This window comes from Drosophila gunungcola (assembly GCF_025200985.1).
Source record: "Drosophila gunungcola strain Sukarami chromosome 2R unlocalized genomic scaffold, Dgunungcola_SK_2 000006F, whole genome shotgun sequence".
Lineage (NCBI taxonomy): Eukaryota > Metazoa > Arthropoda > Insecta > Diptera > Drosophilidae > Drosophila > Drosophila gunungcola.
Genome location: NW_026453168.1, coordinates 2,609,919 through 2,859,202, shown reverse-complemented (window position 1 = coordinate 2,859,202; position 249,284 = coordinate 2,609,919). Strand labels below are relative to the sequence as shown.

Sequence of the window (249,284 nt, the reverse complement as noted above, 5' to 3'; positions counted from 1 at the left end):
TTCACTATAAATGATATACTTATTAAACTATTTAGTGATAAAATTTGTTATTGATTAGTAATGATTTTTGAGTGGTCATTTAAAATGTAGGTATACATGCTGTCAGTTTTGTTTATGGAGAAGCACTTTTCGTGGAGCCTCACAAGTGTACATATATGAATGCCAATATGATTGTGTCTGCTGCTGCCTCAGCTCGATTCTCCAAGGACTCTCAGGAATTTCCGCCCTGGCTTATTTTTATGTGCAAACAAATAACTCTGTGGCTACAGACACTTTCTCCCTGCCGCAGCTCAGACCTTACCGCTTTCACTGGCGTTACAAGTGCAATAAACTTGCCACTGACTTTGATTGACAGCTGTGGGGTTTCAACTCACCAAAGGCAGCAGCGAAAATTGGCATTTTCATTCAATTTAAATGCATTAAATAAATACCTGTTCCAGCAACGCAAAGAAAATGTAAATTTCAACTTACCACGTAAGAAGCGAAATTCCATATAGAATACACAGAACGGGCTCCATACAATTTTTTTTTTAAGTTCAATTTAAAATGCCTTTCTGTTGGCAAAATAGAATACATTTGAAACCAAATAATGACAATGTTCTATTGAACATTTAAAAAGTAGTATACCAATTCCAGAATTAAAGTCAATTTTACATATCTTTATCAGGATTCAAACCAAATCGCTATTGAACATAAAATAAATAACTTACATGATTGAAGATACACCTGTTAATTGATACTTTTGTTCTATGTTCAGTTTGGGTAAATCAAATCCCTTCGTGCGAATTCAATTTCATTCACAGCGCAAATCATAGCTTATTCTGTTGGCAACAAGATGTGCTTGCAACATACCAGATGTTAATTTGCCAATTATAATTATAACTCCCACACCCAATTTTCCCACATGAACGTATCGAAATTCAGGAGTGAATGCAATAGAGCCGAAATTGCATGTTTACGTTATGCAAATGCCAAACCGAACTTGTGAGAATAAAACGAATGTTGTGCAGTTTCCATTGTTTATATGAATATAAAGAGATAGTGAACATTGCGAACATCAATCAGTTTTAGCCAATTTCTATTTTTTAATTAAAGTTAGAATTGCCGCACTGCAAACGATTAGCTTGCCAAATAAAAAGGGATTAAATGACATATATTTAATTGCTCATGTGGCTTATGAAGCGGCAAATTGAATTTCCCCTAGTTCATATTTGGCTCTTCTGTTGTGAGATTTAAATAAAGATTAATTGGAATCTCCTTTAGGTCCGGCATCAAGTTGTTATTATTTATTGTCGAGTCGGAGAATTTGTGTGAATTGTGCAGAATTTTGATTATATGTCGACAAAGGCCGCTACTGCCATAATGCAGTCAACTCCAGAGCATTCTGTTGCCAATTGAGCTCCGGACCATAAAGCCGAGGTAATCTATTCGAAAGGAGTATGTGTGGGGACTGGGTATACACAATCAAAAATTTAACCTTATATAGCTTTGAAAACAAATTATAGTTTCGATTTCATAAAATATGCATATATCTAGGTAACATTCAGTTATACTTATATATCAATAGGTTTTACGAATTTGTTGTAATTTATTTTCTTTAACAGTATATACTGGTTACGACTTAGAGCAGAATAAACAATAAGTCCCAGGGGGACATTAAAGTTGTTATATTAAGCCTGAGGCGACTCAGAAATCTCTCGAGGTTTTACAACTAGACAATGATAAATATATTTATAAAAATCGAACCAGTTTTAAATTGAAATATGTAGTATTTTATTTTGCGTTTAAGCACTCACACGCACATACGACACTCTATGAAAATAGATATAATGCGAAATCATCATTGAAATATATATGCCCTGAAGCATTGCGATTGCAACAATAAATTTGCCCCAGTCTCGAGGCCGAGCTCAACTCAACTCAACTCGACAACAATTGCAATCGCATCAAGAGTTACTCAAAGTTCAGAAGTTGGTCAAGCATTTTGCAAAAAAATTCACCGCACCGCAACTGCCGCCAACTCGATCCACGAAGGCTATTCATTGTCGACCAGGCCAACTGGTTTATTACTTATTCAAGTTTGCCCCGGACTCTATTCAGGCCCGATGCGCAGAAAAGTTTTCATTAACCGGTCTAGGGCCAGGTAAGTGTTCTAATTGTTCGAATGAGAATGGTAAAAAATTTCACAAGAGTTTCCGCCACTCTGGCGTGAGCATTTAAATTGGGTTCTTGGCGAAATTTTAGCACAGAAAAAGTTGCATTTCTAAATTATTTACAAATTTAATAAAAACGGCACGTTTTACTAACAATTTACATTAGGAAATAAATACAATTAAATAGGAATAAGGACCACAATTTGTACATATCTAAAATAAAATTTAATTAAAAAAAAGGCAAGTATAAATTTATTTTATTTTGTATTAATAAAAATAAGCTGTACCTTATTCAAAAACATTTTAAAATTGAAGACAATAATAAGATATTATTATGTTTTAAGATGTTCATCGCGTAGGAAAAGATTTAAGTCGGTGTATAAAAAAACAAATAAAAAGTCATAACTGTAAAATAATTAGGACTAAAGAGCAAAAAAAAGTTAACAATTAAATAATATTTTCGCATTTAATGTCAATTTTAAAATTCACTGCCGTGGCAATCCTTTCGCAGGCGGATTGTAATTTGGCCAGCATTTATTTAATTTATGCAAACAATTAATTATGTAGCTGCACGTTTGCAATTTCATTAAATGCGCGTTTATTAATGTCAACAACAACAACGAGCCAGCAACGTGAGCAACTTGAAAGCGCATAATTAATGCCATAAAATGTGAATAATTTTCCAAATCTACGGAAAACATTGTGGCAGTTGAGGGGTCGGGGTATTTGGGTTCGAGTTTGGTTCGGGTCAGGTGACTGGGTAATAAATTCCCCAAGGCATATGTGCCGCGTTTTGTTTATCCTTGCATCTGTACCTCTGTGTGTGTGTGTGTGTGTGTGTGTGCAGAAGGATTTAGGCTTTAAGCTTCGCGCTTTATTAATTTTTATATTGCATATTTCAAGGCGCCGCATTTGTCGCCCATAAATCACACACACTAATAACCGTTTTTCCTTTGTTTGAATTTAAATAACCAAGTTCAACAATTTGCATTTATTGCAATCATTAAACATTTACTTTGCCGGAGCAACAGCTGCAAACAAATACTGTAAAATACATAAATGCTCTTATGTTTGTTTTCCGACAAGGTCATCAGAAAATGGAAGAGTGTGGAGCGGAGTTTTCCCCGGAAAGCAATACGATAAACAAAACGGAAAAGGCAAAATGTGATTTGTATCCATGGCAATGAAAATATTATATTTTAAATTTAAAGGTACACAATTTAAAAGCAATTTGGAGAAATTCATAAGTATTTTTCCCTTTTTATTTCATTGAAATATGTCTGAGAATCCTTAAGGGTTCTTAAGAAAATGTAATGAATGCAGAATGTCCACATTTGCCCATAATAATCGTATTAAAGTTTCAATGTAAAAGAAATTAAGAAACATGTCTGATTTTTAAAATAAAAACATCTTACATCTTATGATTGTTTTTTTTGGTTTTAAATTATTTATAAAAAAAATTCACCAAAGTCTTTATGTCATACTTGTATAATTTATAATTTTTCCTTGAGAATTCAAAATATTGAGAGCCTTGTTACAAAACAAGAACATTTATTAAATTAATCAGGGGCTTCTCATTTTGTTTTTTAATTTTATATAGCATTTTATTTTAGAAAAAGTTTTCCAACTTTAAGTAATATAAGGATTATTTAAATAAGTATCTTACCGAATCTCGCAGTTAAGCAGACAGCTATAAAATAACACTTGAAAAAATATTAAAATTGTGGCAAAGGGATCCTGCTATCAAGCAAAGCGTTCGGACATGGAAAGCCATCAATTAAATCATTTGCAGAGTTCAATAGCGGTATCCAACATTCCATCACTGTATCATATGCCTTTATGCCCGCATTTCAATTGACCTTTCAGGCATTAAGGTAATAAAATGCTTGTGACGCGTAATTAAATGCCAATGACGAAATTCCATTTGGATTCTTTAGTCATCTCATCGCATCCCGTTCAACTTCCCAGCTGTCATGTTGACCCCACGGGAGCTCGAGGCTGGCGGACACAATTTAAATCAAGTTGACCGCAAGATTTCACAGTGAATTATACCGAAGGCGATGGCAGTTACTTAGGGCAATTCCCGGAAATGTGCCACGCCCAATTCACCTATACTGAGGACGGCATCTGGTGTGCCGTTTACATGCTTTCAGCATTAAATTAGTACACCCCGAAGTACACCTTGGTCTGTAATAGAGATTTAGAGCAGACAATAAAGCGACTGACAATGCCCAGCTCATGACATCAAAAGAGATTGCTCCCCAGATACTTTTACAAGGCTAAGCGAACGGTCCTTGGCAGCTTGGCTCCTTGGCTTTGCCGGAAAACTCTGACAGTTGTTTTGGCCGGGATTTGGACAGATCCACTCGCTGCCCATCAAAGTGAGCCATGAAAGTTTGGCAACATGTGATGGGGCTAATTACGAGGACGCCTAATGAAAAATCCAACACTCGGGGGGCATTAAAAAAAAACTTTCCCTTTGCATGCATGCGTGCGGCAAGTTTTTAATTAAATAAAGTCGCTGCCCATTTTTTTTTTTGTAGCAGTCTGGCCCAGAAGTTTTTGGCCAGCAATGCGTTTGTGCAACTTAAAACTTGCTACAACTTGAAGTGAAGTCGGGCAAACTTTAAGTTCACCCTCCTACGTTTTCCGCCTCACGAAATGAATCGGAATGTCGTTGCTGGAACTGGATTAACTTTAGTTTACTTCATCAAAATGCAAACATCTCTATGGAGGGGGCAAACTAATAACAAAATATAAACAATTTGCGGTTGCCAGAAATCTTTCAGTTCTGGTATACAAGGCCCTTTTTGCAGGTGCTCGTCGTTGGGCTTGAAAAGATAGGTAAACAAAATCACGTTAGGTAAATATTATTTCGTTTGTCCCCGGACGGAATCCCTCCCCCTTACCGCCCTTCCCGCCCTTGCCGCCTTTCCCGCCTCCGGTGGGATTTTCTGGCCTTGCTTTTGTTTTTATATCAGAAAACAAATTTAAATTTTAATATTTTGTGTGTCTCCACTGACTGTTGTCACTGTCTGTCTGCCGCAAAAATAATGATGAAAATGGCAAAACCTGTGAAATACTGTTGGGAACTGCAAATTGAAAATGACTTTCTGACGAACGGGAAAAAGTTGATGATAATAATAATAATAACCAAAACATGTACATTTCAACTTGACGAAAATACTTGTATTATTGTAAATTCGAAATTGGCCAAATTATTGTAAATTCAGCAATCGCAATTCGTGTGCATAAGCCAGAAATCATAGACGAGCATTTTTGTGTCATGTCAATAAGTTGGCCGGGCACGTTCAGCCAACACCACCCGCTGCTCATCTTCTGGCCAAAACCCCTCAACCCCTTCAGCCCCTTCAGCCCCTTCGATTGACAATGCGTAGAACGTACAATATTTTGTCGTATTTTCGATTTTTGCCCAACTTCGTGCTCACAAGTATGGAAGTGTATACATTATGTGTGTGTGTGTGTGTGTGTGTGTGGCAGCACAGTAAGGACATCTTACTGTCCAGCCATGAGTTATATTTTTTTTGGTATGCCAGCTTGAAAATCCTGTCAAGCAGCTGTCAGAACGGCTTGTGAGAGTCCTGCTCTTAACTCCATTGCTGCACCACCACTTTTCACCCCAGGACCTGCTGCTGCATTCAATTGTCACTTGGATTTCCAGGCGCACGTGTGCTCAGCTCGTTCATTCCTCAGTTTTATCAGGCAGAAGCAAATATGCTGAAAAATGGCACAGTCGAATGCTGCAAAAAACTATTGCTAATGCCAAGACTGATGACAGATTGCCAGTCTTAAATGCAAATATGAGCAACGTGCAATGTGGTGTCAAAGACTAAGCTGGATTTTCAGCAGCCAGTTATCTTTACAAACGAATGGGTAGAGACCTCAGAAATATTGCATAATTTCTGACAGTTAAGACAGGGTCACATTTAAGCACTATTAAGCAGAGACTTGACTATAAGAAAAAATTCGGATAGAAAGTGTAACACATTTGAAGTTTTTGAGTTGTAAGTAATGGACGTTTTAAAATCCCTTAAAGACGAAATAAAAACAACCTTAATTTTAGCAACAAATCGTTAAACATTTCTCTCATGTTTCATTGTTTCAGCCACATTGGTTTTAATTAAACTAAACTGTCACTTGCCATAAACAAGCCAAATATAAGTCTTATTCAAAGTTAATATAGGAAATATAAATAGAAAGGCAGAGTTGAAGAAAAGATCTGAAAAGCAAATGGTTATTTTATGACATACATATTTTAAGGTAAGATATGCTTTTGACAGTCAATTCAACCTAGGGCTATGAACCTTTGAGCCCATCAGAAGTATTTAGTCTTTTCGGACAGCACAGCAAAAAGGGAAATATTTGGTCAACTAAACACTTTGATTGTTATGGAATAAATCTAAATTTAGAGGGCGATGCATCGGATAATCCAAACAAAAGCCCCTCAAAGGCAGGATGCCCCAGAAAGCCATATCAACCCTTGCCCTTGGGTTAAAGCAGCATTTGGATACGTTCTGGTTCGCTGGTCCAAAGCCCAATACTCTAAGCGCATTACACATACGCACCGTTGGCAACGGCGACGGCGTCTACCCCTTGAGAAAAGGTTTGATGGCAAAGCATATTCGTTTTGGTTCTAGCTCCCCAATGTCACGACATTCACTTAAATGGATTTCACTTGCAAAGGACACTCATACAGAACTAATGCCATGTAAAATGCTTTGATGCTGTAAATTTCTTTGCAACTGCAGCAGCAGCAACAACAATAGCAATAGCAACAGCAACAGCATCAGCAGCAGGAAAAAGTGAGCGGAAAAGCATCTTCTAAGCTGGAGAAAATCCTTGACGCTTTATTTTCATTTTGATTGCCGTTCAAAATGCCGTTCGGCGAATGAAGTGGCAAACTGTGAAGCTCATCTCAAAATGTAGCCTCAATTAAGACAGACAGAAGGAAACCCGGAAAACGAGAAAGAGAGGAAAATACAACCGAGAGACAAGAACGGGGCGAAACATCTGGCATTGGTCGTGTAAGCTTGCCTTTGGAGTCTTCCTTGAGTAATTTAAAACTCGATGGCAGCAGACTGTTAATTTTAGTTATTCTTGAAGTTTTCGCTTTAATATTTTATACGCTCGGTAGACCAGCGATGGTTGGCGATGGCTCCTTCATAAATCAGCGGCTGTCTGCCTGGTTTGTAGTTCACGGCGCGCAACAAATTGTCGGTCTGTGCGGCCAGTTGATAAATATGCCAGACCCACTGTGCTGATATGCCTCGTTCCCACCTCCCAGCTCCTCCCAGCTCCTTTCTTCTCGCCGTGGATCTGTGGGATATGTGCTGCCTTCATTATGGCAAACTTCCTTCCCGACATCGGGCATCAATTTGGCCCCGGCAGTCGGTTTGTCACACGATGCCCACGCGGAGTACAGAAAGTTTCTCTACTATATATTCATTCTGAAATTACACACCAACTCGGAAAAAATATATAAATCTGAGATACAAATTTTTGGCTTTGTCACAGACTGTGCCTGAAGTCAAACGAAATTATTTTGGAACTCTGCTAAAGAACAGAAATTCTAAACTTTATAAAATGGTTTGGACTTAGGCCAAGAAGAATAATAAATTTAATGAACTGGGCAGATGTTTTAGTTTTTAAAGCACATTTTTAATGAACTTAAGTCAGCCTTGTTTTTAAACTAAAGCAATTGCTTTAATTGAGTAAAAGTCCGTGTTCAAGTTCCAGCTATTTGAAGAAAGCTTTTTGTATTTAAAATTGTTCTTGTTATTAAGTGTATAATGTTCCTTGGTTAAGTTTCCCTTAAAAGTTGTCAAATATACCATGGATTTTTATTACTTGGATCGTATTTTCTTTAAGTGCACCCAACAAAAATGCCACTTGGAATTTTCGGTCAAAGCTTATACCCCAGATTGGAGCGGAAGTCCTGCTCGGCACTCCTCCGGCAAATACTAATGCCGGCGGAAGTGAGCAAGACAGCCGGACAGACAGCTGGCAACATGAATTCGGTCAGGTTTTGGCCCGAAGAGAGAAAGTGGCTAGCAGACAGAACTTTGAACAGAATTAGTGGGAAAAACGCTGGGGAAAGTGGAAAATCTCGCCATAAGGATCATCGCGGAGGCATTAAAAATTATGCAGTTCAGACGGACGAAAAATGCAATTTAAAATCATTTTGAGGAGTTGCAGTTGCGCCCTTGATTCGAGTGCTAATTGCCGGAAATAAAAATGAAAATCGCATCCTGTGCTTCAACTGGCGGAAGCGACCACAGCCGCCATCGCCGTCGTCCTTTCTGTGAATGAATTTTCAATGCGTCGCGAGTTTACTCTCATTTTTTCACAATTTGTACGCTGTTTTTTTTTGTTGGCTGCCTTTTCCCCATTTATTGTGCAGTTTTCTGCTTGGCATAATAAAAATAATAATAATATTCAGGGGCCGGCCAGGAAAGGGTCGAGGTGCTGGTGGTTGACTCGTATTTATGTCAACAGTCTGGAGGCAATCATTTCTGTCGCTTAATTTATTTCCATTGTGTATACATCATGGGTCCTATTAAGGCTCCAATTTCCTACTGAAAAACTGGGACTCCCGCAACAACAGCGATTAATTTAGTTATGCACAGCCAAATTCCAACAACATTATTTGCGCACGCATAAATGAATATCGGATGAGGGCTATTTATATGGGATCATTATTAAATACCCTAGAAATATAAAGTTTGGTTTAAAGTTTAAAAAAAAAAAAAACTACATTAACAAAAACTAATGCCAGATTTAAAAATTTTTGATGTAAGCAAAACATCAAAACACTACCAAAAATCTTATTAGAAATATGTTGTTTTAATTATTCATGTAATGCCATGTCATGTTAAATTTATTTAAATATTTAAAACTATTCGGATATGTTTATAAAATTAACCAATCGGGATATTTATTCAATTTGTTATGTTAAAATATATTCAAAAATTTCTGAACTGATATTATTAGCACTTCTAAAAATATGATTGTATTTTTATATTAAAGTTTTAAATCTTTTTTGAAAAACAAATTATCTCTATTTCTTTATACCCCTTGATACTTATTACCATCATTGCGTATACGCCGCGTTGGCAAGCCTTTTGGCAATCGACTCTACTGTTGTGATTGCGTCGGAAAAAGGAGTCTGGCGTTCGCTCTTTGTTTACTCATTGCCTAATTGCATGAATATTTTTGGCTCATGCACAATTTGTTTATTATTGCTGCTGTCTGCTTGATGTTGTTGTTGTTGATTTTTCGGCAAAATACTATTCAAAGGCCAAAAGGCGAATTTGAAAGCGCAATTAAATGGAATATTTACACATCATTTGGTTCACTGTTTGCTGTTAATTAAATATCGAATCCATGTCCACCAGTTGAGAAAAATTGAATATGATGTCTAGGGTTAGAACTGGTGTGGTCAGCTCGCCGGACTAAATCAGAAAAGTCAAAGGAAAAATGGAAAAGAAAAAGAGATGTTGGCCTTAGGTACACTGTCCTGTTGACTGCCTTTCAACTCAAGTCGAGCGAGCATCTGAGTTGCCGCCGCTGCCAGTTACCAGTTTGCAGTTTGCAGCTTCCTACTGCTTTCGACAGCTGTGCTTCGTCCTTATTTCCACCGCCCAACTCCCTTGCCTTCTATCCTCCCTGAGGAGTGAAACATAAAATGCATTTTCCGCATTAAAAAACTCAACCAGAAGATCCGGCCGGCTAACACATGGCCCCCAGTTGACTGAGGGCAACAAATTGCTTCTGATTTCTTATTCGGCTCGTCTTGTATTTTCCCATTTTATTCTATATGTGGGATTTTATTTAAATGAACACCATTAAGTGTTAAATGCGAATGTGAAAAGGACTGGTAGTAAATTGAAATTACTAGAGAGAGAAAAAAATAAATGTAAAATTAACAGTCCGTAAGATGATTTCTGGCGCAATAACAACAGATGAAAGAACTTTTTGCATTTATTCCGCACGTATTTAAGCTAATTTACGAGAGCGTGTGTGGCATGTAACCTCATTAGAGGGCCCCATAAAATTCAGTCATTTTTAATGACTGCTTTTTGTGTAAGCAAATTACAGTCCAAAATGAAATGATGATGCACGAAATGATGTTAAAATGTGTGTCACCCATCAGGTCCATGAGTCGTGGCATTGTCATTTAATTGTTTTTATTTTCTCATTTTATTTTTCCCTCGGCATCTGATCAGAATTTTCACTTAATTCCCTGAGAGTTTAACATTTAATGGCATACTTTTTTGGGGCTGAAGCAAAGTCGCAAAACATAAGGATTTCATTGTCTTGCACGATGTGCAGCTGTCTCCGTGGCGAAAACGTGTCAGCTATTTTTATATATGCACATGCAAAGCTATTACATATATCGTTTCGAGACGACCTTATGTCTGATGTCAAGGCAAAGCCATGCATAATATATACATATATATATATAAATGCTGAAACAAAAAGAAATAATTTCAAATGTGCGTGGGAACATTGAAAGTACAAGTGAGTACGTTTCGAACATTTTTGCTTATATAATTCATAGCCACCCTTTGTTGTACGATTTTTCGCGGAAAAATTTGAGTCCTTTGGAAAATTTCCAGTTAAGTGGCCCAAATGATGTACATACCTCTCTTGTCCGTAAAATCAATCAATATTTTAAAGTGGTGTTCAGTTGGTTTTTAGTATACATTAATCTCTTGTATTTTCCTGGTCCAAATAATGTAGCCTCGCGAATAGGGATAAGAAAATATATTAAACTTGACTTTTTTTATTTTTTTTTTAAATTGTTCGACTTTAGTGAAAAAAATATCGAAGAGCAAAACCATCATTAATATTTTTACAAACTGTTTTTCAAATCCCTAAAAAGGTATTAAAATTTAAGAGGCTTTGTACGTCTACATCATCCTTAAACTTTAACTTTCTTTCATGTTTTGTTGTTCCGGCAACAAATTAAGCTTTAAGCCCGAAAGGAGAGAAAGTACAGGAAAAACTTTCCTTCCGCTCGATATCAGTTCCTAATTGGGCGTCTTTGGTTTGCTGCTGTTCCTGTTTGCGAGTTGGCTACAGTTTTTCGACTCATTATGCTGCTTAAGTTAACAACAGTGACTCAATTGTGCTACGCCCAGCTGACAGCCACTGAAACGCCCAAAATCCCACCGAAAACAAACCCAACTGGAAAGGCAACTAATTTAGCTTCGATTAACTTTGGCACGAGAACAATAGTGCTGTATGAGTATGACAAGGCACTGAATACTGAATAGCAGCCGGAAATCATTGCCACCCATCCAAATCGTCATGATTTCGTTATGGCCCGAAGGAATTGGCCAGAATGAGAACGGCCTAAACAATCCAAACCATTTTGTAAATAATCGAAATATGGGAAGCGGTTGAAGTGCTTTGGCGAAAACTTTTCCCACCATGCATACGTTGCGGTATCATTTTCAATGAAACTATAGCACTATAACTATGGAAATAGTTATATAGCCTCCAGTGCTTAAAAGTTCAAGATTGTGAAAATTTCAACAATGGAATAAAAGTTTTTATGTTAAATGGGAATTAAAGCAGAGCCGGAAGGCGATGCATGAAATAGTGAGAGAGAACTGAAGCCATCAATGTACGGCAATATTGATCAAATATTTAATCCAAAGTTTTTGAAATCTTGAATAATTTGGAGTACAAAACAGTAAACCTTTAATTGGAAAATAATATTAGCTTTGGTATTTATAAAAATAATTATAAAATAATTTTAGCATTAAGTGTTTGACATTTTTATAAACATTCCTTAGACTTCTTAAATAGTTCAGAGAAGAAAATATTTGTTAATGTTAATATTTGTTAATGTGAATTAATTTTAGAAATAAGTGTTTGTCAATTTTATAAAGATTCCTTCTACTTCTTAAGTAATCCAGAGATTTATTAATAGGTATAAAATTAAACATTGGCCACTTGGCATTAAAAAAAAATTTCGATTTGTGACAAACTTTTTGTAACGGTTTTTTCCTGCACACCATTAAGCTTTTTATTGTTTTTAAAATTATATTCAATGCGAAAAATCCCTTTGATGCAAATATCCACTGTGCGCAATCGTTTGTTTAAAAAATCAACGGACATTTTTTTGGGCTTTGCATAATGCCAAAAGGGTGCTATAGCTGTCCAATCTTTTTGCCCACGAAACTGATGCCAATTTCAATCAATTCAATTAATGCCTCAATTCATGGTTTTATCTCTTATTCCGCCCCCGTAACACCATACGAAATGGGGAAAAATGGGTAAAACAAAGTAAAAGATGGCATGGAAAAACGTCGAACGGAAATCCCGAACAAACCGCAATGGCCAACAGCAGACAATGCAAATTGTTGAAGTGCCGCCCTCGGAATCTCCACCTCTGTAGCTATAGCTGTAGCTGTATCTGTATCTGTATCTGTATCCGTGGCTGTACTGTATCTGTATCTCTGTATCTGTAACTGCGGTTTCCGTTTTGCCTTTCTTTTTGCGTTTTATTGCATGTGAAGTATTTGAAGTATTTGCGAACTACGCTCGAGTGTATTCATTCCCTTTAGCTGCCAAAGAGAGATGGGAAACTTTAATGTACTCGCAGTTCATTTTGTATTCATGCACTTTACAATTTCTTGTTTCCGATGCAGGCCAACAAATGCATGGGCAGGCCACAATGGGTCGACCATGGGGACACAAAAGGAGCAAAAGGAGCACAAGGAGCACAAGGAGGAGCAGAAGCAGACTCAGCAGGATGTGTTCCTTCGGTTTCGTTTGGGTAATCATCTGCTCCAGAGTGCTTGAGTGGTCTTTAAGCTATCTGCTTGCTGATGATGGATAGAAAAAATAACTGCAGCTCCTGTGCCAACTGGGAAATATGATTTATGCGAGCGCTCAAAACCTCCGAAAGCTTGTTCTTCAGTTAAGGTAATATATTTGTTAACCTATGTAAATGCCATAAAATATAAGTATGCAAGTTACTCTTTTTTTATGGCAAATAATCACAAGAAAGCTGTCAAAAGATAACCAAACGAATAATTTTAAAACAAACAAAATATTTTCACCCTCCCCTAAGTTTCATTTTCAATTTGGCATTAAAGCTGTTCATACAGCTGCAAGAATAATCATTTGAACACAAAAAAAATAAATATGTGACATTTTTTTTAGTATACAGTACTTATGTCAGTATTATCTTGTGCTGATAATCATTAATCGGTAAGCTATGGGTGGTTGCAGAAATATCAGTATTTTTATGGCATATGGCGTGATTGATTTAATTCATGAGTCAGTAAGTTAATTGAAAGATTTATTTTTTTATTCACCAGATTTAGACTGGATAAAATTTAAGAGAATACAGGTTCCGAATTGATGTACATCATTAATTTCGACGCCAGAAAAACGAATTTAAATGCACACAATCGAAATTGCAATCACGGACCTCTTTCATGCATTCTTTGGGGGGGGTGGATCGACTTTAAGCACATTTCCATGGTACAACATGGTAACATCGCACGACCAGCGCAAATATCGAAAGGGAAACACGTGCAGGCGGCTGGCGACAATCATTACAAGGACGATGAGCATAAACAACACAGCAGCAACATCCTGACAGACGGAAACGCAAACAAAGCACTCGCATTCGCACTCGCGCAGGCACATTCGCATTCGCATTCATGATATTTACATTTACATACCACAGCACGTGCGGTTGTATTTGTGGCACCATTTATAAAGCAGATATATGCGACACAAAAAATCTCACATTATGTCAAATGTTTTGTTTTAGTCCTTTATGGGGGGGGGGGGGGGGTGAGTTTGGTAAGTGGAGGGGAGATGTCAACGCCCGTTGTTTTCGTCCTGGCAGCATTACGTGCCTGTTGAATTGGTGCGCCACAGCTCGGATTTAGTTCGCATTTTTACTGGCCAATCGAGCACAAATTAAGCCCGGATCAAGGTCCTGGCCAAAAGCACTCGATTCAGCAATCGCTGGCTAAGCACTTGGGCGACCGTTTTCAACCTGAAGTTTTGTCCGACTTAACTTGCAACCAAAGTTTTCCTGTTCGTTTTCGGTTTCTGGCCAGAGAGAGAGACATAGAGAGAGAGAGACAGAGAAAGAGAGAGAGAGAGAGAAGTAAGCACAATTGGGTCAATACACTGCCAAATCGCTTGTGTTCAAGCCAGGGATTTGTTGTTAACAGGAAAAGGAAACTGCTATAGAAACGGCAAAAGATACAGAGTCACACAAAATAATACCCAAGTCCTTGAGTTTTTCAAGTTCAATTTTAGCTAGCTGCAGCATTGCGATAATTGATGTCTGCGAATTGTTAATTATCCTCAAAGTTCGTTTCCACATCCACATCCGGCTGTAAGTGGCTTATTAGCCGCTCGCTTTGTGAATTTTAGATCTCCACCTCTAATGTCTAAATCTCAGCCAGCAAGAGACTGTTCAATTATACTAATGCTATTATCTGGGTATTACGCATACGCAGTGTGTGCAACCAATAGAGGCTCGTAAAACGCAGAGCAGGCATTAAGATATTATTTGTGGTTTTCCTTCATCCAACCGATGTCGAGTGCAATTATTTGCAGAATATGTATTTAGTTGGAAGCGGAGAGCTCTTAAACATTTCACTCAGCCAAGGGAGTATTTTGGGTAAGTTGTGTAATATGCTATATAATTTATCTAAGCAACACACTGCCAACCGAGAATTTAAAGCCGCAAAGTGTCAGACTCGATGCTCCGGCTGCTGCTAGCAATAAATCTTGAAGTTCATTAAAAAGTTTATTTATATTTCACCTGCTGGGTGTGCGAGGGGAGGAAGTCTGGCAAGTGTCAAAGAAATAAAACCTCGAATTGCCGACAAATCTTTGTTAAGCTTGACCTTGACTGATGGCCTCTCATAAGAAGTCATTTGGATAAATCTTAAACAACAAAAATATTTTTTGTGCAATAAAGTAGCAGTAAACAGCGTAGTAAAGAAATAAATGAACGTAATGCCTGCCTTAAGTTTGCACTAAAAGTATGTTTTATAAACAGTAATACAAATTAATTGTTGTAATTTAGTTTGTATAACATTGCATAAAATCTTTAAATTGTGGGCATACGAATTCAATTCATATTAATATAAAGAAATAAGTTTTACCATTATTTTAGGTAGCATATCAGTTTTTATTACATGAAAAAAAAACAAAGTTTTATCAACGCGTTGTACTTTTTTTCATTAAGGACTATTAATTAACACTTAAATAGATAACGACAAGGAACGGCAGGGGTTTTTTTTATATACGCCGAAATATCTGCATTCACTAGCTTCATTCAACTAAAACGTGTTTCGCCATTGAAGAGTCAACCAGGACGCCATCAAAAGGAAGCGCTCCAATAAGTTTGAATAGCACCAGATTTACACACATTCCACATGCACAAAGCGTGTATGCATGCTGAACAGGAGATAGGATGGCTTCGTCCTTGCCTTTGTATTTGGTAACAATAAAGTGGGTGGGGTTGTGGTAGGCTCCAATATCGGGATTTAATTAATATCTGGCTGGAGGAGTCCATATACGGCACTGGATATGGAGTGCATATAAATTGATAGCGACATTTTAACCAAGCTTAATGTATTAACTGAAAGAATAAACAAATTTGTTGAAACGCCGTGAATTGTACATCTGCATCTATGATAAATGCAGGGGGATACATAACTATTATAAGTATTTTGAAAATAATACTCACTAAATATTGTTTATCTTTAATGATTCTATAAAGACTATGTAAAATCTTCCAGCGATGAACTATATAACTGCGAAAAAAGAGTAAGCAGCTTTTCTGTAATATTATTAATGAATTCAAATGTCGACTTTTATGCTTATTGTTGGGAGACATCAAATAAAATTTGCATTTATCTTTTTAGCAAGAGTTGTTAATAAATAACACATACTAAAAGATATTCTTATAACTATTTTAATTATAATCAAAAGTCTGCCTAATTGCATAAGGCAAAGTAAGTTAAACTAAGAAAAAAAATCTTAAAACCATTGTTTAAACTAAAAAAATTTGTTATACTGTCTTATAGTACACTTACCGTTGTTGATTTTTGAGCAATGGTTTCCAATGGTTAATTTATAGAAGTGTGGTTGGAAGAGCAACTCTGACATCTCTCTAAAAGTTCATATTTTGTCGACGGGAGCCATCAATCGCAGCGCACGTCGTAGGAGGAGCACTCGCCGAAGTCCGCCTTGAGGGTGAAGTACATGCCCACACCGATGCCGGCCACAAGGATCAGGACTCCCAGCCAGTAGACGAGTCGCCAGAAGGGCCAGGAAGTAGGTCTTTTATGGGGACGCTCCGTTCGCACCTCCTCGTCGACTTCAACTCTTTCTTGCTGGCGGCGTGGCTTGTTTCCCATTTTCCTAGGATTTCAACTTTAGCTACGAATTCTCCCTTTTGTTAATAATTGATTGGATTTTCACGACCAACTTGATGGCAACAGAATGATAACATTTTATTGAAATTACTTAAACATCTGGTAGGCTGAGATTCATCTCGTTGGCCCAACTTTTTGGCTAATTATTTAAGTTAATTGGCCTTTGTCCGCAAAAAGCCAAGCGAAATGACTACGATGATGATGGGGCTGGTAAGGTCAGGCCTAAAATATTTGCTCGGAGGCCACAAAATGTCTCGCAAATTTGTTCAAATTACTTGGAACACAACAAGAGTTGCCGCCACTCGATTCGACATCCTTTCAGACCGGACTCCATGCATAAATAAAGGGGCCTGGGTGGAATATAAAAGGACTTTGTTTGCGGTCGAGAGATGAAAAGTCGTTTCTCTCCATTATTTGCGAACTAATTGGTTGTAGGACTTGTGCATTTCTGTTGCTTAAATGTTTGCCCAAAGAATTTTGGAATTTTCGAAGGTGTCAAGTGCCCTCCCATTACAATGGCCCTTTGCTGTATCAATTAAATAACCAAATTGCGCAAATGAAGGATGTTGTTCAATAAGGAAAAGCACGTTGCATATTGGTTGCATGACGTGGCTGTTGCCACTTAGGCATGCCGTAGATCTTATTCTTGCCATGATTTAAGTGGCTTTCGCCTGTGCCTTATCCCCGTGGCTCTCTTTTGGAATTGCCGTTGCCATTACTGCTTCTTCAATTTCAATTTCAGTTTCTGTTTGATGTTAATGAAAGTTTCCGTCGTGCAAATAAAGCCAAAAGCATGGAAATCAGTAAAACAAATTGCAATCTGCTTTTTATCGCACGTCGCTGCATGACTGCTGGCTGCCGGCATTTTCCTTGCTCCGTCATCGATTGCCTGAATTTTTCCCACTTTCTTCAGACCTTTCCCCGTTTTCCCGTTACTGGCCAGGCTATTGACTTGCTCATTATGGCCCTGATGATGACTGCTCTTGCTTCAGCTCCAGCTCCTGCTCCTGCTCCCCGCAGATATCTGTGTGTGTTTTGGTTCCGTTTCGTTTTCAATTTTAATGCAAAAAGCATAGCTCTTTTCATTCCGCACCCGTATCGTTGCGTATCGCCTAGCAATCTGGGGGCAAAAATTTGTTAATATATCTTAACGGATATTCAATTTCCGAGGACCAAGAAATGCATTCAGCTCGTAACAAAGCTAAGCCGCTTCAACCGAAAGATGGCAAAATTGTTAAACTCCAGCGGGGTATTATTAAAAATTCAAAGTCGTTATAGAATGGCAAACTTCAGCAGTGGGGGCCAAGACATAATAATAATATAGAGCCAGAGTGGAGGAGCTACAAAATGGGGAGACAACAAGCAAACTATAAACTGGGAAACTGGGAAACTGCAAAACTGAGATGCCGTGATGCCGAGATGCCGAGATGCTCAACTATGCCCAAGTTGGCTGTCCGACTGTTTATTTTCACTAGACTTCGTCTTTTACTGGCATCGTCCTTATTACGCCCGGTGGCCCATCATCTGCATGGCCTTGTGATGGTGGGTGGTGGTGGTTGGGAGCTGGTGCAATTGCCAGGACGAGCAGGCAAGTTGTCAACTAACTTTGCAACAATAATCGCCAACGTCGCAGGCGAAGCAGTGACAGAACTGAAGCAGCAAGCCTCTAGATAAAAACCAGAAAACAATAAGACTTTCGGCTGACTTTTATTCAGTCTTCTTCAGCTCCTTCACCGCTGGCACTGCAGCGTTTACCCTCGAAAAAGCAAAGGTCCTCAAAAGGGAGCAAACAGCAGCAAATAGGCTGTACGGAAAAGGATCTCTTCAGACTTTCGAGTCATGGCACAAAGGCGTGATTGCTTTTCCTTTTTGTTTGGCCAGACGAGACGAAAATAAAGAGGATACAAAGGGCTTGTGAATATGCGAACAGGTTGATGTGTGGGCTTAACTAAGTTTTTCTGTTTTGACAAAAAAAAGTGTGAGCTATAAGCTATACAGAAATGAATCAGTCTCAATGTCTTAAGAACCAATTAAGATACAGATCTAATATTTATTAAATGAGACATCGAACAATACGAAAATTAGTTCGTAAAACTAAAATGAAATGCAGCAGTTGATTAAGCAATTTTATAAATGGCTTTATAAGATATTTATACACATAGCTGTAGATGACAGTTGATAAACATATGCAACTATATTATTCGCCTGATAAACAAACACTTACTAAATCAACATGTGATGTGCACATAAATTTCAAACAATTTTGGCTGAAAGAGATTTTAACTGACATCCCAATTGTTAAACAAAATAAAATGTTCTCAAACTAAATATATCAGATTAAAGGAACAACATTTCCCAAGCCGTAGTTTCAATTTTAGAGTCTCTGTTAAACGCAATCCCATTTAATTAAATAAATCTATTAGCCAACTTTTTGCTTCACTTAACTATTGAATTAGCAGCCTCGCCAGGGGGGTGTTTTAAAATGTCTATCCAATTTCTGGCGTTGTCGTTGGTAGTGCCTGATCTCAAAAAAGAGCAAGGGAGCTGGTAGAATAGTGTGCGTGGCATATGTAAATTTGTAAGATATGTAAATTAGCATATATATATATATATATTTCCCCTTTCTGCGGGGACATACGCGTATATACTATATGTAGCCCATTATCTGGCTCAGCCGCAAGAAGACGTAGAAAACTACGCGCTCGGAGCTGATTAAAACTGAAAGCTAACAGGCGTTTGCTCTTTGCCCCGTTCATCCTGCCCCTGCAACATATGGGTCCTGACCCCCAAACAGGGTGCCACGCCCCCGTTTCAGGCTGCGCCCCCTTTGCCAGAGGGCTTGTGTGTCACTTTGGCTCCGCATTAGAGTCGTAAAAATTTATTGTAACTTTTTTTGAGGCCACCCATGTCTGAGCCCGCAAGCTTAAGGCATTATGCCTTTATAAATCGCTCAGATGTGTGTCAGACATAAAATAAAATGGAGTAAAATATAATTTTACATATATATGTTATAGTTTGAGCTGGCTTTAGTCGATTACAAAGCATCAAATTAATTATCATAATTATACGTAAGCGCTGGTTGGCATTTTAATTGCTCATCCGCCATGTTGCACATTTCATATAAATTGCAACGAAAAAGAAAACAGAATAAGAGGAAATCAGAAAAATGGACCATAAAATTTCATTTAAAAAAATCTTGTAAATATAAAATTGCAAATCCCCTAGAGCGGTATACATCAACTCGTTGTTGAGTTCACTCGGCTTGCTGTTCGAGGATGCATTGTCCTTACCCGAGTCCTTTGTTAATTGCCGGAAATGCATATGGACAGAGGGTGAAGGGAAAATGGATGGCCGGGTGTTCGGTCGACCATAAATGATTTCCATTTTAAATGCGTGCGAACCCGCTTTCCATTTCAACATTTATTTACTTTGGAGGTGAGCCAACAGCTTCCTTTTTGTACGCAATTTTCATTTCTTTGGCCCTCGTTTGTTCCTTTCTTTTTTGGTGGGACAACAATTCGCTTTGGCTTCACACCAAATTTGATTTCATTCGCAAGACGCTCTCAGGTTAAATGGTGCAGAAACTCCTGTTGACTTGCCGACTGGCTGACCAACCCCAAGTGGGATCTCGGAATGAATTTAAAAGCCACTTTTGGCCTCAGAAAAAAGTAAGAGCTTGGACCAAAAGAAAGCACTTATCGAATATAAAGTTTTAATGCACCTAAATACATATCTAATGAAAACAAGGTTTGTCGTTTTCATTCTATGTATAACTTAAGGTTCTACCCATTATTAAATTGTATTTTTTAACTCAACTCGGAATACTAGGAAAAGAGGTCTTATTCTTAAAAGTAAATGTATTAAAGATTATTTTAAATTGTTATGTAAATTCAAAAGGATAGGATTATCATATAATGCCAAGATTTTTTTTTCACGTCGATGGACGAATGGCCAAATCCTGTTTGTTGTATAAATATATTAAAAATAAATGTCACAAGTTCTATATTTCAATGCGGGCTATCCGAACGCTCTCGATTCGATGTCAATTTGTGTGCTCTCTGGCGCATTTGCATAACAAAATTGCCATGCATTTCTCATCCTGCTCCGATTTTGTATTTTTCGGGCCGGCACTTTGAACTTTCGAAAGCAATCCAAGTCGCCGAGAGAGTCGGTTATCCATTTGCAGCTCAGCAAGTTCTGACTGCAGAATGTCAACAAAATAAATGCATAAATAAGAAGATCATCGTGTCAAGAAGGGGGGGCCACGCCCACGCCCACGCCCACGCCCACGCCCACGCCCACGCCCACGCCCACGCCCACGCCCACGCCCACGCTCACTCCCACTACCACTGCTGCAGCAGCCACGCCCCCTCTAAGAGGTCTCAATATAACGAGATGATGAAAAATGTTTGAGTTTTGCATTATTAAAGTTCTTGCCTGGCAGTTGGCAACTTTTCACGTGCTGATAAATGGCCTCGGGCCAAAAAAAAAAAACGAAAAAGTGGGAAAACTATTCCATCTTCACTTCGGGTGCGAACATCCTTCAATTGAAATATATCCCCATTTTCCTCCGGCTATCTGTACATGCACCTCTATGCTCGAGTGGGATAAACCCGTGCACACTTTTTTGCGGATGCCAGGGGGAATAGTACAATTTTAAATCGTCTTGATTAAGTTTTTGCTTGGCACTTATACTTAATTAAGTGCGTATTACTTTACTCTCCCCTTGCTTTAAATGCCATTAAAAGATTGCCTTATTCCTTGGGGTTTTTCTTTTTACATCAATCCATTTATTGTAAAATACGCCGGTCTAAGGGCCAAGCTTTCTGGTTTTCCCTTTCATTTAATTGCTTAACTTAGAGGACATAAAATTAATGTATACATAATATAGTTCGTAACTTATGTGCTAAATGCATTTATTTAGCTCTTATGGTTTTTGTCCTTCGCTCACTTCATTTTGTTTGTTTGTTTGTTTATTTTTGGTATATGCAAAACTGCAGAAAATAGTTTTCAGTTTCTTGTTTCGTTAAAACTTGCATATTATCTGTATCTATTTCTGACTTGATCTCTTTGGCATGCGACTCCATCGGTTTGGGGATTGGGGATTGGGGATTGGGTTTCATTTTGGACTGAAGCAGACGTTTAGTAAGCAGGAAAACGAATGCGTAGACACTATCGTATGGTACAACAATTACAAGTACATTTACCAACGCTATAACTAGTAGATGTATACTTCATATGACTGATATGGTGACCTTAGGCTAGAAGTTCTCTTCTCCCCGCATCTGTCTGTATATATTTATTATTTGTCTGAGATGAGCCTAAGCGAGTTTAGGCCTCTTACATATTACAACTAGATTAGTTTTAGTTTTAAGATTGGGGACAAGGGGGCAGGGGGTTTTGGCGATTATGTCTAGACATTAACTCTGCATTCCCTTATGTGATATGCTCTCTCTGTCGCTTTTGTTTGAGCTACCGCGAAACTTAAGCCTCTATGAGATCTTCTTGAAAGACCAAAGAATTGAATATTTATACGGGTAGAACGGGCCTGGTAGTTGCCAACTAAATTACGCATACGCCTAGGGTACTCTAAGGCCAGAGTAAGCTCCATTCGAAAGATTAATGCTACAACTTAGGTCTGATCTGCTGAGTATTTACAATGGTTGCGGTTGCCATCTTCTTTTTTTACACTTATCTAAGATCTATGATCCCAGATCCACTTCTCACAGACAAACAGTGGACTCCCAACTATAGTAGGCATGGCTATGGTGGTTCACTGTAGCGGTATTTCCCTGTTCTTTTTTAAACGGGAACAGCTCACTTACGCCTGCCCGGCGGTTACAAACTGTACCACACTGTTATCATTGGCTTTCGCCGCCGGCGCTGCTGCTATTGGCGTTGCTGTTGTTGCCGTTGTTGCCGTTGTTGTTGTTGTTGTTGTTGCTGCTATTTTTGGACTGCTCAACGGCGCAACATCAGCAGCAGCTGAACCGGACGCCTGACACTCGACAGCGGGCAGGCGCTTGACCAGCATCCGGCTTGACTTGACCGCTATCCATTCATTGCGAGCGGCATCGAACCAAGTCAGGCCCAGATTGTAGCGCCCATTGAGATTGGCGTGCTGGCAATGAGAGAACCACCAGCCACCCTCATAGTTAGCAGCACAGTGCGTCTGTGAGATGTCCCGATCGTCATCGATGGCCGAGAATTGCATTCCCTGTTGGTAGTTCAATGCATCGGACGCATTGCCCGAGTACTCGGCGATGTGCAGCCGATAGCCATCGTCCCGCGAGGAGATGTAGAATCGCTTGTACTCGGCCACCCAAATGTTGTCGTAGATGTCCTGCATCTGCACCAGCAGCCGGCTGCAGTTGTCCAGTGTTAGATGGTGCAGCTGCTCGTTGCCAATCCAGAATTCACCGCCCGGCTTTCCGAATCCCTTCGCGTAGTCCGCCCACGAGCGGTTGAAATTGGCGCTGCCGTCGAAGCGACGCTGCACCGTCGTCCAGCCATCGGCGGTGCAGTGCGTCATCAGCGGATGCCGCTGGCCGGCGGGCGCAATCAGATGCAGTCCGTCCGCCTGGGTGTGCACCTCGCTGCAGTCGTGCGGCAGCTTGTTGATGATGGCCTCGTACTGCGTCTCCACGTTCTCCAGTTCGCTGACCAGAGACTCGGCCAGGACGGAGTCGCTGGGGGCGTCCACCTGCGGCGACTGCTGTTGCAGATTCTGGTGATGCGGTCGCTTGTGGGGCTTGTTCAGGTGGGAGAGCTGCAGAAAGGCAGAAATCAAATGGAGATCTGTGTTAGCCAGAGGGTAGTGTTTAAAGAACTTAAGCTCAGGGCAATAAAATATAAATTCATGTACAAAATGTAAGTTAATAAAAGAGAGAATGTAAGGAATGTGTTTTTGGAAAGTTAGTGTTAAAAAACTTAAGTTTTAAAAAGTTTTTCATTATTAGGTAATATAAAGGTATATTAACAATAATTAATTGTATTCAATTTAATATTTTTCCTTTGATTTTCAGCCATTGCGGTTGTAAGTTATTTAAAATATGAAAATATTTAAAAATGTAAGTTTCCAAGAGGGAGAAAATAAAGATAATTTTAAAAAGTTTTATTGTTATTAGGAAATATAAAGGTAAATAAATAGATCAATATTCAGAAGTTATATGAGTTGTGTGCTATGTAAAACATATAATATCCAATATCACACAAGTAAAATATTTAAGAAATATACTCAAGAAATTACTCAAGAAAAGTCAAAAGTTAAGTTAAGTTAAGTTATATTTCTTATCAGTGTAGATATTTGTTTTAATTTTAAAATTCTATATTAAAACAAACTTTAACATATTAAAGCCGCTTCACCGTTTACAACCAGCTTAAGTCTAAAAATCTCACCTTATTCTTCCACTCATCGTTGACCAATGACTGCAGGCGATCGACGTTAGTCCTCAGCTGATCCACGTTGGCGGACAGCTTTCGCATTCCCTCGCGCTCCTCCTGCAGGACACTCACGCTCACAGCCATGGCCTGCAAGGATCGTGCCGCATTGGTGCCCTCCTCCCTCATCAGACTCTGCTCGGAGGTGATCTGGGCATTGGCGAAACTCCAGCTTGGAGATCTCGTGCCGCAGCTCTGGGATGCTCTTGTCCATTTTGGTCTGAAGACCCTGCACGTCTTCCAGGAGCTCCAGCATCGAGGTGTGTAACTTGTCCAGCGAGGCGATCTGGCTGCTCAGGTTGAAGTTGGCGTTGGCAATGCGGTGCTGCTCCACCTCGATGCTGCGAACCCGCTCGTCGATGTGGTGGAACCGCAATCCGTTCACCTGCCGGCGCAGATTGCGCTGGGCCATTTGCAACTGGTGGATCTGCTCGCTCTGGAAACGACAATGGCGACGCTTGTGATCAACAGTGGGTTCTAGTCCAGTTGGCTAAAAGAAATATTAAAATATGTTATAAGGAGTCGTTTTGAATGTTATTTAAATTGGGTCTTAAATTATGTGGGTGAGAGGTACTCAAACAAAAATTTTGTAGTACATTTTTTTTCGTACAAAACTATTAAAGTAATATTAATACTTTATTTTCTCTTTCTGCCACAAAAACCCATGATATGGATAATGCTAGGCAAAAGCTCGTAAGCTGGCTAAGATTCTTTTGTCGCTGGGCGGGCTGGGATTATGTGTGTGCGGGGAATTGAATGCTAGATCCATTTATTATAAATGCATTTCATAACCAAGCAGACAGAGCGTGCCACAATAGTGTCAGCTGCAGCTTCGCCGCCAGCTCAAGCTGCAGCTTTGCCCAAAAGCGTGTAAATCCCCGGAGCTGCTGATGCCGCTGGCTTGGGTGGATTTGCATCCTCCAACCGCCAGCGTCAACGCCCACGCCCACGCCCACTTCCACTTCCATGCCCGCCACGCCCCTCCCCAACTCTCTCAGTGGTAAAAGCTGCATAAATTTCCACATACATACAATATGCATAGAAATAATTTTGCTGAGTGACAGCAGCGAGCAGCTGTAAACCAAGGTAGTGCCATTTGGGTCACATTCAGCCGGCGCCATGAATGAATATGCCCAACGCTGGAGGATCTGTTCTATATATACTCTATATGTATTTGCAGCCCCAGGGTTTCCTTTCATTTGCGTTCGTGGCCATCAGTCATAGAAATGTCCCGGGTAATTGACTAATAAAGGATGCTGCCAGGGACAAAAGACGGCAGAAAGTGTCCTGTTAATGAATGCAAAGAGTGAATGGCAGAAGGAATTATGAAATATATCCTGCAAAAAGAGGATAACAAAATAAAAATGAAAACAAATTCCGTTTTTTTCTTTTAATACTTCTTTTGTGTGTGTTTTTGTTGACTTTCTTTTTGGTCTGACCCCATTTAGTCAACCTTAAAAAATTTTACATTTTTCAGTAGACAACTACAAAAGTAAAAGTTTCTTTCTAATATAAATATATTATATTACTGTTCTATTTTAAAGTGTTCTAAGGATTTCAATATTTTTGAAAGTCCCTAAATTGATTCGCTGTTTGACTTACTTCTAAAGAGTCACTAACAAATCATATTTTCCAAAATTTTTGGCCATTTCCCCCCTTTGAATTCAATTATTCTTGGGAAAAATGCTAACAAAAGAGCAACAAAAATGTGGAAAATATTCATGAATATTTATGCCCAAGTTGCGTTTGTGCCTCATCGGCATCGAACACTTTGGTCCGCTGTGAAAATGTTTTCATTGGGGCCGCAGCCACTGCTTTTCCGCTTTTCCACCGCTTTTCTAACGTTTCTTTTGTTTGCTTTGCCCTCACGCACGTTTCGGCGGTGGTTCAGTGGGTGGTTGGGCTCCAAGCCATGGCGTTGTTTTATGTGAAAGGTCACGAACGCGGCTAATACGACACGTTCGCGTTTTATATGAACTCTGGCCGAGACGGGGAAGTGGCCATCAAAACGGAGAAATCCTCAATATATATTCGAGCAAAAGTGTTTGGTATAGACACAAATACATACATATATATATATATTTATATATATCTCAAAAGCGGAAGAAAGGTGCCAGCGCTGGCATATAAATTTTGGCCATCAACGATATAATTAAATGTGATTTATGCGGCTCAAATTTCCCGCTCGAAACAAATTAATTTTTCTGTGTGCACTGACCAATGGCAGCGTTAATTGAAAACGAAATTGATGCATAAATATTTCAAGTGTTTTTCGTGTGAAGTCATAAACAAAAGGATCGCAACGACGATGGCTCATGAAACAGGGGGAACTAATTAATTTCCTGGGCTGTCCGGGTTGGTTCAAGGATTAAAAGTGAAAATTTTACATGCTGTACTTAAGTGAAAGCTAACAAGGATTTGCTATTAGCGTGACAGCGATTCCAAAGGGGATAAGGATGGGGATGTAGCTGTGGATGCTGCATGCTGCATGGTACATGGAGTATAGGAAAAGAGCAAAAATCTGCCCTTGTTACTGCTGCTCCACGGCGAATTGTCGTAAAAATTTAATAGGACTTTTGTGCGATGCTTGAAAAAGTTACGCTAACTTGCAGATAGGGAAGGGAAAAGGGAAAGGGATCTGGTGGGGTGAACGAGTCGTAGGGCGCCGCAAAATGCCATTAAGTTAATGCGCATTTGGGGGCCAGAAACGCTCGTTGCCAGGACGACCTCACCGGAAATGGCACAGCCTCAAAGTCAACGTCAACGTAAACCTGATCCCTGGTCGAAAACTGGCAGACGTGTGCATAATTTGAAACTAAAATTTTGCCCCACAAATATTCAGTAAAATATGTATGAAAAGCCTGAAATCTGAGTACCTCACAAATGTTTCAATAAAAATATCTCGCCTACTGAAATAAATATCAAAAACATAAGTGAATTTCACCGATACAAATGCGTAACAATAACAACCAGCTAAACTTTGAACAACCAAACAAATTGCTGGCAACAGAAGCGCCAGTGGAGAGATGGTTTGTAACATGAAACAAAGGCTAAAACAAATATCAACATAAATAAGGTAAAAATGGGGAAGTTGGTAGGTCGGAGTACGAAAGCAGCTATACCAGTACAAAGAAGAACCGAAACCGGATTCTCCGTGTCAGGCTGCCTTGGGGCTCCTGCCCGTCTCCATTTCTTTTGCTCTTGACTGCCGTTGTGTGCCTGGCATTTGTTTGCCTTGCTAATTTAACAGCCAGTCTCTCATATGAACAATACCCTAGGCCCATTCCCACATATTGTAGCATCAATAACCAATGATAAACATTTGTGCTTTTTCCCTCTTTCGGCCCAACAACTGTTGCAAGTGACAGCTTTCATCAAAGCAATTTGTTACAGAATGCGTGAACACATATATATGCATGGCTTTATATCGGAGGCATCAGTCTGCAGAAAGTTTGCAATTAGAGTTGGCAAATTATACTTGACTTTTCCCCTGTCACCGGCAGATGTTTACCGGTTTCATTGTTATCACCTCTGAGCAAAGCAATAAATATATGTTATCAAATTTGACTTCTAACCATTAAATTAATCTTATGCTGTTTAACTTATCAGGGTTTATTAAATTATGTAGATATGATGTTCAACTTCTGTGGCAATTCATACGAAATAAAAGTTTGTATCTAATCCAACTTCACTATGGTAACCTTTAAAACGTGGTTCTACTTGTTTATTTATATTTATTAGCGTTTAATATTTTGTGCAGCCATTTCCCAGAATTCTCTGTCTCTGGTTTCCATCTAAGCCCCAAAGGTTTTTCGGGGTTTTGCATAACTTTACAGCTTTGGCTTTGTACATTTTTCTTGGCTAATCAAATAAAGGAAAGTTGATTAAATTTAACCAGCCACACGTACACACACAATGGAAATTCTTGTCTATTTTTTGGAAATTCCCTTCTTTCGTGGCAGCCACCTGTGCATTTTTATTGTTTGTATTTTTATTTATTTTGTTGCTGGTTCTCCTTGAGTTGGTTTCACTTTTGCCATCTGGCCCCCATCTCTTGATCCTTTGCCTTTGTTATTTGCTTTTTGCTCTTTGTTCTAATTTAACCTAATTTCTGCTTTCCTGCGCTTCTATAATAACAATTTTCAAAAATTGCTTTTGGTTTTGTGTGATGAGAAAGTTCAAGAACTGGTTTTGTTGGTCAAAAAGCTCCCCCTACTCAGCGTTTTTTTGGTGGGAAACAAACCGGCAAGGAGAAAAAAAAAAGAAATATAATGAAAAGGATCAAATTGTGCTGAAGCATCGTGAGTTTGACGTTCAGGGAAGCGAGGGGTTTGGCATGAGGAACTGATTATCGGAGCACTTGAGAGCATCTGCCGGAGCTCCATCTCCATCTCCATCTCCACTGCCACAACTCCAACTTCTGCTGTTGGCTGCCAAAAACTTGGCAACACAAGGGACAAGAGACAAAAGGCAGCTACGGCCCTCCGTCTGTCCATCAAGTGAACCTAAGCCAGATCCCAAAGCAGCTGGCCAGTGGATCCCCTTCCCTTAAACGCCCCCCTCCTTTGACTCTGGGCGATTAAAAGGTGATTTCCTGCTTTTTGTTTTGCAATTTTCAGCAATTTCGCTTTATATTTGGCAACGGCCTGCCCATTAATGATATATAAACACACACAGACACATGGGGATGAGAGGATATATGTATAGCATGTGATGCGTGTGCTTCGAGGTCCGGCGAAAGCCGCTTAAGCTGCCTGGCTGAACACTTAATCCCCTCCTTGTACTTAAGGAGTCTCAAGGGTATATCGAACCTGTTTGAATTAGAGGTTAACCGTGGTCAATCGATCTCAGTGGAATAGAGATAATGGCCATCAGAATTAATTGAAATAGCTCATATTAATCAGAAACATAGGGGAGAAACATAAAACAAAAACAATACTCAGCAGTGTGAAAAGTTAAATGGCTCATGAAAGAGTTTCATAAATTCATTTCAAATATCCACCAATGGATATCATATAGTCGTAATGCTGCCTTTTAACCTTTTGCATTTCGTTTATATTTTTCTTAAATTTCTATTTCGCCCTTTGAGACTCTCAAGTAATTGCTTTAGCTCGTTGAAATTTCTCCGCTTTGTGGGCGAACACACAGCATATACAATTTTCAACAAACCAAGCGAATTTCGCTGGCAAAAACAAAATTGTATTCCTCTAAACAAGCAAATTTCGCTTAAGCCAAACTTCAAAGTGGAGCGCACTGAGTGAATAACGCTTTAGGAGCAGCCACAGGAACGGCAACTAGCAGCCAGAAAACAGCAACCAGATGAAAACAGGTGGCAGCCAAACCAGTTTGATGGGGCAAAAAGGGCCCCACTGACATATTTCGTTGATGGTCGAACGGCGTTACCGCATTCTCATATTGAAGCGGACTGGCGCATAATCCTTTTAATGAAGCAACCTGGAGCTTGTTACCCGGCTGCCTTTCCAACGTCATCAGCATCGCTGTGGCTTTACCTGTTGGCAGCTGCCTTTGTTATCGCTCCAAGTTTCCCTGCCATTGTTGCTGAAGTTGATGTTGATGCTGCTGCTTCTGCTGCTTCTGCTGCTTCTGCTGCAAGCCCTTTATTGACATTAATTATAATTAAGAAGGCGTAAGGGTGTAGAGTCCTTCCAACCCATCGCACACGATGTGCGAACTCATAAGGGCTGGAGCACCGGCGACTGAATCCTTCAGCGTCAGATTCAGCTTCAGATTTCTAGAACTCCTCCACTGTGACGTATTTCCCCATCCTTCACTGTAAGCCTGACATGAGAGCTCTGCTAAGTGTGCCAGGATTCTGACGAAAGGATGCCACTGATCATGGCTTCATCATTTGCAGCAAGCTCTTTATGATTCGGCGGGGGCCCCGGACATTAAGGTATTGAACGTGGGCCTAAGTAGCTGCCACGGGCGAGCCGGCTTTGCCATTAAATATTAAATACGACAACGTCCTGCGGTGCGTATGAGTAATTTGGCCAACGTATGTGTGGCAGGCCATTAAAACGGCGAGGCAAAAGGCGGATGGCGACGTCGGGCCCACTCGTTAGCACATCGTCCCGCTTACCGCCCTCAACTTTTACCGCTCCTCACCTGGGCAGGGACCCATTTACCCGCCGTATAAAGTAAGGCATAAAACGACCAGATAATGCCCCACCAGGTTGGCGGTCGGTTTATGGGACGCACTTAAAGCGAAAACAAAACAAAGCGGCGGCTTTCTTTCGGGGGTCATAAAAAGGACACACGGAGAAAAACATAACCATTTATATTCCTAGCTACATTGTGTTCGTTATCGTTATTGCTTTCAAAAGTCTTATCAAAGTCAAATACTTTGCTTAACTTCAAGACAAAGGTCTCCCTTAGCTATCACATTAATTAAGTTAATTTTCATTTATATAATTATTCCCAAGTTTAGTCCTATAACAAACTTTTCTGATCAAATAACTTTGAATAAAAGTTAAAGATTTTATGTTTTTTGAATATTTAAGATTTAAAAAAATCTATTTAATAATATCACAAAATGATAACTTTTAAAGAAAGAACAAATTATTGATGTAAGTCAAATTTTCGCAGATATTTTTAGCCAGTGCAGAGTCCTTCTACCTTAACCCTCGCGTGCTTATCTGATGATTAGCATAAAGCGGGTACTCACCTCCTGGTTGGCTTCCTGGCTGCCGCTCTCCTCCTCAACGCTGGCCGAGCTGCCGTCCTTGCGAGTCCTTTTCTGCTGCTTGACGAGGGCGTGCTGGAAGTCCTGCTCCTGCTGGAGCATCTCCTCACGGAGCTCCTGGACATAGACCTCCGTCTGCTGCTGCCGTTCGCGCTGGGCGGCCAGCTCGAGCTTCAGCTGCTGGTAGTCACTGCGGATGGTGGCCAGGTCCTCGAAGGTGGAGCTGCGCTGCTGCACATCCCTGGCCACGTTGCCGGCGGTCCTCTGCAGATCCACCAGTTGTTTGCGGATCTCGGATATCGTCTGCTGCAGCCATTCGACGGTCAGACGCTCCTTGTTGCCGCTCTGCGAGGAACGCAGCTGGGCCACCTCCTCCCTGGGAATTAAAAATTTAATAAAATCGTTAATTAGCTGGGGGGGTGGGATTGGGCAGAACAAGCCAAACGTAACGCTTTAATTGCTACACTCTGATCGGGAGGAAATCTAATTTAAATTGGCAATTTCAGGCTGTCGGCTAACTTAATTGCCAATGCGGCCGGCGTGCGGTCCACTAATGGGATTTCGACCTGCACTCAATCATGCTCTAGCATCGCCACAATGCCGCTAAATTTTCACGAACCATTTAAATTTAGCTACACGGTATAATTTTATCAGCCACCAACATTGTCAGCAAACAGAAATCATAGAAGTCATACAAACAGAAATTAACAAACAAAATAAAAAAAAGGATGACAACTTTACGGAAAACACGCAAAATAAAAATCAAGAGAGGCCCAGACCGCAAACAACAAGTGCTGGCAAAAACGTAGTTTAAATGTTGAAAATGAAAATGTTGTAGCACTTGTGGCAGTTGTCAGCTAACAAAAAATAAGTAGAACGAAACCGAATGAAACCGAACGAAACGCATTTTTGTGGCATTTCAGACAATTAAAGTAGTCAGTTGGAAGGAAGCGGAAACGGAAGCGGAGCCACCAGCAGTCGGAGCACAAGAAGCTGAACAAATTCGGAGCGTAGGTAAAAAGTTTTGTTTTCGGAGGCAGCAGAGGCAGCCGCAGCTGCCGCTGTTGTTTTATTTTTCACTGTCAAAAGAGCACAGCTACATGAAATTTTCATAAAGAAAAACCCAACCGGCAGCAAGACAAAAATAAAATAAGCCAAAGAAAAGTTGTCCTGGCCTCCTACATACACACATACATTACAATCCCATAGGTTTTTATATTTGCCTGCGTATACGTAATATTTCAAATTGTTGCATTGTGCGAGGGCGGTTTTTGTTAATTTTATTGCTTGCAAAAGTTTTTGTGGCCCAGGCCAGACAGACTATGAAAAGTTATGGATTTATTTGGTTTCCCTTTTTCGGTATAATTACTTAAATATTTAATTAAAACGGGGTGAGGTCGGGTTACAGTTGGAGTATTAAAAGCGTTTTCTGACCCAACGATGTGGCCCAAGGCAAACATGTATCACCAAATATATTCTATGTTAACTAATTTAAAATTAGTTTTTGCTGGCACTGTTCCTAAAAAACCTGCATTGCTATCCCAAAAAACAAATTCTAGCACTGCTCGTTGGCAACTTTTGTAATGCCAAACCAACTGAATTTCCGCTCTACGCCTGGCAATTTTTCGCTTGGCTGCTGCACAGTCTTTTCCAACAAAAAACTGGCTGTCATTCAAGTGAAAATTGAAAATGCTGTCAATGACATGCGAGCAAATTGAAAACGCAACATGAACACTGCAAGTGCCAAACTTTATCGGGCCTGATTTGATGACGTCTGATGGCATCCGCATCCGCATCCAAATCCGAATCGGATTTTGGCGATTTTAATTAACAAATTGGATGCAGCGGTATAAGTTTCGACCGAAAATTTATCAAATATACTCAAATCAACAGAATGGTCTTGGACAACACGAACCACACGAAAAGCTTGTGGACTCATGGTTTCAATTCAGATAATGATGTTATCCAGCTGGGGCTAAAGCTGATCCAGGTGGGCGGAAAAGGGGGCGTGCTAGTTGATGGAAGGTATAGTGGTCGGTTTTTGGGTGGGCGGCGATAGTGGATCACATAAACCACAACTGACATGACGTTTGACTGGCGTTTGCCTTGGGACTTCCTTCTACACACATGTCCTTTCTGCAAAACACACTCATATGGATATGTGTGTATAGTACATAAACATGAGCGTGTGCTGAATTATTTACGGTGTCACTGACAAAGTTTACGATGTCCACGACAGCAACAACAACGGTCTAACCTTAGCTATTTGTTCAGTAAATTAAGAGTGTGCCATTTTTACGTATTTTTTACGCTGCCACAGAGATGTTTGGGTTGGCGAAACTGATATATGTGTGCGTTCTGCTCGATGAGACAATCATTATTAGTCAGCCCATGACAACAAAACAAATCACGAATACTACGCAAACTTGGGCTGGGCTTGTGGCTCGTGTCTTTGCTCTGATTAGATGTCTTATCCTGCTTCTGCCTGGATTCCCCCTCACATATAATATTTGTCTGAATTAGTTGGACACAATCATGTTCCGCATAGGAATTCTTTTCCTCATTGCGCTGACCTCGACTTGAGAACATGGAGGAGTGGGAAAATATAGAGAAAAACTGAACAATGGGTCGTTTTTTTGCTATCGTAAATAATAAATAATTGTAAGCTTGCCACGAGAATATAGTAGGAGCAAAGATAACGCAGCTTTTGCAAGGAGCAAATAGTTCTACTTCATATTACGCTTCTTAAAATTCAAGTTTCTTACATAGGTGAAAAGCAATATTAAAAACACTATTTGAATAATAATTCTATCGAATTGTTTTCATGTCTGCAATATAAAATTAATAACACATTCAATTTTTATCCTTCGAATAAGTTAAGAGGAAGCTCATATTTTGTTTTTTAAATAAGGCAATACAAATTTTATATTAATAAGCGACAAAATCTTTTTGTTTAAGAGAGATAATTAAATGCTTTAATAATAAATCGAAACTTATTTTTATATTTTAAATAAAATATAACTGATAATAAGAAAATGCCTAACCTTTTTGTAAGTGGTTATTTTTTCTTGGTAAAAATAAAACCTGCAACTGCTGAGCAATTAATTTGGTATTTTTCTGAATGTTAGAAACTGTTGCCGCTTTAGAGGGCCATCAATTCGTTGGGCAAAGTTTAAGGACAAGTTCCACGTGATTGTGGGAAAGTTTGTGCCAAGTTGCGAGACCCACAAATTGGCAGCGAGACATTGACCAATGGTAGGGAACTCCGCACAAATTAAAAATTCAAATTCGATTTAGACCAGAAGTTGTGTTTAGCCTTTGGCGTCCCATTCCGCTTACCTCAGTTGGCTCAGTTCGCTGCGCATGTCGGCATCCACGCTGGCCGCATTGGTGGTGAGCCGCAGGGATTTGCGCAGATTGTGCTCCAACATCTCGTAATCCTCGCGGCGCCGCAGCATCAGGGCGCTGAGCTGTTTGGTCAGCAGACGCACCTGGTCGCCCATTTTCCTGGCCTCCATTGTCCTGCCATTCGAAGGGGATTCCATTGAGCTGAGGTCCTCGCCATCCTCATCGTCCTCCACGAAGCGGAGCAGCTCCACGCTTGATTCCGGCGCCTCCGTTTCCGGTCTCGACTGTGAGGGCTTCTCGGAGGTGCTGGTCCTGGCATCGCGCAACATGTTGTTCACATCGCTTAGAATTACGCCACCACTGGCCGCTCCACTAACCGAAACCATGGATATTTGGAGTACCACTACGGCCAGCAGTATTGGCCGCAAAACGCTTAAGCCTGCCATTGTTGCAGGGCAATTTAAATGCTCACGCGAAACTTTCTCTTTGGGGTCTCGGAATGTTTGGCAATCTTTCATTCACACCGCGCAAAAAAAGGACTCGCGGTAGATGGGCTATTTATGCAAATTTAAACTGGCACGCATGCCGACACACAAACGACTCGCGACTTCCCGGCGGCGTGTGACTGTCAAACACCTTATAAAAGGCGCTGGCAAACAATGTTAAAAATATTCCTGCAGCTCGCCTCGGGCTTAATCCTCTTTGTTTGGTTTAGCTTTGCTTTTCACGTTCGGTTTTGGTCCGCGAAAAGTTCGCTCCACGCACTGGGGTTGAATACTTGACCACTTTTACTTGTGGTTTCTCAAGGCCAAGGATGTTTTTTTCGCGCCGGTCTTCGAAAGACTGAAGCGGCGCGTCCTCGGCGCTTCCTTTTATTCGCTGCGATGCCGACGCTCGGCAGCGCTCGGCTGCCATCGGTCAACGAGAGAGAAGGTGAAGCGAGTGCGAAGTTGCGGTAAATTGAGTAAAGAAATTGTGGGAGAGAGTTATAAAGAGAGCAGGCACCTGCACGAAGTAGTTGTGGGATGCAACAAGCAACTAAGAGAGAGAGGCAAAGAGAGAGCTCCCAAATAAGAGAACGGACTAGACCTAGACCCAAAAATAATATCCTTGCAAATGATTACTATTACCAAAGATCATATCTTTGAGGATCTGCAACTGTTTGCACTCCTGAAAAGGAGAAGAAAATAAAAACCCAAAATGGCGGTTTAGCTATCTGGTCCTGTTTTTTTTTATGCACTCATATCCTGCTCCTGACACATGGCGCGCTTGCGGTGAGACTACTACGAAAACAGACTGCAATGAAAACGGCAGATGTTTAAGCTCCATAGGCAGACGTAAAAGTGCGAAAACATGTTGACGTGCCCAGAAAGTGCATGAAGAAGGGAAAACGGAGAATCGGAGTTGCAAGGCCCAGAAGGGAACGTATCAATGAATAAAGAAAATTCATCAGGAAAATTCTCCTTTGTCTTACTTTCTAGGCAGCTGGAAAAACGTGATTGCTTGAGATTTCATATAAAAAGGTTATATGGAATAACTACCCCGATATCAGTTACAAACACAACAATAGAGAGGGACAATACATTGGTCTTTTCGGTCTTTTTAAAATGTTTTGATAAATTCCCTAGAAATTCAGTAAAAACAAATCTTCAAATAGACTGAAAGAAGTTGGACTGTAAAAGATAAAAGAAATTTAAAAATATTCACATAGGGTTTTCCTCTACTTTTTATAAACTATTTGATATACTCAAAAACATTGATATTCTCTTTTTAGGGAACTTTTGCTTTACGACCACACTTCTATCTCTATACAAATCGACATCCATTCGTTTCACTGATGTTTTGCAGACATAAAAGCCGGAAAAGGTTTTAAAGTGCAAAGTTGGAATGCGGCAGCAAAAGTCACAGGCAAAATGGAGCAGCATAGCAATTGAATGGGTCGTAAGCCCACTAGCTGCATTGTTGCAATATGAATCCATGGTGGGGTTCCAAAGGGCGGCTTACGCACGCGAGGGAAATGGCAAAAATGCCAAAAATGCCGCCTTACGCACCGAAAAAGCGTTGTAAGCTATGCACTTTTGCTATTTTTTGTTCCCTCCATAAATATAATGGGGGTGAGGCAGGGTCTGGGTCTGGGTTCAGCTGAATGGAAAGCGCGCTTGGCTGAACAGGAGGGGGGAGTGGGGAAATTGGTAGAAAAAGGGTAGCGACTGCAACAGTCTGCCATTGTTGGCACTTGCCAAAGCTCTGTTGCAAATTGCTATATTTCTGTACCCTTTGCAAAGGGGTTTTTGTAAATTTGAACAGAAGCTTACAGAAGCTTAGTAGAAGCTACTTCAATAATGGTCTTAGAGTGTGAAATCGAATATATTGTACACGTTTCGTAAGTAGCTTATTTATAATAGAACCTCTTTTTCTTTTTTTTATTAAAAACTGAACGTAATTTTCAATTAAATCTAATAATATTAAGTATATGAAAGGGATTCTACAAAGATAGAGATATTTACCGAAAAATGCTATCATTTAGCCAAGTCCTTTTTTGATTTCTTGTTCCTTAAAAATCGAACTTGTTTTTTGATAATAAAATTAATCAGACTTCTATTTATTAAACTAATTTCTGTGTAAGTGTATGCCAGCCTTCGGTTCGCGAATGGGGCACTTTTTCCTGTATTATTTCGATGGCGTTTTCGTTTTTACTTTTTAATGTATTGCTAGTAGCAAGCGGCGAGTCAGAAAGCGGAGGACAAGCTGTTGGCCAGCCCCTTTGTGGTGGCCATCATCAATGGACGTGGCTGCATAATCAGGCGCTGACCACATGCACATCCATGGCACATCCCCGGCCATCCGGCTGAGCTGTTTGCATATTTTGAGTGGACGCAGTTTAGTTTTTAATTTGATGCCTTTGTTTGTTGTCATTCGGTTCTAGCTTGTTGCACACGGCAAATGTGGCAGTGGCAGTGGCAGCGGGATGGGGTGTTGCACCTGGGAGTGGTGGCTGCCGCCATTTGCATGAGAATCCCCCTCGGTCACAATCCAACCCCTTTGCCAGCCCACCACCCCTGGTGCAGTTGCTTCATTGTCGCCCGTTATATTGTTGGCTTTTATGCAGGGAAATGTGGCTGGAAATGGCAGCGAATGGCTCACGTTATGGTCAGCATATTAAGGTAATGGCCTGGAAAGCCAGTCGGTGCTCTCCAGTTCACTCCCTGAATTGGTATTAAATGTGAGCATGGCACGACTCGAATGGAGTTCAAATTTCAGTTGCACACATATTCGATGGGGATTTCAACGGTTTGTCCCCACTGAACGCTCGTCTGAGGTCTCATGCAGGTGCTAAAAGCAGGTACTCTGTGCGATTTGATGACTCCTCGCATTGTTCTTCCCAATTGCACTAACACTAAAAACAAATCACTCTATGTGGCATAGCAGTCATGTTTAGAAAAATCTAAAAATCTACTCCAATTTATTTAACATATTTTGATCAACAAGATGGAGAAGATTATGTTTGTATCAAGATATCTATTTACTTTTTATTGAACGTCTACAAAAACATATTGCCATAAAACAAAATAAATAAAATATTTTTACAAAGGAAATATAAATTTATAAAAGCAGTATTAAAGGCTTTTTAGCAAGTTGTAAATGTAATCATTTTAATGTAAAGTGCTATAAACCATATGTTTGCCAACTAAAATTTTATTAAATCTTCATAAATAATAAAAGAAAAGACGCTGAATTAACAGTAGGCAAACTATTTAATTTCCCGGTATTTCGCTCAATTAAAATTCTTTATTTTTATGAGTATCTCAAAATGAATTCAACAATCAATGCTTGAATGCGGGAGCAGGTGTCCCTTATCTCTTCATTGACCATTTCGTGGCCTTTCTGGCCGGGCAGATGATGAGGGCTCATCAGGCTGGCCCCGAGGATTGTTGATTCTACATATTGTGCATACGAGATGAGTGCTTGAGCCGAGGACAGGTTCCGGTTGTGTGGCATGCACGCATGGCCGAGAAGCACGCAAACACGCACGCGATATATTTTCAGCACAAGCGACAGTTTTATGCCTTCGCAAATATATATCTGACCGAAAAGCGATCGAAAAGAACGCTGCGCAGGCGCAGTTCCAAGCTGAGCACTAATCATCTGAGCGACAACGGCTGCAACAGCTGAGGCCACTGGCCAACTGGCAAGCTGGCTAACTGGCAAGCTGGCTAACTGGCAAACTGGCAAACTGGCAAACTGGCGAACTGGCAAACAGAAAAACTGACAAAAACCGGCTGCTGCTAACGGCAGGTGCAAAACATTTACCACTCGGACGAAAATTTCCTACCTGATTTAATCTGCTGCTGTTTCAGTTGTTGTTCCTTTTTGCCTTTTTACTGTTGCAGGCGGCTGGTGTTGCTGCTGGGCCTTGATGTTGCTGCCGTGTCTCGATATTGTGCTGCTGTGCCAAGGCCTCGCTACGTGTTGTTTCATCAACTTCGGGACTTGCGGCGTGGCATGTTGCCTGCATGCTTCGCTGATCACACACACACGGGGCACACACAAACATACACAAACACACACACACACACACACACACAGACACTTTGCTATCACTCAAGGCTGTTGCTGCACGGCTGCCTCCGTTTTATCCATCCACTTTTGTGGCTTTTTTCTTGGCAACGCCAACGCACCAGCATCGCCGACTGTGGTCTCCTCGACTTCGCTTTCGCACACTCTTCGCGGAGAGAGTAAGTGAAAGAGAAGGAGGAGCAGGAGGAGAAGGAAGAGAAGGTGCACGCATTGACGGAACATAAAAACAATCTCTAGGAGCCATCAAACGAATGAGGGCTAATGCTGCCATTGACCAACATACAAAAGATATTGATAGAAGTGGAATGGTGACTCGACTTTGAGACACCCTATCTATCCATTTTTTAATGTTAGTATTGCCCATTGCCTAAGAATTCTAGTACCCTTTCAATTCAAATCGATTGTCTCTGAAATCAGAGAACAAAAGATTTACAGACCATGTATTTTATAATTAGTTTAAATTGTAATGTTTAACTTTATATTTTCGTTGCATGTACTATTGCATGTACTATTGTATTCTAAAAATTACAGTGTTTGAGGAAGAGTTATTAAAGCTAAAAGACTGAAAACAAAACCCATGTAAGCTACTATTTTTACTGTTTTTTTAAAGCTTTTTAAATTTCCTTAAGAATTGAAGTTAATAGACATACTTCTGTTGTGGCCAAAATGAAATGTAAGTAAAGTATAAAGAATGATTTTTGATCTATGTATTTCAAATTTGAATATTTATGCAAATAGATATTAAAGAGTGATAAAATAAAACTAAATACGGAAATGTAAGAAATCTAGTTGGTCCATCCTATTTTCTTACATTGAGCAGCATAATTTTGTTGGAAAGCAATTTATACCCATTAAAAAAATAGAATAGCTAAACGACAAATTTTGAATATCTTTAAGATAGATTTCTGAGAGATAGTACAAACGTAACCATAACCCTACTTGTAATAAATTAAATTCTGAGAACAGAAGTAAGTTAAGTACTAATCCAAATATTTCCAACATCCAGTATACCTCTCTTAATCGGGAGTACTTAAAACGAAAACAGAGCAAACGAGGAAGATGAAGCGGAGATGCATCGAACCAGCAGCGACAGCTGCAGACACAGATGCAGATACATCTACCAGATACATCAACATCCCGCAAGCGGAGTTAAGCGGAGCAGCAGGATACTAGGACATCGGAACACCAGGGAACGGGGAGCGGAACGGGGCTCCTACTAGAGTCTTTTGTGACTTCGCAGCTGTCGTTCACTGCTCCCCCTTCCCCCGCGCGTCAATCAACAGATTTCGGTTTTCGGATTTGGGTTTTCAGCCACTTGGTCGAACCATTAATGGACAGGCAGGCGGACCTCGCAACAGTTGCAGCTCCGTTCGTTGCTATTCCTAGGCACCACATCAGATCCCCTTGTTTGCAGCAGGGCAAGTAATGACAAAGGACCGGCAAACGCGTAGATGGTGTGCAGAGAAGGTGCCAGGATATGCAGCTGTCAGGCGTCCTCGGGGCATTCATCGTCCATTGCAGTTGGGAAGGACCCTAATAACGAATGCTGAAGCGTGTCAGATTTGCCAGTGATGAACAGCGTTAACTGGAAATTGACAGGCGGCCCATAGAGCTCAGGCAGACACGTTTTTGTTAACAGTGTTCAGGTGTTGTTTACGAAAATTTCAAGAATGTTTTAAGTGCCCTAATCGTTTGTAGAAGTTCTATACTTTGCCCTTACTTGAGTTAGCTGATTGTAACATCGTTAGATATTGATACATTACAAGGAAATAAAACAAATTTAAATACATCAATTTTTATTTCGTATTTAATTTTTTCTTTTATTGTCTTTGATATGTCAACACATAAGTACATATTTTTTTTGTTATACCTAATTGGAGGCAAAGACTTTTTATTGGTCAAAATAAAATTGAAGGCAGCGATTATATTTAAACCATAACAACAGTTGTCACTTGTTTTGCGTTCTCTTAAAAGCTTGAACAAAATGAATTAAACAAAGGCCAAGTGTTTTTTTTTTTGTGAACATGCTCCCGTAAGTGTTTTTCATGAACCGCATTTCAACCTTGTTGAAATTCCCACACACTTCAAAGTTTGCATCGTCCATTCATTTGTTTTAAATGGAGTTAAACTGAGGACAATGACATTCAGTCGAGGAGAAAATTCCCGTAAAAAGGAATCGGGAGTTTCAGGGCATTTAAGCTGTTAGCAGTTTTACAGCTTCGGGCATTTAAATCACGACCCTCGCCGACCGTCAGAAAAAAGGAGAAAATCAGCCAAAAACATTGCGAAAGAGTTAATAACAAGCTGTAAACAATGCTTCCACCGCCGGCTCCTCAATCCCAGCAATTTTCGACGAAATATTGAAAAAAAAAGGGCAGGACAAGGGAAGCGAACAAGGGAAAATTCTCAGTTGATGCTGTGCTGTGTGCGATGCACAGATGTCGCTCAGATTACGAACTTAATTGCCCCAGTGCAGGATATGAAACCCCAAGCCCTGGTCCAAGCCCAATCCCAATCCCAGAGCACAGCACAATAAAAAGCGGAATTCAGAGCGGCCGACGGAGGGCAAAAAATAGCACAGGGCTAGCCCAAAACTGCAGGCCAGAAACAACTGCAAAACTGGCCAAAATGTCAGGGCTCGAGCATTGAATGCGAAACATTTCATTTAACTTCTGTTTCGAGCCATATGCCTTTAAAAATTCCCATCTCTATGTGAAAATACTTGTGTGCGCAAAGCGGCTTTGCATTTTTAAAGTTTGCTGCAGTACTGGATTTGGAATCGTGGTAATTGATATGAAGCCCTAATTCCCCTGAAAAATTGTGTTATTTAAATGCAATGGAACTTTAAATACTTTTATTTATTTAGTTAGAATAATGGATTGTGTTTAGTTATAACTATGCTTGCCAATTGGACTTAAATCCAGTGAATAAACATTTAAATACAGCAAATTAGTTTGGTTCTCGAAAACAAAATTCATATGTTATTTTAGAAATTCGACAATCTTCTGTGAACTATAAAACACTTATTAATAATTACAAATCGAATTTTTGAAATTTCATTCCTTTAAAAAGATTATGTTGTGAAGTTAAAGCTAAGCTTCTATTCATATATATACAAACAGAATCCTTTAATCTTTAAACATATCAATCTCTGAACTGCTGTTCCTTATTTATTATAAATTTTCCATCTCGATATCCTTTTTTTTCCCTTTGAAGCTTAATATAAAATTATATAAAATTGTATTTCGTAAGGTTATTGATTGTATCGAGTCTCGGTTTAAAGTTCGAAAAAATTGTTTGCTTTGTGTTCTATTTGCGGCATTTTTGCGGGTTAAGCCTCCTTTATTGAACCGAGTACCCCAAAAGAAAAGAAAACACAAGCAATGCCAATACTTGCTGTGGCTTAAAGCCCTTTATTTTGTGGGGGTCTTATCGGCATTTGCGGCCTGCTTCAATGGTTCCTTTGCACTCGAGCCTGCATTCGGGCTTTGTCTTGGCCACGTAAATCTTTTCAATTTGAATCAACCTAAGCGTTTGTCATTTTGACTAATGGCTTATCAAACAAACGCAAACAAACGGGCCCGCCGAGCCAGAAGCCCAAAAAGATGTTTGACAAAATTTATTGTATCGTAAATTACGCATAAGAAAGAAAAGTTACAAGCAAAAAAAAAAACAAAAAAAAAAAAAAAGGGGGAGAGAAGAGCAAGTAAAAGCTGGTGGAAGGCTAAAACTTTGCTAGCTTACAGCTCGTAAATTCTTTGGAATATTTATGCAAACTTTCGTTTCTCATGACGACTGCCCAGGGGTGTTCTGTATCAACGCCAATCCATTGCTGGAGGTGACTCGCTGCAGGATGGCCCCTAATGACCGGCAGACAGTGGGGTCATGCACGTATTTAGAACCTTTTTTCGGGGCGTCATTATAAATTAACAATGGCACAACGACGACGACGACTACCGGGCGCAAATATTTCAGCGTGCAACGACACCAAAAAACAACCAGCATACAGAGCGCAAAATGATGGAGCATTTACCGCTGCTCGAACAATAAAAGTCGCCGACTGAAGGACAAAAAAAAAAAAAAAAAGGGGCAGGATCCAAAGGAAGGAGCCGAAGTTGGCCTAAGGATGACAAAAGTTTCCGCTGTTGTTTGCCCACCCACCTTGTTGCTGCATTGTGTCAAATGGTCGCTCCACTTAGTCCTCTCCAGGACTCCAGGACTCCAGGTCCACCCATTCCGCATCCCATCCCGCCACCTCCTCTTTGCCCCGCGTGGGCATATGAAACATTTTCTTTGGGACAAGGAAATATGAATTGCGTGCCAAAGAACAAAAAGCAGCTAAGGACGAAAGAAAAGTTTCGCTCAGCTTTGTCTCGTTCTGTTCTTTTTGTGCCTTCTCTTCCAGCTTGTTTTCGGGTGACTGGTACACTGAGAAAAATGTGAAGAAAAAAGGTTTATAAAATTGTAAATCAATTTAACCCATTTAAAACATTTCAATACCAATTTAAATTAAAATTAGTTTTAAAGGGTATTAAGTTTTAATTAAATTTCGTCTAAAATCGACTGGTAATGGGCAAAAAAAATGTTTAAAAAATTCTTAATAGGAAACCACTATTATAATAGTTTATAGTTTTGTTCAATCATCTGATGTGGAAATAAAAGGGCGGCATACAAAATTAGGTATAAATTTTTATATCAACGTTTTTAGTGTTATTTTCTTACAACCTGAGGTAGTTACAAAAATAAAAGTATATTAAACACAGTTCAACTATCAGCAAAATAAGGTAATACTTATATAATATGCTAAGCAATTTTTTTTCAGTGCAATTTATCAGTGCTCTTATTGTTTTTCTGCCTCCGTGTGCTATTTTGGAGCTGCGCTGCTGGTTCTGCTTTTTGTTTGTGATTTATTTATTTTGTTGTTTGCCGCTTTGTTGTCACTTTACGCTTTTATTGTGCCACCCACCTCACGGCAGCCGTGGGTCCCACATCGAGTATACGCCTCGTTGTGTTCCGCTAAGCAAGAAATCATAAAGTTAAACTTTTCTTATTACCCCCAATCGCAGTCTTGGGCTGTGAGCGGCGTTGGGGGTGTATCATTACAGTCATTCGAGAGCCACTAAGCCGCTGGGATAATGAGGAGTCGTTTGATACTTACCATTGCCGTTTGCCGAGGGGATAACCAGGTAACCAGCTAACCAGCTAACCAGATAGCCCCATTCCCCGGCCAACCATCAGTTGGAAGTCAAATCATAAGCCGGAAATCGTTATACATATCACCTGCTGCCAACTACCGCAGGAAGCGAAGGAAACAAATGCCAGGATCAGAGCGAATTGTGTGTGTTTGTTTGAGGTTTCCTCCCTTCATATCCGTTCGATTTTGCTTAAAAGAAATGCGGCCGTCGAGTATAACGACTCTCGACTCCCGACTCCAGAACCTGGATTCACGGCATTCAGCTGCCAGGTTGGTTCAGTCGGTCTGAGCATCTTGTTTCCGTTTGCAAATAAAACATATGCTTACCCCCCTTTTTTTCTCTGACATTCCCCTTTATGTTTCTTCTGCTCCTTTGGTTTGCATTCATTTCGTTTCTGCATATTTCCTGTATTTATTTCAATGGCTTAAGGGCCCGGCAAGGATTCTGCACATCCATCCATCCAGCCAGCCAACCGCCCATCCGTCCATCCATTCATCCATCCATCCGAAGCTCACTGTCAAGTGCCTTGATTTTTATTTATTTTTAATTATGAAAAATTGTAAGGAAAATATTGCGTGGTAGAAACAAAGGGAGTACGGGAATTGACACAGAAATCATTTTTTGTTGACACTGAACTTTTGATTTATGCGTGAGATGGGGACCAAGGGAGGGGAAGTGTTCGCAAGGGGCGGGGAAAGACCGCATATGCAACGCCAACTTCATCAGTTGAAATCAGTGTGTGCAAGCTGGCATATTGCTGGTTGTATACCAAATAGAGATGGTCAGTTCTTGTTAGCAAAAATCGCTTAGGAGCCTTTGTTTTCATTTCTAAGAAGAACGAAGGATGCTTGACATTTAACAATGATATATGTAACAAAAGTTTATAAAAGTTACCTTTGAAGTTACCTTTTACATTTGTCAGCATTTAAATATTTAACAACTAAAACTAAACAATTTGTATACGCTAAGAAAACATTTTTCTGCTTTTAAATATTGTTTTTAAATTTGCGAAATATAATATTCAATGATTGATTAAAAGGGTATTTTAAAAAGAGGCACAAAAAAAACTAAGGTAAAATTAAAATACTAATTGAGTTTTAAAAGAGCAATTAGTTAATTTAAGACAAAGTTTTTCAAATATCAAAATGTATATACTGTTTTTGAGTTTTGAGGTGTTCTACAGTTTTGAGATACACCTGCTTAGGCTATAAAATGTAAGACATTTGCGTATAGCAAATATTATTCAATTTAAACTAACTTTATAGTTCTGAATCTTTTAAATAGTTTACCTAAAAAGTTGAATAATATAATATTTTCCATAGTCACTTGATTTTATTAAAAAATTAAAAATAATTAAATTTCAGATGAGCTTTATATTTAGTTGACATACAATATTATTAAGAGAACTAAAGTGTCTGGCCATTTTTCCAGTTGTTTTTGCCATCACTGAGACACACTCAATACAAAACCCCCAACCGCCCAGCCACACGCACTGCTGAGCAGGCAAAGGATGCTGGAGTGGCGGGATGACGAGGGTGGTGGCGGGGGCGGAGGCGGTGGTGTAGGCGGCCAGACGGCAGCCAGGACATGCAGGACCGCATTGTCCTGTCAGCGTCATTGCGAATGAAATATGAACAGGAGCCATGTGAAAAGTGCGGACAGTGAACGGCAGTCTCTGTTGTTCATTGCCAGGATTGTCGCACACACCTTGCAAAACCCCATTCAACCCATTCCCTTTTGGCCGCCCCTTTCGACGTCCTTGAATGCGGCAGCAAGCGGCAAATTGCATGCGGTGGGCATCCATGGAATCATTTAAAATGTTGCATCCGAAATGAATCGAGTCCACCGACCACCGACCACCGACCACCGCCCATCGCCCATCTTCTGCTATCCCTGTGTTTCCGCCTCCTCATTTGTTTTGGCAACCGCAATTTAAATGTTGACAGCCAGGACATGCGGGGCGTGGCTGTGGGTGGTTTGTGGTAGGGTGACAAAAAAAAACGGATTTGAGACAAACGACTGAATTATGGTTGAAGTGGACAGTGTAAATCGCTATTTAGCCGGCGGCTTCGTTGGGATTGGCTCAATTAGTGGGCCATCCTGCGTTGGTTAATGCCATTCGCCCAAACCGCAATTTAAAGCGGGCCTTCATTTTTCGCTTATTATATTTATACTTTTTTTTCATACTTTATTTTCGTTGTTTTCTTTGCATTTTTTTTTATTGCTGGCCACACGCAAAAAGTTCCACTTCGTTAAGCAAAAAAACGGCCAAGCGGGAATTTTATTGGGGTGCCAAAAGGACTTGACTTGTCATGTTTTTCCAGGGCGTTTCGCTAGGTGGGTGGGGGGTGGGGGGTGGGGTAGTGGGTTGTGGGTTGTGTGTTCGGAACGCACACAGCAAACACGCAGACAGTGCAAACTCTGCTGGTCTAGCTTTGAGTACAGTCAATTTCTTGTTTGGCTTTCCTTTGCCCCGTCACAGCCACTCTTCCAGCCCCCTTTTTTTTTACCAAGGAATCTTGGCCAACAGCTCCTCGTGAAGTCCATAAAATTGTTACGAAATAAAATCAATATAATGTGCAAGTTATTCTCATTAAATTTAAAGAGCTTGTTATTCAATTTCCGACTTGACGATGACTGGATAATAGAATTAATTTGATATTGAAAATGGAAATATTTGTGGGGAGTCCGAGCAAAATGTGTAAGTGAATTTCGGAGCCATAAACTTTTGTTGATCAGGCTTTCAGTCTTATTCAATATTTCATAAGCTGATAAACGGAGTATACTTTGATTATGATAGATGTTAGATGCTCAAAATTATGGTTTGCAATATTCTAAGATAGAGATTATCTGATTCTATTCAAAGCTGTTTTTAAGTAACATTGCTTTTTGCAGTTGCAATTGAGTTGTACATATTTTTTAGACGTGTCGTTAAACTGGTATATAAATATTAACCTTTTTGTAAAGCTTAAGTAAAATATGAATTCAAAATGACCAAGCCACATGTTCGACAAACTATAATTTACCTATTGCATTTGTACATTTATTTTTAATGTGGTTTATTCCGTAATCCCTTTTTATATTATTGTGTATAAACAGAGAACTTTTTCTACAAACAATGTTTTTATGGCCACTGACTGATTCAACAGTTTTAACCGATTTGTATGTGATAATCACCCCCATTTATGTGTAACCATCTGCCATCGAAATACTTTCATCTGCTTTCCAAATTGCATTTTTTCCCGCTAGAGTTTCAGGCTGCGGGATCCGATTCCTATCGCGAAATCCAACGGGTGCTTAATTAAAATGGAGAAAAAAAACGGACCCAGGAGTGGCAGATCGCGTAGCCAGTAACCAAAGGAGCAACCCCTAACCAAGCGAGGAGCAGCTGCTCCCCGGAGCATTGCTTTTGACTTGCTTGAATCCGTACAAAAGTCCCCCTTTGGTAGTCGCAGCAAGCAGATGCGGCTGGTGGCTTCATTAAAATTAACAAAACTTAATTGCAGCTTTCGTGGCACGAAACATGCTGCAAATGCGTGTTCCAATCTGTTTGATGGTCTGCAAAGCCGAGAAAGGGGAGCCCATCACCAGCAGGTGCTGGTGATGATCGTCGGGGCTGGCTGCCAAACAATTTGATATATTGCCTTTTGGGGTTGATCCTGATCCGAGGATCCTGACAGATTGCAGCTGCAATCGGAATATTGCAAGGCAAATAGGAAAACATCATCTACTTTTGGCTTACCGTCATGTCTAGACAAATAAATTAAATTAAATTGTGGCTATAAAATACTGGGGTATCATAAAGTAAAATCATTAAGTGTTGTTAATTTAATTGTATAATTTTTCCTTCTTTAAAAATTATATGATTTAATAAAAAAAAACTACTTTATATAGCTGAAAAGAATATGAGATTGTGGGTTGAAAGTGGTAGGCAAATATTTGAAGGTAGCAAAACATTCAATTTATGTCCATTTTTGGCAAAATATTTTTTTCTCTCAGCTACTTCTAAATTCTTTGGTAGGAAAAAATGGGAAATATGCCCGACTTTAGTGCCTTGTTAACTTTGCCAAAGTCGTTTACCTGTCGATGGCCGTAATTTGAGCTGCAATTTTGAACTTTTGGCATGTCGACATTTGCATACCAGCCCGCCCCCAAACAATTACCCAAAGTGTACCCAAAGTTCATTCGGCCCCGGCGGAAATTCAATTCCTTCTGCCAACTGACATTTGTCGCCGTTTGGTGGGGCAGTCGCCAAAAGTCGGGGCAACTTCAACAAAACTGCCATCAATTTCGGTGGTCAGGCTGGCAATTAATTGAGGGACCAATGTTGGCTTAACTCCCCCCCCGAAATCATATTCATAAATTGCCGGGTCACACTTGTGGCCGACTATTAAACATACCAGCAGGCGGACGACGGAGCAGGCCAGCCGCCTTGTGTGTGGTCTCTGGTCAGTGGTCGATGGTCGATGGATGGTCTGCGGTATCGATATCCTGGCACCGACAGCAGCAGGAGCAGCAGGAGCAGCAGGACAATGCCAGTTGGTGTGCCATTTGTTTGAAGTGTGCCCTCGATAAGCGGCCAGTTGGTCAGCAGTCGGGCGATTGGATCCGGTTTCAAAACAAAAGTTTATGGTTACACTTAAAGCTCACCCATGTGGATGATGATTAAATGTTGGCAGTGGTAGAAGCAGGAGCAGGAGCAGGAGCAGAAGTAGCTTACACCCTACATGGTTGTGCTTCTCGCATAATTCCCGCATTAATGACGTCGGTTTCAATAAAAACAGCCAACATTTTATGCTCCAGCGAGCACATTTTAATGCGAAACTCAAACATACACGAGATAAAATAAATATATAACTCATACGCCCCGTGTGCAGTGGCCGGGAACCCTCGAAACAGGAGGCAGTAACCGCCAGTCGGCAGCAGGAGACCCACGGAGTCTCAGGGGCAGTAAAAACAGCAGCTGCCGGGCGTTATTTCCTCTCCGCAGCGAAGCAATGCGTGACCAATCCGAAAGGGGTCGCAAATACTGGGCCAACTTCCATGCAAAGCTGCTGCAGACACTGCAGGCATGCACGCAGAGAAAGAATGTGGGGTAACTAAAGCCTAACTAAACTATTATCCATAAAAAATAGATAGTTGTTTTGGTAATACTCTAGATGCGCGAAATAATAAGCAATGTCGGATTCTTATCTAATAAACCAATAATATTATAAAACGGTATAATTTAAGACTAACTAAACTAATATTAGTATTACTATAGCTGCACGCTATAATTAACCAAGCCTGATCCTTATCTCTTAAGACAAAAATGTTAATGGTAAAGTATATTTAATATATTGTATTTTAATAATAAACTTTAAAAAGTAAACTAAGTAAAATTAATGGTTTATAAATAATACTTAAAGGAAAGATAAGCAGTAAGAATGGAAAGTAACTTTGAGCCAACTTTGTTTTTTTTTTTTAATAATAATAATATAATAAATGAAATATAACAATACAAAATATTTAATACTGAAAAACTTGATTCTAATAGTTGTCAAGTTATTTTTCTGACCTTCACAATTCATTACTGTGTTTTGTGGATATCTTTGGAAATTGTTTTCTGAAAATTATTATATGAAACATGAAGTAGCTTTTCTTGAATTAAATTGTAAATAAGATTCACGTAATCCTTAAATTTTTCCAAGTGCATTCAAAGGAAAAGGACTCCAAAGCGAACTGGCAAAAATCCGCTGAGTCCATTATATAAATGCTCTTTTAATAATAGCTTGGCTAGCGGTAAATGGTGTCGCATTCGCTCTCCCTTTCGCACTCAGCTTCTCTCCTTTTCTCGAGTATTTGCATTCTGCATAATGTGCATAATGTGACCCAGTGTAATTTAGATAAGCAGATAAGCCCAGGCCCAGAGTAAACTAATTAGGACTACACGGTGACCATATGCGTTTATGGTTTTTGCCCTGTTATTTTCCTGCCCGCCGGCCGTCAATCAATCAATCAATGTAGATCAATTAGTGCCATTAATTCGACATTAATCATGAAAAAAAGCTGCAAAACATTCGTCTTCTTCCTCATTCTAGTTTTATTTGGGGTTAATTAAATTTTACTATAATTAAAAGAGAGTCGCTTTTCACGGATTCCCTGAATAAATATTTAAGTATTTGCTACATGCTCATTTTTAAAGTGCATCCTGTTGGCTCACCCTTCCGCTTTGCTGGATGCACAGCGAAAATTTGTTCATAAACTGGTCAGGAGTTCGGTGATATCTTATTTTGAAACTAGTGTATAAAAAATGATAGTTGAACAAATTGTAGGTATTACATTTAGAATTTGTTGGACTTGTCTTTAAAATGTGGATATAAGGGGCGTTACCCATAGGTGCATACATGCGCACAGAATAAAAATTTCCTTGATTTTGGGAAAAATTACACAAATTATGTATGGAAGGCTCAAATTTAAGGCAATTATTCATAAAATTAAGGCATATTTTCCTAAAATAAACACTTGAAAAGGGAATGCCATAGAGCCAAAGGATCCACGAGATAGGATATTTTCATAATTCCATAATTACTTTACTCTGATAGAGATACTAAGCCACATAAAAATACAATTTCTATAATAATTTATAATATTTTTGTCTGACTTTTAAAGTGAATTTCTTACAAATTAAGGGGCCCCATCTTAAAGCACTAAATGCACATACTATTTTAGTGGCAATTATAACGCTTTCATCTGAGTGTAAATCAAATATGTTCGCTTTTTTCCATCTCCATCGCCCATCTCTTTCTCCTGGTCCTTTTGGTCTGGCCTTTTGCATAAGTAAATACGCGCAATTCACAAACACGTGACGCTCGTTTTTTTCCGCCCGCCCATCCACCCACTGACCCAACTGGGGGTTCCCCTGTTGGCCAGGGTGAATGAATGAATGAATGACTGGGCGAGTGAGTGAGTGAGTGAGTGACTGACTGGCAGAGTGAGTGACTGTGAGAGTGAGTGAATGATGGCTGGTGACCAGTTCATGGTTCAATGACAAGCAACTTTCAGTTTGCGTGTGCTCCTCCTCTGCACTTTGTTTTGTTCTCTTCTGTTTCGTTTTGTTTTGTTCTGTGTGTGCTAACTGACTGCACCTCCCCCCCTTATCCACAGCCCCCCTTCCCTCCCGTCCCTTTGCCAACGGCTATTTGTCTGCGGTTTGGCACTCCCCCACCGAAACGTTCAACCAAACCGCCGCCCCATTCACCTGACTGCCTTTTTTCGCTCCTGTCCTGCTTTCTGGCGGGACAATCGTTTAATTATGTACAACATTTGGGCTGGCCGAAAGGAGCTTATGTACTGGGTTCGGATTGGGCCACAGGACAATTACTGATTTTGCGACACAATTCGGAGAGAAGTTCTCGGCACACATTAAACGACACATTAAATCGTTTGGCTTAATATTAGGATTTCCCAATTTGTTTTTCCTCAAAAGAAGAAGTCAACATTTTGCATGACAAAACTATATTTTTTATTTGGAATTCCATTGTATGTTTCTATGATTCATTTTTTAAAATAGTAATTCATACTTCTCTTTTTTGTGCACAATTATGTATGTTTATGTATATTAATGATAAAATTTGGCTATAGCTCCTATAAATCACTTTTAGATGTAGTTTCAAAACTTTTAACTATAATAAGCAAAAATCGTAAATTAAAATTTAAGATTAAAAGAGTGTTAATATAATAGAACAAACGTTGAATGTCGTACAACAAAAGTTTACTATTATGTTCGCTCTTAATCTCTTATTCCGTCTTTAAAATTAATCCTTAAAAACAGTAGCAAAAATATTCTAACAAAGTGTAAAAAGTTTTGAGTTGATATTTTGTCTTATCAAAACGTTGGTTTTGCAATGCTACATAACAAATTAAAACTCTTAAAAGACGAACTTAAAACACACACTCAATTGCTTTCTCAAATTCAATAGTATAATTTATAAGTACCTTAAATGCTACATTTATTAGTGATAATTAATTTTCAAAGTTTAAAGCCTCTTAAGTGACCAAAATAAACACCCACATCAAGTTGACTTTTCGCACTTGTTCAATAATGCCGGCAATTACACAACTCTCGATTACATTTGAGGCAGCAATTAAATCTAATCTGAATCGTATTTATGGATAATATTGACTCACAATGGGCCGCATTGATGTAGTTTCCCCCGTTCCGCACCGACATTTTCAAATTACGATTGTGATATAAGTTGAGCACGCCAAGTTTGAAACATCAACACTAATTCGTTGATTGTTAGCTTAGCTTTTTAAGCTTTCTAATTATCGGAAATAATTTTATTGGAATTGGTTCATATCAACATAACACTACCGATTTATGGCATTTGCCTGGAGCTCCTCGTGTAACAAAACATTTGCATAATGAGTTGGCCCTTTTTATGAGCCCTATAACCTTTGCCACTTGCCACGTGACGCAAAAGTGTGTAAAGCAATAAAGGTCGAGTTTTTCCGGGAACGGGAAGGGGAACGGGAAAAGGAAAACGGAAAAGCGGAGGCGACTTTCACCCGCAGACAAAGTTAATTGAAAATGGCTAAGGTTCAGCAAACGAATTCCTCATGACTCCTCCAGCAGCTTTGGCATTTTATTTGCCAGGCATATTTGATTTCGGGCTCCTTTTCATATCAGGTGTCAAAGGCTTTTCAGGAAGGCGGCATCGTATCCTGGGGAACTTTTTAGCATTTCCATGTCAAAGCACTGCTGGAGAAGCTATTGAGAGCCGTTTCGTCAGCTGCAGACATTGCATCAGTTTCCCCTTAACTGCATCTTCGAGTGCCGCAATCTGGGGAGCCAAAAAGGATTCGAAAGGATTCGAAAGGATTCGAAAGGAGCAGGAGCAGGAGCATCCTGGTAGGTCGCAGTTCTCTGCGGCCGACACGTGAAACCATCATCAATCTGGGAGCACTGGCAACGACAGTTTTAACGACTTCTTGCGGATTACTTCAAACAAAATAACCACTTTGTAGTAGGAATTTTATGTTGGCCCAGTTGGTGTTGATGGCTTTGCTTCTGCAACGGCTACTGCCACGGAGAATCCGCTGCATTTGGCCAAAGTTTTGCTGCGTGCCGCAAAGTTCACCCTTCCTGCGGTATCCGGTATCCGGAATCCTCTGCCACCTCTGTCCTCCTCCCATGACGAAATATCCGCAGTGCAAATTGCCGGACTCCCACAAAAGCAACAGACGCTGGAGGCGATAGAATAAATATTTATTGATACTGCAGCCACGTGGCATAATTTGCCTTTAACCAGATATGCAGTAATTTTGGCCAAGCCACCCACTTTACCTTCTCACTTCTTAGGTTGGTTACTTGGGTGCCATGCACAAGCGTTTGTGCGTTGCCAAAAACGATTTGAGGCTCTATAATTCAATTTTGCACATGGAGATCTTGTAAAAATGTCTGATAGAGGAAAATTAATTGAAATACAACTTTCCTTTGGGCAACGTTATGTGTTCAATAAAAAACAAGTTGTTAATATTCTTCAAACTGAATTTTACTTTGGGCAACTTTATGTTTTCGAAAAGAAGATATAAGCTAACTAAATTAAAAAAAATTTAATAGCTTGAATTAAATTTACATGTAAGCCGGTAACTGTTAATAAAGATTACTGAAATAAATTTAAGCCTGTGTGATTATTTTAACCAACATTTTGTGTTACTATTAATTGTACATTTTTAAAAAATGTTTATCAAACTTGAAGATAATTGAGAACATTATCCGAGTTGCAGTTTTTTAATGAAAACCCATCAAGCGATTATTTACTTCAACATAAATGTTTACTAGATGTAATTAAAAAAAAATGTAGTCTCTAAACAGTAGTAAGGTACCCACAAGTCCACAAACTAAGTGTTTGAAAGCTTTTTTTAAAGAAATCAATTACCAAACCACTTTTGAATGTTCAAATGAATGAATATAGCTTTTTATATTTACTATTCACAGCATCTGCTTTTAAATTAATAAAGATAAAGCATTTAAGCGAAAATGCCCTCCTCTCAGCCTTGTTGACCAGGGCCTTCAGACCGGCGGTGACCTCGAGGCCCACCTCGGTGATTTGGTTGGAGGGCAGGAAGAAGCCAAAGGTGCCCTTGTCACGCAGCTCCACGGTGCAGGTAAAGGGGATCTTCTTCACGCCGTAGGCCCAATCCTTGGCAGCTCCAGAGACGACATCTGCGGGGGGTATATCAACTGTGTTAGCAAAGGATTACAATCATCTTAATAGTCCCTGGAAAACTCACAGTTAAGCAGACCACTAGCACCGTAGGTGAAAGCAGAACCATAGACATCAGCAGCGGCATCCGAGAAGGCGGCGGCAATTCGCTTCATTTGCTCGTAGTTGGGAGGGAACTCGGTGTTGGAATGGCCATAGGGCAGCAGCACATACTGTCCATAGGCGTGGTAGGCCATGTACGAGCGAATATAACCATCCTCAAAGGAACTGACGAAGTTCTGGAGCGAAACGATCTCCACCTCGGTGTTGGGCTCCTCACCGCCAAACCAATGGTCGCAGGGCTCGTCGATGTTCCACCCGGCACCTCCCCAGTGGTAGTCAAAGTTCCGGTTCATATCGATGCCATAGCAGTCCCCCGTATCGTTCCTATATCCATTGGGGCGTCGGTTCTTGCGCCACAAACGCTCCACTTCGTGGGTGTACACAAAACCATCCGGATTCACCATGGGCACCACAATCCAATCGTACTCCTCGCTCAGACGCTGCATTTCCGGATCCTCGGAGTTGATCAACTGGTTCAGCAGGAAGGTGACAGTGGCCGACGATATCCACTCCATGGCATGGATGTTGCCCTCCAGGAAGATGGCCTTGTTGCCCGGACGCTTCGACAATCTTACGCTCTTGATTTCGCGACCCTCGTACGACTTGCCAATCACTCGGCAATCCAGAAAATCTTCGTGAGCAGCACACTCCTGATCAACCCAATCGTAAATGGTGTCCAGAGTGTGATACGTCTCCCATTCCATTTGGGAATCGTCGCCCACAGAGGCGTCATCTATCAATCTGAATGAAAAAGGTTTTTACCTAGCTTCAAGATTAGGTTCTTAGGCTTGAAATTCAGAACTCACTTTTGCAGATCCTCCACAATCACATCGTAAACAATCTCCAGGAATCTCATGGTCTTCTCGAAAACTCTGTGGAACAGCGGACCCACAATAACATTGTATTTGTGGCCGGGAGCACCCAGGTCGTTGAGGAAGTGCACCTTAGAAAGGGTATATAATGTATCAACTTAACAAAGAAAACAGCAATATATACTTACAGAGATGTGCTCGTGAATCTTCTTAAGCTCTTCCATCTGCAATTTCGTTTCAATGGTCAGCTGGTAGATCCTGAAATTGTCGTACCGCACCGCCATGCGACCAGGAGCGGACTTGGCCGCCACCATAGCAACCAGTGCGATCAGGAGGATAGGTAGTTTCATTTTACTGGCTTAGCTGTTCTGAACGTTGCAGCCTTCACTGTGAGGTGACGGATCCCAGCCAGGGTTTTTATTAGCTGCAGGAGTGGCCACTCCACTGGGGCGTTATCTAGGGCGGATAGGGAGCTGCAATCAGTCATCTGGCGTGTGTCTCCTCCGATCTTATCGCCCATCCAACCTACCACAAAGTAAGCGCTGTCATCCGACGGAAACGTGGGTAGCAAAGCTTCCTGCACAGAGATAAAAATTTATATTTTATTAAAATAAAAAAAAAAAAAACAATAACAGAACTAGTGCTCCGATTATGATTCTTACAATTTTAGTACCACTCAAAATCAGTTCGATTTCACCCTTAAAATAAATAAAATAAAAGTCTATAAGTAATCAATGTTTGAGAACAATCTTTTAATCTTGTTTAGAATATATTTCCTTAAAGTTCCACTAAAACGTATCTCTCCCAGTTTCATACTTGTGTAAGAATTTGATATACCTCTTCCATTAATTCCTGTTCTAACTATTTGACATTGACAAAACGAAACCTTTGGTAAATAATATTTGGACAAAATTAAAAATGTTATTTTTTTCGGTGCATTAAAACCAACAATGTCAGCCGAGTCAGATTTATAAATGAATGCAACAAGTGCTGGGGCACTCGCCCTATCAGCCAAGTTCAATTAATTGAATACTCGTACATTCGTCTGCTCGTCAAGAACCACTTCGAGAAGCATTTTTAGAATGCACTAGCAATCTGAAGATCCACATCTTCAAGTGCGCAGAGTTTCCTTCGTCAAACAATTAATTCTGAAACTAGTGCATTCATTCAGCCAAATTTACTATGCAAGCAAATAATTTTTGCTGATAGCATAATAAATTAAATACCTTTTACGCAGAAGACTGGCATTTTCTGGTCTAATAATATTATAAGATAAAACCTCAATTAAAATATATATATATTAATTTTCGATTTAATTTTTGAACGATTTTTTCCAATTTTAATACAAAATACATGTAAAGTTGTTTAGTTAACCCATTTCTGTGGTTTGTACCAAAAATATTTTTTTTAATTTTTTTAATTTTTTTATGTCGGAGATTTACTTAATTTAATTTGTTAATTTGTTTGTTAATTTGTTAAGACTATAATCATATCATAAATTCTATCTAGGCTAAAGAAAATGTCAAAAAATCGTCTCCAAATATAAACGAACATTTAAACGCAAACTCTTAGAAAATTTTGCCTCATACCCTAAGAGGTATGCCTTTTCTAAATAAGATTTCTAGGACCAAAGATATGGCCTTACAAGTGCTGGATTTGGGTCACTTTTCTGCAAATACATTTGTTTTTTAATTTGGAAATCATCAATTCGTCAAGAGAATTTGAACGCTGGTTCTCAGAAAACTACGCTAGAAAAGTTTAGATGTGTGCTTTTACACTGTATGTAGATGTATGCTTTTTACACTTTAAGGGTTACAGAATCGGAATACAAGTTTTGGGCCTACAGGTTTTACAAAATAATAATATCAAAGATTCATTCAAATTAAATGTAACGTACTTTGCCGACCAGCGTTGCCAGAAGATCGACTTACCAGAACTTGAGTGGAATCGTTAACAGCGTTAGAGATGGATAAACATCGATAATCTCTTCCAGACATCGATAGCACCGATATTTTGAAAACATCGATAACAACTAGTTATCATCCGGTTTTGTTCACCTCTAGCGCGCCGCCATATTTCTTTTCTTTGTTTCCGGTAAGTGTGTGTAATCCGCGTTTTTCCATTAAAATTAACATTTATAAAAATATAACTTAATTCCTGGTATGGCTTATGTAAAATATCATATTTTTGAATAAAATCTACCGGGGTAGTCAAGTATTGTTGACTAAAACGACCTATAGAGGGGGTAAAAGCCTACTTGAAAAATCGATGAAAAACGACCCCCACCTGAGATTTTCCGCCGCCCTTTTGAGCCGGCACCAGATGATTTTCCCAAGCTTAATTAAAACGATTTGCGATAAAATTACCTAACCAACTGTTGCCCACTTGTTGCCCTGCAGATAAAGATGCCCGAACTGACCGAAATCAAGAACGAGGCTGCGCCCTCCACCTCCGCGGAGGCGAAACCCGAGGATGTGCGCGTCGAGGACGACGGCAGCGATAGCGACTCGGATGGCGGTATGCCCGGTCTGGAGGAGGCTGGAGCGGCCACCACCCAGCTGGGAGGCGGTGCCACCGGCCTGCCCATTGACCTGGTGTCTAAGGCCAAGCAGTCGCGCGGCGAGAAGAAGGCCAGGAAGATCATGCTGAAGCTGGGCCTCAAGCAGATCCAGGGCGTCAACCGGGTGACGATCAGGAAGTCGAAGAACATCCTGTTCGTGATCAACAACCCCGATGTGTACAAGAATCCGCACAGCGACACCTACATCGTGTTCGGCGAGGCCAAGATCGAGGATCTGTCGCAGCAGGCCCAGGTGGCTGCCGCCGAGAAGTTCAAGGCCCCGGAGGCGGCTGGTGCTGCCGACAGCGTTGGAGCCACCACATCTGTGGCCCCAATTGCCGAGGAGGACGAAGAGGAGGTGGATGACACCGGCGTGGACGAAAAGGACATTGAGCTGGTCATCACGCAGGCCAACACGACGAGGGCGAAGGCCATCAAGGCACTGAAGAACAACAGCAACGACATAGTCAACGCCATCATGGAGCTGACCATGCTCTAGAGCAGGCTCCAGCTGTTGCTGAACTCCTCATTTTGTTGTTTACCCGCCTTTCGATACACTACTACTGACCCAAATGTTGTGCATGCCCCACGTGGGGGCAGCATGTTCACCAGTCGAACATTTAATTTTATTTCAAATGATTATTGAATCAAATAAAAGTGGAATTCTTTCAGATACGATTTAGTGTATTTTTCCGACTAGCTTTGGGTTAACGCTATGGGACGTCTTAAAATGCCATAGCCTACCAAATTCGATTAAGTATAGTAGACTGAGGTTCCGGGTTAAGTACTTTGAGATTATGGGACTGGCACATAAGGGGTTGCTAAGGGGATTATCTACTAAGTTCAGGTTGCATCCAATTTTAGGACACGGGCCTGGCTTCGCGACGACAAACGTATATCGGCCGGACTCTGCATCCAGGGCTCGCCGTCCGCCTGCATGGGCACCGTTTCCTTGACTTGTAGCTAAAAGAGATCGCTGATTAAAAGATGCGATTCAGTTTGGATACGAACAGTTCCCATACCCTTATTTGCTTGGCTTGGCCAATCCGAACTGGCTTGCTAATATTGCACTGCAGCTGGGCAATGTGAAAGGAGGAAACAATGCCAAACACCTCCATCATGCCATCCGAGATGGAGTTCACGATGCGCACCTCGCCATTGGAGTTGCTCAGCTCGCACAGTTTGCAGCCCGCTCCCCAGGAGTCAATGTTTAGGAACACCAGGGCCTGAAGTTCAGGCAGTTGCACTGGCTTGTTGTCCAGGTACAGGGTCAGCTTCTCCTCGATGTGTTCGCAGCCAGGTTGCATCACCTGCTGCGTTCCAAAGGTGAAGTAGAGAAGCTGTAAGTACAGGGGGTTATTTAAGATTAAGACGGTTATACTATCTCGTGCCTTACCTTATTGAATATCCTACTGCTGAGCAGATAGAACCGAGATTCTCGCGTCCTGTGAAAGTTGTAAGTGATGAACGCATCCACACCCACACTGAAGTAGTTGTACACGTGAATCGTCTTCGTGGGATGCCTCTGGATGGGCAGTCGGTAGTGCAGCTTCTCTATCTGCAGGTCGTATCGGTCGAGATTCACGGAGCGGGCGCGCCGAATACTCCTCAGGATCTCCACAGGATCGAGCACCGAGGGCGGCTCCGCTCCCCAGCCTAGAACTCGCGACAAATCGTTGCCGGTGCCCAGCGGCATGATGGCCACCGACGGCTGGGGTTTGATGTTCAACGCGTAGATGGTGTTGAGCACCCAACCGATGGTGCCATCGCCGCCGGCCACTAGTATGCGACACGGGCGAGGACTGGCCTTGGCGGCCCACTGTAGGGCGTCCTGTGGACCGCGGGAGCCCAGTTCCATCACCTGCAGTGGGTGCAGGTAGCCACGCAGCAGGGAAAGCACATTGGCGCCCGTACTGCTGCCCGACTTGGTGTTGGCGATCACAATCAACGGCTCCCAATTCTCAATGTCCGGCGGCGTGATGCTGGCCAAATGCAAGCGCATCGAATCCCTAGTTCGAGCGGCCACAAAGCTGTAGGGCGGGAAGATCATGTCCTTGAACTCGCCAAAGTCACAGGTGCTCTTGGAGTCGACACGCGAGTAGCAATCGTTGTGATAGCACCGCTGGCACCAGGCACACCGCCACCCATACAATCCCGGATCGGTGCTGACATGGTGATCCACCTCCTCGCCACAGTCCGCGCAATGGACGCCCATGGGCAGGTTGCCGTGGACCCACAAATGCCGCACGGAGGACTCGTTGCGCAACCATTTATCCTTGCAGCGGTACTCCCTGTCCGCCCTTCGCTGGCAAAGAGGCGTGGCATGGGTGCACAGGCCGCAGCAGTCGCAGAAGAGTCCTGCGGAGGGGGTCAGCAGGATCTCGCAGACGTTGCAGAAGCAGGCCTGTGAAGTAAGTATGTAAACACAGGAAAACCTCAACAAGTGAATCAACTCACCTGCTCGATGACTTTTATTGATTTCCAACTGTGACGTGTTTTAAAAGTGCTCACAAAGTCCTCAGCGAGCAGGCTGCGGCAGAAGGCGAACAGGACACCCAGGGCCAGCAGGGAGCCAATCAGAGCCTCCACGCTCAGCTCGATGGTGGCTATGTCCATGGTCCACGAACAGATTGGCCAATTACGCTAAATTTTCAGGTAATTTGACATTTTCACAATTCGTTTGTTTTTGCACCGTCGACATTCCACCAGTGTGACCACACCGACAAAGACATAAAATAACTTGGGCTTTCTGATTTAATGGTCACCCCTACTTGTTTTTGACGTTTTCCCACACTGCTTGTCAACCTCAGAAATCAGCTGTGAATTTGGCGTGTGGAAAAAGTTTGCCTGTGGAAAATCAGAAGTTCAAAACGAAAATCTCGCCAACATGAAGGTCATCTACAACACCCTGTTCAAGCGCACCTCCACCTACGCCGTGGCCATCATCGCGTCGGCCTTCTTCTTCGAGCGCGCCATCGATGTCACCTCGACTACGCTTTTCGAGAGCGTCAACAAAGGCGTAAGTACCAACCGCTTATGTAAGAGGAGATTCCTGGCCAAATATTGACTTTTCTCCCGTTTGCAGAAACTCTGGAAGGACATCAAGGGCAAATACGAATAAATCATAATGATTTGTTGTAATTAGCAATAATAATCAACGTTTATTCTAAACGAAACGAAAAGTAAACAGGGTTTCTCTGGGTTATTTAACCGATTTTGGGGGTGCTGTATGTGCTAAGGATTCTTCGGATATCTCCCACGGCTTTTCGTGTCGCTGGGCATCCCAAGGCTGTGTGTTGGCCAGACGGGCGGGCTCCTTGAAGGACACACCATTATCCTGGAGGGTTTGGAGCAGCTTCTGCAGCTTGCTACCAGGCACCGCCTCCGCATTGCAGGTCATTTCAGTGATTCCCGACTGCAGGCAACGATGGGCCAGCACTCTGCCAAGGTTTACAAACGCCGCAGTATCGTTGGTCTTGTAGAGTTGCTGTTTTATGGCCCATTCCGAGGTGCTGGCACTTAGAATTGTTCCGTTTTGGAAGTGCTTCACATCGGCGCTGACATACCGACCACTGGTATTGATCTCTAGTGTGTGCCAGTAGGATCGACCTGGTTTCTCCAGATGATAGCCACCCGGCTTGTAGGCAATGCGCAATCTCTCCAGATTCCTGGGATTCCGGTTGATCACATATGCAGTGCTATTTTGCGGCGTGCTCAGCTCCTTGATTTTGTGCAGGACGCGGGCGGAGGTGAGGGGTCGGGCACTGCGAGACATATTTGCACTTAAAACCCTAAATAAATACACTTTTAATTGATATTTAAGAGGGGATTACAAAACCACAAAACCATACCAAAATATCCAGAAATCAAGTGTTGGATAGCGTCTGTCTAAGGCAGTGCTGCAAAATGCGAACTCTCAGTTCGAGGTGAATGGCAACGCCGAACAGCTGATTCAATCTTGTTTTCCTTTAAATTTCTAGTTTCTTTAGATTCTTTTGGCCCTGAGCACTTTCACCGCCTCCCCCAGAAACGACGACCCCCTTCAGACATGCGCCAAGTGGATCCGGCGTCCCCTGCCCGTACGCCCATGAGTTTGCTGCTGAGGTGAAGAAGTGGCGGTTGGGTGAAGCAAGCAGTGCGCGTCCCAAATTGCAAAGTGTATTATATTCTTTTCGGCCCACGAAAGTCGGTTATGTAAAGCGCGTAAAGCGCGCCAGCTAACTGCCCACATATCGTACTCAAAATAGTTAACAACTTTTCGTCATGTTGATGGTCGTGTGTTCCAGTTTAAGGCGTCCCGGGCACGTGGGCGCCGCATCCACCATGCGGAACCTTAATTGGATCCTTGGCGGAGGATATAGACCGCCGATCCAGGCATTGGCACGGGTGAGCTAGATTAGTCCAATTAGCCATTAAATGATTTACCCAATACAAATAAACAAAATCAGGCCATCGCTTTCTCTTGTCTTTCACCTCGTTCCAAAACACACCACGTCCGCACGCAACCTTTGGCGCGAAACTTTAAATGGATTCGAACAGTTGAAAACGGGTTATATCACTGTATATAATAAATTACATTTAAATCAGAAACAATAAAATGTTTAACAAATAACCGAACATTAATTAATTTACGAAATAACATTTTTAAAATTTTAAATGTACAAAACGCTTTACTCTTACAAAAACATATATAAACAAGTCATAGGCTTTCGAGTGTCCGAACTATTATTTTTATTTTATCACAGGTTATATTACGGCAAGTTTTAAATTTATATTTTAATTTTTAGAATATATAATATAATAATATTTAACAAACATCAAATTGTTTACTTTTTGTTTACTTAGAAGACAATGAAAATGTTTTTATCACTGTAATCCAAGTTAACCAACTGATAAGGGTACTTTCACAATCGCGACCTCTCTTTCTATCGAAACTCACCACCGTGCGCCTAAAATCCAACTCACCACCGTTGGCGCCCAAATTCAAAAGCTTATCTTGTCAAGTCAAAGCAACGTGATCATTATTCACGGAAGCGCTTGGCTAAGCACTTTTGCTAACTGATAAAGATAGTTTCGCAATCTAGTCAGCCACTTGACTGTTGCGCACTCCCCCGGCGCCGTCTCTTTCGCTCCTTTTCTCTTTGTCTCTCTTTGTTTGGGGGCAACCGCCCTCGTTTTATGCGTGCTATACGTGATTGTTGCACTTGCCGATTTGAGTCAAGACGAAATTCAGTTACGCTCGAAAGTTCCCGCCGTCCGGATGCGAAAGATTCTCAGGTGCCTAATGTAATATCTCGCGAACTGAGTGAAGGTCGCCTTGGATCTCTGACGACGTGAGTTTTTCCTGCACTATTCGCGCCACAATGCGCTTTTCCGTTGCACATTTCCAATGCGCATGCTGCTAACCTGTGGCACAAAGGCGGCGTTTCTGGGTGGGGTGGGGGGGCGGTGGATTATCCTAAATCTGACAACAGAAATACTCAAATATAAATCAAAATGTGTAACCCAGAATGGCATCTGGGCGGACAAAAAACACAAAAGGAATTTATTCTTGGGGCCGATAAGATTAAAGACTATCCATGGTTAGCACCGGGATGTGTTCTGTGTATTAATTGTGACCGTCGGTAATCCAATTTCCGTTCTTATCTGGAACCCTCAGCACTACGTCCAAGCTCCGGAGGCCCGGCCAGTGGCCGATGAGCGGTTTTCGGCCAGCCATCAGGATCGGAAGGATATCGCCACGCAGACCGTGCGGAGCAGCAAGCCCAAGGACCTGTTGCCTCCGTCGTCACCATCGCCGTCGCCCACGCCAACGCCCACGCCTCCCCTGCCGCCCCCGATGTCCGACCGGAACACTGATCCCGCCCTGGATGTGGGCCCCGGCGTGGCGGTGCCCTACAACATTGACTGGATATTCCCCAGACTAGGAACCCCACGCGCTTTTGGTACGTGGCCAGCCAGTTTGTCATCTCCGCCGTCGGAATCTTCAGCAAAATTGTGCTGAGTGAGTATCTATCCGGCAGAGCCGACCTTACCCAAAATCTGGCCCAAAGGCACGTTTATTTTTGGCCAAGAGAAGCATGCGCTCGGAGAGCTAATGGCCCTGACCGTGACTGCCAATGCGAATCTCTCGATTGGTAAACGATGTGTGTGCGAATGCTGGCGATCTCGCCACGTCATCGAGGTCAAACGTGTGCCGTGTTAATTGGTGCCTCTGCACAATTATGCAAATGCTGATCTCTCACCTCTCTATTTGCGTACTGCAGTGTTCCTGAACAAAACCCGCGTCTACAACAAGGAACGATTGATCCAGCTGATTAACAAGAGGCCGCAGGGCGTTCCGCTGGTCACCGTGTCCAATCACTACTCCTGCTTCGACGATCCCGGATTGTGGGGCATCCTGCCTCTGAGTCTTGTGTGCAACACCTACAAAATCCGCTGGTCGATGGCCGCCCACGACATCTGCTTCACCAACAAGCGGCACTCGCTCTTCTTCATGTTTGGTGAGTCTGGGGACCGTAATCATTACAAATAAAAGAAAAATAAAAAATTATTATTTTTAATACAAAAAAAAAAAAAACCTTAAAAATAATACATTTACAGAGAGAGTTAAAATGTTTCTCAGATATTTTAATTTAAAAATCTTTGAGGAAATGGATAGATTGACTTTTTTTTATATGTCGATTATTTTATTTTTTATTAAAAAAACACAATAATAAGTTATTTGCAGTCCCTAAAAAATACAGTTTTAAAAGGTTTAAAAAAAAAAAACTTTGTATTTTGTATTTATATCTTACCTACTTTGATTTAATTAATTTTATTATATCTCCCTAACAATAAAGCCTTAGGCTTTTCTCAAGATTTATGTGCCATTACCATTTTACCATTTTTAAGTTACAATAACGGAAATAAATTTTTCTCTTAAACACTATTAAAACAAATAGATAAAAATAAATAATATTTAATGTCGTGATTTAGATAATGTTTGAATAGAGTTGGCTAAATTTCTAACTATAAAATAGATAAAATTAAAAGTTTTTAGTTTTTTAGAAATTGCTTATAGTTTAACATCATTTCCTTTCTATTCACAGGCAAGTGCATACCTGTTGTGCGTGGCATCGGTGTCTACCAGGAGGCCATCAACCTGTGCATCGAGAAGGCCGCTCTGGGCCACTGGATCCACGTGTTTCCCGAGGGCAAGGTCAACATGGAGAAGGAGGAGCTGCGGCTTAAGTGGGGCGTGGGTAGGATCATCTACGAATCGCCCAAGGTCCCCATCATTCTGCCCATGTGGCACGAGGGCATGGACGACCTGCTGCCCAACGTGGAGCCCTATGTGATACAGCGGCACAAGAATGTCACCGTCAATGTGGGTCAGCCCTTGGACCTCAACGACTTTGTGCTGGACCTGAAGAAGCGGCAAGTGCCGGAGCCCACAGCGCGGAAGCTAATCACAGACAAAATTCAGGAAGCCTTTCGGGTGAGCTGGACTTAAACATATTTTCCGAATCGGAATAATAATAAATTGAAATTTATTATTACAGGGCTTGCGGGCGGAGACCGAGAAATTGCATAGAGAACGCGACTAGCAAATCACCATGGAATAGTCTTGCGGCAGATATTTGTAATAATATTTATTTGTATAGTATTAAGCCTAAAATGAACCCTCGAAAGCCTTTGCAGTCCAGTTTATTATAATTCTATTTCCGTGTATTATGGTTATTCATCAGGATGTAGCTTGCCGGCGAGGCAATTTAAGCGAGTCAGTGTGCATTATTAGTGTAAATATACAATTGAAATTACTCCAAGCGGAGGGAATAAAATGGCTGATAAAATAAAAAATGTATCTTGAATTTTATTTTATAAATAGATTTTAAAAGGGGCCATCAAATACGATGAATATCGTTTTGCATATACATTTTAAAATATTGGCAACTTTATCCAACAGCTGTTTGAAAATTCACCGTTAGAAGGTCGGCAAAAATGTAGGCCATGTGGATTATTATATTTATTTAAATAAAATTTAATTTAAAAAAATTTGTAGGTCACTTTCAGTTGGCAGAAAGATGGGAGAGCTTCTGCTGAACACCCCGAAAAGGAAGCAGTTACTCAAGGATGGCCCACCGGTGCCCACTAGGTGCCAAATTCTGGGACGTGGTGCCTATGGCACGGTTTTCAAAGCTATTTATCGGGGTAAGTCTGTGGAACTATAATAAGAATAATAAAAACCTAAAGTTCTGGTCCAGATCGCTCTGTTGCTGTTAAGATCATTCGTGCCCAGGCGGCTTCAACTTTGCACAATGAATCGCATTTGAAAAACTTGGAGCACAGGAACATAGTGCGCCTACTGAAACTGGAATCCGCAGCAGAGTTCGGATTGGTCATCATGGAATGTCCCAGGGGACAATGTTTGCAGAGAATCGTAGACACATTAGCTCTACCACTTACCCATAGGATTGTGTATGATCCTTTTTTTTCTGTTTTAAATTTTACATTTAACTAACCCATTTATTTTCTAGAATCACTTTGGATGTGGTTGCCGCTCTGAGATACTGTCATTCCCAGAATGTACTACATCTGGATGTAAAGCCAACCAATATATTGGTTGACCTGGGAACAAGGTCCTCAGGGGTGGGCAATGCGCATACGTTCAAACGTAGCTACATCTGCAAGCTCTGTGACTTTGGCTCCTCCATGGAAATGGGTGAATTTGGTGGCAGACAGCACCCGATCAGAGCCAATGGAACCCTGAGATACATGTCTCCAGAAGTGCTGCGATCAGACTTTCTGTCCGAAGCCTCCGATATCTACTCGCTGGGCATAACCATGTGGCAGTTGCAAGCCCGCAGATTGCCCTACCACGCACTCGATTGCAATGAGACCATAGCCTATCAGGTGGTTAAGCACGAACTACGGCCGGATAGCTATCACCAATTAAAGATTCTAGCTTTGGACTCGCCCAGCGATTGCAACTACGTCGGTGGAAACATCTACAAAAGAACAAATTCCTCGGGCCGTCGTAATCTAAGCCTCGATCCATCTTACACCGCCGGCCGTGATCTGAAAAAGAAACGCCGCCAGAATCGATTAGCACTCCACTTCGATTGTCCGGCGCCAGAGGCGAGTGCGTGCCTCGAAAACGCTTACTCCAAACTATACAAAAGCTGCTGGGTCAGCGCCCCGGAATCACGTTTGAGTTCTTTCCAGCTGAAGCATGAACTGGAGCTTATTCTTGGCCGCACCACCACCTCCAGCACCATTAGCACCATTAACACCACTTAGATTTTAAGCGACCGTGTTTGTTTGCATTTTATGTAATTGATTAGTATATAGGTATACCTACATATTTATGTAAGATTTTACCAACCCTCCGCGATAATCGTTTTAGAGGCGAGGCCACTGGTTGGTTAGGTCAATAATTTATGTAACTTCTGTAACTTCTTTTTGTTTATTTTGTACTTGCTACGCTAAGAAAATACATTTATAATGTTTATACGAGCTTACATCTATGTTCCCTCCTCGATCATAGTGCGTTCTGTTCTATATAGTGTAGGTCTATGCTTAGGAATCGGGCTGCTGCGATAAATTAGTCGGTGGCAGCAGCCCCTGAGGAGCTAACTACGGTTTGAAGAAGAGCTTTGTCATTAGCTTGAACGACTGCTATTTACAGTTTATTGTTATGGTTGTCGTATATAATGTTCGCTTAGAAACCATCTATATATATACATATCTATCGTTCTGTAGTATATGCATTCTATACTTTGAAATATTTCACCCTTAAATGCAAGTGTTCAACTGCTACTAACTCGGCTTAGTTTATGTGGCCAATGTCCATGTCCCACAAATACACTCGATTTGTGCGGAAGACTACAGATGTGGTTCATTTACTCATGACCATAGCTAATAGTGGTTTGAATTCAGTTTGAAGTCAATCAAATTGTCCCATTGTATGAAAGTTATGTATAACCACTAACCATACATATGGTTAGTGGTATAACCTACTGATTTGGATGCTGCAACCGCTGCTCTACAAAATATATGGGTATAGAGCAGGGCGAGCCTTTCGGTTTATCTTCTTTTGTTTCTTTGCTAGGGGGAACAGTTGGCAGTGCCGCTTACAAGGTAAAACATTTTTCAAAAAATTTACAATATACATAAATACTCGTATTCGTACGTACAAAACTCGCTGGCTCCTTCGCCATCAACTTAATGCATCTCTGTATGTGCCTATTCTGTTCTGTTCTCCTCTGATTTCTTTCGTTTTGTTTTCTTTTGTTTGAATATATCACAATTTAGTCTTTTTAAATCATTAAATATTTGTTAGCTTGACGATTATTGATTTGAGATTTAGCAGTGGTGTATCCTAACTGGCGTAGGATCGTCGCACGGGAACTGGTGGAGGAATTTTCGACTTTCGTTGCTGGTTTTGTTGGCCAACGGACTTCTGTTGGGGCGACTGCGGCGAGGGGGAGGAGGGCGAGGGCGAGCAGGAGGAGGACATCGAGGAGGACGAGGACACCGACGAATGGATGCTCGTTGGAATTCTGGTGGGCTGCGCCTTGGGCAGGCAACTCTTTGGCGGCTCCGTTGACTTGGCTTGCTTCTACAAATTGAATTTGGGGGCGGAGGGCAAAGTGAATAAAATGAATATTTGATGTAATCATTTCGGACTTAAACGTCTTACCTTCTTGGGCGTAGCAGCCGCAGGTGGATGCACCGGCGAGGTGACCCTTTTCCAGCCATTACTCCTGCGCCACGAGCTGGCCGTGGGCGGTGTGGAGGCCTGCCTGAGCAGCATCCGCTCCTTCAGCTTGGTCACCATTCCGGGCGACGGGGGAATCACCTCCTTGGCCAACTTTGCCATCATGGCACAGCTGATGCTGTCGCTGCGCACCACCGTGGACTCCAGTTCGCGGCGTTGATTGTGACGCAGGATGCAGCTGGGCTCCTGCTCCTCGAGCACCGATTTCGATTTGACCAGGACGTGTGGCGGCCGCCGTAGTTCGCTCTTGATGATCTGGGCAATGCACTGCTGCTCATCCAGCGGCTTCATGGGCGTGCTGCTCACAATCATGGGCACATCCTCGATTTCAATGTCGCTGACCCTTCGCCGGCACTCATCGATTACCGCGTAATCGGGTTCCTCGTCCTTTTTCACCTGACTGGCTGAGAGCTCATCCGTTTCGCTGGACGAGCAGCTCGTGAGCTGGGCCCTTCCCGCCTCGCTGGGCGTGGGACTGCCGCCTGCCGTTCGTCCTGCCGGACCCACCTGGCTCTCTGACATGCTGGAATCCTCGCCCTCCTCGTCGTCCTCATCCTCGTCATCCGTCTCACCCTCGAGATAGGAATACAGACTGCGCGAGGAGTTGGAGCGTATGTTGACCAGCTTGTAGAAGTCGTTGGTGAAGTCGGTGCAGGCCACCTCCTCGTCCTCGGAGTAAACGATCTATTGATTTGGAGTGGTCATAAATAAGAATGTAGACAAAATCCAGTTGAGTAACCTACCTTCTGCTGCAGCAGCTGGGCAATGCCATCGGCCACCGAATCCGTTTCCACGGTGGTGGAGTTGATGAAGTCACTCGATGGCCACAGCCAGTCGTGATCCCGCTTCCGCCGTTGCTGTTGCGCATGCTGCAGGTGGTGCATGTGATGCTGGTCCCGCTCGTCGTCGAAGGTCATCACCGCCAGTTCCTCCTGCGACATGCTCCAGTCCTCCATTTCGGTGGAGCACGGCTCAGCGGGTAGTAGCCACTGCTCCGGTTCCTCGGGCAGATCCTCCAAATGGCCATTCGACGGTTGCGGCTGCCCACTGCTCATGGTGCAGTATCCCTCGTCCCTGCCCTTCACCGGACTGGCGGACAGGGCCGCATTCTGGGCCTCCAGATCCCGCACCCTGCCCTTCAGCATGGTCACCTCCTCCCGGAGATTATCCTCAGCCACAATGGCATCCACCACCTTGCGCATCACATCGTCCAAACAGTGCTCATACTGCCGGATACGGGTGAGCAGGGATCGATTCTCCTGCTGCATCGATTGCAGCAGGCTCTCCTGGCGGGCAAAGCGAGTCTGTAAAGTAACAAACAACAATTATAATAACTTCTAAGAACTATTTTGCAATATGGCTTAGCATATTTTGTTTTCCTATCACACATTCTGTACTATAATCATTTTTGTTTTCACTAGATAAGTTCATTGATAAAAATCTTGCATATCTATATCTAGCTTTCTTATCTCTAGAGTAGTGTTGGTTGAAGATAAGTTGTAAATGTCAACATGTGAAGTGTAACTTCTTATCTATTAAAAGGGGTGTGCCAGAAATTTATGGATATATACAATTAATATTGTTTGTGTCTAAAAATATGTCGTTATTTATTTTGATAAACAAATTAGATAATACAATTTATATTTCTTTTAGAGAGTAACCACATTCTCATTTTCTATAGCTTAACATGTGTAAGCTCTACGTGCACAGGAATGATAAGTTATATTTTTACAATTTAATGGTTTCAAATTGCTAATAAGTATTGTTACTAATTTAAGGCAATGGAAGGGTAAACTATACCTTTTGGTATAAATTGGTGTTATGCAAAGCTAAAAGCGATCTGTACTGTGAAAACCTTTTTTAAGAAAGGGCTAACTGATTAGATCGAGTATTTATCAATTGCCTGGGGGGGCAGGGCAACGGCAACGGCAACGGCAACCTTCGCCCCTGACAGCTGGCCTGATGAGGGTCACACACTGGCACACGGCTCCTCATCCATCAACCGGCTCTTTTTGTCTGTAAGTGCTAAGTGAGCAGTAGTTACAAGACCTCATTCCCCATCCCACACTGTAGCCACTCTAGAGATCCCAACGTGTAACAAATATCCAATCTCGATCAAAGCCAACTTGTTAACTGGCTCGAAGGTCACAACATGCAGCCGTTGGACGTGGAAACCTTGGGCTTCATTAGCGGGGCCTTACAAGATTGGGTGAGCTTCGGCTGGCGGGGCCGAATGAGATTGCCAGAAGTTAACGACGAAAGGGAAAGCATTTTCCATTCCCCCCGGAAAATGGTAATGAAAAGCTGCCACTGGGGCGCAGTGAAGCGTCTCTAATGCCGACGCTCAATCAATTCGGGCAAAAAATGTGCCATCCCAGAAACCATTTGCCAACAAAGTCTCGCCGCCGATTCCAGTTACTCCGTCCGGATAAGAGACAATTTGTATGCGCCGGAATGGCAGCAAGGGGAGGGATTGTTCTTAAAAATGAATTTATGCGTTTATTTATGACTTGACTCGGAGGGAGCTCTCCTTACTCCCCACTCCCCACTCCCAAATCCGTTTTCACAAGGAAACTCGCGCTGTGCAAATTGATTTTCCACATGCTGCGCGGTTCCGTGCGGAAAAGCCCCTCGCCCATTTTCCATTTTCCATTTAGCATTTACCATGCCCATCCGATACATACCTGCAGTGCCTTGTGATCCCGACATGTCTGCATTTGCTTGCGTTCTTTGGATTTCATAATGCGATTCATGCTGCGGATGCCGAGGGAAAGCGAAAAAAAAAGAGGACAAATATAGAAATGCATAAATGAAAACGAGTTGCAAAAATCATCGCAAACGTGGGGCGCTTTCAGCAGAGAACTTCGATATTGATTACTTGTTTACGAGCGGTTGAATGGAAATATGATTTCATTGTATTGATTGTAACAGAAAGCGAGACGAAATGTTCTGGCCCTAAGGGAACTTTAAAATCTATTTATATATTTTGGTCGTTTGTAATAAGCTCTGACCAAACTGAAAATATGTTTTTCATGGAAACTAATTGAATAAGCAAATGTTAAAGGCACATATTTGTCTTCTACAGAAAGTAATCAATGCAAATATAAAATACTCTGAATACATTTTAATTAACAATAATATATTTTAATATATTTAATGAGTCAAGAAAATTGAGTATTTATAAGATATTATGAATTTCTAATTCATGTATAAATATTTTCGCAAAAAACAATTAATTAAACTTTAGTCATAATAAAATTAAGTGTAGCTAAAGAATTTTAATAAACCTATATACAAGACTCTTATTTTATATAAGTATAAATTTTTAAGGATATATTTAATCACATAAAATATAATCTTCTGTGTTGTAAAAGTAAAATTGAAAACACAAAAACCTTAAATAAGCAATCAATATTCGAAGTTGCCTGCAGAATTGTATTGTTGAATAAACGTTTGCATAAACAATGTACATTGAAATTAGCAGCTAATGGTGGTCATAAAGAAAGAAAGGTCCGAAAGAGGAGTTAAATCTCGGCCTAGACCAGAACTTTGCACCATTTCCAGATCCCAAATCGCGGTAATTACGTATTCGGGCCGGCAGAGGGCGCTGCTGAGGGTTCGGTGATTGATGGGTTTCGCTGGTAAAGAGCTTCCTTCTTCCTTCTACGTTCCTGGTTCTCCAACTCCTCCGATTCTTGGCAATTTGGAAAATTGCATTCGCTGTGCCGTTCCGTTAACTTGTTCTGTGCGTAATGGCCAAGAGGGCGTCGTGGCTCCAAAAGGGGGCGTGGCCAGTCACGAGTCTTGGTATGAGTTATTTACGTACGATTTGCCAAAAGCAGCGCGAAAACCACTCTAAAATTGCCGGCTAGGCAGATTAAATAAATATTTGGCCGGTACTGGCAGTAACGCAAATGGAGCCTTGCTTAAGTAACGGAAATGCGCAAGTTCTGGTTTATAGTCTAGTGTCCACCCACTACCCTCTTTCTTCATTTCCCACACACTCGGCTGGTGTTGTTGTTATCGCGTTAAACAATTTAAGTTATTTGTCACTTACTTCTCAATTTGTTCGCGCAATTCCTTCTCGAACGTTGGCGACCCGCATTGGCTCTGAAAAAGTGCAATTGACCAGGGCACGAAAAAAAGAAGAAATGGGAAAAAATAACATTAAATAAAATGCGAAAGAAATTAAACACAATGAATTAGTGCACTCGACGCTGATTAAGAACGACAATTTAATTGTCCATATCACAGTGCCAATCAGCAGCGTTTTACAAGCTAATGGACAGCGACAAAGGAGCCGAAACGCGGGGTTGGGAATTCGAAGGCGTCGGGGATGGCACGATGGCATGATGGCATTACTGGTGTATTAGAACAACCTAGAACGCGGATGCGATGCATGCAACGCCATAAATCACCGGAGTCAACAACAACCCCCCGAACCCCGGCTTTATTTTCTCCACACTTTTGCCCCCCGCGTCAACTGTAATCGATAAAAAATTACATCACGACTTTTTCATCTGTGTGACGTGACGATAAAACACATCCAGACACTTTGTTATAAATTGTTTGCCTTAGTGCTAACAAAATGAATGACAACAGCCACAACATTTACAGATTCGAGTGTAAATGAAACGCTGAATATCGAACTGTTGAAGTGGCAACACAGTCTGAGATTACGGCACAAACAAATAAGTTTACACATATACATATAGTAGTAGATAAAGATAAGAGTCGATTCTGTTTGCTTAGTCGAGAGTTTTCTAAAGCACCAACCCCTTGTGCAAACTTCCTTGTGGCTTGTGAGGTGAATAGCTGCCCCCGTCTATTAATCAATTTAATTATGCAAGAGACCTGCTTCAGATTCCCAAAATTCTCGGTAGTAAGAACTCTGCGTTTTACTCCACTTGGCTACGAATTCCTGGGTTGTGCTGCATGTCTTTTGCTGCTCCCCCTAATTTTTACACATAAAAAAAACAGTTAACCTAGAAAAATCAGTTTAATTTTAATTGTAAAAATTAAATAGCTTTGTAATCTGATTTTACAAATTATGATTACAATAAATAATTTAACAGTTTTGAAAAATATTGAAATGTAGAATATTTCAACCGAAAATTTTAAAGAAGTTTAAGTTTAGTTTTGCTAGTGAAATATTCTGTAAAAAATTAAATTGTCTTGAATTTATTTGGTTTGTAACAAAATGATATGAATAGATTCAGATGTTTTGTAATATAAATTTAATTTCATTCTGAATTTCTTTGTTGTGTAGTGAAATATGTCGAAAACGCTTTCATCTGCAACAGCAGCCAAAGAACGGGAGCCATAATAAAATGGAGTGGTAGTGGGAGCAGCGGGAGCGATAAAACGCAGCAGCACGCGCCAATAAAGAAGTCGCCCAGCAACCATCTCCCTCCCAACAACCACCCCCTCATTACACCCCTTGGCCGCCCGTTAAAGAGGCACCCGGAATTACAAATATATGCAATAATTTTTATTAATTCGTCTTCATGCATGGGACGAGGATGCCGATATGAAAATGCCCCCTTGCACGAAAATTGGAGGCAACAGCAGGCGGCAGCCGTCAAAAGGGGCGGGAAAGTCGGGGGCCAGAGGCGAAAAAAACGGGGATCCCCAGACTGATTGCCGTCCTCAGGCGCCACTTGTGCCGTCGAATGGCAAGGAATGATGAACGTGTTAATAAAATTAGAGAGCCAAAGCGTTTGGACCACTCGCAGGCCCCCTTTTTTCCCACCCAAGACGCTATTTCGGGCAACTGGTGCGCCTGTCGACAGCTGTTGGCCACTGCACCACCCAACCACCCAACCACCCCACTTTTCCCCCACCACTGCCTTACATTTCCCATTCAAGAGGCGACGCGCATAAATATTCATTGTGAATTTCCCTCATAAAAGCGAGGGAGTTAAAGCGGTGCCGACAGCGGAGCTTATTGATGAAGTTATAAAATCAGACATGAATTCTTTATTAATTAATCGAAACCCACGGCGAACGAAACTTTTGGCTACCAAGGCAGCCAGAGGAGTTCAAAAGCGAAACTCCGCACAGGTTTCAATTAGCATGCGGCTTGCAACACGCCGAGGGTGGCCCAAAAATGATTTACGGGGTTCAGCGAATACGAAATAACCCGATGCCCAACCCAAAACAGAAATTAACAAAACAAATCCCGGCAACATGTTGCACCCGTGTCGTGTCCTGGGGATAAAAAGAGCCAACCTGCCGGAGGAGTGGGCGAATCGAAGGCTCTGCGAAGGGTGGCACATCATACGGCCATTTGCACCCGCAAACGCACTTCCGTAAGATGTCCGGACCACCCCTCAGGCTTAAGCTTTAATTTACACAGGGAAAACCAAAACAAAATCAGTCTAAGGCTTAACTTATTATAAATAATGTTCTAGAAGTTCGGATTGGAACAATTTTAAATTGATATTCGGAGAAATCTAATAAGATTTCGGTACAAGTAAAACACAAAGTAAGTTAACATGAAAGGCCTTTTAAAAGTAATTATTAGTACAAATCATTCCTAAATTTTTATCAGATAGTTAAGAAACCCCGTTTTGAAGTACTATTACTATTAATATTTGTATGTTTCCATTAGTTTTTATTTTTCTAAGCCCTTTCATACATCGAATATAACAAGACTTATTTTCGGTGTAAAAATAACAAGACAACAAATTGTTAAATATTTTTTCACTGAGTTAACCCCCATTTGCCATGTCCTATGCCATCAAAATCATGCATTGTCCTGACGGCTTAGCTTATCAAAAGGGAAAATTCCAAGCGTGGGCTTAACGATCGGTCTAAAATCGTAGTAGGGATTAACATGAACCCCTGTTTTTTAGCAAGGGGGAAAATATGAACACGCTTATTATTAATTAACATGCAGATTGAATGGCGGGTGGCCGTCTTCCATTTTGAAAGTTTAAAATCCTCCACAACTCCCCCATTGATTCTTACCATTCTTACTCCTTGTTATTGTTACAGTTTATTCCATTCGAAATGAGATTACTCTGATGATTCCTTGAGTTTGTTTTTTTTTTTTCTGTTACTGGTGCACAAACTTTGGAAAACTTCCGAGACCACAAAACCGTTAAAATAACAACCGAAGTTGGAGTCCAAAAAAGCGTCTGACTGAAGAGTAAATGGGAAGGGAAGGGTGACTGTCCCCAAAGATGAATAAATTTGTGCAGAAAGAAAACAACGTAGCTCAAATTAGAAAAGATATAATTTCCAGGAAGGCAAAAGAAAAAAAATGTTTAAAAAAACACGCGACCGATGGCGAACATTTGCGTTACTCCCGAAAGCCGGCGAATCAATGATAAAAAGGACATAAATGAGCAAGGAACTGGGAAAACAACCCTCTCGTTGGAGTTTAGGTGAAAAACAAGAGAGAGAGCGCAAGAGAGAGAGAGAGACTGGCGAATTCGCCGCACTTCTATAAGAGAACAGCTGCTGGGAACCAGCTTTCGCCCCCCCCTTCCGCTTTCTCCACCCACTTCGATCAGCTGCAACAGCCGGCACAACAACACCCTCTTCTCTCTCCCCAAAAAGCCGATGTTTTTTGATGTATTACTCCGAATTGGAATACTCGAATTGGCCGTTTTTAATTTAATGAACCGCGACCGTGGGAGTGGAAGGGAGATGAGAAAACAATAAAATAAACATTTCGCAGATGCGAGGCAGAAGACCAACCCTATATCTATATACTGGAACTGGTGGTGATCCGTTCACATGGTGAATTTCTCGTCCGATGCGTCAAATGCAAACACTAAAACGTCACTTGAGCAACACGAAAAGGGAAGTTTAAAAAAGTATACACAGGAAAATAAATCACTCATTTGATTAATTGTATCATAAAATTCATATGTACTTTCTTTATAAATTTAGAAAAATTGGATTGGCTATTATTATTACACATATTTTTAAATCATGAGACAACATTTAGATAAACTAAGCTATTTTATGTTGCGAAATTTAAAAATGTTGTATCGGTTTTACCAATTCCTATCACTTTAAAAATTGTACAATATCTATAGTTCTTTTTATTGGCATTTTCTCTGTGTGTAGCTATTCCCTTCCCCGAAAAAGTTTCGCGAAAAATTAATTGCATTGCACTTTTTTGTCAAGGGTCTCTGAAACGACCTCCCCATATGCCGTATAGTGGTGGTAGTTCTGAAATTCTCTTCAGGTTTGAGGGGGCGTATGAATCATCAAGTTGGCTTTAGATTTAGCTTTAAAAAACTCAATGAGGATCCTGGGGGTAAACGTTAAAAGGGTGGCTTTCTCTGCATTAACGGCGACTAGCAATAAGTATGTGCAACAATATTACACTCCAGAGTGCCTCTGACCTACCCCAAATTTATGGCTATACATATTCAGTTATGTACATAACTCTAGTTCCGGACTGGGCGCCACGGATGGGTGGTTGCAATCGGACTGGGAATGGCTATAGGTGGTGCTGCAGCAACTTCGGCGGTGGTGCCTTCATTTCCGAGTGAGTAAACCATCAAACGCTTGCGACAAAATTATTAGCAATTCAAAAGCAGAAGAAGAAGACTCTGAATGATGATGATGATGATGACGATGGGAGGCACGAAGGAACCCTCTTCTGATGTGGATAATAAAAAATGCTCATGCTGCGACTTCTCTCCTTCATCTTGAGCCCGCCCCCCACTTCTCGCCACTTCGATGGCTCTTGTAAGCGAACCAAGTGCCACTCAAGTGACATCGTCCGAGACCAGGACCACGCCCCCTTCTTGACAGTTGACAGCGACAGTTTTTCTTTTGCCTCCTTTGCTTTGCTCCGTTACAGTGGAACCTCCACTCAACGATGGTTTGAATCTAGAAACTAACATTTTACGAAACACAATTAAGAAATCCACGAAATAGAAATCTTTTCAAACACATTTGACTTTTATTAAAGAATAATGTTTTTTTTTATAAAAACCAAATTTTCTTTAATTTAAAAAAAAGCTGTTAATCTATTACTTTTTCAGAAATCTCTCTTTTTTTTTATTTTGATCTGACTTTTCAAAATAGAATTTCAAATCTCCTTATAATTTCGTATATATACAGTTATTTTAATATTAGAATATAGTTTTTCAATGAAATTTTTTAAGATAATAAAGAAACGTTTATAGTGATTGCCTTTAAAAAAAAAGTTTTAATCCAAATAAGTTTAACGTTACAGTTTAAGTAAAACATAAAATATTTTGTAAATAAAAATAAATTTCCTGAGCTTAACCTGTGATAGCTTGACTGTATTCTGTATTCTCCTTGCCCCATTCACTCCAGCTCTCCATTTTCTTAAACTGAATGCAGCTGAGCTTATTAAAGGCGCAGATTTCCAGGGCAACAAGGGGAGTGGGAGGAGGAAGCGAGGGTGGCAAAGAGATGGACTGGAGGGGCTGGACCTCCATTGGAATTAAAAATTGAGCACGTGCTGTTGGCGAAAGTTGTGCATTGTGCATCTCTTCACTCTTCTCCCTTCTCCCTTCTCCCGATTTCCTGTTTCTCTTCTGTTGCCCCTAAGTCAACTTTTCATTAGCACATGCCAATCCATTCAGATTCGGCTTGTTGATCTGTCGCCTGATTAAAGGCAAACAAATAAACAAAACTTCCGTTTAGTCATCTGCCTCTTTCATTTGTTTGCCAGCATTTCGTACAACAAACACAAATATTTGAGGGGACAAAGGATTAAATGTCGTGTTGCCATGTGCTTTAACTTTACGGACAAGGGCTCAGCTGTTGTAACAAGAAAGAAATTGGTAAAAACGGCAACTGTCAGCAATTTGAGCAGGATGAAGATGGAAGACTTGAAAGCGGAAACCTATAGCTATAGCAACGAAAGTTAGGGGGCTAAAACCCTTTGAAGGACGGCTTTCTTATCAATTAAGAGACCATAATCGCAGGGTTCTTGGCCTGGAAATCAATTACACTAAAGTAAACCCACACTCTCCTTTCCACCGAATAAGAAACAGATGAGAATGATGATGAAAGTGGGTCTGGGAATGAGAATGACGATGATGGGGATAGCATGCCGAATCGGAAGATGGATATTCATTGAATCGTGCCATTTATTGCATGCCACATGGCCAACAGGCTGTCTAAGTCCGCCCCTTAACCCCCATTTCTTCTCTCTTCTGCCAATTTTAGCCTCGGGAGCCGAAAAAGAATTCTGCAACATTCACACTTTTGGTGGCCCGACTTGTCAATGGATTGCCAACTCCCGCTCCTCTTTTCACTTGGAGAAAAATATATCCTTATCAAAATATTTACAAGCATTGGAGTATTAAAATAGTAATATTAATAAACTACCAATGTTTACAGCGAGACAATTGACCAAATAATACACAACAAGTTTAATTTAAAATATTTAACCGTAAAGATTTAATTTGTTAGCGAGGTTAAGATAGAGGCTCGAGTATTAACTCCCTGTTGAATTAATATTTGTTGAGCTTATAGCTATCGTTTCGGTATTTTCTTTTTATATAAAAATGTTTAAAAATAGCATTTTTATATTCTGTAATTATTAAATGACATGTTAGATCTATTTTTTTCAGTGCATTCTTCTCCCACTTCCGTTGAGCCACTGATATGCCAATAACAATAAAGTACACATACAGCCGCATTGTGGGGGAGCGACTTTGACTAAGTGAAATCGAAGGACAGTGGCAAAGCCAAAGGCAAAAGCAAACGCCAAACCAAAAGCAAAAGCAACGAAAAACGCAAAGGCAGCTGAGGGAGCAGCGAGCATAGTTAATCGTTATTTACAGACAGATAAAGTGCAGAAATATTGCCAAAGGAGCTGGAAGTTGGGACAGTGGCAACGGTAGCTCATGTATCCACTCCGCCCACTTCCTCCACTCCTTCCAAAACTCCTTGTGGTGCAAAAATAAAAAAAAAAACAGCATCCGCATATGCCCATGCACTGGAAAAAAATTATCTGCATTTTGAATATTTCTAAAAAATTCTTTATGACCCCGAAATATGAAACTTTATGTTAATTATATTATTTTTGGCTAATAAATTACTAGAAGCTTATCAAAAATTCTTATTAAATATATATTTTTAATAGGTAAATATATATTGTTGATCTGTACAACATACGTTTTAAATGAGCATGATATGAATATATTTATGTTTTAATTTAACATTTTAATAAAAAAATAATAAAATCGGTATAGCTAAAATCCAGTAGAAAAAGGTTCTAACTTTTAAATGCGTTTAGATAAAAATATTATATAACTTAAGGTCTCTTTTTTTCCGAGTGCCGTAATCGGATTCCCATGCATGGACCACGCTCACAGCCTGGCGAGATGATAAGGCGAAGAATGGGAAGTCGGGGGCAACTGCCACTGCCACACTCGTAAATTCTGCTGCGAGCTGGGCCTCCTGCCAAAAGCATAGAAAAACAGGCAATGGCCAGAACGAGAACGGGCCAAAACAGAGCAGAAAGCACTTTTCCACTTTTCCTCTCGACGCGTTTTGTCTCCGCCGCTTCCTGTGAAAATCAGGAACAGCAGGCGGCGGGTGGCCATTTGGCTGCGGAAATCATTGGCCAAAAAATGGGTGTGGGCGTAAAATGGATGCCGCACGCTGCTCCTTTTCACACCATAAACTCCAAACAGTTAACTCGTTTTCGGGGCTCTGGCTCGTTCTACGTTTTTTTTTTTGTTATCAAATTCAATTACCTAAATCCGGAAATGCGTATGCCAAGCCGAGCTCCTTCCGCCGGAAAGTTCCGGCCATTAAACTTTCTTTCGGCCCGACAAGGGGCATCCTCCGGCCATTGTGATGACAGTTTAGATTGTGATTTGCTATTGAGAGGGCTTTGATCGAGTAGACCGAAGGTAATAAACAGCGGAATTTCCTATGCCCAGTTTTTCTAAGACGTATTTTATGAGAGTTTATGTTGGCCAATTTGCATGAAAGTTTTCGCAAACTACTAGAAAGCTTGAGTATGCATTATTAGCTATATTTGCATTGAGTTCATTAGCTAGAAGGCTCTCATAAATATAGACTTTAAATCATCTATGATAAAATGATAAATCAATTTATTTTATAAGTATGAAAAAACTTATTGAGCATTGCAAACAACTTTCAATACTTTCTTAATTTCTTACAGAAATATAATACATACAAGTAGATTTATTAGATTAATTGAAAAGGATATATTAAGAGCTCAGAACACGATACTTTTAATCCAACTAACTTTCATTTATTAATAAAACCTTTTATTTTACGTAATTGAGAAAATAAGCTCTGTAATTCAAGTCTCTTTAAGTCGATGTTACTGTTTTGTCCCAAATATGTTGAACTTGATATGGGCGTTCAGAATAGTCCTATATTTATGGGACATTTTGCCTTTTACTTCTCCAGTCGGATAATTTGATGTTGGTACATATGCATGTAATTTAAGCTTGTAACTTTTAATTGCCCACCCAGGCGACCTTGTTGGCCAGCAAGACCGCATAAACCGCACAGAGCGCAAACGACTGAACACGATTAATGACCCCCATGTCCATCTGAACCCCGCCCAAAGACCCACTCCCGAAACAAAATCTCTCACACGCTGACCGCACAGGAAATTAAAATGCTTTGGGAACGGGCCGAAATCCCAACTCCGGCGACATCAAATTCAAAGTTCATTTCGAGAGCAATGTCCGGGCTGGGTAATAACGTCTCAACATCGCAGGGGGCAGGAGATGGAAATGGAAATGGACATGGATATGTGGATGCGAATGGATAGATACATTTCCGTAGGAGTACTCACTTTCTGGAACTGCTCCTGCAAACGCAGCAGAGCGCCTTCAACTTCAATCATCCGCTTCTCCAACACATCCTGCAAGAACAACAAAACAGAAAAACCAAAAACTCAGGAAGCAGCGCAAGAAGGCTAAATGCTACGGCTAAATTCCCAAAAACGAAAAGTTAAAGCTAGCTGAATATGTGCATGGGTGTTTTTCTTCAATTTTCCGTGTATATGTGGCCAGTGAACCAATGAAGTTTGTGAGTGTGAATGTGAATGGGGTTTGTGTTTGTGTTTGTAAGCGATTTCAGTGCTGCCCAGAAGCTTTACTTTCTAATTAAAAAGATGTAATTGCTTAAGCTTACGTTTTTTTTTAAATATACATTTTTGTATCAAAAATATTTATAATTTTGTATTGTTTTTTTAGAATACTGTATTATATAGAGAAACCATATCATTAGTAACCCACATCATTAATAAATATAGTCTTTCCTGCTGTGTTGTTTAAACCTAAGACCTGTTTATTGCCTAAAGTTAGTAACATTTCAGTGTAAGCCCACAATTTCTTTATAGTTTGAGTCAGACATTAGAACTTGACCCTGAGAACTTCCACTAATTTCCAAACTTTTAAGTTTAATAAAGAGGTAATTTTTTACTATATTCTAGCTATTATTTCAAGTGACAGCACTGTTGGCGGCAAAGTGAGAAAAATAATTATAGCAGCTCGAAAAAAAAAGAAAAGCAATTGAAATTAATTTACGATCTTGTCACCGCAACGAAAACAGAAAACAGATTCGAGGTGTAAAAAGCAAATCATTGAACTCTTTTGGGCACAATCCCGATTTTCGAAGCGAATGCAACATTGCATTCGGACCAAAAAACACAATAAGCTTTCGACTTAATCCGCACGCGATGAGGAGAAGGTCTGGGGCAGGTGCAAGAGTGGGCCAAAGTGGGCTGAAGTGGGTTCGGGGGGTGGTGAGTGGGCAGGTTGCAGGTGTGCATGGCCAATAATTCACCGAGAGCAAGGCTGACATGCCACAGAGGAACCGTGGCACAAAAACTGAAGTTTTTGGGTCTAAATCGAAAAGGAAAAGCTCCGAAGAGATCAGCTACTTAGTGAACTATATACCGATATATATAGGTATATACTTACAAAAGGAGTCAAAGAGAAGGGGGAGGGGGCGTGGGCAGGAAATGGAAATGGCAATGGCAATTTCAAAGTTTTCCCCTGCCTAAAAATGGCCAGGCGGCAATGGTTTTTGGCTCCAACAGACAACAAAAATCACAGAAACAAAACAACTAATGTGACGCCGCCGCTCGTAAAACACCAGTTTGCTTTTTTCGATTTTTTTTTTTCTGCTTTCTGTTTTGTTAAACACTTAATATTAGTTGTGGAAGTTGTAAAAATAATTTTTATAGCTTGAGGAAAATGGGTTGTGTGTTGTCTTTCGAAGCATGGTTTTTGTTTTCAACTCGGCCTTTTTTGCGCAATAGATAAATTGATTTTTGTTGTTCTGCCGTAACGAGAGAGAATTTATAAAGATTACGATCCAAGCATGATTATGAATGGCCAAAAGAGTTGGCCAACTAAGCGAGAATGAATGCCATGATTTGTGGCAGGAAATTATCCAGTCTCGAGGTGGAGCAGCCAGTCTTACACAGAGAAAAATGAATGTAACAATTTTGAAGATTTTAACCGTTTTTAGTTTAAGTATTATAGCTAAACTGTAGGTATAAATTAATTTCAAAATACATGTTTACTCATTCTAAAAAATAGTAAATACCTTAGGGACTTGGCCTGACTTTTGAAATAACTTTTTAATAAAAAAGATTTAAAAGTATGAATTAAAAAAAAACATTTTAAGCAGAAATGTATTTTAATTGTTCGTCTTAAACCATTAAATTAAATGTCTTAGGAAGTCAAGTCGCATATTTCTTCATATAAGAACACAGTTACTCTTCTCTTTTTATCGATTTGTGGAAAGTATTTGCTTCTCCACTTCGAGACTTTTTTCTGTGTAAACAAATAAGCAGAAGTAGGTACACACATATCCATATGCTAATGCATGCAATGAAATGGAGACGGCGACAACAATGCCAGCCCATAGACTTCTATTCCAGCTGGCGAAACTGTGCGCATGTGCAGCAGAATCGGAGAATCGGGGAATCTGAGCCAGAAGCTGAGGCGGGATCCGGGGTAAGAAGTCTGAACAAACACAGCAAATAAATAGCTGGCAGTTCGTTGAACCCTCCTCAATCACTCGTCGCCAGAGCAAAACTGCACAGTTGCAACTGCAGCAGCAGCAGCAGCAGCAGCAGCAACAGCAACAGCAACAGCACGGCAGCAACTTATGGGGAGAGAACGTGACTGGGTTCTGATGACAGCCATGGATGCAGTGCATCAGGTCCATTGTGTGTGCACAAATAATCGAGATGCCATTTGGCAAATTTGCCGCGAGTGGGTGTCTGTCTGTCCTCCAGCCGACGGATGGCGGATGGAGGATTGAGGATGGAGCTTGGTAATCGAAACACGCAGCCTCTGGAGCGGATTCGTGGGTTCAATTAGCAGGAGCCGTGACTTCTCCAGTGGATTCTGGGAAGCATTACCGCGTCAACTGCCATTTACATGGAGCAGTTACCACGTTCCAGCTGGCCCGGCTCATTTGCAGCCGCTTATGGACCATCCATCCATCCATCCATCCATGCAACCGATGGATGCGGCCTGTAACTACCATAAATCAACTCCAGCTGCTGCGCATGCGCCATACTTAGTGCTATTAAAACGTCACGGAAGTCGGAACGTGAGCAGCAGCGAGAATTCGAATTCGAATGCGAATGCGAATGCGAATGCCATGGAGCGGGCATATGGGAGCACCATACGATCCATGGGAAACGCTGGCCAGCTAGTGTTTGTCGGCATTTATACGCGATCAATTAGACTGGAATTGTTGGAAAATTGGGGAGAAATTGGTGGATTAATGCAGCGGCAGACGATTCAACGTTGGCGTGACCCGCGTCCCGAGATTCGCATGTCAAGAGGGCATTTGGCCCCAGACCAGCCCCAGACCCAGTCCCAGCGCCATGAGAAGTCCTTCATCAATCTGTGGAACGCCGCTGCGATGTGTCTCAAATGGCACGTTAACGAGTTCAAGTGGCTCAAACTGAAAAGCCGAGTTCAAAGGTGTTTGCCTCGCCGAGAGTCTCGCTTGCATTTGCATGCCGCACTTTGGGAAAATTCTCCACACGCCAACAATGGAAAGCGAGCTGCTCATTTTTTGCTTTCCCCCTTTCCGTTGGTAGAAAATGGGTTAACCACTCACAAACACCACAGGCGAAGGTTAGTTGATGAAGGGGCAGTAATAGCTGTATGCGGGGGACTATGATTTGATTCGAGCTGATTGTCTGTAATTGGATGGGTCTACGTCTATCCCAAAAGCGCTACGTGCCTTTATGTCGATACCAAAAGCTGGGAGTTACCAAATACCAAGCCTGGGGTTAATTATGGCAACAAAAACTCACCTTATCACAGCCGCCGGATCCGGTAATCGAGCCTCCATGTCGCTCCAGGGAGAGTGTTCCCGCTTCCGATTCCAAGGGCGTCCTTGCCTGATGAACCAACTGAATCCTGCCCTGGGAGATCTGTATATAATTCGGCGGTGGCGGCATTAAGTCAAGCACATCGTCCTTGTCATCCTCATCGCAATCCTTCTCGTTTTGCCTGAAATATACAAAAAAAAATAAGTAAAAAAGATCAGTTTGCTTTCGGCCTTGGTTCTTAATTTCAACTACGGCCAACAGTTTCCCAACCAATTTTTTCGGTAATTGTTCACTTCGCTGGAATACAAAGTGGTTTCCATATCGCCATTGCATAGTCGGCATATTTTTTAGATTGCCCCATAAAGAAGTGTCAAAATATTTCCTATTGCTCACGTCGCTTATCGGCAAATTCCGAAAAAATTAAACAGGCGGCCAAGCCGTTGCACAATGCAAAAATATATACCACATCAAGTATAGTAAATATAGGCTAAGAGAAACTATGCAGAGGCAGCTCATAAAATGATCTCAGCACATAGTTGCACTAAGCAATACACCAAGAAAAATGAATGCTTAGTACAATAAACACTATTACGAAGTACATACAAATTTAAGTTTTTGGTATAAAATATTCAATATAATTTTAATCTTTCTATAGTTAAAATTATCTGGGATTTTTCAATTAAATTAATTAAAATTGATTTGTATACATTTTGGTACTTCTTTTCTGGCAATTTCTGATATAATTGTGTAAATCTAAAATTTTTTTCAAAAAACTTTAAGTAGCTGGTTAAAAATATATTTCTTTCTTAGTCCATGTTTACTGCACAACTTCAATTGATGGGGGTTACCACCTTGCGGCGATTTTTGACACGACCCAAATAGACTGCGACAGAGATATCAATTGTGTTTGTGCCTTTGAGTGTGCAAAGTGCATGGGATCACCTGCTGTTTGGGGGCCTAAGGGGATTGGGATATATGTACCCGTACCCGTAACCGTACATGCATAAGTACTCGTATCGTCAGCATCCCAGTGCTAACAACGAAAAGTCGCTCGTTATTTCCAATTGAATTTGCAGCTAAGTGCAAATAATTCGATAAAATTGCCACTCGGAGGCATTCGAGTGGGCAAACACTGGCCAAAAAGTAGTGAGTAGAAAAAAACGAAATCACCATGAGGCCAAAATGCTTTTGGCTTGCCAGCATTGTCTACGTTCACATCTAAGCCAGCTTCTGCCCCACTGCCCCTCTCACCCTTTTGGCTTTTAGCTCTTAGCCCGGTCCAGCTGCAATCCAGTTTTACACACTCTAACTATCGAGTTGCCGACTTCAGACTGCCGGCCAACTGCCGACTGCAGTTGAATAAATGGCCACAAAAAAGAGCTGCAAACAATCTTACAAGCTAATCGCACAAAATGTTTCGTTTCGTGTTTGACGTTGACACCGGACAAGTGGGCAGTGGCCAGTACCGATGCATATATATATGCCTATGCCTATGCCTATGCCTATGCCTATATATCGGTCTCCCAGCATATCGGTGTCCATATCGCGCGTATCGTTTTTCCAGCTCCAGCTTCAGCCCCAGCCGAGTATTCTGCTGCCCACGTGCCCCATAGAATTTCCATTCGTCTTTGATTTATAGGCATCGAATAAAGCAATCAAAATCAATTTAACTGTTATCAAGCTGGCCATTGGCAGTCGGTAATTAAGTGAGACGCGAAGTATCGCATCGCGTGCAAGTGCGTCAGCCATCCTCTGTTCCATCATCCGCAGACTCCCAGCCATCATCATCATCATCATCATCATCATCTTTATCATCCTGCGTTAGATGCAAACCTAATTAGAGAGACGCGAGAGTCAAAAGGCCAGCTAATGACATTACAGGGCTTTAATTAACGCAGACCCGCAATTACCGCTGCCCGATTGCCCGATTCCATCCCATCATCCTATCATCCCATCAAGCCATCACCCGATCAATTGACAGTGAAATAGTGCCTAAGGCGGCAAGGTGCAGAGTGCAAACGTTGCACTTTAGGCGGACCAATTTAGCACTGACTCATCCAGCTTATGTGTGCACAACATGGACTGTGGAAAACCGTGTCCAAAAACTAAAAATAACAAAAGCTAAAAATATCTTTCAAATAAAAGCAAAATAAATCTTTTGGATAAAGAATACGTTGTTAATCATAAGTTACCTCTTAACTTTAGACCTGAAAAGCTTTTTTGTTATAAAGACAATTATAACTGGGCCATAAATCATACATTTAGTCTAAAAACATACTGTTTGACATACTATATAAAGACCATTATTATTTATATGGGTAATTTTGTAATCTATTATTTATTTATCATAATAAGCATTAAAAAGTGTAAGTATTTTTTATAGCAATTTTTAAAGCAATTATTTTTTTGTCTTACTCACTAGTTTTATTTCCCTTACTTTTATTTGTTAAAATTTTGCCTAAAAAAACATTTTTTTTTATTTTTGTAATCTCTTAGACTCAAGAACATTAGGTAAAAATATTAATATTTATGTTATTTTTTTTCAATTTATTTTATGATATTTATCAAAATAATGGAATGTATTTATTTATTAAAATAAGCACAGACATTTATTTTGTTTAAATAAATAAAATCAAAGCAAGAATTATATTTATTTTTTTCTTCAGTGCACATATACAGAAGCCATAAGTTACGCACAAGTTTAGCTTGAATTTGCATTTCTATCGAAGCGCTTAAGTTCGAATATACGGATGATGGCTCCAGGGGGGGAATTGTTCCAGTATAACTATAGCTATAGCTTTGGCGATTCCCTATCCATCGGTCATTTGGTTAAGCCCCCAGTCCCCAGTCCCCAGTACCCCGTGCCTCTTGTTCTTTTTCTGGCTTTGTGGCAACATTCGTTCACTGATTATGCGTTTTATGCGACGACCATAAATTTCCGCTGTCGCTGGTCTCGTCTGCTTCCTTTTCTCCCATTTCTCCCTTCTCTACCCTATATATAGTGTATATCCCCTGCTCCCCAAACTCCGTCTCATCCGCCGTCCAGCGCTTATCACTGGCCATTGCAGTTGGCATAAAAATAAATATTGCACAAATGCGTATAAAAAGTAAATAAAATAAAGCAAGTAGCCGTCGCGGGGGGACTTCGTTTTATACGACCTACAAATAAGCCGCATAAGGCGCTTACTACCGCACTTCTCGTTCCGTTCGCGTTCTCGTTCCCGGGGAACTGGAGATGGACGGAATCTCGTGCCGTCTTTTAAGAGCGATTTCGAGGGGCATAATTATGCGGACACTGTAATTGACGTCTGCTCACGCCGATAAGCCAAGAGGCATAATTGTGGTCTCCGAATACAGAGATAAGAACTTACGAGCTTAAGCGGATTCCTTGGTGATGAGTGACCCACTGAGTGGTCATTTTTGCTGAACGCTTTCCAAATACTTATCCACTCAGGAAATAAATGAGATTTTCTTTGGTTTAATATATAAATGATATGGATTTGTAAGTAATTCATAAAGAAAGAAGACGTTTTTTATTTCAAAAACTTTGCATTTAATTTGTTTATGTTAGGTATCGAAACATAGGTTTAAAAGTAGAGTCCATAAAATAATCACCATTTTGATAAGGTCTTATAAAATGCTTTAAAACAGCAAACGCATCACCAGAGGTTTTCATATATACTATTAAATAGTTTCAATGATGTTAAAATAGGTAAAAAAGTTGCTCATGCTTATTATACGAATCATGAACCCATTTAGTTGATCATTTTCCTCTGCCTACTGACGGCTGCTAAACGCTCAATTTGCATTAAACACACCGAATTATTAAACAGCAACTGTAAAGTGCATGTGGGAATATTTGCACACATGCTGTTATGAATTTTCCAACAAGTGTGTGTGTGTGTGTGTGTGTATGCTGACAATGAGGTCGCCAGAGCAAATAATTTACAGTACTCTGCAGTAATTGCCATAATTTTCGACTGCCATTCGAACCAGGCTTCTCCCCCCAAACTCCACGTTCGAATTCACCGCCGCCCCCATTTCTGTCATGAATATTGAAAATCGAAGTTAAAGTTGAACCGCCCAACTGTCCAGCTGTCCGAGTGTCCGAATGTCCAACTGCCAGAGCTTTGCGCTCTGCTTGTGGGTGCCCACTGACATGAGCGTGGGCTGAAAAAAAGAAACTATAACTGAAACAGAAACTGAAACAGAAAAAAACACTGGCCACACGCAGATGAAGTTGCAGCCTCCTCCAAGCGGGGGCTCCCATACAGTCAAGCTTCTATGGGGCGAACAATGATTTAACGCTCTTTAACTTTGATTAACGAGTATGAACCTTGTCTTGATAAATTCAAATCTTCTGTGATTAAAATAAAAAATTCAATTAAGTAAAAATAAAAAATCAGTCTAAAGCATTTTTTATAAACGATTTTAAAGGCATATGGGTGTAACTTTATTAAAAAAAAAAACACTAAAAACTTCACTAACTTTTTTTCTATTTTTCCCAAAAAGCCTAAAGTTTAAACGAAAACTTCAAAACTATGTAAAAAAGTTTTCAGACATTATGAGCGTATATTTAAGTACAACATATACAATTTTTTGAAGTGACTAGCACTTGTAATTAATCAGTTTTAGAACTTTAACTCAGACCAAAGTTTTAAAGTGCCACACACTCGATACTTTCTACTTATGGAACTTGATCTGTAGCAGCTATCTCATCTTATAGAATAGTGCTATCTTGCAACTCTATAGTGAGCTACTGTCTGCTGGAGCAGTGCATTTTCCGTTTGTTGAATTGCATAATTTATGGGCCTGAAGATCGATTTTAATCGTTGGTTGCTGTTGTATCTCACGGCCTTATATGGCAAGTAGTTGCTAAAAACCAATGTGCCCGGGGGGCGTGTTTGTTCTGTATGCCTTCACCGTTACATACAGGCACTTAGGCGTACATATGTTCTTGTGTTAATTTATTCATGTGCTGGCGAGCGGGCTAAGCTTCCGTTATAAATCCGCGCTTAGTGCACTCCATGCTCCGCTGCACATCGGGCACTGCATCTTGCTCCCACTCAGCGCCCCTCTCACTCTCGCAGCCTGTGTTTGTTTTTTGTTTGTTGGCCAAAGGGCCCTCGCCTCCTCGCATGTAACCCATTTCGCAGAGTTGAAACAAATCCAACAGTGTAGCCCAAATAGGCGTGTCACTCTGTCCCTCTTGTCTGCATGGTTTACTCTAGAATGAGGTCTTAATTCGAGGGTGTCACTATAGCTATGTTCACGTCAGATCTAGCCAAGCTCTTTCTCACCTAAAAACTAAGGATTTTAGGTGATCCAACTATTATTACTTATTTTCCTTCTTTTGGGCTAAATACAAACGAATTTTAATGTTTAAATGAAGTTGTTATTAGTTAAATATTAATCAATAATCAAGTAATGGAATTAGTTTGGGTTTTCAACATACATTCTAATACATTCTATTTGTTCAAAATTAATCTTAGCAACTAAAGTACAATCTATTACTTGGTTAAAACATTTTTATATCCTACATACATTTCTTTTGCTATTAAAGCTACAAAATCTTCAAATTAAGTGTCGCCATCACTATCACCATTCTCCTTCGTGAGAATGTGTATTTTGTCAGTTGAAAAAGTATGGCACAAAGTGTTAGGCAAAGTCAAACAAGAGGGCAAAAGTGGATGCATCTGCATCTGTGCGTTTGCACAAGGCTTTGGGCCCCGCTAAGTAGTTATGCCATTGTTTCCCAGCGCTGCTCCAAAACTGCGTGGGCGTGATGAGAAATGCGAGTAGTTGGCTTTGCCGTTGCCTCTAGCTCTCATTTCAACACCCTTTTCCCGAGCTGACAATGCGTTGATGTTATCGATACGCTGATGACCCACATATAGAAGGTAAATCCCCTCCCTGGCTCTTTTTGATCACCAACTGATAGTGAGCCCACACTGGAAATTTGCATAATTTGACGACAAGTCGACTCGGAGATTTATTATACACGCTTCATATGAGCGCAACCGAATATGGTTAAAAAGCGAGCTGGCGATAAGCATCATATAATTGTGCCAAACAGGAAATTACGACGACATAATTGAGTGCCATGTTGCCGAATCGAAATGAGATCGCAGTAAAGTCCTAATCCCTCTTGTAGTATGAGTATCCAATCCCTCACAATGGATCGTACAGACATTGGCAACTCGAAATACAAGTCAATGGGAAGGAGGCGCCAAAAGCCAAAAGCCACAGCCATATCCACATCTGCTGGTCTGTGTAAATATTTATGCAAATATAAACAAGGGCCGAATGGCTGCCATGTAAATACTACTGCCAAATGCAATAGATTAAAGCCATCCCGAGACGGCGTGTGTCACGTTTCATTCCGGGAACCAAGGAGCAGCCAACACGAAACGGAAGTCAAGTGGACACTTACTGCTTACCTGGCCAAACACCTGGGACCTCCGCTGATTGACAGGCGCGAGCCGATGGTGGCCATCGCATTTGCATTTTGACAAACACTTGGAGAACCGAACAGTTTTGCAATTCGGTTAAATCGGCTTAATGTTAAACATTTTTAAAGCCTATAATGTCTATAAAGTACTCCTAAAATAAAGAGAATATATTTTTTTATTGTGACTTGTACCCATTTGCATTTAAAATTCACAAGCAAATCTTTATATATTATATTTATTTTGTTGGTATAAAATTGTATAAGCCAACATTAACCTTTCTGCATTATAATAATTACAAGTTGTAAATAATGCCTATTGTTTTCCATGTACTCGAAAAAGTTTTGGCATTGCCTTAATGCTTGAATTTAACTAAAAACTTAAATATTGTTACCAATTTCCAATTTAAATTTTACATTTACTTCAAGTAATTAATATACAATTTCATAAACCTTCCTGAATTATTCACTCATTAATCCATAAGCTTCTTGACTTGATTATAAAATACATATATATTTTCCGCAGTGCGTCGGCTCCCTGTCTCCAAAAGGAAGCCGACAAGGTGCAGCCGTCGGTTTAGAAAGTTATTTGCATGCCACGCTTTAACCGAAGCCGCTCCTCAACTCTCGGTTGTTTTGCATGCAGATTTTTGATTGGCACTTGGCCAAGCGGAAGCGATCGGTATCGCTCTCACTTCAAGGACAATGGCATGTTAATTAGAGGAGCCCCAGCCGAGTGACGGTCTCGCCGATATTTTGCCCAATTGTTTGCCATCGCTCCACGCACCCTAATGACCCATAAACACTGGCTCAATAGGCCATATCCGCTGTCGTTGGCCAGATAACGCACCTTGGTCTGGGGCACCTGTCGCCCCCTTTTTGGCCTCTTTTGGCCAACAAACACATCTATAACGAATGCCGGGCCAGGCCAGGCCGGGCCATAAACTCACATACCCACATATAAATTCTATTTATCAACAAACATTTTCGCTGGCCCAACACAACAACAATGGCACCTAGTTGTGTGCGCTGGGCGGTTGTAAAACGCAGGTCGTGTCGGGTGGATTGGGGTGGGGTCGGTCGGGGTTCATTTCGGGTGCCCCACCCACCGACCAAACCCAGAAACTTGCTTGCGTTTAAAGCAAACGTTAAGGGCAAACTTTTAATTAGAAAGCAAGTACGGTCAGCTGGAAAATGGCTGGGGAGCAGTGGCAAATACTGAAACTATGCACGGGAATATTTCATTAAATGTATACACATGTACACATGTACACACAAGTACACAAAAAGCAATGAAAAAAGAAAACAATTTTATAAGAAAAAAAATATATAATTAATTAAGAAGAAATTAACTCAAGAAAAGAAAAACCATAACGGACAGGTTAGGTCTTCAAAATGATAAACAAAGTTAACAATTAATATTTTATACCTCACAAAAAGTTTATTCAGCTAAATTGGTTTCTTGGAAACGTAAATGAACTTCAAATTTAACTTTAATTAAGGCATATGTTTGGAAATCCAACATCTAACATTTACTAACAAGTTTTTAACCTTAACCTTTCTTCTATTCAACACAAAATTAATTATTTATTTGTAGAGTTTTTAATTAGAAAGTATCTAACATTTTATTTACTTTATTTATTTATCTAACTAGCTTCCTATATATATCTAACATTATTCTTATGTGCCAGCATTAAAACCTAGCTTAAGTTTGGTTTTATATGAGACATAGTCTAATCGCACAATCGCTGCTTTTACACAAGTCTCTGTTAAGCATTTTCTTCAGTGCATGCGTGTTCGCCTGGTGGCACTGACTTTTCCGAGCCGGCGAACTCTGCATGTCAAAGCCCAATAACGGAATTGAACGCACAATAGTTGGCAATCAGCCGAGCTGAAATAGGGTAGGTTAGGGTCATTCCACGCATCAGGGAACGGCTTCAGGCGGAGAAGCAGCCCCAGTTTCAGATTCAGTTCCAGCTGCAGCTCCCAGTACCGATCCCCATTACCATCCCTCCATCACGCTCCCGATTCCCAGATGATAAATCGCAGGCTGACATCGCCTTGTGCATCTGCATGTGTCAGCCGCTCATTAAAAAGGTATTCATCATTATGGCGACCGCCGCTGCAGTTGTCGCACCCAAAGTGAAAACGCCGCCAAGACTGGATGCGAGAATTGGATCTGTCGCTATGTCTTTTGCGGCGGCGTGTTTGCTGTCAAAATCCATTCCAGCGAGAAGTGCTGTGGGGTATCCCTCAGATGTTTTTATTAATTTCACTGGGGTGAGGTACAACGACTTCAAGCCCCGGCTAAAATGATCGATGTTAATGAAGAGTATTTGTTAGGGATTTTCACAACTTGGATCAGTTTTACACACTTCGCACTGTAAATAGTTTTACTTGTTCAAGGGCAAAGATTGTAATCCCAAGTAATGATCGTACTAATCGATGTTTAAGATTACGGTACATGGTAAAAGGTTAAAAGTATAATTCAAAGTCAAAGTAATCAAAGATTGTAATCCCAAATATTGATTGTTTTAATAGATGTTATTGATTATGTCAGAGGATGCAATACATCGCGGTATAGGTAAAAGGTTAACATAATACTTCAAAGTCAAATTCACCACCTAAACGTTTAGAGTTGCTACTTTGTTTTGATTTATACCAAAATATAGATGCCAAGGTGGCGAATTAATGGTATAAATACAAAACAAGCTTATTGCGCAAAACGTGTTGTTATGCAAATTAACTCTAGTAAACGTTTACTGCTTAGATTTAGTATAATCCCAAAACGACAGTAATTGCTATAAATAAACGAAGTGGCGATCTTTTTGAAAGAAAGCTAAGCTAGTTTATATTGGTTTCTTTTAGGCATAGAGTATCTAATTCTTTTTTGGCATCTAGAAGTTTGAGTTACATAAGTTACCCTAACAAGTTACCTATTATAGGGTGAGAGCATCTCAGTTTCGTTGCGAACTTCGACATATGCTACATATATCGAGGTGCAATTGTCATTTTCTTGCTTTCTTCTCTCATTTCAGTTTTGTTATTGTGAAATTGTTCAATAATTTTTCTTTTTCTTGGCCTGTCCCAGTCGTCATCTGTGGCCCCTTTCCGAGATGAGATGCGTTATGCGATATGTGCGCCACTTTGGCTTATGATGGAATTGACACTTCAGTTTCTGTGACACACGAAGTGCGGGACGGCCGGCCATCAAAAACAGACCCGGGGCACTGATACATAAGTGTAATTCCCCAACCCATCCAGGCAGAAATATATAGATGCCAGATAGTGGAGGCAGACGCACTTGAAATGCATAAAATGCCATTTTTCTTTTGTGTGTGCAATGAATGCTTTTGCCTCTTTGGTGGTGGGTGCTTTTTCTTCGAGTGGAAGGGGGGGTGGATTTTTACGGCCAAGTGGAGTTTGGAGATGCGTTTGTTAGTGCTAATGGCGCATTTATGGGCACAGGGTTGGATTTGAAATAGCTTAGAGTGTGGTCTATCTGTCGATCAATTTGTCCTCTTTGTCACTTGGCAAAATAAACTCAAACCCCAATTGACACACACGCACACACGAACTGTAGTTCGGTAACAGCTGAACAAACCCGTGTGTAAATTGTTTTATCATTACAAAAAGTTTCAGTTTAGATTTCCGCTAATTGCCCAAGAGCAGCCCTGAAGTGTGCCTTGGTTTAATTTTCATTTTATGCGTTTTCTTTTGTGTGTGTGTAATCTAAGCTGGAAAACGGTGGGGGGTACTTATAGCCTACATAACTGTAAGTTCCCACTGGCTCACGCCTTGTTGCACCACATTTCCTTTAACCCATAAAAACGAGGCACATGCGCAGCGTCGAGATGTAAGAGATACATCTGATATTGTAGCGGGCAAAAGCCGGAAAACAATGGGAACAGGGCGAAATGGGTTTGAAATTGAGAATGAATGAAGAAACTGCCGGCGGATATATCGTTGTTCTTATTATTGTTGCTGGCGTTACTGTTGTGGGTCGTATGTTGTTCCCGTATCAATCATAATTAGGAAGTCTGTGGCTGTAAGTTTTAAGAAACACTAATGTTGCCCCATCGCGCAGGCAAGCTCACACACATAAATCCCAATGACTTTACTTTTTACGTTCGTGAGAATTCATCATAGTTGTATCTTAGACTTACACAGAGGAAAACTTTTTGTTTTTAATTTGAAAACAAAACAAAATTACGAAAATTACCAGGGTAGATTTGGTTTAATTTTTAAGTGATCAAAGAGAACATGGTCAAACCACTTTAAAATCAAGGAATTAATCTTGTTTTAATCAAAATTGTAATGTTCCTACTCACAGAATTTATAATGATTGTTTTGCTGATTTAAATTCTTTTTTTTTTAAATGGGTTTTTTATTTCTCCGAGTGTTCTTTCTGCAGTTGCACTTGCCTTCATCCGAGTTTTGGAGCCCACATCCCAGCACATCAAATGTTTAGTGCTTAATAAAGTGTGTTATGTCTTTTGTGTAATTATTTTTAGCTTTAGTCGCGCTTGATTGCCATGTTAGGAAAGAGGAAAAATGGAAGGAGGGAAAGGCCTCACAGGCGTTTCTAAGCGAACAATTTCGTGTGTGTGGGCCCCGAAACACAAAGATCTTAAAGGTTTTCGGGGCAAACTCCGAAAATACAGCCCCTTCCCCCCAATTTATACATACATCTTATACCCATAGTATGTATGTTAATGCGAGAGTTCCACCTACAAGGTGCTTTGGGCTTTTGGGTTTCTATTTGCACAGGTGTTTTTAGCACCTGGGTTCATGGGTGCCTGATGTGTTTGGGGCATTAGTTATCATCATCTTACGCCCCCAGGGGGCGTGTCACCGGTAAGTGCTAAAAGGGATTCGACTGCACTTTTCTGTAATAATTAGCACATCACATCATGACTTGTAAATAAAGGCCACCAGTGATGAGCGAGGTTCTACGTGTGACCACCTTTAGCTGCTCTACATAAGTGGGTCTTTTAATTCAAGTGACTATACGGAAAAGTTATTTTAAATTTGTTGAATGCATTTTATAATTTGTTTAATTTTGAGATTATTTGGGTAGCCAGCCTATGAAATTAAATGATTCAAAAACCTAATTTTAATATGATGTAATTATAAGAAATGAAAACGTAGAATATATAGCCAGTCTATGCCGTACTTAATTAGGCCGATCTAATGTAATTTCGTTATTTAGGGTATTAAGTTTGGCTATTAGTTTCTGGCATCTCTCTATTATTTAGTTAAGTTTACTCCAAACAATTCTTTTACAGAGATAAATGACCCTTTTTCAGCCTGAAAACTTTGCCGTTTTGTTGATGATTTTCCATTATCTATGCAAAAATTTCGATAGTTTGGCGGAAACTTTCATTTGTTTTCTCGTCCCGATTGCTTTTCCCACGAAAATCATTTGGCAGATGGCTTTTTGATTGCTCCGACTGCTAATTTTTGCAGAGGTAATGGCCCGCGAGGCAAACTCGAAATTCGAATCACACTGGAGCATAATTCAATTTTCGCTTATGGCCAAACGAAACCGGTCGACGATGCCAGCCAACAGCAATCAGCTAATAATAAAGATTTTAAACTAATTGGCTCATTTAACGCAAAAAAAATCATTATAATAATGATGACGATGACTGATGACTACTTGCCCGATAAGTCGCAAAATCACGGCCTTCGGAAAACGAAGAGGGAGTGTATTGTAAGTCGCCAGAAATTAATTATACAAAAGCAAGTTTTTCCATTGCAACGTTCCTTTTTTTTGTGTGTTTATGTGTGTGCGTTACTCTCCCATTTTTGTCAGCGATTTTGCAAATTGAAAAGCTTCCCCCCTCACGACTTCGCCCCTCGACCAATGACCTTTATCGCGAAAGTCATTAACGAGGGAATTGGGGCATGGCAAAGGAAGTAGTCGAAGTCGAAGGAAGACAGAGGCCAAGAAGGGACAGCATTGATAAAGTAAAAGGAAACACATAAAAGCTGCTGGACATAATCGTCTCCCGGGGCGAAGATACAGAGAAAAAAAATGAGTACCCTAAATCAAGCGAATTAACTTAAACTTAGTCCGAGGGAAAATGTAATAATTCTAAAATATATTAATGTGTTGCACCAAGTGTATTACTTTACAAACATTTAATTTATGTCTTTGATATCCCTTTTCTATATATTTCTTTTTCAGTTAAAAATTTCTTATTATTAATTTATTCAAAATCCTTTTTAATAAAAAATAAATTAAAAACCTTTTATGATTTGAAATTCTTAAGTTTACAAAAAATGCACATATAAACTGTTTTTACGTTTCTACTTATGTTTACAGAACCTGGACTTTAGTTCAGTGTTTCCCGATTAATTATTTGTTTTACTTTCAGTGCCTTAATTAGCTGGAGAAAATTCTTTATAACATTTTTGCAGTGTGCGGGAGTTCTACTGGTGACTTACTTGCGTGCCAGGCGCTTCCTTATTCCGGCGAACATTTTGGGTTCTCCTTTCGCTGCTCGCCTTTATCCGCTTTTATGTCCGTACTAATGTTGTATTGTAAATTAAATTGCCGATTTCCGAGGGGTTTCACGGCTCCAACCCAAAACGCTATCTTTCTCACACTCCCGGCAAAAAGGGCAACAGAATACGGCGACACTTAAAATTAATTAAAAAAACAGGAAAAAAGCGCAAACGCAATTGTCGCGTAGCTTCACTTTATGTACTTGTACTTGTTGTTTGTCTGCTTGTTTTTGTTCATTTGGCGAGTTGTTACTGGTGTTTTTGTTGCTGTGATTGGCAGCTTTTGGACGCCTCATTGCAAGAGGCGAACAAACAAACAAACCAGCTAACAAATAAATAGAAAAAACAGAAACCGAAATGAAAATCAATTAGCCAAAGTAGGCAGCTGCAACTGTTTGTCGGAGATTTATTTCTATATGCGAACGGATTGTAGATGGTGCAATCCGTAATTCGTAATTCGTATTTCGTCGGAATCAATAATCCTCAGCTGCGATCGCGATCGAGCATTTCCCAACGCACAAACACTTTCAATTTTCATTCACTTCGCTCCACGTTGACAATATCGTCGGGTTTTTTTGGTTTTCTTTTCGTTTTTGGGGAGCTGAAACGAGGCAAGGAGAAATTCACACATTATTTTCAAATTTATTTTCCCTTCATTTATATCAACAAGCATCAAAATACGAGGGGCGAGTTTTCGGGAGGGCCGCATAAGCGATTTATATAATTGACGTGTCGAGTGACAAATTCGTAGCATTTGCTTCCAACAAGTCGCGTCGAATCGGATTTTAGGGTCCGGCTTACGAGAAGTTACAGCATCAGCAGAAATGTCGTAATTCTTCCCAGCAAAAATATTTGTGATTTACTACACTTATTTGAAACGCGACTTAGTTCAAAAAATTACATTAAAATGGGCGTTGTGTGAAGCCATTTAAAGACAAATAATGCTAACAGGGTCACGTTTTTATTTCATGTCGGTTCAATAATGTAAGTAAAATTGATCCATCCATGTGCTATTAACATTCATCACTTTTTAATTGAATATAATCGAAGCACATACATTAAATATGTTTTTAAAATTTTAAAAGGAATATAAGCCGTTATTAAATACATTTTTTTTCATAAGAAAGACTGTTAAAAAAGGTTTTATTTTCATCACAACTTTTGAATATTGTGGTTTAAAAATGTTTGTGGAACCTATAGATAATTGCAATGTATTGCAAGTGAGTATTTTTCCTTATACATTTTGAAACTTAAATTCCACAATTCAAATTCCATTTGTGGCTGTGCAAATACATATTTGTATATACCTGTACAAATTAATGATTTTTAATGAACACAGAAGGTTTTGTGCTGGCAAACTTTTAATGATGTTTGGGGCCTAACGAGATTTGCAATTAAATGCCGTGAAAACTTCCTTAAGCCATTTGGCTCGAAAACAACTGTTACTGTGTGAAGGCATTTAGTGGTCCAACCCGCAGAAGTGAAGATTTATGGTCTGTGAATGTGATGGAAGCGAGGGAAATTTGCAGAAGAGGAGTCTACTGGCGGAGGAGAATGGCATTGGGAATGGGAATGGGAATGTCTGGCATTTCGGATGGTAACCGACTGATAAGAAGGCCATGCGATCTCCGCCGGAACAGAACGGAGAACATCAATCATGGCCTCAATCTGTGTGTGACCCCCATCCATCCTTTTTGGCCAGAACGGATGCAGATGTAATTATGGCCCTGTGCCCTCTGTTCTTTTGGGCCCCTTTCGGTGCTAATGGCGTATTCGGTTACAGTTTCGGCCGTGCACTTGGCTCACATACGAGTTTCGAGCACGGAGGCGGCAACAGATGGAGCTGCTGATGCACTTACCCAACCATGACAAAGAACATGTTTTTTTCTGTGTGTTTTCAGTGTTTTTCTCCGTTTTTCCTACCAACTTGCCAGCGAGAGCGTGAAAAAAGCAAAACGCACCAACTTGGAGCTTCTCACGCACGCGGAGGCATTTGTATTGTATCTGTATCTGAGACTGTGCATCTGTGAGCGGCGTACTGTATCTATTGGAGATTGCAACACGTACTTGCCGTGCATATTTCCCCTGTTCCTGTTTCCACACAGAGAGAAATTGCAAGCTGATTTGGTCATGGGTTCAGGTGATTGATTATTTCTTTCATGCCGTGAAAACAAAGCGTACATTTATATCACATTTATATGTTTGATATTGAAACATTTTGATAAGATAAAGATTATTTTATTGTACACTTGTATCTGTATTACAAATCGTCTAGACATCAAAAAACGGGACAACCATATTGGTTTTATTTTTTAATTAAAGGGGCAAGAAGGAGTCATTAAGGTAAAATTTAAGAAGAGTTCTCATGATATTACGTATGACTTAATTTAAAATAAGTGTATCTGTGTGGTCAAACTGAACATATTCATACAAATTTGGTGGTGTCTTATTACAATAGAATCGTGCATGACTGACATAAAAATTCTGATGATTTGTAAACTTTTTGCCATTACTTGAACTGAAATTAGTATATTTTTTTCTGTGCCGCCCTTGTTATGCTTCATGTTCCGCAATTGGATGAGCCGCTATTTTGGGTCGTTCCCCCTTTTTTACGCTTTTCCCTCTTATCCCGCTTTCCCGGTTTCCCATTTTCCCCTGAATGAACAACGGAAACCTGCCGCATACGATACGCCTCAGCGAGCGTGCAATTACCACCGCAAAACAGTGCTTCTGGATCCAAATCCATTCTCCACCGACAAGCAACCACCATCTAAATATCAAAAGTTTCTCAAACTCAAAAATAGTGCAATCTCGCCGGCAAGTGGAACTCTTCTGATTTATGGCCCATTGTATCCGACAGATACAAAACGCTTTTACCAACACTCGAGGCCTACAAGTGGCTGCCGGTGCAGTTTCTCCCGCTCCTCCTGCCCTCGTTTACTGATTACTTTGCACTCTTCGGCAAGTGAAATCCAAGACTCAACGCCCACAGATTGAACAACAAAGAGTTGCTCACATTTCGAGGGGGGGTTTTCGGTGCAGAAGTGCAGGGGAGTGGGAGTGTCACCCACATGCCACCATCTCGAGATTAGAGAACAATCCCCGCTCAACTGGCTAAGGAATTCGCCAGCTCGCTTTTGTTGACCCAAAGCTAAAGCAATGAAGATGATTTCTTAATAGAATTAATTTGATATGGTCTGAGAAAAGTAATAGTTTAATGCCTGAACTGGAAAAACAGCTTACATTTTATATACAAAAATAAAATGATTCTACTAAAGAAACATATAATTATGATTAAATCATATTGACAACGAAATTAATTTTTAAATAAGTTTATATGCTATAATAACTTATAAAATCTATGTTTCATTAAAAACCTTGTAAGCCGTTAGTATAACAAAGTTTTTATTTTAATTTTTTTAATTAATAAACAACACAAAGTTTGTTACACAAAAAGCATTTTGATTTCAAATTAAATTAATTTCAAATGTATTGAAACTTAATAATACTATCAGTATAAAATTTGTAACGTCAACGTATTTCTATGCATAACAGAAAAAAATTTGTTACAAGAACAATACAAATCAAATAAGCACTTTTAAAAGTCTCACTAAATATTGTCAAAACCGAAATAAAAAGCCTTGTACGACAAGAAAAATACACAGTTCTTGCCCAATTTAGTTGAGATTTTTTGTGTGCGAGGCCAAATCTTTTCCACTGGCAGATGAAAAACGAGGCAAGAAAACTGCGACGAGCAAATGTGCAAAATAAAAATTTCATAACGTGAAATTAGCGCACATAACTCGAATGCAAATGCAATTTGGGCACGTCGCGGCAGGGGCGACGGTTGGTAAAATGCGAGGGGGATGCCTGCAAGGGGGGTGGCGGGTGGTGGGCTGCTGGGCAGGGGGTTTTGGGGGAGGGGCAGCTTCACCAACTGATGCCGTTGATGACGAGTCGCTGATGGGGATGGCTGGCTGAGTTCGGTTCGAGTTGCTTGGCTGCCCATAAACGAAGCAGCAGCTGCATCGCAAAAACTCCTTTTTCCTCCCTGTTTGCCCCCCTTTTGAAAATATCTTGAGCAACGGGATTTATAATTAAACATAAGCCCAGTGGATCCGCAGACTCAGCGACTCGCCAAAGGCACGCATAAGTCCATTTATGCCAATAAGCGAAAGATGGCAAATAAAAAGAAATAACAAGAGTCTCCTTTCTGTTTTTTTCTCCTTTTTTTTTGCTGACAGCGAATGTGTCGCCAAGTTGGCTACCTCACTGCCCCGCGAAAAACGTATCGAGAAATGAGAGCGCAAAATAAACAAATCATAAATCTGTGAAAAATATGTTTTATGGCTATGTACATGTCCGCGACCACCCAAAATATGCCTGCTCTGCGGGCAAATATAAAAATCATATTTGTGTATCCCGCAGATGCATAGATACTTTCGTGTGTTTTTGAGTTGTCAGCATTTCCGAACTAGATTTTTATGCGTTCTTTTTGTGTCCAATTAGAGAGAAATATGGCTGTGTAAATACATGAACTCCCCATCCACTTGTTTGGTTTTCACCAGTTTGACGGTTAATCGAGTGAAATGCAATAAAATTTACATTCACTGGCAAACTGACAGGTAAACTATTCGCCCCCTTCAAGTGCTGGCCATAATAAATGCCAATAAAAGTTCACATTTAACCCATAAAACTTCGATCGGGGAATTGTTACCTCGGCTTTCGGTTCTGGTTCTCCCTTTTCCCATTTTTTTGGCTTCAGCTCAATTTCAACTTTTATTGAAGTGCCAGCAGGAGGGGTGTGTGCAAAAACAACTACGGAAATCCTCTCGATGACAGGTGTAAGGGCGGGAAATACAGGTGTGTTCGCAAACGGGAAATGAGAGCCAGTGCGAGTGTGCTAAAAACTACCTTTGCCATCCAATTAAAATGCTGTATTTGCCAATCTTCTTCGGATTAGATTGGTGTTACTGATGGAAATGCCTTCGAAACGATTTTTAATTACTTGGCATGCTTAGAGAGAATAAATACTGTAGTCTTAATCCTTGAAGGTTCTTTATGTTTTATTCAGCTACTTAGTATTAATTCAAGAAAATTAGTTTAAAAATTTTAAATTTTTTTGACAATAAAATGACATTCAATTTATATAGTTGTAGAAATTTCTAATAATATAAAAACCTTAATAAATTTACCTTGAATTGGTATTCGGTTTCTTTTTTATTAGTTGTCTTCATGACATTTATTTATTTATTCTCCGCAAACCTTATAAATGAAACCCTAGTCTGTCTCTGTTGTTAATCTTTGAAATTACCTTTTTTTTTAACAATTTGTTTTGCTCCCATTCACAAAAAGCACTCCTCTTTTTATGAGTTTATCGAACCCCGCTATCTCGACCGAAGCCCACCGCTGTTCCCCATAGATTTATAGCTTTGCAAAGCACTGCTGGAATATTTGTTCACTATCTCCCCTGTCGAGCCCAATCAATTGATGGAAAATTGCTCCAGTCTAAGCCAAAGTCTCAATTGTAAACCGTCGCGGAAATGTAAACACATTTATGCTAGGCAAACATTTTCCGCGCTTCCTGTTTTCTTATGACTTAGTGGATTGTACTACCACCCACTTCTCCACCCACTGACCTCGATGTTGTAAATCTCCGGCTGGCTTTATCTTGAGCTCTGCGCTTATATAGACTGCGGCAGTCAGCAGAAACTATGCCAAGGCAAGAATTCCGCTATTTGGGGGGCTTTCAAAGTATACTATACTCGTGGATTCTGGCCAGATTAGCCGTAGATAAGATTGGGGCGGAGTGGGGGAGGCAGCCATAAAATTCGGAAGCGGAAGCCTCATTATTTGCTTGGGTAATTAGCGTAAATTGGAGTAACATAAGCTGGCTCAAAAGATTGAGTGAATGGTGGACACAAAGTAATTGTATTAAGTAGCAAATTGAATAATGAAATGAAATAACCAATTAAGAGCCCCAGGAAGTGGCCAAAACCGAAAATAGCAACCGCAAGGCAAACAAACACACATATGACACCATCTCGGCATTAGCTCCATCATTGACTAAAAACGTACGGCTATATATATAGTATGGTATAGTAAGCCAGTTACCGGTTTAAAGACTCGCAGGCGACAAAAGTTCTGTTGCCAAAATTTATAAGCCAACAGGGGCTACGGCGAAGGTGTTGCCAAGTAGGATGTGGCTGATGTTTGTGTTATGAATTTTTGAATCAGAACCAGTTCGGCGAGTTGCTGGCTAGCACAGCAAACTACAAGGCAAACAAAGGCTTAGATACAAATGAAAAGATAACCACAGTGGGTTTGTGAGAGATACAGACGGTGCGAGACAGCCAAGTGTTGATTTCAATTGTTGACCGTAAAATGGGCTCGAAAAAAAAGGTGTCAAACCAACCTTGCCCTGCTTGAAATTCATATAAAACTTAAATTTAAATGCGGAGAAACGACATAAAACGAATCACCATAAAATGCGAAACGTGCCCCAAACAAAACTTTTGAATAGCACCAAAAAAGCGAAGAATAACGCTGGGAGCAGAGGAAAAAATTAGTGCGTGCCGGCAAATGGTTTGCCATGAGATTGGACCCCATGGAATTGCGAAGAGTCAACAACTACAGTGCGCTCTCTGCCAGTGCTCCATATCTCCATCACATCGCCCTGCTCTGCCTCAAGGAATTTATGATATGAGCCCAAATGAGATATGGTTATGGCTGATGTGTTTGCGTTTGTCAACTCGAATAGGCAGACAGTTGGGCAGACCTAGCGAGAAGTTAGGTAGTTAAGATATACAACTGGGATAGCGCCACCACCTACGGGTAGCCTCCCACCCCATTAACCTAGCCCCCACCCCAATCCACATGCGTATGCAAATGCCAGCTTATGTGGAACAGCACAACCCTAGCTGTGGCTTAATTTATTTGCCAGCGACACGAGAAGTCTTTTTCGACCTCACCCTCTATTTATTCTTTAGTACCTCCTTTTTTCGGTGAATTCCTGTGGTTCTGTTGACAGCAACATTTTTCTGTAGTAAATGTTTCTTTTCTATATTTTTTGGCTTGCCTTAATCCTTTCCTGTCCAGTGCTCCTAAAGCTAAAATTGCCAGACTCTAAAGCAGTTTTTTTCAATTTATTTATTCATTTATATATTTATTTTTGTTGACTTGTTCGCAGAACAATTGTGTTGTGGTTTTTATTCAGCCTTATTTTTGCATTTTCCACTAGACTGTTTTTGGAGTTTTTATTTATTGTGAAATAACAATTTATACAGAAGCTCTTCTTTATCTTTAAATGTCCATTTGTGTTTTTATATAAAACTCTTCTTTAAAGCTTTTCTCTCTTCCCTTTTGAGTTGTGTTTTCATTTTGTGTGGGTTTTTTTTAGGCAAATTATATAACAATCGGTCTTTTCTGATGTAGCTAAACTTTTTTCACAACAAAACTACTATTAGCTTCTTAAATCAATTTTCCCTTCTGTTTGCTCTTCAAAAGTGACTTCATTCATTACCATTGCATATCTATCTGTGGCTTCTCACCTTAAAATTGATGTGTGGCGGATTTTGTGGTTTTGCTGACCGTAAATAATGACAGTTAATTTAATTTCAGTTTAAACTAAATTTCCGGGGTAACCCTTTTCCCTGCCCTGTGCTTGGTGTCTTCATTCATTATGCAAATCAAATAATATTGTACATGTGTAGCCATGTTTTCTAAAAAAAACACGCACACCAATTCGGACGCAGGCGCACCTTTCTGCTTCCGGTTTTTGTGGCGGCAGCACGTGCGTGAAAATTGCGCCAGTTGGTTTTTTTTTTAGGAGAAGTTAGGCTGAGGTGGGTGGAACCCATTATAATTGTTGTGGCAACAGTCGTAATTAAAATGCTAGAAATTACACTCGCAGCCACGTCTTTGGTGTTGACTTTTTTGTACCGAGTTTTCTTTATGGCAATCGGCGCTAAGGTTGCATAATTCCATGGTTGGAGAAGAGTTCTCCCCCTCCTTCTTTGAGTCGTTTTTTTGTTGTGCTTTTGGCGAATGCTTGTGCAATGAACCATCAGCATTTCGCTTACTTGGCTTGGAGGATTCATTAATAATTTCCAGTGAACAAATGCGGCCCTAATCTTATCAGAAATGCGTTTTCCTAAAGGGTGGTACTCTTTCCATTACTCATGGAGCCATTAGAGTTGCGAAATGGCTTTGGAATTGAAGTCGATGGCAATTTCAGCTACCATTCCCAGGCACAATTCCGCTTTCATTCCCATTGGGATTATTAATTGAATCAATGACAAACCGAAATTCAATAAACAATAACCAGGGAGCTCTTATCGATGGGGCGCCATGTGGCGTATGCGCAATAACATTACGCATACGCCCGATCCCAGAAAGTTGTGCAAGGCAACGGAGTGGAAATCGAATAGAAATCGAAATCAGCAGCACGATTTCCTTTCCGCAAGAAGTCCAAAGTATATGGCATATTGACTGCCAATCTCTATCGCTATCGCCACGGTTATCAGCCAGCGAGATAGCATCGATGACACTGATAATTGACGGCAATCATTGAGCAATTGACAAGTTCATTTAAGGGACAGAGCAAATATACACAAAAAAATCTTTCAGTGGCGCCTACAGCTGCTCAAATTAACTATGAGTCACGAAAAAGTAACATTTTATGGAAGCTTTAAATCAAAAACAAAAATGTATGTTTTTAAAGCTAAAAGGGTTTGTTATAGACTTCAAGTTTTGGCAAGTTTTTTAATAAACTGGAATAATAGCAAAATTTTTGCTGCACGTTTATTAATATATGTAATTATTGGTCTTTAAATTTCCTTACAGAATTTGAACTAATTTGAACCTTAATCTTTTTGTGGCAAAAAATCCCTATGTAGAAATGATATACTTTGGTAATAGCAACAACTTTAGGAAATGCAAGGCCAAAAATATTGGCAACAATAGAAATAACAGTTCTGAAATATATTTAAGTGCCGTCAAAACATTTTCCAAAAATTGGTAGGAACCATTATTATATGTTAATTATAAAATTCGAAACCTAATAAAGCCAAAATTCAAAGTTAAAGATTTTCTCGTCAAGCCCTCATAGAAAAAGACACCTGCTCTTTTTGTACACATCCAAAAACTTAAACATTCCAAAATTTAAGAAGCAGTGGTTTTCAATTAATTTAAAAATCAAACATTGACAAAAAAACAACTACAGTTAAGGAAATATTTTTCGGCAACAATTTCAAAAGAATCAACACACAGAATTTTGACTGTATTAGAAGTGAAAATGATGAGATGGGGGCCAGTTGGAGATAATTATATGTAAATGGGTTTTTGTCGCCTGTTGTTATCAGGCATTCGGAGCGGTTCAAAAGGGTGGAACTCATTAAGTCTGGCCGCAGTCATTGAACTTGGGCGATAGAAACTCACTCTTCTTTTTCCCCTTCTCCTTGGGAGGCTCCTCTATTTCGCCGGAAAATCGCGATTCGCTATCCTGCTGCCACTTTTTGCATTTATTTCGTATTTTTCTTTTGCGCCTGGACCAAAGCACCAACACAAACAAAAACGATGACAACGGGCAGCAGGTGTGTGTGTCGGCCTGTTTTGTTGTTTCTTTTGGCTTCTGCTTGGTTTGTTTGTTGTTTGTTTTGCTGTCGGCCTTTGCTTTGCACTTTTCTGCACTCTTTTTTTTGCAGCTGTCAACGCACAAAACGTGCAAAATTATGTGCCGCTGCAGCAGAACGCACACATGCTCGAATTTCTACACCACACACTCCCACACATTCGCATTCGCGAACAACAACAAACGATTGCCGGCGAGAAGTTAGAATGAAAGCGTTAAGCGAGCGCGGACCGGATTTGAATGAACCGCGCGCGGCGAAGTTTCGTTGACGACTGAGCGAACTGAAACTGTGGCTGCCTTATACGCCCACTCTTATACCACAGTGCCTGAACTCGCCGCAACAGCTGATTGAGAGAGCGAACTTGCCGGCTTTTTCAGAGAGAGAAAATAAAGGCTTTGCTGGAAAAGTGCATTTCACATTGTTTGGTAGAAGAGTGTTTTATAAGAGAAAGAAAGTATAAGTCAGAGCTTGAAAACTGAATTTTGCATTGCTTTGTAGAAAAGTGTTTTAGTAGAGAGTATAAGACGGCATCTAAAAGCAACAACATTTAAGCCAAGTTTAATAACCCTGATTAGCAGGCTACAAAAGCAGAAGAATTCCCTCTTCCCTAATCATCCGCCCTTCTTTTTCGTATTTCTAAAACATAATCAAATCATTTAGCCAAAAACTTATTCAAAATTCACAATTCCGACACGCTCAAATGCCCACGATTCGTGGCTAAAAAAGGGCGTTGGGTTGGGCGCAAAAGGGGGTGGTGGCTGGCGCAGGACCCTTGCATTGTTGTACACAATCCATCATTATCGCATAGACTTCCGCTCAAAAAGGAAACGCGGGGAGTGCCAACATTGCATTTACTTTTGTGGCTGTCTATACACTCAAAAAAGCAAAGACTTTATAGTTTTAAAACACGTATGAGAAAGGGATTTGATTAAATGCTTACAAAGATATAAGTTCGTTTTGTAACTGCACGACCATTATAAGCGAAGATAATATTGTTAATAATCAAATTAGTTTCGCCCTTTACGCGAAAGGAATGAAATGGATATAAAATAAATAAAAACAACGTTTTAGTAAACTTTAATATTCCATAATTGGCTGGCTGGATCACAACAAATTTAAAGCTTATAATCGTTGGTTAATTACTTCCATTAATATGTAACGAAAAAAATAAATAATCCCAAAAACTTTTTAAGGAACCATTTAATTTAAATTTGACACAGAAATCGTTATTGTCTTTAAGTTATTTAAATAATTAAAACATTTTAAAAACAACATTTGGTAAAATTTTGTGCAATGTAGTTTTGATTGGTGAATGAGTTTATATTTTTCTCACTGCTTTTGGCTTTGCCTTCTAGTCTAGGTCTCCTTGGATCGTCCTTCTTGCAACACACACACACACGCACACACACAGAGGCACACACACACAATTAGAGTTTCGAAACACAGATACACTCGTCGCACACCCAGCCACGCAAATTGCCGGGTCGTGAGCACGTGTCTGGCAGCCTTCGCTGGGGATTACGGTTCACTGTCGAGTCGTTCAGTGAAAGTGAGCCGCCAGGATCCAGCAGGACTCAGTCAGTTGGTCGTCGTCTGGTCTGGCCAACACCGCCCCCTCGCCCGCGGGGACTCCACCCCCCTTTCCCTTTTCCACGTCCCGACCAATCCCCTCGAAAATGTTGCATTCGCCAGCAGTTTTCTATAATTTGTGTTGCCCTTCTTGGGGGTTGGCTTGACGGCATTCGTTTTTTGTGTTTTTTTTTTTTTTTTTTTTTTTTTTGTGGCGGCTGCGGTTTATGCAAATTAGCAAAGTTAACATTTGCCAAATTGTCGAAAATTTCATTTGGCCAGCTCATCCTACTAAAGCTATGTTTGTTTGCCTTTGCAGGGCAGACATATAAATACAGTCATATCAGTTTCATCAACGTTTAAAATGTATTTCCTTTTGTTATTACAATTTTATTTTATTCTTGCTGAATATATTTAAATGGTTTTATTTAAATGGTATTTCTCTTTTCTGATATATGGTATTTGATAGCCGTTGGAGACTATTTTCCCATATCAATGGAAAATGTCTTAAGAAAATATAAGCAAAATGATCAAATGATCAATGATAAAAAGCATTTATACATACATTTGGACTTAGGCACTATATTAAATACGTAACCTAAAAACGAAATTATTTAAACTATTTTAAGTTCTTTGAAAAAAATATTTCTTTAGCAATTTAATGTTATGACCATTATATTTATTATACCATAATCCACAAGTGGAAAGAGCCGAGCATGCGGAAACGGGAAATGCAAAAATACGAAAAGAGAGCTGTGAAATCAAAGCATTTTCGGATTCTTTTGATCAGCAATGTGTTAAGATATAGATATACGCCCCTCGGAGTTAGTGCCTAGTCCCTCCCCAATTCCGCCCCCCAAAACCGCCCTGTTTTTCCATCTTTATTAAGGCAGATCTTCGGCTGTCAGCCAGCCAAGTGACAAAATGCACCTGCACGCGAGTTTTTCCAAAAGGAAGGGGAAGGAAAAACCGACTGGCATGAGTTGGGAGCAGCTATCTATCATAATTAGATTTCGTTCTGTGCTGAAATGTCGTAACGGGAACGAAATGCGTGCACATAAATTAAGTGTGGAGTTTTTCCAGACCGCACTTTTCCCCGTTTCCCGTTGCCCATTTCCCATTTTCCATTTCCCTCCCACTGACACAGCAGCAAATAGAGCGCCTAATAGGATTTTATTTAATTTCCGTCGCCCAAGGATTTTCCTAATGAGTTTTTTAACCTGCACAGAGGAGGGATTCCCCCACGTTATTGGTTGGGGGCTCAAACTGCGCCCAAGTGAGCAGTGTCTAGAATATTTGAATAGAAATGAAACGGTTGGATCAGGTGGAGCCACATCCCAACATAAACACGACTTCGGTTTGATAAACACAGTTCAAAAAGGATGCGCCGGCCAGGAATCTGTTTATCCTTTGTCTGCCTTCTAGGATATAGCTACTCTGCTCCCTTTGTTGTTGTTTGGCTTGCAGATGCTGCCGTTGAGTTTAGCGAACTTGGTTGGGATTTTCTTTGTCCTCTGTCTGTCCCTCCATTTTCCGACCCCCCGCCCCCCTTTTTCCACACAACCTCCCTCTTCTACCCCCCCACGAAAAGAGGAGACAATGGCTTCAGCCAAGTGAATTGCCCTGGGAGCGCAATTTTTCTCTGTATTTTCGGTGTGAAATTTATGCTGCACTTGGCTAATTTAATGCTATGTTTCCACAACATAACCAGGGGAAAGGGTGCAATTAAATGCAAGAGCAATTGATATGATTTGTGTCGCGATTTGCATAAATTAGCATACAATGCGTGCCAGTTGCTACCACTTAACCATAATTAGATATATACACTTATGCTGCTACCGTTTGTTCAGGTAATTAAATGCATTCCCAGGCCGGCATAACTTACATATAACTACTAACTATATACTACAGTGTGTTACGAAACTATAAGAAATCTTTTCTTACAAAAAAATATATATAAACAAAGCACGAAATGCTAAGAAACAAGGGAGTTTTTCCAAAGAAAGTTGCATGCATTCTTAATTTATACCTTCAAATGACTCTGTTGTTTATCCATCACAAAATAGTTTCTGTATAAATTTTATTGAAATTTCAGACAAACTGCTTTTATTTTCTAAATTCTAAACCACTTTTTTTGAATATAACCTTTTTAATGTAATTTGGTTCAATATAAAGATTACTTTATGGTTATAAATCGTTAGCTGCATCCTTTAATTTGATTACAGACATGCAGGCATTTTCCCAATCAATAAAATCATTGAACTATAAAAATGTGTCTACGTATACCTTTACAATTTCCATTCATCAGAATTTCCTTTGATATTGGCTAAATTAAAATGGATTTAGTCATTTCAATATTAAATTATAGGTCTCTTAGAAAAAACGTTGAAATTACAGAAGTTTATTTAACTTTAAAAGGATTAAACCGCATAGATGGTATAAAAGGATGCTGTACTGAAGTTTTTTTTTTCCAAAACTAAATCACTTTATAACTGGCATCATAACTGGCCAATAAATGTATGGTCATAAAAGGGAAGTAAGTCCTCATCCCCTGCGCTAAATGCGCAGTAAATTCAATCAGTGCAGGCACTCCAATAAATGGCGAATCCTTTCTCTCACATTTGAATATTTTACATTCTTTTGGGTGGAGGTACGGACTTGAATCCACCCCCTTCACCTTGAAAGTCCTGAAAATCGACTATGTGGATACGCAGAAGATTATGAATTCATTTATAATAATTTAGTTTGAGTTATGCGTGGAACACTGAAACCCACTCAGCTCGGAATCCCATAATGAGCATATTCTATTAGTCGGTGGGTGGGGCGGGGGGGTTTTTTCCACTTCCACCCTTAAGACCTTGAGGGTTGGAAATTAACAAAGCCCAAATCCTGGACACATGTTGCATTCAAATGTCGTCTTTTGGCGGAGTCTGGGTAATGCCGTGTTGTGACAAACCCCAAATCGTCCAAACTGACGGGGAATCCCTTTGAAGCCCATAAACATTTGCACCCGCAACCACCAAAAATAGCGACAACAACAACAGCAACTGCTTTTTCGGGGGGCAGGAGATGAGCGACTGCATCACCATCACCATCACCATCCCACAGATAGACAGACAGGCAGACAGACAGCCGAAAGGATATGCCAGGAAGTTGTTTGGACGGGCATCAAAAAGCTTTGCCCAACTCCTCCTCATTTCCATGGCTTTCCCTTTTTTTTTTTATTTTCTGTGGGCATTGATAACTGACACGCAGTAGCAACTGAAAATACGGGAGATGTATTTGTTTAGCATAATGGATTCGGTACTCGGTATTTGGTATTTGGTATAATTGAAAATCGAATCAAATCGCGTGAAATTTAATCAACTTAAGAACTTGGGGAAACTTGAGAGCCGGGCCAACTCCCAACTCCAATTCGGATCGGGTTCACAACTCCCAATGGGCATAAAGGAAATGGAAAAATTAGCACAAATCCATGTGATAAACTGGCTACTATTTGCTTTGAATTGAGTTACTCCACCGCGAGTTCCGAGCCAGGAAGACCGAGGGGAGTGGCCACTAAGCGCACAGGAAGCCCATCGGAGCGGATGCCACAGCTCCGGCCATCCAAACTCTAGACTCTAATGCACGATTAATGCCCAATCCCAGACGCAATGTCCCCGCTTCCCATGTCCCATGTGCCATGTGCATTTCCTAGTTTCTACAGGGAGCTATCACAAATGGAAATTTATAAATTATACAAATTAAGGTGTTTATTAAAAGAGTAAATTGACACCAAAGTAGTTGACCTCTATTCTTTAATATATATCATTTGCTTGAGATTCTTTCATTCAATTCGATTCAATTTCATTTCTTAAAATTTGTTATTATTAATCAGTTTTAATATTATGTATTTTCCAAAACCTCTTGTTTGAATACTGAGAATGTAAACTGTAAAGATATAAAATTTAAAATTAAATACTAGTTATTCAAAACTGTATATACATAATAACAAGCATATTATAAGTTCCAATTCAAACTAAATATTCAGTTAAGTATATCAAAATAAAACTGTAAAAAATGAATTGTAAAAATAAAAAACTGAAAGTTGAATTTATATATATATTTTAGTTTTATTTCTATACCGAAGAGTTTTTGTGGTATTATTTTCATATAAGTATGGTTTAGTTTATATGACACAATTTGTAACCCCTTTTAAATAAAACATCTAAAAAGTGTAGGAGTTTCTGTAAGTTCAAGCAAAAGAAGTTTCACTGTAATAGGCGTAGGATGGAGACAATGACGTGGGCGAATGTCGATGGCATGTCCATTTCGAGAAATTAAGCCCTGTAAGCGGCTTTCATGGGACTTTGCCTCCGACTCTGCGGCATTTCCTCGCCCATCTGGCCACTTGGGCCATGTGGAGCTATGCTTTTGCCACTGGAAACGGAAGGGAGATGGAGTCACTTTCGTTGACGAGCCTTTAGCCTTCAGCCTTTATTTGATACCATCAAAGTCATCACATCGTACATAAAGTATTTAAGCAGATTTGCAACTCGTTCACTTGTTGGAGCGACGGCGAGAGTGGCCAAAGATGCGCAGGTGTTTGCTCCGGTTGAGTTCCCTGGCTTCCCGCTGGCTAAGTTCGTAGAGCTCCTTCTCCAGACGCTGGATGTGGGCAACCATGGCAGCTGGCGAAAGGAGACTCAGCTCTGAAAGAAGTTTCTGGATGTTTATGAACTTATCACCTCGGCAAACCACTCACCATACATCTGGCGCTGGTCCTCGTCGCTTTCCTTGTCCTGCCGACCTGCCGCCTCCTGCTCGTCCATCTCGGCGATGATGGCATCCACATTTTTTTGATCCTGCCGACCTCCATCCTCCACCTCCTCGTCGCTTTCCTCGTTGGAACTGCTGCTATGTGCCGGAACATCCGCCTCCATGACAAACTCTTCGTCGGAGGTTATCTTGCTCTTAATGGATTTCTGGACTTTTTCCATATTTTCGCAGAGTTACTAAACTTAAAATGTCCTTCTTTTCAGTTCTTGACACTCCCAGAGTTGCATTCAATGGGAGTTACAGCCTTGCCAGCGTGAAATTGCCTAGTTGACCTTGCCACCTCGCTAATAGAATGTACCAAAACAGAAGGGAACCAAAATGTTAACTTTTATAGACCCGCATTTGCCGGAATGACAGGTTTCAAATCCATATTTTAAACCACCCTCGAAGAAAGTTTCTTACCGCCTAATGAGCTGTACGAAATTAATTGTCACCACAGGAGGGTTGCCATCTTTAAAACGAATGCGTGGTATGCAAATTTCCAGCCATCGCCAGGGTTGCAGCCAAGGTCAGCGAAGGAAACCCTGCAAAAACTGGGAACTGGCCATTAGAAAGCGTTTTCAAAGGACTCGGCTTCTTGTAAACAATCCGTCAGCAAGCGTTTCCCACCCCGTAACAGAAATCACCTCTCCGAGTAAAGCAACTTGTTTTACAGGGGCGTACGTGAACTAAAATTTAAAGGGGGTTAACTTTGAAATGTTTAGATCTAAGGGGAAGTGTAGGGAATTTTAAACTACAAACTAAAATAATCTAAGCCTTTGCTAGAAAAAAATCTTGGGGATCTTTGAGCCCCTGAAATCCCTTTGTCTTAGTCACTACTTCCTTTTTTTTTGGGCGCACGTGTCCGTTTGCTTTGGTGGCGGCTTAACAGCCAAAGGACATGGACATGGAATGGGAATATGTGTCGTGATGGTGACAAAGGGACGCGTGCTCATTATTCCCCCCTGTCCATGTGCTCTGTCTGTTTTTGTAGCTGCTTTATGGACAAACTTTTCGGGCAAAGTATCGTTTATACTGCGGCCCGCGACTCATGCAAATTGAACAAGTTAAACTTTAGAGGGGTCGCCCTTGCCCCATCCCCTCCTTTCAAGGACTATACTCCCCAGGGTGGCTGGCGTCTGTGTAAACAGTGTTTGCACTGTACAATGGGCCCCATTACGCTGCAGTTTATTTGCAAGGATTCGGCCTCTGTGCCCGTTTTATCATCCATTCGGCACGTGGCCATCGCATCGGGGGAAATGGGAATGGAGTGGCAGTCCCACTTCTGTCTGCTGCTGACTTTGATTTGTTCAAATCGCTGCTTAATGGATGTTTACATGATGCAGACAAAATAAAATAAATTATTTAATAATGCTATTCATATTTATGACATATATAATATATACATAAACAAAATATGGTTTTTCCTAAGATCTATATTAAATTGGGAATTAAATTCAAAGTTTATATTTAAGCCATTTTATAAGAAACTAATTCGTGAACCTATTCCAAGTTAATTCGTATTCAAACCATATGTTTCCTATATTTTATCAAGAATTAAAATTTAAGCAATTTTTTGATATAATATATTTATTTTATTTTATACCAGTATTTCTCAATATCATCTATCCCCTACAATTATCAAAAATTGTTATGGGGAATACAAAAAGGCGTTTTATGCATTGCTCTATATGTAGAGAAACATTTAGAAATTAACCTTTTAAATTGTAGAAGTTTTGCGGTTTTTCAATGACATATGTATAAAAAAAAAGTTTTTAGTTCATTATGACAATGTTTTTAAAATAAACATTTTACCCAAAATTCCACGATGGTCGGGCACAACTTATCGTTCAGTTATGGTGTAAAAAATATTTTCCTCTCTTCCTGGAAATAGAAGCAGTAACCACTGTGCGAAGAAAACCGCCTGAGGTCAAAGCTACCCAAACAAAGAACCGGAGTGGTGGCCAAAACAAACAAGCTGGCCAGAGACAGTGACTAGACGATAAGTTAGTGGCAGGACATTGTCCCAAATCCGGAATTGACCCCCGACTCAACGAGGGTCCTGTGCCAACTGCAGCTACAACTGCAGCTGCAGAAACCGTTTAAATGGCATTAATATTGGACGAATGGTCTACATATATGCCTATACCCAAGTATTGCCAATTTTAATGAACAACATTTTCGCATTTCAGCCATGCAAATGGCCCATTTAATTGGATTAACGCACATTTCCGCTGCGTCGCTGGCCAATTTATCACAGCTTTATGTGTGTTTATGTTTATTTATGTTGCATTTTAATTATGCGCCGCAGTTGGAAGTGTGCCATGCGGAGATGAGATGGCGATGACGATGGCGATGGCGATGGAGATGCGGATGTTTGCCTCGATGCAATTGCTCTTTTCTTTTCCGCGCGGCCATCTCTTTCACTTCACATCCACCAGTCTCTTTCTTTTCATTCCTGATTTACTGGCTGATCCATTGTGAACGGCTGTCGATTGCAATCGATACGATCAATACCTCGTATACATATACAATACATGCATACATATATATATTTCTTAGCATCGACTTCCCCGCTTCTCCAGAAATCTGACAGCCCGGTGCGAATATGCATCGACTGTGGATTGTATCTGATTCGGCGGGATGAATGCAGGTAATTTGAAGTCTTGTTTGCGGTTCGCTAATTTCATTGCTTCAACGTCGATTGCCGCGATTGTTGTGTATCGATAACCGAAACGAGACGAGTGAAAGTAGCAGTCCATTTTAAACCAAAACATAATTTTGAGAGTAAAACATGGCCCACAGCGGTGCTATGGAGTTACTTAGCTATGAGGTAGGTACACATCATTGTCCAATAATTGTGGGTCCATTGGTCATACAATAAAACAAGAAAGAAAACAGCTATTGCAAAATTTAAATATTCTGGAAAACACTTAAATTTCAATTTATATGCAAATATGTTTTAAAACATTGAAACTATGATGATTTTCAGCTCAATTGTTCGACCGTTTTCATTTTTTCTTCAATTTTAGTGATTTTGAACTTGGCTACAAAACGGTTTGTTGGGTTAAAATTAATGGGAGTCATCGGCCTTTTTAGCCTTAAATTGGATTTTACTTAATATTAATAATTTAATTGTGTTACTACATCGCTTTCTAAACCTAATTTTTTATTCTATCCAAGCCAAATTAAAGTTGTAAGTTTGTGGCCAAGATTTCTTTAAGGACTCAACTGAAAGGTTTAATAAAGTGGCTGTTGATTTTAAAACAAATTAATGAGAATTGTTACAAAAAATGTTCTTTTTATAGAAAGTCATGATATCACAGTTTAGCAATCTGATTAATATTTTTGTGAGCCCCAGGAATTGGGTGGCCTGACTGACAGGCAAATGAAAGACCCCTTTTTTGCTGTCAAGTTTGATATAGACGAAGAATAGCAAAGGTCCATGAATGGAACAGTGCCCGGGGAGCCGACGACATGGAAAGTGGAATCGGTTGAAAGGCTGCGTCTCCTTCAATGAAACAGCAGCAGACATTCAATTTCTGATGCGGAATGTGGAGTGTGGAATGGGCTCGTCGGACTTGTCGGACACGCTTTAATGTCGTCTGTGCTGGCCGCCGACATAGTATATAGTATGCATATTTATAATAGATACTTATCTTGCACCCTTTCGCAGGACAGCGCGTCGGACTCCCAAGCTGGCTTGAATTACGGTCGCATTTCGGGCTTATTAATTGCCCGCATACACGAAAGCCAGTTCTGAACAGAGTCCTTAGTCCTTAGTCCTGAGTCCTGAGTCCTGGGACCTGGGTACCCTGTCACTCGCGTCCTTGGCGACCTGTCGCCACCAAATGCAAAACATTAAAAGCATAAATATTAAAAGCCTAATTAATTTTAGGTCGCTGGGTTGGGACTGATATTTTATTACAAAACTGAATGTCAATAATTGCACGTAGGCCGGCTGCAGGTGTGAATTATTTCAGTTCACCTGCTCAACGGCAAGGAGCAGAGGCAGGTTTGTCACTCGAATATGCTGCAAAACAGTTTAAATAATTAAAGCAATTTACAAGGATTTCAGGGGAAACAGCTGCTGCACGAAAAAATATAATAATGAACATTACAATTTCGTATCAAAATTCCCAAGTTAATGTTTTGTGGTATTTCTAAAGTACATTTTTGTTGCTTGAAATACTTTTTGGGAACACATAAAAAACTTTAAGCGACTTATTTTATAGCTAAAGTTTTTTCTTATTAATTAAATTCGAATCATTCATAAAAGCATTTCATTTTATTCTTGCTGAAAACTATATATATTTGTTCCGATATGATAATTGTTTTTAATACAACATTTTAAAATTTAAACCACATAAAAAATATTTAAGATACAATATGAACAGTTGATAATTGTATGACTGTTTTGTTACATTATCATTATTTTATTTGCTAACTAATTGTATAATATCCTATTTGTATACTTCTCCAAAAACACATTTTTGAATGCACATTATTTTTGTTTAACCACATTTCTTAATATAAGTATTTATTTTATTGACTTTAAAAGATTTATTACAGTGCAGCTATGTACAAGTTTTGGCGACAATTGGCCAGGAGCTGCAATTAGGCATTCCATCAGCTCGACTTGCCCTCTCGATTGCCTTTGATTGATGAGTGATGCAGTGGCCAGCTCCTTCCGAAAGAGTTGCCTCATGAAATCGAGAGTGGGGACCTTTGCCAAGGCCCAAACAGGTGGGTCTGTGGGCCAGTAAAAGTGGACCCACTTGCCTCACATCCCCAATCATTTTATACACACACCGAAATGGCCAGTGCCGCAGGCACTTGTCTTTCAGCGATGCAGGTGCACTGGTGTAGAGTCTTTCTTGACTTGGTTTCTGTCTAAGCCGTTCACCGTTTGTGGCCATCAGCGATATTGATGGTTAACGAGTTTGCGGTGATGGGAAAGTGGGTGAGTGCCAAGTAATTCGCTTTTCCCATTAATTGATATGCGACCGTCCCGTTCCGTGCCGTCCAGTTGCATTATTCATATAGAGAAAACTCAGCCACGCCGAGTCCAATCTAATTTCGATTTTCCAGCAATTTCCCTTTGATCTGCTGGCCGGGTGATCCCAACTGTCAGAAGCGCATAGAGCATATCCTTTCAGACAGCATCCATACAGCCTTTGAAGTGCTGAAGTTTCGCAGGCAGCTAATTATAGCCGGTAATGGTGGATTTTTAGTGGAAAAGTGAACAGGATGCGGACAAAACATGTCCCCCCCCCAAAACAAAAAGAACACATTCTCTCGCAAAGTTGTTAAAATTGATGAGACAAACTGGCGCGCCATGACTTTTGACCCACATCGCTGACTTCTCGCCTTACCTCGTGGCAAAAATTCGGCGGAGATGCCTCACTGAATCCACAATGGAATGGGTGAGCTCGACGAGGATGGAGGATGGAGGATGGAGGATGAGGATTGGCGACCACCAAGACGCTGTCTGCGGCAATCTTTCGCCGGCGCCGCCACTTCGTCTGACCCAGTTTTATATTTCATGGCAGACAAATTGTCTGCGCGATATGTGCGCTCCATAAGATTGTTTATGATGCTTTTGAACTTTCCTTTAAACAAGTCGCAAAAACACATCGAAACGACGCAAAAATTTCGTAGGTCAGAGGAATGCCAAGACTCGAATTCAATTATGGCCAATTTGATGGGGTGAGCAGGCCAACTAATGTAATGGAGATAACCACAGGATCGCAACACCTTGGCCAATGCCAATTAGTCGGACTGCACTGGACTCCACTGGACTGGACTGGCCTGGCCAAATTTCAATTAACGTCAAGAGCAATCAACGAAACTTTTTACCCAACTTGTCTCTGGTCGGCTGGGGAAAAGTTTGAACCCTGAACTCTGCTGCATTCTGGGCTTTTTCAACTATTTATAAAACCAAAAAACCAACTGCCTGCTAGTTGCACAAGTTAAGGTTTGCTTTTTCAAGCCACTGAGAGAGTGTAGTGATATTTTTTCGATCATAAGCTAAGGAATTTTTCTAAATAGACAATACAATTTTATTTAATTTATAAAAAATGTTTTTTAAGGATGAGTGTTTCAGGGTTGATTTATAAATTTAACTGATGAGACATATGTTCAACACCAGGTCATGTGTGTTACAAATAGAAGAGAAACATATTAAAACGTTTAACAAAATCCATTAAACAGCAAGATTTTTTTGAAATTTTAGAATCAAAGATAAACGATCATAATTTAAACATTTTTATGAATTCCACTTATATTAAATAAATTATTTAATGATTTTTCACCGTGTGCCATGCCGAGTTTGGATTGCACAAACTTGTTAGCTGCATCGCAATTATGACAGAATTAAGTTTTATGCTGTGCCACCGAGGTGACCAACTGTCAGACCCGGCTAATCCCCGATTCCGATCCCGATCCCGATCCCGCTCCCAATCCCCGCCAGACAACCGCAAGGCGGCAAACAAGTAAAAAAGCAAAATAGCGAAACAGCGACACAGACCGCACATAAAACTGTCAGGGAGTGTGTGGTGTGTCAATGGCCAGTGAGATGTGGTGTGGATGCCAAGCCATGCCAGCTCCACCCACATGTTACACAAATCACCTCGGTGGGTGGATGTGGATGTGGATGAATATGGATGGGTGCATATATCGGATGCATATTGAGATTTTCGTCCATGTTTGTGCCATTGACTTTGCAACTTTGTCGCTCTGTCTGTTTGTCAATAAAACAAACAAAGAAGTTTGTCCCCAAACCGACAGTGAGCAAAAGATACAAGCGGAGTATCCGTATCTGTGTAGCTGCATTGCCACCGGAAGTGCAACTCAAACAACGAGACACGAGACAACTTTTTCTGCAGATCCTTTCCATCATCGTTTCCATATTTTCCTTTTGTCTAGAAAGTTTTTCCACTACGCTTTTCTACTCTTGTTTTATCAGTGACAAGTGTCAGAGGCAAGAGCGCTGTGGAAATTAAAGTTCTATTGCCGGAGCCCATTAACCCACGTCCAAGTATCGATGACGACTGTCATTGGAATACGAAGAGAAATAATTGAAGAAAATTCTCCACAAAAAAAGATTTAATTCAGGAATCAGATTATAAAAGGCAATCAAAGCCCAACTTGTTATAAATGTAGTTATGACTCAAACACAATAGAAGGAGTATAAATATACATAGTACAGTTAACAAAAAATTTAAAAAGTATATGTTTTACATCATATAACCCTTTTTCTTACATAATTTGTTTAATTAGTATGTTTATATAAGGAATGCAAATATATGTAATATTTTAATTATGAGCATCATTTATTTTTAAGTCTACTGTTTTAAATAAATAAATTCAATGCCCATCAAGAAGTACTACTAAAACGATATATAAAACTAGTTAAAATGTTTTTCCCCCTAGAACTATATGCACGCTTGTTGGCCGTAATTCAGCCGGCTAGTACGTGATTACTGCCTGATTGCAGGACTAGATAAAAGCGCCAGACCCCGTAATTATGGCCCCAGATCCTTTTTATTACGCCATCACTACGCCTTTTTCACTCAATGAAGCGCAATAATTGCAGCGCTTAATGCAAATTCTTTGCCCAAAAAGGCAGCCACACCCACTTTGAGTGAGTGGGGGCGGAAGCGGAGAAAGTGGGCGAGGAGTTGGGGTTGGTTAATGCCGGCACTGTGTATGCAAATGAGTTTCCAATGACTTGCCACGAAAACAAAACAACACGCAGCCAAGCGAAGGATATGACGTTATGTCGTCTGCTGCACTTGAACTTGGCTCCGTCGTCCGACATTAACTTGGCCACATGCGTCTGCCCGATGTCTGTCCATATATACTATATACACCAATATATGTTCGGGCTTGTGGAGTGAAAGCGTCATAGCCACTTGTATTATAGTTGGCTGCAGGCGTTTTATGCGAAATTTGCACTTTTATTGGGGATCGCGGGGTCTGCTCCTTTTAACGCTCAACTTAAAGCGATAAGCGCCTTTGCAATTTAAGTTTAGTGTCTGCCCTTTATTCCGCTTATCGGTGCACTTTAAATGCTGTGCGGGAGTGACACTAAAAGCCTCTGCGGTCGACGTCCCAAAAAGTCATTGAACATTGGCGATAGTAACTCACTTAGGTAAGTTTTCTCATTAACTTTAATGGATGACTTTAATTTGGGATTTAAAAGTACATATAGGTGTTAATTTTATATAAAAATTTAATATATAAACTTTTACGTATTGAAAATTTCTATATTCTTTAGTCAATAGCAATTTATTTTAAACAAATCGCAAGTTGTACATTCATATGATTGTAGAGCTGTGTTACTCCTTATGAAAATATTTATAGTTTCACGAATAAGACATGAATACAAAATACAAATTTTAAATGAATAACTATTTTAAAAAGGTTGCTGCTCTTGAAATCTTTTAGTATTTTTTTTTTCACAACTAAGTTTTCGCGCCATTAATTTCAAAGTTTTTAGAGAGTGGCAGCTCGAGCATTCCTTTCAAATACATTGGTCTGGCAACTGCGTGCAAAATCAGCTGTTTTTTGATTACATTACGTTTTGCAAAGTGTCGTAATTGGCAAAAACCATCACCAAGATCTTGAGATTCGGCTAAAAATGTCGAGGCACGCGCTGATAGGTAGGTCCAAAGATGGAAACCAAGGCCTCTGGCCAGGTGAACTAACCCGGATTCTCGCTCAGGTGGCGGCACCGGCTTCATTGGCCGCAATCTCGAGAAGCACTTGGCCCAAAAGGGCTACGATGTGACGGTGATCTCCCGGATGCCAGGTCCCAAGCGCATCACCTGGCACGAGCTGGAGAAGAACGGCATACCGAGCTCCGTGAACGTGGTGGTAAATGCCACCGGTCAGAACACCCTGGATCCGACGAGACGCTGGACCCCAGGATTCCAGCAGAACGTGTGGAACTCCCGCATCAACTCGTCCAAAACACTGGCTCAGGCTATTAGGGCGGCTCCCCAGGTCAGCTCGTTTGTGAATTTCTGCGGCGTTAGCCACTATCCACCGTCGGAGTCCAAAATTTACAGCGAGGAGGACCAGGTGCAGGGATTCGACTACATGTCCCGGTTGTGCCTGGCCTGGGAGGAGGCTGCCCACACCGGCGATGAGCAGGATTGCAAATGCGTGAGTTGCCCTTAAAGAAGCTCAGGAATATACTCAGTAATAAGACTCAAATCCAATCCCTTCCAGACCATCCTAAGATGCGGTGCTGTGGTGGGTCATGGCGGTGGCATGGTTCAGTCCATGTGGCTGCCCTTCAAGCTGGGAGTCGGCGGCCCTTTGGGCAGTGGCAAGCAAATCATGCCCTGGATACACATGCAGGACCTGTGCAGCCTGATACAGCACATCGTGGAGAAGCCAGTCCCCGGAGTGGTCAATGCCGTGGCTCCCGAAATAGTCAGCAATTTGGAGTTTAGCAAAGTAGGAGCTTCTAACTTCTTAGCATAGGACATGATTTAAATAACTCCCTTTGTTGCCAGGCCTTTGCCAAAGCCCTCCATCGTCCCTGCCTCTTCAGTGTTCCGGAGTTTGTGGTCCATGCCGTGTTTGGCAAAGAGCGGGCAGCCCTCGTCCTGAGCGGAGCCAAAGTGAAGCCCCAGAAAGCCATCTCGTCGGGCTTCAAGTTTCAGTACCCCACCGTCAAAGAGGCTGTGACGCAACTGACCCGCAAGGGATGAACTGAATCGACATTGGCTGCGCGTTGAAGTTACCTGTACATTAAATAGATGGCAGTAGCAAGCACAAATTATAACGAATTTCTGCGACATGGGAGTCATTAATCACATCCCCCGAAAATACACCCATTTAATTTGCTTACTCATCAGTCATGCCCACAAGTATTTCACAATTTTTTTTTAGTGTCACATTAAATGTAATTATTGGCTTAATTTGCTCTATAAAAACATGTTCCAATTATTTCGATTAGCGTGTCTGAAGGGAACCTTTGTGTTTGAAACCGATCTGCAATATTGTATTGTAAGTTAAATAACACCGTGTAGATTTCAGGTAACTCCCAAAGAATTGTTATAGAGTGTGAAAGTGAGATTAGCGATAAATCGGATATATATAGATCCCTTTGCGTGGTTTCTGGCCAATTGAAATAATTGCAACCAAACCGAAATGAAAAGGCAAAAAAATGTAATTGACTTGCACACACAATCAAAACTATAGTAATCATATATATCAATGACTGCCTTTTTTATGATTTGTTCGGTGGGACCTATAAATTGAGGGCCCATGTCGGCTGGTAGAATCAGTTTCGTTGTGAGCCGCCAAATCGAAAATGCTTTCGAAATCGCAACTCTTACTGCTCGTCGTCGGGTTCTGCTTGGTATGATGAATTGGGATCACGCGATTTTAGCCCGGTTGTAACTAATCCATTAACAGAATGCAGCCACCTTGGCCGACGTGGACTGCAGCAAGCGACCAGTGCTTGTGAATCCCAAAACCTGCTGTCCCATGCCGGATTTCATGACCGACGAGTTGAAGGAGAAGTGTTCGAAGTTTGAGGTGACCCTACCGCCACCAACAACTGGTGAGGCCAGTGGATCCTTTGAGAGCAGGCGCCGTCATCACCATCCCCATCCACCATCGGTGAGTATCTCGGGAACAGGACATGGGATCGTTGTGACGCGGACTACCCCCCTTTTCAGTGCTTCTCCTCCTGCGTCTTCAACGAAACTGGCATCTATCAGAACCGGAATTTGGACCAGGACAAGCTGCAGAGCCATCTGCAGGTGGTGTTCAAGGACAGTTCCGATCTGCAGACTGCGGCCACACAGGCATTCAACACATGTGCCACCAAGATTGTGGAGTTCGAGGAAAATTTACCAGCACGCCCCACTCCGCCACCTGGATTGCTCACATGTCCCCATGACGCCGGTCACCTCATGGTCTGTGTGTACTTCGATCTGATGAAGAACTGCCCGGACTCGATTAGAAACGACTCCCAGGAGTGCACCGACATGAAGGAGTACTTCACCAAGTGCAAGCCCCCACATGGTCCTCCTCCTTCCACTGAAGACATGTGAGGCATCCGAGAAATCCCTAAAATCTAAAAACCCGCAATAAATATACCTCCTCCAAGCAGAATATTCAATATTTTAGTCAGTTTAAACCAATAAATGCTTAAAGCTCAATAGGTTTTCACTTACTTTGCGCTGACAAAAGCATCCTTTGTGCCACTTATCGCCAAGATGCACGTCTGGGCGCTCAATGAGTTAGAAAATTAGGTTTTCCTCGGAGGAAATTGCTTATCGCGCGCATGTGCGTGGCCAGAAAACGTTCGAGTTTCCCAGTTGAATGAGGATTCATTTAAGTTCTGCCTGGGAAAGCGTTCAGAACATGGAGGAGGAGCTGAGAGCATTCTTCGAGGATTGTCGAAGGCAGGAATTTTCCGGGAAGGAAATGCTTGCCATTTGTCAACCTTTGATTTGGCGCATACGTCTGGCTAGAGTCAAGAAATGGTGTCTTATCCTACTGCCCCTGGTGGTGATTTATTTGCTCTGGTTGTGTAGCGACACCTTTGCTTGGTGGTCAAGTGCCGTGGGCCGTTTGCTGCTCATCCAGATCCTTCCGCTCTGGGATTGGACACCCTACTACAATGCCAAGTGCTTGATTCCACGAGCTCAGAGTGTCCAGGAGCAGCCACCTCCAGTGGGAAGGTATGAGACCCTGTGGCAAAACTGTGCTCTTTGTGATACTTGGGTGAGTATGGTTTGGAGAAGACTACCCCTAAACCATTTAACTAATTTTCAAACAGAGGGCATAGCCACTGCTTCGAATGTGAGCTACTCCACGTTGGAATCTGAGTACTTGGAACGTGGACTACCTGTTATTGTAACAGATGCTGGCTTGGAAATGGATATCGTTAATCTTCTGGAGCTTATAGAGAAGAAGTCGCCGCAGTGGTTGTCCAGTGTGCCCTGTGATGTTTCCAGCAATCTCCTGCTGAGGAAACTGTTCAACCTAGAGGCCGCTCTGGACAAGATCCACTCTTGGCTGGGACAGTCATCAAATAGTTGGCACCTTCAGCTAAGAAACTGCCAGAAGAAGGCGGTAAAGGCATCCCGATTGTTCTTGGAACGTCCCTACTACTATCCTTTCCACCTGGCACCGTACTATTCCAGCTGGTTACTGGCAGTCCATCAGCAGAAGCGAGAGCAGACGGAGATCTACGTGCGTGGTTTGGTTCTTGTCCAGCAGCTTAGTGGACACTTCGAAGTGGTTCTTCATCCCAAGAATCCCTGCGACAAGGGAGTGTGTCCCAGCTTGAGAATGCGCCTGAATGCTGGGGAGGGTCTGGTCTTCTCCACGGATATCTGGAGCCTTAGCTATGGCCTGGAGAAACCACACTCGAAGCAGAGCTCACTGGCCAGCATTTTCGAGATTGACTGGCAGACGTAAACCAGAATGGATCTTAGTTGGCCGAAATTGTATTTACACACACAACTAGATACACATAAATAGAAGCCTAAAGTTATCGAGTGTTTCTGGGAGGGATTGGGACTAGGAACAGATTTATCTTAGGCCCTGCGGCACTTGGCCTCCACCAGTTTCTGCAGCGTGGCCGTCAAACTGTTGATGGCATCGATCTTCATCCGCTCGATCCGTTCCTGCTGCACGAGGGACATCTTCTGGATCTGAACCTGTTCGCGCTGCAAACTCCGCTGAAGTTCCATCTTCTCCCGCTCCACGTCCAGTTTGCGCTCGAAGTAGTCCTTCCACCAGATGTCATCGGGGATGCCAGGAGCCGAGCCCATGGGTCGTGCCAGATCGTAGAGCTTGCCATTGGCCTCCAGATGCTGGCTACTATCGCTGGTGCGCTCCGCCTCCGCCACATGATCGCCATCGTACTCCATCTTGGGTTGGCGCACCTCCGACATGCTGTTGCTATCCTCGTCGAACTCATCGTTGGACTTGCTGTCCAGATTCATCTGAGCCTGCAGCAGGACCTGATCCACGGGCGTGATGTATGGTTGACCCTCCTTACCCGCATTACTCTGGGATGGAATTGGCTGCTGCATTTGCGGTGTTCCCGGTTTTATGGTAACGGGAGTGGGTTGCAGTTGCATGGGTTGCTGGGAAAGTCCCTGTGCTTGGATTTGACCATTGGTAGGAGTGGGGGCTTGTGCCACTGTTGAGGTTTGCTGAGGCAGCTGCATATCAAAGTCGGCCTTCTTTCCCTGCAAATACTTGAACATCTCCTCGAAGAACTCCCAGTGGACATAGCCGGATACGTATTTCTTGTTCAGATTCTTGTTGTAGGTGATCAGGATGTTGTGCCACTTCTTTTGGACCTTGGCGGCGGAGTAGCGAAAGCCTAAACGCTGTAGTTGCCGAGTGCAGTGCAGCCAGAGAGCTGTGCGTTTTTGCCTAAAATGGGAAATGTGGGTTTTAATCATTTTCAATACTTTTGGGTCTTTCACCCACGAACCTGCCCTCGGTGAAGCTTCCCTCCATGGGACCACGTATGTGGATCAGTGCTCTGGTGGCCTCCGTGGTCCAAGCCCGCTCGTAGGGACCACGCCCCAGGCTATTGGCGCCCCCCGAGGTCTCCGCCTCCTCCAGCAAGCAGTCATCATCCAGGTCATCCAAGTCATCGTCACTTATTTGATAGGCTAAAGTTATGATAAATATATAAGTAGATCATTTTTAATAACAATTCTTTAAACTGGTTTGATTGGGATTTGTTTTCTTAAAAACAAAAATTTACAATTAGATTTAAAACATAATAATTGACTTCTTCATATCACTGGCTACATTCTATTTAATCTTTAATTGTATTGTCAAAAGGAAGAAACAGGGAACGAAAATTGAATAATTTATCAAGTTAATACAAACTTGTGCACTTTAGTTTTTGTTCCTAAGGACTAGATTATAAATATCAATTAAATTCAAAAACTTGTTGCTTTTGCGCTTCGGTGGCAACCCTGTCGTTCTCGCAGCATCCTGTGTCCTCTCCCAGCTCTCTCGCTTATCCTGCTGTCTCTCTCTTGCAAGTTACCACCCAACGCCAGGCCAAAAAGCATCCTAGCTATGTCGAAGATGCTAGCTGCCGCTGACATACATCACGTATGATACATACATACATACAAACCTACATCCTGACAAACGACACACACTATGTCCTTCGTCTAAGTTTGTGCAGACACCACTACTAATGTGTGCACCTTTCTGGCAAACGCTCAATTTCCAATTTTAATTCTATTTACCGAGTGGCAAACTTACGTTCATTATCCTCGACATTGTTTCCGTTGCTCTGCGCAGCATTGCCCCCATTCAATTGAACTTGAGCCATTCGGCCCGTCAGATTTCAGCTATTAATCTGCTTTTTCTGCCAGCCTATGTGTGAACTTTAGACCTTTCGCCTGTCAATAGTTTTCCCGTACTAACAGGACAATTTTCGGGCTGCAGCTTCCAGGCGTCGAGAACTTCCTTCGTGTGCGCCTACTCTCTACGCGCTCTCGCCGCTCCTCTCGCTCTCTCTCGCTCGCTCTTAGATCTGGAAAGGGAAGCTGCGGCTAGCCAAGGAGTGGTGGTATTAGTGCCGATGGATTGGGGGCTCTAGAAAGGAGGGAAGTGGGTGGTTCGGGTAATGCAGTGGGTGGGGGAGTGCAGCATCTGCGCACTTTGCACTCTGACTTCGCAGGTCTGTTAGCCGCAGCCACAGCCACAGCCTCACTGGAATGGCTGGTCGCTTGGAAGGGCTAACCTAAATAGTTCTAGTCCGGCTACACTGGAAGGCTCACTACTGTTAGGGATTATTAAGGTCCCACTACAAAGCACACATGTCAGGTAATACTAACGATGAAATGACACTGACGAACATCTTTAAATCCCAAGTCTTTAATGCCTGGGTTAAATTTAAATCTTTATATTAATAATTCACGTTCCCTAAATTCAAATTAATTAGACTTATTTAATATTGAAATATTATAAGGGTTTACTATAATAATGATTTAAAACTACCAATTTAATAAACGAAATAAATAATAATAATAAATAATAATTAAAATAACATGAGTATAGTATCAGCTATTGCTTGCTTTTGTTGTGAAAATCAATTTTTGTTATAACAAGTCCAAAGACTATGAAATTTTCGCTATTTACTTATTACTTTTTAAAAAGCTCTAACATATAATTTAATACGGGGCTTACAATCGAATCAGTTGCATAAATATATAAATGTATATATTTATGAACTTAATAATATACTTATTAAAACAACATCTTTATTTTGGGTCCGAAGTCTATTAGTTATATAACGATGCCCAAAACCATTATTGAAATCTTTTGCTTTAATGTTTCTTTTGCTTTTATGTAAAGGCTTAGATAACATTTCATATTAATTTGAACTTATTTGATTGTTATATGATACACTTTCTTTTTAACTTTACTAGCAACTTAAACTTTTAAACGTACTAGCAACTTAAAATTCTAACGGACATTTTAAAAATTAAACTATCGTTTAATCGATATACAGCCAGGGCTGCCAGCTCGTTGTCCCGGCATTTCTTGCACCAGGTGGCAGCTCAGGAGGCGCAAATTTGCGCGTGGAACAAGATTGTATTTGTTATTAAATAATTGTAAATTGGAGCTGTTAAGAGAAAGACAATACAATGCCCGCGGTGGAGAAATGCGTGATGTAAGTATCTAGAGTCCAAAACTAATGAAGGCCAACATGTAATCCCCCTCAATTGCTACCCGCAGCACCGATTGGAAGCGCCTCTGGCAGATGGTCTCCGGAATCCACTATGAGACGCCCCAGCAAACGGTGCGCGAGGAGCTGATGAACGTGGCCACCGAACTGCAGACCGGCGTGCTCCAGTTCAAGCCCAAGAGCGCCTCCAACGTCCAGCTGGGCACGCTGCTCAAGGAGAAGAAACAGGAGAAGCTGCTGCCCTTCACCGAGCGACTGCAGGATCTGCTGGATCTGGAATCCGCCCAGTGCTGGGAGATCTTGTGCTACTACCTCACACAGGAGTACCGCGGCTCGGCCAGCCTCCTGACCCAACTGATCTCCACCGAAACGAACATGGCCAAGCTGCATGAGGACATCCGTCACTACTACTCCCTGGAGCGCATGATAGTGCTGAAGATCGTCAAGAACCTGATTGTGTTCCACCGGGTGCCGAATCACCCCTACCACCAGGAGTATCGCGCCGTGGTGGAGAAGATAACCCTAACCCGCCTGAGGGATTCGTACCTGCAGCAGTTTGAGAACCTGATTAGCGAACTGCCACCTACGAAGCTAATGGCGGGCGAGTGCTTCCACTCCACGGAGCGATTGATTGCCTGGTCGGAGAGGAACGCCCGCGAGACCAACGAGGTGCTGCAAATCCTCCTTCTGCTGGCAGAGCACCTGCCCATGGGCTTGGAGCAGATCAAAAGGATATTCGCCGCCTGCAAGCAGCACTCGTTCGGAAAGATACAGAACTACCTGGACGACAGCCAAGCCTACCACCAGGAGCTGATCCGCAGCCTCACCTACTCGGAGCTGGTGCTCATTCTGAAGTGCCTGGACTTTGAGAAGCCGCAGGAAAACTCCAATTTGATTGAAAAACTGATAGAGGACCTGCAAGTAGACATTGCCAGCATGTACCATCGGCCAGAGCACGGCCCCCTACTTCTGGTGTGGATGCTCCTGCGCCTGCGAGGCACCAACGATGCCGACGACGCCTCCAGTTTGCTACGGTGCCGGCAGCTGGGCAAGCGGGCCGTGGATCTAAAGTGCTTTGTCCAACTGCACCTAGTGGCCAGGCATGCCATGTACGCCGATGACTCGATGCTCTCGCGGATTGTGCGCAAGACCATATACAACCAGCTGGCGTACATGTGCAACCTGTTTGATGGCGATGGCAGTTGTGCCCGATATGAGGGTATTTACGAGCTGCTTTGCGAACTGGTATCCTGGCCTCACTTAGCCAAAGATTTCTGTAGTCGGGAAGGTTAGTATATCATTATATTCATAAATATGTACATTGTTTTAAACAAACGAATCTCCATCTATTCAGATGATGGTCCGCGCTCTCTTTATAAAACTCTGCTGGAGAACTTTCCTCTGGAATTTACTCACCTGTCCAAGCTGGCACAATCACTGACTAAAGGTGGACAAGGAAACTATGTAAGCCAAAAATATATTTCTATTGTTTAAATAACCAGATTAAATTTCATAAACCATCTAGATCAAAAGTCAGCTGGAAGCATTGCCCATATTGGCCCTCCTTTACGATGAGAGTCAGCACAAACTCAGGGAGGTGGACACGGATGAGTTCGAGCTTTTAGCCAGTGTGCGTCCTTTTCCGCGGATCGACTATACCATACCCGCTGGCACCAGTTGCACAGCCATTCAACATCCCTCTGGGTGCTACATGCATTTTCGCACTCAAGTGAACTTCTTCGACGCCCTGCATCACGAGATTAACTGTCTCATACGAGAAACGGGCCATTTACATGGTGACTTTGAGTCCAGCGAGCGCATCCGTCACGTAGAAGCTGGTTTGAGATTCCTGGAGAGCGCCATCCAACTAAGTCAATCGATTTCAGGCATCAGTGCCGAGATGGTGCATCCCACAGAGATGTGCGTCGATCTGCTGCACAAGTTCAAGAGCGTTCAGTGTCCACCCGTTGGACTTCTGTCCAGTTGTCTTAATGTTTGCACTGCCCTGCTGCCACTGGTTGACGAAGAGATATTTTCACGAATCAGCAATCTACACATCCTGCCCACCGTTAGTCAGGGAGCCCAGTACGACTTTAAGATGTATGCCAATGCCAGTGGAGTGGGCTACGAGTCCCGCTTCCTCGGCTCCGTCATTGATAATGTGGAGAAAAAGAACGAGCGCTACGAATTCCTGCTCTCCTACCTCGGTTTCCTGCGCACGTACACCAAGTTAAAAAAGCATCGTCACATTCAGGTGGAGATTCCGGGATTGATTTTCCTTCTGAGGGATGTCTTTCCACACTTGCACACCTGGCACTTTCGATCTCAGTTGGAGAGGAACAAGATATACTTCGAGGTTCTGAGCTTCATCTGCGACATTTTGGATTTATTTAATACCAGCACTGGTTCCAAGTGCGAGCAGCGTGAACTTTTGCTAATGGTCTGCGTTTATTCGCTCCTCAATCTGGATAATGGGCTGATCCTTCTAAGGTTAGAGTTTTTATTAATTTGATCATTAACTCCTTGCTAATCCATTATTTTCATTCAGATTTGTGGGTGTGGGCAATGCTTACGTACAGTACACCATGGAGTTGGAGACCAATTGGATGCAACAACAGCCACATGGCTTGATGATGCTGGTGCGTCTTTCCATGCGCATTCTGATGCAGCTGCTCAGGCTAAAGGACAAAGTATATGGGAACAGTGAAACTCTCTCCCCTCTAGAGGCCTTAATATACACCCAACCCAAACAACGAGACACTCTGCGAATCATTCCCACAGTCTGCAGCTACATGAGCAACATATTTGATAGGTGGCTGCCGATCCTCTCTTGTCGCCTGCTAAAGAGAATCGCACTCGAGTTCAACATGTCTCTACTGGCCTGTTTGGACATGGAGGCAGATCAAATCCGATTGACCTTCATGCAGAAGTTGCCCGATGAGTTGGAGAGCGATTCTATCAAGCTGGCCATTCTGGAGCTGGTGGACGCTTGCATTGCCAAGCAACCGGGCGTAACCGAGGCTTTCTTCAAGGTGAACTACGCCCAAGACAAACGTTCCCGCTCCTTCTTCGGCAAGGAATGTGTGCCCAATATCGGGGAGAGCATCGTCACTTACATGCGGGAGTTTCTGGATGCCCTCCAAGTGGAGCCTCTGACCATCCAGCAGGCGCTGCCCGGCAAGATCATGAACATCTTCCACTCGCTCTGGAAGCACAATCTTCAGATGCTAGTGGTACGAACTGCTGAAAGACAAACAGTTTTGGGAAAAACTCTGCGCACCGCTCTTCTCCGAACTTCAGCCGAATGTTAGGATCTACACGCAGCTCCTGAACATCATATCCATTGAGGTTTACACGGGCAATGGAAGCAATGCCGCACTGCTGGATGTGATGACCAAGTTCTTTGAGCCCAAACACTTTGGTCCCTGGCTTAACTACGTATTCAACATGCCAAAGGTTCCTGCTACAAATGACTTAAGTTCCTCAGATGAGCTGCCCGACTGGATCTGCTGCCTGCAGGCTTTCAAGGATCTGATCGTTATTCTACTGAAGAAGCAGCCCAAGTTCATGACCATACCCGAGTCTCAGTTCAAGCTGTTGGCTCAGAAGTGTCTTAAAGTTTTAGTCGATCGCTCTCACTATCTGGAGGACATGCGTCCATTTATCATGCTGGCTGAGCTGTATGTGTTCCTGCTACTTCAATTCAAACACTCTTACACAAACAGCGCGGAGGAGGAGCAGGAACTAATGGAACTGCTATTGCAGCTGATGGGTCGCATCTGCTCCTGCTATGAGGATCAGCATGTGAGGGCCAAAGAGGCCTGCCTGGCCATAGTGACCAAGTGCACACATCTTTACACCGACTTACTAATTCGGGACTCTTCAATCACCCTGCGTTTTCTCAACTCCGTCGTGAGCATTATCTGCAGTGAGCTGCAGCACATGGAGAACTCGGTGAGCCTGGAAAAATCGCAATGCCTGAATAGTTCAGACATTTCAGACGGCAAGGCCTCGACCAACTCGTTGATCCTGTGCCTCAATCTGCTCAAGGCTGTGGCCACCATCTTCCACAACGATGGCCCCGGAAACTGGGATCTGCCATTTGTTTCGGTTCGGCTGTTCCAGCGGCTTGTGCGCTGCGTCTCCAAAACGATTGCCCTTGTTCAGCAAACAAGTGCTCAGTGTCCAGCTGCTCGACGTGCTCATCGTGTTCGCCAAGGGCCACTGCTCTGTGGAGTTTCTGCACTGCGATGTGGGCGAGTACTTGTGGCTGAATCTGTTGCCGCCCAGGGAACTTCTGCAGTCGAAGTATGAGTACGCTAAGCCATCGCCGGCGGATTCCGAGCGCTGGACTGTGGAGCAGTGGTGGCCTGTTTACGCCAGGGGCATCGAATTCGTCACCATAATCTACGAAAAGCACAAGAAGTGCTTCCTGCAGGAGGCCTTCCAGTTCGTTGGCATTCATGCCGTCTACCTTGAGGATGCCCTGCTGCTGAGCAAGCAATCTCTGGAACCAGCTGCCATGCAGTTAATAAAGGCAGCTGTTGGCCTGGTGGCCAGCCTCACGGAGCACCACAAAGAGTGGAAGCAGGATAACGATCTGTCACTTGTCAACATAATGGTGGGTTCAATATTTATAGATTGAATGATTATAATTTGAATACTATTTATTTATTTCACAACAGCGTGCAGTCCAGGGGTTATTGTGCCACAGTTCATCGTTGTTCCATCAGCAAAGAAACTTAAAATGCCTCCTGGCTGGTCGTCGTTCGCAGCTGGAAATCCTGCGCAGCACCGAGGCTATAACCATTGATGACGAACTCATCGCTGCCTGCAATGAGTAAGTGTCCCCTTTTAGTCTTCTACTTATAGATTTTGAACTATATTCTTATTTATGTTTTTTAAGCCTCACAGATATAATTATTTACTGTGTGAAATCCTTGCTGAGATTCAGTCCGGATTTGATGGAACTACTCTGCTGCAGTGTGTATGAGCCCTCCAAATACGCAGCATTGCTAGATGTAAAGTTTGGGGCCCCCAAATTGAACGAAGAGAATCTTACACTCACGTTCGGAATTATACTCAACTTGGTTAACATATACGTGAAGGCCTTAAATATGGTATGTAGTTTCGTCATCAGATTGAGGAGTATTCTTAAATCATATATTTTAATCCTAAGCAAAACCACGGCTTCAGTGAGGTGCCCCTTAATACACTGCCTAACGTGGAGCAATCCGGGGACAACGATGATACAGATATCTGCGTGGGCAACCAGATGAACCGCACCTTCTCCAAATCCCTGTCGACCGTCTCGGTTTCGTCCGTCAGCTGTCCAGCCAGTGAGCTGCTCTCCAATATGGACGGACAGCTTTGTCTGCTGGCCCTGGAGCACCTGCTCATGCTGGTGGCCTCGCAGGCCATCTACATCATTCGCTCGCCGGATCTGGAACCGCGCTGGAAGCAGATTGTGCGCCGGGACATCAGCAACGAGCTGGTGTTGTTCAATGAGTTTGTGCGCCGCAAGGTGATATTGGATTACAAGGAGAACCGGAGTCCGTGGCTGCGACGCAAGCACGGGCACTACAAGCTGAAGTTCAAGGACCCGGCCAGGAGTTCGTCCAGTTTAACACGCAGCTCGGACATTGTGCGTCGCAGCAACACAAACACTAATGAGCTGCGGGTTAACGTGGTTCGCAGGCTGCATCTCCAGCAACAGCAACGTACTCCACAGCCGCATAACTTTGACATGACCAGCGATCTGAGTCCCATTCCGGTGATGCAAGGAGCTGCCATGTCGTCGACTTTGGATTCCAGAGACAGTCGGAAGCGTTTGTATCCCATTCAGCAGGCGGGCGAGGCCTTTTTGGAGGAGGAATTGGCCGCCATCGACCTGCAGTTCTTCCCCCCGCCCTCGGAGCACGGTTATTGTGAATTGTCGCAGGTTCAGTTGGTGGAAGAGGACTACCTTCAGCTGATGTCGGCCCTCTTCAATGTGATGCCCCATTGCGACTGAGTTGTTTACCCTCTTGATTGTTAAAGTGGCCGGTGAATTATTGAATAAAGTTTGTACACTCGTAATAATGTCTTGCTGGCTTTTTCTGATTTATATTTTAGCAGAGGGTATTATAATTTCAGCAGAACGTTAGCAACTCCATTTAAAAATTAAGCTCAACTTCTACTGGAAAATATTGCAGTCTCAAGAATTACAAAGGTAATTATCTAGCTTTATATTAGCATTTTATTTTTAGGTGTGTTTAATTAATCTACAGTACTAGTTATCGCTATAAACCAAACATAAAAGTGTCTAGAAGGAAAATACAAATAATTTCTTTAAAGAAATTGCAAAAAAACCGTGGAATTTTTAGTTCCACCACTTCACCAGGTAATAAAATCGTTTAAACAACCAATAAGTATATTTTATTTTAAATGTTTTGAATTATTTTAAAATGTTTATTAAAACACAAACACAAAAAAATGACATTTCAAAAAAACGTATAATTATAAAGAATTCGTAATATTTATTTTTAGTGTAGAAAAGTGTTTTGCACAATTCCACCAGTGACGTCACAAGCTAAGACGAGCCCCCAGCAACGTCATCGCGCTCTCTTTTGGGGGAGAGTCCACCACCGCTGGAAGAGGGCAAGTCCGTCTCTCTCGCCTCGAAACTCTCCCCCAGAAAGAGAGAGATTTATGCTTGCTCGCCAGTCGAAGAAGTAAACGTCGCTGCCTCTGCCGCTGCCTCCGATTCTGCGACAGCGTTGAGCTGATTATGGGCCTTCTGGTTTTGGCCGATGTTTAGTACCCAGCGATTGGTAGAAGAGAACGCATGAGCAGACAGCGGGGCGGATACGCAACGTGAAATTAGAGACCGCAAGACAAGCCATCAAGTACGAGCATTAAGGTTTACCCACTGTTAGGCATCCGTTAAACCGATAATCCGAGAATCAGCGGGAAATCGTCGTCATTAAAGCATCCACTTAGCCAAATCAGTGATTGTGATAATGCTTAAAGGTGTTCCCACGCTAGCCGGTCGCAACCTTCGACTTCTGACGGTCCACCATCGCGCCAAGGCATCCGCCGCAGAGCCGGCGGAGCAGTTGGACCAGGAGACGGATCTGTTGAAGCGCGCCAAGTTCGGACACACGGGCAAACAGCTGCAGCAGAAAATATCCACCGAGGTAAGTGCCGCCAAGGGGTATTGTGGTTTTCAAAAGGGGGTTGAGCGACAAAACAGCTGACTATGTACATTTTTTTTGGGCCATAATTTCACCCGGCTATTGATTTTTCATGTGATATCACTCAAAAAGTTGAACGCATAATACCCACCGATGCGCAAATACTGGCGGAAAAAACAAACAGTTTGCAGAAATCTAAAAATAGATTTTGAAATTTAAACAAATCCAAGGCATGGACTCTGGCCTGGAAGTGATTTCGGGCACGTAAGGGCATATGACTTTCATTCAGCCCGACAACGCTATATTTTCTTAATGAAGACACCGGGACTTAGTTTAATTAGATAAATGCCTGGCGCAGCGTGACTGACGCAATCTCCAGATAACACACCCACTGTCCTGTCTCTCCCTAAAAAATGATAAAAAAAAAAAGTTTATCTTATCGCATCTGGGTTTGCAACGACTAGACTACTGGCCAATTTAATTGTGAAATTATCGTAACAAATTTTCGGGGGTAGGTGCTAATCAGGTGCAAATCAAATGACACACGCACTCATCCCTAATCCCCAAAAGCCACATGTGACATTTGAAACTCCCCAATTGTACTGGTTCTCAACAACAAGTACATAAAAATTAAAAAAAAAAACAGACGATGGTGAGACGCTGACCGAGACATTGAAACACTGATTGTGAGATTGGGAATGGGAATGGTTATACAAAATCTGACTTATTTTAATCTCTTCGCTCGTAAAATACCAGCGCCAATCGTGGACCATAAATATATATGAACATTTGCACATAGAAAAAACAATAAAAAAAGAGTTTCATTTTACCGTTTCAATGTTAATATATACAACGCCTTTCCTTTGAAAAAATTGTAATCTTATCTTATTGGATTAAAAATCTTATCAACATAAAAAGATAATTTATGTAATTTTGATAGCCTAAAAATAAATTTATTTTAATCTTCATAGTGATTTACTAGAAAACTTTTTTTGTGTGCTCCAAAAAAAAAAAGAAGAGATTTCTTATCAGTTCTGAATCACCACCTTATTTTAAGCATAAAAATTAAAAAATCTTCCTAGTAAAAAAAAAATTTCCTTAAGAATGATAGAAAGTATAAACATGATCATTTTTTGATAGAAAATTTTAACTAAAACTGTAAGATTATCCTAAATTGCTTAATATTGAAAAACTTACCATGATATAAACGAATTTTAATACAAAATTTTTATTGCCAATTTTTAAATATATATAATAAAACAAAATAACATGTTTAGGATATCAGTTTTTCATGTTTATATATTCATTTACAAAGCCAAACTTAGGATATATTTTCATAGGAAAAAGTCAGCTCATTTTTTAACGTGTATGTGATTCACAGACTCTTTGGAGTGTCAAAGTCACGCGAAACTGTCACCCGAAAATAAATAGTGTAAACGTGAGCATGGCAACACAAATGCAAATTAATACATATATACTTTGTACGTACTATATAAATCCGAAGATGGTATTTCTAGGGGAACAATTATGGTTTTGAATTGCCATAGCTAAAATTTGGCAGAAGTCCATCACTAGTCGAAATTGTTTTGCGGTTTTTTCGTTGCCATGGGAGAAATGAAAGAGCACACATTCATAAATATTTAGCATACCCGCGTACGTATTAATATTTTAGCTGCCACAACACAAAAACCGAGCCCCTTCACTTCCCACATGGTAACCAGGGAAGAGTAAGAAATAAAGAGAAATAGTTCTCCCAGTGTTTAAACAAAAATGTTGGATACTCTCTTGCTCTTTTCAAGAATTTTGCACATTTTTTAATAAAAATTGAAGGTACATCCGCTCGGTTCCGATGGATGTATTGAGTAACCAGTTTAGAAATGTGGATAGGCTATACATATAATAATAAGGCTTTTCTCAGAAAAATTATTGCGATATTAATAAGTTTAAGGCGATAAAGATAGCTTATCTTTCAAAGCACCCAGCTTCAAAAGCTGTTCCCGTTGCAAATGAATTGTTGATTGCGACTACCAATTTACTTTTAAATGTTAATATTTATGAAACTGTTAATATTTGGGAGCTATCAGTTGCAACAATAAATTATATTTAGAAAAACCTTTGATTTACGATAAAGTTCCTGCCAAGTCGACAATTAAAAGGCAACGTTTTTTAACCAACAAAGTATTGTTTGTAAAAAATAAAAACCAATGTTAGCAAATAATTGTGTATTACAAATTCATTTCGCAATGCATTGACATAATCGGGTTTAAATTTTAGAAAATGACGAACAAATAGTTTTCTTATGAGAGAATGTGATATAGTGTAATGGTTCTCTCGTTCCCAATTTAGTTTCTCTTCGATAATTATTATCTCTGCACTTCCGTGCGAATTGTGCGTCAACATTTCGCATTTTAAAGGTGCCAAAGTCCCACGAGAATGGCGACAGGCCCCTTGAACGGAAACTTGTTTGGCCAATATTATATTCTTTTTATTTTTTGCCGCACCTGATCTTGTTGTTGTTATTGCTGTCCGAAATATTCGCCCTCACATGACTTTCTTTTGCTTAAATATGTATTTAATAATATGCAAATAAGCAGCAAGTGCGAAAACAGCTTAACAATGAAAACAGATTTTGAAGGCAAAGATTTACCTTTTCTCAGAATAAGAGACTGATTTATAGTAGGGATAAAGGCATGTGCAAATAACTTTAACACTTTATTTCCATAAAAATTGCAAAGTCAATAATGTTATCAAAATAATAGCAATACTTGTGGAATTTTTTTTTATTAATTTGATATAAAGTCGAGAGAGTGCATTTCCACCATTTTCAAGGTAAAAGGAAATTAAGGAAAATACGGGGACTTCTGTTTCGCTGATGTCATGCGGTTAGGTAATCCAATCCAATCGTACTTCTGACCAAAGGCAGGTCAGGAAGTATTGGGTTGCCGTAATAATTGATTACAGTTTTTTCCATTAACGCAAATAGAATTTTTATGAAAAAGTTAGTAGGCTAAGAATAAAACAACAAATACAAAATTAAAAATATGCCAGTATATGCTGATATGAGTGAAATATTAAAAATAATATCCAAGCAGTATGATACTTACCATAATTTTTGTAAGCTTTGATAGTGTTGCAGAGTTTTGGGGGTTCCATAAAAGTTTGGAAAGACCAACCCCTTTTCTTATATAAAAGGTGCACGTTAATGGCGTTTGTCTATTATTTTCACTTTGATCCAGTTGCGGTATACATTGGATATACCACTAAAATATGCTAGTACGTGCCGTAATGTTGGTTCTTAACATAACCATAACTGGGAATACGTGACTCTTGCCGGGAATTCCTAACCTGAACTACAGCTGTAATATACAACCATTTCTTTGTCCATTTCAGAAGAAATTGCGCGCTCCACCGCTACTGAATTTGGTATTTGCCAATCGGAAGTTGTCCTTCTACGACCCCAGTTCCACTCCCAAGACCAAAGAGGATAATGCCAAACTGTGAGTATATAATAAACAAATCATAAACCTTTGCCATTCATCAGTGTTGGGAAAGTAACTAGTTTTTTGACAAGGTACACGGTATTTAAGAAAATAAGTACTTAGGAAAGCTAAAGGTTCACAATTTATCAAGTACCTTTTGGAGGTAAAAGGTACAAAAAAAGCAGCAATAAAACTAATTTTGTAATACAATTTTTTTAAATTTAATCATTTTGAGATCAATTTGTTTTTTACGTAGTTGCAGATTAATTGTAATATTGTTTATACGCTCTGGGATTTAAGGCTGGTTGCATAAACATGTAAAAAGAAACATCTTATATCTTGTATATCCAGTTTTCCACAAGTTGCATTGAAATTATGCTATTTTTTATTAGCATATTGGCGAAAATTATACAAAATTTAATTTAGTGGTATCGCGCTTAAAAACAAAAATAAATACAATTCTTTCCGTACCTAAATGCCTAAAATATCAAATTTTAAAGATAAATAAAAACCTTTACCTAGGGAAAAAGGTAGCTTCACATTTTTTACCTAGGTAAGGTATAAGGTATCAAAAAATGGTAACCTAAGTACAAGTATCTAGGTTCACCCCAACACTGCCTTTCACATCTCCAGTATCACCTCACATCAATTCAATCCAGAGCACTTGCTTAATTGCATTCATTAACTAACTGTTAGAATTACAAAATATTTGTCCACTTATTTACATCTGTCTGTGGTTGCTTTTCCCCCACTATTGTCCACGTGGCTAGAATAATTTGGATCAACAATATCGCTGCTACCAGGCTGCATTTCATGATCCTAATGATCCATTTTTAGACCCACTGCAGTTTACAATACTATTCTTAGCTTGAAAAATATTGTTTTGAAAACAACAGCCGAAACCGTTGACATACACAATTAACAATCTCTGCCAAAGTCCAAAGGAATTGCGAAAATATTTTGATGGCACTTTCGGGGTAAATAGTTTGTGTTCTTCCTTTTGTTTCAAATATGTCGGGAGAACGGCATTGGGGTTGGGTGCTCCAAAAGGGAGGTATCTGGTCCGAAGCACGCGCTAATTGCCGGCAATCGCTAGCGCATAAAAATAAATTAACATACGTTTATTAAATGAAGATAAAAATCGAATTCGCTCACTCAATTTTGGGTCTGCTGAACTATATATACATATATGTATACATGTATGTAAGGCATTGATGTATGATGTTGGCGAACTATAAAACCATTGGCCATTCGCCGACTGGGCTCATTTCGGCGGTGACGAGCCGCAAGTTTGCACAGTGAAAAAGGAGGACATATACAATATATCATATATATATCTATCGAAATGATGGGCGATCGTAGTTGGAACCTTCTGCAATATGCCACCGAGAGGGCACCACTTCCGCTGGACGGATACACAGCCGAGGAGGCGGCCCAGTTCAAGGATAGCATCAGGCAGAAGATCGTGGACGATCTGAAGTCCATGACGGGGGAGGAACTCATTGAACTGGTCAAGCGTAATGCCGCCCAGGTGGAGGAGGAGAAGGCCGAAGTTGCAGTCAAGGAACCCTTATCCGGCACCGAAGAGGGCAAGGAACGCATTCAGGACGATGCTGATCTAATAGATGCCGGCATTATAGCCGAAATGGTGGCCGGACTTTGCACCAAGAGCCAGAAGGAGACGTTCATCAAGGTGATAACGAAGTATATCAGGTAATTGTGAGTCAGCCGGAGACGTGCCCACCTCATTATCAGACCAGTGAAAGAAAAGGGGTTCCGCCGCCGCGTGACGTTTTCCTTCTTATCGGTTTTCAATTTGGTAGTGCCCATGTGAATATATACCATTATGGGGGGCCAGACAATGTGCCAGTGCCATTATAATGCCATAAATCCAGCCATATCTACAGTTGTATATGCTCGCGTGCGTTTCTGTGTACCAGTCGTGGTTTGAATAGAGAAAAAGGAGTTAATTAATTTATTTTATTGGCAATAACATGATTTAGAAATTAGCACATTTCGGCCCGGCTCTCCGTGGTGCCCTGCTCGCCGCCCTACACACTCTCTATCCGGATGGCTATCTCTAAGTGCTCCGCTCGCTGGGAGCAGCAGCAAAAGTCACACTTTCCGCTGATGTATAAAACGCTGGCGCGCATTACTGTCGTTCCCATTAAACTCGCAACAGCTCAGCGTTAAAGTCAAGGCAAAGCGAGCTCCGAATCCAATAAAATACAGATAAAAATTAAAAATCAAAAATCACGTATACGCCGTGATGGTGGAGACAAATGAAATGGATGCGCTGAAGCGCCAAAGCGAGGACGGTGAGACCAAGGAGCGGGAGGAGAACTACAGGCGGGGCAAGGAGCAAGAGACCACGGAGACGGCGGCCATCATCGAGGAGATCATCGAGGGCATCTCGCTGCAGAATCGTCGCGGCACCATAGTGCGTACTATTTCCGCGATAATCAGGTAAAAATAGTGCCGGAAAACGCAACCAGAGCAGACAGTCAAGGGCAGGGACAATATATGTAGTATAGTATATCTAGTGGATCGTATAAATAGACTGTGCACAAATACACATGATCACACCCCTTTATCTATACGACACACCCCTACAATAACTATAAATCGAAAATTGCGTTGATTGACGCTCATTACACGCTCTTTGTGGCCAACATATGGAAATCGTAACTAACAATTGCCGTCTGATCATCCTGTCTATCACTCTTTTAGCAATCAGCGACGCCACTATTCGATGCGGCCGTGAGTAACCGATTGAACTGTTTGTGTACCCTGTAGAATTTGAACCAGTTGCCATGCCATCCATTTACCATAAACGAAACGATCTCTTAATCAAGCCCAACTCAACTAAATTGTAGTTGATTGAAGTCTGCGCAAAATGATTTCCCAAATTGATAGTTCAAAAAAAAAAAAAAAAAAAAAAAATCCGAATTAATCAAATCAAGAACTCAAGCCAGCCAAGGAGGAAGATCTATATTTAGAAAAGCTCAACTGGATCTTTTGCAGTTTCAATGGCCGCGCTGCATTAGATGTCTGTTAGCCAATTAGCACTTGAAGTTCAACGCCAGTTGGCCAAAGACAAACCCCTCTAAAATTCCCCTACCACTCTATACCCCTCCCTCCGTAGTACTAGTGCTATGTTTTTTGTGAATTTTTTGCTCTTGCTTTTCCACACACGCATGCTAAAATTCAGTAGGGGATCGCCGCTCAATTAGCAGGTGCCCTAAACCCAATTGCTTTTCTGTGGCTTCAAAACTATTTCGCTAATTTCCCCTTTATTAACTCATTTTCATTTCCATTCACAGCCATCGAGAGCAGGAGCAACGCAATGCGGAGGACGTTCTGTTCGACATGTTTGCCAGTGAGGAGACTGGTCTCATCTCGATGGGTAAATTCCTGGCCGGGCTGAAGACCACTGGCATTCGCCGGAGCGATCCGAGAGTGCGAGAGCTGATGGATAATTTGAAGAAAGTGCATAAATTAAATAACTACGAGACGGGTTCTTCGGCCGAGACGCAGCATCTCAATCGCGAGACCTTCAAGGCGTGAGTTTAGGCTGTACGAATTTCCATCCAATCAGTTTGATAACAATAGTGTCCTTATCAGTGTGGTGGCCCCCAATATTGTGCTGATTGCCAAGGCTTTTCGGCAACAGTTCGTGATCCCCGACTTCACCAGTTTCGTCAAGGACATCGAGGATATCTACCACCGCTGCAAGACCAACACTTTGGGCAAGTTGGCCGACTATATTCCGCAGCTGGCCAGGTACAACCCCGATTCCTGGGGTCTCAGCATCTGCACCATCGATGGCCAGCGCTTTTCCATGGGCGACGTGGAGGTTCCATTCACCCTCCAGAGTTGCAGCAAGCCACTCACCTATGCCATTGCGCTGGAGAAGCTGGGGCCCAAGGTGGTGCACTCGTACGTCGGCCAGGAGCCCAGTGGCAGGAACTTCAACGAACTCGTCCTCGATCAGAACAGTAAGTGTGGGATCGAATATAAGGGTCATATAAGTCAAACATTATCTGCACTGGACTTTCCAATGCAAACTGAACAGATAGTGAGGATCTGAATCAACTTTATATTGATAATTATTTGAAAAGATCAACATTTTTTTTTAAAGATGAATACATAATTTGAAGTTTATTAATCATGTTCGCTATAATATTTGTATTATATTTATTTGTATATTGCATTTGAATAGTGAATCCGACTATGATAGGACAAGATAGTCAACTCAGACTCCTCAGCTATTTCTTTGGAAAGGAGCTGAAAGTATACGTGCTATAATTATTCAAATGCTAAAAAAGTTAGTCTCATTACAAAAAATATTTTTAGAAATATTTGCCTTTATATTTATTATTATTCAAACAATATTCTATTTAGAAAAAATAATTTGAATGCTAAATTACCTATCACTATTTATAAAAGCTCATTTTAGTACCAAACTCACCACTCAAACACTCCAATTTCACTGTCTAATTTAAAAGAGAAGCCTATGGATATAAGATGTCACTTAGAAATTTAATTAATTAGATTTTTATCTATTCTTTTTTGGTTATTAATTAATACGAATGGAAATGTTTTCATAAAGTTTTAATATTAGAGCAAATCCCCTCATAATTTGTTTTTCCCTCCACAGAGAAACCTCACAATCCGATGATCAATGCAGGTGCCATTCTGACCTGCTCCCTGATGAACGCTCTGGTGAAGCCGGACATGACCTCCGCCGAGATCTTCGACTACACCATGTCCTGGTTCAAGCGGTTGTCCGGCGGAGAGTACATCGGTTTCAACAATGCCGTATTCCTGTCCGAAAGGGAGGCTGCCGATAGGAACTACGCCCTGGGATTCTATATGCGGGAGAACAAGTGCTTCCCCAAGCGCACCAATCTGAAGGAGGTGATGGACTTCTACTTCCAGTGCTGCTCCATGGAGACCAACTGCGAGGCCATGTCCGTGATCGCCGCCAGTCTGGCCAATGGCGGCATCTGTCCCACCACCGAGGAGAAGGTGTTCCGGCCGGAGGTGATCCGGGATGTGCTCTCGATCATGCACTCCTGCGGCACCTACGACTATTCCGGGCAGTTCGCCTTCAAGGTCGGACTGCCGGCCAAGTCCGGTGTGAGTGGGGGCATGATGCTGGTCATTCCCAATGTGATGGGCATCTTTGCCTGGTCACCGCCCCTGGACCACCTGGGCAACACGGTGCGGGGCCTGCAGTTCTGCGAGGAGCTGGTCTCCATGTTCAACTTCCATCGCTACGACAACCTGAAGCATCTGTCCAACAAGAAGGATCCGCGGAAGCACCGCTACGAGACGAAGGGTCTTTCGATTGTCAATCTGCTCTTCTCAGCGGCCAGCGGAGATGTCACGGCCCTGCGTCGCCATCGTCTCTCCGGGATGGACATCACCCTGGCGGACTACGATGGCCGTACTGCCCTGCATCTGGCCGCCTCCGAGGGCCACCTGGAGTGCGTCAAGTTCCTGCTGGAACAGTGCCATGTGCCCCACAACCCCAAGGATCGTTGGGGCAACCTGCCCGTGGACGAGGCCGAGAACTTCGGCCACACCCATGTGGTGGAGTTCCTGCGCTCCTGGGCCGAGAAGGCGGACCTGAGCAGCGAGGAGTGCAAAACGGAGGCGGTGACCAGCACGACACAAGCGGACGAGGTCAGTTCAGTTCCAAGTAGTTTAAGTTCAAGTCCCAGGACGATGAAGTTGCTGGACCACAGACTGAATTCCAATCTCACTTTTCAGGAAATCTGCAGCACGAGCGACCTGGACACCAGTCCGGCCGCCAGTCCCATTCCCACGCCCGTGGGGGGATCGGGCCGGTCCAGTCCGGTGCCATCGGATGCGGGCAGCACGGCGAGCGCCGGGAGCGCTAGCAGCATCGACGACAAAACCAAGCCGGGGCTATAAGCATCCGGAAAACCCAGAGTCCAGATGCGCAGGATACCCGCAGAATCTCTCCGACTAAATTATTCGCACAACCTTTTAGTTTATATATACGACGTATTAGATTAAACTTAAGTGTACACAGTATATCCCCAGTTCGCACTGGTCGTTTAGTCCTATATAATTTGTAGCTGTCATCTTATGTGCTAGCCTTGGTCCTTCGATCAGGATCAGCTGCACGAGCGGCATTTGTACTTGTAGTGCTTAGTTAGTCTCAAATAATCCTTTACGAAACAATGACAATAATCGTAACAGATATCTACTAACCCACAAAATGGGGTCTGTGACCCGCCTAAATGTATTTTGCATTCGTACTTGTCAATTGATATTTGTATGCGTTTGTATGTGTATTAACTATCCTGTTCCAAAAAACTATGTCGAGCTATGTGCAGACATACTTGATTGCAGTTAAATATATAGTTAGCTAAAACAACACAAAATTTATAAGTCATTTTAATTAAACGGAAGGTGCGTAAAGTTGAAGCGTAAAGTTGACGCGTAAAGATGGCGCAACTAGGGATAAGCGGTTCGATTTCTATGAAATTGTATTAAAATCGTCCAAAATAAATTTTGAATATCATTTCGAATTTAATTACCTATTGCGCAATGTTTTTTTTAATGTTCACAAATAACAGAGTTACGTTACTACCTTTTATTGAAAAAACAATACGTTTCAATTATAAAAATAAATTATACAAATTTTTAGCAGTCATTTGCGTTTTGATAATTCAAATATTCAATACCTGATGGAGTACCCTAATTATTAAGATTCGCTTATAACAATGGCATCGCATCCCTGGTTTCCGAAAAGCGCCGTTATATGAAGGCCATGCAGAATGGGAGAAATGAATGGTAGTACAAAATAATAAAAAAAACACACAAGTTATTATTAATTTTTTTTATTGAAGCTCTCAGTTTTGTGGGACAGGATGACATAGTTTCCCTGCGAATAATCTGCAGCAAGGCTCGCGATGGCAAACAGTACAGCCTCGAGGAAGTGGACAGCTATGGGAACACGGCCCTGTTGAAGGCCTGCTACTTGGGACGCATTGAGTGCGCTCTCACGCTTTTGGATTTTGGTGGAAATATTTACGCCATCAATTATTTTGGACAAAATGCTTTAACCCTGGCGAGCTATTCTGGTCACTTGCCCTTGGTTAAGGAGCTATTACGCCGGAGATCCTATAAGGATTTCAATATGTCCTCGATGATTCCGGCACTCTGCGTGGCCGTCATTGAAAAGCATACCGCCCTGGAGGAATTTTTCACTCAATTGGATCCGAATGGTGCTCGAAAAGCACATACAGTGCAAGGTGAGTACTTCAAATTAGTCATTTAATTAATGTTTATTAAATTCAATGTTAGGTCTGGGAGTTGAAGAGCTGCGGCGAATGATGAAACAGGCAGAACGTTTGAACAAGAAGAATGCGTCCTCGCCTCGGACTTTTTTAAATCATCGTTACCGTTAATGCATTGTGTCTTGATTATATTTGTAATTTAGATTTTAAAAATATATTTATATTCTGTCTTGAGTGTGACCAAATCTGTTTGAAGATTCTAATAGGTTGGCAGCCCCAGGACCGGCTGATATCGATAGCTGCCGCGCGCGCAATCGATATCGCTCGTGGCTTTTCACATCACTATCCCGCTCATTTAGCCCGCCTGATCGGATCCCAAGTAAAAAATTGCCCACGTTCGTCATTCATATTAAACTCATTGCAGCCGCAACATTCTTGGACTTTAGTGCGTATTATAAGCAGTCATCAGTAAAAGTTGAACAGTGCCCAGTTCTTGCTCCTTACGATCATATTACCCCAACAACTAAAACAAATTCAACATGTTCGAGGCACGCCTGGGTCAAGCCACCATTCTGAAAAAGATCCTGGACGCCATCAAGGATCTGTTAAATGAGGCCACCTTCGATTGCAGCGACTCCGGCATTCAGGTACAATACGAAAATAGCCCTAAACTTTAGTCCCATCTAATATGTTTTGTAATCCCCACAGCTGCAGGCCATGGACAACTCCCATGTGTCGCTGGTCTCGCTGACCCTGCGGTCCGACGGATTCGACAAGTTCCGCTGCGACCGCAACCTCTCCATGGGCATGAATCTGGGCAGCATGGCCAAGATCCTCAAGTGCGCCAACAACGAGGACAACGTGACGATGAAGGCGCAGGACAACGCCGACACAGTCACCATCATGTTCGAGTCGGCCAACCAGGAGAAGGTCTCCGACTACGAGATGAAGCTGATGAACCTGGACCAGGAGCACCTGGGCATCCCGGAGACGGATTTCTCGTGCGTGGTCCGCATGCCGGCCATGGAGTTCGCCCGCATCTGCCGCGATCTGGCGCAGTTCAGCGAATCCGTAGTCATCTGCTGCACCAAGGAGGGCGTCAAGTTCTCGGCCAGCGGCGATGTGGGCACTGCCAACATCAAGCTGGCCCAAACCGGCTCAGTGGACAAGGAGGAGGAGGCCGTCATCATCGAGATGCAGGAGCCGGTGACGCTGACCTTTGCCTGTCGCTACCTGAACGCCTTCACAAAGGCCACGCCCCTGTCCACCCAGGTGCAGCTGTCGATGTGCGCAGATGTGCCGCTGGTGGTCGAGTATGCGATCAAGGATCTGGGTCACATCCGCTACTACCTGGCACCCAAGATCGAGGACAATGAGACATAGGTTCATCTTACAGCTCATATTTATATTCCCTATCGTAACCTCTCATCCTCACGCGTACAATTCATTCCTAAGTTTTAAGCAAATTTCGCATTTTTTGATCAATAAAGCTATATTGTGTAATGTTAATTGGTTTACTTTTCTTTTTTAATATACTACATAAATGTAACCATTCGTTTTTAAGGGTAATAACCATTTATTCGCATTTTATGTATAACACTGGGTATAGTTTAAGGAGAGAGATTGCAAACACATTTAAAATGTAAAAGTATATCAAACACCTGGTGTACCGTAGATATACATTCAGACGGTTTCGCTTGGGATAGGCAAAGAAAACTAGGCATATCTCCAACATAGTTTAAGTTAAACTCTGCTAGCCTCCATTGGTGCCAAACAAAAATCTGGTCACAGAAAATAATGGGTAATGGGCGAATAGTTTATACACATGTATATAAGTACTCGTTTCGTATCAGGCACAAATTCGGGAGTTTTGCATTAAACAGCTCTTAGCGAGTGTGTGCCTGGAATCAAGAGCGTTAATTGTAACTATAATAAATAGTGCGTGTTTGCACGCTTTCAATACTTGCATACTTGGCCAGCTTATGCTAAAAGCTATATATATATATATCCTATACATATTTTGTGAGTATATAAAACATAGAAAGCCGTGTCATATAAAAGTGTATAAAAAATGTTTGAGATTACAAAGTAATTAAAAAGCAAGAAAAGTGCGTATAACAATGAACAGCAATTCGTTCCTGCGCATAACAAAATTCGATTTTCACGCCTATGTGAAAGGAGAAATCCGATGCAAGGTGACAATATTTTACAGTGATTCTGAAACCCCATTGTCACTCACAATTTACCATCGGTGTTTTATTGTTCCTCGTCGTCGAGTGTCTGGTTCTCCAGTCCTATAGGCACATAGACCGATTGAAACTCATCCTAGGAAGCAGCCAGACTTGCACTGGGACTGGAGGACTCATCGTCGTCCAGCAAGCTGCCTTTGTCATTGGTCTTGTGCTTCGGATCTGTCTGAAGCAACGTCTGTAGAGACTTTATGCAGAGCTTGGATCCTTCCATGGCTTCGTTGGATAGCTAGAGAGACAGAACTTGGGATTAGTAATTATATTCCATTCTTAAAATGCCTCTCATACCATGGTGAAATTCAGAAATCCGTGCGGAAGCCCCTCCAATATTTCCAAGTTTACTTGCCGACCTAAACGCTTCAGCTTTTTGGCAAACATGACGCAGTCATCCAAACAGGGATCCATATTCAGGGTCTAGAAAGGGGTATTTAATTCCGTATACTCATTGTTATTTCATTAACTCAATGAGCTTACAAGTATTTTGGTCTCCGGCAGCTGGGATAGCCATTCATCGCTGGCCCAGTAGGGCGATAGAAACGGATCCCTAGGCACATCGAATGCAAACTCCTCGCTGGGGCTCCTGGCTATCAGTGCGTCCATGTTGCGCACGTCCTGCTGGCCCGCATTGCTGCCATGGATCTCGTAGGATTGGGTGCAGCGGGTCAGGGTGCTGGTTATGTTGTTCACCGCTTCCTGCAGCCGTCCCTGCAGAGTGTCCATCGCAACGAGATCCCGACCCGTCTCCACCAGAATATCGCCATCCGAACTGATCTTGGCATGTCCATTGGCCTGCACCAGGGCTGCCTCGGCGGCTGTCTCCTCGGTAACCTCCACGGTGGCGGTATCGATGAGGTACTTGTCCAGAAAGTTGTCAATGTAGGCTGCCGAGGCGGCGTCTTTAGGTGGGTCGGCAGATATATCCACCGGGTAGTGGACAATGGGCTGCGAGTCGTCCTCGAAGGAGACGCACGAGCTGTTGTCGCCCTCGCTGTTGGGCAGATCGGTTCGCTCCACCGTCTGGCTGTGGTAGGAGGCCGAGGCACTGGCAAAGGTGTCGCTGCTCTCGTCATCATGCTCGCTGTTGGCCTCCAGCGGCGTCAGCGGACTTCTGGCCACGGAGGTGCGGCGACTGGAGTTCAAGCTGCCCGCACTCGACTTCGGGGCATTGCGTATCTGGGCGGCATCCTCCACATGCCTGGCATTCTGCTGTAGCGTCTCCTGGGCTGGCGCCGCATAGGCACGAAGGCACCGCATCATGAAGCCGAACGGCAGCAGCGGATCCATCAGGCAGAGAAGGCGGGCAGGACTGGGCACAAAGCTGACGAGAGTGGGACAGTAGGCCAGGAAGAGGCCGTCCGGCACCCGAACTCCCTGCTCGATGCACTTGAGGGCCACTCCGATGGACAGATTCGCCCCGGCCGAGTCTCCGGCGCACACGATCCGCTCAGCCGTCGTGCCCAGCAGTTCGGTGTTGTCCAGCAGCCAGCAGTAGGCGTAGTACACTTCCTGCAGGGCACGCGGGAACGGAGCCTCCGGCGCCAGGCTGTAGTCCACCGAGAGAATGGGACAGTCGAGGGCCACGGCCCAGTCGCGCAGATACAGTTCGTGGGACTTCGAGGACTGGGCCACAAATCCGCCGCCATGGCAGTGGAACAGGATCGACGGACTGGGCGGTGTGGGCTTGTGCCAGCCGCGGTAGCGACCCTCACCGAGCATGCCCGATCTCCGCTTGGCGCTCAGCAGGCGCACCGATACGGGCAGACCAGGTCCCAGGTGGGCCGTGGGCACGGGAATTTCCACGAAGTCGCCATCGTCGCCCTGGTTCTGGTTGACGTCGCTGCTGGGGTTCTGCGGCGCCTTGAAGTCCTTTCGTCGCGGCAACTTCAGCGGTTCAGCTGGCAGCTCGATCAACCGGTTGACTCGTATGGAACTGCCCACAATGCTGGGCAGCTTGTGCATCAGCTCGGACTCGGCCAGGAACCAGAAGGACTTGCAGAAGTCGATCTTGGCATTCTGCGAGATGTTCACGATGCGGCGGGCCCTTAGTTCCGGATTCATTAGGTACTTGCCACTGGTCCACAGACTGCGGGTGGTCTTCACGATGGCGCCATCGCCCTCCTGCGAGTAGTAGGACTCCGAGTAGCTGGCCATGCTGATGCCCAGGAAGCGGAGGACGCCGCGTATCGAGTCACCGTACTGGAAGCCCAGGCAGCGGCCGTAAAAGCAATACTGGTTGATGGTGTCGCCCAGCTCGAAGAGCTGCTCGGCCGTGTGGTTGCCGCAGGCGAACAGATCGCCCGTGCTGGCCGACCACTGGCGCAGGATGAGCAGGTACTGCAGACAGGTGCACAGCGAGGACAGCAGCTGCGAGCAGGCCTCCACCTCCTTCATGTAGAACTTCCTCCGGAAGAACATGGTGGATCGGGTGGCCATCAGCTGCCGGGAGATGCCCATGCCATGGGTGATGCAGGCGTTGGTCACGTAGATGAAGCTCCGATACCCGTTGCCCGGCGTCCGCTCGTCGAAGTCGTACTCGTGGGCGAACGCCTCGATCTGCAGGACCAGCCGGTTGGCCAGGACGATGAAGTCCTGCCAGGCAATGTGGGCGGCATGCAGGCGCTGGCCGAACTCGGTGTGGTCTCTGGCGAAGAAGGCGGCGTGGTCCTGGCAGGCGGCGAACAAAGAGCCGTAGGCCTGCTGCAGGTCGGCGGGCATATGTCCATTCACTGGCTCTCGTTGCTGGTTGTCCTCGTGCTCGTGGCCCAGTTTCAGATTGTCATTGAAGAGGGCAATAAACTTGGGGCTTCCCCGTTCCGCGCAAGCCGCGTCAATCATTGTGCACTGTCAATGGTAAATTGAGTTAGTAATCCCTTTATTAGCCACTATTGCAGACAAAGACACAACTACAGGGGCAGGTGATAAACTTGTCCAGCAGTTGCATTGTTTTTCCGGATTAGAGTGACTAACTCTGCAGCTATGAAGGTCGTCTTGAAGGTAGAGCTTAAACCAGTTTACAAACTATTTAACACAAATCTTTGCAAACTTTACTGAAGTAGCCTTGTTAATCATACCTTTTGGTATAAGCAGACAATTAGTTGTGAAAAGAAAAGTCATAAAAAACTTTCACTTGACAATTACGCACTAAACTATTTAGTCTGCAGGTCCTAATGTTGAATGTGTCACTTTCCCTTATATTGCTGTTTTATTTGCCGGAATACTTACAGATTAAAGACTCCAGATTTTTAGTTTAATACATTTTTAATCGGCCTAACTATTGCGGCTTCTAATCATAACTATTGTTTTAAGTCTTTTCGACTGAGCTAACCGAATGCTGACCAGTGTGACCGTGTCCAGAAAACTATTTGCCTTGCTAATTAAAACAGGGGGACTCCCAGTATAAAGCTACTTGCTTTAATTATTTGATTATATGAATTAATTAACATGATTATTAATTACTGCCAGAAAAACAAGTGCTCATTATGTTAAATATTCTTCAGATATACATAGTGACATTGAGACTGTGGGATTGTAGCTTATTCTAAGAAAATTAAAAAACGCACAAAAAAATAAAGCTAGAATTTACTATTGCAAATAAAAGCCAATACATAAACTTTTCCATTCAAATAAAAATATGAACATTTAAAAATATTTGTGTGTTGCTTAATCAATCTTAATTTTAATTTAGATTATAAGATATGTGCGCTTTTGTCATGTACCGATTTATGGTTGCAAAACAAAACATTTTTAGTTAATTTAATGAACCGAACTAAATAAGTACTTTTTATGTTCCTTCTAATACCTTATCTCGATAATATCAGAGTTCTGTTAGAAATGAACCATATATTGTCACCAGAAACCATTGAAATTATATTTATGTCTAGTGGAAACCACCTGTAAGTCTATTTAAGGAATACCCTCAACTTTTGGGCTTTGACCGATACGATGGTATTTATTAGCCGGTGAGCACTGGTCACACTGAAAATATAATAAATTTCGCAATAGCGGCGACTCGGCTGGGTTCTTAATTAATTCCTCGCAATCGAATGCACAATGTTTGCCCTGTGATCGGCGTCGGAAGACAGGAATAATGAGCGTTAGCATTGTGCAGTACTACGGCAGCCAGGAGGGCAAGTGCGGCTACTGCGGCGGCACCAACTGCAGCCTGTCGCACGGTAAGGAAACATTCTGGTGCATTTGCATTGGGTGGCCTGCAATAATGATCACGCATTCGTCACGTATGACAGGTATGCATGCCTATCGGCTGGACTGCCAGGACTACCAGGACCTCATCGATCGCGGCTGGCGGCGCTGCGGCAACTACTGCTACAAGCTGCGCAACCAGGAGACCTGCTGTCCCTGCTACACCATCAAGTGCGACGGCCTGGAGTTTAAGCTGTCCAAGTCGAACAAGCGCATTCTGCGCCGCATGAAACGATTTTTACGCGACGGCAAGCGGGACTCCAAGCCGCAGGGCGGCGACGGGGAGGGCGATCTGGGTGATCTGGATGGCGATGAGGTCACAGTGGCTGGCGAAGCTGCTTCCAGCGAACCGCAACCCCAGCTGCCCGATAAGAGTCCGGCTGTTATCAACGTCGATCAGGTTGCGTCACTGGCACGGGCTCAGAAAAAGCCCTCCGCCAAGCAGGCGGCTGTTTCAACGGCTGAAGCTCCAACGCTGGGCTCCAATAAATGTGGGTATACACCGGAAATGGCACTAATTCTTATTTTCTCGAAAAAGTTATGACCATTTTGATTACAAGCTTGTAACGCACTGTTGAAGAGATTTAAAAAACACATTGAATATGCTTCACTAAAAAGTTCACCCAAGCCAAATACTAACAAGTCAATATAGTCCTATTAGGTTATAATCTGAATCATTTATCTCATTTGCCAAAGTAATACTTTTTATATTAAGACCCATTTAATGATCTTAGAGAATACAATGTACAATGTAGGAAAAATTTTTTTTTAACGAACTTTTTTCATTAATTTTTGACTAACTAATCAATGCCAGTTAAATTTTTATAAATTTAAATGATGAACAAAATTTCCGAGCTACTGAGCTGAAATCTAAATTTGAAAAAAATATAAATAATTTTTCACCATCTTTACAACGAAAAATTGGACAAAAACAACCTTGTTACGCATAAAAAAGCTTGGAAAGGGAATCATGTTTAACCAATTGCTATTTTTCTGCATCCAATGCGTAAGACAGTCCCAAATGGAAGTTACCTCATATTTGTATAACTAATTTAGGATGATACTTTTAATTTAACAAATATTTAAATATTTTATCCCCCATAAAAACCGCCTTAAACTGTAAAAGTAAATAAATATTTGTTCATTCAACAGCTGCAGCACCGATCTCAAACGCTCCGCGCAAGAAGGCCAAGCAAATGCGATTGGAGCGCAGGCAGGCCAAACTGGGAGACACCGCCTCAACCTCAACGAAATCCGTTTGCCAGGAAAAGAGCCTTCGTGACTTCTTGTCGACCGACAGCGAGACGAACAAACATCAGCTTAAGGTATGTAGGGATAGATTTAGATGCATATTTTTGTAAGACCGATTGCAAGGCTTAGCTGGCTAGCGTGTCCCCTTGTTGTTATGTGTTTATTTTGTGAGCTGTGACTATGTGTTTTCCGTGTCTCCGACCTTCCTCTACATGTAGACACACTGTCTTCGTGCTGTTTGTGTTCTTGCAGATCGTTTTGGTCGCTTCCTCAGACACACAGCGCACTTGTGCCGATGCAGTGATCGCGCTCTATCGCAAATATCAAATAACCATTCACAACGATAACCCCGCACGCCTCACCCTAGCTAGTATGCAGCGGTTCTTGGTCAAATCACCCCTTAAGGTAATTATAAACGCCTAATTACCCTACCGAAAATGTATTCACAGCTGAGATTGGTGCACGTCCACGACGAGGAATTCAACCGGACCTTGCCCGAGAGCTTTGCGCTGTACAAGAAGTATCAGATATCGATACACAACGATCCGCCCAAAAATCAGAACGCCTACAAGGACCACCTGCAGTTGACTCCCATGAAGGTTTTACCCTGTTTCCTAGTGTTTTTCAATTCCATACTCATGAGTTTTTCAGCTCTTACTCTCTGATCTCGACTTGTGCTCATCCATTGCAGAATGAAAAACCCAGCGATGGTCCCGAAATGGGCTATGGATCCTTTCATCAGCAGTATTGGCTGGACGACAAGTTGATTGCCGTGGGCGTAATAGATATTCTGCCCGCGTGTGTAAGCTCTGTTTACTTCTTCTACGATCCGGACTACAGCTTCCTATCGCTGGGTACTTATGGCTCTCTTAGGTAATAACTTGATTTGAAATAAAAAGACTACAATTACATTACTTACATTACGTTTCAGGGAAATTGACTTGGTGCAGTCGATCGCCGAGAATGTGCCTGCCTTAAAGTATTACTACATGGGCTTTTACATACACTCATGCCCCAAAATGCGCTACAAGGGCAAATTGTCCGCCTCATATTTGCTGTGCCCAGAGACTTATGAATGGCTCCCGCTCACCGATGGTAAATTTCACAGTTGCATTTCTATATTTTTTTCTAATTGAATGGAGTATCTTTTAGCCATTCGTTCTAAGCTAGACGAACAAAAATACCAACGCTTAAACTTAGATGCTGCTGCCAGGGATGTGAATGAGTTTCTAATGGAGCATTTGGACGAAGTAATGCTGCTGTTGGATGCTAAAACCTGTGCAGATTACAAACATTATGTGCAGGTTTGTCACCTGGGGCGATTTCCTTTTATTAAGCATTAACTTTAATTTTCTCAACAGTTGCGCGGCCCAGACACCGATGTCGATACGATTATTGAATATAGTAAGCTGGTGGGAAAAGTCTGTGCCCATCGCATGCTGTATGTGAATATGTTGTGAAAGACATCAACTGAACTTGAATTTAATTTGTTTGGCGTGTGTACGTCAAGTAGAGTTTATAAGTGAAATTACGTTGATTGTTCATACTCAGTTGGCTTTTAGCAAAAATGTACTCAAACAATTCTGCAAGATGTTGAAATTAAATAATTTTTAAAACTCCTGCCATAAAATGGTTATTAACCAAATATTATGTGAATCTTATTTTTGAGGCTCATTGCTTACAAAGTTTGTTGCCATGTAAGGGAAAATATGCTTGTCATTAATACATGTTCTCAAAATCTGACAGTTTTCACCCATAATCGCTGCTTATCTGAAACAGGCAGCCAAATGCATCAATTAAGCTTTATGAGCTGGTCACAAACACATTGTCTGTTTGTTGGTACAAGTCGGATAACCGTTGAAGATAAAGTACATTATATGGCATCCACACACCGTGAGATAGTTGGCCCGAAACCCAGAAATGTCGCCATTAAGTCAAAATGTGCTGAGCAGCGGAAAGTATCGGATGTGTTTAAAGGGTTCGGATTCCCAACTGGCTATTCTGGAAGTAAAGTTATCCAAGGTGAGGAGTGCTTTATTTACTAATAAATAAATAAACCCAAGTCAATAAAGTGGGTTCTGTGCTTCTGTGGCTTTTCACTGTCATCTGCCAATTGCGCTAATTAAACAAAATTATGAAACAAGTGAAACGGTCAACTGAGTTTTCTCAGCACGTGTTTTATAGCGGTGTTTTTGAAAACTAACTAATGACTGGTTTTCTTGGTTTAGCCAAATAAATACTAGTATTCGCTGGTCTGGATATGCCCAAGCAATTAGCAATTTGAATGTATGGGATCATATATTTTTGAATTATTAGTCATCGTGTATATTGATTTACATTTTAGCACGAATTTGTGATATTTTGTTTAAAAATTTATCGGTTTTTTTTTTTTTTTTTGTGGGGTGGCTCGAATCGCATGCGATTTTTTTGGCACGCTATCAGAAAGCGTAAAAAAGCCAGTCGACCGACAGTCGACGACGGTGAGCTTCAACCGTCGACAACAATTTAAACAATTTTTAACCGTTTTGCGCTGCCCAGTCGCTGCTGCCGTTGCCGCTGAAACTGAATCTGCGACTGCGACAGCGGCAGGTGGAAGTTTTGCTTTAAATCGTCGCCCAAGTATATATGCCATTGGCAGTCACCGATTTAGCTTCATTCGCCGCGCGACGTTCTCAGCAGTTCGATTCGATTCGATTCGATTCGATTCGTTTTGTTTCGGCCGGCGAGCTGCCAAATCCAAATAAGTACCAACTAAAGCATACTAAATAAAGTGAGTTTCGGTGCAACCTGGCCACCTAGCCATTAACGCACTATTTTCTCGGGGCTCTCAACGGGAAAGTCCAGTTTTTCGAATTTTGAATTGGCGTAGTAATTACGAGCGTAGTATTTTGCGCCACAACTCCATCCGATAATTTTTTGTCGGGGGCTGTGGTAAAATTCCATGCAAAATGTGTGCCACGAAGAAGTTCGAGAAGAAAAAACATGAGCAGAGATCACCTGAGATGATGGCTTTGAGTGTTTTGTGATCGCGAATCGCTGTTTGTGCCAATAGTGCGTATCATTGATAATTTTCCATAACAAATCAATGAGGGACGGGCCCCTAAAGATTTATATTTTATGTCTAGGTAAAAAGAAAATTCGATTTTCAAGTTTAAAAAATGTATGAAAAATATGCAGTATATTTTATTATATCATATTTAGGAAAATTTAATATAAGAAAAGGAGAATTTTTAAAGAGTGTTTACATTTTTGTGCATAATATTCGAAAGTTAGACAACAGAACAGGCCGTTATTATGTTTGGACTGGCGCTTATTTTGGCTTCGACCAAATTTTATTTCAGTTAGCGAAAAATTTGCATTTCAAATAATAACAGGTTTCGGTTATTTCGATTCATTGAACCGCGACCACTATTCGAAACAATGTCAATTTGTTATGTTTCTGGCTTTCGGGCAAGTAGTGATCCGTGGGTTTCGCTAATTCCAGGCCTTGGCAACAACCCGGGAAGCTATGACAGCCAAATTGTTGCAGTCGACTGACCAAACTAAGGATTTTTGGCTTTAAGCCGACATGATCGAAGGAAGTATCTAGGTTAATGTGCAGGTTTGGGTCTTCGCGGAATATTCACACAAGCTACTGATTTATGCAACGATCTTCGATCTTCGATCCGTTTGCCCAATAAACTTATGTACATATATTTTCGAATCGTGAAATTTTGAATAACAAGAGACAATATTTGACGCTCGTGATTTTTATTAACATGTGCCTGCAATATTCGCAATTGTCGCATTGATTTCGCATTATTCAATTCACCGAATAAACATGACAATCATTATAGAGTGTATATATGTACATTTTTTTTTTTACATGCGCCACGTAATTTTCCGAAATTTAATTATAACGTGCAAAAATGCAAAAACACAAATTATATGATTTCAATGGGAATTGGTGCAAAATGCCAGTTCGCTGGTGAGTGACTGAGGCTATGAGAACCGAAAATGAACAAAAACAATGATCTACAACAATAACTGCCAACTAACTGGGTTCATTACCGGTCTTGATTTGTTCGCCAGTTACGGTTGATTGCCGTCGACTAAATAATTTGCAGAGTTCTATGCCGAAACACACACCACTTACACCCTATATCAGCAGATAAGTGACAACAAATGGGATTTTGATGGGTACTATGTTACTGGTACTGGTACTGAAATTGGAGGCTCGATCCCAAGGGGAAGGGAAGGGAAGAGGGCGAGCAACCTCGAACCAAATACTCTATAATACAGAGACCCTAAAATATAGAGTCTTTGCTCATACCATGTCAAGCGGTTAACCAAGTCTTATGTAAATGAAACGCTTGTTGTGAATACCCAATGTGTTTTGCTTCATCTTCGGATACCAATCCACTAGGGGCCCGTTAAGATCCTCCAAAACAAGCGCTTTCCGATTGTAAATCAAATCATTTATCGTGGCAATACTTGTTACCACAGTCCACCATCGGGGTCCACTGCGATTGCGGCTAATTGACGATTAACCTGACTCTAATAACAAGCTGATGGCTACATTATCACAACCATGCCCATGCGCCGCATTCGACTACAGTTTATCACTTTATGACACCTCTTTATGGCCCATAAATTGTCGAGCTGATTTGATGGAGTCAATGGTGGTGGTTACGCTGTTGATAAAAGCGTAACACTGCAGATTAGAGAACGAGAGGCTGGCCCGGCGTTAACTTAATTTCCCCATATAAACGACAAGGGGAAAAGCCACAAAAAATAACCTGCTTTTGGCCAAATGTCATATTTGTTTGCACAATGCTCTCGGTTTATCTAGAAACAGATCGCTGTAAACAATCCCGGCAATTAGCGGTTCACTAACTTACTATTAAGCCCAAATTAATGCCGAAGGTCATTAGCAGCGTTCTTTGATCTTCTCTCAAAAGGTATAATTAAAAACTTTCAATTCACGTATTGCGAATCAATAATTCCGATCTAGTGCCCAAAAGGTGTTCCGTTCCGATTGTCTGCCAAATTAGTTTCCCCGAATCAATCTGCGGGTATTCACAGCCAAGTCACGTCACTCAAAACCCGAATCGTTGCGAATTCTGGTGGGTCAAAGGGGTAGATTGCTTCTGGGTTCTCTTCTTTTGTCCATAGATACAGTTATCTGGTCGTAGGATACGACGATATGATATAAATGGAGGAACTTCTATATTCGGAACGAAAAACAAGCTGAGAAGTATTTTTATTGCCCAATGTTTGCATCTACTCTATTTTTTTTTGTGTTTGCGGGATCGTGCTGCTGTTAAATATAAGATGGCATTAGTTTAAATTGCAATTCCTTGGTTCCATTCAGTAGAATTGATTGGTTATCACGCCGTTTATAGGGTATACTTATATTTATTATGGCCCCTTTCCCATAAAACATATAATCGTATTTTATGATTTAAGGGGACAATTCACACTGTGTTGAGCAGGGGAAGTTCGTTTTTGCACTATAGTTTTGAATTTTGGCCGGATATATATAGGGCAATAATCAAACAATCCAACAAGTGTTCGACTTTAAACTCCCCATTTAAACTCCGCCATAATTCACAGCCCTGTTTATATGTAGTACGCCAGTGTACGCCTTTATGTACGAACGTTGAAAAGCTTGTGCGCAAACATTTCTTTTGTGCAAAGTGCAGCGGGGCAGCTGTTTAAATGCTTCGATTAGCAGAACATGGTATCGTAGCCGCAGCGCTGGGTTCCATCTAAGCCCCATGCTATCGCAAAAACGGATCCCACAGATTGTCCCGGATAGAATGACTTGAAAATGGGGCTAGCATGCTGCCGGGCAATTACCATATTTACCCGCTCAGCTTCCCCGATTTTGGCCTTTGGCGCAACTCCGACACTTTCGTGGCACGATCGGCATTTGAATTTGTTATGTATTTTGTTTTGGGCCGTTACTCAATTTACCTAAACGGGGCCACTCACGTGCCGGCTCTATAAAGTGGCAATTGGGACGTGCTTATAAAACTTGACAACTTGCAGTGCACGCAGATACCGCCGAAAGCACTTTCGAATGATACGGTTTTAGTGGCTAGTACCCACACAAATGTGGAAAATGCAGGGTTAATTCTGAATAGACCGCTGCACTTGCAGTTGTGATTGTCGAGTTTTAGGAACAGTCACAGAGACATCTCTATGCGGCTAATCGGCTATCACTTTTAGATTGCAACTATAATTGTAGTTAATTGAGCTGAATTACTGAAAAGTGTTACCTTTTAATTATTATGATTGGATTGTTACAAAGAGTTACAATTAAAAAGATGTATACTAATTTATATTGCCTTTTAAAACTGTATTAAGAAAAGCCTATGACTTCTTAACACTCCATTTTAATAAATTGAAGATTTCAAAAGCCAAATGAAAGAAATATATTTTTAAATTTTGTGGTCGAGAAAAATATGTTCTAGTTCACTGCCAATTTAATAAATAAGAGTAATTTATAAGTTTGATTATAAATCTGAAATAAATAGTAATGATTCAGTGGAGTTTTAAGGGTAAATTTTGTTTTTTAATCGACTTCAGTTGGAAGTTGTAAGCCTTATTATTAATTGAAGATTAATTGCTTTTCGAATAACAATTAACGCTAAACTAAGTTATTTTTAAACCTAATAAAATAAATTATTCAAAAGAGGGAGTTAAAACTAATGTTTATTTTATACAAAACCGATGTTAAACTTTTACCTAAAGTTCCGATGGACAGCTAATTACCAAACACAGCTGACACCGACCATTTAAATGCATATTTATTAAAACTAACAGGCGTCTTCGAGATCAGGTGTTGCCGAAAATAGCAGACGATGACTCGGCACTTCCTAGTAACTCATTAAATTTATGCGCCAACAATTTTGGGCAAAAGCCTCGGGCTTCGGGGAGTACCCCCGAAATCGTAAGGTGATCTGCATAAAAGTCTTGCTAACAGCTTCCTGTTGTTTGTCGTTTCAGCTGACACCTGACGCGAGGCACCGGAGCCATAAGAAAAGCCGCCGAAATGGCCTTCATGCCATGCTGTAAGTATCCAAAAATCCAAATTTATACTCCACACGAGTCATGTGCGAATAATGTCCCAATAATATCAATAATGCCTCACGTGATCTTCGCTCGGCGGAGTGAAATCCCCTTAAATTCGTACCGAACTCAAACATTGAAATTCGCGCATGCGCAGTCCATTAGAGATCTGTGACCCGCTCGAACGGGAATTGAGATCTTTTTTCAATCCGCTAATTGCCCTAATGTGCTGCGAGGGGCCTGTGCCTGTGCTTCTATCGAAAATTGAATAATGGATCCGTCAATAACCAATATTTGCTGTCGTTCGCAGTCTATGTGCCCAAGCGCGTCAATCTGGCGATTATGCTCTTCATGGCCTGCCTTCTCAGCTACATGATGCGCGTGAATCTCTCGATCAACATCATCGCCATGGTGGAGGACACCAGCAGCCACGAGAATGGAACGGAAGTGGAGGTCCTGCCCAATGTAAGTTCCCCAGGCTAATGCGTTAATCAATACCATTTTATTGAAAAATGTTATCATTAAACATTTAATCTCACCGGATACCTCAAACCTTTCCTAAATTATGTACTGGCTAATAATCAAATCTCTTAACATAACAAGTCTTTATAAAAAATTCCTGAATAATTAATTCATTAATTTTTTTAAAAAATCAAATTTCTTTAACATTTTAAATTAAAAAATTGAGTTAAATTAATGTTCCGGAACTATTTACTTTTTACTCATGGGAAACCGACCCCCATATGCAATAAATAATGATGTCTATATATAATAAATGTTTCTACACCCAGACTTAATTGCCAGATCGAATACAAAATATGACTGCAACTTCGAGAGAATCTATTATCCTCAGAATAATTAATTGACTAAATAATATATGTATCTAGATACTGAAAACAGTGTGGGTCTTTTACCCTACCTAATTATTTATATTACTTATTTATTTTTGAAAATTCCTTGTACCTTACCTATATCCCAGAAACTAGTGTCTTGTACCAGCACTGTTTCTAGAGCAAAAATGTAGTTATAGTGATTTATATACGTATGTTTAATTAACGATTCCATTTCTCACAGTATGGACCTCGGTATAACTGGACGCAATCGGATCAGGCCCTCCTGCTGGGTGCCTATTTCTACGGCTATATGATCACCTCCTTGCCCGCCGGCACCTTGGCTGAAATGCTGGGAGCCCGGAATGTGGCCGGATACAGTTGTCTGGTGGCCGGAATCCTTACGGCTCTGACTCCGGCGGCCGCGGCCTGGGACAAGTACGCGGTGTTCGTCGTGCGCTTCCTGATCGGCTTCCTCAACGGCGTGGTGTATCCGTGCTGCCACAGCCTGGTGTCCAAGTGGGCACCTCCGGACGAGAAGGGCAAGTTTGTGGCCTCGCTGATGGGCGGCACCTTCGGCACTGTCATCACCTGGCCACTCAGCGGAGTGATCATCGAGAACATGGGCTGGGACTGGGCCTTCTACATGGTGGGCATCTTCGTGCTGGTTGTGGTGGCCATTTGGTTCTACCTGGTGACCGATACTCCGGCTCAGCACAGCACGATCAGTCTCAAGGAGCGGGAGTACATCGAGAACAGCTTGGGCAACACTCTAAGCAACAAGAAGGTAAGATAAGCCTAGCTTCATATAATTATTTCCTTACACTGAAAATTGAAATCATATTTTTATATTAAACATTTAACTTAAATATTAAATCATAATATTAAAAAAATGCATTAGGCATAATTTAATATTATAATATTTAAATTAATGATTAAAATAAAAATTCAAATGGGTCCTATTTGGCTTAAATGCATTATATTTAAGTTAATCATGGTTTAAATTTTATTTAAATATGCAAATATTTAAATCAATTCCCCCAAAAAAATAGTCTAACTAAAAACTAAAAAAATTCATCGGAATTATCCAAAGATATTTAAATTATTTTATTTATTTAAAAAATTTTACAAATTGTTATAAATTTAAATTCACTTTATTTTAGACTTTTTAATACTTTTATTTATTATTAATTTAGGTGCCTTTTAATAAATTCTTATAAAACAATGGGATGTATAAATTTTATAGATTGGCTTGATAAAACACAATCTTTAAATTAAAATAACAAAAAGAAAGAGCACTCAGACTTTGATATACAAAAATATTTGTTAAAAGCGTGATAACCATCTTAAATAAAAACGTTTATCTTTTTGTAGATAAACTTGCGATATCTTGAGATTATAAAAGACTTATATATATATATTTTTTTTTTAACTTTTTGCAGAAGTGGCCCCCATACAAGGAGCTGATCCTGTCGCTGCCCTTCTGGTCGCTGATGATGCTCCACTACGGCAGCATGTGGGGTCTGTTCTTCCTGATCACCGCCACGCCCAAGTTCTTGAGCGAGGTCCTGGGCTTCAACCTCTCATCCGCCGGCTTTTTGTCCAGTCTGCCGCATGTGGCCCGTCTGCTCTGTGCCTTCGGATTTGGCGCCGTGGCGGATTGGATTCGTCGCCGGGGCTGGTTGTCCGTGACCCGAATGCGCAAGGCCTTCTGTCTGCCCTGTAAGTGTCCTTAAAGACTTTAAATTGAAAGTATTGTATAATGTTCTAATTTCATCTTGCTTAGCTCACATTCTGCCTGGTGTAATGCTGATTATCTTGGCCTATTTTGGTCGCGATCCTTACGTTTGTGTGGCCATTATGACCATCTCGCTGGGCTTCAACGGTGCCGCCACTGCCTCCAATTTGGCCAACTCCCAGGATTTGGCGCCCAACTATGCAGGCACGTTGTACGGAATCATCAACTGCGTGGGCACCACTCCGGGAATATTCTCGCCCCTGATTGTGGCCGCCTTCACGAAGAACGAGGTAAGTCTTGAGCATTTCCTAAAACACTTTATCAATATTAATACCCAATTTACCTTACCCCATAGAACACGATCGATCAGTGGCACTGGATCTTCATCATTGGAGCCGCTGCCTACATATTGCCCGCCCTATTTTTCTGGGTCTTCGGATCGGGAAAGATCCAGAAGTGGAACGAGGTGCAGACCACCGAGTCTCGCGAGGATATTGTCAACACAAAGTTGTAGTTTGTGCCCTGGCAATCACCTGTGATGTTGTGTTTTTAGTATTATGCCATAACTACGATGTGTACTTGTTTATGGAGGGTCCTATTAAAGCTTTAGCCGTGTATTTATTATTAATTATAATGATATTTTCATTTAGCACACGGGAGTTCTGATTCACGCGTCAGGTGAGGTCGAAACCAGTTCGGCACAACGACCTTAGCCTGGTTTGGTAGAAAACACTTTGGCGAACTGGTTGCGCTTTTTTGCAGAACTTTATTCAATTAGGCAGTCGGGCAAAAAACGAAATTGACACTCATTATTAGCCAAATGCTAATCAAGTTTGGGGACATTTCTACCCAACAAATTCCCGTTTTTAATTGCGAATTAGCTTCACGTCTATACGAGTTTTTACTGGGCTACCAGTTAAGCCGAAACGCCATTTATTAGGTGAGAAATTTCACAATAAATTTAGAATTATATTGGTTGCTCACAGACAATGTGTGGAATTAGAATAAGGCTGTTAGTGGGCTGTCGCTTTTAGAAATATATCATAAAATTTCTTATTTTTTCCAAAGAACCCAAAATTAAGGTAAACATCCATAACTCGAACTACCAACTGCTATGGAAAAAACTGTAGTTTTAGAGACTTAAAAATACATTTTACTTGAATTTATACTACCATTTTATAAACTTTGTTATAGAAGTTTCACTGTATTAGTAATTATTTATTTTAATTTTGGTATCTCACTCACAAGCAGGTTTAACAAAAAAAAACATTGTTTATATATTTATACGGCTGTTCCTTTTTATGTGTTAAATAATTACTGTCAAGTTTACTAGATATATATTATCGATTCTTAAATTACCACTAATGCCCGCAACAAATGAGATACTCTCTCAAGACAAGTTAGCCACTTTACCAACCCATAATTAGCACCCAAACTTTCAGGCATTAAGGACACCATACTTACCTATAAAAGCCTGAGCATTGTGTGTCATCACAAGTTAGTACGCAATGATAGAACCGGCAAAGTGGCCAACACCAGGCAAAAGGACCTCCGAGACCAGTGGCTCCAGGAAGAAGAGTAAGGAGCCATCTTTATGGAAGGACGCCATGCTGGCCACCTTTTGGGAGTACACGGAACGGACCAAGTTGAGCGGCATGTGGCTGATGCGAAGGAATCGCACCCATGGCCTGTCCCGGTTCATCTGGTCCTCGGTTCTGGTGCAGCTGCTCTTGCTGAGCATCTTCCTCACCCTGCTGCTGTGGCTCAAGTTCTACTCGTACCCCATCCTGAACACCATCTCGAATGACCTCTCCATCACGAACGTTGCCTTTCCGGGCGTGACCATTTGCAGCCCCAAGGTGGTCAACTCGGAGCGGGTGGAACGATATGTCAAGACGCTGTGAGTAGAACGGTGATAATCTCCTGGGGATTTCGTCATATCAGGTGTTTCTTTGACAGCAAGATTCCCAAGGAGTACGACATTGCCGAGGTGATTGCTGGCTTTGACTTTCTCAACGCCTTTACGGACCAGAGTTTCGAGCCTCCAGCTCACGAAAGCTATCGAGCCACCGATGCCGTACTCCGGCTGAATAATGTGAGCACCTGGGAGGCGGCCATGGCCGTCAGTCCGGGATGCTATGACTACGTGAAGCGGTGCTTCTGGGGCCACACGGAGTTCCAGTGCAACCAGAGCCACGAGTACTTATCGTTCATTCCCACCACGGCCTACCTGGGTCCCTGCTGCTCCTTCAACTACAATCCGCGCAACGCCAGCTTTGTGCCCTTCTCGGCCAACATCTTCGGCATGGATGGGGGTCTGACTTTTGTGGGTGCGGAGGGCAGCGAGCGGAACCTCAACACCGGCCTCATCGTCCTGGTGCACCATCCCATGGACTATGTGACGCAGTCCGCCTCCTCGGTCACAATCACAGCCCAATCCGAGAGCTTCGTGGAGGTCTCGCCCACGGTGCAGAGCTCCTCGGCCGAGGTCCTGGAACTCTCGGAGCGGAAGCGGGACTGCCTCATTTCGGATGACCTGCAGCTGAGAAACTATCGCCAGGCCGCCTGCCTCCTCGCCTGCCAAACGGAGGCCATTGTGGAGAAGTGCGGCTGCCATCCGTACCTCCTGCCCATCGAGGGCAACAAGTTCAAGGAGTGCAACCTGAACGACACCTTCTGCTACTCGGAAAACTATGGTGGGTTAGCTTAAACAGACTTTTGCCCATATCACTCTGGTGCAGGCAGCCCATCGTTTATGCTCAACATTTTTTTCCAGACCCATTTTAAGTCCAGTACTCAAGCTAAAATTAGATTTTAAAACAAAAAATTCCTAAAAACATTAAGCAACCTAATTATTATAATTATGATTGTTATTTTCGTTTTTTTTATTTATTTAAAAACCCAACCAGAGGCTAAAATTTAGAATACAATTTAATTTAGAAAGTCTTTAATTTATAAAAACTGGAAATTGTCAAAGGAAATATGGGAGAGTTATTCTAATGCATTTAAGGAACTATATGATTTTTTTATTATTAAAATATATTTTTAAACTGTTTAATTTTGAATCTTTACCAAGTTATGTTTTTGATTTTTAAATCCTACTTCAAATAAATCATCTTGATTTCCCTTTTTCCAGACAACTTTAAGAGCTTGCGATGTGACCAGTGCCTGCCCAATTGCTACGATGTCACCTACTCGACGCTTTCCTACAGGACGGATCTAAACCAGCACCAGTTCTCAGTGAACCGATACTAGTGAGTAATGAATACTTTATGGGATCCTACAGCTTAAATCCTTTCCCAAAAGCTCGCAGGAGCTGCTCAACAGCGACAGTTTCGTACTCCGGGTCTATTTGGCCAAGCAAGTGGTCCCCGTAATCCGGAAAGTAACCGTAATGTCATGGATAGGACTGCTATGTAAGTAAATAAATCTGTTCTATTAATAACAAAATAACAACATTAATTTTCAGCGGATTTGGGTGGCATTTTCAATCTCTGCTTGGGACTGAGCATGATTTCGGTGGTTGAGTTTTTTTACTTCTGCACTTATCGCTTGTATATCAATTATCAACTTCAGAAGGCTCAGTTGCCTAGAAAGGCATGGCAATAATATTATTCGCTTTACTTAAGATATGTGCTTGTAAGAGAAAAATCAATTTTTAAAAAAATGTTACACTGGAATAGCTGCTTAAATAAATATGTAGGTGTCCGAATCGACTATAGCGAAAATTCAATATAATCCTGTGTTGGGTTTTTAACATTCAAATTCAAAAGTACGCGGCAAAGTCAAAATCAGAGATAAATAAAACAGGGTTGTCGCTGATATGTAATTGTTGTCTTTTGATGAAAGTGTAACCGTTTCATCAAAATGACAGCAAGAAAGAGATATATATTTATTATTTGTTTTTTAATTAACAACACGATCCCTACTAGTAGACTGATTTCGAAAATTAAAAAAAATAAACAAGAAACAAGGAAGTTATGTGAGAAAGGAATATATATAAAGAAATAAATTAGTTTAATTAATGCTATATCATTTTGTTTTAAAGATATTGCTTTATGCTTAACTCACATTTTAAGAAAACACTTCGTTTCTTTTTTGTTGTTTTTAATTTAAAATTTTTTATACACTTACAAACAAAACGGAATTTAAAAATAGATTCTTCACCCTTCAATTATACGGTCACACTATTCGCAAACATCGATAGTCGCAGCAATCGATATGTAAAGAAATAGAAACCATCGATGCATCGATAGCGGTCACCGCTTCTGTTGGACTCTACATTTTAATTTGTTTAACAAATTCTTCGGCCAGTACGCAAGGCAACGCGGCGCCGCAAAAAACACTTTTAGCCCAATTACCACAAAAAAGCGCGCAAAATGGCCGAGGTTGAAGCCGTGCAGATAATTGCCGAGTCATTGAAGCAACAGGTAAGAGGATCACCTGGTGCTCCGTCCCTCAGTCCGTCTGTCTGTCTGTCTGTCTGTTTGTCCGACATTTTGGCAATGCAGTTATATATGTACATACATATATGCACTTGCAGGGGGGAATAAAGTGTATATCTTGGCTATCGGGAATTGTGGAATCTGCGGAGCTGGCGAGAACAATGGAGTGGGGTCTTATCTGGAGGCACCTGTTTGTTGTGCAAAGTTCAAAAACACCTCCCCGATTACTCCCGTTAATAATTTGATAAAGACCGTGTTCCAAAGGTTTGGGACCACGACCCAAACACCCCTGCGCCTGCAGCGGCGATTACCCCCGGGGGTTCAGATTAAAATCAATAAAACTTTAACCGGATTCCGGGCAAATCACTTGAGGACGTGTTTGCACATTGCCTAGTGATTTGGTCTATAAATTGCCCAAAGTATGTGACTTAAGGTTTAATTGATGCCTAAGTGGTCGATATAAATAACCCTACATAATCTGTAATCCGCTACAGGGCGTGGAGTATGTCTTTGGCATCATCGGCATTCCGGTCATCGAGCTGTCCATGGCCTTCCAGGCCGCCGGACTGAAGTACATCGGAATGCGGAACGAGCAGGCCGCCTGCTATGCGGCCCAGGCCATTGGCTATCTGACTGGCAAGCCGGGAGTCTGCCTGGTGGTTTCCGGACCCGGACTGCTCCATGTAACAGGTAGGAACAGCACGCATATGAGCCCTGTCTTCCCTGCTACAGTAATTAACCACTCCCTTTGCCAACCAGGTGGCATGGCCAATGCCCAGGTCAACTGCTGGCCCCTCATTGTCATCGGTGGAGCCACCAACCAGGATCACGAAGGCATCGGCGGCTTCCAGGAGTGCCCGCAGGTGGAGCTCTCTCGGCCGTACTGCAAGTACGCCGCCCGTCCGGCCACCGCCGCCCTCATTCCGCTGCATGTGGAGAAAGCGGTGCGGTATGCCACCTACGGACGCCCTGGCGTGGCCTACCTGGACTTCCCCGGCAACATCCTGCAGTCGAAGGCACAGGAGTCGCGCATCTACAAGGCTCTGGCGCATCCGGCTCCGCCACTAGCCTATCCCCCACATGACGATGTGATCCGGGCCGCCAAGCTGCTGCGCCAGGCCAAGCGACCGCTGGTGATCGTGGGCAAGGGCTCCGCCTACGCCCATGCCGAGAACACGCTGCGGCACTTCATCGAGAACACCAACCTGCCCTTCCTGCCCACGCCGATGGGCAAGGGCGTGGTCTCCGACACGGCGCCGCAGTGCGTCTCCTCGGCCCGCACTTTGGCGCTGCAGAAGGCCGATGTGGTGCTGCTCCTGGGCGCACGCCTCAACTGGATCCTGCACTTCGGCAAGGCGCCGCGCTACGACAAGGACGTCAAGTTCATCCAGGTGGACATCAATCCCGAGGAGCTGCACAACTCGGTGGTTGCCTCGGTGGCCATCCAGGCGGACATCCGCCCCTTCGCCGAGCAGCTGTTCGAGCAGATGAACGCCGTGAACTTCCGCTTCGGTTACGAGCAGGACTGGTGGAAGCAGCTGGCCGTCAAGTGCAAGCAGAACCGCGACACCGTGCAGAAGATGTCGCTGAACACGGAGACGCCGCTGAACTACTACGCCGGTGTTCCACCACCTGCGCGAGCTGCTGCCCAAGGACACGATCATCGTCAGCGAGGGCGCCAACACCATGGACATTGGTCGCTCCATGCTGCTAACGAGCAACCCCGCCATCGCCTCGATGCCGGCACCTTTGGCACCATGGGAGTGGGTCCCGGATTCGCCGTGGCCGCAGCGCTCTTCTGCCGCGACTTTGCCCCCGGCAAGCGGGTGCTGTGCGTGGAGGGCGACAGCGCCTTCGGCTTCTCCGGCATGGAGATCGAGACCATGGTGCGCTACAAGCTGCCGGTGACCATTGTGATCGTGAACAACAACGGCATCTACGGCGGCTTCGACAAGGACACCTTCGAGGCCATTCGCAGTGAGGGCGATCTGACCCAAATGTGAGTGCGCGCGCCGCTTATCGGCCTATCTGGTACATGGTACAACTACTTACGGTCTATTCGGCCTAATCTTATCTTGCAGCACACCACCATCGGCGCTGGGCGTTCAGGTGCGCTACGAGGAGATGATGAAAATGTTCGGCATGCAGGGCTATTTCTGCACGGAGATCGAGCAGCTGCAGGCGGCTGTGAAGGCGGCCAACCAGCTGACGGACAGGCCGACCATCATCAACGTGGCCATCAGCCCGTCATCCGACCGCAAGCCGCAGTCCTTCAACTGGCTCACCGAGTCTAAGCTGTAGGATACCACCATCGACGTCTAGGTCTTAAGCACAAAGTTCACCATTCCGAAAGTTATATTGCCACGAATTTTTCTGTATATACATGCAATTTTTGATACGCGCGCCTCCTTCTCTGCTCCCTAACTGTTGGCTCGCTTCAGTTCTTCCTCCAGGCCGAGGTAGTCCAGGAACCAGGTGAAGTCCACCAGCCGGCCCTTGTGCAGGAACGGCAGCTTGGGGCACAGCTCGAAGGCGATGTTGAGGGGAGCAATGTCGGGCACTTGGTCGCTGCGCATGTTGAAGAAGGCCAGGAAGTCGCGCACCTCGATTTCGTTTTGCCCGTTGCGCTGCAGCACCATCAGGATGTCCTCCACGAGCTCCAGACTGAAGGGCAGCCGGCAGCCTCGCAGGGTGGATCGCACCTGAGACTCGCTGATGTACGGCCTGCAGGCCGGATTGATGTGGCTCAGGTGGTCGTTCAGCTGCTCCACGCCGTTCCACAAGGCCCGCTTCAGCTCCAGTTGGGCGGCCGCCCGCACTCGATTCCTGTCGCAACTGGGGGGCATTGCCTGCTCAGCCGAGAAGTAGCGGCACACGGTCACTATTTCGTGGTTGAGCAGGCACTCCTTGGACAGGTAGGAAAGCAGGGTCGAGCGCAGGGTGTCAAAGCTGACGGTGGTGAAGTCCCCGAGGTCACCATCCGGCTTGCAGCGCAGCACAAACTGCTTGTAGTCGGGACGCACTGCATCGCGGATCTTCTGCATTATCAGCCGTATGTCGGCCACGGGGAACTGAAAGAAAAGCCTTTTTAGTTGGTATTTTTTATGTTTTTTAAAAGTTTGATACAATATAACTTAGGAAGACCATATACCTTCCATTTAACGTTCTTATAGCAATTTCAATACCCTAGTTTCCTATCATTACCAATTTTCTAAACAATCTGTACGTGGTTTCTAACGGGTGCATAAGAATCTAATGATCTATGCAAATCATTTAAGAACTATTCAACTGTAACAACTTAACAAATTGCCTAAATATGATCCCTTCAGATCTGGCTTGGTTTTGGTAATAAGAACTATAACTCAAAGTGTTATTATCCTGATACACTTACCTCGCTGGGATGCTGTTCCATGTACATTAGAGTAAACTCGTCAGCCGAAACAATGTGAAAGTGTGATCCTTCAGAGTCATGGTGCGTCCTATGTAGAAGTCGTTGGCCCTATAGTACTCGGGTCGCGAGGAGCTGAACATATCCTGACCCGGCAGCGGAACCCGTGCCTTTTTAAGGAACTCGCCGCCCAGGAAGCCGGAGTTCCGACGTGACGACTCGTAGATCTGCACCATGTCGTCGGCCAAGAAGTAACTGATGACAAAGTCTCGTTCCCCGTTGTCCCGAATGGCCGAAACGAGCTTGGCTCCGAAGCGCAGGATGCAGCCGTCGTACTTGAAGAGCTTCTTGAAGTCGGCCTGCGGTGGCTTGGGCTCCACAGTGATGCAGTTACCCTCGGAATCCTCGTGACTTCCCCAGCCATTGTACGGTGGCAGTCGACGCGATCCCATGCCTCCTTGAGTGTAAGGTCGAATATCGCTTCGTTCTGGTATAGGCTGAGCGCAAAACTCCTGAATGCCATACTTAAGAAGGTAAGGTAGAGAAAATTAATATTAATTAAATAAATGTTAACCCATTTTCTTTTTTACACACTCACCTTCTCCCTGTAGTAACTCTGGGTGAACTGATCGCAGCCGGTCAGGACGACAGCCCGTCCGAAGACATTTAGAACGGCTCCTATCTGCAAATCCTGGTCGGTGTAGTACTGCTCCTGTTTTTGGCCCGTGTTCAACGGGTCGGCTACGTAACGCACATCACGCATACTGTTGCCCAGCACATTGAGTAGAGTCAAGGCCGTCTGCTGACCGGGCAGCGGGAGTCCCGAGAACTCCTTTGGCAGCTTACCTCGTTTCAGAAAGGTACTGGGTCCTTCGCGACCAGAATTTCGCGGGAATTTCTCCTTAATATCAATGGTGTCATCGGCCAGATAATAGCAAATCTCCAGTTTCCGCACATCGCCAAACTCGCTGCGGTCATTCCAATACCCCTGAAACTTGAGCACTCGTCTGTCGAACTCCAGAAACTGGGCGAACGAATGCTTTTTGGGCTGAGCCGAGGAGCAGGAGCCAGCAGTCTGCTTCAAACCGGAACGCTTTCGGATTTCCGTGGTTGGATCACTAAGAAAAATTACACAAAGTAGAAGTGTTTAAAAAATAATACAAAAACAAAATATACTTTTGTGGACCAAAAGATTGGGAACTGACGTAAATAATTATTACATTTTGTAAAGTTCCTAAAAGACAAATGGAATTCCAGATAAAGCCTTGATGTTTATATAAATATGCAAAAATAAATACATTTTTGCTGGCAAAAGCTAGTATAAGTATGTGTATAGAGGATTTTCTCAAGTTCTAGGAGATATTTGTAAAGTTCCAAATAGACAAATGGTGTTCCAAATAAAACGGTGATGTTTATATAAATATCAAAAATCTCAGTTTTGCTTACAAAACCATGTACAACATTTTTTGAAAGCTGAATAAATTGTTAAATTAAGAGGAATGTCTAAAGTACGACCGATTTAACTTAGTAGTCGTATGGTTTTACTTTTTTTTTGGAAACATTTTAAAGACTTTGGAATAAATAAAAAGTTTTAAAAACTTATTCAAAGAAAAATAAGTTCATTCAAATTGGCCATCATCTTACTTTGGTTCTTGCTGCGCCTCGGGCACAAAGATGCCGGCTCGGTTGAGGAACTGCCGCGTGAACACGTCACATCCGCTAATGTGGTAGACCCGATCGAAGATCTGGATGTCCGTGTCCACGTTCAGGTCGAAGATGGAGATGAACTCACGGTCGGTGGGCGGGGCCCGCGGGATGCGCTGGCGGTGGACCAGGCATCCCTGCGGAATGCCTGAGTTCTCCACCTTGGGCTCGGTGACCTGCATGGTGCCGTCCTCCAGGTAGAAGTAGATCCGCACCTTGCGCACCTGGTAGGGGGCGTGGTAGACCTCGGTGAGGTTCTCCTTGAAATAGGCGCTGAAGCAGAGCACCTGCTTGTCGTAGGCCAGCCAGGGTGGCAGCTTGGTGGTGGCCTTGGGTGCCCACAGGCTGTTGATCTGGGCGGGCACGGGCGGACACTTTGGGTCGGTCACGATGCCATTGGGCTCCACCAGTTCGGGTTCGCGGCGGTCCGAGAGCATCTGGATGCCCTGGTAGTGCATCAGTGTCTGTTGCCGCGGATGGCGACGCTTACCACGCTGTTGAAAAGGTTTTAGGTTAACAAAATAAGGTACACTCCACTGTACCACTCACATCGTAAAATTGCGCGCCCGGCAGCATGGGCATTCCAGGAAGTCGCATCATCGTCACGGATAATTTTGCACTCCTTTGGATATTCCAAAATGTAATTTTATTGCCAATTCGCTTGCCAAATCGTTATGGTTACATTTGCCTCTAAGCCAAAATCAATTCTGTGGCAGTTAACGCCACGCAACAGAATTTTGGACTGGTCGAGTGCTTCGACATTTCCGCTGCTATTCGATAAATGGAACAAGCGCAACTATGGCAATGCCAGCTCGCCATGGCAGCCGGAAAAGTCAACTGGCCAACAAGTCAACCAATTGCAACTGGTAGTGGTTTCCATGGAGGGTTTTCAACAGCCTCTACTTCTACTTATTAATTTTTCTAAGTTATAAACTATTAAACACTATTCTGACGAACTAATGCTATTTTTTATAAATTTTAGGCCAAATTATTAGAGCAATAAAAATAACTTTGGCGTGAGCTTCGATTTAAATCTATTTTGAAATTTTGTCATCATAATATGGATGTTTTTTTAAAGCTATTTTATTAACATAGTTTTTTCATAAAATTTAAATTAAATTAATGTGGAAATAAGAATATCTGTTGGCATAAGCCATGGCAGTCCGAAAGTCAACTGGCCAAAAGCCAACTATAGAGGGTTTTGAACAGCCTCTATTTCCACATAGCCAAGTCTTAATTAATTGTGCTATGTTATTAACTCATTAGGTTCTTTTGTGACGCACAATACAAGCATTTGTTTTCATAAAATTTAAATTGGATTAATAGAGCAACAAAAATAACTTTCGATTTAAATTTATGTTTGGTCGGATGGCATTATGGATGACATTTTTTTTATGAATTTTAAATTTAAAAATAGGGCAACTAAAGTACCTCTGGCTAAAAAATATGCTATATACCAACACTAACCCATGTTAAATGTATCTCCCTATCTTTTCTAGAACTTCTCCTTTAAAATTAACCAACCTTCAAGTGACAGTGCCACCTGTAGTTGACTCATGTCACACCTACTTCCCATATTGTCTTTGAACCTGAAAGCGGTCCTATGACTTTCTAGAGTCATGGCCACAGTAGGCTGGTGTCGCAGACGCAGTGCTCGCTAATTAGTCGGGCAGGCATAAGTAGGAAACCCACCGAAGCACGTGCTTTTTCTCACTTCTCACTCCAACTCATAGCCATACCTGTATGCCCATCTCCCTGGGCTGACAAAGCATCGTATAACGATGCCATGACACTGAAGCTGTTCGAATCTCGGCGGTAAACGCTGTCAAGAGCTCGAGCGGACAGCACAAGAAGCGGCAAAATGAACCTATTGTGAGTTGATTGAACCGTGAAGCGGTAATTGTTTGATTCCCACTGACAAGTGAACCCCCAACTTAGAGCCAAGATGATAGTTTTCCTTGTGATCCTGGAAACGGTGGCTGCAGTGGATGCCAATCTCACTGCATGGCGACATCACAGGCGACAGAAGCGCTTCCTGATCTATCAGAACGGTGGCGTTGTCAAGGTTAGACATCAAATATTTATTGAGAATATATGGGATAAACATCGATTTGTATCTTTACAGTTTGTTTCCGGTTGTGCATTTCCAGTGCCGTTTATGGAGAAAAAGGTCTGGCGACAGTTGGTCTGGCTGATGAACTTCCACTACCAGTTTAGTGAGCCGCAAACGCCCATCTACTGGTGGAAACTATGGGACAGTTCCCGAAATCTCAATGGTCCTTTGACCAACCAGCCAGCAGCTCCATCGATTCCAGATCGTCTTTCGGTGGATGAGCCGCAGCTGTTGCTCTTCAAGTTCGCCGAGGGCTATATGAATCAGTTGGGTCAGAATGGGAGTGCCTGTCTGGAGCGACTGATCTGCGAGAATGGTCAGGTGGATGAGCACAGTGGTCTTTATGCGCAATTGCTGCACAGGCTGTTAAGGTGAGCTGACTTCTGTCTTAATTAAGAACAGAAATAACACCACAAATGTCTTAGACCACATCGAACACTGGACAGGCGATATTTGGATGCCTATAGGATGGGTCGACATGGCGTCAACTGTCGCAGAGCTTTTCCAGAGGCCCATCACTGCGTTTTAGACAACTACGTACACCTCCATGAACGGGGACCCACACAGAGTTTTCTTTAAGGTCTAGTTTTAGAATTCGCGCGAGCTTTCTCTTTGAACAAATGGCGCCGGTTGCCAGTCGTTCAATAGCATTTACATGACATGTACAAAACTAATTAATGGTAATTAATGACTATATATATATATAGTACAATGAGGTCAGGCGAAATCCATTAGCTCTACTTGCCACTGGACACGTGTGCAGCATCGGCGTCGTCGTCATCATCATCGGACACTCGCCAGGTCACTTGGTAGTACTTTTTGTCATTGCTGGCCAACCAGAGCAGAGCACATCGGTTGGTGCAGAAATTGCAGGTGAAGAGCTGCTTGGAGGTGCTACCACGCCTATAAAAAGTAATAACAATGATATTGGGAATTAGCCATATAGGTTATTCATGAAAGGATGTTCAAAATTTATGGGTAATTTAATTCAAATTTGATTAAAGTCGATTGGAAATCGAACTTTTGGAAAATACATTAATGTGTACGTAAGCTAGAATTAAAAACTGAAATAACACAAAGTAAAAAATTATATATTTAAAAATTAATCTAAAATGTAATTTGGTTTTCTCGAAATATAAGTGGGTCTCACTTCCTGCTTACTCATTTGCTAAGAACTTAAGTTCTTATTTAAATAGTTGTAATTATTATAATCACTTATCTAAAATTATTAGCTTGAACAATAATGTATAATTGTGAATATGAATTACGTAAGTATTAAATAAAGCATGGAAATTGTAAACGTTCAAATCTGATTTTAAATTCATTTTATAACTTATTTACGTTAAGAGTTGAATTGATCAATCAAACGAGGCTTTTCTGAATAATAGCCATAAAACTTTAAAAATATGGGTATTACTAAAAAATACAAATTTAAATTAAAATGTCTGCCTATTCGAAGTAGGCAGTTCGCACTGTACTTCTTGCGGTTGTGATAGGTCCATGTGCCCCAATTGGAAAGCGGACCGGTTGCGGCGGTACCAAAACAATAACCACATGACCAACGAAACTCCGACCCACCTCTTCACGACCATGAAGTAGTACGAGGTGTACAGACAGCTCGAGCAGGTGGAAGTCGTGCAGCGGGCGATGGGTCCGTTGTTGATGTGGGCGCCGATGTACGGCTCCGGGAGCAGGCGGTGCAGGGCGGCGTTCTCGTAGACGGGCACGGAGCGGTTCAGCGACTGGAGGGCGTGCAGGCAGTCGTCGTAGAGCGTGACCCGGTTCTCCGCCGACGGAACCGGAAATACTGTGCGGGTGCCCACCGGAAGCACCAATCTGGAGTTCGTCTCTAGCTCGCGTACCCAAAACAGACCCTTTCGACGAACGGCGCTGAAAAAAAAATGGTTAGTATTATTAACTTCATAAGATTATGAAAAAAAAAAAAAACAAGAAGAAAATCGAGGTAAATGAGTTTCTTATTGATAAAAAGAAAGTTCGCAAAAATAAGCCTACCTATCTTTTAAGATTAAGGTAAATTAAGTAAGTTAAATCGAGCTGAGGCACTTGCTCGATTAAATGCTTAAACAAAATTAACTCATCAGCAACAAAAAAGAAATTTGTTCTATATAAGCAGCTTATCTTTATCAACTTTTAATAATTTATATTTATTTGATGATAAAAGTTTGTGCAGTTAACCATTTAGGTCATAATTGGGTACTTAGATAAAACGTATCTACAAAAAAAAAAAACAACTCTAGCTATTATTTAATCTTGATTAAACTTTAATAATTTCCTTATAATATATTTCTTCAATAAAAGTTTGAGCAGTTGATTCTTTGTAAACAAATGCCTCTATGCCTTAGTTAAAATAGTTTTAACAATGTAGCTCTGTTTATAAATGCTTTTGAAAAATATCTTAGTCATTCCTAAAGGCAACGTGCCAAATAAATCGCCATTTCTTTATCGACAAACATTTTCGGCTATTATTTAAGCTACGTAGATAGGATTTCATAGCCAAATATTTGTTTACAAAAGGGGGAAGGCAAAATGATCAGTCAACTGCCAAGTTTTTTAAAATCTATGCCATCCCTGAAAAAAAAAGCGTAAAAGAAGTTTCTTTCTTACATGGGAGTGCTCCTCTGTCGGTTGTCGTAGAAATTTTGGTAGAACTTCTCGTAGACCATGGGTATATAGTTGATGGCCGTGTTGTGGAAGATGCGCACATGGTTCATGAACTTGGAGAGGGCGGCCGGCAGGTAGACAAGAGCACAGCCTGCCAAGAAAGAGATATCGATGATCGGCGAGATGAACCCCGTATGATGGGTATACTCACGATCGGCGGCGAGGGACTGCAGCATGGGCAGGTTGGAGATGCGCTCGGGGATGTGGACCAGCGCCTCGTTGTCGCTCACGTTCAGCTCGTTGAGACGGACGCACTCGCTCAGCTGAATGGGCAGGCGGCGAAATTGGTTCTTGGCTATGTTCAGGTGCTCCAGATTGCGCAAGCTGCTCAGCTCTGAAAGGGGATGTAAAGGTGTAAGCTTCATAAGGGCAGGAGGTTCTACTCAAGGGGTCCAACTCACCCACTGGCAGTTCGGCGAGTTGATTGCCCGAAACATTCAGCTGCTGAAGACTCAAAAGGAGACCCAGAGTGGGGGGCAGCTGCTTGAGTTCATTGTTGGAAACGTCGAGGAACTCAAGGTTCTCCAGCAAATAGATGTCAGCGGGCAGTTCGCTCAGGTTGTTGCCTGCCAAATGGATAAACTTGAGGGTGGTGATGTTTAGCAACCACTTGGGTATGACCGAAATGAAGTTCTCCTTGAGGTAGACCTCCTCGAGATCTTCGTACAGAAAGAGATCCATGGGCACATCCTTGAAGTTCAGATAGCTCCAGTGCAGAATCGTTTTGTTCATCGCAATGCCGTTGCAATTACACAATGCCCGCACTGCTGTTATTTGGTTGATTTGGTTTATTCGGTTTATTTGGTTTATTTGGTTTATTTGGTTCGCGGCGCCGTCAGGTTTGGCTTGCTTATAGTTTGGTGGTGTTTCAATTATATTTATTTGCGTCTCTACGCGGTCACGATCATCATTTGGCACCGCCGCCCGCCAAACAAAAACTGCCACCACCGCCACCAGCGCCACCACAGCCACCCAGTGGCTCAGGCCCAGTGGCAGCACCACCAGAATCAGCAGCAACAGTTTGCTCTCCGCCGTGAACGAGAATCTCCTGCGACACGCGGTTCGGATCGGTCAGTCTTGGCTAAATTTGTCTCATTCGCCTTTCGCAGTTGCTCACGAGCTTTCTCCGCCTCTGGTTTTTTATAAAATACTTATTTATCAATAACGCTCACCCATCTTTCACCGACCTTTCACTGTCGTCCACCGACATATACGTAATGTGGCTGAGTGCCCGAAAGTATACCGTTTCGTTTCGGAGGCGTTTTAATGCCGCCCGAGCTTTGGCACTGACATTGAATTTTCCGGCTGCATTGATTCACTACCCCATCCAACCCCTTCTTCGGGTTGTTGCTCTTGTAGTCTTTGCCGAATTCAAGGTCGTTGCTGCAAGCCAAATGCAAAGGGCAAGCTTCGGAAGCTTTAACACTGAGAGAGCTTTGTGGTAAAAGAAAGGGGGCTGATTATGGCAAGTTCCCATAAACTGAACAACGACAAAGCACACTTGGTTGGGAAATCCAAGCTGAGCTTTCATGAGAAACATTTGGAAAAGCCGAAGGTATGGAAACGACCTAATATTGTGAAAACCTAAACAATATGTTAATATGTTTCTAAGACTAATACATTGGAACGAGAACTATAAAATTTTGTGAAAAACAAATGCCAATATGTTTTTGAAACTGATATATAACATATAATTTTATAGATCAATAAAGCGCAAAGAGTGTATCTAGAATTAATAATATCTTCGAAAAACATAGTTAAAAACCCAGAAGAAAGCTCAGTTTAAAAATTACTTTTCCCAAGCAAACATTTCTTAAATATAAGATTAAAGAAATAAGTAAGTCGAAGTCTAAAAAACTCATTAAGTTAATTGGATAGATGTAAACTTAAAGCGAATAGAATATAGGGAAATATAAAAAAAAACAATCTAATAAACAAATAAAAAAATAATAAAAGAACACATTAAACATTTTTTTTATAAATAATATAATAAATATTGTTTTATTTTGATATATCAAGATTTTCATAAGTTTCACGCTTGCGAATTAATCTTAAACAAAGTTTCACTTCCACGCATCGTATTCTTAATATCCATAGTTTCCATATCCATAATCGTATCCATATCCTGGGTGATGATGATGGTGGTGGTGATGTGGGTACGGATAGTAGCCGTAGGACGGTGGCGGAGGCGGAGGAAGTACTCCGAATCCCACACCAATTGGCAGCGGAAGAGGTAATCCCACCACAATAGGTGTTCCCATTGCTCCAGCAATGCAGAATACTAAGCCGATAAGAGCGATCACAGCTTTCATGTCTCTGGCAAGATTTCTTAGCAAACTGACAAATCCGAGATGATGCTGTTGCCTTTTAAGCATGATGGTGTTACGATTTTGGGAATTTCAGCCTTAGCGTGTGCAAACAAAATGAATTAAATTTCACCGGCCGAAAGGTGCAAATTGCTGCGCGAGTTGTATTTCCCCCTCAAATGCAAATTGACAATTGTTCACGATATTTGCTTTATATCGCATACGAGATTTTGGCATCTCTCTCTTGCAATTTAAAAGAACTTGTTTCATTACAATTTGGTCTTTGAATTTTAAACACCCTTCTTGTGAGTTTATTTTATTTGAGTACAAATGTGCAAAACATTATAAATTTTGTTCTTTAATTAAATCAAATATTTTGTTTTGAAAATCAAAACTTTTCAGTAATGATGATGGTGGTGGTGATCGTAGTGCGGATCGTAGTGGTCGTGGTGGCGACCGTGGTGATCATCGTGGTGATAGTCGTGGTGCGGATCGCCTCCAAAATGAGGAGCCGCAAATGCGGCTGCAATGATGAACAAAAGTCCGATGAGGGCGATCACAGCATTCATGTTTTTGACAGCTCACTTTTACAAACTGATGCACCTGCACCGATGCATTGGCTTTTAAACCTTTTTGGCATCTGGATTTTGGGAATTTCACACCAAGGTGTGCAAACAGAAACCAAAGTCAAGTAAATTTCATTGTCCCCCTGGCAAATTGTTAATTGTTGTTTTCGATATTTTTGTACGCTTGTATAGTAATTTTTGGGTTGTTTATTAAAGCTCTACACCGTTTATCACAAGTCTTAGGGGGAGGATACAGGAGAATTCTAGGCTCCTGATTTAACATTTACAGTCAGCTGTTTGAAGTCACGATCGCTGAGCAGCTGCCATTTGTAGCCCAAGATCTGTGAGATCTCCCGCTCCACAGCCTCGTAGGATCTGGAGTTTCGCTTCAGCCAGGTGTTAAACTCGTCACTCCATTCCGGATGTCTTGGCCAGTCGCATCGCAAAATCACCGCAAATCGTCGGACATGGAGATGCTGCAGATTCTTGGCCGTTTTTGCAATGAGCAGGAGCGTTGAGGTTGAGACTTTCTCGCGGATGATCTGGGCGATAAGGCAATAGGGTGTTAAGTTGGTCTCTTACATTAAAACTACCCTACAAATTAGTCATAATATTGCTAACTCTTAAATTAAACAGATTATTTAAGTTAATGTTAAATAATTAATAAATAATTAATAAATTAAAGATTGGCCTGCCTTGGTACATTTGTCCTTGGCTTTCAAATATATGCTTTAAATAGATAGTCCATCTTTAAAATTGTTAGCTTGCTCTGAATCAACACTTAAAAATTCTCTAAAAATGATTGGATAATGTTTACTTATTCTTTAAGAAATCACAAAAAAAAAACAGTTATTGCTCAGGAACTAATGCCCAATGAAACAATATCTCTGATTCACTTTCTCATTGAGGCTAGGATTTGGGTTGTAAAGACCTTTACAGCCCTTGTCAACAGCTTTCGGCCGCAATCTGAGTTTTTTTTAGCATCTAACTGATTGTTTAAACTGCATATACAGACTCACCAGAGTGTCCATATTGAAGCACTGCCGGCACAAGAGCAACATCAGACTGTCGATGCGGCTGTGAAATGGCTTGGGGCTGGAAAAGCGCGGCAGGAGCTCGTGACCGTACACGGCCAAGGTGTTCCGATAGTGGTCCACCATGCGGACGAGCAGCTCGGCCCGTATCCGTGCCTGCGGCGCGCAGTACGTGATGCTGTGGACAGGCGCCTCCGGTTGCAGCACCACCTCGCCATCCGCCAGGTTCTCCACGCGCAAATGGACACGCAGGCGCGGATTGGTTGTCTTCACATTGCGCCAGGCCTTCACGCCGCAGGCACTTATTGTCAGGTGGCTTGGCGTATAGCAGTTCTGCAGCAAGTGCAAGTGCCGCAACTTGGTGTCCGCCAGCAGGGACAAAACGTCGTCGTCAATGTTCTGCGGCGATATGGTGAGCACCTATTCCAAAACTTTATTTAGCACTGTGATAGCAAACATCGATTTCAATTGCATTCACCTGCAGGTTGAGGAACAGACCCACATGCATGATGGGACAGTGCGTCGTGGTCACATTCACCAGATTGAGTACCCTCATCTTGGTGCAGCAGCTGCAGACGACCTCGTCCAGCAAGTGATTCGCCTCGAAGCGTTCCAGCACGAAGTCCACCAGCTTGAGTGTGTGAAGGTCCGTCAACCGGAGGAGCAGCTCCTTCAGGACCCGCAGCAGCTGGCCTCCGGTGCCGAATAGCTTGATTCCCTCCGGATCGTTGGGCTGCGACATGTTGCACGGAAAGTGGTAGACCAGAGTGCGGATACGGCGACCCATGCCAAAAAACTCCGGCCCAGCATTCTCCTCATTAGCCTAAAGCGCTAACGATTATCAATATGCGATGGGGAAGATGTTACCGTCATTTTGATACCTTGTCAATGTTCCAGGTCAGCATGGTCATAAACTGGAAGATGTTGTTGAAGCTGTGCCACGGCCGAAACTCAATCCCTCGCATATATCTGCCGATTCTCGACAGGCAGTACTGGGTTCGCATATGATCGAGGCAGAATTGCCAGCCGGAGTAGTAGTTAAACTTTGGCTTGGTCAATGTGCGATCATCCACCAAAAAGTTGTTCCAAACAGTTGGCAAGTAGAAAGCTCTATACCACTGGCGGCAAACCTAAAACAAATGGTAGAGTTAAGAATTCTTAGATATTGAATTCTACGTATATAAAGGAGAATAAGGGTGCTTTATATTTGTTTGAGCTTTAAATATTCCATATTCTACTTTTATTTTAATGTTGCGGCTAGGGAAGTTGCATTTTATATAAAATAAATTTGAAACCAAATTATTATATATTGCTGGCTGACATCCGAGGTGGTTTTTAAAGTTAGCCTTGAATAAAAATAAAAAAAAAATTGTTATGCATCGGCCGGGAATCGAACCCGGGCCGCCCGCGTGGCAGGCGAGCATTCTACCACTGAACCACCGATGCTCGGTGACAAACTGGATTCCCAAAAATCTCCATATTATGTTGGTTGTTCTATAAAATCGCCTAAAAATAGATTTATTGGGGAGTTGACACTCAAATAATTTAAATTATTATCAATTTTACAGATTTACTTGGCAAAACAAATTGGTGAACTGTTTTAATAATACATAAAGAAAAGAGAACTTTCACTTCAACAAGCACTCAATTTATAAATGTCACATTGAGACGCTTTAGTTGTAAACTATTTTAATATGGATAAAGCACACAACTTATAAACAGATTGTGTGCTATTTCTATATACGCACCAGTCCCGCATAGTAGCGCTCTTTGGGGCTGAGGTAGGTAAAGACTTGCTCTAGTACCAGGTCAGGTAGTAAGCACCACTTCGACTCAATCATTCCTTCAGTGTCCTGGTCGTCGTCCTCATCGACATCTATGTAACAGGCTGTGTTTTTGGGAAAACTCATATTATTTTGATGACATTGCATGGAAGACTTTCAGCCTACCCTTCTCATCGCCATCGATCTTCCAGCCAGCCTTTTGCATAACCTCCAGCTGGCCGCTGCCCTTTCGCCCCATGCTCAGTGAGCTCATGTTGGGATATTGTTATTATTATTCTTTCAAATCGACGTGTTATGATTTTACAACGCAAACAACCGCACAGAACTATATGTACTCTAATTTTGAAATTATTTTGGCACAGCCTGCGGTGTCGGCTTCTTCTTGCTTTCGGTTTATTTTTATATAGTTGGACCGACCGACTGTCCGCTGCACTCGCAGTTGCGTCGCGTTTGGCCAGCGACTGTCTCCCGAATAGATTGTGATTCCTTCACGTATTCAAATCGCTCTGCTGGCTATTTTCGAAAACTGAAACTGAAAAAACTGTTTTCAGTTCTCGTGTTCGAAATTGTTAGGTTCTCGCAGCCCGCAGTTGCCAAAGACCAGCGATCTTGTCTTCTCTTCATCGCGCTTTCGATTTATTTCGGTTATTATTTCATTGTTGATGTTTGGAACTTCGCTCGAGATATGGCAACTGTTGTGATTCCAATTCTCTGTTGTTTTCGTTTTCCGATTTTAAAATTAGATGCCGGCACTTTGGGCAAGGTCTTAGGGCCGTCGTTTTGTGGCACGGAACTGGGGCAACTTGTTGATGCTACTGGCTGGCTTTTGAGGTGTAAATTATAAATAAACACTTTCGTTGTTTGGACTTCTTGTGATCCGATCGATCCGTTCTGCGCTGCATGTGCACTTTTATGCATACGGTTTCAGTGTATATGCACGTGTCTGGAGTATTTGTTGCACAGAGAGAAATACTTTAAATTATTTAAATATCCGTTGATTTCCCTGACATGAACATGTTTTTTTTGTATCTAAGGGTTTGATTGAAATATTTGTCGTTTAAAAAGGAGCATATATAAATGCCATTGTGGGACAACAATGATAAACATTCAAAGCCTAAAAAACAAAATAATCATCTTAAAATATTTGATAAATAATTGAAAAGCTTAAGAATTTTGTTATATGTAATAAGAAAATAAGAAAGATTTCTAGGTTAATTTTTGAGTACAATCTACCCTGCTTAAAGATATTAGAGCTTCAAAAATTTCGGCTTTCAATCGTCCGGATGACAAGCCTATTTATGGTGTTTAAGAACATAACTTCTTTATTCACTTAAAGCGTTTTTAATTTGAAATTAGTCAGTTTTTAAAATTCAGGAAGCTCGTATGAATCTACTTAAATAAAGCTTTCCTGTATTTAAAGTAACTCTGCAAAATATTTCTTGTAAAAGAATTTTTCTAAGCAAGGCTTCAAAGTCTCTAATTTTCTATCTAACACGATAAGTACAACATTATTTGAGCCAAAACTGCTGTAAGCTACTTACCAATCCGGCCGCTATCTTGCTCTGCGTTGGTGACACTTGACCCCACTTTGCCGGCAGAAGGCGGAAGAAAATTCCATCAGGCCACCAAACGACGCCATCGTCGTTTCCTTGACGATGCCACCAACTGAGCCAGCTGTTATCCCGTTTTCCGATTTTTCGTTGTCCACTTGTGCATGTCCATTCGACGCTCCACAAAGGAGCATTGTCATTTTCCCACACACACACACACACTCGTTTTGTGTGGGAAAACTCCTCGAGTGTCCAGGTACACTTAGCGGAAACAGCTGTTTATGTTGATGGGCAGAATTCAGAAAGCAGAATGGCCATTTTACTCGTTCCTTTTTAGCCCCCGGCTTTCTTTTTTAGTAACAACTTTTCCGTACTGCAATTTCCTTTTTGCGTTGCATACTTTTAGGATCACGGAATTTTTCCGCGCCCAAGCACTTAAAAATATGCTGAATATTGAATGAGACCGGCTGAGTGGGAATGCGCTGCAGCGCTGGCTGGAGAGCTGTGCTGCAACAATGCGCAATACGGGCTTAATTAAAACAATTTTAAAACCAGTTAAAACACACTCGCTGGTCACACACACACAGCCGCACACACCCGCACACACTCACCCACACATATGTACCCAGCCAACCGCTTGACAGTTGGCATCGCCCTTCCGCCTTCGGTTGCAAAACCGAAACATCAAATATGACAGCGCCCGGCCTGCGACCAAAATGTTGCCATGCAAATTTAAATGTCAACAAAAACTTGCAGTTTAACCCAAAAACCCTATTTGTGTCTGCCCGGCAGCCGGCCATCACGATAGGGTTTTCCAGGGCTACCCAGAAGTGTGCAAACTCCATTAAAAGCGTGCAGCGATTAGAGATGAGTACGTTGTCTAAATTCTAGAAAAGTTAGCAACATTTTAAACGATTTAAAACATTTTAAAACTTCAATATTGAAAGAAAGTTGCATAATTCTCAAACCACTAAACATGAAATATTTTATAAACGCTTTATTCATCTTATATCAATTTTTAATTTAATTAAATTTACTACTTGGCTTGCTGTCCTTTTTAAAAATCAAGTACTTAAAAACAACTTTTTGATTTGTTAAATTTCATTTTAAGTTCAAGATGTAACTTTACTTGGTACTATTATTTTACATTTGAATGTATTTTAATGTAATGCTTTAAGAATTAATTTATTGAAAAAATGAATTGTTCCATTGTTAACCAAAATTAATGTATGGAATAAATTCAATGTAACATGCAGCTTTTATTATTGAAGATTTATTTTAAAAAGGTATTCAAATTAATAATTCTCATTAAAGGTTTAAATTAAATATTTAATTTCTTTAAATATTTTAAATTTTACGCCCTTATTATTTCATATATTAAAAAAGAACAGTTTATATTTTAAGTATTTTTATATATATTTATTTAGTTTCTCAGTATCATTCATTGCCTTCAACGCTCTCGCACCTCTAGCACGCATTTGTGAAAATCATGGGTCTGGTTTACCGGTCGAAATATGCATATGGATATTCCTCTGTGCGTGCCGGTGGGTCGGTGGCGGCTTAAGCTGGAGAACAGGAAGTGGCTGGTTGGCTTGGCTAACCAAGCCGGCAAAAGCCGGCCAACAAGTCCTGTTATTGTTGTTCCTGCCGGTTTGTTTGGCTGGCCTTGCTCAGGTGCATCGCACTGGCAGCTGTTTGGGGCCATTGTTTGGCCATCGGATGTTGCCAAGTTTCGGAATTTAATGTATAATTTTGTAGCATTTTAACTACTGCCTCACCCGTTGTGGCCCATTCTGCATTCTGCCACACTGCCATGTGGTTATGTAAATTGTTGACTTCTACTTAGGGGACATCACTAAGAAGGTTGATGTGTGACTGGACTGTGCATTTGTGAATTGCATTTTAATGGCTTCTTGGTGGGCATTCCGTTTGACTGGCAGCTTAGAAGTAGCATTCATTGGTGACTCTAAAGAGAAATGGGTTAACAAAATGCCTTACTCATTTTCTTTTGAATTTCACTTATTTTGGTTAAATATTTTCTATACATTTTGAGGCGGAAATAAAAAAAAAATTATTTTGCATCGGCCGGGAATCGAACCCGGGCCGCCCGCGTGGCAGGCGAGCATTCTACCACTGAACCACCGATGCTTGGTGAAAGTAAAGATCCCATAAAGTCTCTAGTTTATTTTGGAAGCATTATCAAAATCTAAAAATAGAATTTATAGGGGAGTTAACTTTAAAATTGATTAAGTTAAGATTTATTGTTACCGGTTAATTTTCAAATAATTTTTTTTGTTTGTTTATTTTGATACGAATAATTCAATTTTTGGAGCAATATGATTTCTTGAACATACAATTCAAACCCTCTGTAAATTCCTATCTTCATTCTTGAGACTTGAATTTGCTTCATCCGATTGCACACTGGTTATTTTGTCCATTTTGTCCATTTTACAGCCAAACTTTTTGTGACAGCTCGAACTGCCTAAAAAAACATTGAAATTTGGGAGCGCAGCTGCTGCTTATGCAAAGTTCTGTGGTGAGTGGATAGCTTAAAGCCCGAAAAGTTTGAAATAAACATATAGGGCTCAATCACATCAGCAATTTCCACCACTGCGCTGGTGCTCTCGACTTCCGCCCCATCCTGACTCAATTGTTCTGCCATTGTCACAGCAAGCAATTTGCCTTGACAATAGTCATGCATTTTAATTGTGCAGCAGCTGCGGTTCATCGGAAGGAATTCCCCTCCCCCTCGATATGGCGACTCTGCTAAACGCAGCAAATTGTGTGGCCATTAAAAAAATGGCGTATAAAATAGAAACTTTTTCGAAATATTCTGATTTTGGGGCGGCAAGGAGAGGGGAGGCGATGGCCGGCAATTATTTGTAAAATATTTATTTTACAATTGAATTGAAAAAGTTTCTGCCTGTGGCAGTTGCCCCAAAATGTACAGCAGGAACAACTTTGGCCCACTAATCAAATGAATGGGAATTAAGGCAGCCCCACTAGCCGGCACTGGTTGGAAAAGAATATTTTCGCTGGCGTGTGCAAAACAATTAAGCTAAAATTGTTATTGCAATTTGAAAACAATTGTCAAATTATGCAAATTCCGTCTGATTGCCTCGAGTATTTTCCAACAGGGCCCCCGAGTCCCCAGCTAACAAGGTAAACAAGCCCAAGACTTTTCCAACCCACTCCCACCAGTTGCCTCTGTGTGGGTGGAAAACCCTGCTCAAAGATTTATGGCGCCGCCTCAAGTGTTTGGCGGAGTGGGAAAAACTTTTGGGAGTGCGTCGGCAGCTTCACTTGGTGCCGACGTTGTCAACTGCAAGGCGACTGCAATTTGCATAAAAATTCATTGCTTTCGCGGCAAGCTGACAAAAAAGGTAGAGGCAAGGAGCGGAAAGAGAAATGTCCCTGGGATAACAAAATGTTAATACTGTTTAAAGAATATTTTAGTGAATTAAAACTTTGAATTAATTGTAAAAGTTTATATATCAATGGGTTGGTTGGTCTTGTCTTATTTGTTTGCTCATTCTGAAAATCTGTTTTGTTTTCTGTGATGAAAAAAGTTTAACATTTTGTTTACGTTATTGGAATGATCTCAGCAACTTTTTCTGTTGCCACCCTAAACACATTAAAAATAAAGGCGGTATCAGGTTTGTCATCAAGAATCACAAAGATACACTTTTACAATCTCAATTATTGAAAATGTTTGCTGGTAATCTGGCAAACCCAAATTTAATTTATTCAATATTTTCACAATTAAAAAGTTAAAGCTTTAAGTAGATATATAAAAACTACCTATATCTTTTAACTGCAATTTTCTTGATAATATTATTAAATGATTAAAATAGTGACAATTAAATTAAGGACTCTATTAGAAATATACGCTAGCATATTTGGAAGATGATGTTCAATTCTGTTAATATTTGTATAAAACTTAAACTAATTTATATTTGCTTAAACCTCTTAAACACTAAAATTTTCATAATAATTTATAAATAGTTCAGCTGGCAAGTGGATTCCTGGTGGCGACCTGTGCTGCAACAGCTTCAGGCAAACCCTTGGAAACCCATAGAAAAAAACATAATGGCCAGGATCAAAACATGTGCCACCAACTTCCCCGCAACATTTCCGTTACATTAACAAAGCGCCATTGTGCGGCACGAACGGCAGCAACAATAATGGCCAAGTCAAAGGACAGCTGCGAAAATGGCGAACACACTGCGCTTTACAAGCGAAAACTAGTTTTTTTTTTGGGCCAAGGAGTGGACAGCAAACATCCTTCCCCACTTTCCCTCCCCTTTGCCACCGAACGTGTGCAGTGCGTGTGTATTTTTCGGTCAGTTTTGTAATTGAATCACGTTTTGTATTAAATAAACTTTTCAAATTATCGAAAAATTGACTTGCACTACAAACGGCGTTCTGCCTAGTTTAATTTACTTGTGTGTGCGTGCCCCACTCACACACAGAGGCAGTTGTGCGTGTGTGTTAACCATTAACATAAAAAAGCAACCTAACTGAAAGTGCTCCCTCCCTCAGACTTTTTGGTCGCTTTTTTTTATGCAAAACACTTGACAGCCTCATTAGTATTGAAACGGTCAAAGTTGTTCGAGCGGTTTCCCTTCCTCCCTCTAAAATGTTGCCCTCCTGTTCGCGCATTCACGCGCCCGCAAATAAGTATGCTATGAAAAAACAGGAGAAATTGGAAATAGGGATGGAGTTAGGGATGTTTGGGTTGAATTTATGAAATACCTTATCTAAATATAAATAATAAAAAATAAAAATATACGTTTTAATGCAAAAATAAAAGAGTTGTCATAGAAGTAATTTTGTTCTTACATACAAGACTTACATAGGTACTATAACATAAAATATTATGGGTATTTTTGTCTAACTTATTTTTCCTGTCCTGTTTTACTTACTTTTCTATTTTAAAGCTTTTTTACAAAATAATTCTTATACATTCAAGAATTAAGAACCTTTAACATAATTCAATAGCACTTACAACTTGCATTTACATTTACATTAATAAACAGAACATATATTTTAAAACTTAAGTTTAATTTTTAGTGTATTAAAATTCTCAACACTTTTGGTTTTGAGTATTTCGAAAATGACATTTAGAATCAAAGAGATTTTTTTATACATGTTGGCTCATGTCATTATTCGTAATTGGGAATGCTCTCTTCTTTTCAGCTTTTGCAGCATTGCAGATTTATTTATGTGCATTTATTTTCGCTCGTGTTGTTGCCTTTAATCCCATTGTTTGCGCATAATTGAGATAAAATGAGTTAACAAACAAATGGATTAATTTTTGTGATCACGTGCGTTCCGAGGCGTCCATGCACTTGCTCACTTATTGGGCGCACGGGCTGATGTACGTGTCCAACGTGTCCAACGTGTCCAACGTGTCCAACGTGTCCGACCGGCAACCGGCAACCAGAGCACCCAGAGCACCCAGACCACCCAGAGCAACAAAAACCACACTGGTAATACACAACACAAGAACCGAATTCTTTTCATAACATATTTTGCATGCAACACTGCGTGTCCGGCAAAGCTTGGCGCCATCATTTTCACCCATGCAATGGCTCTGCGTCCAGCCGCCCCTTTAAGCCACTCCCAATTTGGCCCACACACCCGCGGGCCAACTTGTTTTCGCGCCATTTGCACGCGTCATGAATTTTTCATAAACATTTAAAGGGATTTCATTACATGGCTTGCACACATGCAAACACCAGAAACTCCCTACGCTGGCATATTTAAACTGTTCGACTGCCCTTGTTGAAAAGTTTTTACAGTCGTTCTACGAAAAGTTGTATCTTGAGGAACTGGAATACAATTGAGTGGTGATATCAATTTAAAACTTTAATTTATTTAATTTATACTAACCCAGTTTCAAAAGCGTTTTGCTTTCACAAGCTCTAATTTATTTTTTGGGTCTAAGGTGTTTTACAAATAAATCAACAATATTTTCTTTATTTTTTTATAATTTTATTTCAAAATCCAAACTTAAAAGGCTCTATAAAAAAATACTTTTTTATTCTTTTTTTTTTACATTTTTTAAAAAGCGTTTTATGTTCTAGAATTATTGATTCAATGTTGTGATACAGGATTATTACACATGTTAATTGCGAAATTGACATATAATTGATTTGATTTTCATGGTGAAGCTTGACTGTATGTTTACATACAACTTCTCTCTCTCTCGGTCTCTTTTCAAGAATCATGTAAATTAAAAATTTAACTCTGTTCACAACATTCGTTATGCCAACAGTTGTTATTGTTGTTGTTGCTGATACATTGCCGTCCATTGTCCATCGTCCATCGTCCGTTATCCTGCAACCGGACGTTTGCTCACAAAAGACCAATATGTATAAGCCGACCGAGGCTATAAGTGCGGTTTTCGTGAGACGTCATTCAAAGCGGACTGCTGGGAGTTAAATTTATACGGCCTGCGAAGAGATTATGTTTAAGCCATTAAGAAATTATTGTTTAATAGGTTTTCCACTGGCCAATATGTATTCAACTTTATGAGAGAGATTTAATATTCTCCTAATGTTTCATACTGTTTGCTAATAAGACATTAGTATTTAAGAGGCTGCAGTCTTTATATTAGGTCAATGGACTGTTTGTTTATTGAACTGTTGTGTTATTTATACTGCAAACCAATTAAAGCTTAGTACAATTTAATTAATTTTATATTTTCCTAAAATTTATTGACGAACGTTCGTTTTGTTTGCAAACGAATTTGTTAAGTTAATTATGAAATTATTAGCTGGCAAAAATTGGTCGTGCTGGCCTTTAAATATTGAATAATTTAAATGCAGTTTTCTGCTTAATATGCAATTTGCATAATATATTGTGTATACTTACATCACCCAGTTGGTTAACAAAAGAATCGCCCTTGACAATTTTCGCATCAGCGTTGACATGTGTTGTTCTTTGGTGCAGCAGGACACGCCGACTGACATTTCGTGACAGCCTGTTGGACCTTGGACATCCTGTGGATGACCCCAAAGGAACATGCGACATTTAATTGCATACCGAGAAAAAACAAATATTCGATTCCCTAGTTTTCCGTCGAAAAAATGGTATAGTTGAGTTAAGGTACAGTTGGTAATGTTTAATTTTTTGGGCAGTAAACTGTTTTTGCTGGAAATTCTAAACTTATTTTTAATACTTTTAAGGAGAAGGTAAAAATTGTGGCACTTGCTAAATACAGAATCGTTTTAAAGCCTTATTATAATTTGTAAGATTGACAATTAGTAAATGTCGCTGGCTCTCATTCCGAGTTGACTTCTTTCTAATGCATTCTCATAAAATTTAATGATTATCCCTGACACTTGCCATTCTTTTTATCAGCCCAGAACAGGTTGTCGTCGAGCACGGAAACCTAAGCCATCTTTACTTGACTACGCATTTTAATTACCATCACGTGGCTTCACAAATATTAAACTGTCAGGAGTTAAATGCAAATACCTCTGCCTGTTCATCCGTATTCCGCCGCATCACCCGAGATGTTGGCTGAAAAGTACGGCCAATTTGCAGTTACGAGCCCGTGAAAGTGACTCCGCCGCATTTCATTAAAAATAACAATCCAAACCTTGGCCAAGTCAAACTATCATCCCCCTGAAGAGTCACCCGCTGGCAGCGAATTAAGCTAAATTAGTGAGGCAGGAAGGGGGTTCATTAAATGGGTTTAGCAAATACTACGCACATCAAACTGAGCACTGAGCACTGAGCACCGAGCACATGCAGCAGCTCAACTGAGGCTGGATTGCTGGTACTGACATTATTCATATTTCATGGCCCCAACGGCGGCTGCTGACTACGACACAAAAAGCGAGGAGCGAACTCAAGTTGCCAAGTACAACAATTATGGTTTCGCTCTATTTGCCCTGCACAAGCACTGTGGATGGGGGTTTTGGAATGAGATGGCATTAGGATGGGGTTTTAGGAACCCTACTTTATGGAGGTGTGTTTGTGCTTGCGATTAGCCTGACGTGTGCATAAAAGCCAGCCTGACATTATAATGCCTTTAGTTTTTATGCCCAGTCGGGGCTGGGGCTGGGGCTTGGTTTAGGTTGGGTTATGGCAAGACCTTTGCCAACATGCAAAATTCTTGCATATTTATGCACTTTTAATTGTGTGTTTGTTTGCACGCGCTTGTGTGCTAATTATTGTCAGTTAGCTGGCGCATATGGATTTTAATTAGCGGGTGTATGGGGTTGGTAGATGATTCCAAAGAGGCGGTAAAATGAAAAGCATTAGGAAAATACACTGATTTCGGTAACCATAACCAATCATGAGAGAGCAATAAAAACTGAGGAAAATAGTAATGTGAGCAATATTTTTATGAGCATCTTTCTGTTAAAGAAACATATGAAGAAGCATCACCGTAAGATTGGTGATTAAAAATGATTGAAAAAGAAAAATCGCTTTTGAAATAGAAGAGAAAATTGCAAATTAAGACAGATTTGTCAGCAAAAGAAGAAAATAACAAATTCTTTATCGATGTTATTGATTCTAAAATAAATGTTTTTTAATATGATTGCAAGGATTTAAAAAACAGGTAAGTTGACCCTATAAAATGATAACTTTACATCTAAAATATGTAGCTAGAATGTATTAAAGGATTCACCGCCAATTGTCTGGCTGAAATTGAGAGTAATGACTTTAATGATATATACATATTAAAACATTACAAATGAAGCATATCAGAATGATAGGAAATCACCCATTGATATTGGCCAATTAAAAAGCGAATACATTTACTAAACTTAGTTTAACATTGGGTTTAATGCAACTAGAGTCGTTTTGGCGTTCTTAAGCTTTGAAGTTGTTAATGGTTCTATATTTTTTTATCTTTCTATCTTTTGGGCAAGAGATGGAACCTATTTTAAAGAATGCGCTGTTAGTAAAGCATTTAAATCTTTTGATAACAGAAATTAATACATTCATCGAATTGTTTAAATAAAAAATATGTTTTTAGTACTGTACCTCTACCATCATTTTAATTTAGTTCCTTTTAAGAGCTGACCTAAACATGGACCACTAACAGTCGTTCGCAACAAAGCGAATAGAAATATATACGCAAAGCTCTTTTGTTGCCGTTGCCTTCGAATTTGCAGACACATATCAGAAACGCATATTGAAATGTAATATACAAAATGTAACTAAAATGTTTTGAAAGACAGCCAAAAACACAAAAAAGGAATGGATGCGAGGCAACGTTTATTTCATCGTCTAAATGGAGTGCAACTGGGCGAATCTGAAGCGGGCGAATCGCACTGGGCTCCATGCTATTTGTTAAGTGCAAGTTCAATAGCATTAAGAGTGCAACACAAATAACCATAAATTCGGAAAAGCTGCAAATTTTGCATATTTTTGCAAGTCGCCCTCGTCGAGATTTTTGGGAAAAGCGGGAGTGGTGCTCCTGATTGGTAAGCCAAAAAATATAAAAATTGCGCTTTCCCAACGCAGGGCAGCTGGAGTGGCATTTGTTTGCCAATGCCATTTTCAAATAGATTACGTATGCGCCCGGTGGTACTGCGTTCAATGCTCTTTTTCGTGTGATTTATTGGGGCGCCTCGATGTCCACACAACCAGACCGGTCGGCCAGTCAAGGAATTCCTAGCCGACTTCCTTAAGTTATTTCAATATTTACACTCGTGTAACATATGGCCAGATGGATGGGGGCGGTACGATAAATTGCCAGGCCAACCGCAATGATTTACTGCCCCAGTCCGTCGAAATACATATATAAATATATATATGGAATAGCTGTACCATGTATACCCCTCCCATGCGTGTATGTAAACGCACCTTTGTGTGCGCCAAACGGTCCTATGTTTCTATTTTCTACTCAAAACCGCATTTATATTTATTACTTTGGCATAAATCTTGTCGCATTTTCACATTTGTGTCGAATTTGTCGAGTTCGCATGTGTTTATGTATTCACATAAGACCGGACCATCGCCAAGGATATTCCCCCACCCCCCAAAGCTATTGGCACGTCCTCAGTTTTTGCCATTATTGCTGCTGTAGGTGTAGGTAAACAATAAACTGACCCCCAAGTTCGGGTCAACAGGCAGCAGCAGCAGCAGCAGTCTGCACCTGATGTGAGTTTCCTTCACGGGGAAAGTGCGAAATATATGACGTGTGTTTCTTTCGTTATTGTACATGAAATGAAGTGTACATAATTTGGCAGCGCACATTGAGTTGCATAAATTTAGTACGGTGTCCCAATAAAACCATTGTAGTTGTCAAATACAAAGAGGGAGTGTGGAATTTTTACGTAGTCGTTGGAGGGAAAAGGTCAATAGGAATGTTGGCGAATGAACAAGGAGCACTAAATATGGCTGTCAACGTTTTTTCTGGTAATTGTTTTCTTTATGGCTGCGATAACCGTATAGTATTAAATTCCATTCTAGGTAAACTAGTATATTTACTATCACAGTACACAACTTCAGATAGGTGTTTGAATTAAAGGCATATGTCGTGAACTTAAGCTACAATGCTTTGTTGATCATAACTCTGTTATTTAATATGTTATGTTCCAAACAGTTCATAATCATTTTGCTAACTCACCTGCTAAATTATAAACTTCCTCTTTAACACTTTGCTATCGTTATGGCTCTTTAATAAACTTTTTTTAATTATCTAATAATGCAAATAGGAAAACAATTTAAATTTAATTGCTTGACATGTGCAGTGTGAAATTTTTGGGCATAATTTTGCATGTCGACCAAATCAACTGCCAGTCAAATTGTCAAAATATTTGTACAAAAAGTGTTGGACAAAATGTCAAAGGCAGGAAAATGAAAACTATTCCGCTTCTGACCATGACACGACTGTCAAATATGTAAATTTGCCTTTCATCCTAGAACACTGGTTGGTATTTAGAGCTCATAGTTTTCAGAGAGCGTGGAAAATGGGAAATTGTTGGCCAATTATTCGAAATTGGTTATGGCGTGCCCTTGCAGTTTCTGCAAATAATAAAGCATGTTAGGCAAACAATTGCAAATATTAGCACTATTAACTGCTCGCCTGGAAGTTTGCTTCAAAGTGGAACTTTGAAATCAATTAGGACTGCGTCAGAGGAACTCAGCAAAGCATTGGGAAAACTTCGAACCAAGTGAAAATTGTGTCAACCGAAATGAAGGGAAATCACTCAACCTCCAAGGATGCGGTATTATCGTAACAGGAAGGACACTTCGAGGAGTATAGTGGCAGTGGGCCTCTTTCGGTTCGTTGGCTCTGCTCAAAAATAACAAACTTATTGTTTAGATTTTGCCAATGACAGCTTCCCATGGCCTCTTGTGTGCATCGAAGTAAAAGTAAAGCATAACACACAGGCGGGTACCAGCCAGAAAATAGGAGCTTTAGCTGCAGGAAAATGGCAACTGGCAGCATCGGGTGCCCATGCCCCCAGATCAGGATATGAATCCCTTTTCACTCCTCCTCCTACTCAGAATCTCTGCATAAATGTGGCTAAAATGTAATGCAAACAATTGAAAAACTGTCAATATGGGTGGCTGACGAAAGAAGACTCAGCTGCTTAAGCGGCAAGAGCAGCAAAAATATGTGGGGGAAATCGAAAGGCAAAATGTGGCGTATTCAGATACTTTTGGGGACTGAGCCAATATTGTAGCCAATATTGAACTGCAGTTATTCCAATACTTAACGGTTTGGGTAAACATTTTTGATCTTAAATATTTTAAGCACTACAAGCCTGCTGGCTCAACTCGTAACATGAATATACACTCGAGTATTATTAAAACTTATGAGAAATGTTAAAGACTTATGTATTTGTTCAAATACATTTGGTTTTTCACGAGGTTTTAAAAACAAATAACTGTTATAATGAGAAATAAGTAAGACCTCCGCTAAACAATTTTTATTTTAACTTGAAATACATAAAATAATTTTATTTATCTACCAAATTTTTAGTTGTGTGACTTACTTTAATTTAAAATAAAATATGGAAACATTAAGATGAGATATACTTTATCCCCAGAAAAGCTTGCAATTTTAGTATATAGTTTTTTCTTATTGACAATAATATTAACAACCTATATATATAAACAGTTATTCAAATGGTTCGCATCGGACCTCCTTTATTTAATTTTATATTTACATGTGCCAAAGCATTTTAGCACTACAATCAGTCCATGAAATATATGCCCATAACGGAATTATTGGCGGACCTCAACGTCCAACCAAATACCTCCATCAAGAGTAGGTAGAAAAGAGGTTGGGTCGTACAAGTTGTCCCTGCGGGTCTTCGGATTGAGCTTAATATTGAATTTGCTGATAAGCTCCACGATTAAAGCCTTAACTTGGGTTGTTGCAAAGCGCATACCTATTGAACACTCAAATATTAAGTATCAAGCTAAAACAAATTGGATTTCAACTGACCTAAGCAAGCACGTGGCCCATCTCCAAATCCCATGTAGACACCACGTTCTCGTAAGTTTTTTGAGACATCAGGATCCATAAAGCGTTCAGGGTTGAAAGTCTGTGGGCTTGGAAAGTATTCCTTGTCCATCATGTAGCAGAAGTGAGGTATTAATACGACGGTCCCCTTTTCCACGGTGAAATTAGGACCATCTCCGTTCGAAAGTTCCACGGATTCGGTGCAAAGTTTGGAGGTCAAAAAATCGGGTGCGAATAATCGTATAGTTTCTGTAAGGTCGATTTAAGGTTGGGTTAGGTAAGTACTTAACGTCATATTTTATCATTATACCCTTGCAGAGGGTATTATAATTTCAGTCAGAAGTTTGCAACGCAGTAAAGGAGACATTTCCGGCCCTATAAAGTATATATATTCTTGATCAGCAACACTAGGAGAGTCGATCTAGCCATGTCCGTCTGTCCGTCTGTCCGATGGTTTCTATGCAAACTAGTCTCTCAGTTGTCTTTCTATTGCAGGTAGTATATAAGTTGGAAAGAGACGGATCGGACGACTATAGCTTATAGCTCCCATAGGAATAATCGGAAAAATACTTTTCTGCAAAAGCGATTTTTCGGATATTTAGAAAGGGGTTACATCATTAAAATGACAAAAAATCGACCCGAAATTACAAAACCATTTTTAGACGCAGAGTTTTAGAGACTGAAGCCCCAATACATTAAAGATATGCCATTTCGTAATCGGATATTTTAAAGAAAAGTTATGGAATTAAAACTAAAGGTGTTTGGTACCTTTTTTAAAATGATTTTTTTCGGAATTTAATGTCGTAAAAATATCAACCCAAACTTTCAAAACATAATTTAAATGCAAATTTTTAGAAGATTAAGCAACAAGACTTTAAAGATATACAACTTTGAAATCGGATGCGTGAAATAAAAGTTATGGATTTAAAACTGCAGATTTTTGGCTACTTTTCTGCAAAAACGATTTTTTCGGATATTTAGAAAGGGGTTACATCATAAAAATGACAAAAAATCGACCCTAAATTACAAAAACATATTTAAACGCAGAGTTTTAGAGACTGAAGCTCCAATACATTAAAGATATGCCATTTTGAAATCGGATATTTTAAAGAAAAGTTATGGAATTAAAACTAAAGGTGTTTGGTACCTTTTTTAAAATGATTTTTTCGGAATTTAATGTCGTAAGAATATCAACCCAAACTTTCAAAACAGAATTTAAATGCAAATTTTTTGAAGATTTAGCAACAAGACTTTGAAGATATACAACTTTGAAATCGGATGCGTGAAATAAAAGTTATGGATTTAAAACTGCAGATTTTTGGTCACTTTTCTGCAAAGACGATTTTTTCGGATATTTAGAAAGGGGTTACATCATAAAAATGACAAAAAATCGACCCGAAATTACAAAACCATTTTTAGACGCAGAGTTTTAGATACTGAAGCCCCAATACATTAAAGATATGCCATTTTGAAATCGGATGTTTGCGAGAAAAGTTATGGAATTAAAACTGAAGCTTTTTGGTAATTTTTTATACCCTTGCAGAGGGTATTATAATTTCAGTCAGAAGCTTGCAGCGCAGTGAAGGAGACATATCCGACCCTATAAAGAATATATATATTTTTGATCAGCATCATTAGAAAGTCGATCTAGCCATGTCCGTATGTCCGTCCGTCTGTTCGTCCGTCTGTCCGTCCGTTTCCACGCAAACTAGTCTCACATCTTTAAAGATATCTGCATGAAACTTTCCCAAAAGTTGTCTTTCTATTGCAGGTAGTACATAAGTCGGAAGGAGCCAGATCGCACGACCATAGCATAGGAACAATCGGAAAAATAAATGAAAAAATTATTATAAGTCTATAATGCAAGGGTATATGAACTTCGGCTTTCCGAAGTTTGCTTCCTTTCTTGTTTTTAAATGTGTTTCAAGATGTCATACTCTTTTAAACACAAAATATCTTTTCTGATTAGTTTAAGTGTTATTTCTCACCATGCATGCAGGCATCCAGATAGGGCAATTCGTCTAGCTCATCATAAGGTATGATGCCATCTTGAAGACTGTGCCTGGATTTCCTCGCGTAGCCGCTGCTGCACCTCTTCATCGCGGCCCAAAAGCAACATCATGTGTGCTAGGACGCTGGCAAGTGTTTCGAAGCCATCCAGAAGGAAGACCGAGATGAAGCCCAACAGAAGTCGAGGTGTGTCCAGGCTCCTCTTCTCTCCGATCTGCATTAGGTAGTCCAGAAAGTCGGTGCGCTGAAACTGGCCAGTTGCCAGTTGAGATTTTCGAGACTGAACTGCCTTGTCCATTAGCCCGACTAAGAATCGCTCCACATGAAGCGGTATAAAGCGCAGCTTGATCAAATTACTTAGAGAGGGAAAGGTACCGACCAGGGTTTTTAGGATCGAGAAAGTCCAGTGTCGGTTGTAAAGCTCCTTCATGTTGGCCAAAATGGGAGTCGGGTTGTCTGTAAAACTTTCAGCACTCAAACCGAGCACACAGTCTGTAACCACTTCGGAGGTGAAACAGAGGCTCAACTGTCGGGAAAATATATGACATATGTAATATCAATTAACTTTCTAAAGTAAATGTACTTACATCCTTGGCATTGATGCAATCGGCTGCACCCAAGCGAATTTGCCTTTTCACCCACTCGCTCGTTAGCTGGCACACCTTGTTCGTCACTTGATAGACAGATTTTATCTGTTCGTTTATAATAGGCTGTAATTTACTGCAGAAATCGATTTATTACTCCGCTTACCCGACCGTTTGTCAGACCAAGAGTGATATCACCCCGCCGTTCCTTCCACCTTTCGCCGGATATGCAGAACGGGTTAACGGACATGAGATAGTTGGTTTTTTCATCAGCATATTTACAATACTCATTGCTATGGAAGTTTTTAAAGTTAGAAACGAAAACTCGGTGCGCCAGCTCTGGACTTATCACCAGAAGTTCTGGAACCCGTCCATTAAAGATGCCCACAGCATCGTACCTGTTTTTGTACTCTCTAAAAGACACAAATTGCTCAGATCGGACATTAGAGCTTAGAGAAAGAGTCGATATTCGTACTCATAGATGTCGTTCAAGTCGTAGATCATGTTCCGCTTCATCTTGAACAGGTTAAGATAGTTGCCGGTGAAAAGTTTGGGCTTGGGTCCTGGCACCTTCCGTTTTCGCCAGTAGTTGAAGTTCCAGGACATGGTCACATAGAGCAGACCGACCAAAATAAGGCCCAGTACCAAAGTAACAAGGATCATTTTATTTCACTTAAAAGCAATACGCGTACTGTGCGAATTTCAGAATGGTTCTGTTTAAAATTTCAGCATAACCGCTTTATTTGTACATGTCTGCGGTTAGATGAAAAAAACAAGAAAGGAAGCAAACTTCGGCAAGCCGAAGTTCATATACGCTTGCAGCTATAGCAAAAATTAAATATTCTTTAAAACATTAAAATTATGATTTACTTGTTTATATTTTTAAAAACATTGAAGCGATGATGATTTGCAGCTTAATTATTCGATAGTTTCTATGGCAGCTATATGAAATCGTGTTCCGATTTCAATAAAATTAAAAGCGTAATTCTGAACTGTCAAAATATTACATTATTAAAAAGCCCGATTTTGATGAAATTAAAACCATAATTCTGAAATATTTAGCCATTACTATTACTATGTCGAAAAACTAAAAAATAACTTTAAAAACAGCAAAGTTACAATTTTTTTTATTTTTTTCCGGTTGTTCCTATGGGAGCTATATGCTATGGTCGTCCGATCCGGCTCGTTCCGACTTATATACTACCTGCAATAGAAATACAACTTTTGGAAAAGTTTCATGCAGATAGCTTTAAAACTGAGGGACTAGTTTGCGTAGAAACGGACTAACAGACGATCCTAGTGATGCTGATCAAGAATATATATACTTTATAGGGAAATGATTCCTTCACTGCGTTGCAAACTTCTGATTGAAATTATAATACCCTCTGCAAGGGTATAAAAACAATGTAACAATTTCCTCTTGGCGCCATAAACCACACTAAATCTTCGCTTACAAGAAGTGATAAATTTCATAAATAAATACCCGGTTTATTTATCCTATAAATTGATACAAAAATAATATTTAAATGAAACAAGAAAGAAAGCAAACTTCGATAAGAATATATTTACTGTATGGAGTTGCAAACTTTTAACAGAACATTAATACCCTTTGCAAGGGTATTATTAATACAATAAAAACCGTATTGATCGAATCATGTCATACTCATTTAGTAATGAAGCGTTTAAAAGCATTTGCTATCAGTCCATGATAAAAGCCTTTAGCGTAATTATTGACGGACCTCCATGTCCAACCAAATTCCCCCATTTAGATTAGGCAGAATCATGGTTGGGCTGTACAAGTTGTCCTTGCGGGTCTTTGGATTGACCTTAATATTGAACTTGCTGATCAGTTCCACGATTGAAGCCTTAACTTGGGTTGTTGCAAAGCGCATACCTATTGAACATTCAAATAGTAAGTATCAACAAATTGGATTTCAACTGACCTAAGCAAACACGTGGCCCATATCCAAATCCCATGTAGACACCACGTTCACGTAAATTTTTTGAGACATCAGGATCCATAAAGCGTTCAGGGTTAAAAGTCTGTGGGCATGGGAAATTTTCCTCGTCCATCATGTAGCACAAGTGAGGTATAACCACGACGGTCCCCTTTTCCACGGTGAAATTAGGACCATCTCCGTTCGAAAGTTCCACGGATTCGGTGCAAAGTTTGGAGGACATAAAGCCAGGTGGGAATAATCGGATTGATTCTGTAAGATTTGTTACGGGTTGGGTAAGTTAAGTTTATCACCAAGACTCTTTTGGATAGTCTTAAGTGACATTTCTGACCGTGCATGCAGGCATCCAGATAGGGCAATTCGTCTAGCTCATCATAAGGTATGATGCCATCTTGAAGACGTGCCTGGATTTCCTCGCGTAGCCGCTGCTGCACCTCTTCATCGCGGCCCAAAAGCAACATCATGTGTGCTAGGACGGTAGCAACTGTTTCGAAGCCGTCCAAAAGGAAGATCATGGTGTGGCCCAACAGTTGTCGAGTGTCCAGGTTCCTCTTCTTTCCCAGCTGCATCAGATACTCCAAAAAGTCGGTGCGCTGAAACTGGGCAGTGGCCAGTTGAGATGTTCGAGCCTTAACTGCTGTCCCCATCAAGTCGGTGAAGAAACGCTCCACATGGAGCGCTATAAAGCGCAGTTTGATCAAAGGACTTAGGGACGGAAAGGTGCTGACCAGGGTAAATAGGATTGAGAAGGTCCAGTGGGGGTTGAAGAGGTCCTTGATGTTGGCCAAAATGGGAGACGGTTTGTCCGTAAAACTGTCGGCACTCAAACCCAGCACACAATCAGTGACCATTTCAGTGGAGAAACAGAGACTCAACTGAAATTATAAAAATTAATCAAATTCAATATAAGATTATATTCTGGAGATATATTAAAAGGTACTTACATCCTTGGCATTGATGCCATTAGCTGCACCCAAGCGAATTTGCCTTTTCACCCACTCGCTCATTTGCTGGCACACCTTGTTTGTCACTGGATAGACCGATTTTATCTGTTTTTTTTTATAATGGAGTGTTATTTACTGCAGATATCGATTTGCTAATCCACTTACCCGACCATTGGTCAGACCAGGAGATATATCAGCCCGTCGTTGTTTCCACTTTTCGCCGGGGATGAAGAATGGGTTATTGGACAGGATGAAGTTGGTTTTCTCGTCAGCAAACTTGGACAACTCATTGTCATGGAAGTTTTTGAAGTGCGAAACGAAAACACGATGCGCCAACTCTGGACTAATGACCAGAAGTTGGGGAACACGCCCGCTAAAAATACCCACCGCATCATACTTGTTTTTGTACTTCCTAAAAAGACACGAGTTACCAAAATAAAACACTGCTTTTCAAAAAAGTGTAGTTTTACTCACTCATAGATGTCGTTCAAGTCGTAGATCATGTTCCGCTTCATCTTGAATAGGTTGGGATAGTTGCCGGTGAAAAGTTTGGGCTCAGGTCCCGGAACCTTACGTTTTCGCCAGTAGTTGAAGTTCCAGGTCATGGTCACACAGAGCAGACCGGCCAAGGTAAGGCCCAAAGCTAATGTAACCAAAATCATTATCTTTCACGAGGAAGCGTCCTCTGCGAAATTCACAATGGTTCTGTTTGAAGCTTCCGCTAATCCGCTCTATTTGTAACTATTCTCGCAATAAGTTGCCCGCGGTCAGGGAAAAAGCTCGACGTAGAGATAAGAAGAAAAAAGAAAACAAACAATTCCCATTTGGCGCGATAAGCCACAGTAAAACTTCGCTTACAAGAACTGAGAAATTTGCATAAATTAATATCCGGTTTTTTTTTCGTATTATTTTGTGCAGTTATAATATACAATTTGACCAGAAGGCATAGGTAGTATAACAAAATATAACAATTCAATTCAATATTAAACATTAAAACTTGCTTACAGTTTGCCTATGTAGTGCATTATTTAACAACAACAACAATAAACAATCACAATCATTTATGATATAAAAATTTAACAAATTCGATTGAAATTCAATCATTGATTTCACAAAAACAGCTTTAAGCTTAAGGCAAAAGAGAAAATGTTGCGAAAATCAGCAAACATAAATAGATCAGAAAGTTCACCATTTCTAAAGCTTTATTCTTCGTTTGATTAAAATACGTTTGTTTAAGAACAACTATGTGGAGATAAAAGTAGAAGGTTAATTACAAATAAATACGCTATATTTTGGGTAAGATATTGTGTTATTTCTTGCCAGCTAATCATATTTGTCTTTTATTATTAATGCCACTGAGGTAATATATAAAAATATAACATATAGTTCAAATGTCTTTAATATGTCATTATTACTAAAGAGCTTTTTTATTTTTTATAGATTCGATTTTTTTGCTAATTTAATCCCTTAAAGGCCAAAAGGCAATACATTTTTAATTTATATTAGCTTAACCACCGGAATGCAAAGTTAGAACTCTCTTAACTTGTTGGACGCCCACAGCCACGCCCCACACTCCCACGCCGCCTACCTATCCAACCACGCCCACATGCACGCCCATTTTAATGCCCGTGAGTCACTCAATGCCAACATCCACCCTCGCCAACTCTAATTTGATCAGACTCAATTCAAGAGCCACCGGGGTAGTGACTAGTGACTAGTGACTCCTTGGCAGTGACATGACTGCTACCTTTTGGCATTCGAAAGCTGTTTGCCGGGGCGACAGCTGCTGTCGCATATTCCGTCACTTTGTTATTAACTGCGAACCGCGTTGCCCTTTTATTTCTTTTATATTCAGCTCAAAGTAGGGACCAAGACGAATATAATTCCGTTTCAGTGGCGGGAAAACCTGTCACTGCTGCACGACAGATGACAGGATGGATTCCGCGTGTCTCGGTGGCTGCCACAAATAAACTAATCTAATGGCAATTTGCATTTGATTGCGAATTTGATTTGATTCGCTCGTTCCGCGTGCAAAGTTTCGGTGACAGTGCGAGAATTAAAAAACCATTGGCACTCCAACTTGCTGCGGTCTTATCCACAGTAACAGTAATTTTTTTTATTTTTTTTTTTCGCTTCAGTTAGTGTTGCCGCATCCGGAGGAGGACTTCAACTTGATATAGCACACTGGTAGTGGGAACTTTTCGGCCACAATCGTTCGGTTTTTGGTTCGTTTCTGACCCAGCCAGATAACTAAATCGAGCTGCCACTGCTCCACTCGCATAATGGCGCACTTTCCGCTTCCGCATTGTCCGCTGCCAACTTTGTGCCCCCTTTCGGGGGGCCTTCATCAATAGCTCAAACGGAATAATTTTAATTGCAAGAACCAGCCAGCCAACAATGGCAAACGAATTGCCAGCACTGCCCACAACTTCCGCTGGCACTCGGACGGGGCTTCAGTTGGTCAGCACTTCTCTGCGCTTCAACAATTTTAATTGTAACTTTTGCTGCCAACTGCAGCAAACAGCTAGTAAACAGCATCAACAGCTTCACTCATTGCGGCTTCAGCTGGACTTCTGTCTTAAAGCGCTCACAGTTAGTATTTGCTCTTTAGCTTTGTTTACCTTAATTTTAGTTCCCAAAGGTGACAAATGAGTTGAGTTGTTCATTAAAACTTCGTGATTTTAGTCTACTAGCTTATAGCAAAGGAAAGTAATTAAAGATGTTGCTGTTGAACTGAAAATACTATACTATATTTTTCTGTTTTATTTATATAGCAAAGAGTCCAAAACTGTAGGCTAAGGTTTTATTTTTAAACAATACACTTTCGATATTTTAATAATCGTTTGAGTGAAAAATTTTTCTTACCCAATAGTTTAAAATGTACCTATGTTAAATAGTTTAGTTTTTATGGTAATTTCGGGCTTGTAAAAAACTATTTTTTCGTTTTTAAATAATAAAGTCAAAATTACGGAATTCTAGTTCTTTAAAAATTTTTGTTTTTTTCAAAAAAAGACGAACAATTTCAAACGATATTTTTGTTGAATCAAAATAGTCTTGGAATTAAATTAGCATATTTTCTGTTATAAAATAATAATCCTAACACATATACAAAATTTATATTTTTCAGAAAAATACGAATATGTTTAAGAATTTTGTATCAAATAGTAGTGAAATTAAATTAGATAATATGCATAAAACTGCGAATCAAAACCAGAACATATGCTAAATCAGTCAAAAATGTTTTAAAATAAAATAAATAAAATAAGAAAGTCTTACTTTAGACCTTACTTTATACACAGAATATAATTTTGTGTTGGGCATGTTTAATACCATTTCTCTCAGGCACTGTCTTTATTTTCTATTCTCATAGTTTCGTGCTGTTGCCCCTTTGTTTGGACCATTTTATGAGGCTGACCATCAAAATAGACATTTATTGAATGACACATTTTTTCCTGCTGTTCTGGTCCTGCTGCTGTTGCTGCTGCATGCGGATCGGCAAATTTGCGGCTTTGCTTTCTTGTGTCAATTATTTAGCTGCTTTTTCCGCTGGCCCCTACTGATTTTAATTGAACCTCATATACAAAGCAGGGCCAACTGCAGCTCCAGCTCCCAAGTTGGCTTGTTGCCGCTGCCACTGAACCCGAAGCTGCGGTCCATCGCCGATGCCGATGCCGATGTCGATGCCGTTGCTATCAGGCACTTTTATCGCCGGCCACATCTGCACCAAATAAAATAATTGAACGTTTTGCGATAAGCATCACCCAACTCGAGCTCCAGCTACAGCTACAGCTACAGCTCCTCTAAAGAAGCGGTCCAAACGAGGCATCTTGGCCAAGTTGTGGCGGCTCCTGGCCGGATTCGTGTACAGCAAATGTCATGTTTACAGACCGCACTCAGCCGATTTGTGTCAAAGTTGAGTTTAGTATCTATAAAATTATATAATACACTTCCTGATTTCATTTTTTGCCGTTTTCTTGGCTTAATTCCTTCTTTTTCTTTTCGTTTGCAATGAAAATGTAGTTCAGTGTCCGCAGGTCTGGCCGCTGTGTGTGTGCTCCCCCTTTGTTTTCTTTTTTTTTTTTACAAGCCGAGTGGCATTGTTTAAACTTGGCCCTTGCTGCGACTGGACTTGACTGCACCTCAGGCCTTAGCCATTGTTGAACTTGTTAGGCAAGCTAACGCTGGCCCACGGTCTCCACAAGGTGGCTGGCCAAAAAGCTGAGTTCGGGACTTAGGAATTCGCTGTAGCACTTGGCAATAAATGCCAGTTTGGTACTCTATTTGGCCACGATCAATTAAAGCTAGTTTTAGTAATTAGTAATTAAACAACTGTAATTTGTTCTATAAAATAAAAATAAAAAATAAATTAAATTTATTGCAAGTGCTTAAAAAAAGGTAATTCATTTGCTTTGACTTAATACTTACGTTGGTTTTCAGTAGTATTAAGTAAGTTGTTTGCTCAAAAATGTAATTACAGGTTAAACGGTTATAATCACTATTTCCCATATTTATTTTACAAAAACTTTATTTAAAAATATGATTGCATTTCAATCATAAATAATTATTTTCATTTATTTTTAAATGACACAGAAGAGCTGTTCAACTGCTCTGAATATTTATCCTCAGCCAGTATGGGCGGTTTCCTCTCAGCTTCTCAACGATGTGCCGATAAATGCTACTCAGTTAATAAATAACTGCCCGGGGTGGTGGAGAATCTTCGTCAGGCAGTGTGCTTGAATTGTCTTGGCCCTGTTGGCCCGGATTGTGATTAACTGTTGTCAAGGCACAGAACCATGGCACGAGCTTCTCCGGTCCGATGGCTCTTTTCGATTGCCGCTGCTGCAAATTACTTATGCATTATTATAGCTTTGATTTTCGGCTTACGACGGTGGCTGGTCGGCCGATACACCAGAAACAGATATTGGTATATTTAATGGCCAGCAAGTCTGAAGCTGAACCTGAGCGCACGCTCGTTTATCTTGATGCGGACGCATCCTCTTCATCTGGAGGCTCCAGCACCGATTTTTCAACAGCGGCGCGTTATGCTGTCTTCATTGTGGCATTATCTCAGCTCGACTTCAGCCTTTGTTTCTTTTTTTTTTTGCCCCCCTCTTGTTGTATATTATACTCGTTTTTTTTTTTTGGGTGCATCCGTCAGCGGAGTTGCAACTGATAAGGAAACGCTGCGAAGCTGCTACCATTTTTGCATTGTACGCTAAAATATTTCTCATGTAAGGGCCCAGTGAACAGGAGGCTCTGATTTGGTCAGACGATGGACTTTGGATTCCGCTCCCCAGCATTAAGGCAGCAGCACCAAAGGGTAGATCTGCAGAGCTGATAACATTACGTATACGCCGGGCTGTCTTCCTGTATTTGTATTTACCTTTCAGCCGCTGCCACGGCCTGTGAATTATTTTTGACAACTCTCTGGTCATCGATTAAGCAGCTTAAGGCTTATCAGCCATGCGGCTGTCGGCCGATTCCCAAAAAGGGGAGTAATCAGAAAGTCTTCGGTGACTGACCCCATGCATAAACTTAAGTTGTTTGTAAATACAGACTGCCGTATAAATACGGTCTGGAATGTTTGGTTAATAAACACAATCGTTGTATTTGGAGGATTGTAAAATTTATAAATACCATCCGCAGAGAAAACGCATTGTTTGCTTAGAAAATCAGTGGGCTCCCGGCAATGGGTTTTAAAAATTTTGAATATGAAAGAATTTAATTAGTTGCAGACTAAGTAAAAAAATCTATTTTAATTTATTTTTTCTTTTTTCAAATGTAGAATGTTTAAATGTAAGAATTTATTTCTGGGAAAATTATTAATCAGAGACAAATTGTTGAGCGGCCATGTACTAATTGTTGTATAAGTCAGAACGACAACTAATTAAACATAAGTCACAAATTACAAGAGCCGTAACCTTTTAAGTAAGCCCCATTTCTTGAGTTGGCAGCTGCATGGGCCCAACTCCAAAGATCGGAATCAATTAATACAAGCTTCTTTGTACTGCTTTTTGCTCCGCTCCGACCACAAAATGCCAAGTTCAAATGGATTGGTCCCGAGATATACGAAGAAACGGAGCTCGAACTCCCAGCTAAACGATTTATTAATGCAAACTGTCTATCGCCGTTGATGCGGTTGTGGTTTGATTCGCTTTTTGTTTGTTTAATTGAAATGAATTCATTAAGCCTTTGATTTGCCTTGCAAATTGCAGAGATGGATTTGGATATCGAGCTCGAGCTCGAGCCGAACAGACTGCGACTGCTCCTTTTTGCTGACTAGCCTTACCTTTGGCGTCTCGTCTTTTGGCTCGGCTAATGGTTAACGGGTGATGTGGTGATGTGGTGATGGTGATGTGGCGATGGTGATGGGTGACGGGGCGCACATCAAAGAGCGGCCAGCTACCAACGTCATGGCCGCTCTACAATAATTTAAAGCGAATTAAATATACGAAAATTAACTGCAGCAACAGTTGCTCCAATTCCCATTTCAGCTCGATTCCTACTCGGCAGTCGCGTCGCAACTGTTGCACGTTTTGCATGTCAGGAAAATTGCTTCATTTGTGTCCGCGCGAATGTCAACAAGGAACATGATAAAGCGAACGGACATAATGAGAGTGACTGGCTTGGAGGGCTTCACCCTTTTTTTTTTTTGGATTTACTTGGTCAAAGGGCTGACTAGCTAACAAGGCAAGCGAAAAGACAAAAAAAAAGCCAGTGGGTTTTGTGAAAATGTTAATTATTTCTCCTGGCACTTGGGACTATCGTTTGTTTTAGTATAATAAAATATTTGGCACACTAGTTTAATTCAACTTGAATAAAAATTAAAATTCCTTACAAATTGGCATTAAAATATAGTCTTGTTTAAATATAGACTCTGGAATAAAGGCATTCAAATAATCTTTATTTGAGACTTAAGAATATAAAAACGTCAATTTTAATTCTTGTTTACATAAATGTAAAAAATCAGATTCCAGTACTATTATAAACTGAATATTTTTGGGTCCCGCTAATATATTTTAGCTTAGTTTATTTCATAATAAATTTTAAAAAATCGCGCTAAAGGTAATAAACATATAAACATACAAAAGTTCTCATTAAATCAATAAGTACTTGAAGGTTCTGAACGGTAAAAAGCACACATCCAGGCCACCAAAGTTTTTAAATTTCCTGCAACATCAATGGACTTACCAACGCGTTATGGCTACGTGACTGCCCGAAAACTTTGGCCAAGAGTTCTGGTCGTGCGGCAAATTAAGACTATTGCATCCATCGTAGTTGCCACCCAACAAAAAGTTTACTGGATGGAATATAGGTCCAATGGCACGTGCTTATCGCGCATATCGGCTGGCATTATGTCGCCCATCGAGCGATTGAACCGAAGATTAAATAAGTGTGCTATAAAATTGAATTTGCACTTGAGATTGCGGGCTCTTGTATTTATGAGCTGAAGCCCCGCGGACTAAATGCTTGGCCAAGAGACGCCAAGAGTCTTGTGGATGCAGGGCAATTATGCAATTGTTTGTGGGCAAATAAAATCATGCCAAGTATTTGGGGAGAGACGAGTGGGTTCTGGCGAACTAAAAACTCCAAATCGATATGCAAATAAACGAATGAGGCGTATACACAAATCGCAAAAACGAGCTGAGCTGCCACGCCCCCCGCTCCTTGGGCACTCAGCAGCCCCCACTTTCATGGCCACAAAAAGAAGTTTTGACCAAATTCGTCGACGTCGTCGTCGTCGTCGTCGTCGTCGTCGTCATCGTCGGGACCTGCATTCGGCCAGATTCCGATTCCGACTTTGGATCCATTCTCTGGTGGTCCTCCGTGGGTATTTTGTTGCTGCTGCTGCTGCTGCCTGCAATTGCTATTGCTACCAATTGTGCATGCAATTTATTTTTAAAGAAATAATTGCTTCGCCGCATGTTGGCCAGCTTAGCTCAGCTCGGTTTGGCTGTGCTGAGCTGCCTGCGATTATGCAAATATTAGTAGACCCGTCGTCGTCCCCGTCGCTGTTTTTGCTGTTTTTGCTGTTTTCGGTCGGCATTCCCATATAATAATAAAGAACGGCAAGTGAAAGAGTGGCCGGTGTTTGCATATAATCTAATTTGAATTTGAATAAGCCACACACCGAGCACATACAGAATGCAGTGTGCTGAGTCTGGGATTGCAATTGGATAGTGCCATCTTCGCCTTCTTCTCCTCGATCCTTTTTTCGCATAAATCAATAATAGCACAAATATTTCACATTTCCACACATTTGTTTTTAAGGTTGGGCTATTTATGACACCGCCTGAAAGTATGCCACACCTACTGCTCAAAATTCGTAATGAAAGGAATGTTTTCATTCCTCTGATTTAAGAGGTTTTGTATATATTGTTTAAGGAAGTCAATTAAAAAGCATTTGTAACTGGCAGCACATTTGGGTTCCAGAAGAGTCAACAGAGATTTCATATTAAAATTTAATTGTTAATAAATCTCTTTTAAAAACGTTTTTTTTTTGGTGATTTTTTGGTGATGCTGATTGTTGCAAAAATGTTACCCATACCGATTAAAAATGGAATATATAAAAATAAATATAAGACTTTTAAATTTATGAATCTCAAAAATAATTAATATTTGACTTAAAAATGTTGAATATTTTATGTTTAACATAACAAACAATCGGAATTGATGAAAATCACAGCAAGAAAATATTTATATTAAGTAGAAAATATTTTGATTTACTACGTTTTGTACCTGTGTAAGTATTAAAATATCTGCAAATAAGGCAGTGCCTCTGTATTCCCTTTAAATACTAGAATACTGTTAAGGATAATGAACATAGGTGTGTATGGGGTTATCTTATTATTCACCATTTCTTTTCGAAATAAGCCTCATGCAGCTAAGATAGTATATATAAAAGCCAAAATAATTTAAGAGGTAACAGGAATGAAAAGATCAGTTTTCGAAATCCAGCTACAGTTCCCACCAATTCCGCCGACATCACTGTATTTCTGTTGACTACACTCTCGAGCTTTCCCTGTAAATAACTGATTGATAGCAATCGCCGAATCTGGAATACAAGCCCATTTCATTTGAGTTCCGTTCGCAGAATTGCCTCCCTCCACTACGGAAAGTGTAAACATTTGTGGCCAACCCGCAACTTTCAGCGAGAACTTTAAAACACGCCAATTCGTTTATTTTATTCGACTTTGATGCTTTTTCGCTTTCCAGCAAGGGGGGGGGGGGGGGGATGGGTTCTTGGCATTGGTTAATGAAAGTGCCAGTAAATGAAATTGGCATCGCGTTATCCGCCGGCTCCTCCGAGAACTGGCCTTATGTGGGCCCCGCCAGAGAGTTGTTATCTTATAAAACAACAACAGGCACTTAAGTGTTATATGCCACCGTTTTACAAATGCCGGTCCTCAAAATCGGGATGGTACCGCTCTGCGTTTCCTTTTTTCGTTCTCGAAAGGCAAACGCAGCGCAGCGCAGCATAAATGAAGAAAGCTGATAAGAAGGGCAGCCAAATGGCAAGTGGAGAAATTGCTGCCCGCATCTGAGTCCGAGCTGGAATGAAATCCGAAATTGAATGCTGGATTGGTGAGTTCGCCATTCGCCATTCGCCAGGTGACAGGCCGTGGTGTCCCCCCACAGGTGGACGGTTTATACATATTAGCAATTGCCTGGGGCCATAAAAAAACACTCTGACATGGGTTGCAGTCGCCGGGGGCAGTGTAGGTGAAAATGAGTCGGACGCGAAGCCCTTTCCACGCCTGGGTGTTGCACCCATGTCTCAGGGCACATCCCCACATGACAACTGGCGTTAACCACCAGTCGGATTGCATCCCATCCCATCCCATCCCATCCCATCCCATCCCATCCCATCGGTTCGGGGAAAGTCTCGCGGTTCCACAGTCGCAAATCATAACGTATCATATCGCCCCGTATCGTGGTATAATTTTTAATGAGTCGAAGCACCGCAACACCAATTTTTATTTCCGTTCATTATTTTTTGCCGATTCCCTTATCTTTTGCACCTTTATATGCATTCGTTTCATTCCCTTTTCTGGGCTGAACTTATCAAAGAAACGTCATTGTCTGTCCGTCTGTGTCAGTAAGGGGTTTTGGATATGTTTGCCAAAAAAAATATTATACAAAAGTAAACACAAGAGAGAAAGTCTTGGTGTGAAGGCCATAACGGAAAATACTCTTTAAGTTTTTAGTATCTAAACTTACATATATTAGAACAACATGAAGGAACTTGGAAAATTATTTAGTTGTTAAAATAAATATTGTCTTTTGACTGTTTGTTACTTTAAATCAATTTTTTCTTATTGGCTAAGAAAGCTGAAAATTTCTTATTTGGGATTGGAGATTATTCTTAAACCACGTCTCAAATTTGAGTTTTATAAATTCTGTTTTTCAGACCTGTAATGGCTAATTATTCTAAGGTCCATGAAATTAATTGTAATATTAGTTACATGTTTTTAATATGTTTCAAAATAGAACAATGTTTTAATATGAAACAACACATATTAAAATCTAATTCGGTAATTTATAAAGGCTTAATCGAATTTACTTTATCACTAATTAACAGCAAGAGCCGAAAATTGGATTACCCTTTTGCGAGGGTAAAACAACCGTCGTTGCCGAAGTGTCGAATAATATCAAAAGTCATTTCGCAGTTCTGCCAAAAGCGATTTCTTGAGCGTCGCCAATTAGGAGCTGCTGCCATCGGGGCATGCAAACATTGGGCGCCTGTTTGACCAGTTGCGAGTTGGCCGTACCAAAGCCACTTCCGTCACATAATAAATTCATAACAAATCACACGGACGCAGAGCCAAACGCCGGCTCACACGGCCAGAACATGCGACATTATAATGCCACATTATGTTGCCAGTGCGTGAAAGAACCGTACATCAGAACATCATGGCGACAATAAATCAAAAATCCGCACTCACACATGCAATGCGCTATAAGCCGCGTCTCCAGATCCCCAGCTCTCCAGTTTTTCAAATCCCCAACTCCCCAAGACTGCTGGCTCGATTTCTGCGTGTATCTGCTATTCGCAAAATTATTACACTTGACATGATTGAATACGCCGCTGAGTACCAGTTCCAGATCGCCAGTACCAGTACCTGTACCAGTACCAGTCCCATCTGCCGGTAAGCCATCCCATCCCATCCCGCCACCCCTCTTCATTCGGAGCATACTGCATACTATATGTAGTTGTGACTGGACATACATAGTTTTTTGAGGTCTCTGCGGACGATTCCCGTTTCCCGCTTGTATGTTGTTTTGCTGTAAGTTGACATGCCGCATAAATGTAGGAAAACGCATTGTTCGGCAAAAAAAATACACTGGTCGCAAGAATAAGTTCTTGGAATAATTAAAATTTTCAAGTTATGAAAAGCTGCCTTTCTAAATCTTCCCAATTTAAAAACCCTGAGATAGTTATAACATATAAAAATACATTTTTTTATTTTAGTTCAGAGCCACTAGCATACACTCAGAAAATTGAATGCCTTAATTTTAGAAAACGTTTCTAATCATGGCTTTAAAAATTATTCTCTGATGTATATTAAGGTCTTGTTTAACTTAATTTGTATTGCAGGCTCAACTTTAAGGACATGTTTAATTTATTATTCCTTAAGTAAAGAAATGTGTTCTAAATCGGGGAAACCTTTTTTTTTAACCTTACAAAAATATTGTCATGGCACAAAGAATAGTTTTTTTTCAACGCCTTAACTTTTTGTTTTTCTAGATAGTTATAAATAAAATTGGGAGATATAAACTTGGTTAAAAGCTTTAAAAATTATAAAGCATGTCAATAATTGTCTGTCAGAGTATGAAATTCGTTTAATCCAGATATTCTATATCTTTAGAGTATAGCCTTAACACCTACACGCTCCGCAAGATTCCACAGGCTCCTCTAAATTTTTGAGTAATTCCACTTAAATTTTTGGTGGAGCTAGAGCAACCATCTTGTGCCGTAGCCAGAAAGTGTGACCGCCATGTGGTATTCTACGGGAAACAACCAGCAGATGGCACTCATCAGTCAGGGCTACCAGATCCTGGCCGAGTATAATTTGGTGAAGGAGGAGCTGAAGAACATCTATGCTATTCCCAGCTATGTCTGCGGATTGCACTGGTTCGGCGTGATCTTCGTGCACGGTGGAATCTATGCGGGCAGCGTCTTCCGCTTCTCTATTCTGCTGCCGGAAAACTTTCCGGACACCGCCACCCTGCCCACTGTGGTCTTCGCCACCGTGATTCTGCATCCGCACATTTGTCCGCAAACCAAGACCCTCGACCTGTCGCCCCTTTTCACGGAGTGGCGCAAGGATCAGCACCACATCTGGCACTTACTGCGGTACATTCAGGCGATCTTTGCAGATCCCGAGGGCAGTATCTGCACTGGACAATCGCCAGCCGGCGACTTGGTCGTCATGGATGAGGTCAACAATATGGAGGCCTTGAATATGCTGGCCAAGAGTCGGCCGGAATACGTCAAACGGGTCCAGGAACAGGCCACATCCTCGCAGCTCCACATTTACGACCGTCCGCTGACAGATGATCCGCACTATATCATCGTAGAGCCGTATTGTGCGGAACGGCACATCAGGTTCATGGACCAGCTCAATAGTCCCAGCTGGAAAGAGGCCACCTCCGTGGTCTGCTCTCATCCGTCGGAGTACATGGGACACATCGATTCCGCCAGACAGCTGGACGATGAAGAGGCCAATAAGATTATTGGAGTAGCTCCACCACGGGTGGAACCAGGAATCTCAGCATGAAGAGGCTGTGGTTTCTTAGTAGCTTAAGATGAGTCAGGCTCAAACGCAACATGTCACACTTACTAATACAAAAAGGCAATAAAATTGATTAAGTAAATTTAATAAATGTTTTCGAACTTGGACTCTTGGTCTTGATTTAAGATCTTAGTTTAAAATAATTTTAAATGAATACAATCTCTTTAGACTTGTTACTCATTGATTATTGCAAAAAAAGACAGTACTATATTTTAAGGTATTACCATGTAACAGTATAAAACAATTATTTTTCAATTCTACCTTGTTTAATGACTGTTTATCCAAATTGTTATTTTAAAGACTTTTTTTAAACGTCACTACGTCGTCATATTTTCCACTTAAATATTTAACCTTTTAAATTATTGCTAATTTTTATTGTTGCTCAACAAAAAGAGGATGTAAGTGCTGAACGTGCATGCTTGGCATCGTTTTATTAGTTATTGTGTTTAAAGTGGCAATTAACTAAACAAAAGGGCAAAACAATAAACGTTAAAGAGTCTATGTATTATACAATATTGTTTCAATTAACGTTTTTTATTATTGGTATTTATGTTCCTCTCTAGTGCGCAGAAACAATAATAAGGGCCCACTTACTGTATCAAATTTCTCAAATATAGTTGACCACATGAAAGGAACCATTTATAATCGAACTCCAATTTCTCCCAGTGAACCACAACTTCAAGTGTTCGCTTATGTACGTGTATCCCATCCCTGTTTCGCCACATTAGCGATGTTAATAATGTCATCTTTCAGGTGCAATAATCAAAATAATAATAATTATGACTCGTTGCCCGTTGGCAAAGTGAAATGCATTCCTGTTCTCCCGCTTTTTGCCCCTTTCCTTTGGCGAACGCATTTTAAGGCAGTCGCTTGCATGCAATGCAGTGGTTCTCATAGTAATAGGCCTATTTTTAAAAGGGGATTTTTGAAAAGCAATATAAAAATATTTTTTTAATTTGTATGTGTATAAACTGGGTGAAATATTTTAAAAGGTAAAACACCCCACACAATTTGTCCATCTAATATTTACCCTGTTTTTGCTTATAAAACATCGAAATTTGGAGTTCAATTTTTCAATTTTTTCTAATTACAAATCGTACAGAAATAAATACACAATATTGACAAACTTTAAATTAGGTTTGAATTTATTAAACTTTAAAGTTAATACAGACATTTGCAAGCAAATTGCTTGGAATATTTTATTGTAGATACACAAGACTTTCAGAGTTACGTTTTTATGCCCGCTGCTGTGCTTAAACGCATCAAGAGTCAGCTTCGCATGCAAGCAGCTCAGTTCCAAGGGAGACGGCATCGTCAGCTGGCGCAAATATACAAAAGTGACAATCTGATTTATCACTGCACTTTGCCAGCAACATCGTCCGAGCTGGTTTCCCTTCCCGAATCCTCCATCCGACCTCCTGCGTTTTCCTCCTGCAGGTTCCCCAAAATTGCTCATGAAATTATGGACGATAGTTGGCAGCCATATTTTAGGCTATTTCGCTAACGGGCCTTCTAAGTGGGCGACTATATCACAGTCGCACAGTGCATTTGAACTAATTGCCTGGGAAGCAGATCTTCAGCATATGTATTTCCGGATTTTAGTTCACCATCTAGGGACAGTGAGAAATGTGCGACAAGCGAGTTTCACCAGTTGAGAAAAATGTGTGGGAGTTGCAAATGGGTATTTGGATTGCATAGCCATTTGTTTTATTTTATTGACTTAAATTGTAATTTCATTAGTTCCGTAAAGTGCATTTATAATATTATTATCATCAAAGAAAGAATTGATTTCCCCAAATGAATTTAAAGAAGTATTACCTAATCATTGTAAAAATGTACACATTTTTTAACTTTAAGTTGCTTAAAACATTCCGTCCTCAATTCAGAATGTACTACAAGACTGCAATTTAACTAAACCCTCTTCAGCAATATTGTTCTATATATATATATAATTCAGTCACGTCCGTTTGGGGTACGGCCCAACATTTATTGCGGGCCTTTATTGAGTGGGCGTTACGCCAAAAATTAAGACATATTCGTAAGCTCCACACAGCAGATACAACAGCGCACACACAACTTAAACGTTAACAATTAAGTTGTAATAAATTTAAGCGGCATCGCGTGGGCTGGAACAGCTTGGCCAATGTTAATGCTCTCGGCTGCTTCAATTAAAAGGCCATAAAGAACTGTTTCCAGACTGGTGACAAATATAAGGTTCCATTGTATTGAACTTCGTTTTGTCGCGTTTTGTTTTCGGGTTCTCTGTCCCCAGTGGAATCGAAGTTGGAATGGGGATCGGAATCGGAATCGAAATCGGCATGCCCCCTGCCGCTGCAGTTATCAGCAGCCATCAAAACAATTGCCACCATCGTGGCGGATGCGACAATGATCATCGGTATCGGTCTGCTTTGCTCACCAGAGGGTCGAGATGGTGGGACGAGGTCAGGATGAGGATGCGGATGCGGATGCGGATGAGGTTGAGGATGAGGGTGGGCTGTGGGTTCGTTAGCACCGCATTCGTTTGTCTGACAAGTTGGCGGGGTGACTAAACTAAAACGCCGCTGCCGCTGCTTATTCAAGTTCAATTGCGCCAACAGGTAAAAGACGGACGGACAAGACTGCCAGACGTCACTGTACAGTGGGGCTAAACCTAAAAATTAGCATGCCACATTTTTGCTTGAAACGAGAGTTTAACGTTTTAAAATGATGGGATGTTATAAGCCAGAAAAGTATTAAATTAAATTAATGGCATTCTTAATAATTTTTTTTGTTTAAATATCTATAAAAAGAAAGGTAATTTCTCTCTATTTGGGTTTGCTTTTGAATACTTGTCTAAATTTTAATTTGAAAAAAGTGTGTTAAATAAGTCGGCTTAAATGCTTACCATTTCAAATCATATTACATTGTATAACAAACTGCTTTTTGAGTTTTATAATATTTATCAGAAAGTAATACATCATTGTTTTTGATAAATGGTTCCGGGCTTTCTTTTGAATGATTTACTAAATTTTAATTTGCAAAAATGTTATGATTCGGTTTAAATATTTATCATTTCAGATAAAAACCAACTGTACATCAAACTACTTTTGGTGTTGTATAATATTAATCAGAATGTAATATTGTAGTTTAGTGTTCTTAGTTTCAATTTGCCAGAATGTTATAACTAAGTCGTGTTAAATGTTTATCATTTCAGAAGATTTAAGCCTGAGGGCTTAAGCACTTTTGAGAAGAAGTGATAGCTAGTAGCGTCTGATGGCATAACTAACTTAACGTTTTATGAATAACTTACAAGCCACAACCACTGTACAGCGCCTGTTGCCTGGGCCTGCGGGCTGGCCAGATTGAACTCCTGCTCGGATCTGCGGCAGCGTTTCGATTTCCTTGGAAAACCGCTAGAGACCGCCGACCCCCGATCTGCTCTGCTTAGCATGCCCCGTCGCCCTGGCCCACGAATCTCCGACTTCCAGACTACCCAGACTACCCAGTCTAACCAACTTCCCGACTTCCCGACTCCCCGAGTGCCCCCAAGTACCCCTGAGTACCCCTGAGTGCCCCCACTACTCGAGTGGCAAAGACACAGATTGGTATTTATATGCAAGTTCATGGCTCGGCCGAAGCGCGCACACACATCATCATCGATTATAATCGAAATGGGATTGTAAATCAAATCGCATTGAATGGTAGTGACTTTAAAATGGGCTTCATTATCGCCGGCTCCCCAGCCGCGGATCCACGTCCGTGTCCACGTCCTGGCTGCAAAATCGGGCTTGAGTTTGTCGATGTTGCCTTGCTATTGCTATTGTCGGCGTTTTGCCGAATCGGCGGTGGCTGAAGTGACATTCAATGCCATAATTTATGAGTTTATCTTTTTCGCGCCGCCAAATCGTACGCTAAATGCTGTCTGCTCCGGCGCGGTTTTCGGTCTCAGTCTCAGTTTCGTTCCGAGGACCATATTGCCGGGGAATTGGGATGGGAATGGGGATGGGGACGGCATTGGGGATGGGGACATATGTATGCAAACCAATGGCAAACAAACGAAACGTGCATATTTTATGGCGGACTGCGGACTGTATTGCTTCGTTCATATCCAAAGCCCAAGTTGCGATTCAACTCTGCAGTTGCAGTTGCTGTTGTCGTTGTCGATCGTTTAATGTCGAGCAATTAAAATTGGAGTTTTTCGTGTGGCGGCGGCACATTTGCGCATAGTAGACCCTTGGTATTTGGTATGTGCTGCAGCTTATGAGTTATGGCCCTCGTTGTCGGCGGCCCTGCATAGCTTTTTGTGCTGTCAATTTCGCCAGTGCCATTAGATACGACGCGAATATATATTGCCCAGCTGTTGGACTGCTGGCATTGAAAACGGTAGGGGGAAAATGGTTGAAAACTCTTGTGCTGCGAGTATGATAACAATTTGTATGGAATGTAGCTTTCTTATGATATACTTAAATAAGTTTGATAAATAAGTTGTCCATTAAGCTTAGCCTAACACACTAATAAACAAAAAATATTTAGATTTTACAATTTTATTCAGATATATATTGATATAAGTTTTCTTTTAAGAACATGAAATTGTATATTTATTTATAATATAGATAAAAAGTTGATATTAATTAAGCAGTTAAAGCAGTTTTCGTTTCTCGTTATCTTAGCAAACAAGTCATATTAAATAAAGCTTATACTTCACAAAGAACCGAACGAAGCTAAGTGCCTTGTAAAAAATATTATGCAAATCATTTGTGAAGGTTTAATCGACTTATATCACTCTAAAAACAGCACGTATAAATACCGCACTTCCTGAAACATTCCTTAAGCTGTTCGAGCTTCACTGCCATGTGGATCCCCACCAGCAGCATCGGCAGCATGAGGAAAAGCTAAAGCCATGGCAACAGCAACTAACCAACTTGATGCCCACTTCTTTTCAATTTCAACGCACTTGAGTTCGTGGCATGGGGCACCAAAAGAAGTATGTAATCACGGCTCCTAATTCTAAACCGTTTTTCATGGCCGAAATGCGAACCGGTTGGCCAAGTTTAACTAATACATCATTACGCTGGCATTTTCCTGTTGCTGCTGATGCTGATGCTGCTGATGTTGTGGTGCTGATGTTGCTGGCGGTGTTTGGCGGTGTTTGGCGGTGGTTGGCGGTGTTTGGCGGTGGTTGGTGGTGCTGGTGGTACTCTCGTAATAATCAATTACGCGTCAGGCACGATCTTGGCAAAAGAGCGCGCGATCCTCGCATGCCTGGCCGCTCAATCATCATCATCATCATCATCAGTATCACTCGGCCTCGATGATCGTGGGGGCTCCATAAGCTCTATAAGCAATGAGCTCCCAACTCTCCTGGATCTTTTCGGCCTGCAACTTACTGCGCCAATAATAAATTACAAACAAAACTCTAAGAACAGGTTCAATTACATTTAACAAGAGCGACGGCCAAACAGCTGATTTGTGGTTTACGATGGACCGCCGGAGAGGGGGGTCGAATTGCATGGGGCCCAATGGCAAATTAAATAGATTTACGCTGGTAAAGTGTTGCTGATTGGGATAATCAACGCGCTGGCAGAAATGCAGCTATGCCGCTCGATGTTGCTGCTGTCGAGCCATTATTACCGCCGCTTGTTATTGCCTGTGTTGCTGTTGCAGCTCTTGTTATTGCTATTGCAACTAGCTCAGAACAAGTCGGGTTGGTAATCCCAATTTTGGATTGAAATTTGCATGGCCGTTGACGTCCAGCAGAAGCAGCAACACACAACACCCAACACACAACACAGAACACCATTATCAACACACATTGACACACTTTTTGCCGCTGTTGTTGTTGTTGTTACTGTTGTTGTTGTTGTTGCATTTCCGGTGGCGTTGAAGTTCGCGTCCGGTTTTAATAAAATTGCTGACTCCGCTCAAGTGTTGCCGTTGGGCTGATGCAGCAGCAGCAGCAGCAGCAACAACGACATCAACATGTTGCCGCCTGCCTTTGCTGCTGCTGCTGCTGCTAGGTTACCATGTTGATATCACCCGCAGCGTAAATCTTCTGGATTAATCCAATTTAACACTTTATGCTGCACTGCGCTTTGGCCATGTTGCTGCTGCAGCAGCGGCAAACGGCAAAGTTGCGGTAAGTAACATCAGCAGCAACAGCAGCTACATATATCAGCGATATGGTTGTGGGCCATTCCACAGCAAGAAAGCGATTGAGGGTGGCAAAAATTACTTTTTGAACTTCATAAACCTATTTGTTTATAGCTTCGATTTGATAATACACAATCTTAGCAACAAAATATAATTTTTGTGTTTTAAAAGCTGTGGCTGGATAATACACAATTTAAATAAAAAGAAAGATAGCATATTTTTGTAGATATTTGCTTATGATAGATTTCCTTCCTATAGGAATATATATATGTTATTTTTAGGTTGCGATTTCAGTGCTTTGAAAAACCATTTTTTTTTTAATGACTTTTTGACTTTTTTTTTGATTAACTATTAAAAAAACACAAAAAATATCTATAGCTCAAAAAAGAACACATTAACATGTTTAGAAAGAAGGATGACTATTTTCCATTTTTAATTTAAAAAAAATAATTATATAATATTCACGAAATATTCATATCTTTGGAACTATTATATTTTTTCTGCCATCTAAAACGTGGTGCAGTAGGGTTTTTATTTGTGGATTACCTTCAAACTTGTTGAAGCTTTTTTATTTTTCTTTCAGTGCTCTGTGCTGACCTTTTCCACTGGCAGTCACTTTGTGACTCTGTTAGTTGGCTACCTTTGGCCACACACATGGCCGGAACCCCCTCGTCGCCACCCATGGTCTTACTTTAAGCCATCCCGGCCAAGTTCTGCCCATGTCTGTTATTTGTGCTTTTATTTTGTGTTTCGCCTTTGCTTTTTTTTTTTTGGGGGGAGCTAACAAAATTTAATACGCTTGTGGTCACATGTGTTGCGCGCGGTTTTTCCTACATACATAGGAGTATTTTTTAAAATAGCAAAGAAAGCAACAAAACCCTCCATCCCCCTTGTGTTTCACTTTGGCGACCGTGTTGCGCATTTCGCTGGCGGAGGTTCTTTTTTAATTTCGTTTTTTATTCCGGAGAGCAAAGCGCGAATTTAATTAAAATATGCAAATCGCTTTGTGGCATTTTGATCAAGTGTTGAGCTCGCTGCGAGTCCGCTTAAGCTGCGAAGTTCCACTGACACTTTTTCCCTTTTTGTATTCGGCAACTCCAAGTTTGTCGATAAAACCTGGCGATAACAACGGACGAAGTCGGTGGAGCCCTCGGTCCCTGCTCTACTTATACTCATTCAAGCAGATTTGTATGGCGGGCAGGAAGGAAGTCGCACACACCCATCCCATTCATGATCCTCCTTCTCCAGGGGGAAGTGTGATTTTTATTTCGCTGGCAGTGCCAGTGCCAGTGGAAATTAAATTTATTGCACATTTTATTTTCTTTGATGTTCGTTTGTTAACAAAATTGTTTCGAGGGGGATTAAGGTAACGGACGCGGATTAGCCGTGGCATTAACCAAACACAGACAACATCGTGATATGGCGTAACTCTTGCACTTCATCACTTCTCCTCGTCGCCTTTTACTTTAGCAGCTCTGCTCCCCGGTACTTCCCCGATTTCCCCGATTTCTCCAGTTTTCCTGCGGAGTTTTTCATTTGCATTTTTATGGCAAACGTCTGCGAGGGAGAGGTGGATGAACAACAAAGTCGCGCAAATGCGATTAAGTCATTTGGCTGGCTTGCACTGGAGGTTACCTTCATAGCTTCCCCCCATTTTCCCCGATTCCGATTTCTATGGAGATAGGTCCAACATTCAGTGCTCGCCTCCCATCGCCTTTGTTCGCCGCTCATTGTGCGCTTTTAATTTGGTCTAATTAAACAGAGAATGTGTAACGCGCATCAGAAATAAAAGCGTGCTAAAGCAGAGTTCTTCAGCTTTGCAATTTGGCGACAAAACAGCCAAATTTACATTTTAAACAGTGTGGAAGAGTCACAAATAGGTTTTAGCCAGTATGAAAACGAGATTTTCGTATCTTAAATTTAAACTTGCATTTATATTTAAGGTTACCATTATTGGTCAACATATGTTGATTTTCTACATTAAATACATAACAATATGTTGAGCAATGAAACCCATGAAATGTGAATAAAGCACCACTTTTGTAAAAATATTAAGTAAATAAATTATAAATTAAATTAAAACTATTAAGCAACAGTCCTTCTGTGGGTATGTCATTGCAAAAAGCATGTATACATATTTTCTTAGCTAAAATTGCATGATGTCATGATAACTAAAAGCATTAAAATTACATTATCATCTTTTTCATACATGAAACTAATAATTTACTATTTGTTTTTTCTAAATAGAAAATTGCTTTGCTAATTTTTTTGCTACTGTTTTTTATTTTGCACCAATTTAATAATTTTGTGGATAGCTAAGCCATTGCAATGCCTAAATTTATTTTTTCCACTAAGCTCTTGGTAAAAAGGTAACAAAGTCTACACCCAATTCAATTTGCTTTCACACTGTCTTTCAATATCCCGCCAAATGTTTTCGTTATATCCGTTCCATATACACTTCATCATACTCAAAAGCCGCCAGCACCTGTGCAAAAGACCATTCGAGACCATGTGAACCGGGCCAAAATCCCAACTTTGTATGTTGGTTAGTGTGTGTGTGTGTGTGTGTGAGTGTTGTGACAATGTGAGCCAAATTCTAGTCAAGGAAATTTCCTTTTTCTGCAGAGTGGCGTGGCAAACCAGCAGCTGTCGGCCAAGAAGGAAGTCGAAACGAAACAAAGCGATTTGGCCCGGGTAACAGGTAACTGGTAACTGGTAACGGCGAAGTAAACGGGGGTTTTCATTTTCTTAGTTTTAAGCTCGTTCTTTATTTCAGAGAATTGGGGGAATATTTGCAGTGGGTAAACGGCAGCAGGATACTTTGCATTGGTAATTTGGCGTCATTTTCAGATAGTTGCCACTACGTGTCCTGACGGACCGAAAGAATTGACCCAGTTCCGTTGCCTCGATATTCAGCAACAAAGCAATAGCAGTGGCAGTGGCAGTGGCAGAGACAAACAGAAAACCTGGCCCATCGACAAACAAGAATATCCTTGCAACTTGAGCCAGAGCTGTCCGCAACACGTTTGCCTTGCCCACTTGCAACATGCGATGCCAGGACAAGGATGTCGTCGCCTTAGGCAGACCGAGTTTTGTAGTCCTGCCTCCTGAATCCCGCAATACCGCAATACCACAATACCGCCATCCCGCATATCCTCGAGGGCCAACCTGCTGCTGCTGCTGCTGCTGTCTTGGCCATCAGGTTGTTTTTTCCTTTAGCCCGATCCTGATTTTCGCATGAGCTGCAGCTCAGCTGAATGTTGCTAAAGCTTCTAATCAATTTTTGAAATGGCAGAAATTCCGATTCAAGATTTCTATTTTCCTGACCCCATTGTTGTCTTGTTTTTTTTTGTTCCCAGCCATTTGGTGTCTTATTCCATGTTTGATTTTTCTATGTGTGTGGTTTTGGTGTGCTGTTTTAAAATTCGAGCACTTATACTCGTTGCATGTGCATTGTGAAGCATTGCGAGCCAAAGGGTGAGGTCTAGTCCAAGCGGCCGTCTTTGTAACTTTGGTAGTTGTCATGCACAGGCTGTTTGACATGTCCACTTTTATTTACCTTTGCCTCGACTAGCTTACCCCGAAAAACCAACCCAGAGCCAATGGCTATCGCACATCGGCCATCGCCTGCAGTTGGCTGACAAAACGCACTTTGTATAATCGAAAATTCTTTTAATTGAATGCAACTCGGTTTCCATTCCATTCCAACTTTACTTTCGTCCAGCGTGTGGCGGCTTTCCTCCGGCTGTCCAAATATTTGTGCTTCAATTTAAATTCCGTGTAGTCGTAACTGATTTTTATTTCGCCAGGATTGAGATTGGCATGTGATTGTGTGTGGTCAGTTTTTGAAATTAAGTGGAGCAGTTTTGTGCGTGTGTGTATGTGTGTATACCCGCATGTGTGTGTGTGTGTGTGTGTGTGTGTTATGTTAGAAAACTTTTGTTGGTTTGCTTTTGGTTTCGGGGCTTTGTCCTGAATTCGGTTGACCAGCCCAGAACAGGCCAATCAATTTGGGAAAAAGTGCAACGCCTGCAAATCTCCGAGTCGAGTTGAATATTAAGGGCGGTATGTGATGCAAGCGAATACAAAATATTGCTCAATAAATAACAAATAAATAATTGCTTTAAACGGTAACCATTTGCTGTTGAAAACTTGAAACGATTCACTTTAAATAATATTGGCTTATGTGCAAGCTAAAAAATTATGAGATTTAATAAATTAAAAAAATTGAACAATGCATTTATTAAAACTTATTTATATTCTTACATATTTTATTTCAAATAAATATTTAATGTATTTCAATTTCAATGCTCAAATGTTGGAATAGGAACCATGGTTAATAAATATATTTACTGGGCAGGTGATAAATACCAGCATATTTAAGTTGAACATATTAAACGTTCTCACATAAAGTATTCTTAAATTGCTTACCTTTTCTTTAGATAGCCAAAGATTGCGTTTTCTGTACGTAAAAATCACAAATTCATTTTGAGAAATTGCATTGTTTTTATCTGAAGCCTAGACCAAAAAATTCTTGAACAAAAATTCTATAAATTACTTAAATCAACCATTTATAATAAATTATTCAGAATGCGGCTTAATGCCAGGACTGCTAGTTGATTGCACATGCCAGCAGCCACAAAAACATATATGTGCATGTATAGCAAACTTGTTCAATTTATATAGCCTGGCTAATTCAAACCCACCCACACACAAGGTTGGCTTTAAAATCAATTAAAGTTTAGATCGCTCTCGAAACCGCAATCCAATAAAACACAATGGCAAGTGCAGTTGTTGAAAGTTACGACAAAAATGTGATTTAGTTGCGACGATAACCACTGACCCCGATTCAAGGAACAAGGTCTCAGCAGGCGGCCAAAAATCAATTAACCGGAAGAACAGAGGTGAGGTCTGATTCGCAGATAAGCCGCAACAAAGTAATTAATTAAAGTTAAACGTATCTAATCAAACAATTGTAGTTATGAACAATGGAAGGGAACGAGACTGAGATTGCAGTTGTGAAATTTATTTCGCCCCGTTTTTGGTTAATTGTGGCTGCAAGCTGTCAACTGAAAACCTGAAGGCTGGGAGTTGGCAGCCAGGAACTGGGACCTAGAAGCTGGATAATCAATTTGCGGTTACATAAACATGCATCAATGTCGCTGTCCGTGTCCGTCCGTCCGTGACGGTGTCCGTGTCCGTGTCCGTTTGTTCTGGCAATCTGGCAGGCTGACAGCCGTGGAATGCTCCGACTGCTCATTTCTGGTAAGATAAGAACGCTGTAGATTTAAGATTTCCTTCTGACTGCGATCGTTTGAACAAGCCTGGCTACAAGCGCCAATTAGAAAGAGTTGGAAAAATATTTCACTCATTTTCGTTTGTCAACGAGCTCAGTTCAGGGACTGGTTCTTAATGCTCCATCTCCATCCCCATCCCCATTCCCATACCATCCAAACCATCCGTGCTCGAAGTCCATGTTCCAATGTTCTCTGATTACAGGCCGGGCCAACAGCGGAATGAGACTGAGACTGAGAATGAGAATGAGGAGATGTCTGTGTGTTGCACCACCAGATCATAGATAATAATATTAAATTGGTTAAATGCCTGTCTTGGATTACCCGAACCAGACATGGGCATACCAACTCCAGCTCCGATTCCTGGACAGGCGACGACCACCCCGGGAGAGGTGAAGAAACTAAACTGCATTTTTGGCGGCCTATAGGCCTAAGCCTATCATCTGCCATATTGATATTATATTTTTATGGGGAAATCAAGATGGTTTTGTCGCTCGGTAATTAATACCCAAAGTTCAAAATGTTTTGGGCTGCCCCGAACCGAGAGAGCGATAAGTAATCGATTTCGTTGGCCCGCTCTGACATTATTGAATTACCAGACGACATTTGATTAATTTGCATACGACAACAAATTCGTGATCTAAATTATTTCCAGCTCTGCCGTTGGAGGCTGTGAAAAGCGGGCATACTCTATAGATCGATGAATTGAGAGAGAGAGATCCGTTCTATCCTTCACCAGTTTTGTGGGTTCTGCCGTTTATGGCCAATTGTAAATTGTTAAATGTTTTCCCGGATTTCGGGATCTGTGTGGTGGCGTGATTGAAGGAAAAGGGCATGTTTCCCCGCCGATGACAAGGCGCCCGCCTAATGAGCTACCATAATTCAATGCCTCAAACGACCCAAATTTGAATGCCGCTGCTGCCGATTCGTTTGTTTGGGAAATTTGTGCACTTCAGCAAGATCTGCATTTCTGTTTTTCGTTTCCCCACCCCCAACCTCTTTCAATTTATAATTTCACCAGGAAAGCGGTGAACAATGGCAGCGCGATTTTATTGTTTTATTTGATTGTCCAAGATCATGAACTTGCTCTGTGGTCGCTGGTCCCCCAAAGCCTTTGTCTTCCGATCACTTTGGTAGCACAAATCAATACAGAAAATGAGATTTTAAGCGGCCATAATGTGCCACAGCAATGTATTGCAATATTTGTGACACAAAATCGAGTTGGTTCTCGTTTTTTGGTAGCGAACTTTGGGCCCGTGGTTGATATTATAACGGTTTACGGCCTGGTAGGTGTTGCAGTTGAAGAAAAGCATTATGATTTAATTAATTTAAAAAACAAACAATATTTTCTCATTCATTTTTGACAAACAAGGTTGCTTTGTAATTAAATAAAAAATCGCAAAGTCGATAAAAATTATTTTGTTCATATTTAGTACTTATAAGTTTAACTAGCATTCAGATATATTTGATTTGACTATGATTTCATTTAAATTCATGAAAATCGATAAGCCAAAGCATTGATATAAATTGGATGTTTAATGTTTAATGCTGAATTTAATTTTTGAAAAATAAATTAGCCTAAGAAATCCTGTATATAATGTTATTGTTAATTTTTTTTTCACTAAATAAATAATGTACAGAAAAGTTTTGTGACTGCGAAAGTATAATGTTTTTATTAAGTTTTACCTCAGGGGTTGATTACAAATTGAGTTTCATTCTTATAGCATTAGCGTTTAATGTGTTTGTGAAAATTAATTAATTGAGGGAGTTTTAAAAGGTTATTCTTTCGGACGTCCGTTGACTAGCCCTTTTATTTAAAGTGTATTCCCTAGTATTCAGCTTTAAATTCAAAGGTAACTGTGGCAAAACACAGCAACAACGAAGCGGTTAATTTTGCTGCTTTTGTTGGTTGATTTTTCCGGCTTTGTTTTTCCAATGGCGGGCAGCGAAAGCACAGTCAGCAAAGTCTGTTGAAGTCACAGCCAAAGTAGGATTGCGATTCGGGTTGAAGTAGGAGTAGGAGTAGGAGTTGAAGTCGGGCAATACCTAATTTCATGTCATTAGTTTGTGTGATAACTGTTACCATTGAAAACGAGCCAAAACGGAGAAGCTAGCCGGCTAACAGTCGTCCTCGTTGTCGTCTGTGTTTCTCTTTTCGTTTTTTCAGGTTTTTTTTTTCGTTTTTTCGGCCAAGAAATGGCCAAGTCGAACAGAAAAGGGGGAGCAATCCGAGTCGCTGGCAGAGCTATTGAAATCATTTAAACCATTTAGACCATTTAAGCTATTTACAATTTGCCATCATCACGACATTTTCGGCTGCCGCTGCAGCCGCTGCAGCCGCCAGCGTTAGCGTTAACGGCTTGAATTGGTAGTAGGAGTCTTGGCCAAAATCAGAGCAATTCAATTGGAAACATTTGTAAAATGTCTCGCTGTTGTGTTGTTGTGCGCCTGGCCCAGCCAGAGCTCAGAGTTGTCCCTATATGAGTGCCAGGCACGACGACGACAGCAACTGTGGCAACTGTAGCAACTTTGGCGACTTTGGCGACTCAAATCCAAGTTAAGAAGTCACACAGAGCCGGAGTCGCGAAGCCAAGAGCCATATGTCAAAAGGTCAATGCTGATTTTTGTGATTTCCTGCGGTTGCTGCCGTAAAATTTGTTAGCAAAACGTTTGGAATTGCTTAAATGTCAGCTCCGGTGGAGTGGTGGCCTAATGGTGACATTTCTTTCAGCTTTGGCTCTTTCCGATCTTTCGGTTGCAGCCCAACAAAATAACAAAATTAGCCATGCAGCCAGCCAGCTCTCCTAATGGAGTCAAAGTTGCTCGCGTTCGCGTTTGCATTTGCATTTGCATTTGCCGGCATGATCCGCCTGTCATATTAATTAAAATAGAATGACGGGACCCCCACACGAGGACCGCCGTGATTCATGCCTCAGGTTTGTTTTCCTTAATTTTGATTGCATTTTGATGCATTCTGCTCGGCTTGGGGATGCGATTTGAGATTTGCAACTAGCGATTTACGATTTGCATGGCTCTGAGTCAGAGTCGAAGTCGGAGTCGGAGTCAGAGGAATCTGCACGCTCGCTGCTCTCCGGTCATTGATTGAAAGATCGATCGGTTAGACAAAGGCCCCCAAATGAATTTCCTCCAGCTTGAGTCGCAGTCCCGGCCGCATCATTGTCTTGCCAGTCGGCTCCTCCAAATGGAGCAGGGGCCTTGTCAAGATTCTCAAAATGCAAATGCAAAATGCAGCCAAGTGACTTGGCGGCTGGATGTTTTGCAGTCCCCCATATCCATCCCAAATGCCCCTCTTTTCCAGCAGTTAGCCTTTCTTTCATTGCGCTCATTGGGTCGTCTGTCATTGGCATTGATTAAATTGGCTCAAAAGTTGTTAGTCAGTTTCTGCTGCTAGGGATGGCACAGCAAGGTTTTCGAGGCAGTGTCCTAAGTGATCTGTTAGAATTTGAACTTTTATTAAGTAATATTAATATTGCTTATTGTTTTTAAAATTTTTGATTATATTCGGCTATATTATAAACGAATTTTCATGATAGGTGTGTGGTTTTAAACCATTTCAAAATAGTCGATTATAATCTAAAGTAATCTTAATTACTAATTAAAAAACCCACAAATACCCATGTTGCGCATTCTAAGCTTATAAAAGAAATTTGTTTCTTAATTTGTACTGTTTTAATTTTTTGTATGTAATTTATGTTAGAACGTATAAATATACCAATTTTTTTCCAATTAAAAATACAGTTAGAAAATAAATATAAAATCATAGAGAAAATCATGATTCAAAACATCATCAAATATTTTCCCATCCCTGGACCTATTGTTATCGCTTCTCTTTACCGTTTGGCCAAATCGGAATGCAAATTATGATGATCTCGGCTTAATTGCTGTAATTGAACTCCCACTGTGAGCTTCCCCTAGTGAAACTGTGTGTTTGGAACAATTAGTTTGGATACATGTTTGTTGGCCCGAAACTGGCAGCAGTAAAAAGCCAGGAGTTTACAGAATTTGTAACCAACTATTTAGCAAACAAAACTTTCGCCAGACTTTTATTGCACCCAGCATCCGGGTCCAGGACACGCTGTTTTGCCCTCCAGCTTGCCAAGTCAGCTAGGTGGCGGAGTTTTTTGTCCGGCGAAACGGACATGCGGGCTGCCAAAAAATTATGTGCAAATCTAATTAGTAAATTACTTGAAGCGTGAAATTGAAAAATGATTTTGTTTTGTCCACCGGCGTTGCGTGAGTCCTGCGAGATGGTTGTAAAATCCAGTCCAATTCTCATTCTCAATCCCAATCGATATCAAGGGTTCGCTTAATGCAGATTTTTTAAATGCGCTCAGCTGTAAGCGGTCAGATACGCAAAATGCAGAAGCTGAAAAAAAATAAAATGTTACCGCAAAAAATGCCTGTGGCAGTTTTCATTAATTTAAGCGCAAATAATGCATACAAATGGAATTGCCAACTGTTATTTTAACGCTTCAGCTGCGATTTTGAACAACACCTTTTCGCCTGCAGCCTATAATATGGGTAAATAAAAAAAGTAAATATAAATAATAATTTCTTATTTTCCTTTCAACTCACAAAAAACGAAAATAATATATGGAACATTAACTAAACTTTATTTCAATAAAAAACATTAGATGTTTGTGAACTGTTAATTTTGAGGCATACTCAAACCAAAAAGGGTATACCATTTTGTGTAATACATTTTCCCAATTGCTCTTATATATCTAAGTGTCTTGAAACATCTGTGCTGAAACATTTTCGATGAAGGCAAAAAGTGAGAGCAAGAAATGGCTACAAAACGATTTTTCTTCCGGACTTTCTGCAGACCATTTTATAGGAGAACGAAAAACTTATACAAAATGCTAATTTGCCGGAAAGTGATGGAGATGGGGCCCACAGCTTTGTCTTTGCTGCAATTCAGAGGTGACGACAGCCTAGTAAAATTAAAGCAATTTTCAAATTGAATTCGCATTTATGAATAACAATTGCCGGCAACTGCAATTGCAACGGCAACTGATGATCAACAGCAGCGGCAGCAATTGCAATTGCAACTGCGACTGGCAACTGCGACTGGCAACTGGCAACTTGCAACTTGCGCCCACGTGATGTGGATGTGGAGTTTCTGCTCCGGAGGACAGACGGTAGCCATGATGCACAGTAGGCAGCAAATTGGTCTATTTTCCAAATGTATTCGCTTCCTTGTGTCCCCGGTGCCTTTATGTGGGCCGAGTAACAGCGGCAGCCTAAATGGCGTTGTTGTACGCGCATTTCATGTCGCCAAAGTCTCATCATCATCATCATCGTAATCATCGTCCCCAGAAACCCCCTTCGGAATGGAATCATCATCATCGTGATTATCCATAGCCAGAGTGGAGTTCCATCTCCATCTCCAGCTCCATATCCATATCCATCCGCACAACCTAGCTCCATTTCAGCGGCATCGTCATCGTCATCATTGCTGTTGTCGCCGTCGTATATCATGCACAATTGTTGGTCGCATGTTCGCCGGGCCGGGCAACAATTGCGGAGGAGATGACAACATAAACAATCCTAAATGTAATCCAACAGTATCATCAAGTCGAGCGCGACGCAGTGGAGCGGATCGACCCCCAGACAACTTCTGCACGGTGCCCGAAAATATGATTGCATACAAATCAGCCAGCATTGCACAGTGGCTTGCTCATGGTATAAGCTCATTTTTATTATATTTATTTATTGGTCCATTTTCAACTTAAGCTTAAGCCCCGTTCCGCCTAAATATTTTTACTGGAGGATTTTTTTCAAAATATTTCAAAATCTTTTCTAACATATAAAAAGCATAACTTAACTTAATTTAAATATTTATAATTTTATATAATTTTAATTTATAATAGCTAATATTTTTCTTATATCTTAAAAACATCAAGCAAACAAATTAAAAAAAAATAAAATTACAATCCTTATTTTCACAAAAACAATTTATTGTCAATATATTAATATATGAATTCAGATCTCGGCAAGACAAGAAAAAAAACGATACAAGTTTTTATTATTATTTGTATGACATAAGAATTTAAAAAAACCATGCTTAAGGACGTCACACATTGTGATTGACATTGAATTTTCAGTGATTTGCCCCACTGTGCACTGGCCACTTGGCAGGCAGGCGTGCATTATGCGAAATTCAAATGCCTGACGGCATATTTCACAGCTGTCGCCCGACTAGCGAAACTTTTCGCAGTCGCCGGTGGCGTCGTCATCATCATCGCCACCATCGCAGGGTCGTCCATCGTTCTCGGCGCTCCACTCTGAGTGCTATGGATCTGAGTCTCCATTCCCGTTCCCATTCACCATTCCGCAACGCAATCTCCGTGCTGCAGAGAGGCATCTGGCGCGATGACACTGCCCCTGGCACTTCGACAACCACATCCACATCCACATCCTCATCCATGTCCACATCCCCGCTGCAATGAGGCATGTGCTGCAGCGGAATTGTCGCTGTAAAAAGCCCACGATTCGCTGAGCTAGGGTATTGGCATGAAATCGGTTTCGTTTGGATTAGATGGTGGTCGACCAAGGCGGCTGGTAAAATGATGCTCCACTCTGAAACACCACTTTTAAAGGCACTCGCTTAATTGGGACATTCTTGTCAAATGCCAATTTATGCCTGTGCATCTATAAACCTTTAATAAGCTGCAAAAATAATTAGCGGTGTCACAGAAATAGCATTCCATTTGAGAACCATAGAAAAGGTGTACAAAAATAAAAATAAACATTTAAGATATTTCTATACAGATCTTTAAATATGATATATCTTTTAAAACATTCAATCAATTCCAAATTCACATTGATTGTTTTCTTTAAGAAGAAAGCAAAATGGTTTTATTGTCTTATTGTTTATAGTTTGACTAGGCAGTAGTTCGATATCATAAAAATAATAATCTAAAATTTACATGAAATTAATAATTTAATTTTAAAAAGATAAGCTTTTGACCAAACATATTTTCTGCTATTTTTTTAAATATTAATAATATTGCTTTTTCCTTGAAGGAATTAAGGATTCAAAAAAAAAAGCCAAGTATTGGACCCCTAGCTCACTCAGAATTTACCACACACGGGCATAAATTGCACGTCAATTTTCATGAGCATCGCCTGCTTCAGTTGCATTCACATTCGCTATAGCAACTACTGTTGCAGTTGCAGTTGCAGTAGGCTGCTGATGCTGCTGCTGCTGTTGTTGTCGCTGAATTTTGATTTAGTTACGCAGCATAATGCATGAATTTGGAAGTCGGGAATGCTAGCAGCTGAGCGGAGGAAGTTGGTGCTTGGAATGGAGGTTGGAGGATGGAGGATGGGGTCGCCATGAATGTGGATGCATTAATTGAAAATTGCGCGCGTCGCCTGTGAGGCGTTTATGCCGCAATGCATCTGTCCGCCTGCTTGGTTGGCTGCTCGGCCCGCTCATTACACGTACGCCTCGACATGATATGCATATGATATTTGTCGCCTGACTGCGCCTGCAACTTGACTGGCTGACTGGATGGCTGACTGGCTGGATGGCTGGCTCCCTTACACACAAATACACAGAGCATCAACACTTAATTTCAATTGTCAAGCGGCAGTCCACAACCCACACCCGACCTGCCGCATATACGCTTGCCAATGTCATATATAATTATACTAACTCAATTTGCTGTGGTGGCAGCACCGCACAGTTTAAGTGCAAGTGCCGAAGATCTGATCTGGATGGATCTGGGTGGCCCACAGAGGGCATTTCAAAAGCCAAAAGCGAATCGCCGACACGGCATTGCTTTAAATTAAGCACGCCAAGCGAAAATCAATAATAGGCGATGTCTAGTTACTCTTTAATACGACAAAAGTGTCGCAGAGTAAGCAAAATTTAAAAACGGAAATGGTTGAAAAAGCGCCATAAAAATTAATCTTTCTGCTGTTCAAATTTTGTAACCATTATTGTATACTCCTGATTTTATTAGTTTTATAAAATGTACAATCAGGCTTAAATTTCCCAAAAGCTTTATATTAAAAAATTCACTTACGTCTAACTGATTTATATTCTCCAGTTAAATGTAATAAATACATATGCTAACAAAAAGATTTGTGCAAATGTTTAAATAAATTTCAAATATGAGAGGAATGATTTAAAGTATCTTCTTATAAGATATTACAAAACATTATAAATAGGTTTATTAATATTTTTTTATTTACACAAAGTGCCTAAGCATACCATTTAAAATAGTTGAAGTTCCCCAAACAAGCGACTGTGTGAAATGTGTCCGTGTGTAAAATAAATGAGGAAAAGACATTAAAGAAAGTCATTAATATGCAACAGCAGACTGTCAGGCGGTAAGGGACAGAAGGACGGAAAGACGGAAAGTCAGACAACCGGACAGCAGCTGTCCGGACAGATAGTTTCAGAGTAGAGAGTACTGCGGATTGGAGATGGGAAGAGATGCTGCGACGCGGCAGAGTATCAATTACTTGAGAAAAATTACTTGTCCATCTTGGCAGGAAAACCAAACTGAACGCGTGTGTGTTCTTGGCGGCGGCGATCAAACGCTTTTTTGTGGGCCAACAACCACAGCTCATCGGCATATTGGAAAATGGTTTCGAAAACGTATGAATTTTCGTGTGTGCGAAGGTGTTTGGTGAGCCCACAAAAGTTTGGGGGAAACAGCAAGGAAGTCTTCATTTCCTATGGGTAAACGTGGCCATTTGTCGTCGTCGTTCGGCTAAATGCTCCATTCATTCAGGGCCCTCAATCTCCGACTGCTTTTTTTTCCCCCCATATATATTGAGCTGTGTGGGGCGGTGCATTTTTTAAGCCTCGTGTTTTGTGTTATATATTTTGCACTTCTAAGACATAAATTTTATTGCGACTGCGGCCCATAAATATGCACTGAGTACGAGAGAGAGGCACGACCACCATCGCCACCCAGTTTTTTCCACCGCTCGAAGAGTTCTGGTTCGCTTTTTTTCGGATTAGTGGATTGCACTTGGATGGGTCTATAAAACGGAGGCCAACGAGCTAGGTGTGCCAGAATGTACACAGTCATTTGGGTTTCTTTTAATGGAGGAAATTGTAATCTTTCGAAATGCATTATTTTTATATACTTTTGGTAAAAAATATTTTATTAAAAGCTTTTGCATATTAATGTTTGTCAAGTCACGAAATGTTATTTAATTATGCTATCCTCCAGCATTTGTGGTAGAGATTTTTGATAAATTTGGTCGATATTTACTAAAAGTTAACAACTTAGGATTTATGTTTATAGCATTAGATAAATAAACAATATAAATACCATATTCTATCTTTTTTATTACCCTAACAGAACTTGCTTTTACAAATTTTGTTATCAAAATATTTCTATATTTAGTAAATGTTTAATTTTAAAATAATTCTTTGTTTTGGAGACTTTATTAAATGTTTCATAACTCTACTAACGGGTATTCCAAAGTCTGCACATCCCAATCTTAACCAACTTGTTTTATCTGCTGACGTTGACTCAATGTCGAAGCCAAAGTCAAGACAGCAAATCTCCAACTCCAGCTCCAGCTCCAACTCCGACTCAGAACCCGAGTGCAAGTCCAAATCCAACTCCAAATCCGAATCCGACTTTGTCCCTCAGAGCTCAGTGCTCTGGGCTCAATGAAAATGTCATCCTGCTGTGTTCCAGTTACTTGGCCCCATGCATTCGGATTCCGCAGTCGCAGTCGCATTCGCATTCGCGTTTGCGATTGCCTCGATTGTGCGACTGGGCGATGTATCTTTTGGCGGCTTGCTGCGCTGCTCAACTCGATATTGAAACGGTTTATGGTTTTTAGGAACGCACGGGGAGGTGGAATCGCATCTATGGGGGCATATATATAGAACTGAGACTTCTACTTCCACTTCGACTGCGAGTGCGAGTGCCTAGGCTGGCCAAACTTGATTTGATTTTTCTTATCGTTTTGCGTTCGTTTTTGCATTTTTGGAAGGCATGGCAGTGGTTCTCCCTTGTGGTGCACTTGTGCGGTGCGTGGCATTGGTATCTCTAACTGCAAATCTCGAACGTGCCTCGGTACACATGGTATCCATACCCCTCACCCAGATCCCCTTAAGACATCCACGGGCGGAGACGCACATGCTCCACAAAGATTAAGCCAAAATCGTATATCAGGCGCGGTCTTATTGCGCATATGGCCATGTTGTGATTTGTATGGCCAGAGCGTGTGCAGCAAACCGGCTCGGTCCCCATTCTCCCCCTAATATATCCTATATCCCATCACATCCACCACTCCACTCGCATATTGGGTGGCATGGCAAACATTAATAATGTCAAAATTGAGACACTCCAAATGAATTCTGTGTCGTTTGTAATTAAAGAGCAATGCTTTCGGTTATAAATTTGTAGCATACCGTATGCAACTCCAATCGAATACATGGCTCAAAGGCTTTTGCATGTTGACTTGCTTTCTTTTTTTTTATAATTTTTTTTTTTCCTCCATGTCGATTTTATTCTTGGCTCGTTTTTTACGCATCGTTGATTGAATTGTCCGTCGAGCAAACAGAAGACTTACAAATGTTTGTTTGAGCATTATGAAGGCATGTGTGTTGCGTTTCATTTCTTTTCTTTTCGTTCCGAACACTTTTTCTCCGTTTCCGAAACCACATTTGTCAAAAGGCGAATTTTCTCCACTTGACGGCACACGTCGCTGGCTCTTGTGGGTCACACGTGTCAAAGGTGGGCAGTTGACTGGGATTGCTATTTGTTTGGAGCCCCATCTCCTTCTCATTCCCCACTTTTCCACCTTCAATCGGGCCTGACTAATCGAGCATTCAGTTTTTTAATGAAAGCGTATTAATATGACGCTAAGTAAACTCAAACGGCTGGCTCGCTGAGTGTCTGGGCATTTGTTACGTTACGTTTCTATTTGGCTGACTTCGAGTCCGTTCGATATTTGTTGTCTATTTTTACAATGTTTTTACAAGCTCAGTTGACAAGTGAAACATGTTGCGTGGAAAACGGTCGGGAAATATATCTTATAAGTCGAACCAATGCCTTTCTGACTTTCGCTTCGACATTAAAGATATTCATCTGATGAAGAGTTTTTGGGTTAGGGGCCGTTCTCTGCCCTAATAATATTTGGTAGATTAATTTGACCAACAACATCTGTAATTAATTTTAACTGTAAAAACAGACAATACGAAAAAGCAAACATTTTTAAAAAAGCCAAAAAAAAAACAATATTGGCCGAGATACAGTCCTGTAAAGAAGTGATCATGAAAAAAATCGCTGCGTCCTGGTTGACGTGATTTTAGCCCTGGTTCATTAGTAAACATTTTTTTTTTGACTTTTTCGATCGAATATTTTAAAAATACTTATAATAAAATTTTTTTTAGAAACAAGTAATATACAAAATTTTAATGGAAACATTTATGGCTCGGACGCCGCGTCACAAAATCGTCTGCAGCTCCTAAAATAATTCGAATTTTAATTTCGTTTGAAAGCCTTATTGCAATGATTCGGTCTAACCCTGCACTTGGGAAATTAGTCACTAAAACGCCCTGCACTATTTGCCTGCAAAAGTCCTTATCTGTGCATCTAGCCAATGGATCCATCGGAGGCACGAAGGCAAATAGAAACCAATGCAAACATGCAAGTAAATATCACAAAATTGCCAGAAGTAGGCAGCAGTATCATCGGGGGCAGAAGCAAGCCAGCAGAAGAACAAAACCTGGACCAAATCAGAATCTCCGGGGGCTCCCGTCGCAGGCACATACATAACATAAACATAACTTTGGGCCCAGGCTTAATGCCAACGATTTGCGGTGCGATTAGACCAAAATGATGCATCACATTCAGTGCAGGAATGGGAATTGGAATGGGAATGGTTACATAGACATAGACACACGCAGCGAGAGTTAAATATGCGCACCGTGGGCACAGCGAAACGCAGGAGATGGCTGATAAGGAGAAGTAACCATTTCATAGTTAGTTTTGCCTACTTTCAAGGAAACTCGCTCACATAAGGGCCGAGGCAATCTGCGTAAGAAATGCGCCAGCAACACATTGCACACTACTTATGCTGAGCAAATAGCAATAGCAATAGCTCGCTGTTGTTCTTCATCAAGTGGTGCTAGTGCAGTCGAGCCAAACCAAACACAACTATGAATAATCCAAAATTTGCAAATACACCGAGCACGTTGCGGATTGCAAGAATCTCCAGCAGCAACAGCAGCAGCAACAGCAGCAACAGCAGCAGCAACAACAGCAACTGCAGCAACACCAACAGCATCAGCTTTTGAATGCTGCGAATCTCTGCCACTTTATCTCAGTGGTTTCTCATTTTTGTGCTATCCGCACCCAGCCATTCCATCTCATGCCCAGAATATTTTCACCATGGCTCAGCACTTGAGTGAGTAGTTTTGGCTGGGAGTCTCGAATAGTAGCAGCAGCCGCTTTTGTTCATCCAGATCACACTGATAAGCATTTAAATGAGGCTCTGTTCTTGGTCTGTTTCTTGCTGTTTTGGTCCATGGTCCATGGAAGATGGTCTTGAACCAGGCGAAGAAGCCTCCGCTTCGCCCGCAGAGCTTGGCCAATCTTGTACACACAGATAGATGTGCGTATTATACAAATATTGCACTACTTTAGTTATGGATTTGTGTAACTAGGATGCAACCTTGGCCCAACACAAAATTGCTTCGGTGTGTAAGGCACAGTGGGATAAATTAATTATGTATCGTCACTACAAAATTCATTTTATATTCTTATGCTTTATCGGAAACAATTAAATTTGGACGTTTTATTAAATTTGAAAATACTGGATGACAGGTTTTTAAGAATGCGTATTGTAGAATGAAATTGAATAAATTTGCATGTTTTTCCTAACCAGAAACAACAAAATGTACCTGTGTCCGAAACTGTTGTTATATTAATTAATTTATATTAAATGGTGTTATTGTTTCAATTTTCCAAAACTGTATTTATTTTGTGGGCAAGTGTGAGTATCGTCTTAGTGTTTTCAATTTTTAAATACAATTTTTGAAAAAATATTTAAAATGCGAATATGTACGCAAGTCAATTTTTTATTTGATCTATAAGCAAATTTTAAAATAAGTTAAATTTATTTGCTAATGGCTTTTTTAAAACATGGTGCAACATGGTGCCCAACATTATGGCAAATCATACAAACTTGTACAAGAACTTCTGGCTATTAAATTACCTAAAATTGTCTGGTAAGCGCTTAAGTTCCATTGAAAATAGTTTCGATGAGAAATGTCCGTGGCGGAACCATTCGCCAGTCCCCAACCCACGGCATCCACGTCCACGTTCCGAGGAAAGCAAGTGAGGCCGACCAAAGGCCCGGACATTCATTGCCCACTTCTAAGTAAAGAAATCGAAACCGGGCAACAATAAAACACAAGGGGAGCGACGAGGGGGAAAATCAGTGCGCCTCCGGGCCTCCAGGCGATATGGATGCAGTCCAGACCAGGCTAGACCAGAACAGAACAGAACAGAAGAGCCCCTTGCCACAAATGGGAAATTCCTTGGTATTTAGTGCAGCGGCAGCAACAAATGCACTTACGACTGATATTATGATTATTATTACGGCGAAGCACCACAAGACCGAAGCCCAGGACTTGTGCAACAACAAAGGCAAAGACAATAAATCTGCAGCAGCTTCTTTTCAGCGGCAAATGAAAATGTTTGAAAGCGAATGCTGCAGCAACAGCAGGAGTAGAAGGAACAGGAGGAGCAGGAGGATCAGGAGGAGCAGAAGGAGTTGAAGGAGCAGCAGGAGCAGCAGGAGGAGTTGAATCGCCCGAGGTGCTCAGATGCATACCAGCTGATAAGGAATATCTCATATTTTTGTTTCACTCCTGCCTACTGCCAGTGCCTTCGTCTTCTTCGCTTAAGTGCAGTAAGTAAGCCCTTAAAAGTAGTGCAGCGATGTTGCTGCTGTGCTGTTGCAGGTTGCAGGTTGCCAGTTGCGAGTTGCCAGTTGCCGGTTGGGAGGAACGACTTCAAGTCAAGCTGGAGTCGTGGCGTTTTTGCAAGCGCGTTATCGCTGAACAGCCGCATAAATAATGCGGCTTAAAGAGCAGGTTGACGCCTACAAAAACAAAGGCAACTTTTGGCCCAGGAGAAGTCGCTCCCGCTCCCATTCCCATTCCCATTTCCAATTCCACTCCCTATCCCTGTACCTGTACCTGTACCATCCCGTTTTGGTTACCTCGGGTAACCCTAAGTAGTTGTTACTTTTTGGCATTTGTTGAAGTTCCGGGCGGTGATTAAGTTGGCCATCGTACGGCTGTCTGTTCAATAACTTTTTCCCTGGAAAATAATTGCAGACGAGTGCATTTTTTTTCACCCCTGTTCTTTAATATTTATAACTCTGACTTGTGGGCTTTGACTGTTGCTGTAGCTGTAGCTGTGATTTCAATTAAAATGTCCGGGCCTGCTGGCATATAAAAATCTCAACTCAGCGAACACCTTTCGGCCGAAGTTGCATAAAACCGCCCAAAGTAAATGGCAGTGCAGTTGCGTTTGCTCTATGTAAGCATCGGTGGGCTTTTTATGACAATTTCTCTTAGCCCGGTCGCCAAACTGGTGGCCAGGTTGGCGCTTCCGTTGCCAACAGCAGCACTAGGCTCATGCCCAGCCACATGCTCATCCACATCGACATCCACTCTCGACCAGTCTGAGAGCAATTATAGCGATGGCAAAAGGAACAGGACCGGGCAACAACAGATATTTTACGAGCCAGCATTTCGAACTCCATTAGCTGCAGAGTTATGAAAGTTTTATTGCCAGACAACTGGCCTTCTGCCCGCTCCTTCTGCGCCGTTCAGTTCTGTAAAAGAAGTCATTGGCATTGGCATTGGCATTGCGATGCGATGCGATGGGTTGGGTTGGGATGAATTGAGTGGAGTGGAGATGGAGATGGAGATGGAGATGGTACGGGAACTATCTCCTGGCATGCATCTAACTGGACATACACATGTTTCTGCGATATTCGGACCCCTCTTAAAACCGCCTCATCCATGTAAGGCGATGACTTGGTTTTGGTACTGCCGGTGCAGTTATATGCATTTTATAAATTTTATGTTATTTACCAATGCCATGGCAATTTGTTCTTTCCCTGGCAGGCTTAAGTTTGTTTGCCTCGTCCGAGCCGAAATGAATTTTAATATTTTAGCACTGAATAAGAACAGTTGTCAGGTGCGTATTCAATTTTCAAACTGTTTTTTGTGCTTTAAACCTGATACTTACAGAAAGGCTTTAAATGTTCCAGCTTGCTTTATGGTATTTAAAGATTTCCTTAATTTAATGCTAATATTGAATCAAACCTATTGGTAATGCAAGCTAGAATTTGTTTACTAATTTGTCTGTATCGAGACAAATTTTACCAGTTACTAAATAATGATTTTACTTGTCTAAAAAAATAAAACTAGTTACCTAGAAAACATCTTAAGTACCTTAAAACTCCATCCAAAGTAACAATGAAAACAGACTAAATTACAAGCTATTTACTTCTTGAAAGTTCATTTAAGTTCATGCCGCGGTCCAAAAATGCAACAGGTCATCGGGAAGGGGGAAAAAAACGTTGCCAAAAAAACATTTAACAGTCGCAGACAAATAATTTTTACAACGAAGTCAAACAAAAAAGGCGAAATTCGAACATTGTCTGGGCTTGGGTTTGGGCCAAAAGGGAGTAGTTTTTGTTTTCGTTCTTACAATGGCGAATAGCCATTTCTCGTCGTTGTTGTTGGCTGATTTTTATGGCAGACAGCGAAGTTTAGTTTAACGTGCGGTTATGTGCAGCAATTAAAAGTCACAAAGCAGACATAAACATTCCACCGCCCACAAGAAAAGGGAGTACAAAGAAAAATTCAACTAACGGCTAAAAGAGAAAAAATATGGTTACGAGCTGTTGATGATAGAAGGCCAAGGGATGTTGTTAATAGTAAAACACAAACCAGTGCTCCAGGTTATTCGCTTTCCGCTGCGGCATTTGTTTTATGACTTAATTAGAAACTGCAGCGCCAGATCCAAAAAGATTGTTTGTCAAATCAGCGTGAACCATAGCGGTGTTCTTGGGTTCTCCGAAACACCTTGCTCCAGCCTTTGCTTCGTCTTGGTAATTATGCACGCGACACATGTTTCCCGCGCACACTTTGCCAAAATGCCGACAGGCCCCCAACTTGGAGCAGAAGGTGACCATGGGTAAGTCGACTTGTCTCATTATCATTACAATAATCACTTGGCGGCGTCGACGGGGCTGCTGACGTTGATACCGATCGGCGAGTGTCCCGGCCAAAGCGTCATTATCAGCCACAACTATGCTCCTCATCACCATGCCCCCCCCCCTGCGTATACGTATTATGAGGCAGACAGGGCCACGCCCCCTTGACGCATTGGCGTCAGTTGGCAAGAAACCAAGCCTGACATTCGCCGATGGGTTGACTCTCGGTGTTTTAGCTGATCGCATTGGGCAGATAGTGAAATAGAAAGACGGCAAAGAGGTTCATACATTGTCTTTCCAGTTACCAGGACCAAGCATGCATAACAATATTATTCTTTGCGGCTTATAAACTCACTGTGACAAGATGGGTTATGCGAAATAATCACAAGCCTGATAACATTTGAAATCATATACTTTTTACACAATTTTATGTATAACAAACAACATAAATTAAATGAACTTGTAAATAACATTATGTTCCTGTCGAAATACTTGACAAAATCCCCTATGCAATTTAAGTTTTAAATTTTCATCTACAGATACCAACTTATAAATGATCAAATATCATTAAAATTAGCTTTAATATGAAAGTTGTTATTGTTGTTTTTGATTTATATTCTATTTAGCATACATTGCTACTTCAACTTTTCTCCCAGCGACCTTTCAGTGCATCATTTAAGATAAATTATCTTCAAAATATAGCTTTCTTGAAACTTTCTAATGTCCGTTGTCTGGCGCGACTCCTTCTGTCCTTGCCGCCCTAACTTTCACCCTCTGCCCGAAATGAAAGGTTAACAAATTTAAGGGTTTTTCTTTTCTTTTGCGGCCACGAAACTAAAACTGTACACTTGTCGTCATCTTGCAGTCGTCGTGGCTACAGTCGCCTTGGAAATCACAAAAGTTTAACAAGTTTTTCATTTCGTTTTTCAGCCGCCCTCCAAAGTTGCTTTTCACAATTTTCTTTCGTGTTGTTTGTCTCTTCCGCTCGGAGCAGCTAGAGCTTAAAGGGAAATTTTAATTAAACTATTCATGCGGCTGTTTTGAGGAGGAGGATCGGGATCGGGACTGGGAATGGGAATGGAGAGCAGCCGCCTGGAGCTGGGTTTTTTGTGCAACAGCTGCCAGACACGAGCACAGGCACTTTTCAAGTGCGTACTTTCTAATTTTCACTGCAACACGCAGCTTGGCAAACAAACAAACGAGCAACAAAACAATGCGCAAATCAGTGACAGGCTTATTTGCCAAAGGAGCGGTTTGAAGGAGAAGGCACACTGCGCGAAAAGTACAATTTGTTGGCATGTTTTTTAATTGATCTTTATCCGTTCCTCAAAAACAACATAAGCTTAATAATTAAATAGCATAAAATAAATGTATGGTATTCAAAAATTTAAATTACAAATATTTGTAGAGAGAGTATTCCATTTTCGTTATGTGCACTTTTTATGTGTGGTTATTTGATAATACATTTTTTTTTATTGCGTTCCATTACTTAATATTGACTCCTTTAGTTCTTAAAACTAGGTTGATTTAACAACAAATACAAAACTAGGAACATATTCTGAAAACGGGTTGTTTGTTTTTCTTTCTGTTATATTCATGGCTTAAAGATAAATGTAACAACACTTGAATGTTACTAAAGTTTCCTAGCAACTACGAAATGTTATGTCAGTTAAAATAAATTATTTGATCAAAGGCAACAGTACGTATAAGTGATATACCTTATAGCCAAACAAATTTTGATCAACTATTTCACTCTGAAATGCCTTAAGTTTCCAAAGCGCATATAATGTATAAGAGTGATCATAATGTTGTCATACAATTTGGGACCGCCCTAATGTACACTTTACAAATTCATCAACTACAAATGGTTCCAAAACTAATTCTTAAGCGAGAGGATGAATAAAATAATTGAAATATAACTAACAGTTTCTCCCAGTGTGCTCTGGTGTGACTTTTGGCCGTGCTACTGGTGGGTGTCTAGGCATCCGTTATTGTGTCTCGTCTCGTGGCTGCTTAGTATCCCCTCCTTTCCTCGTTGGCGGTGTCTTCTGGGGGAGATTTCAATGTCGAGACACTGTCTTCCCTCGTTGTCGTGGGCAACAAGTGCAGATGGTTGGGAGGATGTGGATGTGGATGTGGTGGATGTGAATGCGGATGGCAGGGAGCTGGAAAAGATGGGTTCATCTCAACAAGCAGGCATTACATGTGTATGTGGGCAAATGGTCTTGTAAGCAGTCTGAAATGCATATTAGGGAAATGTGTATGCTCCTGGCTTGTTATCCTTCATAATAATTAGTTCAAGCACAGTTTGGGAAGAACTAATAACGTACAATTGCTGCATAATACCCTCTTTAGTTGAAGGGGCTGCTTTTTGTTTACCTTCTCTAGTGTTTTTGTGGAAAATAAGTATTAGTCTTATCATGGTTATTATAGTTTTGGTTTTTTCGTTAAAAGAAATTTTTAAATTGTGTGTTCTGATTTTTTATCCAATTTATATGGAAAAAAAGCATAATCACGTTAACAAAACTTCAGTTTTTATTTTCAGTTATGAAAAACTACATTTTAAACTAAAAGAAAATAAAAAAATAAGAGTGTTATGGCAAATACGAATATAAAATATATGAAATTGGTAAAATAAAATAAAAATAAAACCTATGGTGACCACAAACGTGATTGTAACATATCAAGTTTTATTTTTTAATAGCACAATTGTAAAGACGCAGACGATTAATTGGCGAGGCGTTAAAAATATATTTAACACAATCAGATCCCAGGGCATTTAAACTATAAATCAATAAAACTGAAAGCATTTTTTCCACATTTTCCATTCCATTTCGCCTCTCATCTCGAAACTGGCCGAGTGCTGACTGTTTATGACATTAACAAATGGCAAATTGTAATAAAAGGCAACAAGAATAGGAACAACTAGATAGTTTGGCCCACAAACTATATTCCGAAAATGTAGAACAAGTCCCGAAAGAGTTCTCCGCCGGAAACTTTACGATAGAGGGACGTAGCAATGTGCTTTCGGACCACTACGAAATTATGTTTTCGTTTTTACGAGAGATAACAAATTTTTATTGATGCAAAGTAGAGGGGTGGCTGGGAGCTCTTTGTTGGGCAGCGGTCGTCGAGTTCAAAATGTCAAGCTACGAACAAGGCAATCGAATGGCTACATATATGTATATTTTTTTTTAATGGGAATTCGTAAGCCAGGGAAGTCTTGCAACACTTTCAATATTTCAATATGTATATGTACGCCGAAATCGAGGCAAAGTGCTGATAACGATTTCCGTTTGCTTGGGGGCCCCTTAATGACTTCATCTCGAAAACGTTTTGTTCGTGCGGCTCTTAGCTGCATTTGCATGGCCCTTGCTGTGGTTGCCGTTTTGTTGCCGATAAGCGTTGACACCATTAAAAATTAAAAAATATATTTTCGTTACTCCAGTGGTGCTGCTGCTCCAATTATAATTTTCATCGGCTTCATCGACGATGGGGCATCATTCATTTGCATTTTTCTCCGGCATTCGCTTTGTCCGCTCTGGTTGCTATCAACGCACAAGTGACAAACTGGAAATTTATGATTTGAAAGTGTGTCGCTGGGGCTTTCCACCACTCTCCTCGAGTGTCAATGCAATAAACACTTTGGCTTGGACTTGTCCCAACTCCCAAGACACGTTGCATGTGTCATCTGCAGTCGCAGCAGCAGCAGCAGCAGCAGCAGCAGCAGCAGCATCTCAGTCGTCTTGGTCGTGCCTCGGGCACTTAGATAAGAGCCTGGGTCCGGACCTTTCGAGTGCCTCTCACTCCCAGCCTACAAATTGTCAACTGAATATGCATTCCACACGTCCGTAAGCGCCTTATTCGCTTGCAATCAAATAAATTTGGGTGTATTTGTTAATGGCAATGACTTTACTAGAGACCTAGGGTTGGAAAGCACTTGCCAGTGCATAAAATAGTTGAATGATTCGGTTTTGGTATTATTTGGAAATAAAATAAGAAGGCTCGAACCCTGCCAAGTTATTATTTTGTGAGCATAGGGAAAATAGACTTTTATTAGCAGTGCATTTTTACTATCAATTTTGATTGACTTAACTATGTAGTATTATTGATGAGATGAACCCCAAACTTTAAGCGCTTTAATTATGTACCAGATTTATTACAACATTTAATCTGCATTGAAAATCGAACAGCAGAAATCCCTAATTTAATGTATATCGAGCTTGCCTTGGCTTAAAATGTTATCTGCGATTAAGCGAGGTCCAAAATTTACCAAACTTTACTTCAACAAAATAAAAATACTGTCAAGTGTGGAATCACTGTGGAATACGAAAGTTGACCCTTTCTATGGTGGGGAAACTGTTTTTAAATTTTACAAAATGCATGTTATACAATTTAAAATTTCAGTACTGAAAACGCTGTTTAAATATAAACAAGAAATTACAGTTATGTGCCTGCAGTGGAATTCGTTTTGGACCCTTATATCAACCTACGTAAATATAAAAGTATTTACTTAAAACCACTAGTAAAAGTTTTTATTTTTCATCATGAAAAATTTTGAATTTTTATTTACTATTTGAAAATACGTTGTGTGTTCGTTTAACGGCAATCGGGATCCGTTCGATCCATCCCTAAGCTGCACATCCTCTAAATTGGCCTCACACAAAGTGCAGTTTAAGTAGCCGGCTCACAGCAGTTGACAACTGCAAAATGTTGATGATGACTTAATCTTGGCAGCCCCAGTCGTCGTAGCC

General features: G+C 41.2%; 31 protein-coding genes, 1 long non-coding RNA gene and 2 other non-coding genes across 55 annotated transcripts; 17 read left to right on the top strand and 17 right to left on the bottom strand.

Annotated features, from left to right (window-relative positions):
• Nucleotides 1-15,373: 15,373 nt before the first annotated feature.
• Nucleotides 15,374-16,685, bottom strand: LOC128254743 (uncharacterized). 4 transcript variants are annotated; one of them, XM_052984013.1, is made up of 3 exons: nucleotides 16,265-16,685; nucleotides 15,916-15,982; nucleotides 15,374-15,807 (listed from the first exon to the last, which is right to left on the bottom strand). In XM_052984013.1, exon 1 carries the CDS (start codon nucleotides 16,586-16,588, stop codon nucleotides 16,373-16,375), a length of 216 nt encoding a protein of 71 aa, XP_052839973.1. In that variant the 5' UTR covers nucleotides 16,589-16,685; the 3' UTR covers nucleotides 15,374-15,807; nucleotides 15,916-15,982; nucleotides 16,265-16,372. The 4 variants fall into 4 exon arrangements, with proteins under 4 accessions (XP_052839973.1, XP_052839976.1, XP_052839972.1 ...); XM_052984016.1 differs by having other exon boundaries at nucleotides 15,916-15,974; XM_052984012.1 differs by lacking the exon at nucleotides 15,916-15,982 and having other exon boundaries at nucleotides 15,375-15,857.
• Nucleotides 16,686-21,373: 4,688 nt separating this feature from the next.
• Nucleotides 21,374-34,954, bottom strand: LOC128254863 (protein scabrous). The gene is given in 5 exon segments (XM_052984208.1): nucleotides 21,374-23,375; nucleotides 24,005-24,211; nucleotides 24,213-24,536; nucleotides 30,732-31,125; nucleotides 34,089-34,954. Coding segments are annotated over 5 exon segments (2,400 nt in total). The 5' UTR covers nucleotides 34,616-34,954; the 3' UTR covers nucleotides 21,374-22,427.
• An 18,847-nt stretch (nucleotides 34,955-53,801) lies between these two features.
• LOC128254539 (zinc carboxypeptidase) lies at nucleotides 53,802-55,400 on the bottom strand. Its single transcript, XM_052983666.1, has 4 exons — nucleotides 55,184-55,400; nucleotides 54,990-55,126; nucleotides 54,149-54,924; nucleotides 53,802-54,080 (listed from the first exon to the last, which is right to left on the bottom strand). The coding sequence occupies exons 1-4, from the start codon at nucleotides 55,343-55,345 to the stop codon at nucleotides 53,812-53,814; spliced, it is 1,344 nt and encodes a 447-aa protein (XP_052839626.1). The 5' UTR covers nucleotides 55,346-55,400; the 3' UTR covers nucleotides 53,802-53,811.
• A 1,671-nt stretch (nucleotides 55,401-57,071) lies between these two features.
• Nucleotides 57,072-58,230, top strand: LOC128254541 (nascent polypeptide-associated complex subunit alpha). The gene is made up of 2 exons (XM_052983668.1): nucleotides 57,072-57,155; nucleotides 57,395-58,230. Exon 2 carries the CDS (start codon nucleotides 57,401-57,403, stop codon nucleotides 58,052-58,054), a length of 654 nt encoding a protein of 217 aa, XP_052839628.1. The 5' UTR covers nucleotides 57,072-57,155; nucleotides 57,395-57,400; the 3' UTR covers nucleotides 58,055-58,230.
• Nucleotides 58,219-60,294, bottom strand: LOC128254538 (diacylglycerol kinase epsilon). Its single transcript, XM_052983664.1, has 4 exons — nucleotides 60,013-60,294; nucleotides 58,952-59,959; nucleotides 58,578-58,895; nucleotides 58,219-58,518 (listed from the first exon to the last, which is right to left on the bottom strand). Exons 1-4 carry the CDS (start codon nucleotides 60,169-60,171, stop codon nucleotides 58,399-58,401), a joined length of 1,605 nt encoding a protein of 534 aa, XP_052839624.1. The 5' UTR covers nucleotides 60,172-60,294; the 3' UTR covers nucleotides 58,219-58,398.
• LOC128254543 (cytochrome b-c1 complex subunit 9) lies at nucleotides 60,098-60,742 on the top strand. Its single transcript, XM_052983670.1, has 3 exons — nucleotides 60,098-60,210; nucleotides 60,366-60,574; nucleotides 60,641-60,742. Exons 2-3 carry the CDS (start codon nucleotides 60,443-60,445, stop codon nucleotides 60,674-60,676), a joined length of 168 nt encoding a protein of 55 aa, XP_052839630.1. The 5' UTR covers nucleotides 60,098-60,210; nucleotides 60,366-60,442; the 3' UTR covers nucleotides 60,677-60,742.
• On the bottom strand, nucleotides 60,687-61,540 carry LOC128254542 (39S ribosomal protein L18, mitochondrial). The gene is made up of 2 exons (XM_052983669.1): nucleotides 61,407-61,540; nucleotides 60,687-61,346 (listed from the first exon to the last, which is right to left on the bottom strand). The coding sequence occupies exon 2, from the start codon at nucleotides 61,328-61,330 to the stop codon at nucleotides 60,758-60,760; it is 573 nt and encodes a 190-aa protein (XP_052839629.1). The 5' UTR covers nucleotides 61,331-61,346; nucleotides 61,407-61,540; the 3' UTR covers nucleotides 60,687-60,757.
• On the top strand, nucleotides 61,533-65,413 carry LOC128254540 (tafazzin). The gene is given in 6 exon segments (XM_052983667.1): nucleotides 61,533-61,941; nucleotides 63,215-63,476; nucleotides 63,479-63,559; nucleotides 63,822-64,058; nucleotides 64,647-65,035; nucleotides 65,100-65,413. Coding segments are annotated over 6 exon segments (1,137 nt in total). The 5' UTR covers nucleotides 61,533-61,818; the 3' UTR covers nucleotides 65,145-65,413.
• A 38-nt stretch (nucleotides 65,414-65,451) lies between these two features.
• On the top strand, nucleotides 65,452-67,058 carry LOC128254634 (proto-oncogene serine/threonine-protein kinase mos). Of its 2 annotated transcripts, none has more exons than XM_052983822.1 (4): nucleotides 65,452-65,540; nucleotides 65,600-65,748; nucleotides 65,802-66,015; nucleotides 66,075-67,058. In XM_052983822.1, coding segments are annotated over exons 1-4 (1,128 nt in total). In that variant the 5' UTR covers nucleotides 65,452-65,538; the 3' UTR covers nucleotides 66,838-67,058. The 2 variants fall into 2 exon arrangements, with proteins under 2 accessions (XP_052839782.1, XP_052839783.1); XM_052983823.1 differs by having other exon boundaries at nucleotides 65,514-65,528.
• On the bottom strand, nucleotides 66,985-107,480 carry LOC128254633 (uncharacterized). Of its 6 annotated transcripts, XM_052983815.1 has the most exons (9): nucleotides 107,023-107,480; nucleotides 97,525-98,185; nucleotides 84,606-84,804; nucleotides 81,108-81,176; nucleotides 72,375-72,427; nucleotides 71,002-71,071; nucleotides 69,061-69,621; nucleotides 68,240-69,001; nucleotides 66,985-68,158 (listed from the first exon to the last, which is right to left on the bottom strand). In XM_052983815.1, the coding sequence occupies exons 2-9, from the start codon at nucleotides 97,557-97,559 to the stop codon at nucleotides 67,919-67,921; spliced, it is 1,989 nt and encodes a 662-aa protein (XP_052839775.1). In that variant the 5' UTR covers nucleotides 97,560-98,185; nucleotides 107,023-107,480; the 3' UTR covers nucleotides 66,985-67,918. The 6 variants fall into 6 exon arrangements, with proteins under 6 accessions (XP_052839775.1, XP_052839776.1, XP_052839777.1 ...); XM_052983816.1 differs by lacking the exon at nucleotides 81,108-81,176; XM_052983817.1 differs by lacking the exons at nucleotides 71,002-71,071; nucleotides 72,375-72,427.
• Nucleotides 107,481-113,237: 5,757 nt separating this feature from the next.
• LOC128254803 (uncharacterized) lies at nucleotides 113,238-114,070 on the bottom strand. The gene is made up of 3 exons (XM_052984112.1): nucleotides 114,006-114,070; nucleotides 113,530-113,887; nucleotides 113,238-113,476 (listed from the first exon to the last, which is right to left on the bottom strand). Exons 2-3 carry the CDS (start codon nucleotides 113,762-113,764, stop codon nucleotides 113,325-113,327), a joined length of 387 nt encoding a protein of 128 aa, XP_052840072.1. The 5' UTR covers nucleotides 113,765-113,887; nucleotides 114,006-114,070; the 3' UTR covers nucleotides 113,238-113,324.
• Nucleotides 114,071-122,097: 8,027 nt separating this feature from the next.
• On the top strand, nucleotides 122,098-123,549 carry LOC128254825 (epimerase family protein SDR39U1). The gene is made up of 4 exons (XM_052984135.1): nucleotides 122,098-122,248; nucleotides 122,311-122,753; nucleotides 122,820-123,050; nucleotides 123,110-123,549. The coding sequence occupies exons 1-4, from the start codon at nucleotides 122,227-122,229 to the stop codon at nucleotides 123,305-123,307; spliced, it is 894 nt and encodes a 297-aa protein (XP_052840095.1). The 5' UTR covers nucleotides 122,098-122,226; the 3' UTR covers nucleotides 123,308-123,549.
• Nucleotides 123,550-123,684: 135 nt separating this feature from the next.
• On the top strand, nucleotides 123,685-124,768 carry LOC128254826 (general odorant-binding protein 67). Its single transcript, XM_052984136.1, has 3 exons — nucleotides 123,685-123,960; nucleotides 124,017-124,223; nucleotides 124,283-124,768. The coding sequence occupies exons 1-3, from the start codon at nucleotides 123,913-123,915 to the stop codon at nucleotides 124,658-124,660; spliced, it is 633 nt and encodes a 210-aa protein (XP_052840096.1). The 5' UTR covers nucleotides 123,685-123,912; the 3' UTR covers nucleotides 124,661-124,768.
• A 34-nt stretch (nucleotides 124,769-124,802) lies between these two features.
• Nucleotides 124,803-126,107, top strand: LOC128254824 (uncharacterized). Its single transcript, XM_052984134.1, has one exon. The coding sequence runs from the start codon at nucleotides 124,932-124,934 to the stop codon at nucleotides 126,033-126,035; it is 1,104 nt and encodes a 367-aa protein (XP_052840094.1). The 5' UTR covers nucleotides 124,803-124,931; the 3' UTR covers nucleotides 126,036-126,107.
• Nucleotides 126,048-128,392, bottom strand: LOC128254823 (uncharacterized). The gene is made up of 3 exons (XM_052984133.1): nucleotides 127,860-128,392; nucleotides 127,066-127,249; nucleotides 126,048-127,004 (listed from the first exon to the last, which is right to left on the bottom strand). Exons 1-3 carry the CDS (start codon nucleotides 127,927-127,929, stop codon nucleotides 126,155-126,157), a joined length of 1,104 nt encoding a protein of 367 aa, XP_052840093.1. The 5' UTR covers nucleotides 127,930-128,392; the 3' UTR covers nucleotides 126,048-126,154.
• Nucleotides 128,393-129,126: 734 nt separating this feature from the next.
• LOC128254694 (nucleoporin Nup188) lies at nucleotides 129,127-135,372 on the top strand. Its single transcript, XM_052983919.1, is given in 10 exon segments — nucleotides 129,127-129,276; nucleotides 129,342-130,579; nucleotides 130,646-130,755; nucleotides 130,817-131,781; nucleotides 131,840-132,524; nucleotides 132,526-133,443; nucleotides 133,445-133,912; nucleotides 133,977-134,131; nucleotides 134,198-134,411; nucleotides 134,471-135,372. Coding segments are annotated over 10 exon segments (5,613 nt in total). The 5' UTR covers nucleotides 129,127-129,250; the 3' UTR covers nucleotides 135,305-135,372.
• Nucleotides 135,373-135,885: 513 nt separating this feature from the next.
• Nucleotides 135,886-146,364, top strand: LOC128255184 (glutaminase liver isoform, mitochondrial). Of its 10 annotated transcripts, none has more exons than XM_052984739.1 (7): nucleotides 135,898-136,469; nucleotides 139,857-139,963; nucleotides 142,676-142,705; nucleotides 143,269-143,508; nucleotides 143,570-143,943; nucleotides 144,606-145,636; nucleotides 145,724-146,364. In XM_052984739.1, the coding sequence occupies exons 1-7, from the start codon at nucleotides 136,293-136,295 to the stop codon at nucleotides 145,886-145,888; spliced, it is 2,124 nt and encodes a 707-aa protein (XP_052840699.1). In that variant the 5' UTR covers nucleotides 135,898-136,292; the 3' UTR covers nucleotides 145,889-146,364. The 10 variants fall into 10 exon arrangements, with proteins under 10 accessions (XP_052840697.1, XP_052840699.1, XP_052840700.1 ...); XM_052984745.1 differs by lacking the exon at nucleotides 135,898-136,469 and adding an exon at nucleotides 139,453-139,580; XM_052984740.1 differs by lacking the exon at nucleotides 142,676-142,705 and having other exon boundaries at nucleotides 135,901-136,469.
• A 284-nt stretch (nucleotides 146,365-146,648) lies between these two features.
• On the top strand, nucleotides 146,649-147,789 carry LOC128255187 (DNA replication inhibitor plutonium). The gene is made up of 3 exons (XM_052984747.1): nucleotides 146,649-146,776; nucleotides 146,833-147,237; nucleotides 147,290-147,789. Exons 1-3 carry the CDS (start codon nucleotides 146,761-146,763, stop codon nucleotides 147,391-147,393), a joined length of 525 nt encoding a protein of 174 aa, XP_052840707.1. The 5' UTR covers nucleotides 146,649-146,760; the 3' UTR covers nucleotides 147,394-147,789.
• Nucleotides 147,732-148,731, top strand: LOC128255186 (proliferating cell nuclear antigen). Its single transcript, XM_052984746.1, has 2 exons — nucleotides 147,732-147,869; nucleotides 147,931-148,731. Exons 1-2 carry the CDS (start codon nucleotides 147,762-147,764, stop codon nucleotides 148,603-148,605), a joined length of 783 nt encoding a protein of 260 aa, XP_052840706.1. The 5' UTR covers nucleotides 147,732-147,761; the 3' UTR covers nucleotides 148,606-148,731.
• Nucleotides 148,732-149,267: 536 nt separating this feature from the next.
• Nucleotides 149,268-152,830, bottom strand: LOC128255183 (hormone-sensitive lipase). Its single transcript, XM_052984735.1, has 4 exons — nucleotides 152,694-152,830; nucleotides 149,946-152,312; nucleotides 149,760-149,885; nucleotides 149,268-149,700 (listed from the first exon to the last, which is right to left on the bottom strand). Exons 2-4 carry the CDS (start codon nucleotides 152,304-152,306, stop codon nucleotides 149,548-149,550), a joined length of 2,640 nt encoding a protein of 879 aa, XP_052840695.1. The 5' UTR covers nucleotides 152,307-152,312; nucleotides 152,694-152,830; the 3' UTR covers nucleotides 149,268-149,547.
• Nucleotides 152,831-153,437: 607 nt separating this feature from the next.
• LOC128254673 (arginyl-tRNA--protein transferase 1) lies at nucleotides 153,438-156,567 on the top strand. 2 transcript variants are annotated; one of them, XM_052983886.1, is made up of 8 exons: nucleotides 153,438-153,643; nucleotides 153,716-154,162; nucleotides 154,824-154,996; nucleotides 155,372-155,521; nucleotides 155,614-155,795; nucleotides 155,854-156,017; nucleotides 156,075-156,226; nucleotides 156,284-156,567. In XM_052983886.1, exons 1-8 carry the CDS (start codon nucleotides 153,559-153,561, stop codon nucleotides 156,380-156,382), a joined length of 1,452 nt encoding a protein of 483 aa, XP_052839846.1. In that variant the 5' UTR covers nucleotides 153,438-153,558; the 3' UTR covers nucleotides 156,383-156,567. The 2 variants fall into 2 exon arrangements, with proteins under 2 accessions (XP_052839846.1, XP_052839845.1); XM_052983885.1 differs by lacking the exon at nucleotides 155,372-155,521 and adding an exon at nucleotides 155,175-155,327.
• A 296-nt stretch (nucleotides 156,568-156,863) lies between these two features.
• LOC128254674 (sialin) lies at nucleotides 156,864-165,174 on the top strand. Of its 3 annotated transcripts, none has more exons than XM_052983888.1 (7): nucleotides 156,864-156,944; nucleotides 161,916-161,980; nucleotides 162,289-162,443; nucleotides 163,053-163,595; nucleotides 164,251-164,530; nucleotides 164,595-164,836; nucleotides 164,902-165,174. In XM_052983888.1, exons 2-7 carry the CDS (start codon nucleotides 161,962-161,964, stop codon nucleotides 165,058-165,060), a joined length of 1,398 nt encoding a protein of 465 aa, XP_052839848.1. In that variant the 5' UTR covers nucleotides 156,864-156,944; nucleotides 161,916-161,961; the 3' UTR covers nucleotides 165,061-165,174. The 3 variants fall into 3 exon arrangements, with proteins under 3 accessions (XP_052839848.1, XP_052839847.1, XP_052839849.1); XM_052983887.1 differs by lacking the exon at nucleotides 156,864-156,944 and adding an exon at nucleotides 157,530-157,692; XM_052983889.1 differs by lacking the exon at nucleotides 156,864-156,944 and adding an exon at nucleotides 157,955-157,973.
• Nucleotides 165,175-165,891: 717 nt separating this feature from the next.
• Nucleotides 165,892-168,200, top strand: LOC128254678 (sodium channel protein Nach). Its single transcript, XM_052983894.1, has 5 exons — nucleotides 165,892-166,446; nucleotides 166,506-167,242; nucleotides 167,683-167,800; nucleotides 167,853-167,962; nucleotides 168,016-168,200. The coding sequence occupies exons 1-5, from the start codon at nucleotides 166,055-166,057 to the stop codon at nucleotides 168,153-168,155; spliced, it is 1,497 nt and encodes a 498-aa protein (XP_052839854.1). The 5' UTR covers nucleotides 165,892-166,054; the 3' UTR covers nucleotides 168,156-168,200.
• Nucleotides 168,201-168,772: 572 nt separating this feature from the next.
• LOC128255162 (2-hydroxyacyl-CoA lyase 1) lies at nucleotides 168,773-171,389 on the top strand. Its single transcript, XM_052984709.1, is given in 6 exon segments — nucleotides 168,773-168,976; nucleotides 169,486-169,681; nucleotides 169,751-170,610; nucleotides 170,612-170,699; nucleotides 170,702-170,990; nucleotides 171,073-171,389. Coding segments are annotated over 6 exon segments (1,704 nt in total). The 5' UTR covers nucleotides 168,773-168,925; the 3' UTR covers nucleotides 171,293-171,389.
• Nucleotides 171,390-171,411: 22 nt separating this feature from the next.
• LOC128255161 (EF-hand domain-containing family member C2) lies at nucleotides 171,412-175,091 on the bottom strand. The gene is given in 6 exon segments (XM_052984708.1): nucleotides 171,412-172,062; nucleotides 172,383-172,444; nucleotides 172,447-172,903; nucleotides 172,978-173,497; nucleotides 174,024-174,577; nucleotides 174,633-175,091. Coding segments are annotated over 6 exon segments (2,295 nt in total). The 5' UTR covers nucleotides 174,684-175,091.
• Nucleotides 175,092-175,266: 175 nt separating this feature from the next.
• Nucleotides 175,267-176,783, top strand: LOC128255166 (uncharacterized). Its single transcript, XM_052984714.1, has 4 exons — nucleotides 175,267-175,955; nucleotides 176,022-176,148; nucleotides 176,209-176,567; nucleotides 176,622-176,783. Exons 1-4 carry the CDS (start codon nucleotides 175,945-175,947, stop codon nucleotides 176,773-176,775), a joined length of 651 nt encoding a protein of 216 aa, XP_052840674.1. The 5' UTR covers nucleotides 175,267-175,944; the 3' UTR covers nucleotides 176,776-176,783.
• On the bottom strand, nucleotides 176,719-180,329 carry LOC128255164 (leucine-rich repeat protein soc-2 homolog). The gene is made up of 5 exons (XM_052984712.1): nucleotides 179,280-180,329; nucleotides 179,030-179,212; nucleotides 178,822-178,969; nucleotides 177,775-178,086; nucleotides 176,719-177,099 (listed from the first exon to the last, which is right to left on the bottom strand). Exons 1-5 carry the CDS (start codon nucleotides 179,608-179,610, stop codon nucleotides 176,934-176,936), a joined length of 1,140 nt encoding a protein of 379 aa, XP_052840672.1. The 5' UTR covers nucleotides 179,611-180,329; the 3' UTR covers nucleotides 176,719-176,933.
• Nucleotides 180,330-180,860: 531 nt separating this feature from the next.
• LOC128255167 (uncharacterized) lies at nucleotides 180,861-181,407 on the bottom strand. The gene has a single exon (XM_052984716.1). The coding sequence runs from the start codon at nucleotides 181,251-181,253 to the stop codon at nucleotides 180,963-180,965; it is 291 nt and encodes a 96-aa protein (XP_052840676.1). The 5' UTR covers nucleotides 181,254-181,407; the 3' UTR covers nucleotides 180,861-180,962.
• A 486-nt stretch (nucleotides 181,408-181,893) lies between these two features.
• Nucleotides 181,894-185,144, bottom strand: LOC128255163 (F-box only protein 39). The gene is made up of 6 exons (XM_052984711.1): nucleotides 184,734-185,144; nucleotides 184,533-184,672; nucleotides 183,666-183,914; nucleotides 183,263-183,607; nucleotides 182,770-183,204; nucleotides 181,894-182,292 (listed from the first exon to the last, which is right to left on the bottom strand). The coding sequence occupies exons 1-6, from the start codon at nucleotides 184,819-184,821 to the stop codon at nucleotides 182,014-182,016; spliced, it is 1,536 nt and encodes a 511-aa protein (XP_052840671.1). The 5' UTR covers nucleotides 184,822-185,144; the 3' UTR covers nucleotides 181,894-182,013.
• On the bottom strand, nucleotides 184,160-184,230 carry Trnag-gcc (transfer RNA glycine (anticodon GCC)). Its single transcript has one exon. It is a non-coding gene; the product is annotated as a tRNA-Gly (tRNA).
• Nucleotides 185,145-188,195: 3,051 nt separating the features above from the next.
• Trnag-gcc (transfer RNA glycine (anticodon GCC)) lies at nucleotides 188,196-188,266 on the bottom strand. The gene has a single exon. It is a non-coding gene; the product is annotated as a tRNA-Gly (tRNA).
• A 4,066-nt stretch (nucleotides 188,267-192,332) lies between these two features.
• Nucleotides 192,333-196,866, bottom strand: LOC128255168 (uncharacterized). Its single transcript, XR_008267600.1, has 3 exons — nucleotides 196,716-196,866; nucleotides 192,998-193,125; nucleotides 192,333-192,576 (listed from the first exon to the last, which is right to left on the bottom strand). It is a non-coding gene; the product is annotated as an uncharacterized LOC128255168 (long non-coding RNA).
• Nucleotides 196,867-198,229: 1,363 nt separating this feature from the next.
• On the bottom strand, nucleotides 198,230-204,775 carry LOC128254970 (uncharacterized). Its single transcript, XM_052984365.1, is given in 13 exon segments — nucleotides 198,230-198,489; nucleotides 198,546-198,812; nucleotides 200,552-200,621; nucleotides 200,623-201,099; nucleotides 201,161-201,265; nucleotides 201,324-201,570; nucleotides 201,633-201,823; nucleotides 202,897-203,051; nucleotides 203,101-203,367; nucleotides 203,447-203,990; nucleotides 204,060-204,164; nucleotides 204,225-204,471; nucleotides 204,534-204,775. Coding segments are annotated over 13 exon segments (3,030 nt in total). The 5' UTR covers nucleotides 204,722-204,775; the 3' UTR covers nucleotides 198,230-198,322.
• An 11,101-nt stretch (nucleotides 204,776-215,876) lies between these two features.
• LOC128255165 (protein crossbronx-like) lies at nucleotides 215,877-216,947 on the top strand. The gene has a single exon (XM_052984713.1). The coding sequence runs from the start codon at nucleotides 216,059-216,061 to the stop codon at nucleotides 216,839-216,841; it is 783 nt and encodes a 260-aa protein (XP_052840673.1). The 5' UTR covers nucleotides 215,877-216,058; the 3' UTR covers nucleotides 216,842-216,947.
• The last annotated feature ends 32,337 nt before the right edge of the window (nucleotides 216,948-249,284 follow it).

Coding starts and splice junctions, on each gene's coding strand:
- LOC128254824 (XM_052984134.1), top strand. CDS start 124,932: ATGAGGATTCATTTAAGTTCTGCCTGGGAAAGCGTTCAGAACATGGAG.
- LOC128255186 (XM_052984746.1), top strand. CDS start 147,762: ATGTTCGAGGCACGCCTGGGTCAAGCCACCATTCTGAAAAAGATCCTG. Junction 147,870..147,930: donor GCAGCGACTCCGGCATTCAG/GTACAATACGAA, acceptor TAATCCCCACAG/CTGCAGGCCATGGACAACTC.
- LOC128254825 (XM_052984135.1), top strand. CDS start 122,227: ATGTCGAGGCACGCGCTGATAG. Junction 122,249..122,310: donor GTCGAGGCACGCGCTGATAG/GTAGGTCCAAAG, acceptor ATTCTCGCTCAG/GTGGCGGCACCGGCTTCATT. Junction 123,051..123,109: donor GCAATTTGGAGTTTAGCAAA/GTAGGAGCTTCT, acceptor CTTTGTTGCCAG/GCCTTTGCCAAAGCCCTCCA.
- LOC128255166 (XM_052984714.1), top strand. Junction 176,149..176,208: donor AGAACGGTGGCGTTGTCAAG/GTTAGACATCAA, acceptor GTATCTTTACAG/TTTGTTTCCGGTTGTGCATT. Junction 176,568..176,621: donor TTGCTGCACAGGCTGTTAAG/GTGAGCTGACTT, acceptor CAAATGTCTTAG/ACCACATCGAACACTGGACA.
- LOC128254633 (XM_052983815.1), bottom strand. CDS start 97,559: ATGTTCGCCGGAATAAGGAAGCGCCTGGCACGCAA. Junction 81,177..84,605: donor GATCCGGCGGCTGTGATAAG/GTGAGTTTTTGT, acceptor TTGTTCTTGCAG/GATGTGTTGGAGAAGCGGAT. Junction 69,002..69,060: donor CCCAGCTGCTGCAGCAGAAG/GTAGGTTACTCA, acceptor CCAAATCAATAG/ATCGTTTACTCCGAGGACGA.
- LOC128254538 (XM_052983664.1), bottom strand. CDS start 60,171: ATGGACATAGCCACCATCGAGCTGAGCGTGGAGGCTCTGATTGGCTCC. Junction 59,960..60,012: donor CAATAAAAGTCATCGAGCAG/GTGAGTTGATTC, acceptor CTTACTTCACAG/GCCTGCTTCTGCAACGTCTG. Junction 58,896..58,951: donor GCAGTAGGATATTCAATAAG/GTAAGGCACGAG, acceptor CTGTACTTACAG/CTTCTCTACTTCACCTTTGG.
- LOC128254803 (XM_052984112.1), bottom strand. CDS start 113,764: ATGGAAAAAGTCCAGAAATCCATTAAGAGCAAGATAACCTCCGACGAA. Junction 113,477..113,529: donor GGACCAGCGCCAGATGTATG/GTGAGTGGTTTG, acceptor AACTTCTTTCAG/AGCTGAGTCTCCTTTCGCCA.
- LOC128254826 (XM_052984136.1), top strand. CDS start 123,913: ATGCTTTCGAAATCGCAACTCTTACTGCTCGTCGTCGGGTTCTGCTTG. Junction 123,961..124,016: donor TCGTCGTCGGGTTCTGCTTG/GTATGATGAATT, acceptor ATCCATTAACAG/AATGCAGCCACCTTGGCCGA. Junction 124,224..124,282: donor ACCATCCCCATCCACCATCG/GTGAGTATCTCG, acceptor CCCCCTTTTCAG/TGCTTCTCCTCCTGCGTCTT.
- LOC128254674 (XM_052983888.1), top strand. Junction 162,444..163,052: donor AAGTGGAGGTCCTGCCCAAT/GTAAGTTCCCCA, acceptor CATTTCTCACAG/TATGGACCTCGGTATAACTG. Junction 163,596..164,250: donor ACACTCTAAGCAACAAGAAG/GTAAGATAAGCC, acceptor AACTTTTTGCAG/AAGTGGCCCCCATACAAGGA.
- LOC128255167 (XM_052984716.1), bottom strand. CDS start 181,253: ATGCTTAAAAGGCAACAGCATCATCTCGGATTTGTCAGTTTGCTAAGA.
- LOC128255187 (XM_052984747.1), top strand. Junction 147,238..147,289: donor AAAAGCACATACAGTGCAAG/GTGAGTACTTCA, acceptor ATTCAATGTTAG/GTCTGGGAGTTGAAGAGCTG.
- LOC128254743 (XM_052984013.1), bottom strand. CDS start 16,588: ATGGGAAACAAGCCACGCCGCCAGCAAGAAAGAGTTGAAGTCGACGAG.
- LOC128254541 (XM_052983668.1), top strand. CDS start 57,401: ATGCCCGAACTGACCGAAATCAAGAACGAGGCTGCGCCCTCCACCTCC.
- LOC128255165 (XM_052984713.1), top strand. CDS start 216,059: ATGTGGTATTCTACGGGAAACAACCAGCAGATGGCACTCATCAGTCAG.
- LOC128254542 (XM_052983669.1), bottom strand. CDS start 61,330: ATGTCTCGCAGTGCCCGACCCCTCACCTCCGCCCGCGTCCTGCACAAA.
- LOC128254543 (XM_052983670.1), top strand. CDS start 60,443: ATGAAGGTCATCTACAACACCCTGTTCAAGCGCACCTCCACCTACGCC. Junction 60,575..60,640: donor TCGAGAGCGTCAACAAAGGC/GTAAGTACCAAC, acceptor TCCCGTTTGCAG/AAACTCTGGAAGGACATCAA.
- LOC128255164 (XM_052984712.1), bottom strand. CDS start 179,610: ATGAACAAAACGATTCTGCACTGGAGCTATCTGAACTTCAAGGATGTG. Junction 178,970..179,029: donor GCAGTCCCTCGCCGCCGATC/GTGAGTATACCC, acceptor CTTTCTTGGCAG/GCTGTGCTCTTGTCTACCTG. Junction 177,100..177,774: donor TACTTCATGGTCGTGAAGAG/GTGGGTCGGAGT, acceptor TACTTTTTATAG/GCGTGGTAGCACCTCCAAGC.
- LOC128255183 (XM_052984735.1), bottom strand. CDS start 152,306: ATGATTGACGCGGCTTGCGCGGAACGGGGAAGCCCCAAGTTTATTGCC. Junction 149,886..149,945: donor TGCCGGAGACCAAAATACTT/GTAAGCTCATTG, acceptor ACCCCTTTCTAG/ACCCTGAATATGGATCCCTG. Junction 149,701..149,759: donor GATTTCTGAATTTCACCATG/GTATGAGAGGCA, acceptor CTGTCTCTCTAG/CTATCCAACGAAGCCATGGA.
- LOC128255184 (XM_052984736.1), top strand. CDS start 141,291: ATGATGGGCGATCGTAGTTGGAACCTTCTGCAATATGCCACCGAGAGG. Junction 141,659..142,675: donor GTGATAACGAAGTATATCAG/GTAATTGTGAGT, acceptor TCACTCTTTTAG/CAATCAGCGACGCCACTATT. Junction 145,637..145,723: donor GCACGACACAAGCGGACGAG/GTCAGTTCAGTT, acceptor CTCACTTTTCAG/GAAATCTGCAGCACGAGCGA.
- LOC128255163 (XM_052984711.1), bottom strand. CDS start 184,821: ATGAGCTCACTGAGCATGGGGCGAAAGGGCAGCGGCCAGCTGGAGGTT. Junction 184,673..184,733: donor GATCGATGGCGATGAGAAGG/GTAGGCTGAAAG, acceptor CCAAAAACACAG/CCTGTTACATAGATGTCGAT. Junction 183,205..183,262: donor GTCTGTTCCTCAACCTGCAG/GTGAATGCAATT, acceptor GTTTTGGAATAG/GTGCTCACCATATCGCCGCA.
- LOC128254539 (XM_052983666.1), bottom strand. CDS start 55,345: ATGAAACTACCTATCCTCCTGATCGCACTGGTTGCTATGGTGGCGGCC. Junction 55,127..55,183: donor AGATTCACGAGCACATCTCT/GTAAGTATATAT, acceptor ACCCTTTCTAAG/GTGCACTTCCTCAACGACCT. Junction 54,925..54,989: donor ATTGTGGAGGATCTGCAAAA/GTGAGTTCTGAA, acceptor TTTTTCATTCAG/ATTGATAGATGACGCCTCTG.
- LOC128254823 (XM_052984133.1), bottom strand. CDS start 127,929: ATGGCTCAAGTTCAATTGAATGGGGGCAATGCTGCGCAGAGCAACGGA. Junction 127,250..127,859: donor CAATGTCGAGGATAATGAAC/GTAAGTTTGCCA, acceptor TCATAACTTTAG/CCTATCAAATAAGTGACGAT. Junction 127,005..127,065: donor GGAAGCTTCACCGAGGGCAG/GTTCGTGGGTGA, acceptor TTCCCATTTTAG/GCAAAAACGCACAGCTCTCT.
- LOC128254634 (XM_052983822.1), top strand. Junction 65,749..65,801: donor TTTCAAAGCTATTTATCGGG/GTAAGTCTGTGG, acceptor GTTCTGGTCCAG/ATCGCTCTGTTGCTGTTAAG. Junction 66,016..66,074: donor CCACTTACCCATAGGATTGT/GTATGATCCTTT, acceptor TTTATTTTCTAG/AATCACTTTGGATGTGGTTG.
- LOC128254678 (XM_052983894.1), top strand. CDS start 166,055: ATGATAGAACCGGCAAAGTGGCCAACACCAGGCAAAAGGACCTCCGAG. Junction 167,801..167,852: donor TTCTCAGTGAACCGATACTA/GTGAGTAATGAA, acceptor CTTTCCCAAAAG/CTCGCAGGAGCTGCTCAACA. Junction 167,963..168,015: donor GTCATGGATAGGACTGCTAT/GTAAGTAAATAA, acceptor ATTAATTTTCAG/CGGATTTGGGTGGCATTTTC.
- LOC128254673 (XM_052983885.1), top strand. CDS start 153,559: ATGAGCGTTAGCATTGTGCAGTACTACGGCAGCCAGGAGGGCAAGTGC. Junction 154,997..155,174: donor CGAACAAACATCAGCTTAAG/GTATGTAGGGAT, acceptor GTGTTCTTGCAG/ATCGTTTTGGTCGCTTCCTC. Junction 155,796..155,853: donor GGTACTTATGGCTCTCTTAG/GTAATAACTTGA, acceptor ATTACGTTTCAG/GGAAATTGACTTGGTGCAGT.